Below are 252,258 nucleotides of genomic sequence, written 5' to 3'. Positions count from 1 at the left end.
GGTCAGAAACTACAAATGCTCCCCAATTCTTTGGGACGTTGTAATGCTATTTACCCATCCACTAACCAAACACAGAGAAGGAAGTGGAGGCATGATATCCCGGATAACGTACTCATTGCCAGATAATACCAGCATCTGCCTTGTAAAACAGCAGCTCTCTGGCTGTGTTCTTTCTTTCTTTTCTTTTTTTTTTTTTTCTTTTTTTTTTTTTTTAAGATTTTATTTATTTATTTGACAGAGAGAGCTCGAGATCACAAGTAGGCAGAGAGGACAGGCAGAGACGGGGGTGGGGGCGGGGGGGAGCGGGCTCCCCGCTGAGCAGTGAGCCAGATGTGGGGCTCGATCCCAGGACCCTGAGATATGACTTGAGCCAAAGGCAGAGGCTTTAACCCACTGAACCACCCAGGCGTCCCTCTGGCTACGTTCTTAATTAAAATAAATGTCGAACGGTGGTTGGATCCCCTAAGTATGATGATAGGGGACATACACACTACGTTTTTGTTTTCAAAATGCTTTTACATCTGTTATCTTAATTTATCTCTGCACAACCTCCCTGCCTCGAATAAATTTTTATTATAGCACTTATCGCCCTCTAGTTAATGTTTAGTGTCTATGTCCGTCTCTCCTGCTGCTTTATGACCTTCAGGGCAGAGACCCTGCCGTATTTATGCATCTGTAAAGCCCGAACACTTGGCAAGGCACTGGCTAGGGCTTGTTTTCTGGAGAGAGATGGAAACCCACTGGATGCAATTTAAGCAAAAAGGGGCTCTGTTTCAAGGAGCCCCAGGGCGGGGGTTCAGCCGCGGCTCGGAAGAACAGGAACCAGGCTGTCTCGCTGGTCCACATCTCTTGCCTCCGCCTCCTTCACACCTCCTCCGAGCAGAAGTGTCTTTCAGGGCTTCGTGGACCGCTCGGCTGAAAACCTGGCCGCCAGCACCTCCGGAACTTGGCCGGCCGCGACCCCAGAGCCCCATCACTCACTGGGTCCCACTCTCTAGACTCCAGGGGTCGAGACTCTGATTGGCCCAGCCTCGGTGAGGTGTTCCCCTCTTGTCCAATCAACTGTGGCCAGAGGGGTGTGGTCCAATCGCGGCAACCGGGTTGTTCCCATGGTAACCATTGGGCAAGGGCAGGAAGGAAGGAGGCACAACTGCCTGAAAAAAAGGGGAAGGGGCGGAGTAGCCCAAACAATAGGAGGCCACGTCCCGTATATACTTGGTGCTCCATAAATGCTTAGCGATCCGGCTGGCTTTAAGTGGTGCAGAGTGCTGTCTCGTTCTAGGTCCCCAGGCACCGTGAGCGCTTCCCACCTACTCTCTCCCCCACGGCTCTCGCGCACCTGGCCCCTGCGCACCGGCCTCTGGCTGGCCTGCCTGAGTCCTGCTCCTCCTCCTAGGGTTCTACATCGGGATTCCCCACCTCTTCAGATGGAGTTTCCTGACCCCCTTCCAGAATATCCTGCTCAATTTCTTCAAAACACTTAGCACTTTGCAGTTACGTGTTCATGTCTGGCCTCCCCCCACCCCCCCAAAGGTTCTAAGCTCCAGCGTTCCCAGAGACCCCAATGACTCCCCCACGCTATGAAATAAGCCACGCAGCTTGGGGGGTGGGGAACAGCAGGGGAGTGAAGGCCCCATTAGGGACAACTCTGAGAGATGGCAGGGAGTTTACGATCTCCCTCGTCCTGCCACCCACGACAGACCCTCAGAGGGCGGAAGGGAAGACCTGACCCCAACTCGAGCCTCCTATACCCACTGCTTGGGGAAGCAGTTCTGTGGGAATCGGTGTGGGAGACCAGATCTGGGGCCAGCCAGCCTTCTTTCAGCCCTGGGCTGTCCCTGGAGCAAAGCTCAGACCCCTCCAACCATAATGTCCGAGGCAGGAAGGGCCTCTCTGCTCCGCGGCACCCTCGAGGGCTGTCTGCCTGATGGCTCTGGGATGCTGAGCCTTCCCGGGGGGACCGGACACCCTCCACATCTCAGTCTACCAAGACGTGGCAGGAGTCTGCCCAGCACTCTGGGACCCCAGGTGGAGGTAGCCTGGAGGTTCCTCCTTCATTACAAGCTTTCTGGTAGACCCTCTCCCTTGCCCTGGGGAAACACTGTCCTGAGCAAATCACCTTGTAGAGGACAGTTGGGACTTACCCAGAGGCCCAGGTCAGAGGCTCTCTTCTAGGCCATCGGGTCCTGGGCCTCAGGCCTGTTTTTCTTGCCTGCCTTTTCCATCCGGCTGTGACACACGCCTCCGTAGCTCCAGCAGTCCTGGGCCTACCAGGGTTAGTTCTCATTCAGCCCCCAACAGCCTAGTAGGAGGAGTCCCCTGCACATCACACTCGCCATACCAAGAAATTGTCCGAGTGCTTCGTGCTCATCGAGTCCTTTCATCTTTACAGCCAACGCCCTCTGAGAACAATGGCTAGATAGACCTTGACTGGAACCCACTTTGGAAAATCTGAATGTGGACTGGGGATTAGAGGACAAAAAGGAATTATTTCTCACTTCTGTGAGTTACGAAAATACTGTTGTGGTTACTGTAGGAGGAAAATGTAATTTTTTTCTGCATAATGAAAAATGTAGGGGTGAAATTCAATGATGGCTGTGCTTTAAATCATTCAATGACGGGGTGCCTGGGTGGCTCAGTGGGTTAGAGCCTCTGCCTTCAGCTCGGGTCATGATCCCAGGGTCCTGGGATCGAGCCCCACATGGGGCTCTTTGCTCAGCAGGGAGCCTGCTTTCTCCTCTCTCTGTGCCTGCCTCTCTGCCTACTTGCAATCTCTGTCTGTCAAATGGATAAATAAAATCTTTTTTTTTTTAAGATTTATTTATTTATTTATTTGACAGACAGAAATCGTAAGTAAGCAGAGAGGCAGGCAGAGAGAGAGAGGAGGAAGCAGGCTCTCTATGCGGGGCGGGGCTTGATCCCACGACCCTGGGATCAGGGCCCCAGCCGAAGGCAGCGGCTTAACCACTGAGCCACCCAGGCGCCCCTAGATAAATAAAATCTTTAAAAAATAAACAAATAAATAAATAATTCAATGACAACTAAATGAAGCAACTATGGTAAAAAATTACACATTGTTAAGCACAGGTCGTGGTATATGGGTGTCATTGGGCTACTCTCTCTACTTTTCTGTACATTTGAACATGTTATATAATAAAGGACAAAACATGTTTAATAGGACACAAGTAGTATTAATTAGTAAACCCGTTTGACAGGCGAGAAAGCTGAGGCTTGGGGAGGTCGGATGGCCTCCCGGAGGTCACAGAGCCTGAAGGGTGGACCCGGATGGAGCCCCACCATGCCCGTTACTGCGTCCACACCTGGCGCATGCTCAGTCAGTCCCCACTGAGCAAACAGCAAAGGATTCAAGGGCTTGGGCCATTCCGACTTCAGCAGCATCCCTGGAGTGCATGGTCTCCTCTGGGCCCCAGCTCTTCTCCTGCCCAGCCCAGCCTTCCAGCTGCACACTGACCCCTCCCAGTCAGCTCAAGTTCTGGCCATACCAAGCTACTGTCGCCATTGTGTCTTGTGCTTTCGTACCTACCGCTTTGCCTGTGGCATTGTCAGAACGACTTGCTTTGGGGTGCCTGGGTGGCTCAGTGGGTTAAGCTTCTGCCCTGGGCTCAGTTTGTGATCTCAGGGTCCTGGGATCGAGTCCCGCATGGGGCTCTCTGCTCAGCAGGGAGCCTGCGTTCCCCTCCCCCTCTGTCTGCCTGCTTCTCTGCCTACTTGTGATCTCTGTCTGTCAATAAATAAATAAAATCTTAAAAAAAGAATGACTTGCTTTGCTTTACCTTTCTTTGTTTCTGCTTGGTGAGTTCATTCTTTAAGATCTGTCTCAAATATCTCCTCCTGTGTCATCGGGACCCAACAAGATTCTCTGCAACTTTGTGTTGAAGACCCCAACTATGTATTATCTCCACCCTCACCTTGCTTGGGAGGGTCCAGAATCTGAGATTAGCTCAGTGGGATTGCTCTGGCTCAGGGTCTCTCACGAGGCTGCGGTCAGGGACTGGCCAGGGCTACAGTCCCTTCTGAGGGAATGACGAGGGCAGGAGGGTCCACTTCCAAGCTCACTGACATGGCTCTTGGCAGAAATCTTCAGTTCTTGGCCACATGGACCTATTCTATAGGGCAGCTCCTGACGGGACAGGTGGCTTCCTTCAGAGCAAGTGACCCAAGAGAGCGAGACACCGGATACCCGGAGTGGAAGGCATGGTCTTCCATAGCCTTCATATCATCACTCCTGCTTTGCTCTGGTGGCCACACAGACCGAGCCTGGTGCGGCGCTGGAGGGAATGACACAGGGCTGTGAGGACCGCTTGGTCACAGCTCCCCATCCCAGTCCCCAGGGCATCCACACCTGGTACATACGTCTTGCCGGGCTTTCCCCACTTCGTCTCACTGTCTCACTCCCAGATTTTTTGTTGTTGTTGTTGTTTTGAGAGCAGTGGTTAAATTGTACCCATTTCCCCCTTTATTTTTAGCCTCAAGTCTGGTCTGATAGAGAGTATTTATTCCATAAATTAATGCTGAAAGCATGAATGACTGAATAAGCGAGTGAATGAGTGGCTATCCAGATGGGTAGCTCAGTAGACTAGAGAAGAGAGCATGAACTATTACATGACAAATTTCCGCCATTTTCTGCCAGTTGCTCAGAGCCCACTTCCTTTTTCTTGGGTTACTTCTCCTTCCCTAACACCCCTTGGCAACAGCCTCAGAGGGTTGGGCGCCATGTTGGTTTAAGGCCATCCTGGTTCCTCCTCACAGCTGACTGGGCCAGGGCTGGGCACCTGACCCGAGTCTGACCAATGGATTCCTTCTCCAGAGACTCTGAACCTGGGACTGGGAGAGAGCAAGCTTCAGTGGGGCTGCTTTCTGCCGAGAGGGGCCTGAGAACGGGAAATTGTTGGCAACAGCAATTCTTTGCCACATGGCCTGGGGAGCAGAGAAAGCCAATCTGCCACGTGGGAAGAGAAGATCAAATAGAGGAAGGAGAATGAGGAGAGAGACAGGAAGGCTAGCCCCTGTGGCAAATGCACCCCAGTTCCTGCTGAGACCAGACAACTCTAGTTTGGTTGGTAACTCTAGCTTGGTTCCCACAATATACCCTTATGTTCTCTCTCTTTTTTTTAGATTTTATTTTATTTATTTGAGAGAGAGAGCACGTGCCAGCTCACACACAAGCAGGGGGAGGGAGGGGCAGACAGAGGGAGACGCAGACTCCCCTCTAAGCAGGGAGCCCACTGCAGGGGCTTCATCGAAGGACCCTGAGATCATGACCTGAGATGAGGGCAGACGCTTAACCGACTGAGCCCCCCAGACCCCCCTTCCCTTATGTTCTTTTTTTTTTTTTAAGATTTTTAAAAAATTTATTTATTTGACAGAGATTACGAGTAGACAGAGAGAGAGAGGGAGGGGGAAGCAGGGTCACCGCCCAGCAGAGAGCCCCATGCGGGATTTGATCCCAGGACCCTGAGATCATAACTGGAGCCAAAGGCAGAGGCTTTAACCCACTGAGCCACCCAGGCACCCCCCCTTATGTTCTTATAAGAAGTGGGGTTTGAGCAACTGTGTACTGCCGCTGACTCGCACTGGCTCGTGGAAGTTTCTGGAACATATGTCTCAGACGGCACCACAATGGTAGCTTGACTAAGGTCCCACAGTATGTTTACACCACAGAAAGTGGCAAATGCTACCAATCGGGGCTCCCTCACCAAGAGCTGGTTATTAAACATTTGCAAGCATGCCACTAGGTTTAAGACCATTCCAGGGGTCTCTGTAACTTACAGCCCAAGGAGTTTTTTTGGACTACAACATCTAGGCAAACTCCTACTCATGCTCCACAACCCCGTGCATCTCCTATGAGAAGCCTCCCCTGGTGTTTGCAAGAAGTTAGTTCTCTATGTCCTCGCTGTACCTAGGAGACATCACGAGACAATCCAGACGAGATCGGGCGCGTTCAGGGTGGTATGGCCGTAGACATCACGAGACAATCCAGAGCTCAGAGTTCCGTGACCCAGGCTTGGCGCAAATCAGTCACCCCACCTAGGCAGTAAGCGCCAATTGCCTTCGAGTGAAGTCCATGTTCCTTAGCACAGCGGGCTGGCCGCCCAGCGGTGACCCCCGCCCTGCCTGTTTCTCCAGGCTTTTTCCTGCCAGCTTCCCCTGCACACCGGATCCCTGCGCCATGCCCGCCCCATCCCTGCCCCATTCCTACCCCATCCCTGCCCCATCCCCAGCCCTCTGCCTCCTCCATCTATATCCCCAAGTCCCTGCTCCACAAGTGCTCAGTGTCCCCGGGAATGTGATAAAGATCGCGGACCTTCACCCCAGAGGAGACACACATGCAGACACGTGCATTTGCATCTGGTGTCAGGAGATTCGTGGACAAATCTCTTCTTTTCTCCGAGGCCCCTCCAGCCTCGCTTCCCACCAAGCACAGCTCCTTCTTGTCGCCTTCAACGACTCCACCGTTTACTTATTTTTGAGCCTTTTGCTATCCTGGGAGTTTCCCTGGGGAAGCACCTACTATTGTCTTATGAATGCCTACAGAGGTGACTGCGGGATGACAGGTGCGTACTGACAGCCAAGTTCTAATCGTGAGATCGGACTGCAACTGCAGACACAGCCTGCTGTCTAAGCACAAAGGCGCGTCGCTGGGGGTGACTTCAGCACAGCTACAGGGAGAAAATGCCAGCCCAAGGCAGGGACACACGTGGAGAATGAGGAGCAGGGGTGGCTGGAGCCCACATGTTCCCGGCACCAGTGGCTCAGGGTGTGGGGGCACGTGGGGCAAAGGAGGAACCCTGGGAAGAGCCTGAATTTTGGGGTCCTAGAGATCCGGGGTCAGATTCTGGCTCTGTCACTAAGGCTTGGGACCATGAACAAGTCACTTTGTGTCTGAGCCTCCTGTTTTCTCTTTGTTGAGTCACTGTTAAGATTAAAAGACAATGTATGTGACTTGCCTCGGTTACAGGCGATGGTCAATAAAAGTCAATGTCCCCTTTTCCTGTATTCTTGTCACGTTGGTCCTACACCACAAAAGCAACTCTGTTAAACTAAAGCCGAACATTATGATCTGAGGGTCGTGGGATCAAGCCCCGCATTGGGTTTCCCTGCTCAGTGGGGAGTCCGCTTCTCCCTTTCCCTCTGTCTTCCTCCCTGCTTATGCGCTCTTTCTCACAAATAAATAAATTTTTTTGAAAGTGTATATAGGGCGCTTGGACGGCTCAGTCATTAGGCGTCTGCCTTTGGCTCAGGTCATGATCCCAGGGTCTTGGGTTTGAGCCCCACGGTTGGGTTCCTGCCCCGCGGGGAGCCTGCTTCTCTCTCTCTGCCTGCCGCTTCCCCTGCTGTACACACACACACACACACACACACACTCTCTCTCTCGCTGTCAAATAAATAAATATCTTGAAAAATAATAAAATAAACTTTTAAAAAAGGGCCTCTTTGCAAGAAGGGGCTGGAAGCACAAAGCCTGGGTGTTGCTTCGGCACGAGCCCCGGGTTGGGGGTTCTTTCCCCACTAGGGAGACTGATGCTCAAGTAGCTGTTTGAGGGTATCCAGCTAACTCCCTTCTCACCCTCTGACCCCATCCTCACTTACATCTACAAGAACAATACAATTATCTGTACTCTTGTGTTGGAGGATTTGCATATATTATCTCTTTTCGTTCTCAAAGCAATATTAGGGAAACACTGGCATGGTTCCCATCTCACAGATGAGAATACTGAGTCTTAGAGAAGTGACCGAACCTGCCCAAGGTCACATAACAAGAGTCAAGGCCAGGACTTGAACCCTGGCCGACCTGCTCTCCTGTCCTTCTTTGGTCCTTAATCCCTGACATCACCCTCACCTTGTCGGCTTGAAGCTTCCTGTGTTCTGGCTAGTTCTAGTGTTGTTCAGGAAGTAAAACCCCAGGCTCACAAAACATGTCAATGCCAAGCTTTTAATTTTATTTTTATTTTTAAATTTTTATTTTTTTTTAAAGATTTTATTCATTTATTGGACAGAAAGACAGTGAGAGAGAAAACACGAGCAGGGGGAGTAGGAGAGGGAAAAATCGGCTTCCCATTGAGCAGGGAGCCTGATGCAGGGCTTGATTCCAGGACCCTGGGATCGTGACCTGATCTGAAGGCAGACGCTTAACGACTGAGCCAACCAGGCGCCCCTCTGCTCATTTGCACATTTGCCCAAATGCTCCTTTTATAATGTTCACAGCATGAAATAAATTCACAGATAATGAAATTTCCTTAAGCCCATTCTTTAAAAAGAATCAATAGGATGTACTGTAATTTAAAAGAGAAATAAAAGAAAGTTAACATTGAGTAATTTCATAGGTATTCTTAACATAGAAATGTTCTGGTGGCAGTCTGTGTCACACAGAGGCATTATAGATGGGACACGACACAGAGGTGATGTGTTGACTCAAATTCCACAGGGATGTGATTTCCTAAAAACAGTGACCAACTCTTGGTGGAGTCCCAAGCAAAACAAAGTATAACTTTCCCTCCGTAGACACGGTTCTTGGATTCCTGGAGATGCAGTGAGTGATAACTCCGCGTACTATGTCGGTTGTGCTTCATTAGAAAACCAAGTTAGGGTTCAAGCTCTTATTATAGGTATATTATAAGCAGATTTTTCACCTACACGGATTTCGGTTGGACCATTCTAGAGTTGCACGAAGGGAGTTAGTCTTCATCCCTTCAAACTTCCATCTGTCTTGTGCATCCAAGAACGTCTGGTCTCCCTGACCCCGGCCACCTAAACGTCTACTGTGCTTCCCCAGTGGGACAACCCCGGACATTTCCTAAAATGTCCGCTAGGCGTCGCTGCTCTCGAGAGAGAACCGTCGCGGTGCCTCCGTGTTATTTTTCTTGGCTTCCACCGTTCTGTGATCTTGTAGGCTACATTATTTTTTATTTTTGGTCCGTGTAGTGTCTGTTTTCAATACTAGAATGTGAGCTGCAGGAAGGCAAGGCTTTGCTTCTCGCCCTGATGCACAGCCGAGGCCCGGACAGCACCTGGCGCCCGCGGGCACTCAGGGAAGTAGGAATCTAGGAGTCCTCTCCAGGATCACCCTAATTTCGGTCCCTAGACCTCTGCCTGCTGTGTGTTCAGGATCAGCTCAAAGAGGATACAAGATTTGCAAGCCAAAGTTGACTTACGTCCAGCCCCCCACTTTGTACAACATTGAGATTTTTGGTTTTGTTTTGAAAGATTTTAATTAATTAATTAAGAGAGAGAGGGTAAGGGAGGGTAGAGGGTGTGACAGTCTGAAGCAGACTCCCTGCTGAGTGTGGAGCTTGCGGAGGGTTGGGGGGGACAGGGTGGGGGGTTCAGTCTTACCAGTCTGAGATCGTGACCTGAGCCAAAACCAAGGGGCAGTCGCTTAACCCCCTGTGCCACCCAGGCGCCTCAAAAACATTGAGATTTTTAAGAGTGACCACCACCGTCCCTTTCTTGGCGCAAATCAGATTTTAAGCATAAGAACAACAGTCAGTGATATTCACTAGACGCTCATCACATGCTCAGTATTGGTTAAGATAAGAATTATCTCTTTTTTTTTTTTTAAAGATTTTATTTATTTATTTGAGAGAGAGACAGTGAGAGAGAACATGAGAGGCGAGAAGGTCAGAGGGAGAAGCAGACTCCTCATGGAGCTGGGAGCCCGATGCGGGACTTGATCCCCGGACTCCAGGACCGTGACCTGAGCCGAAGGCAGTTGCTCAACCAATTGAGCCACCCAGGCACCCAGGATTATCTCTTTTTTGATCTTCTGGGAAATCCCTTGAGTGAGGTGCTAGAGTTGTCCCCATGTTACAGATGGGGAAACTGAGACTCAGTAGAGAGACTGGCCAATGTTCTCAATGCCCCTCACCCATCCAAGGGTGAGGCCTGGGCTTTGAATGCCAGGCATGCCCTGCCCACACGGGGAGCCACCGAGCTATCCTCTCCTCTTGAAATGCTCTGGGCGGCACAGAGTAAAAAGTCCGGCTCAGGACCCAGAGACCTGGGTTCCAAGCGTTGTCTTGCCACCAACTTGCCACGTGACTTTGGGCAGGCCCCTTGGCCTCAGCCTCCTTATCTGACCTGTGGCCACATCCACAGCCGTGTTGCTGTCTACCTCAAGAAAAGGACATTCGACTCTGCCTTGAGGCGGTCAGGGGAACCCAGCGGGGCCCAGGGGGGCCTGGAACTGGCTCAGGGAGCCGCACCCGCAGGAGGCGACGGAGCCCTTCTCGCATGGAGATAAACCAGAGGGAAGGTGGGCCTCAGGCGGGCTGGCGGGCTTCTCTCCGAAGGGTGGCCCAGAGGGCGGTGGAGCTGGGCCGGTTTCCCCGAGTCCCAAGGACACCTGGTGCTCCTGACCGACGGTCAGAGTCCGGAAGAAAGGCCAAGGTTCACACTGCAGAAGGCAGAGAGGAGGCTCCTGGAGTGTTCCTAGTCTTAGGTTAGAAGATAAAAGCGATTGAGTCCACCAAGGGAGCTGGAAGTTGGACATGAGAGACAAAAGTGCTTTCTGGAAGTCAGGGTGTGGATGAAGAAATGGGCTGCTCTGGGGGAGGGGAGCTTCTGGGTGAGGAGACGCTCCAGAGCCCAGCAGGAAAGGTCCTGAGGGGCCTTGAACATCCCTGAGGGGCTTTTCCTCAGGGATGACAGGAAAGAAGCCGCTCTGACCCTCTTCCACCAAGCCCTCTGGGCCCAGCGCCGCCTGGATATTTCTGGCGCTCCCAAAAGAAAATAAATCTTTACCCACTAATGTAAGCCGGCAAAGTCTTTACCCAACAAAACAAACAAACCAGCTCTTCTAGGCCTTGCTTGCCCAGCTTCCCGAATATAACATCAGGGACCATGCCCTTGGAATCCAGTCCACTCAGATCTTCCCACTCCCAGGAGCAGAGGAGGGGCTAACCCCAGGTGGCAGATAAAGGTCACGTTCACACTGAGGGGGCTTCAAAGATTGGATGTGGGTCTTCAGGGTAGGATTGCTAGATAAACTGCAGGAGGCCCAGGAAAACTGGAATCTCCTACAAAAACCAAATTTGGAAAAAGTGTAAGTATATCCTTGGATGCCTTGGTGGCTCAGTTGGGTAAGTATCTCTCTCTCTCTCTTAAGATTTTACTTATTTATTTGAGAGAGAGACAGACAGAGGCAGAGGGAGAGGGAGAAGCAGACCCCCAACTAAACAGGGAGCCCGACACGGGGCTTGATCCCAAAACCCTGGGATCACAGCCTGAGCCAAAGGCAGACCTGAAACTGAGCCACCCAGGCACTCCAGCATCTGACTCTTGATTTCAGCTCAGGTCTTGATCTCAGGGTCGTGAGTTCAAGTCCCGCATTGAGCTTCATGCTGGGTGTTGGGCTTACATACACACACACATGCATACATACGTACCTGCATACATTCATTCATAAATAAATAAAATAGAAGTATAAGTATATCCCACAACCTATTTGGGACATACTTATACTAAAAAAAAAATTCACTTTGTATTGGGGATTCAAATGTAACTGGGCTTCCCGTATTTTAATTTGTTCAGTCTGGTAAACTTGGGGGCTGCATGTAAATAAATACAGTAAGCAAGCAGGGGTTAACCAGAGTCTTTAAAACACTTGTCAGGGAAGGACCTCCCTGGTAATTCAGGGCTTCTGCACATGGTTCATTTACATATGAAGACGCGGCCCCATTTGCACTAGAAAAAATAGACCCTGAAATGGCCGCTCTGAGCAGGAATCACCATTTTAAAAGCTTCCCGGGAAGCCCAAGTCAGCATCAGCCTTTGGAAATGCCTCTGACTCGTCCTTACTGAAGGACGCTGACCCGTTATTCCCCTGCTGAGGAGTCATTTCCAAGGACAGCGCCGTAAGGGAGGTTTAGGTGGAGACGCCCAGCACGATCTCTAACACACGTCCGTGGCGGTGTGCGCTTCAGCGAACCGCTTGCTTAGCCCTCACAGTAAGACTGAAAACCGGGGGAAACTCTGGAGTCCCATCTGGAGTCCAGGCAGAATGGTGGGTCATTAAAACTAATGATTATTAAGGCTGTTCGAACAAAGAAGGTTGTTTTTTGTTTGTTTGTTTGCTTTGGTTTTTTGAAGATTTTCTTATTCATTTATCTGAGAGAGAGAGAGAGAGAGAGCAAGCGTGAGTAGGGGAAGGAGGCAAGAGAAACTCAAGCAGGATCCATACTTGTTGCAGAGCCGAGGTGGGGCTCGATCTCAGGACCCTGAGATCACGACCTGAGCCGAAACCAAGAGTCTGAGGCTTAACTGACTGCACCACCTGGACATTCCCCAACAAAGACCATGCTTAATGAATGGTGAGAACGTGGGACAAACCATTAAAAAAAAAAAAAACCCAAAAGCTTGTTACCTGGTTCTAGAGAAGATGCTAGAAGGGAAATCCGTGTTAACTGACTGTTAGTTTTTCCTCCCACGGTCTCTTTTTTCCAAAAATCCTCTACCGAGTGTGTATTAAATTTTATTTTCAACAAACAAAACCAAACTGGAAAGTCTTCCCCAATCCTCCTTTTTTCCCAGGTAGCCATGTGGAATCCAGAATCTACCCGAGGTCATCGCACAGAGGCCTACACTATCTGTCTTACCTACTCTCCTCCCTTTCCACTAAACTCGAGGGAATATTTAATAAAGGCCTCTTAGGTACCAGGTCCAGGCCTGCAGCAGAGCAGCTGGAATCTGGAGTTGAGAAACACAGAAAGCCTACCCTGGGGGGTGTTCCGCCCAGTGCTTCTATGGAGCACCTGCTAATGACTCCTGCTTCGCTCACCTCCTCAGAATGCCTTCCAGGATAGCCGCTCCTCCTCTGCCCATAGAGCTCCCCACGTAGTTATCTGATTTTCCCACTAGATCATGAGCTTCCTGAGGCCAGATGCTGTGTCTCTTTGCTCTGACTCCCCGGAGAGTGTGATAACCTCAGGAGAGGTTTGTTTGCTAGATGAATGCTTCCTCTATCCCACACATGCTTGGAGTTCCTCACCCACTTTCCTTTGCCATTTTATTTCTCTTAGTCAGCGGCTTGCTTTCTTCAGGCCTGGCCCCATATAACCCCATAGACAGACACGAGAAAGGTGAGGCTTCCTTTCGCCTCGCCCGTCAGCACGTTCACGTTGATTCTCGGACTTACGTCAATCCACCAGAAATCATGGACAAGCAACAGGCTGATTTATTGTTCAACGACTCTATAAAAGCGACTTTTTACAGGGTCCAATGTAGCAGAGTTTGAGGGTAAAAACAGGAGTCATTTAAGTGTAAAAAAAGAGAAGTGGAGAACTGGCAAACAGCGTGACCATTTGGAGCAGGGGTCAGCAAACGTTTGCTGGCAAGGGCCAGATGCAAACATTTTGAGCGCGGCAAGCTGTGCGGTGCCCGTGGCAATGACCCAGCTCTGGAATTACAGCGGGAACCACGGCCGTGGACAAGACAGAAAAGAATGGGCGGCTGTGTGCCAAGAAAACCTGATTTAGGGGACACTGAAATCCTCATTTTGTATAGTTTTCACATGTCATGAATTCTTCTTCTTTGGATTTTTGTCCCACAACCATTTAAAAAATGGGAGAACTGGGGGCACCTGGTGGCTCAGTCAGTTAAGTATCCGACTCTTGATTTCGGCCCAGGTCACCCTTTCAGGGTCCTGCGATCAAGCCCTGTGTCCGGCTCGGTGCTGAGCGTGGGGTCTGCTTGGGATCCTCTCCTTCTGCCCCTCCCCCTGCTCACTGTCTCTTTCCCTCAAATAAATAAATAAATAAAATCTTCCAAAAAAATAAATAAAACTAGGAGACCCATTCTTAGATGCTTGTCTGTACCAAAACCAGTGATAGGCAGGTTTGGCTGGGTTCTAGCTTGTTGTCCCCAGTATGTAGTGTGGGCGCAGGGGTCAGTGCCAGCCTCTCCAGCTGCTTACTCTGACCTTGTCCTTTAGCCTCTCAGCCCCGCGGTGTCGTCCGGTGTCAGATGGGAGGACTTGACTTTGGCCGCAGCCACACTCCTACAAGACAATCCTTAGGAGACTGAAGGAGACCTCTGCATGTAAGCAGTCAGGGCCTTATAAATTTGTGCGTGGTGGCTAGTTCCCTTTTTGTTTTGTTTTGTTTTGTTTTCTCTTTTCAGCACGTTATTTGTCTGTTTAAAATTAGAAAAAAAAAACCCATAGTTTTTAAATTAAACGTTTTATTTTGGGCCGCCTGGGTGGCTTAATGGGTTAGGCATCTGCCTTCAGCTCAGGTCACCATCCCGAAGTCCCAGGATCAAGCCCCACATCAGGCTCCCTGCTCGGTGGGGAGTCTGCTTCTCCCTCTGCCCCTGACCCCACTTGTGTTCTCCCTCTCTCGCGTTCTCCCTCTCTCTCCAATAAAGTCTTTAAAAAAACGTTTTTTATTTTAATTCCAGTATCGTTAACACACAGTGTTTAATACGTTGGTTTCAGGTATATGATGGAGTAATTGAACAATTCTCTACATGACTCAGTGTGCGTCACTATAAGTGCGTTTATTTATTTATTTTTTTTGACCATAAAGAACACTGGATAGCTGATTATAAATGATGATGATGATGGTTTTATGACTCATTTCTCCCTCCGCCCCCAACGTGCTGGGACAGGGCACTGGTTCTCAATCCCTACCTGCATCCCACCTGCGTTCAAACATCTGTGGGCTGACAGACTGTTCCATTGTTCCATTTCTTGTATTTCTCTCTCTCTCTTTTTTTATTTTTATTTTTATTTTTTTTTAAGATTTTATTTATTTATTTGACAGAGAGAAGTCACAAGTAGACGGAGAGGCAGGCAGAGAGAGAGGAGGAAGCAGGCTCCCTGCTGAGCAGAGAGCCCGATGCGGGACTCGATCCCAGGACCCTGAGATCATGACCTGAGCCGAAGGCAGCGGCTTAACCCACTGAGCCACCCAGGCGCCCCACTCTCTCTCTTTTTTTAAATATTTTATTTATTTATTTTTCAGACAGAGATCACAAGTAGGCAGAGAGGCAGGCAGAGAGAGAGGAGGAAGCAGGCTCCCTGCAGAGCAGCGAGCCCGATGCGTGGCTCGATTCCAGGACCCTGGGATCGTGACCTGAGCCGAAGGCAGAGGCTTTAACCCGCTGAGCCACCCAGGCGCTCCCATGTCTTGTATTTCTTTACGTTGATCTCAGGAACAGACGATCTCAAGAACAGCAATCTTCATCTCATTGCACATTACCATCCCTGGGGCCTGGAAGAGGCCGCTCTTGTCTACTTTTTGACTCCGACTCTCCCACCAGGTAAGAATTCTGATCCACGGGTCTGGGGCGGGGCGCGGACAGAGAGATGTGTTTTCAGAAGCTCTTCAGTGATTCTAACCTGTAGCCAGCGATGCACAGAATCGTGTTCTGTTACGGTTGCCAGTATCTTGCAGGTCAGAGTCACCCACGGGCCAGCAGCAGCAGCCATACTTGCTAGAAAAGCGGGGTCCCAGCACCCCACCCCCGGGCCCGCTGGATCTTTGAGAAGATTCCAGCGGATTCCTGTGCTCGTTCAGGCTGAAGCAGCGTGTGGCTCTGGTGTCATGTGTGGCTCCCACTTCTGTTTCTGCAAGTGACGTGTGCTCCGAAGTGGTGTTTGAGAAACACAGCGCTTTCGATGGAATCCGATTTTCGACGCAAGCGGAGCGGGTCCTGGTAAAGCACCAGCAGTAGAGGACGTGGGCTGTGAACTTGTTTTTCCTTCTCTCTCTCTCTGTCTTTTCCCCCCTTTTTCTCTTTTTTAATTTAGGTTTCTGGTAAAGCAGTTCTCTGTCTGGCAGAGTCTAGAGGGCGGGACTGTGCCAGGAAAAGCAATTTAGGACTCGGGAGGCCACCAGGGGCCTCTTTCCCCATGACCCCGGAGAGTGGACGTCATGGGGACTCATGGGGCTGCCAAGGGTGGGCTGTGGATGGCATTTCTTAATATAGTTAGTCAATAGCTATGTTTTCCAAGTGCCACAGAGGACTAAAGGAATGTCACTAAATGTCTGGCATGGAGGGGACAGATGGCTTGCAGAGGGACAGTTCCCAGGCCTTGGAAGAACAGATATCATAGAAGGGGGCGTTCATGGAGACAAATCCCCACTCATGGGCCTGGTCACTGCTTTTTTTGTTTGTTTGTTTGTTTTGTTTTGGACCATTGTGGCTTTGGGCCTGAATCTAATGGTGTGGGCAGAGAGCTAGCACAGGCCGAGGAGGCGCTTGCCTGGCCATCCTTGGAGCACGGCTTCCCTCAGCTTTGCTTGGCTGCCTTTCTCCCTCTGCCTCGGTTAGTGGGCCTGGGTAGAGCGCGTGTGGCTGCAGCTAGCTGCATTTCGAAATGGGGTTACGGGGGTTTGTTTCTGTATTTCCTTCCTCCCCCCCCCGCCCCACCTTCCGAGGTCTTGAAAAGAAGGATCCCGCCCTCCACCCCTCTTTGCGGCTTCCCACAGTGACAGAGAGGAGCAGGAAAAGCCCAGCATGGGGTTCAGGCCCCTCTCTGCCACCGCCACCAACCATGTGACTTTAGCGGGCATTTGGCCTTCCAGGTGCTCTTTTGCTGTAAAGGGAAACCCACGCCCCCCTCTTTACAGGGCGGCTGCGTAAGTCCTTCTTGCAAAGTACCAAGGGGCTCTCTGCAGACCACACTGCAGGGACTCAGCACCTGTGTCTCCTCTCAATGACCATTTCTCTCTCACTTTTTCTTTTTTAAGATTTTATTCATTTATTTGAGAGTCAGAGAGAGCATGAGAAGGGAGAGGGTCAGAGGGAGCAGCAGACTCCCTACTGAGCTGGGAGCCCGATGTAGGACTGAGCCTTGGGACTCCAGGATCATGACCTGAGCTGAAGGCCGTCGCTCAATCAGCTGAGCCACCCAGGCGCCCCTCGGTGACCATCTTCTGCCTTGCGTCTGCTCCCTCCCACTAGAGCTGCAAGGCCACTGTCGGTCTCTCCTATCCCACTTTTCCTGGGGTGGCAGCCGACTTTTTTTTGCAACCTCTGAGGAAATCGTGGATTTGGGCAAAATTATCAGTTGGTGCTCAAATCAAAGGAGGTATGTCACTGGGGCGCCTGGGTGGCGCTGTCGGTTAAGGCTCAGACTCTTGATTTCAGCTCAGGTCCTGATCTCAGGGTGGTGGGATCGAGCCCTGTGTCTGGCTCTGCGCTGGGTGTGGCGTCTGCTTGATATACTCTTATCCTCACCGCCACCCTGTGCGTGTGTGTGTGCATGTGTGCGTGAGTGTGCACGCACCCCCCACCTCCCAAAAAAGCGTGTCAGCAAGAGGATGGACAACACAATTGTGGCCTATTCACCCCATGAAATAAGACAGTAAGGGTGGAAATTCCTTTTTTTTTTTTTTTTTAAGATTTTTATTTATTTATTTGACAGAGAGAGAGACCACAAGCGGGGAGAGTGGCGGGAGGAGAGAGAGGGAGAAGCTCGTGCCCCACTGAGCAAGGAGCCCGAAGCAGAACTTGATCCCAGGACCCTGGGATCATGACCTGAGCAGAAAGAGGACACTTAACTGACCGAGCCCCCCCAGGGACGCTGGGAGAAATTCATACACACAACAGTAAGTCTGTATATACATATATACACAACAGTGTGCCTCTCACAGAGAATAGGACGCCATGAGGGAAGATGCAGAGAAATCCAGAAGGTTGGCCTTCCACAGGACAATCAATCTAGTCTCTTTCACAAGGTGAACTGGTCAAGGTCGGAAGAGATCGGGAGACAGGACAACCAACCCGCAGTGTGAAGTCTCGGTTAGGACAAAGCAGTTGTAAAGGAAATTAGGAGCAATTAGAGGCAATTAGGGACATTTAAATATGAATCAAGTTTTAGATGACAGTAAAGAATTGGTTTTCCTGGGGGCGCCTGGGTGGCTCAGTGGGTTAAGCCTCTGCCTTCGGCTCTGACTCTCTGCTCAGCAGGGGGCCTGCTTTTCCCTCCCTCTCTACTTGTGATCTCTCTCTCTCTGTCAAATAAATATATAAAATCTTAAAAAAAAGAATTGTTTTTATGTTTTATTTATTTTTAAAAATTTTAAATTTTTTAAATTTATTTTTATTTTCCAATTCTTCTTTTTTTTTTTTTTAAGTAGGCGTCCCACCTAGCTTAGAGCCCAATGTGGGGCTTGAACTCACGATCTTGAAATCCACACCTGAGCTGAGAATGAAGAGTCACTTAACTGACTGAACCACCCTGGCGCCCCATATTTTATATGTGTTAGAGCATTATAATGCTAATGTGGTTCTATTAGAAAATGTTATTTTTTTAAAAAAGGATTTTATTTATTTATTTGACAGACAGAGATCACAAGTAGGCAGAGGGAGAGGCAGAGAGAGGGGGAAGCAGGCCCTCCGCTGAGCAAAGAGCCCGATGTGGGGCCTGATCCCAGGACCCCCCAGGATCATGACCTGAGCTGAAGGCAGAGGGTTTAACCCACTGAGCCACCCAGGCACCCCTAGAAAATGTTATTTTAAAAAGATGCATACTGAAGACAATTCTGATTCATTTTCAGCGTGGTGAAGGTCAAGCGAACCCACAGGAGGACATTTATTTTCAACAGGGAATGGACATTTACTGGAAATCTCCTGGGTGCCAGCCCTTTTTATATTTTCTCATTTCATAATAGTCATGCGATTTTCCTTTCTGTAACTATTATTCATTTAAAAAGTAATACATGTTTGATGAAAAATACTTTGATTGCCAAACAAATATACATTATTCATTAAATGTAATACATGTTTGATGAAAAATACTTTGATTGCCAAATAAATATACAGGGTAATACGAGACCCCTCTCACTGCAGGGACCTTGTTTTCCTAGTTCCTCTCCCCCAAGGCAACCACTGCTCATGGTTTCTTGTGCACCTTCAGAAGCAAAGACAGTCTCCACCCACACAAACATACATATGGAAGTGTGGTCCCCTACTTTCTTTACTTGGTGGCAGCCTCCCGTCTACACCGAATTACGCTTGTTTTGTTTTTGACTTAACATATCTGACAAAGCCTTCCGTACTCCGCTGTCTGAAGGCCACCAACGATCTCCCATTGTCAGGTCCCAGGCCACCTGTCTTCCCACCAGCGGACGCTCTTTCCTCCAGGACCACTTCTCTCACGTGGCTCCCAGGGCCAGGACCCTCTTGGTTCTCCTCTTTACCTCCTTTGCGGCCTTCTCTGTTCCTCCCTGACCTCTGAACACTGTCATACCTCTGAGGCCCAGCCTTGAACTTTTTTCTTTCTTTCTTTTTTTTTTTTTTAAATTTTATTTATTTATTTATTTATTTGACAGAGAGAGAGAGAGATCACAAGTAGGCAGAGAGGCAGGCAGAGAGAGAGAGAGAGAGAGAGAGAGGGAAGCAGGCTCCCCGCTGAGCAGAGAGCCCGATGCGGGACTCGATCCCAGGACCCTGAGATCATGACCTGAGCCGAAGGCAGCGGCCCAACCCACTGAGCCACCCAGGCGCCCCAACTTTTTTCTACCTATACTCACACGCTTGCTGACCTCACCCAGGCTCATGGTTTTCAGTCCCATCTCTGTGCCAACCACTCCCGATTTTATACCTCTAGCTTGAGTCATGACCCTGCACCTTATCAGTTGGTCTACTTGATGTCCCTCAGATGTCAGACACATATCTCCAACCTAAACTGTTCAAAACAGGACTCATGACATAATCCCTGAACCCTTGCCTCTTGCTGCCTTCCTCATTTCAATTGTGGGCAGATCCATTTTTCCAGCTCTCAGGCCTCAAACCTGAGACATCCATGATTTCTCTCTAGCATTCAACCCCATATCCCATTTACCAGCAAATCCCATGGATTCTTCCTTTGAGCGATATTGGGGAAAGTGACCACGTCTTCCGTCCTCCCCTGCTAGGGCCCAGGGCTGAGCCACCATCCTTCCCTGCTAGCGTACTGCAATGAACCTTCACTGTGTCTCTCCGTTGCTCTTACCGCCTCACCGGTCTCTCCTGCACCCGGCAGCATTGTCCTGGGGAAACGACCAGGGTCCTGTGCTCCTTTCTTCAAGGAATCCTGTCTTGTTCAGAGAGGAAGGCGTGCATGGTGTCCTGGGAGCCTGGCATTCTCTCCCTGTGTTTTCCTCTTACCCTCTCTTTTGCTCATTTTGTTCCGTCCAGACTGGCCTCCCTACTCTCCCTTGTTAACACCCAGACCCGAGGCTATGTGAGGGCATCTGCTGTTTCTCCACCTGAGAGCCCGTTCCCCAGATACCTGCACCACTTGGCAGCTCACCTTTGTCACATTTTTGCTCAAATGTTGCCTGCCAGTGGGACCACCACTGAATTAAGATCCCAGTCCACGGTTTCCTGTCTCTGTGAGCATGACCTACTGTTTGTCCGTAGCACGCATCCCTTGTGTAATATACTATACACTTTACTTTCTTATTTTGTACATTTTTTTTTAAGATTTATTTATTTGACAGAGAGAGAGATCATAAGTAGGCAGAGAGGCAGTCAGAGAGAGAGGGAGAAGCAGGCTCCCCGCTGAGTTGAGTACCTGATGCAGGGCTCGATCCCAGGACCTTGGGATCATGACCTGAGCCGAAGGCAGAGGCTTTAACCCACTGAGCCACCCAGGCGCCCCTATTTTGTACATTCTTTATCCGCCCCAGGTAGACATTTTTCAGTTTTCATCACTCTGGTGACCCTAGCGTCTAGAACAGCACAGGCGCACAGTAGGGGCTTAATAAATATTTAGGGAATGAATGAACGAATTCCATTTCATTATGATGATGATTTCAATGAAGTAGGCTCCACACCCAAGGTGGGGATTGAACTCAGGACCCTGAGATCAAGAGTTGCATACTGAGCCAGCCAGGTGCCCCCTATTTAATTGATTTTAAGGGCTGCAGAAACCCACTGTGGGGATGATGCAGGAACGGCAGGACACTCATCAGGCAAGTCTGATACAGTCCTTCCTTAATTTAGCTCCTTTACAAACTTATAGTCCTTTAAACATTTACACTCATTTAAACTTTTTTTTAAAGTTTTTATTTATTTATTTAACAGAGAGAGAGGGAGAGAGAGAGGCGTACACAGTGAGAGAGGAAACACAAGCAGGAGGAGTGGAGAGGGAGCAGCAGGCTTCCCACAGAGCAGGGAACCCAATGTGGGGCTCGATCCCAGGACCCTGGAATCATGACCTGAGCCAAGGGAGACCCTTAACAACTGAGCCACCCAGGTGCCCTCAACCATTTAAACTTCTTAATGATTTTATGAGCTAGGTTTGATAGTCACTCCCACTTATTTTATTTTTAAAGGTTTTATTTATGAGCGAGAAAGAGAAAGCGAGTACGGGCGGTGGAGGGGAGAGGGGCAGGAGAGACTCTCAAGGGGACGCCCCGCTGAACACCAAGCCTGCTAGGGGGCTTGATCTCACAACGCTGAGATCCTGAGCCCAAGTCCAGGGTCAACGCTGAACCATCGGAGCCACCCAGGCACTCTTTATTTTATTTGTAAATTATTTATCTTTGGTGTCCCATTTAATAGATTATAAGACCGAGGCTCAGCCAGATTTATTAATTTGCCCAAAGTCACACAGATAATAAGTGGCCACCGCAGGCTGTCTGCATCTGAACTAGTGTGTTGAATTACTTGTGCCGAACCGGTGCAGGCTGGGTATAACCAGGACTTTTGTTTCTTTTTTAAAAAAATTATTTTTATTAACACATAATGCATTATTTGCCCCAGGGGAACAGGTCTGTGAATCATCAGGCTTACACATTTCACAGCACTCACCATAGCATGTACCCTCCACCAAGGCCCATAACCCCACCACCCTACCCCTACCTCCCCACCCCCTGCAACCTTCAGTAACCAGGACTTTCGTAACCAGTCTCCTACTAATACATACCATATTATGGTTCTCAGATCAGGAACACCGGACTCACAGAGGTTAGGAAGATTGCCCAATACCCATCAGCCGTATCCTAGGTCTGAAGTCTCCATCATTTCATTGTCTCACTTCCCAAAACCTGCGTCTCCTCCAGAAGGACTGGGATTGGGAGGGTTTCCCAGACGGCAGCCTCTATACTCCTTGGCAGTGCTCTTCCTCCCCAATGCCCTCCCTCTAACCACAGCTCCTCTTCCAGTTCTGGAATAATCCTCTCCCAGATGGCCCCAGGACTCAGACGCACAATAGACCATTTAATCCCTTAATGGTCCATCTGCCTCCCAGAGCAAATGTAGATGTCTCCAGGTTCCGGTTTGGGTTCTGGAGTTTTCCTGCTTTTGCCTCTTACCTCAAGAGAAGTCAGGGATCGCCTGGGGGGACTAACCTGACATCCATTTATCCGATCACTTTTTTTTTTTTTTTTTAAGATTCTATTTGTTTATTTGACAGAGAGAGAGCACAAGCAGGCGGAGAGACAGGCTGAGAGAGAGGGGGAAGCACAGCTCCCCACCGAGCAGAGAGCCCGATGCGGGGCTCGGTCCCAGGACCCTGAGATCATGACCTGAGTCGAAGGCAGAGGTTAACCCACTGAGCCGCTGAGGTGCCCCATCAGAACACTTTTTTTTTTTTTTTAAAGATTTTATTTATTTATTTGACAGAGATCACAAGTAGGCAGAGAGGCAGGCAGAGAGAGAGAGAGAGGAGGAAGCAGGCTCCCTGCTGAGTGGAAAGCCCCATGCGGGGCTCGATCCCAGGACCCTGGGATCATGACCTGAGCCGAAGGCAGAGGCTTTAACCCACTGAGCCACCCAGGCGCCCCATATCTGATCACTTTTTTTTTTTTTTAAGATTTTATTTATTTATCAGAGAGAGAGAGGGGGAGAGAGCGAGCACAGGCAGACAGAATGGCAGGCAGAGGCAGAGGGAGAAGCAGGCTCCCTGCCGAGCAAGGAGCCCGATGTGGGACTTGATCCCAGGACGCTGGGATCATGACCTGAGCCGAAGGCAGCTGCTTAACCGACTGAGCCACCCAGGCGTCCCCTTCGGATCACTTTAAAAAAAAACGATTTTCTTTATCTGAGAGGGAGAGAGAAAGAGAGAATGCACACAGGAGCGTGGGAGAGGCAGAGGAAGAAGCAGATGACGAGTGAGGAGCCCAATGCGGGGTTCGATCCCAGGACTGGGATCATGACTTGAGCTGAAGTCAGCCACTTAACCGACTGAGCCACCCAGGCGCCCCTATCTGATCACTTTTATGAGCACTTCTGCGCAGGCCGCTGGTAGAAGCAATTTGACTTCATCTGAAGCCAAACCGAACCCAGCCTCTCAGCCAGTAGGATGTACTAGAGTGTTCAGACACTCAGAGTGGTAAGAAGACAAAAACACAGTTCCTGCCCTCGAGGGGCTCACAGTGGGGGACAAACATGAGTCAAGTAAGACAAGTGTGATTAGTCTCCTGGTCATTGAAGGTGTAGGGACCCCTGGGCTGAGAGCCGGTGGATGACTTCATACGCAAAAAGGGAAGAACAAACCAGAAAAATGGACCAAATGTAAGGGCCCTAGGGAAGGCGGGCATCCCAGAGGCTAAGATGGTGGGGGCAGGGTGAGGGGAGTTCTGTGGGAGATGAGGCTGGGAGGTGGTGGTCTTGCCAAGGACTTTTGGCTTTATTCCAAGTATGGCGGATTTGCTTTCTGAACCCTGTTATGGCTGAAGAGTGGAGAACAATCTAGAGGGGACTACAGGGGACAGACAAGGCAGGAAGAGTTGGTAGGCTTTATGGTTACTCAAAGAGGTGCAGGAAGTAGTAAACTGAGAAATATTTGCCCCAAGGTCATGCCCCTCCCTGGGGTCAACTCACATCCAAAGACCGATCCATTGGGCTGCAGCGGTATAGGCGAAATGGTTCACTCCTTTAGTCCAAATGGGACAGCTGTGGACGGTGGTTCTAGCGCCAGAATCCCACCCTTCCACGGGATGACCAAGAACTGAACACAGAGATAAAAACCAGAGAAATTCCCATTCTTACTGGAGAGGAGGACTGAAGCCAGCACCTGCCCTGTCCAGAGAATTGTGGGTGGATCCCTGGTCCGGCCAGTGCATGGGGGGGATTTGGCTATACCTCCAGCAGTGATCCAATTCTCAGAACCCGTCTGCCCCTCACTCCCCAGGCCTCCTACCTCCAGAAGGACGTTGAGCCAAGGAGAGGGGGGAGGCCCCTTGGCCCTGCGTTGTTGGTCCCAACTCTCCCATGTACTTGCTCAGTGACCTTGGCGAATCCCCTTACCTCTCTGGGCCCGTTTCTTCATGAATAAGAAAGCAAGATGGAGTCATTGGTGGCTCTTTTGGGGCAAATCACAGAGCCATGGAGTGTAAAAAGCCTTCGTGTACCCAAGGTCTGGCGGCTGCAGCGGTTCCGGAAGCCCTGGGGTGGGGTGGGCTCTTAACGGGGCCTCACGTTAAGCGTCCTTGGCTGAGTCACTAGCAAGCACGATTTCTGGAGGCCTGCTGAGGACCAGCCTGTCACCCCGTTCTCATCCTCACTGGAGTCTTAAGGCAAACATGACTTTCCCCACCTTGAAGCTCGGAGGGCTACAGTGACTGGTCCAAGCTGAGGGGAGCTGAACGAGGACCCCCAGGCCAGGTCTTCATCTCCCCACGCCCCACAACGTCACATGTTTTAGACCTCACAGTCACTGCACTTTCCCAGTGTCAACGGCTCTCATGAGGCAGGGCTTATCTCTTGCTCGAAGAGGGAGCACTGGAGGCCCAGAGAGGTTCAGGGGACTGCAAGGTCACACAGTTAAGTGCGCATGGAGGTCAGAGAGGTGCAGGAAGTGGTCACGTGTGATCACTCCCCAAGTCCCAGTGCAGACCAGCCTCTCCTAGTTGCAACTTGGAAGACCAGCAGGAAGAGGGGTTGGGAGGTTGTAATTAGGGGAAGAAGACAGGCCCCTAGGTCTGGGCCTTAAAAGCATGAGCTCAGGTTTGGTCAAGGAGGGTGTCATTCCTAACAACTTGGTTCTTTCTCTCTACCTCGGTTTTAGCTATTCTCCCTTCTCAGGTCTACCAAAATCTTCCTTATTTTCCCAGGCCAGCTGAAATGTCTCCCCCTGAAACTTTGAGCCTCGCGCCCCCCCCCCCCATTTATTTTTCCGGCCTGAGCCTGAGAGGTCTTCTCCTCCCAAACCCGGAGCTCTTTCAAGGCTCCAAGAAGGCTGGAAGCTCCCCTGCCTCACAGGGCGTGGGCAGGGCGGGGCCGGGCGGGGCCGGGCGAGGCAGGGTTAAAGGCACTGAGGCTACCGCTGACTTGCACTCCGAAAGCAGTGGGTCTCCTGGAGGTGTTCCAGCCTCATCTTACATGCTTCTAGCTCCCGCCCCGTCCCCACAGAGTTGAAGGGGACCCGAGGAGGCAATCAGCATCCTAAGTCAGAGAAGACCCTGGGTGTTCAGGTCACCACCCTAGGCAGTCCTCCTCCTCCCCCCACTCCTCCGCCGCCCTGGGCAGGGGTCTGTCTCCTCAACGAGATGACCTCATTGAAGGTCCGTATCCGCCCCCCCCCCCGCAACTGCAATTCTACTGAATTACTCAGGGTGGGGGGGGCGTTTAACACTGCTGGGGGTACAGAGGTGCTTTTGATTTAAGAAACTCCCACGGGTCAGGCAGAAAACGCCCACGGCATGACGCCTGTTGCCCCTTTAATAAGCAACGACCCCTGGGCAATGGCCGCCCTACACCCAGTCCCGCGCCCTCCGTCCCGAAGCTCACCGGCCTGAGCCCGGACGCAAACACGCCGCAAACAGCCAGGCCGGGAGAGCGCGGCGCCTTTAAGAGGCGGCGAGCGACGCTGCCCCCTAGCGGCCGGAGCTGCGGCGCTTCCTCCGCCCCGGCGGGGTCCAGCGGGCCGGCCGGCCGGGTCAGCGCGGCGGCGGCGGCGGCAAGGGCGGCGGGGCCGGGTTCGGCGGGTGGACGGGCTGCGCGCGGGGACGAGAACTAGAAGGAGAAGGCGGCGGCGGCGGAGGCGGGTGAGGATGGCGGGCCGCGCCGGGCCGGGCCGGGCCGGGGGGGTGGGGGTGGGGGTAGGACGCGGGCGGCCGCGTGCGCCCCGCCGGGGTCCGAGCGCGCCGGGAAGGGCACGCGCCCGGCTCGCGGCAGCGGATAGCGCCGCCCGGGGCTCGGGGTCGGGGCCCGCGGGCGCGGGCGGGAGGGCGGGGAGGAGGAGCCTCGAGGGGCGCGGGGGGGGGGTGGGGGCCGGGCCCGAGCCGCCGCGGCCGCCGGGGGGCGTGCGGCCCGGGGGGTCTCTGGGCTCCGCGGGCCCGCTGCGGCCCCGGCCCGGCGCTGGCGATCTGGCGCGCCGGCGAGCCCCGCGGGCGGCGGGGGCGTGGGCGGCGGCGGCGGCAGCCAGTGGCACGCCGCGCTGAGCGCCGCTCCCTCCGCCCGGGCGCCCGCCCCGGCCCGCCCCTCCCGGCAGGACTGCGCGCCCCGAGCCCCGTTCCGCGTCCCCGCCGCCGGAGGAGGTGCCCGCACGCTCGCGGCGCGCGCCGGGCCGCCACACTCGGCCTGTGGGCGATTTCCTCCGGACCCGAGCTCCCCGCCCGAGGAGGAAGATGCAGACCTTTCTGAAAGGGAAGAGAGTTGGCTACTGGCTGAGCGAGAAGAAAATCAAGAAGCTGAATTTCCAGGCCTTCGCCGAGCTGTGCAGGTAAGGAGGGACGGGGCTCGAGCGCCCGGGGACCCCCGGCGCCCGGGGGCCCCCGGCCCGAGCCCGGCTCAGCCTCAGCGGCTGTTTCGGGAAGCTGGAGCGCTCGGGAAGGAGCGGTGCGCGGGGATACTGAGTCCGAGCGGCCAGGTGGCTGTGGTGGCTGCCGGCTGTGCTCGAGGGAAGCGGCGGCCAGGATGGGCGGTCTGGCCGGGACTCGGGCTCTCAGGTGCACGGTGACCAGCCCCCCCCCCCCCACCCCGGTGGGGAAAACCCCAGCTGCCCAGAGCGCGTTGGCGGCGCCGCTAAAGGTGGCAGAGGGATCTGGGCAATCGGGGAGTCCACGCTGTCTGCCTGTGGCTGGAGGTTACTTTTGGATCGGAGTGTTTTTCTTCCTTCGTTCCTTTCGTGGAGAAGGGCACCGCTGTTTGTACATTTGCGGACCACCTACTGTGTGCCCCGCGTGTGCAGCCCTTGACGCTGTCATTGCATGTCACCGGGTTGAGCCTGTGTGCGGCGAGTAGCAATACTTGGCATGTATGTGGTGATTTGCTGTCTCATTAGAGCCTCACACCGGCCCTGAGAATTGACCAGGGTGGTGACTCTGGGCCACGTGTCTGAGAAGGGAGAGATGATCTGCAGAAAGGTGGGGTCCCCCGCCTCGCCTGTCTGCCTGGGGTCCTAGAGCTAGGGAGTGGCTGGTGCAGAGGAGGTGGGATAAATGTATGTGATGTAGAATGGCCTTCCTCTGACGCCCCCCTCTCCCCCCCGTCCCCCATGCTGGTGATCAATGGTGGGGATTCATGGTGTTTTAAGAAGATCACATTTCTAGTCTATTACAGAAGCTTCCAGTCTTGGGTCAGGTACACCTCACCTTGCTCTACAGCCGTGGCTTTACCGCTGGGAAGCTGTTAGGTAAATCCCAAGAGACTCTGGCTCCCCAACCCTTTTGCAATGTGTAGGTGGGATCCTTTTGTTTTGCAGTGTCTCCTCTTGGTGGATTTGATTGTTGGAAGTGTGTTCTATTTGCACTTTTGCCCCCCCCCCCCCCGTTGGGTCCCCAGATGTGTCGCAGAATCGAACAATTGGGTTTCCTTATCACCTGGTCTGCGGAGCAAGTGGCAGGTTTGAGCCGGTCACTTGCCAGCCTGTGGCACCTCCGTGACCCTCCTGCTCGTCTCTAGGGCCTGTTGCTCCTTTGCCCTGGGCACAGCTCCTATGAAACAGTTCCTGGCTCTCCATCCTTTGGCCTGGGGATGGAGTTTGGCTGCCATTTCTCAGGCTGGCTTCCTCAGGAGAAAGCAAGCTTTTCATGGGTGGTGGGGCATGCCAAGCGGCCCGGGAATTCAGGAGGAAATCAGGAAATCAGGAGGAACTTGCAGCTAGAACTTCGGAACCTTAAAAAAGAACGCTTGAACATGGCACCACAGATACACACACACACACACACACACACACACACACACACAGACTTATGGAAAAAGTCCCCGAGACATAGGAGACGTGGAGAAGTCCCTTTGACATATCTTTGAAGCCCCATGCTGGTGTGAGGTCCCCGAGCTCCTCCTGCAGTCATCTGAGTCTTGGGAAATCCCAGCTAATACCTTGCACCCTTTTCTCTGGAGGTCTGTCTGTATTTGTGTCATCCTGTGTCTGCAGCTAGAGCACGAGGCTTGTCATCTGGCTGGTATGTTTTGCTCGTTAATTAGGAGCCTCTTGCAAAACACTTCCAGCCCAGACTCGGGGCTGGGTCTTGCGGCTGGACTTGCAGATGGCCTCTCCCTCCACTCGGACTCCCCCGGCCTTTAAGTGCAGCCGGAGGGGCGTGCAAGGCAAGCCCTGAAGTCAACCATTCTGGGGGAAATCCAGCGTGGAGGGTTAATTTCTCGGAGAAGGTTGTGGCCCTCGGAGTCTGGATGCCTACTACTGGCCAGAATATTGGCTTCAGAGAGAAGACAGAAAGCATCTAGGCCATTCTAGAACCTCAGGAAGCCCCGCTTGGGTTTTCATTAGAGCAGCTCTGATATTTATCACTTAAGCTTAAGAAGGAAAAGAAAACACCCAAGAAAGAGTTTTCCTTCTTTTATTACTTTCTGGGAGGCGCCCCCTGGTGGCCACATTTCTAGACCGGGTGCAGGAAGCTCCCTTTGGGTTGATCAGAGCCCTTCGCTGCTGTTGTGTTTGGTATGAATGCTGGTGTGATTTTTAGTGGCCCAAGAGGAGACATTGTCCTTTTTTTGACCTTCACAACCTGGGAGTGCAACGCTCCTGTTTTGATGGATGATGAATTGCCCATGACTTTCTCATGATGAGAAAGTCCAGAAATGTTTGAAAATGATTTGAAGCTCTGCTTGAATGTTTAGGGCAGTCGCGCCAGAGAGGAGGGCCTGAGCGGACCAGATGGGTTGTTTAGTTGAATGTCAGGCCTTGTAAAACTCTTAGAACAGGAAGGGATGTTGGGGATCATGTCATCCAGCTCCTTTGTTGTCCAGATGGGGAGACAGGCATGAGAGGGGCAAATTCCAAACTTCTCTTCCTTTTGTTGAACTTCTAGAACGGGCCCAGCCTGAGGACCTGGAGACCCCACAGAAAGCCCTTTCTACTTGGGCACCCTCTTACCTTCACAGGGGTCCAGCTGCTGTTGTCCTGGAGACACTTTTCTTTCTTTTTTCCTTTTTATATTTTTCTTTTTCTTTAGATTTTTTGAAAGTTTTTTTTTTTTTTTTTAAGATTTTCTTTATTTATCTGACAGAGAGACAGCACAAGTAGGCAGAGAGGCAGACAGAGAGAGAGGGGGAAGCAGGCTCTCCACTGAGCAGAGAGCCTGATGCGGGGCTTGATCCCAGGACCCCGAGATCCTGACCTGACTCAAAGGCAGAGGACCAACCCACTGAGCCACCCAGGCCCTCCTCTTTTTTAAAAAAAATTTTTAAAGGATTTTTTTTTTATTTATTTGAGATCGAGCAGGAGCGAGCAAGGAAGAGAGAGAGTGCAAACATGAGAGGCGGGGAGGGGCAGAGGCAGAGGGAGAAGCAGGCTCGCCACTGAGCAGGGAGCACTACAGGGGGCTCAGTCTCAGGACCCTGGGATCAGGACCCAGGCCAAAGGCGGATGTTCAACTGACTGAGCCACCCAGGTGCCCCCTGGAGACACTTTTCCTTTCAAAGCTGAGTCGTGCCCTTAGCAAATATGTAATGCCTTGTTCTGCCAGAGGACATTGCATGTTTTTGGCGGCTGTAGGGGGTTGGCACCTGGGCCTGCCAGGATGTATGTCTGGTAGGCATAAGGGCCCACCCTTCACACCCCTGGGGCACCTTGATGGGATGGCCCTTTCTGACTAGTCAGCAGATGGGCCTTTGACTCAGCTCGTTTTTCGTGGCACTCTTTGTTCCTGTCATCCCTCTCGGTGTTGTCCCCCCTCGGGGACAGGGCTGTGGAGGAGGCTCTGGATGTGTTCTCTTTCCTTCAACCATCCTCCCCGCCCTTCTGCCCGAGCAGCCTTGCGCTTCCCTCCCGTCCTCTCCTTGTGCCTTTTTCAGGATGCCCAGGGGGGACTTCCTGGGGGGAGTCAGAGAAAACAAGTTGGTAGTTGGAAATGTGGGGGAGGTTTTTAATTTTTAATTTTTTTAAAGTTGTCTACAGGGTCTTGCGTGGAGATGCTGGCCGGCCCCCACCCGTGTTCCCTCTGTCAGTGTCGTCCGTGTTCCTCCTCCGTCTTTGGCTTCTCACCCTTTTCTGTCCTGCGGCTGAACCTGTGCTGGGGGAGGCGGTGGAGAGTCACGGGGCTTCCGGAAGCATCTTGGTCTGAGATGGGGGTGGCCCTCTGTCCGTCTTTACTGTTAGGTCCGCTGCCTTTGTCATGCGACCCTTCCAGGTACTTGGTCTCAGTTGGTGCCCCCATGGCCCGGGGCCGAGGGGTGGGGATGCTGAGGCCTGTGGAGGGTGGGGAAGAGACCGCACAGCCCGTCAGCGTCCTGGGGCCTGGTCCCGAGGCCTCTTCACCGGATGACATGGCTTCCTTGTTATGGGTTAGCCTGGGGCTACCTCGAGCTACCTCTCTAACAAGAGAACCTTGGAGGCCAGCAGGACTTGACGAGGCCTGCAGGAAATGGGTTTTGGGAGCAGTCTCAGACCACGTTCTTGTCGCCGCCTTTCCCACCAGTTCCTTCAGAAGGAACTGGGCCCAGCGTCCTCTGAGGCTCAGGCTTGGCCTGAGAGGCAGCAGGTCCCGGGGCTACAGGGTGGAGCCCCTTGCCCGCATGGAGCTGGGAGTGTGGTGTTCACAGTGACCTGGCCTGGGAAGCCTGCCAGGAAGGGCTTGGGTACCATTGGGCCCTTCCTTCTCCTCCCGCTACGTTCCTTCCTTTAAAAGGGGGCGTCTTGACGGTCCCTTTCTGCTGGGATGGCTTAGCGTTCTGGGCTTGGAATTCTTCCAGGAGATTCTTAGGGAGGGGAAGGAACCCATTGCTGGGGTGAAGTGATGCTGGTCTGGGGGTCGGTATTGCTCTGTCTTAATGTCTGGGTGTGCCCCATTTTGGGGGTGTAGGGGTGGGAGGAGGGACTGACTGTGTGACCTTTGCCCCAGTGCCCCGACACTGTCCCTAGCTCGGCCTTGCCAAGAAACGCTTTCTCCCTGCCTCCGAGGGGGAAAGCCGGACTTCCTGTGGGAGAAGCTGTCCATCGGGACAGTGCCGTCTGTGGGTCCCCAGCCTGATTCCACAACAGACCACCCATGTGACACTGGGCCCTCCGTGCCTCAGTTTCCCCTAGGCAAAGTGAGGATGTTCGCAGTTACAAAGCTCAGGGTCGTGTGCGGGAGAGGAGTCAGGACGCAGGGCCAGGGAGGGTGAGGGCCTGCGCCTCTGTCCACGGTGCTTAGTCCTGCCGGCGCGCTGGGCTGGCCGTGAGTGGGTCAGCGCGCCTCAGCCCCCACGTGCCTCCCCACTCCGGGATCTTTGGCATTTGTAGGTTTGGTGTTCTCGGTCTGGGCCGTTTGTGAGAGACTCTGAGTCGTACTATGGTTGCTGCCGGATCACCCTGCTGGGTGTGGGGTTTGTGGGGACGGCGGACCCGGCTGAGGTGCAGAGACGGTTCTTTCACAGCGGCCGGGAGGCAGGGCTGCTGCCCTTGCCTGTTTAACGCAGGAGCACGACGGTCCTTCCTTTTCTTTTCCAAAGTTTGCACATTCCAGAGGAGTTTGTGCTGGGTTTCCTGAAAATGCTGAGTCTAAAGGAGCAATTGTGTTACGATTTTTAGTAACTTCTATTGTTTCCTTTATCTTTGTGAATGATTACTCCATGCATGTGATACAAAAATAGCAGAGGACTGCAAGTACTCGCTGCAAAGTCCGTTTCCTTCTTGTTCCTGAGCTCCCGTCCCTCGGGGACCCCTGCCACCGGCAGCCCCTCTCTCCAGGTGCGCTGTGCGGATGGACACACGCGTGTTCTAGCCGAGGCTCATTTCACGGAACCCCGTGTCTTAGAGAAATAGCACATCTCTGCTTCATCGGGGGCAGATCCGTATCACTTGCCTCGTTTCTTCACTGGCCGAGTGGTCCAGCTGTCCTCACGACAGACCATGTCTCTCCCCTGCTGAGGGGCCTCCGCCGGTAGAGTCGGGGACAGCCATGTGGGTGCCCGTGGCTCGATGAGGGAGTGTTGGGTCAAAGGGCACAGGCGGTTTACTTTTTCTGGGGCTTTCTGAAGCTGCTGGCAAAGAGGGGGCCCCGCTACCAAGTGACAGCGAAGGGGAGAGCCTGTTACTCACACCCTCCCCAGTGCAGCCCTGGTGGCGGACGGTTGGGATCTTGGCCACATGCAGGGGTGGCATGGGACCATAAATTTGCATTTCTCCTTTGCTGTTGAGACTGATTGAGACTGATTGACGTTGTGGGGCCTCGGGCTTCGGGGCAGAGCTGGGCTCCCTGGGCCTCCAGGCTGGGCCCCTCCATTCCTCACCCTGAGGCCATCGTGCCTCCGCTGTGTGTCCCCGCGTGGGTTGGCAGGCTCGGGGCACCGCTGGTTGTGTCCCCAGCGTGGGTTGGCAGGCTCCGGGCACTGGGTAAATGCTGAAGTGAAGCGCCTCACGAGGGCACTGCCTAAACAGTTGCAAGTAAATAGGGTTTCTGTTCCCACTCATGTTGTGAATTCAGCTGGTAAGCTAGCTCTTTGTGGGAATGTTCTGGTACCTCCTTTTTAAAAAGTAAGATTTACCGCAGAAAGCAGATCATCACTCAGGAGCTGCTCTACAGACTCCCAAGAGGGAGACCCAGGCCTGGCAGGGTGGGGTGGCTTGTCCAAGGTCACACCATGAGCTGTGGCTCCAAGGCCAGTGTGCCCTCCCCACCGCCCCGCCAAAGTCCCTTTTCTAATAGCCCTGCCTCTGGAGGTGCCTTGGGGAGCAGCCCAGCCATTACCCTTGGGCTGTTTGAATCCAGCCCCGGGGCTTTGTCTTGCCTGCTGCAGGCCTCCCTCAGCGACCGGCTGCCCTGCGGCCTGCACTTCCCCAGCTGGGCCTCCCGGGCTGGTTTCTGTAGCCCTTCGTGGTGCCAGGCGCGGATTGTGACAGCTCCTGGTCGTGCCCTCCCCCCACCCCGCTTCTGGGGCTCAGAGGCTGGCTCTGTCGCTGTGTGTGGGGACTTGAGGATCGCTCCTATGAGGATGTCCCTGGCATGCCGTGGGTGGCCGGAAGCCATCCCACCATGTGGGACAGGCCCGCTGGCAGAGCCCACTGCTAAGCCATCGGCTGCCCCTGGAGGGGGAATCCGGACACACAGTCAGGCGAGGTCCCTCCCCAGTACAGCTTCTGAGAGGTGCCTGTGTGTGATCTCTCTCTCTCTCTCTCTCTCTCTCTCTCTCTCTCTCTCGGAAGAGTGTGTTCTTTCTCATTTGAGAGCCGTTCTGTAGAGCGGAGACCTGCGGTTGTGTCTGCTTCCGAAACCCAGGGTCTCTGACGGGACACATTGTAGGAGCCGAGAAGAGTACCTCTTAGAGAAGGAAGGAACTGACTGGTGGGTGTTGGAAGCCTTTTCCATGTCAGGGAGGAGCTTCATTCCTTCATTCTTTTTTTCCATTTAGCATATCCTGAGCAGGCCTCCGGCCAGCCCCAGCCACCCCTTGCTGCGTGCTGGTCCCTGTCCTCAGGCACCCACATGCTTGGGGAGATGGTGAAGTCAGCGCACAGACGCGCTTCCATGCAGCACAGTGTCGTTAGTGCCGGGCAGCCTGTGAACAGGAGAGCTGCGGCAGGGGTAGCTGCAGCCACTTTAGCACCCTGTGGTCAGAGGAGGCCTCTCTGGGGGTAATGTTTAACCAAAGAGTCTGAGAGCGGTTTCTTCTGGGAGCTGAGAGAGCTCCGGGGTTGGTGTTGTCTGCTGCTGAGAGGCCACGTGCCCCCGGCTGCCTTTTTCAGAGCCCTGGGTCCGGTGTGGTCCGTGGGCAGCTGGTTTCTACTTCAGACAGGGGGTCCAAGAAGGCAGTAGAGTGTCCTTGGTATCCTTGTTCACTGGCAGTGTGATGGGGGGCCGGGTGGGTGGCCCTGGGACCTTTTTCCCACTTGAGGCTGCGACCAGGCTCTGGGGTCCCTGGGAGCCGAGGCCTGAGGCTACGTGCTTCCCCCCTGGTCCAGCCAGGTCCAGCCTTTGTGTTCAGGAAGGAGCTGCGGTGAGCCCTGTGGGTGAGGGAAGGGAGGGGAGGGTGGGGATCCCACAGCCCTGATGGGTAAGCCCTAGGGCAGCTGACCTTTGCCCTTTCCCAAAGCTCAGGTGAGGCCTCAAGGTGGGGTCTTGGGATGGGGGAGGGAGCGGGGGCAGCTAGCTTGTCTTTACCATACATTGACCTTCCTCTAGGCCAGTGTTTGCTCACGTGCCCAATAAAAGAATCACCCGGGGCATGGTGGAAACTACACATCCTTCAGCCCACCCGTCCCCTTTCACAGTCTCCGGGGCAGGGGTCTGGGAGTCTTCTGTCGGCAGCAGTGCCCTGGTGATTCTGCTGGGAAACCCCAACGGGCCTTTCACCGAGTGTGTTACTAGGGTCTCCCCCAAAGCTGTCAGGCGTGTCTGATGCTGAGTTAAACAGGTAAGAAGGGGTCCCTTGAGGACAAGGCCTCTCCAGGAGGGCATCTGATTAGGTTTCCAGGCCCGTCTGTCTTGGGAGCTCAGCAGACTGTTGGCTACCTTTTGGGCAATCCTCTCTCCTCTTCTAAACCTTGCTTCCCTCTGGCTGCTGGCTTGCAGTGGAATTACTGACAGTTGGGTTCTGAGGCTGGACGGGAACGAGCTTTTGCACAGGAGACAGTCCTGGGGGTATCACAGGGGTTGTCAGGCCAGGGCTGGGACGGGGGGGGGGGGGGGTGGCGGCCTGGCCCGCGGGTCCCCACTTTGCCTTTTGCTTTGCATGCCTGTTGGGGTCGAGTCAGAGGTCTGCACGCCTTTGGCTCCCAAGCCATGAAGCTGGGACCTGGGGCTCATCCATACAACCCTCCACGCTTTGGGAGGCTGTCGTGACGGCCCCTCCCTCCCCCCAATCCCCAAACTGGTGGGTCACGTCAGCGCGGAGCGAGAACCTGCCGTGGCTCGGGCACTATTGCTGATGGGGAGTCGGCCGTCCCAGGTGGGGGCCTGTCTCCCCATGCCAGATGGGAATGCTGTGGCCTGGGGAGGGGCGCCGTGACCTGCCGGGTCCCCCAGCTGCAAGTGGCAGAGCTGAGGTGGTTGCTGGCGGCCAGCTGACTCCTGCAACAGCGCGGGCCGTGGCTTCCCTGTCAGGGGGCCTTGGCCCCCAGTGTGAAAGTCGCATCCAGGTACCGCTGGGTTGACAGCCATTTCTGAGCATTCCCTGTGGACAGGTGCTGGGCCCAGAGGGGTGGTGGGTGGTGTGGACGATGGTAGACGTGGAGAGCAAGACTTGCCCAGCTGGCCGGAGGTAGCTGGACAGGCCTGCCGGGGCCTCCGCTCTGCTGTCAGGTGAGCCTGACGCAGCCACCTCTCGGGCTAGTGAGCACGGCAGGTGCGTCGTGGAGGGTGGCATTCCCCCTTCTCCCCAGGAGGCTGCTGCCCTGGCCCTCCTGCCTGTCCAGCGTGGGGCCTGGGGCCTCTGACGAATCTCCGGGAGCCCCCAGCCTGGGGCAGACAGGCAGCCCCCACAGACTCCCCTCCTGATCCTTTTCTGGTGTGGGGGTCCTGCAGGGTCAGTGACCAGGACACACCTCCCGCCTCCCTGCTCGCTGCTTCCTGGGAGGGCTGGGGGGGGGGTGATAGGTGGCGCCGAGGTGTTCGGCTTTCATTTCTGCCCTCCGCCCTATTTGCATCCCCCCGGTGGACGGCGGGGGCGTGGAGGCAAGGAGACATATGGGCCACCCCCCAGCCCCCGAATGTCTGCGGCGGGCCCAGCTGTCTTCTGTTTAAACAGCTCATTCCCTCAGGAGCCGCAGGACAGTATTTAGTGAGTGCCTACTGCATGCTGGCCAGCCCTGGGTCGTAGGGACCCATAGAGCCCTGTGGAGTCCACTCTGGCCCCTGGGACAGCCCCAGTTCTCCTAGGGAACATTTGCTGGGCTGCGCCCCTAAGAGGGGAGGGGAGTACAGGGGGTGCAGCTTGCGTGGGGTTCTCTTCTCTTCTCCCGGGGCCCTGTGAGGACCCTTGGAGAGGAGAGAAGGAGCACGTCAGCATGGGGGGGGGGCGGGTGTGAGTCCCAGGTGCCCATCCTGAAGGACCGGCTCCCGCCCTCTCAGGATCCTGGGTGTCTTCGTGAGGAATGTTCAGTGCTGTGGGACTGTTGGTTTCTCTCTGAGCTCTTATTTTTTATTTGAAAAATTTTTTACTCTATTTATTTTTTTGAGTAGTAATCTCTGCGCCCAGCATGGGGCTTGGACTCAAAGACCCTGAGATCGAGAGTCCTGTGCTCTACCGCCTGAGCCAGCCAGGCCTGGCCCCCAGACCCCCCCCCCCCCCGTTGATTTCACTTTGGATGGATTTTCCCTTTGCACCTCACCCATCCTTTTTTTTCTTTCTTCAAGCTTTTATTTATTTATTTGACCCAGAGAGAGAGAGAGCGCGAGTGCTCTCGCGCATGAGTAGCAGGGAGGCAGGGAGAGGGAGAGGGAGAAGCAGACACCTTCTGAGCAGGGAGCCTGATGCGGGGCTCTATCCCAGGACCCCGAGATCATGACTTGAGCCAAAGACAGATGCTTAATTGGCTGAACCACCCAGACGCCCCTACGCTGCACCCATCTTGTAGATGGGAAATGAAGGCCTGGAAAGAAGATGTAGCCCCGCGCTGTAGAGCTAATAGGAGGGCCAGCTTAGATTTGCACTTGGCCTTGCTGACACTAAAGTTTATTTTCTTTACTGTTCTATTCTTTTTTTTTTTTTTTTTTAAGATTTTATTTATTTGACAGACAGAGATCACAAGTAGGCAGAGAGGCAGGCAGACAGAGAGGGGGAGGGAGGCTCGCCACTGAGCAGAGAGCCCATGCGGGGCTTGATCCCAGGACCCTGAGATCATGACCTGAGCTGAAGGCAGAGGCTTAAGCCACTGAGCCACCCAGGTGCCCCTACTGTTCTGTTTTTTTAAAGATTTTATTTTATTCTTCAATCTTTTTCTAAAGATTTGTTGCAGGGTTCTTGAAAAGAAAGGGAGGTCTGACCGTCCCCTCGGAGGGCCTGTTCCTGCCTCTGTGTGAGCAGCTGGGTGGGAGGGGGGGTTTGGAGCTCCGGGCGGGAAGGAGTTGTGCTTCCTGAGGAATCTGCCCCAGTCCCCTGGCCCGCACCTTGACCTGGGCGCAGCCACGCTGGTGCCTGTGCTGAGGGAGGTCCAGGGCCTGCTTCCTCACTGCGCTGGGGAGGAAGGTCCCGGCTGGAGCCGCTGGGCCTCGCGCAGGCTGTCTGCAAATCGGGAAGTGCCCCTGCGGGGAGGAGGGTGCTTCCGCCCCGCGTGTGGCGGGGGCGCTGTTGGGTCCCCACTGCCCAGAGGTGCTCACTGGCCTCTGCCGGAGACCGCAGAGTCAGGGAACAGCTGCTCGGCCTGGCCTGACACACCAGCTGCTGCCTTAAGGCTCTCAGTCCATGTACGGAAACAGGCTCAGAGGAGGGGTCTGGGAGCTTATTCGGGGTTCCTAGCGGGTCACTGCCGGGGTGGGATTTGAACAGCCTTCTGCCTGAGTCCAGGTGTTAGGCGTTGCTTTCGGCAAACGGACCCAGAAGGCGGGAGGATGGCTTTCGTTGGGTCGGTGCTGGTTTCCAGCACCTCATCCTCAGTGCCCGGGGTCATCAGCTTTTCTCCTTTTCCCTTTCAATTTCGTTTTGAAATCCCGCTTGCCCAGAGGCAGGAAACTTAGGCACTGACTCAGTTGACAGCCACTCAGCTGGGGAGGCTGGCCGTGGTTCCGGGAGATGTCCGGGGACAACGTGTGTTTTGGTTGGTGGTGGGATTTGAACCCTGGTTTGGCCTCTTACTGGATGGGTGGCCCTGGGTGCCTTTCGGCACTGCTCTGGGCCTGAATTTCCTTCTTTTTAGGAGTTGGCCTCGTGCCTGTGCCCAGGAGGCTCTCGACAGGCAGACTTCTCCCTCCTTCCTCCGGGCCAGAAACCATCTTCGAGGGAGAAGGGGGCTGTCCTTCGCCCCCTCACCTGCAGTCACACCTGTAGTGTCTGCCTACAAGTGTTAGCAGAGTCAAGGTTGTCTGGTGAGGTACAGAGGTTCACCGTCTTGGAGGAGGAATTCTCCAGAACCTCCGAGCTACGAGGTATCTTTGCAGATGAAGATTCAGGGTTCAGAGCGACTGGCCTGGCAGGTTGGCGCACGCGCCGCGTGGGGGCTGGGCTGGGGTGCCACCTCCAGAGCCCACACTTGCCCCCCTCCCCACCCCACCGCCTTTGGCCTCCCGGGAACCATGTGCGAGGGTGAGTCAGGCTCTGTTCTGCTCTGGGCCATCTGGGTCAGCCATCCCCAGCCACGATGGGCTGTTTTGGTCCTTGGTCCCGGACGGCTGGGGTCCCTCCACCGCCTCCCTCCCCTGTGGTCTTCCTCCAGCCTTGCTGGCAGTGCCGAAGGCCAGCTCTTTGGATTCTGGAAGCTCCGCTGGGAAGGGTAGGGGTGTGGACAGGTCCCTCCTTCCCCGAGGCAGCCATGTGGGATGTGGGCAGTTCTGTGGGTGCCTGTGTACCAGCAGAGGACCGGGGACTCTCCTGAGAGTGAGACCTGTGCCCGGCCGGGTGCCTGCAGATCTGTCCCTGTAGCTGGAGGCCTCCCTGGCGGCTGCAGATCTGTCCCTGTAGCTGGAGGCCTCCCTGGCGGCTGCAGATCTGTCCCTGTAGCTGGAGGCCTCCCTGGCGGCTGCAGATCTGTCCCTGTAGCTGGAGGCCTCCCTGGCGGCTGCGCGCTCCCGCCCTCTCCCTCCTCTCTTGGTCACTAGTGACCGGATGAAGTCCGTGGTGAGCACGGTCGGTTAGACGGCTGAGTCCTACAAGCCGCAGGGATGTAGTGGTTCCTACAGAAACCTCAGTGCCAGCCGGGCTCAGTAACGACGAGGCTCTGTAAGTGGGATCTCCTCGGAGAGTTCTGGCTTCAGACGATGTCCCAGGACCTGGCCTCTCTTGTGCTGCGTCCCTGCCCAGGCTGTGTGGCTCCAGGTGAGACCTCACACCGACCTTTATCCCGAGCCAGGCTATGTGCTGAGTTCTGGCGTGCTCTCTCGTGTGATCTAAGCCCACTCCTGTCTCCTGTTAGGGGACATGGGGGCGCGGAGGGGCTGGGGAACTTGCCAGGGTCACACAGCTAGCAGGTGGCAGAGCTGGGATTCAGACCTGGGTACACTGGCTCCAGGGCCTCCCTCCAGCACAGGTGCAGGTCCTAAGAGACCCAGGATTAGTTCTCATTGGCCCTGATCGGTGAGCCTGAGCCAGCCGGTCGTGGGGGCCGGTGGGTATCCTTTTCCTTACCCCATGGTCCGGGTGTGGGCAGGGCGGACCCCGCACAGGAAGTTGGGGACTGCTTGCTGAGCAGACTCTCATGGGCACTGGGCAGTCGGGGTGGGGGGCAGGGGTGCTCCCTGGTTCTGGGTTCCTGGGCCTGCTAGGGTGAGGGGGGCTGCCTTCTGCCAGCCTGAGGGGTCACACACAGTCTCCTGGTCCAGGGCACTGCTCCTGAGAGGGGAACGAAGAGCACCCCCACAGGTCAGAGCCGAGGGCTGGGCCCCTGGCTCCGTCTGAAGAACGAACCCGTGGCCAGCTGGACTCAGGTAGATTCTGGGGGCCCTGGGCCCAGGGTTCTGACACTGGGTGTCCTGGAGAAAGGGCTTATGTAATTTTGCCTTGAGGGATGGATCTCGATGGGGCTTTGGGGAAAGGCTGCCAGTAGTCCAGGGTGAAGGCTGGCGTCCTCTGTGCCCCGCTATGCTGTGCGGAATGTTGGTGTTGGACAGTGTTTTGGGGTGAAACAGTCCCATGTTATGTAAACTGTTACTGATGGCCTTGTCCCGTGCATGAGGAAATGTTTAGAAGGCATCTTTCCTTCCCAGGCCAGGAGCCTGGAGCATGTCGCAGTTGTGGACTCTTTGATTGAGGTTCTGGAACCAGAGGGGACCTCCTTCTGTCCTGGGGGGCGGGGGGAGCGTGGGTGCAGCGCCCTTAGCTGACATCCTGGCCCTGCTCCTGAGCAGGCCTGGTGAGGGAGGAAGCCCCAGGATGAGGTCCTCCTGGAAGGGGGAGGAAGTGAGTGGTGACTGTCCTCGCCCAGACTTGCGCACCTCTGGGCCCCGGTCCTCAGGGCCCCTGGCTGAAGGGCCGGGCTGGAGGCTGGGAGAAGGCTCAGGATGATGGGGCCCAGGTAGGGCTTGAGGTCTCTCCTGGCTCCTTCCTGGAACCAGCGAGGAAGTGGGGACTGTTGAGAAGCCAGGGGCTGTGCAGCCCAGAGCTGTTGTCCTGCCTGGCAGGTACCTCTGCCTGGGTGTTCCAGAACTCTCAGAGGCCAGTGGTTCTTTTCCGTGCCCTGGCATCCTGAGGTGGAGAGATAAAGGTGGTACTGGGGGAAAGCAGTGGAAGGGAGGGCGGTCCTGGGCACTCTGTTTTGCTGTGCCCACTGTGGACAGCCAACAGTGGCTGTCCTGATATTTGCTAGCCCCCCAGAAGCCTCTTGGGACTGTGCCAGTGGCCGGAGCCCGGGTCAGGGGGCTGAGGTCTGGTTCTTCTGCTGTCTGGTCGTGGGGCATTCATCGGACTCCCTACGTGAGGGCCCCCTCAGAGCCCTGGGAGTGAGTCTGCAACCCGCCGCCTGCGGCTCTGCTGGGGGACCGCTGTTTGGACCCGAGCTGTCACGCCGGACAGCAGAGAACTACAGGGAAGTTCTTTGGGTCTGTCGTGGGAGGCCACAGGGACGGGTCATTTCAGTTTATCTGCTGATAAAAACAGAGCACTTGAAACCAAGTTCAAGAAGTTTGCTGACTTGTCGGCAAATGAAATTGCTGAGTTTCTCCCGGGTAGATTCGTATCTGACTTGTGAACACTAAAAAAAGCCTTTCCTTAAAGCCTGACCTACCTGATCAAAAGTGAAATCCTAGTTGTGCTTCCACACATTTGACCCTGATCCCTGGAAGCCATGGTACCACGTTGTGGCCTCTTTATGGGCGTGTGCTCAGCTGACACACCAGTGTGTACGTGCGTGTACACATGCACACTTGGGTGTGCACACGGGTGCGGGCACACACACAGCCCTCCGCTTCCATTTCCACACCAGCGATGGCCTTACCTCTGCTCTCCTACCTTCAACTTTGTTTTTCGTGTGCTGCAGTGGAGACATGCCTCTGTCCCCACGCGGCACCCGCTCTGCTGCAGGGCCCCTCAGCAGCCCATCTTTGGGGTTCTGGGTTTGCCCCCGGCACTTGCCATTTACCGTCTTCCTTATCTTAGGCCTCTCGTGCCGCTGTAACAAACAAGCTTGAACGGCCGGCGTTTATTCCTCGCGGTTCCGGAGGCTGGCTGGCCAGTTCCCGGGGAGAGCTTTCTTCCTAGTTGATCGACAGCCGCCTTCCCCCTGTGTCTGCCTATGGAGGGGAGAGACACAGAGAGCCCTCATCTAAGGGCACTCACCCCATTATGGGGCTCTGCCCTTCTAGGCTCCTCTAGCCCCGTCCCCTCCCAAAGACCCCACTCCTGATACCATTACATTGGGGCTTCGGGCTGCCCCATGAATTTTGGGGGGGACCCAGATGTTTCGTCCATAGTGGCTCTCCTGCTGGGGGTTGTGCAGCACCAGCTGCTGTCTGTCTAAGGCTGGGCGGGGCCTCAGGCGGGTTTGGTCCCTCTACCTCCTACGTGTGGCTCAGTGCGCGCTGCCTGGGGAGGGAGGTGTTGGGTGTGCTGCCACTAGCTGGCTTCTGAACCCAGCCCCCGCGCCCGGGGCATGACCGACTTTGGGCAGGTGAGGGGTCTCCCGTTCCTCATCTGTAAAATGGGAACATTATCACCCGATCGTGGGGCAGATTGGGGGAATCAGAGAGATGATGGCTGATTTGCTGCTGGTGGTTTCCAGCCCATAGCAGGCGATCTGATTGTAATTTACCCTCTTCCCCAGATCTTTTTTTTTTTTCCTTTTGTTGCAAGATGAATTTTAGAGACCTGAGTGTCGTCTCTTCTCTTAAAACTGATCAAAAGAAGGGGCTACTGCTGTGATTCCTTCAACTGGAATCACAGGTCTTGGTTGATAGCCCCTAGCTCTGTGCTCTTCCCTCCCTTCTGGCCAGCTGGGGTGGGGGACCAGGGCCCTTGTGGGCGGCTGAGGGTCCTCTCCACAGCTTCCCCAGCTGCCTCCTGTGGTTTCCAGCAGAGTCCACCCGCCTTCCCAGCCCCACATACTTCTGGAAGGGGCCCCCGCCAGCCAGCGCTCCCTTCACGCGGAGTCCCGGCTCAGGGAAGCGATAGCTGTGTGCCGTCCCTTTCCCTGGAATTAGTTGTCCTCTGTGAAGACCATCATGAGACATGACTGAAGACATGAGCGCTGAAGACATCATGAGAACAAAATTTGAAGAGACACATGTCTCCTCCACCCCCCACACTATGCCTTTGCCGCTTTGTGTTTTGTGTGGAACACGGAGTAGGAATCACTGTGTCCTCAGCATCATTTTTGCATCCTGCCCACAGCACTGTAAACAGATTCCGTGTTTCTACAGTCTTCAGGATGATCTTCCTAAATGTAGTTCCTAGGAGCTTTTATTACGAAAATTTCCAACATGTACAAAAGAAGGGAAAAAGAAATGAACAGTTCCCCCATCTCAGTATTAAGTGTTAACCGTCGTGGACTTATGGCTAATCTTGCTTTTTATTTCCCACGGATTATTTGGAAGCAAACTCCAGACGTATGACTTCACATGTAAATATTTCAGCACGGCCTTTAAAACACAAATGTAGTGCCGTTATCACACCTGGAAGTAAAGTGACAGAGCACGATCCTTTCCAGTCAGGATGGACCCGTTCTTGCTGTTGGACATGCGTGTGTAATGGAGTGAGCTGTCCTCTTGTTATCAAATACTTCGATTATTCTCGCTTCCCTTGCTGGTGTAGATAATGCTGCCTTGGACATCTTTGTGAATATATATTTTTTAAAGATTGATTTATTTATTTTAGAGAGACAGAGAGATTACGAGCAAGCAGAGGGGAGAGAGAACCCCAAGCAGACTCTGTGCTAGGCACCTAGCCTGACACGGGGCTTGATCTCATCACCCTGAGATCACAGCCTGAGCCAAAAACAAGAGTCAGTCACTTAACGGACTGAGCCACACTCAGGCCCCCCCATCTTTGTGAATATCAATATCTTCCTTCCCTTTCTGATCCGTTGTGTGTAAGGGGAGTTGGATCAGTCACCCTAGAGGCACAAACCATCTGAAGGTAGTGGCTTTGAGCAGGATGCATTGGTTTGGCTCACCCTTCGGTGGGCCGGCTGTTCAGGATGGGCTCCCTCGGGGGTCCGATGGCCCTGCCGTCAGCTGCAGGTCAGTCAGCGTCTCTGCCTCTGTGGAGTGGCCTGTGACTTCCCGGGCCAGTGGGGATGACCCGGCCACGTGTGTCCTTCCTCCTGCACGCTGCCTTGCCGTGTTCTGGTCCAGGAGGCGGGGTTCCAGGACACGGTGGGCATGTCCAGGCCCCTGGAGGCCAGATCTTTTTTCCACAGCTGTTGGCCAAAACAATCACAGGGCCAGCCCCGACTCAAGAAATGAAAATGAACTTCATCTCTTTTTTTTTTTAAGTAATAAATGGAGGGGTGTCTGGGTGGCTCAGATGGTTAAGCGTCTGCCTTTGGTTCAGGTCATGATCTCTAGGTCCTGGGATTGAGCCCCATGTCCGGCTCCCAGCTAGCTCAGTGAGGAGTCAGTCTGCTTCTCCCTCTCACTCTGCCCCTGCTTGTACTCTCTCTGTCTCTCTTTCTTTCTCAGACAAATAAATAAATCAATCTGTAAAAAAAGGTAACAGGAAATTCGTTGACAGAAATACAAAGCCCTTCACATAAATCACCTGTTTCTGGAGGTCAGGGTTACTTCTCCTTTCCTGGAGGTCTTTGCTGCCTTTGAGATTCAGACGAAAGCTGCAGAACGTATTCCTAGGAAAATACCCCTAACGCTGTGATATAAAGAATGCCACGGATTTTCTGAAGTCAGGGTTCTAGGGACCTCAGAGAAAATGTTCTTGTTTGATGCTTGTGGTACAGGTTTTCGGGAAAGAATATGCAAGCCTTTTCAGAACAGGGTTTCTTACCAGGTGATCCATTAAAGAGTTCTGTGGTCGCGTATGTTTGGGGACAATGCATCCCATGAGATTGAAAGCACATTTTATCTCTGTTTATCTTGGCGGGGTACGTGTGGCCTATTTAGCATCTCAGAGAAGACTTTTTGGGAGATGCTGGCGGATACTGCTTGGTCTGCAACTTACTAGCTTTGTGACCTCTGGCAAAGAACTTAGCTCTGAGAACCTCCGTGTTCTCGTCTGTGAATGTGGGACCGTGATACTAACTCCTCGTCACAGCAGTTAGCTTGCACAGTAGATGTCACCTCTTGACTGGGGCAGTGATGTCATTGCAGAGGGCACCGGCACGGAGCAGGGTCAAGAATTGGGAACATGTCTGCACGTAAGAGTGTGTGATCTGGCCCTGTGTACCTCCCAGCCTCCCCGCAGACCCCTCCTTCTTTGGTCCCTGGCAGTTGCTCAGAGTGTGCTGTGCTGGGCGTGTGGTGGGTGGAAAAGCCAGGGTCCACCTCGGGAGACCCCGGGGTGCTCATTCTGCGTGGGCTCTGTGATGAGGGATGAATGCCCATCCATTGTTCAGAAAACATTTCTGAGTGCCCCACTCTGCGCCCGGCTCCAGCCAGGTGCTCCCTGGCCTGGGCCTCCAGGAATTTGGTGTCCATTTAAGGAGAGGCTCACGACCACGGATGGGGGTGGGGCAGGGCGGGGGGAGTTGCAGGTGTGATCGCAGTGTGTGCAGTGGTGAGTGTTGGTCCCCATTTGTAGCCTGATGTTACCTGTGTGGCTGCTTCCCTGGCTGACCTTCATTTCCTTTAGCTGGAAGAAGAGAACATCAGAACAACGGAGCCCCCAGATCCCAGACTGCTCTCACTGGGAGAGCCCTCGGGGCTTTCAGCGGGGAAACTAGCGGGAATCTGGCCCTCACTCCCTCCTGAGCTGGTGGGTGCTGTAGCACTTCTCAATGCTTCCAGGCCCAGTTTCCTGTTGTTGGTCTGCTTCTCCGTGTTTCCACGGGGACACCTCGTGCATCCCCTGGGAGAGAGTGTGCGCACAGATGGCTGGTGGTGTCTGTGTACTGGCCCTCATGAGAGACCTGTGGTGGCCAGAATGGACACGTCCTTGCAGCTTTAGTCTTTGAGGAGGAAAGGGGGGGAGGGCCTGTAACAAACATGTCAGCCGGTAAGTTAAAGGGGGTAATTTTAGCATGGGTGAGTCCTCAGGGTGGTCACAGAAGGCCTTTCTAAAGGAGGCACTCAGGGCTATGGCCTGACTGGTTAGAAAGCAGATATTTGTGAAAGTCTGGGGCCAGAGCCTGTCAGGTAGAGGGGAACAGCACGTGTAAAGGCCCTGGGGTGCTTTTGAGCAAGGGCTTTTGTGTGTTTGTGGAGCAGCAGGGAGGAGGGCGAGGCTGGAGATGGGAGGGAGGGAGCAGCAGGCAGGCGGGCGGGGGCCAGACTCTGAAGGGCCTTTTTAGGCCGAGATGTATAAAGTTCTATGTGACGGATGAGGGCAAAGGCTCCCATCAGATGACTGCAAAAACTGTGAATGCGGTGATCCTTTAAAGAGCTTTGGCAGGGCGCCTGGGTGGCTCAGTGGGTTAAAGCCTCTGCCTTCGGCTCAGGTCATGATCCCAGGGTCCTGGGATCGAGTCCCGCATCAGGTTCTCTCCTCAGCGGGGAGCCTGCTTCCTCCTCTCTCTGTCTCTGTCTGCCTCTCTGCCTACTTGTTTGTCAAATAAATAAATAAAATCTTTAAAAAAAAAAAAAGAGCTTTGGGCAGCATTCGCTGGCGGTGGGGTGGATGGCCGTAGCTCCGTGCTCGGGCGCACAGGCAGGTGGTAAGTGTCAGACGTGAAGTGGTGCTCCCACTGTCCGTGGGGCTGTGCCCAGTCCTCAGATGGGTGATGGCCTGTGGGTGTGACCGTGCCCGAAACCAGCAGTTGTCCTGGGCTTGCGGACACCTCTGTCCCCACAGGGCCGCCGGGCTGGGTCCCCTCCAGCCGCTGGCCAGGCAAGGGTGCCTGGGGCAGCCGTGGAGGGATGGACCTTGCTCTTGGCACCGTCCGGCTCTGTGGTTTGGGCTGGTTAACCGAGGGTCTCCGTGCCTCAGTTTCTACATCTGTGGGGTATACACGGACCTAACCTTCGCAGTTGGGGTGTCAGTTGGAAGAGTGAGTGTAAAACCCTGTGGTTCACTACCTCTGTGTGTGTTTGTTTATAAATATTCGAAGCAGCCCCTGTAGCTCCTTGCAAAGCTGTGGCAATCGGTGGGCGTGGGTGTCTGGTCTTATTGTTGCAGGGCAGCTTCGTCTTGGGGGAGCGTTCCTCCGGTGGTGCTGTGGGTCTGCCCTGGGGGCTCAGCTGGGTGGGTGGCAGGGGCATCACCCCCCACGGTGTTGCTAGGGGTCAGGAGGGGCTCCCTGGGCAGGGGGGTGAGGGTTTAAACTTCAGGTTGTGAGCCGGCATGTGGGAGGGTGAGACACTATGAGGCCGGCGTCTAAACCTATGCCGGTGCCCGGGGAGCAACGAAGCCAGACTGGAAGCCAGATGCGAGCCCTGAGAGTGACTGCCCCCGGGGGACATCTGGTGATGCCTGGAGCCGTTGCTGGTTGTCACAACTGGGGGAGGAATGGCACCCCGAGCCTGGAGACCAGGGTGCTCTGATGGCCAGGACAGCCCCTAACGAGAGAGAAGGATCTAGCCCCACTGTGCAGAGAGACCCCAGCTGAGGAGCCCAGTCCTCTGTGGACAAGCACGGGGATCTGCCTGGACGTGCAATCAGCTCAGAAAACCAAAACTTCCCAATAAATACCTGTGTGTGCGTGCAGAGATGCTTCTACAGAAATGCGGGTGCACACATGACATGCACTTCTCTACATATGCCAGAATAACCTGGACGGTTGGAAAACAAGGAGCAGCTCTGGGGGCAGGGCAATTAGGGGAGAAGGGGCACAGCTAGGACAGGGCCCTTGCCAGCATAAATCTTTCCTGCCTTTGCATTTGAATCATGTAACCGTACTCCAATGCATTTACATTCCCTCAAAACTAACAAAACAACCTTTCCCTCCGCCTGCAGTCTCCCTCCACCACTCAGCCTCACGGTTCTGAAAGCCTCCAGAGCACGAGCAGTCACCCCAAAACGTCTCGCTGACAACTGTAACTAGACCCTTGACTCAGATGCCCACAGAGGCAGAAAGTCAAACTCCAGAGACGTCCTGCCCCCCCCCCCACCTGTCCCCACAAAGCTGGGCCTCTGGCATCTCTGACCTAGGCAGGGCTGATGTCAGAGCCCATGGGGTGACCCAGCCCAAGCTGGGCATGCTGTGGTCCTGGCCTGTGCCAACCGGGCCAGCCAAATTCCCATCCCATTACAAGCAGCCTCCAGCACAAGGGAGCGTGTGCTCACTGGCCTGGGCCCCGCTGAGCGTCGGCACCGGCAGACTCCAGAGGGGCCGGGAGCCAGGAATCTAGGAGGAGGGCTGGAAGGGCGGGCTCACCCTGCCTCCCCTGAGCTCCCAAGCCCCAGGCACGAAGTCACCCTCTCCTTGCGCCAAGGACACCTGCCTCCCAAGACCCGCCCCCCATCATGGAAACCACATCCCACAAAGCAACATCTCAGCAAGGCCTGGCGGACACCCCACTGGCCCTTTTCTGTTTTTTTTAAAGATTTATTTATTTATTTGAGAGAGAGAGAGAGAGACAGTTTGCACGCAGGAGCAGAGAGAATCTCAAACAGACTCCACGCTGAGCACGGGCCCAACACGCGGCCTGACCCTCGGACCCTGAGATCACAAGCTGAGCCAAAAGCAGGAGTGGGATGCCCAACCGACTGAGCCACCCAGGGGCCCAGAGGGAGAGAGTCTTAAATCGTGGAGCCCGACGTGGGGCTTGAGCCACGAGATCAGGACCTGAGCTGAAACCAAGAGTCGAGGCTTAACCGACTGTGCCCCCCCATCCCCCGCCAGGCGCTCCCTGACCCCGCCAGCCTTTCTGGCAGTTGCTTTGTTTGGTCCTTACCATGACCCTCCTCCCCTCACCCAGCTCTCACCCTTGCACACTCCACAGCGTCTGCCTCCCACCCCGAGGACGACCGTTCCCTCAAAACCAGGACTTTGTTTTCTACGGTCCACAGTCAGGCATGTCTGGACCCAGTGCCCGTCTCTCGACCCAGCAGGCAGCTAATCACCCGACTCCGTGGGGGTGGCCACACGCCACATTTACATCTGCGGAGAAGCTTCACCAAGGACGAACCTCCCGGTTCCAGAGCCCCAAGGGCAGAGCTAGGTGCCATGGGCCCCCCTGCAGAGCCCAGCCCTTGCAGCCCTCATCAGTAACCCCTCTGTAGTCCCCATGCTACCCTGGGTGGTCGTGATGGGGCCCCTTATGCCAGGGAGGCCCATTCCACATCCCGTATGACCGCCTCCCGCCTGCCGCCGACCCGCACCTCCATCCACAGGCCCACTTCCCCCATGGGGAGGCCTGGGCCTCACCCCTCCCTCCTCCTCTCAGACCCGCACCCACGGGGCAGCAGGTTTTCCAAGCCAGGGTGTCTCAGATGTGAATGTACAAATGCACCCCCCCCCCCCCCGGACCGTGCATAAGTGCAGCCTGAGCTGTGGGTCTGGGTGGGGGGAGACTGCAAGGCTCACAAGCTCCCTCCTGGCCAAGGCCACCAACCCCAGAGCACACCCTGACAAGCGAGGTTCCAGCAGGTCCTCACAGCTGGCCGCAGTCCAGTCCCTCCCCGCTGGGTCAGCCCCAGCAGCCTCCCACCCAGCAGCCCACAGGCCCGGTCCTGGCCGCTCTGGTCTGTGCTCCGCACCGCTCCACATCGGCCTCCGGCCGCCCTGCCCACATGCCTGCTCCGGCTCCCACAGCCTTCCAGACAAGGCCCAGGTGCCCAGTGATGGCTTACGGGACCCTGTGCCACCCGGACTTGTCACGGGCCTCATCCCCCATGTCGGGCTCCAGACAGACTGAACGTTTCCTCCAGACAGACTGAACGTTGCTCCTTCCGGCTCTGACCGCTGGAGGGAGGGCCCGGGGTGGGGGCGCCCCAGTCCTTCTACCTGAGGGGCCCAGCAGAGGCTATCCAACCTCTGATCTCCTCATCCGTTCGATGCCAGGATGAGCACACCCAAGGTTGTCGGGGTCCTCTCCTGCCTCCAGCCAGGAACAGCCCCGTGGTGGGACGAGACCACCGGGGCAGGGAGTTGGGGGAGATACAGGAAGGTAGCGGCTCTGTGGGCCGCTTGAGAATGAGACAGCGAGTCAGCAAGAAGCAGGGCGGTGTCTCTCCAGGTCTGCTCTGGAAACTCATCTGTGCCCACAGCTCTGAGGAGACATCTGTCCCCTCTGGAAACTCATCTGCCCCCCAGCCTCACACGCCACCCCCGCGGGTAAGGCAGCAGGAGGCTGTCAGCCAGACTCAGCCTCAAGGAGCAGGTTTAAATGCCACCATTTTATCCTCAAGTGCTCGCCTCGTGCTCAGTGCTATTCACGGACCTCCTGTCCCCGCAAGCAGCCGAGTGAGGGGGCCTGCCGTCACCCCCGCTGAAGCCTACAGACCGCAGTGACGTCCCAGTGGGGCAGCTGGGTTCCGAGCCAGGGGGCCGGGCTCCTGACTACGTGGCGTGGCCCCTCGCAGAGTGTACAAGTCCTGCCATGGGCCACCCTGGTCTCCAGCCTCGGGGTGCCATTCCTCCTCCAGTTGTGACAACCAGTAACGGCTCCAGGCATCACTGGATGTCTCCCGGGGGCAGTTACTCTCGGGGCTCGCGTCTGGCTTCCAGTCTGGCTTTGTTGCTTCCCGGGCACGGGCATAGGTTTGACCTGCTTTGGTCGCCACTCACCAATTCCCACACACCCGACCAGTCCCTGTGGCGGTGCACTCGTGGTCGATCAGCGTGGCTGGTTCTCTGCCTGCCAGGAAGGACGCCCAGATGGAGGAGCGTGGCTCTCACGCCCTTGTTGGAGACCCTGAACCTGTCCAAACTGCCCCAAACCTCGGCTTTCTCATTTTGGAATGGGGCTGTGATAGCCCTTTCTCTTCCTGGGTGCCAGTGCGGACTGAGGACACTGTGAGTGGTGTCCTCCCGCCAACATCGCTAGCGTGGGGCTTGTCCACGAGTGCCTGGTGACAGTTGACCTCCCCCTGACTTTTCCACGACTTCAAGTCCCTCTCAGTCCTGGCCTTGGTTCTGTTGTGTATAAAATGGGGGGACCCCTTTGCAGTGGAGGCCCCAAGTTATGAGGTCCCCCTCTACGCCCGCTGTGGCAGAGAGGGGGAATGGAGGCCAGCCGCCCAGCCAGAGCCTGTGGCTTTTTGAGCTTCTGGTCCACATGCGTGGAACTGGTCCGTGCTCTAATGAGGGTTAAATGGGAGGAGGCAGCAAAGGGTCAGGGTGACATTGACGGGCGGCTCACTGTGTGCCGGGTGTCATTCACTCCTCATGTCATAAGTTACCACCGTCATGCCCAGTTACAGATGGGGAAACTGAGGCACAGAGCGCTGCCCTTGGCTCTAGGAGGCATACAGCAGGTGAAGCTGTCCTTGTTAGGATTAACTGGATGCTCTCGGGACTTGAGTCCGAACGTCACAGACCCTGAAGGTGCAGAAGGAAAGAGGAGAGAGAAGGGCCTCCTGCCTTCCTGGGGCGGGCCCTGCGCTGGAGGCGGAGGGGCTGGGCTGGTGCCGTGCTGGGGCTCCCGGGGGGCGGGTGCGGGAAGCCCGGGCAGCTGGGAGCGCTTCCCCGGGAGCAGGCTGGCTGGCGCTGGCGCCTTTGTTGGCTTCCTTCGTTTTTGCCTGCAGGGGCCTGAATGATCTGAGCTGCCGGTAAAACACTTGTCGGGGCCGATGCTGTAATCACACTGCGAGGGACACTTGAAATTATATCCACATTTGGGAAGCTAATTTGAAAGAGCGTTTTCCTTCCTAATTATATGCAATCAGCCAGTGTTATCGGGGGTTCTTTTTTCCCTCAGCCGGGAGACCATCTGTTTTTCTCTTCCTGCCTCTCCTTCCAGCATGGAGCGGGCCACCTCCCCGGGAGAGGGACCCCCAGCCCTTGGCTGCCTGGAGGCCCCCCGTGAAAGCTTTCCGTGATGACTGATGGGGGACGAGGGAGAGGGGAGGTGAGCGTGAGGCCGGGCTGGGGCTGCAGGGTGGGTGGTGGCGCTCGCTGTCGAGTCTGAGGCACAGGTTGGTGGAGAAGGTGATGGAGTATGATGCTGTGGTTTGGACACTGTGGAAGCCAGGATTCTTATGGTGCAAGTGCCAGAAGACCCAGTTCAGATGAGTTTAAGCAAAAGGAATTTCTGGGTCCCGGTTACCAAATGGTATAAGAATAGCCCCTCTGGGCCCCAAGACATGCCTCCTGCCCCTGCCTCTCTTTCTCTCCGCACTGTGATCTTTCCTCAGTTCTTCAGCTGCTCGAAACTCTTTCCTACCTCAGGACCTTTGCACACGATGCAGTTCCTGGTTCCTCGCAGGCTTTTTCTACCCTCATCACACCACTGGCTTCTTGGCCTTTAGATCTCAGCACAGACCTAGCTTCTCTGCTTCAGCCCCTTGAATGTTCTTCTCAGAGCATGTCACGTGTTGTTATATTTATTTCACTTGTTTGCATGTTCACGCTCCCCTTTATGCTCTGAGTTCCTATATGACAGGAATCCTCTCAGCTCTCTTTACTCTTGTGTCCCCCGTAGTGAAACTGTCCCAGGCACATAGTAGGTGCTCAGGAAGTATGCGTGAAACAAGTGAATGAATAAAAGAAGACTTTGGAGAGAAAGGTAGTTCTTGTGAAAGCAAGTCACCAGGAGGAATTTAGTTTAAGAAAACCCCTGGCAACTTAAAAAAAAAAAAAATAAAGCCCCCTCTGTGTGCCCCCTGCTAACTGGATTCATTCCTTTCTGTCTTGGGTTCTTACGCTGGCGGTGTAGGTCATTCCTGGAGAGCTGTCCAGCAGAAAAGCGTCTGAGTCAGGGCAGTGACTTGGATGTCTCTCAGGGTGGGGTGTCTGCCCTTTGCCTGTACTCAGGCTTCTCCCTTCTGAGGAATCAGAGCTTCCTCTTTTTTGGCATTTTCACTTCTGCCCAAGGCCTGGGCTCTTGGCTTTAGGTCGCTGCTGCTGTGACAGCCCTGTGGGGGTGTCTACGGGATTTCTTAACGATGCTCGGGGCCTGTTGCCATGGCTTGCAGCTGCAGAGCCCCGGACGACGGGAGTCTGAGCAAAGAAGGAGGTGGGGGCATGTGCCTGTCCCCCGAGAGAGGCCCTGGGCCCCCTAAGGCCGGGCTGGCTTGTGTTTTTATGGTGCCTTTGATTTCCTGGACTCCAGCGACCTGGCCGGCTGTTCTCTCTTGCTGGTGGATTTGGAACCTTCTTAGGCCATGAGCCCCACCATGTCCCCCACGTACCAGTCTCCGCCCCCCGCTGGCGATGGTGGGCATTTTGCTTCTGCAGTCATGGGCCGGTGTCCCTGCTGCCGGGAGCCTGCAGCTTCCCCTGCTGCTGGGCTGAACTCTGCTTCCGGGGTCCTGATTGGAAGGTGTAGATTCCAAGTGACATCGTAGTCCCAGGAGCTGTCAGCCCTGTGGAGGAGGGAGAAACAGGTGATCTGGGACCTGGCTGGTCCCCGTTCCCTGTGGTCTTGGGACGTCAGGGCCCCTAGAAATGCCTTCTGGCTCTTTCCCCACAGGCCTCCCCCAGCCGCCCCGGGGTCAAGGGATGTCAGCCTAGGATCAGGACGGTTGGCTGGGTGGGGGGCCAAGGGGCAGCTGTGTCCAGCCCAGTTGCTCCTCCGGAAATCCCTGCAGCCTCACCCCACAGACCCGCCGGACCCCCACCCCCCGCCCCAGGCCACGGGCCGAGCCTGGTCTTTGTCGACAGGTGCGACTTTAGACAGTGGCTCCGCTGTGGCTTACTTGGTTTGAGTTTGGGGGCAGGTTTCTTTGTTTACAGATATAGGTATAGTTTTTCCAGTTTTATTGAGATGTAACTGAAAAATAAAATTACATTGAGAGCGTGAGGACGTGAAGATTCGATGTGTCTGTGATCCGTGGAGTGACTGTCCCGGTGGAGTTAGTGGACACGGCCGGTTCCCCCGTATTCGCCTGTTTCTGCTGGCGGTGGGAACAGCCCCACTCTCCGTGGACTTCGGTCACGCGACACAGCCTTGTCAACTGTGGTCCCTGTGTTACACATTAGATCCCTGGACATGACTCATCTTGGGACTGAACGTTTGTCCCTTTCGCCAGCCTCCCCCCATTTCCTCCTGCCCCTCCTCCCAGTCCCCGGTGACCACCATTTGACTCTCTGTTCCCACGAGCTGGACTTTTTTCCTGTTAGATTCCACAGGTAGGTGACACCGAGCAGGATTTGTCTTGCTCCGTCCAAGTTTGGACGAGTTTCTCTGTGAATTTCCTCACTTTAATAAACAGGACCATCACACCCCCTAACGCGGCCTTTGAAATGACACCCCTTCTGGCCCCTGACTCCTCCCTTGCCCTCTCTCCCTGGCTCAGGGAGAACAGGCCTGAGTGCGGGTGAGGGGGCCCAGGAGTGACTGACTGATGTTGCTGATCATTTGTTCGGGTTGTGCCGGGGCTCTGCAGTGTTCCTTAAATTTAAGGGTTCCAAGAGTGCCAGATGAAGGCTTTGCCTGTTTCTGGAGTTGGGTGTTCAGTGCATCCGGAAAGGTGGGGAGCCCCAGACTTGTACATGGGGGCCTGGCAGGCCCCTGGGGTCTTCAGCGTGCCTTGTGCTGGGCTCAGGCCGCAAATACCTCTCTTCAGGGAGTGTCTGTTGCTGCTCCAAATCATTTGGCAGGGTCTGGGGGACTGGGCCTTCAGTGGAGCTGGGTGGCCTTGGAGTGAGTGGTGGGAAGGTCTGGCCGGGCCGGGCATCTCTCGTGGGCCTTACGGTGGACCCAAGGATCAGGAATATTACACTCCCTGCCCCCCCACCCCAGCTTAGGGCCAAGGCTTCCAGGTCTGGGGCCGCAGGTCTCCACGGCCCAGACCCAGGATGCCTCTCCCCGTCAGGGATCCCCATGTGGGTGTTTGCTTCTGCCCTTTGGGGTCCTCGAGGATTCCCGATGGGGCTGAGCTCTGGCCTCCTCCTTGGTGACTGGGTAGGCTTGGGCTGAAGCTCCTGATTTGTCACTGGCCCACCTGTGGACACTTCAGGGGGGTGTCTGAGACTCGTGGGTTGGCAGGGCCGTAAGAGCCTTTGTGTTGGGGGAGACGGACTAACGCCCCCCTCCCCCGCCGGGTGTCTTCTGGGGTGGTGCTCCCTCACCCAGCGGAGGGGCTTTGTGGATGTGTGTGAGGGCCTGGACGGAGGAGAGCCCCCTGGACGCTTGGGGGCGCCGGCGCAGCGACGCTGGTCCTTACGATAGGGAGGCAGGAGGGTCCGGAGGAGATGAGACGGCAAAGCAGAGCTCCAAGTTCTGGGGCCCCAACAAGCCAAGGGGTGCGGGCGGCCTCAGCAGCTGGCCAGGGCAAAGGCGTGCTTTCTCCCTAGAGCCTCCAGAAGGAAAACTCAGCCCTGCCGACGCAGTTGAGGTTCCTGACCCCCGGAGCCGTGAGCGCAGACACTCGTGTCCGGCCCAGGGGCCGTGTCTGTGCTGATCCATTACAACAGCAATAGGAAATGAGGACAGTGCTCGTCCGCACTGCCTTTCTCTCCAGGCTGGTCTCCGGGAGGGACCGGGTCATGGTCAGAGCCAGGCTTCGACTCCCTACCCTTTGTCACGTGCCGCTGGATAAGGCTGTTACTTGACCTCTTGGGCCAGGGACACCACCACCATCCTGTAAACAGCCCCGGGGTTGGGGACATTTTTAAATAAGGTGCTTTGTGGTTGAAGTTTTCTGAGATCGGGGGTGGGGAGAACCTCACCTTCCCTTTGATGGGGTGGAGGGGGCTGGGGAAGCCCCGCGCCCAGAAGCCCTGGCTTGGACAGCCTCCCTCCTGGTCACCCTCCGGGCTCAGCTCAACCAGCAATCTTTAGTAGCCTTCCCGCAACCCCTGCTGCCCCCACCAAATGTTTGCTCTATTCAGGGGGGCCCTGTGGCCACCAGCATCTCTGGGCAGGGCTTGTGGCGTGGGGGACTCCTCTGTTCCCAGGCTAGCCCAGGGCTGAAAAAAGAAAGCCCAGCAAACGTTTGACGGCATTGCTACATGGACCTCTGTGCTCCAGTAAGTGGGCCGCCCAGCAGCGTCCTGCCCCCTCCCCCAAACTGCAGGGCTTCAAAGAACCCTCTCATGGTCTTGGAATCCAGCCGTAGGGCCGTAGGGCCGGAAGGGAGCTTTCAAGCACAAGGGAGTGTTAGCAGCAGGATCTGGGCGGGTAGAGACGTTTAAGCTCCCCTGGAACGCAGCCCTTAAGTGTCACCCTCCCCGGTGCAGGCCCAGGACACACGTTTGTGCGGCTATTTTAAGGGTGTGTGGTCCCTGGAGGATAGGTGATAAAAACATCCCGACCTCCTTGGGCAGGCTTCTCGCTCCCCCAGTGGCTCCCAAGGAGGAAGATGTCAGCGCTGCAGTGCCTGTCTCTCCTCCTGCTGAAGCTTAGTACTGTGTTCGTTAGGCTGGTTTTCAACTGACTGTGCTTTCTTGGGAATGAGAAATTGCTGTGAAGAGAACAGGGTAGCCCTGAGGCAGGCAAGGCTGACAATGGGAGGGGGTGGTTTGCTGGAACCAGCCATTCCTGCAGCCCCTGGGGTCTCCTAGCAACACCCCCCAACCCCACCCCAGCCGTTTACAGCCCACCCCTGAGGAGGAGAAAGAAAAATTACAGCACCTGCAAGGAGGTAGTAAAAGATTTGCAAGGGATTTCGGAGAGTTACTAATTTCAGAAAGTGGGAGTGTGCCAAGTGCCATTGAGGCAATCTCAGTATTTGTTTTCAGATGAAAAGTTGCGGTGATTTCCAGTCTGAAATGGTGACATTTTGGATATGGCAGGACACTCCCTGGGGTAATCTCCAGCCCATCCCTGCCTCAGTTTCCCTACCCTGAAAGTTGAGGGGTGGAGGTTTTAAACATACCTTGGCCCCTAGTGGCCCTGGCTGCTCTCCTTTCCTGCAGGAGATGCTGGGGAGGTGAGTCACCAGCCCTGCCTGTTGCCCACCTCCTGGGTTCACCAGGGAAAGCCCTTTTCAGGGACCCCTGGGGCTTGTTCTGGGTCGGAAGGAAAACGCTGACTCACGCTTCTGCGTCTGCACCGTGTGGAACCTGTGAGCTGCCCGCCTCCTCCAGGTGGGGCACCTGGTCTGGGGGAAGGTCTTCAGTGATGAGAGTTGGTGACGGTCCACTCAGGGGAACCCCCCCCCCAAAGATGTATGGCCATATGGCAGCTTCCAGTTTATCTGGTTCTTTCCTGGAGCTATCCAAACAACTCAAATGTTTGTATTGCCTTTAAAATTCTGTTCGCATGTTGCCTTTATATTGGGCCATTTCAGTTTCTGGCGTTGTGAGTAAGAGGGAAATCCCAAGTTGTGAAACCATCAGTAGGTGAAGTGGGCTTCCGAGGCTGCAGATGCACAGGGATGGCTCAGGGTGGGAGCCCCCTGGTGCTGGGAGACTGCGGCGTTCATTCAGGAAGAGGCCCACAGAGCATCTGCCAGGTTTAGGATCCACAGTGGGCACGGGGTGCTGAGCTCCCAGTCCCCGGCCTCGGGAGCCCAGGGTCCAAAACCCAGCATGAGCCGTCTCCAGTGTCAGACAGCTGTGGGGCCACAGAACCATCCTTTGTGCTGTGGGGAAGGGGCAGGGGAACAGCCTTCAGCTGGCATGATGTCCAAGCTGTTCATGATGCTTGAGCAGGAGTTTGCGGCGGGGAGGAAGGGCATGGCAGGCAGAGAGAGAATAGTTTGTGCCTTCAGCTGGCATGATGTCCAAGCTGTTCGTGATGCTTGAGCAGGAGTTTGCGGCGGGGAGGAAGGGCATGGCAGGCAGAGAGAGAATAGTTTGTGCCAAGGCACAGAGGTGGGTCGGGCCCGGGTGTTTTTAGAAAATGGGGTCCCTCCCTGGAAGGTTTCCTGAGAGGAGGAGCTGGTGCCACCTTCCCCCCAACACCTTTATGCTGTGCCCCCATGTGCCATGGGCCAGGGGTTGTGCTCAGAACTTGGGGGCGTGGACAGAGGCCACTGGCCCTGTTTCTTGGAGGGGCATTTATCAGGGAGGCAAGGCTGCAAAATCAAACAAGCCCCGGAGGTTTGCGGCAACAGATTGATTTATAGCTTGTCCCTAGTCTTGTGGCTCAGGCCTGGTCTCCGCACCCTGGCGTTTCTGCAGTTTAGGTCAGAGAGCCTTTTGTTTCTTGTAGGGCCTCCACCCTGGGGCGCCTGGAGCACTTCCCCTCAGGTGATACGTGAAGATGTCTGTAGGTGGTGCCCACTGGCTCCTGGAAGCAAAAAGTGCCCCGTTTGAGAACTCCCACAAGCCGAAGGGCCTCTTAACGGGTATCCATCTGGTTCCTGGCCTGGCTTTGTGACTGCCCTGCCCGATTTCTTTTCAGGAGTGGGTCTGGGCCAGCTCCGGGGGCCATCTGTGTCCTCATGCTCCCACGGCAGTGGCTGATGTCCTGGAGGACTGGCTGCGGAGCTGGACGCTGGCAGTTGAGAGCCTGAACTTGGAAGTGACCTGGGTCACTCTCTGCTCATTTCATTGGCCAAAGCAAGTTGTGGGGCCTTGCTGAACCTGGGTGTGTGTGTGTGTGTGTGTGTGTGTGTGTGCGGGGGGCAGGGGAATGCCCAGCAGAGCTTCCAGGATTGGGGGCCACTGTTACTATTGTCCACCACAGCATTCTTAGCCTAGTTGGGGGCGGCAACACGGAGCCAAGTGGCCTCTCTGTGCTCAGTGCGGGGGCTCCGGGGCTCTGAGGAGGCTGGGAGCCAAGGGAGGTTCCTGGGGAGCTGGCCTCGAGTGTGAGGTGGTGACCTTGGGGTGGCAGTCAGGGCAGCGGGCAGTGTGTCCGTCCGCACACATGGGGGAGGGAGGAGGTGCAGCTGCGGCTTTACCGGAGTCCCGGGGAGGCCCTCTCAGGGCCTGACCCTCTGCAGGGTGGGGAGGGGCAGGAGGCAGGAGGTGGGGAGGCTGCCTGCAGGTCTCTTGGGTGCTAAAGGCCATTATTATTCCGGCCTCCTGAAGTCGGCCAGTCACCAAACCATGCTACAAATGGCTTGGACGAGCGCATGCCTGGCTTTCCACTTGCATAATTACACACTTCCCGTCTCTAAGTGGTTTTCAGCTCTGGGTGCAGGTGCAGCTCCTCTCCCCTCCCCTCTCAATGGGAGGGAGCTTGCGTTTCCGGGTTGATTCCCTCTGCTGTGAGTCTCCCTTGGCAGCTGGGTTAGCCTGCAGGCCCGCTTTCTGGGGCGGCCTGCCCCCTGTGGCCAGCCCTCAGCTGTGCCTGGGCAGGAGGCAAGTGACCGTGGCCTTGCAGATTGCAGGAAAGCGGTTCTTGATGAGCCCGTGAGCCTCCCATTTTGGACAAGCTGCTTTAATGGCCGCCCCGCTATGTCCAAGGGCCTGCAGTTCTCCCGGCTGCCACCGGACTCTGCTCTCCCCGGTGGTCAGAGGAGACCTCTGGGTCTGAGCGTCACCCTCTCCCCCTTGGTTTCCTTGTCTGCAGGCCTCATTTCTGACATCTGCCCTGGAAGGTGGGCCGGAAGGGTCACGCCCAGTCATCAGATGGGGAAGCTGAGAGCCAGGCCCCGGCCTGCTGCTGGTTTCCACAGGGCCCCGCTCTGTGGTCAGGCAGGCCTGCCTCTTGTTGGGGGTCGTTCTAACAGAAGGCCCCTTGTTGGCCCTCCTGATGCTGCACGCAGTGGCCTTCTTGTGGCATGGGCTCGTGGACACATCTCCCTCCGGTGCTCTGCCTCCCTGACTTCGGGGACCTCCTGCTCCTCCTGCTTTTGATTCTCTTCATTTGACTCCTTTGTCATCTCCTGTCCTCCGGCGCTGGGCCGTCTTCAGGAAGTGGTAGCCGCTGTCACTTACAGAGCACCTGCTGTCATCAGCGGGGCAGTGGTCGGTGACGGAAACGCAGTGTAAACGGGCTTCAGCCAGTTCCGCAAGTGCGGGGCCGGAGAGGACAGGCTCCGGGCCGGCTGGATGGAGCGCTCCAGCTCCGACAAGACGGTGCTCAGGCTTTTTCTCCTGCTGTGGCCTCCTCCTTGTCAGTCTGGCCACAGAGAGGCCACGGAGCGCTAACGCTCTTGGCCATGCTCTTTGTGCTGTGCATAGTCCCCTAGGACCTTGGGTCCCCTGCCCATCCTGCATCTAAGCGAGGTACCAGGCCACGTGTCACTCCAGGAGGGGATACAGCCCCTCAGTTGTTTGCATGCCCATTGTGTGGGATCAAGGAGGGCCAGTTCTGGAAGGCAGGCAGGCAGTACAGAGCGAAGTAACAGAACCCCACATTCCTAGCGTGGGCCCCAACAGCCCTGTGGGGTGGGTGCCAGGATTCTCCTCACTTGACAGATGGGGAAACCGAGGCATGAGGTACAGTTGGGTCTGCTTCCAGGGTCTCCTCTTAGGGACACACCTGCCCCTTCCGCTTTCACCTGTCTCCCCGATCGTATTTTCCGAGCCCTGAACTGTCTGCTCAGCTCAGTTCTCTTTTTCTGATCCCCTCCTGGTACGACCACAGGCCAGAACACAGAAGAGTTTAGCCACCTTTGTGCGGCGTGCGTGCTATCCTCTGCTGGTGCTGGCCTGCGCCTCGGCCTGCTGTGCCCATCATCTGGTTGTCCTGCCCTCAGGACCTGGAGGGGCTGCCCCTGGATGAGCCCTCCCACCCCCGTCTGGTCCTGCTCCTCCTCACGCCCAGGCTACACCTTGTTCCCAGACCTGGCTGCTCCGCGCGGCCCCTGGGGCCTTGGCAAAGCTCGAATCCCTCCCAGGATCCCACTCAGAGTCCACAGGACCAGAGCTGAGGTTTTGGACACGTTCCACTGGGGGTATTTGGGATTTGCCGGTGCACAGGGTAAGGGCCAGGCTGTGCTGTGGCATTCTGGGCCTCTGGGGCTTCCAGCCCCTTTTCATTGACCCCGGCCCAGCCCTTTCTGTGGATCTTGCCCCCCCTCCACCAACATCCCCAGGCACCTTTGCCGAAGGGGGTGCTCCTCCTGTGGTTTCTCTTTGACCTCTCTTCCCAAGTGTGTGTCTGTAGTTTCCTTTCATTGATAGGGTCTATGCCACCTCCTCCCTGAAGCTGGCTCCGATTGCTCCCCCAGGGGCTGTGAAAGGATAGTTTTCTTAAATGAGCATTTTAAATTCCTCAGGGCTGTGCTCTGCTTTGACTTCCAGCGAGGACGAGTCCTTTTACCAGGTAGATTTTCCCTTCATAGCAGTTCAGCTTTTGGAAAAACAGGTTTATAATTAGGAGCCCTGGGCATAGTTCTCTGTCCAGAACTTATTAATCAGTATTTATCGAGAAAACAACAGTTTCAGAGTCTGTACGAGTTTTCTCCAGGTGCAGGTTTTAAATAAACTTCTTTAATTCTTTAACTTTTATTGTTACTTTTTCTATCATTTCGGATGTAGTTTCTATGTTTATTGTAGAAAACTAGAAAATACAAGGAAATGTAAAGGAAAAAAGCCACCCAGGTCTTTCCTGCTACGGCCACAGCGGACAGGCGGTGCACGCCCTCCCCGTCTGCATGCCAGACAGTCGAATAGTTAAGTGAGTGTGCTCAGACTCGGGACCAAACGCTCCCGGCAGGGCAGTCTTGTGGTCCCAGAAGGGCACTGTTTCAGCTCCTCTTTGAGTAGGACTTGGAAGCTTTTCTAGATAAATCCGGAACTCCTCTACTTCATGTTATTTTTAAAAAGTATACATATTTTTAAAGATTTTATTTACTTATTTGACAGAGAGGCAGAGAGCCTGAGCACAAGCAGGGGGAGTGGCAGGCAGAGGAAGAAGGAGACACAGCCTCTCCACTGAGCAGGGAGTCCCATGCGGGACTCGATCCCAGGACTCCAGGATCGTGACCTGAGTGGAAGGCGGACGCTTAACGGGCTGAGCTCCCCAGGCGCCCCCACCCCCAGTTCATGTTACTGATTGACAATTCATGCCTTTATCAGGCATTTACCTTATGCAAGCACTGGGCATGGAGGCAGCTGGAGTTTTACCAATTATTTAAAAGATAATTAAAAAAAACCCCACTTGTAGTTTTTGAGAATGTGTTGTTGGGTGCACGGGGCACAATGGTCCAGCGTGAGAGCGTACAGTGAAACAGAGGTCTTCTCACCGCCCCCCACTGCTGCCCTTGCCCTTGACCAGAGGCCACCCACCACTATTTTCTTTCACTCTTTCTGGTGGTACTCTCAGATTCCTTCTGTGTGTGTGTGCAAGCCCGAGTTCTCGTGCCGGCTGATCTGAGCCCAGGCCGTGGCAGGCGGCGCACAGAGCTTTGCACCTCACGTTTTCACATGGGGGGTTGTCTTGGTGATGAAGCCTTCTGGGCGCGTGGGGGGCTTCCTCGTTCTTTTTATTACTGCCCAGTATTTCTCTGACCACGTGTGGTTTGTTAATGGCCCCTCTTGGGGTCTTTAAGTTGCTGCCGGTCTTTTGTTGTCACAGTTAATAGCCTGAAACACCGCACATGTGAGGATGTCTGTGGGTTGGGCTGGCGGCGCTGGGGTTTTCAGGAGGAACTTTTCATCGCTTGCAGCCGGTTTTCTGGCTTATCGTCTCCTCCCTCCTCCCCCTTGGTGTCAGAAACCAGTTTCTGGACTTCGGCAATTTCAGGAGCCTGCTGCTTGGGAAGCGAGGGTTGTTGGCCTCTTGGTCCCACAGGAGTTTCAGAGGAAGGAATGAGACCCCGGCAGGTTTACGTTCTCCTTTGCTCCGTGGGCTGCAGTGGTGTGCATGGGGTCCCTCCACCGTGGGGCGTGGGGCTTCCTGCCTGCCTCCCTTCCTCACTCCCCCACTTACACTGAGACCCCAGGGCTCAGAGACCTGGCCGGTTTCCTCTGTGTCTCCCCTGCCAGCTCTGCTGTGCCTGCTGCTTACCACCTGGGCATGGGGCGGCCCCACAGCGCAGCCGGCACCCACACTTCCTGAGCTCTCCCGGCCTCTGCTTGCTCATCCGAGTAACGGGTCGTCACTGCCCCTCCCTGCTGGGCCGTGGAAGGCGTCAGCAAGCAGCGAGCTCCCAGTGCACCTTAGCCGCCCTGACTGATGGTGTCTCCCGTGTGGCCTGCTGTGGATTGGCCACACGGGAGACACCATGTGTCCCCGTGGCCAGCCACAATAGGATCTGGCCAGTCGAGCCAGATCCTATTCTTGGAGCTCTGAGCTACAGAGGAGCTGGGCTGGCTCCTGGGACTTCAGTCCCACTTAAGATTTTCCGCCTGCCTGTGCACAAGGTGACTTCTTGTTGTTTCTTTTATGTTACGGTTCTCTTGTGTTTTCAGAGTTGGAGTCCTGTTTGTTTTTTAGGTCTGGGGGCGGGCGAGCTGACTGGGACGGCGTCAGATGAGGGCAGGTTGGAAGTGACCGCAGTCAGCCTCTGAAGGAGATGCGAGCCACACACCGGGATAATCGGGATGCCATGAGGATTAACTCACAGGGAAAACCCAGGGCCTGCAGGCAGCCCAGGACAGGCCCTTTCTGCCTGGTGCAGGTCACGTACGCATGCACCTGCTGTCCCCTTCGGTGCCATCTGTCCTTCCCGTGGTGTGGCCCCAAGTCTTGTCCTTAGGGACTTCCCAAGGAGCTGTTCCCTCAGCTGTTGGAGATTTTTGTCCTGGATCGGGGCCAGGGGCAAAGTGAGGAGTCCCTCTGAGCCCAGTCTGGCTGGTCCCAGTCACGAGTCAAGCGGCCGTGGACTGGTCATGTCACCAATGCTCGGGTGGAGAAGGACAGTCTGGGAGTGAGACCAAGGCTCTGAGGGGTTCCCGCTGAGCGTGCTGGTGGCCCAGGGGTGTGCTCTGAGCCCAGTCTCTCCCCTCATGACGTCATGGCAGCCAGTGGGTGTTGGCCGTCATTCGTTCTGGAACCGCGGAGAAGCTGAGTGATGGTGGGGACCCTGGAAAGCATCAGCCACTGGTTTTCAGGTTGGGTTCCTCGGGGCCCGGCGGCATGTCAGGGTGTCGGGTTGAGGGACGACTGGCTTGGTGTATCCTGCAGCGCCAACCAGTCTGTCCCTCTGTCTTGCTGACTCAGGTAGTGGCTTCCCTTCAAGGTTCCGCCGGCGCCGACTCCAAGGAGGTGCCGGGAAACACTTGGGTGAGCCAACCAACAAATGGAGGGTGGTAGGCATCCCCGCCACAGTGTCATGTGAGGGGATGGTGACGGTGCCCGGGGGCCTTGGTGTCTACCTCCTCCCCTAGACCATGAACCCCTCCAGGGCCTAAGCGTTTGGTGTGGCCCCTGCAGGGGCCCTTTGTGCATCCGTCGGAGAACTGGACCCTGTCTGGAGTGGGCCGGGGTGGCCGTGAGATTGTGGGTGGGGTGGAGGAGGCAGGGTCCAGGCTGGCAGCAACGTTGGCAAGGCCCGTGGTGGTGGTTGAACCAGGCTCAGAGGACGCGTAGGGTGTCCGTAGGGGCTAGAGACGGCTGGTGTTGTGTTAACTAAGCTGAGGAGGGTTGAAGGGTTTTGGGACCTCCTGCAGCATGGGAGAGCGGATGGACTGAGGCAGGCCCGGGAGGCCGGGCCAGGGTGTTAGACCAGATAGCAGAGGAAGCGGGGAGCCATGGGAGGTGCTGGAGGCAAGGAGGGAGGGTCAGACCATTGGTGGTACATGCGGTGGAGGGGAGTGTCCTGGGGTGATCCTGGTTGGAGCTGTGCCCCTGAAGGGCTGGCCCTGAGATTGGAGAGGGAGACAGCGGCTGTGAGGAAAACAGGCAAACTTGGGGTCTTTGTAGAACAACAGGCAAGTCCCCCTGGGAGATGACTCTTTCTTTCTCTCTGCCAAGAGGTGGTCTTGAGCACTGACTAGGAGCTCACAAACCTTCCTGTTGCTAATGGGTCTGTTCTGGGGACTGCGCTTGAGGCATGCAGCCGTAGGCTGTCCCGTCCTCCTGCCCTCAGCTGGCTTTAGTGAATGTTCTGGAAGGATGCTTCCTGCCCGCTTGAGTAACCTTTGTTCTCTTTGTTTCTCTCCACAGGAAGCGAGGGATAGAAGTGGTGCAGGTGAGTACAGACCACGCCCTCGCCATTTTCTCCTGTGGGTGGGCCTTTTAGGGCTCCCCTCTCCGCCTCTCCCACAAGCGTCTGGGTGCTTGAACCCCTTCCTGAGCTTCTCCCTGTGTGGAGTCTCTGATTTCTGCCCTGGCAGGACGTGGGTTGTGGTCGGTGGTCTCGGGGGTTTGTGGAGATGCAGCTGCCTCATTGGTGGATGGAGCTGGCAGGGGGAGACGTGCGGCTGTGGGTAGGGGTGGGGTAGGCAGGGTGCAGGAGCATGGCCACCCAGTGAACCTCTGGGGTCCTGTGGCCCCCCACGGTTTGTCTGTGTCTGCACTCCGTCTCTGCCGAGGGAGTACAGGCCCCCCACTTCCCCCCGCCCTGGGCCCCTGCCTTGGCTGCTCGGCCCTCTGGGGGTGAGCCCTCTCCTTTCTCGGACCAGTCTTGTAAATGGTATCATCTCTGAGACGATGCTTGCTCCCCTGCCCTTCTCTCCCGCACCCCTAGGTCAGGAGCACCCCCTCCCTGCTGTCAGTGTGATCACATCTGATTTGCCTGTGGGCCCCTGGCTCCAGGAGAGTGGCTGGAGTCAGCGAGGGGCCTGCTGGCCCCCAGGCTGCCTCCCCCGGGGGCAGACTTGGATCGGGGCTCGTTGGCTGCAGAGGGAGGGGTGGATGGAGTGTGCGCGCTCTGCCAGCAGCCGCCGGAGCCCGCTGGAGGGCTGCTGAACGACTTCTTCCTCTGGCTTCCCTCCTGGGAGCAGGTTGAACTTGTGACCTGGAGGCTAAGGTTGGTTTTGGGGGAGGAGGGGGTTTCTGGAAGCCCCTCATGGGCTGTCAGTCCATTTTTCATCCAGGCTTATTTTGGCTCTGTAGAGTGGCGTGATCTGCACAGTGGGTTTCTGTGGACCTTAACTTCTTAGACCTTAAAAGGGGGGAAGTCAGAATTCAGGACGGGGGAAGACGCGTGCTTGCGGGGCTGTTTCTGATTGATGGGTAGTGGCAGCCGGCAGGGTCCCAAATCATCCCTGAGGTTAGCTACAGTGCTTGTCAGGGTTCACGCAGAAATTTCTGTGGGGGGCACGTTTTAGAGGAAGTGAATCCATGTGCTCACCAAGACGTTACTTAAAAAGGGAAGAAATGTGCCCTTCCCCCATACCTGATTCCTGTCTTGGAAGACCCCTGGCAAACATGGTGGGATGCTCCTCCCCGTGCCCCTCCCCTCTGCTGCAGGAGGAAGGGGAGGGTGGGGCGGGCACAGGGCCCTGGAGTTTCTGGATGGAAGGAAACCTGGGGTGATGGCGTGTTTGCTGTCTGCGGCTTCTTGGGAAGATTTAGACTAAAACCTTTAATCCAGTTAGTGCGGGGTGGAACCAGAGACTTGGAGCCATTGTTCTAGAATTTACCGGGCAGAAGAAGAGTTGCAAGATCTTCCTTGATGTGCCTGTTGTTCACTTTGGTGATGACTTCGGGGAGGAAGTGGTGACTGGGGACCAGAGAGAACCCAAAGTGGATGCTTTCCACACCCGTATCTAAAAATAAAACCCCTGCGATGTATCTCTCTGCACCTCCTCCTGGCGTCCCCCAGTGTTTGGAGAACTCGGAATTTCAAGATGCAGAGAAGGGCTCTTTGCAAAATTTGGAAGCTGAGACTACTTGGCTGGTTTCTTCAGAAGCAGCCAAGCCTCTGTGGGCCAGATGCCTGGGCTGGTGGGCCCCCGGATGCCGGGAATGGGTGCTTGCCGCACCCGAGGGGTCTGTGACTGAAGTGGGGGGAAGTGAGCATGCCGTCAGCCAGCGCGCAGGGTTTCTTGTTTTCTTGTGTCCGTTGCCTCAGTGGCAGTGTTCCTTTTTGTGAGCCACTCAGTGACAGGAGTAGTGTTTTCATACCCATTTTAGAGTTGAAGAAATAGAGGCTCAGGATGTCTCTTGGGGAATTTGGCTGGTGGTGGTGGTCTCGGAGTTTGGCCCGCGTGTCTCCTGAGCCCATGGTTTTTCTGCTAACCGGGGCTCCTTTGCACGTTAGTTTTACTAAATGTTCCACTTACCAAACGTTTCCAGGCCTGTTATTACCTGGGGTTTGGGGACTATTTTTTTTCTTAATATATTATTTGTTTATTTGATAGAGATAGCAAGAGAGGGAACACAAGCAGAGCGGTTGGTAGAGGGAGGAGCAGGGAACCTGATGCGGGACTCGATCCCAGGACTCTGGGGTCACGACCTGAGCTGAAGGCAGACGCTTGACAGCTGAGCCACGCAGGCGCTCCTCTTTCTTTTCTTCAAGAGTTATTATTTATTTATTTAAAATATTTCGTTTATTTTTTGAGATTATGAGAGCGCACTAGCTGGAGGAGAGGCAGAGAGAGAGGGAGAAGCAGGCTCCCCGCTGGGACTCGATCCCTGGACTCCAGGATCGTGACCTGAGCCGAAGGCAGATGCTTAATGAGTGAGCCTTCCAGGCACCTCAAGACTTACTTATTTTAGATAGAGCGTGTGGTCACAAGAGAGTTGGGGGGGTGGAGAGGAGGGGCAGAGGGAGAGAAGCTTCAAGCAGACCCCCTGCTGAGTGCAGAGTCCAAGGCAGGGCTTGGTCTCAGGACCCCGAGATCATGACCTGAGCCTAAACCAAAAGTTAGACACTCTGCCAACTGACTCATGCAACCAGTACCCTTTGGGCTCTGGCTACTATGTATGTCTGTATGTTTGTATGTCTGTATTTATTTATTTTTTAAAAGATTTTATTTATTTATTTGACAGAGAGACAGGGAGAGGGAACACAAGCAGGGGGAGGGGCAGACGGAAGAGGGAGAAGCAGACTTCCCGCTGAGCAGGGGGCCAGATGTGGAGCTGGATCCTAGGACCCTGGGATCATGACCTGAGCTGAAGGCAGATGCTTAATGACTGAGCCTTCCAGGCGCCTCTGGGCTCTGGCTACTATTAAAAAGGATATTGGGGCCCAGGGTCAGGAGCCATGACTGTAAAGTGCTGGTAAGGCCCTGCGGTGTCCTCGCGTGAGGACAGTTCTCTGGAATGGTGAGTGGTGGTAGTACCGAGTGAGTGTTGACCTTGACTGCGGATGGTGGTATGCCGGACACCGACGCCACTGATTTGCCAGAAGCATCCGTGGGTGAGCGCACATCTCAGAAAGCAAATTGTGCAGCTGCTCAGCTCCTTCATGGGCTCGTGCCCGCGGCCCACGTGCTTGGGAAGGTGCTTGTAAACCCTTCCTTACAGCCTTCCCACAGCCCTCCCCCCATCTCTGTGGAGCCAGTGCCCTTAGCAGTGATGGTCAGGATCCCCTGGGCTCATCTTTGTGGCTGTGTGATCATGGGCCAGTCGCCTAACCCCCCAGAGCCTCAGTCTCCCCATCTGTAAAATGGAGATAATAGTTGTGCCTGTCCCTGGGGATCACGTGAGGCATAATTGAGTTAATTCGGGGAAAGCAGTGGGCACATGGGAAGCTTGTTCTTTACATTGTCCCCAGCAGATGGGACCCTGGGGCATCAAGGCCGCCGAGGCCTCGAGGCTGCTGGTCACTGTGATCCCAGGACAGGTGAGGTTTCTCCATTTCTTGTCTTGTAGCAGCATTGCAGGAGGATCTGATTTGGTTGTCCACTGATAGAACATTGGAAATGATTTTTGATAACAATGATGGTAATTCGTGGCACGTCATTTTAAAGGAATTCAGAGAACCTGCTGTGCACATCTCCTTCCATCTTTTTATTTGCTTGAAGAAGTGGTTTCAGCACTTGCAGCTGTAAGAAACTGAAAAATACAATGGACAGTAAGCTCTGCCTTCATCCATGGATACGTGAAATACTTCTTAAAAATTCCTGTTTGGGGGTGCCTGGGTGGCTCAGTCGGTTAAGCCTTTGCCTTCGGCTCAGGTCATGGTCTCAGGGTCCTGGGATCGAGCCCTGCATCGGGCTCTCTGCTGGGCAGGGAGCCTGCTTCCCTTCCTCTCTCTCTGCTGCTTCTCTGCCTACTTGTGATCTCTGCCTGCCAAATAAATAAATAAAATTAAAAAAAAATTCCTGTTCATCTCTCTTGTGAGATGCATTTCTAATAGGGTTTAATGTTTTATGTTTATTCCTTATACAGTTTGTAGGGTTTCCGTCACAGGGATCAATTATGTACTAAGTGTAATTCTAATAATAATTCAGTCCAGAAGAAAATTTCTGACAGCTTGATGGTCACATGAAATTAAAAAATTAAAGCATTTATAGCCTTATTGTTGTTATTATTTATTTTGCCTCATAGTGAGATAGACTTCTCAGTAAGAAGCCTTTAAACACGAAATACACTGAGGGCTGTGGGTTGGAAATTGGAATTTGAGGAGGCAAAAGGAACTTTTCTAAATTTCCAAGTGCTCGGGAAGTAGTGGACGCGGTAACTGCAGGGTGGATGTCGGCGGGTCTCAAATTCCACTGGATCCATTTAAAAGAGAAACAATAACAGTTTTATTTTGAAATGTTAATATTTACAATATGTTGGAAATTACATCCTCTACAAGTATTTAAACTTAGATGAGAAATTTTCGATGTCAGCTTGCAAATGTACAAATGGACGCATAGTTTTAAACATTTATTCTGGAGGCTCCGAAGTGAAGGCCATTGCTTTTGAACATTACCCCACTGGCTTCTCAGAACTGGGCTCTGAGGCAGGTACCAGCTTGGAGGGGCCAGTGGCCTGGCCCCCAGCCCATCCATAGGCCTCCCTCAGCCTGGGCCGCTCAGACTCCACCGCCCGAGCATCCACGGAGACAGAAAGGCCTTGGCTGTGGGTCTGTCTGCAGGCGGACCGGCCTCCGCCAGGCTGGCTCTGTGAGGCCAGGTAGATGCTCTGATAAGGAAAACCTGCCATTCTCTCTGCTCATGCGGCATGAGAAGCCCCAAGTCCAGGGGGGCCAGAGAGTGGAAGTCATGCCTCGTGCTTCGTGTTGGGGCTCAGGCAGGAGGACAGGGGGAGAGCTGAGCACGATCTGGGACAAGTTGCCCCCATCCCCTTCGTCCTGAGGGGCTGCCTGTGGTGACTGATGGTCGCAGGTAGCCGATTTCCTCAGTTTCTTCCTTCGTGTTACTGTAGGGAAGATGCTGGGCCCACACGCCTCTGACTCACCATTTCGGGCCTTTCTTGGCCACTGAGAGGAGGCCCCTGGTGGCCAGCAGGTATGGGTTAGGAACTCCAGGCTCTCCCTTTGGCAGCAGATCTTTCTGGGGACCTGCTGTGTACCGGGTCCCAGGTGTGGGGGACTCACACAGGTCACAGCCTGGCGCCTTCTGCTGTCGTCCGTCTGGAAGAGATTGTTGGGTCAGGAAGGCTGCCCTGAGGAGGCAGGGTGAGCCTGGCTGTTGGCTCTAAGCCTCGTCCGCCTCACAGAGCCAGGCTGAGAGGCGGGTTCAATCCCATGGTGCGACCAGGGCTTCGCCTGCCCCCAGGCTGTTCTTCTCCTGCTTCTGCAACACAGAGGTTGCTAGAAACGCCCAAGTGCCAACCACGACCAAGGCACAGCTGTCACTGTCTCTCCACCTAGGGAGCCTTTGTTGGGAGCAAACATGTCTTGGCCACTTGGGTCATCTGTGGCCTGGGGGGGTGGGTGTGGGGCATGGGCCTGGGGCTCTGCTGAGGGCCAAGCAGGAAGCTGTCACCTGGGGAGCATTTTCCTCTCTGACCTGATCCATCTGCGGGGAGGCTTGGGACAGAAGCCTGGGAGGTTCTCTGTCCCTGAACCCCACTGCCCCTTGCTAGGGCAGCCCTGAATCTGATGGAAGAAGACCAGGGCAGAACAGCACATGCCGTTGCCCGCTGCCTGCAGCCTCCGCATCCTTGGGAAATTGTGTTTTGCATCCTTCCCCCTGCCTCTGGGGCTTTCCACCAGGTGTTGTAGAGCGCAGGGGGAGAAGCAGAGGACCGGTTGTGGGAGAGGGAGATGGAGTTGTATTTTAAGATGCAGAGGAGCAAACTGGAAGTGTGGGAAGTACAGCCAGCTACCTGGCGGAGTTCACTGTCCCCTTCCAAATTCCTTGAGAATTCTGACCTGGCCAGAGCCCATCTCTGGAGCCGCCGTCATTTCTCAGGGAACCAGGATGGGACTGAGGGTCCCCGGATTGCCGGAGAGCCAAGGGCAGGCAGCAGGCCTTCGCTCCGGGTTTCTCCAGAGTGTCACGTGTTTGGGATGCTGAGTGCCTTGTGCATGCATTTTCTCTGCTTCCGGGCACGCCATCTGGGAAAGGAGGTTGGGTGAGACTGTCAGGCAGGAAGGGCAAGACGGAGAAAGAGACAGAAGGATGGCAAGAGCTGGAGACTGTGTGCTGCGCATCTGGGTGGGGGCTGCCATGGGGACTGTCCCCGAGCTCATGGGCGAGCCCTGGGGTGCTCTGAGGCTTGTCTGTTCTGTGCTGGCGGCCCGTGAGGACACAGGAGGGGACAGTTAAAGGGAGGGGGTGGGCAAAGGGTGAGGAAGGCCATGTTGGGAACTTGATGCTTCTTGATACAGGATACACCAGGCCCAGGTGCGGATGGGAGTAAGGGACTTGAATGTCATCGCAGGCAGGGAGCACAGGTGAGCAAGGACCCAGAAGGTGGGCAAGAGGGTCTGTTGACGGTGAGGGATTTGGAAGCACTGGGGCGTTGGCCCTGAAGGAGTTGGCAAGTGGCCAGATTGGAGAGGGCGGCAGGACCAGACCTAAAGAGAGCCCATGAGCTATTCACGGGGCGTTGGTTCGGAGGGCATCGAAGGGCTTCTGTGTGGGAGAGGTGTGTGCCACAGTTAGAGGCCACGGCAGAAGATCTCCCAGGAGGGCACAGGGGCAACAGATAAGACTGGACCAGAGGGTGGAGTGCTGGGTCTTCTGGAAGGAGCCTGGGGCCGTGGCCTGGGGGGGTGGTGGTGGCCCTGGGGTGGTCTGGCTGGAATTAGTTCCATGGTGGAGCGCTGGGGTGACAGGTGGTAAGGTGGGGGTGGATGTGGCCGGGGAGCGGGGAGGGAGGGGTCGCGCTCCCGGATTCTCACTTATTTCAGCCACGCAGCGGGGCACTGGGGTGAGGGTGGGGGTGCTGCGGGAAGGGGAGCGGCCGGGGAGGGAGGGCTGGTTCGCCCAGGTTCGTTGAATCCAGGCAACGTGAGTTCAGGAGTGAGCGGGCTTCCTCACTCAAGCCAGAGGGAAAGCCCGCTGGCCGAGCCATGTGCTTCTTTTCCAGGGCTCACAGGTGCTCAGTTCTCTGTTGGGCTTTGAAAAATGTACTTTTCAAAAATGTATTACTTGGGTAATATTTTCAGTGGTTCAGAAATTATTTTAAAAGGTACACAGTTAAAGGCATCTAATGATCACTCCCCAGCTGGGTCCCCTCTGCCACCAGCCTGTCTCGGTGACCTCCATAGACTTTATTTCCAGGTGATCACGGCCCTGGAGGGGTGGACCTCTGGCGCTTTGGAGCCAAGTGTCAGGGGCTGTGGGAATGTGAGCTGCTTTGGTGTTTACTGGGGCCTGACCTCCTTGGAGCAGAAGAGCCCACGGCAACTCTCCAGCCCCCTCCTCGTGGGTGGGGGCTTCTGAAGGCTCCAGAGTGTGGCTCTGACCCTGACCTCTGACAGCAGACCCCCAGCACCTGAGGCAGGGTGGCCATGGGATTGGGAAATGGACTCTGTGCAGAACATTTCCGTGGTCACTGGGTTCCATTGTTGGGATGCAGGCTGTTCCTGGCTGTGCTTGACCCTTACCCCATGGAGCCCAGAGACCTGGGTTTGAGTTCCCATTAGCCTGTTTTCTGACTGTGTGCGATCCCACTTCCATCGTCTTTAAGAGGAGAGGACACTCACCACACAAGACTGAAGACGCCTGACAGAAGCTTAAGGGATATGGGTTTCTTGTCACTCATCCTTTGTATGAACAGCGTGGTTTGGGGGGAGGTGGGGTACAGCTGTAGGTGAGCAGTGCTGCTTAGAAAAATACATCGCCTGGTGTGAAGAACGTGGTCTGGGGGCACCTGGGTGGCTCAGTCGGTTAAGCCTCCGACTTTCTGTTTCAACTCAGGTCATGAGCTCAGGGTCCTGGGATTGAGTCCTGCATCGGGCTCTCTGCTCAGCATGGAGCCTGCTTCCTCCTCTCTCTCTGCCTGCCTCTCTGCCTACTTGTGATCTCTATCAAACAAATAAATAAAAATCTTAAAAAAAATGTGATATGTTTGCCCCACCCCACAGCACCCCATCCAGGTAACACCTTGGGGTTTCTAACTATTGTGGATTTGAGCTGAAGTCCTTTTTAATTTATTTTTTATTCATTAATTTTTTAAAAAGTAGGCTCCATGACCAGTATGGAGCACAATACGGGGCTTGAACGGACGACCCCGAGATGGAGACCTGAGCTGAGGTCATGAGTCAGCTGTTCCCCTGACTGAGCCACCCAGGCGCCCCCCTAATTGCTTTTTAAAGAGAGATTTTGTTTTTTGTTTTTTTCTTAACTTTTGAATGTAGGTGTTTGCATTTTTTTTTTTTTTAAGACATTGAAAATTATCTTCATTCACATTTACTTAGGGTACTATGTGTAACAGTGTTAGACAAATGTATGTGACTATTTTTTCCAAGAATGTCACCACGGGGCGGGGGGAGCCTTCTGTCCGTCTGGGTCTGCTCCCCTCGGGTGCTTTTAGGAGCCATTCAGGAGCGATGGCCTCTGGGAGAACAACGTGGGAAAATGCTCAGGAGATGCCGCTTGCTGCCTCCGTCTCTGCCGACTGGTTTCCGTTCAGTCAGGTCTATTTTTATTCTTGAGTTTTTAGGCTCGCTGTCGCAAATAGAAACTGTCTCTGGGGTCGGGGCAGTCCTGTGCGGCTTCAGAGGCCTGGGAGCCTCCGTGCTGGAGTGTTCTCTCCCCGGCCTTCGACTCGCTGACTCAACTTGAGCTTGTCCTTAACACAGAAAGCGCCCCTGCTGGGGAAGCCGGTGCCGGTGTGTCCTGGGGCTTCCTGGTCCCTCCACCCTGGCCCCCCCCGCCGCCCCCCCCAGTACTTCCACATATGAGCAAAGAGATGTGCGGGGGCAGCGGGGGGAATAGGGAGGGACGGAAAGGAAAACCCTGAGAGTCAGAAGCAAAGATTCTGCCTTGAAAGTTGCCGCCCGGTTCAAGGGTGCTGGGAGGTGAGGTCGCCTGGGGTGTTGCTGCCCAAAGTGGGGTCCGCTGGCCGGGGGGCACATGGTCCGGGGCTGGTCAGGGTGCCCGGCCCAGAGCTGCTGGAAACCCCCCGCTCCACCCCATGCAGCCGGGTGCAGCGTGCCGGCGCAGTTGGGGGATCCCTGTAGGGGGGACCGTGACTCAGCCCCCCGTGGTGAGAGGGGGACCGGTGGGAGGGCACAGCCAGCACCGAGAGGAGCCGCTTCTGCCGTCCACTCCGCCTCACAGGCCACCGGGAGGCTTGACTCATGGGCTGACAAGCTGGCACTGCCCTCCCCGCTGCCGTGTTTTCATTTGTGCTGCTAGACGTGCCCAGGTGTCACCTTGCCTGTGACACCTTCCCTGCTCTCCCAGCAGACCCCCCCTCCCACCCCCCCACCCCCTGCCGTGCTCAGCTGGAGCTGTGAGTTGAGGGCTCCTTCTGGACCAGAACTTTCTTGACTCTGGGGAGCGCAGGGCCTGGCCCCGCTGTGTGCTCCGTCTACCGGGTGATCGGATTAAGGACTGAGCGGTCCACACAGAACAGGGCAGGCCCTGAGTGTCTGTTTCTGTTAAAAACGAACCACAGATAAAAAAATTCTTGATTATTCTTTTACTTTTTAAGTAATACATGCTCGTTTTTGAAATCTTGGGAAGGAAAGACAGGCTTAAAAACGAAAGGCTGGGGACATCTGGGTGGTGCAGTCGACGAAGTGTCCGACTCTTGGTTTCAGCTCAGGCGGTGACCTCAGTGAGATCAAGTCCTGCGGCAGGCTCTACACTCAATGCAGAATCTGATGGAGAATCTTTCTCAATCTCTCTCTTTCTCAATCTCTCTCTCTCTCTCTCCTGCCCCTCCCCCACTCATGTTCGCTCTCATAAATATTTATTTGTTTTTTAAATCATGTTGTGTTAGTCACCATACAGTACATCATTAGTTTTTGATGGAGTATTGTGTGATTCATTGTTTGTGTATAACACCCAGTGCTCCATGCAATCCGTGCCCTCCTTAATACCCACCACCGGGCTCACCTGTCACCCCACCCCCTCGCCTCTGAAACCCTCAGTCTGTTTCTCAGAGTCCACAGTCTCTCATGGTTCGTATCCCCCTCTGATTTAACCCAACTCACTTCTCTCCTTCACCCACTGTTCTCCGTGTTATTCCTGACGCTCCGCAAATAAGCAAAACCATATGATAATTGACTGTCTCTGCTTGACTTATTTCACTCAGCATAATCTCTTCCAGTCCTGTCCATGTTGATAGAAGAGTTGGCTATTCATCCTTTCTGATGGGAGGCATAATACTCCATTGTATATATGGATCACATCTTCTTTATCCATTTGTGTGTGTTTTTTTAAGATTTTATTTATTTATTTGACAGACCGAGATCACAAGTAGGCAGAGAGGCAGGAGAGAGAGAGGGAAGCAGGCTCCCCACTGAGCAGAGAGCCCCATGCGGAGCTCAATCCCAGAACCCTGGGATCATGACCTGAGCCGAGGGCAGAAGCTTAACCCACGGAGCCACCCAGGCGCCCCATCCGTTTGTGTTTTGAAGGGCATCTCAGCTCCTTCTATAGTTTGGCTATTGTGGACACTGGAGCTGTGAACATTGAGGTGCACGTGCCCCTTTTTTCACTACATCTGTATCTTTAGGGGGAATCCCCAGTAGTGCACTTGCTGGGTCATCGGGCAGCTCTACCTATAACTTTTTGAGCAACCTCTGTGCTGTTTTCCTTTTCTTTTCTGTAAGATTTTATTTATCTGTCTGACAGAGAGGGAGGGAACATAAGCAGGGGAGAGGGAGAGCAGGCTTCCAGTGGAGCAGGGAACCTGACATGGGCCTCAGTCCTAGGACTCTGGAATCATGTCCTGAGCCGAAGGCAGATGCTTAACGACTGAGCCACCCAGGCGCCCTCCATACTGTTTTCCAAAGAGACTGTATGAATCTGCATCCCCACTAACAGTGCAGGAGGGTTCCCTTTCCTCCACATCCTCGCCAACGCTTCTTGTTTCTTGCCTTGTTAATTTTTGGCGATTCTAACTGCTGTAAGGTACTGAGTATCTCCACGTGGTTTTGATTTGAATCTCCCTGAGGGCTAATGATGCTGAACATTGTTTCATGTGTCTGTTAGCCATTCGTATGTCTTCTTTGGAGAAGTGTCTGTTCATGTTTTCTGCCCATTTTTTGACGTGATTATCTGTTCTGTGTGTGTTGAGTTTGAGAAGTTCTTTACAGATCTTGGATATCAGCCCTTTGTCTGCAGTGTCATTTGCAAATATCTTCTCCCATTCCTTGGGTTGCCTCTTCGTTTTGTTGACTTTTGCTGTTGTTTCCATTGCTGTGCAGAAGTTTTTGATCTTGATGAAGTCACAAAAGTTTTCTTTTCACTTTTGTTTCCTTTGCCTTTGGAGACACGTCTTGAAAGAAATTGCTGTTGCCAATGTTGAAGAGGTTTTACTGCCTAAGTTCTCCTCTAGGATTCTGATGGATTCCTGCCTCACGTTGAGGTCTTTCGTCTATTTCGAGTTTATCTTTGTGTATGCTGTGAGAGAGTGGTCCAGTTTCCTTCTTCTGTATATAGCTTTAAAAAAAATGACAGCTCAGAGATAATCATCGAAAAGTTATTTTAGTCTCTTCTCGTACCGTTACCTAAAATACGCTATTTGTTACTTATCATGTGCATCTGGGTGGGACGTTTCTGTGTCGTCTGGGGGATGGACGAGCATGTGCTTGGGCTGTTTGTCACCTTGGAACTGACCGTTCCGGGGGTGGTATCTGTTTTCCGCGGTCACGCCGTCCCCAGTGTCTGTAACCCATTTTTCCGTCCCAGGGCCTCAGGCTCTCGTGGTTTCTGGTCTGGGGCTCCGAACAGTGCTACTGTGGGTGTCGGTCACATCCCGGGTTCTGTCTTTGACGTGGCGTTCCTGAGTGTAAGGCATCAAGATCTCCTGGCATGCGGAGCCCCGTGGCTTGGAGACTGAGGCTCTGCGCTGGCCCCACAGCGCAGACTCGGTGGTTTACTGCATTGTAAATGCCTTGCCTGGGTCCCCGCTAGAAGTCTGGGTCGGGGGGACCCAGGGATGGACCTGCCACACTGCCTCGAGGTTACCATGACTGTCCCCTGTGCTGTACTAGTTTCTGGCTCCCTGGAGGTGGGGGGAGGACCATGCTGGGGCAGGTCCTTGAGGCTCCTTGGCCCCTGAGAAGGGGTGGGGGAGGGGATCAAGGCAGATGTGAGCACAGGCTTGCTGGGGTTCAGGAACTTCTGTGAGCACTTTCCTGTGTTAACTCATCTCACCCCTGTACCGGTGAGGGACTGTCAGTACTGTTATTAGCACGATTGAACAGATAAACTTTTGTTATCCCCGCTTTACAAATGAGGAAACTGAGTCAGAAAGGGCTCGCCCTAGTCCCTCAGCTAGCACAGGCAGAGAAAACCCAGCCGACTGGCGTCACACACAGTCCACGTGTGACCTCCTGCGTCCCGCTCCCGGTTCTGCATCGTTCTGAAACCAGTGCTTCCTGGGAGCAACTTTCTTGCAGTGTCTAGAGCTCTCTCCTGGGCCCGCCCGCCTGTCTGTCTGCTGTTTGAGCTTCCGGAACGCTCTTTCTGACAAGCCCCGTCTTGTCCCAGCTCAGCTGCAGCCCCAGGGGGCAGGCTGATGACCCGTTCCCTGAGGGGGGTCCATGAAGCCCTTGAGACTTGCTGCCCAGTCCAGGGAACCCAGCCCGGGCCACTTCCTCAGAGACACCCAAAGTACCCCAAGCAGCGTCCCAGTGTCCCTGTGGCGAGGCCTGGTTCCCCCGCACCCTCCTTGGGTAGCCCACCACGCTCCTCTTCCTGGCCCAACTGGCCAGCGCTTGCTGTTCTGTCTGAGCAAGCTCACGGCCACTAGCTCCACAAAGCCTAGAGAGTCCCTCCCTCCCATGGGCCCCCACATACCCCATGAGCCCACCTCCTGGGCGCCAAAGCTCCCACGTCATGGTGTAATCACGGACCGTGGGGGCCTTTCCCCCTTCTCTGGAACCTCCTTAGGGCCATGGATCACACCTTGTTCTTCTGGGGTATCTGTCCCCCTGGTGTTCGGCTTGCAGGTGCACGTTATCAAAAACTCTTTGGACATCAGTGGAAAAATAATTAAATATTACAGAAATAAATGAATTGGCAAAGTTTCCTATCATCTTCTTCTCTAGAAATAATCAGCATGAGCTTCTCCATTGGTTTTGTATGTCTGTAGTAACATACCCTTTTTTTGTCTTTTGGATCTCCAGTGCCTGCTTAGAAACCTTTTAATGAACATTTAATGTGATGGTTCTGACTGATGGTACCCTTGAACCAAGGAAATACAGTAAGGATGTGTTCGTGTATCGTGGAAGCTTCTTAATCTGTGCCTGATGATGTATAAAGGCAGAGGCCGGCTGAGGGATCTTGGCATTTCTTGTTCAGCAACAGGAAGATGTGCCATGTAGCACCATTTTGTTTTGCAAGTTTACTTAGTTATTTATTTACATAATGGCCAGACCCAGCATGGGGCGCAAACTCACGAGCCGAGATCAGGAGTTGCGTGCTCTTCCTGTGGAGCCGGCCAGGCGCCCCTCATGGAGCCCCGTTTCGAAAGGTCAGAAAGTGTACGTGAGCTGGAAGAGTTTTTCTTGTTCCTATGAAGTGCTCACTTATGAGATAATATGCCATTTTAGCTTCTCTCAAGGAAGAACGAGCTGCTTTTGTTAATTTTATAGTTTAGGAAGTTCCTCCCTTTTAGTGTTCTATGTGCTTTGTGTTCTCTTTCTCCCCAAAGGAAGAGTTAGTACCACAGAAGAAGTAAATCAAGGCAAGGAGCAGAGGGGGGCTGTAGTGTCTCTTGTTGGGCCTGTGGCTGTGAGTGCTCACCAGGGTCGTTCTGAGCCTCCGGGGGCTGGTGCTTGCAGGGAAATGGGATTCACTGCCCCAGAGAAGAAATCTGACCTCCTCAGGAGAAGGAGGAAGAGCCATGGGGAGGATTGAACCTTCCTTCCTACTGAAGCACCTTGTCAGCATCACAAGTAGGAACTCATCGTCTTGATGTGGATGAAGAGAGAGAATTGTAAGAAGAGCAGGAAGGTGGTGGCCTGCGCACATTCTCTGTGAGTCTCATGCAAGGATACTGTTTTGGGGTGGGGATCTCTGCCTGGCCAGCTCCCATTCTCCCCACACCCGTCTACCTGCAGCTTCCTTGTGGAGCCATCAGGATTGGCATTCAGTTGCCAGTAGCAGATTGGCAATAACAGCAGCCTAAATAAAATCTTTACTTCTCTCCATGCCGCAGAAGCTGGATGCAGGCTAACCTCGGGCAGGTGGGGGGCTCCATAGAATAGTAAAGAACTCTTTTTTTCTCTGTGCCACACTGTTTTTTGGGCTGAAGCTGGCCTCCTTGCTGAAAGTGGCTGCTGGAGCTCCAGCCATTGTGATTACATCCCAGGTCATAGGAAGGCAGTACGGGAGTAGGGCACCCCACCTCGCACCTGAGTCTGTTCTTATTAGGTGACCTCCTTAGAAATCCCATGTTATGTTGCTGCCTATGCCGGCCTTGGTTGGAGTCAAGCTTTTTATGCCTGATGGCCAGTAGGTTGGGAAGTATGGTCTTTCTGCTGGGCACACTGTCTGTCCCCTCACATGAACCTGGGATTCTGTTACTGAAGAGGAGAATGGATGTTGGGCTGCAGCCAGCTGTGTCCAGCACACTTAGGCCCGGCACCGACCCCCTGTGAGCCTCAGTTGCGTCATTTACAAGCTGGCAGTAATAATGGGGCCAGCCTCGGGGTTGTGACAGGGATAAGGTCCTTCGGGGCCTGTGGAAATCAGCATGAGTCTAAACTCATTGGGTGATTGGATAGGTAGATGAGCCAGAATAAAAGGATCTTCCTTGCTTGATTTTTATCCCAAGAAAAGCAGCCAGAAACGTTACCGTGTGGGTTAGGCCCACTCGATTCGCTTCGAGAGGGGACTACAGGGATGGTGTTCTGCTGTGGGCCAGCGGCGTCCCAGCTCACAGATCTCCTCCTGGCTCTGGTGGCCTGTGGCCCTCTTCTCTGTGCGGGAGCATGGGCAGCCTGGTTGGGGGTATCATCGGGGGGCAGAGCAGAGTTGGCCCTGCCTGCGGTGCATTCAAGGGCCCAGGCTCATTGACCTCTTTCCTCTTCCTGCCTCTCTGAGTCCAGCCACCATGGGGTGAAGGCGCCACCTCTGACAGTGCTCAGCCCCCCACCCTGGCTGCATAAGGCCCCTGCCCCCCTTCCTGGGTGTGCTAGATCAGCCTTGTCTTGCGGGGAGGTCCCCGGAGTACTGTGCACAGCTGAGATGTCACGGGTTTTCCCCACATTTTTTGCGAATCTTGGCTCTTTCTCTCTTCCCTTGAGCCCCCCACCCCCACCTGGAGAACTCCCCAGGGGCATCACCGCAGCCCCATCTTACCCCTCCCTGCCAGGTCTCTGATGTCCTGTACAAGGGGCAGGCGGGGTAGCCCTTTCAGGGACCTGGTTGCTCTGGGCTCCTTGCTTCCCGTCTACACAGGCCTGTTTTGCAACAGGAATGCCGGTGTTTCTCTTCCTGAACTTTCTGTGATGGCCCTGGAGCACACCCTATAAGGAGATCCCAGGACTTGGCGGTGCAGCAGGGCACACTCATCACTCCGCAGGAGCCGCCTGGGAGGCGCTCAGCGGTCCAGTGTGGGGGGTGGTGGGGAGCTTTGATCAGGTGTCCTGGGGGCACGTTGGGGGGTCCCAGGCCTCTGGGCAGTGATCCCCTAGTAAGGCCGCTTCAGAGCTCTGAGAGGCCGACATAATCATTTCAAAATGCTCTGGTGTCCTTGGGCTGGGCTTCTTGCCAGCAGCGCAGGTGGCCGCAGTGACCCCTGTTGGTGCCTTCCTCCTGGATGCCACCATCAGTGCTCCCACTGGCCGGCGGGGAGTGCGCGGTTCCCACATGGGGAGTGTCTTTGCCTCGCTAGTGAGCAGCAGAGCTGGGGTGGGCTTCCAGGGGCGGCTGTGGCAAAGCCAGCGGCTCTCGTGCTCAGGAGGCTCCCTGCCTGGACTGAGTCGGCCGGAGGCGGCCCTGGCTCCGGCTCTGCCCCTCTGTGGCGTGCAGCTCAGGGCAAGTGGCACAACTTCTCTGAAGCTCCTCTCGCAGACGGTGACAAGACTGGTGAAGGAGACGGGGTGACAGTAGGGGAGAAGGCCCTCCTTAGGGGGTGTGTGAGTGGCTTGAGGATAGCAGAGGGGGCTTGGGTGTGTGGGGTTGTGGAGTAGTGAGGACCGCTCAGCAGCTCTGTGGTTTTTGGGTTCCTGAGATGACCCCCGGCGTCTTAGGAAGTCCATCTCCCCCCACCCCCCCGCCCCATCGAATTGGACAGGAGTTTGGCCCCAACCCTGAGTCTCCCATGCTTGGCGGGTGAAGGCTTGTGGACCCCTGGGCAGGGGGAGTGTGGGTTTCCTGGCATGGAGGCAGCCCTTGGCTCCCTGGCTTCTCCCTGCCTGGATGGTATTTCTGCTGCAAGCCCTGCCAAGTGGAAATAAGTTATTTACAGTGTTTTGACAGGATCATCAGAAGCCTGGATGGGAAAGGATGCCTTTGGGACTGAGCTAATGGCCTAGGAGTGTGGCCAGGGGGAAGGGGAGCCTGGCCTAAGGGAGAGAGGAGAGCCGCACAGTGGGGGGTAGGGCACACTTGATCCAACTTAATAACGGGCGTGAGGCTCACCTGGTCCTCCCCTGAGTCCAGGGCCTGATGAGGTTCATGCTCATTGGCTGTTCCCGGCTGACTAGTTTCAGGCTCATACTTTTATCGGACCCCGGTGTCCCCAGTCCAGCTCAGGGCCTCAGCCTCCTTATTTTGCGGTCTGAGGCTTCAGTGCTATCATTTGTTGGAGGGGAACGAGGGCCTCTGCCCAGCCAGCATAGCCTCAGGAAAGGGGGACGCGGTTATGGGGTGTGATGAGGGCAGACCTTGGCCTTGACCGTGAGCTGGTCCGTCCATGACACAGCCCAGAGGATTCGGCTGGGCCGTTCTTTGGCCATCCTGCCGCCCAGACAGCGTGGGGCTCTGTGAGGGGGCTGCCTGCCCGAGCTGCCACTCTGTCCCCCTCTGGCCCGTGGATTGTCTGACCCTTCAGAAGGGGTTTGCAGATGTCCTTCAAGAAGGTGCATTAGGGCCTTGGGGGCAGCCAGTGGTCCAGGGATGACCGTCATCCCTGCTTCACGAACATCTTTTGAGTTTTTTCTCTGTATGTAGGTGCGGAAGATGTATTTACATATTTTAAACAAAATTGTTGTCCTTTTGGAATCTGCTCCCCACAAACACACTCACCCTATTGTTAGCATTTCCCCTTTTGTAAAATGTTCTACTTAGGCTTGTTTTCTTAGCGGCTGCATGATACCTTCCTGGAACCAGAGTTGGTGAGTTCCCTCCGTGGTTGTCGGTGGGGGTTGTGGCTTGTCCCTGTGACAGCGTCGTCGTGAGTATCTGGTTCCCATATCGCTGGGCCAAGTCTGCAATTATTTCCTGGGCTATATGAGTAATAAATCACATTTATTTATTGTTCTTGCAGTTTATTAAAGTAATGGGTACTTCTGGGGGGAAAAAACCCAACCGTTGGAGAGAACCATGGCAAGACATCATTGTTTTGGAGTTTGTTCTTCTGAATTCTTGAATGTTCCCAGGTACTCCGGCAGCGTATACTCTCCCCTCCCCCCACCTCCCTCCCTCCCTCCGTCTCTTCCTTCCTTCCTCCTCCTCCTTCACTGCTGAGCACGGAGCCCCAGGCGGGGCTTGATCTCACGACCTTGAGATCAGGACCTGCCCTGAAACCAAGACTCCGCCACTTAACCAACTGCACCCAAGCATCCCCCCACGCCTTTCTTTCTCATTCAGCACCCACCCCCCCGCCACCCCGCCCATCGTGGCTGTGGCTGGGAGCTGGGGCCGCCTGCAGCCCTGCCCATCTGTGGAGGTTGACCCAGGGAAAGGGAGAGAGTCTGTGCGGGTGGGAGGTGGCTGGCCCCTGGGGGGTCCCCAGGCCTGCTTCTTCCCAGCACAGCGGGGCTGCAGGCTGTTCCCCTTCCGTCCCCCCCCCCGGGACCCCTCGCTTACAGGTGCTTTCCTCTTCTTTGCACGCAGTTTTCACTTGCTCGCTCCGTCGAAGTTCTGACTGTAGCACATAGCCGAGAGCCGGGGGCGCTCCCCTGCCCCCCCAGTGCCGCTTCCATCAGAGGCAGCAAGCATCACACAGTGGTCCAGGGCCAGCCTTTTCCACTCAATTATAGGTGTCTGGGGGCTGGTTATGTAGCCCTCGGCCTTAGCGTCCTCTCCTGGAGGAGTTGTCCATCACCTACCCTAAGGCAGAGAAGACTAATTGAGATAGAGTGTCAAAGCTCTTACTCCGGAGCTTGGCACAAAATCCATGTCCAGTGATCCCTGACTAGCTGCCCGCTCGTATTCGGGGAACTGGGGATTGCAGAGGGAACTTTTGAAAAGACTATCAAACCCGCTTCCCTGTCTGCTTCCCTGGGGGATGGGGCAGTGCGATGCAGCCCTGAGTTAATCCCGCTCATGCGTCCCTGATGGAACAGGCCCAGCCCAGACCGTGGAGGAGAATTTCCAGGGTGGATATATGGGTCCCTGTCCCAGAGGATTCTGACCACAGGATGTCGAGCTAATCCCTTGTCATTGCCGAGCCTGGGTTCCTCTGTCTTTCTTGGATTATTTTACTTTATCTGGTGAGTTCTAGACTCAGTCTGTGAGGTGGGATCTCCTTATTCAGATGGGGAAACTGAGGTTTAGCTGTGTCACTTGCTTAAGGATGCGTCTGAGGTTACAGAGCAAGTGCTGACTGCTGTCTGAACCCAGGTGGGCTCGATCCCCACGGCCTGGGCTCTCTCTCCCACCACCCTCCCCACCCCTGCCCTGGTGCTGACCCAGCCCCCCAGGTTTCCCATAAAACCCTACAGTGACCTTATTGAATTTTCCACTGCGGCCCTGGACCCATCCCTCACTATCTTGCGAGGGCTTTTGCAGCAGAGCAGGGTCACCCCTATTCCCGAGCTCTGCCCCCAGCCCCCCATGCCGATGCTTGCCTGTTCTAGCCTCCGACCCCTCCAGCCTGCACTCATGGCCAGTGAGAAGGTTCATACCCTATCCGCTCTGTGCAACAGTTGCACGCTTGTCTCTCTGCCCCGGATTTGTTCCCGTGGCTCTGACCCCGTGATGTTTGATGATCCAGCCATGTCCCTGTTGAACTCCCTCTGCAGAGCCCTGGTGAAGGGACTTCACTGGAGAGGTTTCTGGAACCTAGCTGTGGGGCGCTGTATGTGCTCCTAGGGCCTGTGGGGCGAGGGCCTGTCCCAGGGAGGCTGTGGTCCTGCGGAGTTGAAGCCCCTGCCCAAGCCTCGAGTGGAGGGCGTACTCCCCCAGCCCCGCTGTCAGCCTGCCCTTGGATCTGGCTGGAAATGCAGGGGCTCGGTGGTCCTCGGAGGTCAGCCTCCAGGCCTGGAGCAGGGGGAGTGCGAGCAGGATCAGCCAGGAGGGCCCGCGCCCCCCTCTCCCCTGCTGTGTGATTTGGGGGACCTCAGGGCAGAGGTGCCATCCCTGGGCTGTTGGGAGGGGAACTCGGGGTCCTTAGTCGTTGCCAGGATCTAGCGTGATGCCCTTGCTCTGAGGGTCCTGTCTGACTCTCCCCCGTGCCTCTGTGGCTGTTAGGGTACAGGCCCGTTTTCTGTGGTCCTGTCGGTTGTGATTGAGAGGGCGGATGCTTGGAGGACTGGGACTAGGGGCTCACCCCTCCATGCCTTCCATTCCTGGGGGTTCACTCAGGCCCCTGGCAGCATGCCCTGTGGGACCACCGAGATAGCCCCGTCTCCAACCCCCTACCAAGGGCAGACAACCCGAGGGCCGCATCAGAGGAGCAGGACACGGGGCCTCTACCCGACCTGGGAGCGGGAGATGGGAAGGCTCCTGTCAGCACAGCGTGCCCAGGGCTGGTGAGTCTCCCCCGCCTGTTTGCTCTTGAGGTGATTCGTGTATTGCTGAACTAGAAACTCGGGTCACAGAGCCCTCAAGCCTGGGAGAGTGACCAGGGGGTTACCTGCAGGTGCTCCCAGGATGTGTGTCGCTCACGGTGGGGGAGGGCGTTCAGTCAGGGTGGCTGGCTCCTGGGGTCCCAGGACCCAGGCAGCAGGAGCCCTGGGCTCTCTGCCTGTCATGCAGCTGGGCCGGGTTCTGGTTCCTTCTCCGTGAAACAGGCTGAGGCCCCTGATGGGATCTCTGGCCTCCTGTCTCACTCTCCCCTCGTGTGAATCTCTGACTTCGCAGGAAGCCAGGGTACGCTCTCTCCATCTCTGTCTGCTTATTTCTGAGTCTTTCATCTTGAAGACAGTGGATCTGGGCCCGCCTGCCCCCTGGGTGGTGTGTGCCTGTGAGAATTTGTTGATTTGTTTGAAGCAGCCCCCTTTGATGCTGTTTAAATAGGGCAGATTTCTAGAGAACTCGGCCAGCTCCCCACATCAGACCTCGCTCGGGTGCATTTGTGTGTTGTAGTAAGTAAATGCACACGTGACTGGCTATACATGCATTGTTTTTGGACTTGGACTGGCCTGAGTTTGTGTCCTGTCTCTGACCTTGACCAGAGTGAGTGACCTTGAGCAAGTCACGGTGGTGCTTGAGGCTCTTCGATGGCTTCAAAGCTCATCATCATGGTGGTGTTACTCGAACTTGCCCCACTGTCTCACCGGGCAGCAGGGGGGTGAAGGCCGCTGCTTTGTAAACTGTAAGGTGCCTTCTGAGGTCAGCAGATGTGCGATGTGCTCTCTGCAGCAGCACCCAGCTCTGGAGCCTCAGGAAGTGTTCCTGGCAAGGCCCAGATTTCAGTCTTGAAACATCACGCTTAAAAAATGCTCGCAGGCGGTTTATTTAACTTTAAGTGGGGCAAATTCTGAAATGGGTTGTTTACTGTCCAAGCTGAATTTTTAATTTCTCATAAATTCCCCACAAATTGCTCTAGTACATCTATATTTATTGAACCTGTCAGGGTTGTTTATGGCATGGAGGCTTGGGCTCCTGTGTTTGCGGTTGTTGCCATGGGGATGCTGGGGTCTGAGGCTCTGGAGGAGAAGCCCTGTTCTGAAGCAGCATGGAAGGTTCTGGAATGGGCTGGCGGTGTGAGGGAGAGCTGTGGCTGCCACACTGAGGGCCAGCCTCGGGCCAGGCAAGGTGTTTAAGACTCTGGGTTCCATCCCACCTTTACCTCATCCCTGTTGGTTGGTCCCTCTTCCCTTGGGGTGGGGGAGGGGAGTGCACGGCTTTGGTCTCCCTTTCTGCCCCCCCCCACCCTTGCTGCTCCAAGCGTGTCTGGGAACTGGTGGGAACTGCGCCGCAGGGGTGTGCACATGCCACCGGATCTGCCGTGCGGGGAGATGGCAGGAGACCTGTCTGTAACGCCTCCGGCCCTCCATCATGGAGCCCAGAGGCCTGGCGGTCCTATGTCCCCGCCCCCATCCTACCCCACGATCTTTCTGACCTCTCTCCTTGCTCCTCTCTGTCCTGCCAGGACCCGGCATCTGAGGCTCTACACTCAGCCCACCCCTCTGCTCTGCCCGAGTCCCTCTCTGCTTGTGCTGCCTGCCCCAGCCTTCTCTCCCTGGGGAAGTAGAGGCATCACTTCAACAAGAGACAGCTGCCGAGACGTCTCTCTGTGAGGCCCTCTCTGCTTGGCCCTGCTTTGCTGGAGCTGCCCTGCGCCCAGAGGCCTCCCCTGCCCCAGCCTCATGGGCCTGCTTGCCGTGTGGCCCCAGCCCTCTCCCCTGACCGTGAGCTGGCTGGTGCTCCTCCAACCCAGCCTGTCTTCTGGGGGCTTGGCCTGCAGCGGGCTGCCCAGAATGCTGCTGCATCAGCCGGCTCTCGTAGAGCCAAGACTTGAGCCTGGGCTTTTCCCAGGAGCCTTTACATTCCGTCCCAGGAAAGGGACATTGTGCAGCAAGAATTGGGGTCAGGGGGAGTCTCTGGTCAAGGTTTAATTGGCTGCTGGGGCTAGGGACTGGATGGGGATGACGGCGGGGAGTCTTGGGCTGTGGACAGGCCCCCGGGGGGAAGAAGGGGCCAGGGGGCCAGCTGAGAGGTTCCCCCGAGCTCCTGCGTGCTGGAGAGAATGCAGAAGCTTTGTTGGCCTGCAGGTGTTTTTTAAGCATCTGCTCTCGGCCAGCAGAGTTGGACTCGGGGGGTCTGCATGGAACACACAAAACCCCTGTTGTCCAGGCGCACCCCGTCCCGAAGGGTGAGGCACCAAAAACGGGTGGACAGGGTGTGAAGCGTGTGATGGTGGACAGGGACAGGGAAAGAAATGAAGCCGGGTGAGGGGCTGGGGGTTGGTAGGGGCTTTGTCTAGAGCGTCGGAGCAGAGCACGTGCTAACTTTGACGCCACCGTTCTGCCCTGGGTGTGTTTTCCCAAGTGAAAGGAACGCTGTGTCCACCAAGAGACAGACACGGAATGTTCAGAACCGCGGTAGGCATGGGAACCTCCAAGTGGACGTGTCCATCAGCTGTAGAACAGACATGCTCGATGTGTTCCGTGCGGGTGATGTAATTCTCTCGCTCAGTGAGAACGAGCCAGCAGACGCCACACGTACACTGCGGCTGATCCCGTGGACAGAGCGTGCACCTGTAGAAGCTGACCCGGATGGGCGCTGGGCACGTGATGCTGCCTCAGTGAGGTTCTTGAACACGAGAGCTAGTCTGGCAGGCTGTGGTCACCTCTGGGGACAGGGTCCTGGGTGGGTGGGAGACATGGCAGATCCACTGGGGCCTGCAGGGTTCTCTTCCCAGCCTTGATCTTGGGGATCATTTTGAATATTCAAGCTGCTCCCTCGTGGTACATGCCTTCTTATTTATCATATGTTGGACAGGAATAAAATGCTTATAAAACATAAAAGACAAAAAAAGCTACAGTAGGCGGGGCATGTGAAATTTGTTTTTTTTTTTTTTTTTTTTTTAAAGATCTTATTTATTAGAGAGAGAAATAGCATGCACAAGTGGGGGGAAGGGCAGAAGGAGAGGGAGAAGCAGGCTCTCCGCCGAGCAGAGAGCCCCAATGCGGGGCTCGATCCCAGGACCCTGAGATCACAACCTGAGCCGAAGGCAGAGGCTTAACCAACTGAGCCACCCAGGCGCCCCAGGTGTGCCATTTTCCGTAATACGTACCCTTGGGTTCTTTCTCGAACATAGGTTCTCAGGCAGCAGGACTGAGGGTCCCTCCTCCCGAGGCTCCCTTTGGGAGAAGATGGTCCTGTTGCTGCTGACGGTAGAGGCTCCCATGACAGGAAGCCAGTAGCCTCAGCAACGTTGTCCTCCCTCTTCCCGGGACGTCTCCTACTGTTCAGAGGAGTGCAGGTTGTGGCCTGTCCTGCCTCTGGCCCGGAGCAGCCGCTCTGGGAGCATTTGTGGAATGAAGGGGGTTTCTTTTACAGTGCGTCCGGCCTGTGTGTGGTAACATAGTCGTGGAGAGAGAGGACACCCTCTTCTGTTCTCTTACTCTGGCCTCCTATCCAGAGAGGGGGCGCGGGCAGGAGGTGAGAACACCGTCCGATTGCTCTTTCCTGTGGAGTCGGCATGGCTCCAGGTCGTACCGGCCAGCTTACAGCGACCTGTTTTTACTGTGCGTTTACTTTGTGCCAGGCCCTGTATCCCCCCCTCGCACCTTCACGAGTCCGTTACAGATGCGGAGACTGGGGTTAAAGCGGGACACGCGGGTGCCACGCTCAGTTTCCCCTGCTAGCAAGTGGGGATTTCAGTTGACTTCAGGTGGTGGGGTGATTCTCAGACCAGCCTTTGACGCACTGACTACCCCAGAGGGAGGGGTTAAGGCCGATGCCGGGAAGCAAGATATTAAAAGCAGAGTTGGAAAGAATGAGCCCTTCCCCACTTTCTTCCGCACTCCTCTCCCTCCTACATTCATGAGTATGACTTCCCCTACTTCTGGCATCTTCTCTGATGGCCGACGACCTGCGTGGTCTTACCTGCCGACTCTGAAGCCTGGCTTTCCTGCCTCCCTTCCGAGCATCAGCCCGGGTTCCACTGACGAGGGGAGCTTGTGGGGCTGTGTATGATCAGTCCTCCAGCCCCACGGGCTTCCCCACAACCAGCACCCCGCCCTGCCAGAGGGATAAACCTGCCACATCATAATCCCCCAGAGTCCGCACTTTTCATGGGGGTTTGCTCTTGGTGGCGTCTATTCCTGTGGGTTTTAGCAAATGCGAGATGACGCGTACCCCTTAGTGTATCTCACCCTAATACCATAGGCCATATGGTCCCGTCTGGCTTCACTGCCCTGCAAATCCTCTGGTGTTTTTTAAATACTTAAAATCACTGCTGGGGCAGCGTTAGTCGAATCCAAGTCTCCGGTGTGAGTCCCGAGTGTCGGCAGATGGAAAGCTCCCGGTGATACACGACCAGGTGCGGCCCATCGGATGCAAGCCCGGAGTGGCCCCAGAATCCTCGGGAGGGCGTCTTCAGCCAGCTGGTGGCCTCCCTGGAGGCCCTGAACCAGTGAGGCTGAGGGGACGGAGACTGTATCAGTGACAAGTTTCCTGGGAAGGTTGAGGCTGCTGGTCTGGGGACCCTCATCTTGGAGCCCCTGGCTTTAAGCCGTCGTGGTGAAAGATGTCGTGGGGACAAGGTGTGCCTCACCTGGAAAACCACCGAAGCTCTCTCTGAGTCCTCTGGGTCATCCGGGGGAGTCTGCCTGGGTGCTCTTCCCAGATGCGCTGTCCGCCCTCAGAGTAGCGACAGAATCTGGGACGGCAGGTGGCGTGCGTTTCCTCTGTGCCCAAGCCCACGTGCTCCGGCCACCGGCTCCTTGGGGATCCTAGGTTTGAGGGGAGGGTGGTGCTACTGGGGTGTATTACACTGAATGCAGCGGGGCCCAGGTGAGCAGGGTGGGTTGGTCACCAGCGGGGAGCCCACGGAGCCAATTGTGCCATCTCTGGGGGCCCAGTAGCATTCCCAGCAGGACAGATCCCCCCGCAACAAGGACAGTCCAGACCAGCCTCCCTGGGTGGGACTGTCATCCAGGCCTGGCATCAAGACTCAGTCCAGGACTGAGTAGAGAAAACCTTCAGTAGAAGTCAGTCTGCTCTGCTAGAGCGTCCGGTATCCTGATAATAAGATCACAACGATACAGGTAACATTTGGGAGTGGTCTGTAAAGCCCTTGAAAGAAAATCTCTCATCTAAATTACCCAGACTGTCCCATGAGCTCTGGGGATAACTAGTTGTCCTGCCTTTTAGATGTGGACACTGTCGGGTCACCGGGCTGCTCGTAGGCAGGGCAGGGCTGGGATTCGAGCCCTGGGGGCATTCTGCTCCCCAGCCCTCTGCTTGCCTCCAGGTAAGGCCCCAGATGGGGATGAATACTCCTCCCCAGCAAGCTCTGGCTTCCAAAGCGGAAGATGCTGATGCTCTCAGCGGTGGAATGTGCTCGAATTTCTGACGACAGAGTTGTTCTTGAGAAGAGTGCTAGTTCTTGGCGTTCCTCCTGAATGGTGTGGCGGTGACCCCCCCCCCCCCCCCGCCCCGCCGATCTGTGATGTGGCAGGGACTGGGGAGGTACTCGACTTCCGGCCGCGGATGCTCCTGCCGCGTCTCCTGTTTCCCAGGCTAGGAGTTGGGGGGCCCGGGGCTTTTCAAGCTCATTGGATTAGGGTTGGCAAGGGGGATACCACAGCAGTTTCCAAACTGGGCTCTCTGAGGAACCTAGGGGTTCCTTGTGGGGCGCGGGGGCATGCCTGCTTTTCCAGGGAGCTGTTGCTGATCCCTTCGGTTATACCCGAGACTTTAATCTGTCTAATCTGTTTAATCTGTTTTTGGTTTGGGGTTCTCTGTGTTAGGTTTCAGGCAGGATGTTGGGGTTCAGGGGTGTTTGGAAACTGTTGGTGTGTGGGGGACAGAGCCAGGAGGAGGAGGCAGCAGCCGGAGCCCTGGAACCGGGGCCTGGGTCATGGAGGTGATGTGTATGCAGAGTGCTGTGGGGCTGCTGGAAACCCTTGGGAGTGGAGGCTGGCCGCCACTGGCCGGGCCGATTCCTGGACTGCTCATCAGGCCTTCTTCATTCGCTTGTGTGCTGGGCCGGCTGGGCCTGTGCTGGGCGTGGGGGGCTGGTGGAGGGGGCATGTCGTTGAGAACAAAATTGCCCCAGTCCTCGGGGAGCTTTGGGGTGGGAAGACGGATTCTGGCTTTGGTGGGCTTTGACTCTCTTCCAGCACCTTCTGGGCACTATCCTCAAAGAGTGCAGTGTTGTAAGCGGCAGAGATGTAAGGAGACCTGCCGTGGGTCCCATTGCTGCGGACAGGTCGGCAGGCCGGTCAGCCTCGCTCACTTCCTCTCAAGACCTTGAGGCAGCGCCACCTACTGGACAGTGCCCGTCGTAGCGGGCTCTGGCCGCTGGCTCTGGTGGCTCGCGGGTCTTAACCGGCCCTCACCTGACCCCATCTTTCAGGAGTTCCTGCTTGCCATACTTCTCACCACAAGGGCTTTGATTTGCCACCTCTCTGCTGGGTGGTGGAGGAGGAAATGTTACTTGTGCGAAGAGAAGCGGAGTGGTGCACAGGGCCCAGGTTGCTTTTCGGGGCTCCCGGAGCACTGTCCAGAATGCATGATGCGCAACAGTGAAGGGCTTCCTTGTACAGGACGGGGACCTGGTGGTTTGTAGGGTGACCGGGAGCGGAAGTACTTGCCTCCCACCCCCGCTGCACGGATGTGGTCCGGATCAGAGGGCTGCTGTCCTGCCCACTTGGGGCTCTTGGAAGACAAGGCTTTTACCGGTGTGAGCTGAGTTCTCATTTTATAGGCTGGCAGCACGCGCGGGCGGGAGAACCAGCGTAACCCCTGGGCTTTCTTTCAAGTGTGCCTCGAGCGGGCCCTGACTGCAGCCCAGCCTCCTCCAGTCAGCTCCTGCGGGCCGGCCAGAGCACGGGGCTTCTATTGAAGGCAGTCAGAAGCTCTTCCACAGCCTGCTGCCCCCTGGCCTTGCTCTGCCCTAGGAAGGCTGTTCCTCGAAGGGCCTTTTGCGCTCAGACGAGGCCGAGCAGGGGGTGCCCTTCCCAGCGGGGAGGGAGGCTTCACCTTGCACTCACCCCCAGCAGGCCTGCAGTCTTTGGGAAACACCCCAGTGTGGACCCACCATGGTCTATAATTTGACTTAATTTTCCTTTCTAAACCCACATCCTCCCCTGCTTTCTTGGGTCATGATGAAGGTCCCGCCCCCCACCTAGGCAGCCTGCCCAGATGCCGCTGTCCCCCCATCATCCACAGCTCATCAGTTTCCTGTCGTAGGTCCCCTGTCCCCGCCCCCCTTCCCTGGGATTGCCAGACGCGCCTGGTGTCCCTGCCTCTCGGCCCACCCCTTGCCTTGTGGAATAGTCTTTTGTGGAGAATAGCCGCTCCCCTCCCCTGCGTTCCCTTGTCTTTAGGTGAAAGTCCAAGCCCTGTGCTCTTCCCGGCTGTGTGCCGCCAACCTGGCCACCTCGCTGCCTGCCACTCCCCAAGTCAAACACCAGTGAACCCCCAGCTGCCCCCATCTCTGTGCCTCTGCACACATGCCCGTTGTGACCCGCCTTGGCACACCCAGTCAGGTGTCTTTACAGGCGGAAGCATTCCGGACTCCTCCTTGGGCTCCTCCCTCTTAGGGCTGCCTCTGCCCTGGCCCCAGGCTCCTTGGCTCTCTCTGGGCTCCTGGCTCTTTCAGGGCGATGGCTCTCTTTTGCTCTTAACCTGTGAGGCCCTCGAGGGCAAGGAAGGGGTACTCAGCAAGGAACTTGGCCTGTGGGGAGCCCTTGATCAATGATTCTTAGGTATTGGTTGACTTTGTCGCAAGGTCAAATTAAAAGCCACAGGTATGTCTTTTTTTTTTTTTTTTTTTAAGGACTTTGCAGAGACACACAGGGACTCCCTCATTTCTTAGCTTTACTGTCTGGGGAGTTGCCCTCTCAGCACTTCTCACTCTCCATCTTGCACACAGTCCCTATTTTAATCCTGGTGGCATTGGTGCTTGACCTAGGTCTATCACAGACACACAGTTGCCTTTTCCAGGGACTTGGATCCCAGAGGCACCCGTGTCTTTCAGTTCTGACCCGTCAGATGTAAGGAGAAACAATAGTATTTCCTCTCCAGAAGGGCAGCTATTTGGCTCTTGTCCCCATTTCCCTGCCTTCCAGATACCCTCTGGGGATAGGGTACCTGGAGCTCTGGCAGCTGTTTTGTGACCATGAGGTGATAGTATTGAGGACAGAAATCTACCACAGTGAGGATGGCAGAATGAAAACTTGAAAAGAGCATGGGTTCTTGCTGACCGTGAGCCATCGAGACCCTGGACACCCACCTGTCCTTACGATGTAAGCCATTTTTAGTCATATTTCTTAAGATCAGACACATCTTCACTGATTATTCTGAGTTTGGCTGATTGGCTTGTTGTTATCAAAAACCAGGTGTGTCTGGGACACCTGGGTGGTTCAGTGGGTTAAGCTGCTGCCTTTGGCTCAGGTTATGATCCTGGGGTCCTGGGATCGAGTACCCCTTCAGGCTCCTTGCTCAGCGGTGTGCCTGCCTCTCTCTCTGCCTCTGCCTGCCTCTCTCTGCCTGCTTGTGTGCTTTCTCTCTCTCTTTCTGACAAATAAATAAAATCATAAGAAAAAAAAAATCAAGTGTGCCTTTGTTATAAGGACCGGCCATCACAAAACAAAACTCTGAAGGCTGAAGCTGTGTGCCAAAGACAAGGACCCCAGTGCCCGAGTGATGTTACCACACATGTTGGAAGTGTAGGCATCCACGGAGGCTCTTGGGAGCCATGTTCATTTGGACTTAATGTTAAAAACAAAATGGGACTCAAATTTATGTCACCAGGAATATTGTTTCACTTCTAGCCTGCCTGTGTAGGTTGTACGGGGGCAGGTTAGCCAAGTTGTGAGAAAATGATTGTGGGCAGCTCCGTCCCATCAGCTCGGCAACCTCAGGGATGCTCTCCTCTTGCCCCGAGGTCCAGCCAAAGTCCCGGGGCTGGCTGATGCTGTTGGTTCTGACTGGTCTGGTTTGAGTTCTGTGTCTCTCGTATTAGTTCCCTCCAGGGGGGCGCTGCCATAACAAACGGCAACAACAGAAATTTATTCTCCACTCTGGAGGCTAGGAGTTGGAACTCAAGGGTTGGGAGCGCCATGTTCCTACTGATCCTTCCTTGCGTCTCCCGGCTTCTGGTGGCTCTAGGCGTTCCTTGAGTTGTGACAGTTTCCCTCCGGGCTCTGCCCCCATCTTCCCATGGCCTTGCTCTCCCTGTGTGTCCTGGTCTTCCCCAGGTGGTTTCCTCATCCTAGAAGAACAGTCTAGTTGGTTCAGGGCCCTCCCTAATGGGCTCATCTCAACTTGACAACTTGTGCAAGGTCTGTCGTTTCAAATAAGGTCACAGTCACAGGTGTGGGGGGAGGGACCTCAGCCTGTCTAGGGGAGGGGGACACAGTTCAACCCCCATCACCTGTCTTCCAACCAGTCACTTTGGTTTGGCTGACATAATGTCCTCATTGCCCTGTCCTGAGTTACATGTCCAGCCCGGAAGTGAGTAGGGGTCTACCTTCTAGCATTACGTGGCTGAAATGTGGGAGCGGAAGGTTCTCCAAGGGGACTAGCTCGGGGCAGGCTGCAGATAGGCGCAAGGCTGGCAGAGACAGGAGTGGTTGTTTGTTGGCAGCTTGCGTGGGGGCCCAGGTGTTTCAGACTCAGCGGGGGGGTTCATGGGTCTGATGCTTCTCTCCCACCTCAGCCCCCCCCCCCACTTCTGTTCCTGGACATCAGGGAGGGTGCGGTTCGTTCCCTTGGGGGCTGGAGGGGGTGAGAAAGCAGAGCGACAACCCAGAAGCCTCTGTGGTTTACATCCTCGTAGCTCCTGGGGGGCCGAGGCTCACGAGGGGCCGACAGCAGGGCACCCAGCACCCTCGCCGTCCATCCTTCAGGCAGCCCCCTGACGGGAGCCCAGGTTGGGTACTTGGACACTGAGCCTGGCCTATGCTGAACGGCATTTGCTGGTTTTGTTTATTGGAGTCCGGCAGCCGCTGTGGGAGGTGGCGGCCGTGTCACAGGGGCAGGAAGAGGGTGGCTGGAGTGTTTGGTCCCTGGAGAAATGGAAAAATCCCCATTCTGCCCTCCTGCCCCTTGCCTTCTAGCTGACCAGTTGTTTGGAGGTAGATTTGTCTGTGCTCTTTCCCCGCAGGCTTTTGGCCCCCCTGCCCGCGCCCTCCCCTGAAGGTCCCCAAGCCCCAGAGCACTGGGAACCCCGGGCACTACATTGTGTCCAGCCGTTTCCCCACTTCCTGTAGGCTGGCCTTATCTCTTTTATGACAGGGACACAGTTCAGAGTTTCCTTTTATCGGGAGCACATGAGGGGACGCGTGGGAGGGGGAGTGGGACCCGGGCAGAGCCATCAGCCTGGGGCCCGGGGTTAGTGCATTTCCCCGAGGCTCCATTTCCTCCTCTACGAAACAGAAAACGAGACTGGGCCCTGGTCCGCTTGCTGGCTGCGGCTTTCCTGCGAGCAGTTTCCTGCCAGCAGGCTTGTGCGTATCTGAGACTCTGAGCACAGGCCACAAAAAAGTCTTCAAGCGGAGCCTCGGGTTGGCCCTGAAGGGGAGGTCACGATGCTCTGCTCGGAGATGCAGGAGCAGGGCTGGCTGCAGACCACACACGGGTGTTCACAGCCCAAGAGATGGCAGGAAGGGGGTCAAAGAGGGCTCTGTGTGTGCAGGCCGAGGGCTTGGGTCAGGTTTCAAGGACCGTTGGCGGACCTGTCCAACCAGAGCAGAGCTGAGAGGGTGGGTCCTTGTCTGGGGGCAGTGGGGAGCCATGGAACGTGTTTGAGGCTGGGGAAGAGAGCAGTTTCAGGATGAGTGCTGTGGCCCTTCCTGCCCAGGGTGTAGGATTACGGCTCGCTCAGGTTAGAGACCGGACTCTGAAATTACTTCTGTAGCAGTACAGGTTCTGGATTAGAGCGTTTAAGATGGTAAAAAGACAGTTTAATTTTAATATCTGATCCTTGCTAATCAGTTGTCTGATTTGCATGTAAACCAGGGTCTTTAATTGGCTTGTAAGAGCTGTGGTACCTTTCAGCTAGGCACCCTGCCTCCTTCCGTCTGCGCCCCCCTACCTACCCCCACCCTCCGAAAGGCCTTTGCTCCCTGGAGGCATGGAGGATTTCAGGCCTCCAGCCTGTGGGTGTGCTCCTGGGAGTCCTTGAGGAGCTGAGTTAGAAGACTGCAGTGGCCTGGCCCCTGTGGTTGTCCGCTGGCTGAGTGGCCGGCCCCTTGAGGAACTGTGTGGCAGGTGGGTCCCAGCAGGCAAGGACAGAGGAACCTGAGGGTCTGCCCAGAGAGGAACCTGCGTGCCTGGTTATTTCTGAGAGGCCAGGCTGAAAGGCGTGATTTGGTTCAGGAACACTCGAATGTGCGACCTCTAGACCTGGGGCTGCAGTGCAGACTTCGGTTGTCTGAGAGGCCATGTGGCCTGGGCTGTGAAGTCAGGGTTGTGGTTTTTTATGGTGTGTCTTAGGGCAGGAGCCATTAGACCTCCCTGGCTCTGCAGCCAGATGGGTCTTGCCCCTGGAGCTCTGGTGTCTTCCCTGGTCGGGGTCCCGGGAGTTGGACTCAGCGGGTCACAGCATCATTGGATTTTTTTTTTTTTTTTAAAAGATTATTTATTTATTTATTTGAAAGAGAGAGAGAGATCACAAGTAGATGCAGAGGCAGGCAGAGAGGGAGGGGGGAGCAGGCTCCCTGCTGAGCAGAGAGCCCATGCGGGACTCGATCTCAGGACCCTGAGATCATGACCTGAACTGAAGGCAGCGGCTTAACCCACTGAGCCACCCAGGTGCCCTGGATTTTTTTTTTTCTTTAAAGATTTTATTTATTTATTTGACAGAGATCATAATCAGGCAGAGAGAGAGAGGGGGAAGCAGGATCCTTGCTGAGCAGAGAGCCCGATGCAGGGCCTAATCCTAGGACCCTGGGACCATGACCTGAGCCAAAGGCAGAGGCTTTAACCCGCTGAGCCACCCAGGTGCCCCAGATTTTTTTTTTTTAAGATTTTTATTTGTTCATTTGAGAGAGGGAGACAGAGCACCAGCAGGGGGAATGGCAGAGGGAGAAGCAGACTCCCCACTGAGCAGGAAGCCGGATGTGGGGCTTGATTCCAGGACCTGGAGATCATGACCTGAGCTGAAGGCCGACACTCCACCATCTGAGCCACCCAGGTGCCGCCGTCATTGGATTTTCTTGCTGCTTTCTCCTTAGCATGGGTGCTTGAGGTGGTCCCCATGCCCCCCAATAGAGCTCTTACCACCCCTTGGTGCTGATGTCCCCTGGGCCACCGTCCCTCCCTCCTGTGGGATCTGACATCCCCGTGGGGTTGGGGGATGGTCAGCATTGGTTATTTGTCCTGTGTGAATCAGTCCCAGCCCTCAGGTCCTCTGTCTGGAGGACCCTGTGGATCACCACCATCTCAGAGTTCCCGACTGCCCTGTCACTCACCAGGGCCACAGCTTGGCAGGTGCGCGAAGGTGGTTAATTAGCACCACTCTGGGCTTTGGGCTAAATTCTGTTTTGGCCCTGCTCAGTAATTCCCAGTGTGACTTTTGTCACGGTCACCTTCATTGTGGCAGGGCCTCAGCTTCCCCACCCACACAGAGCAGGTCGCAGATGGGTGACTTGGATGGTATCTGGCCTGCAGATGACGGACTGGCTTGGCCCACCTGGGACTTTCACCTCCTTTCCTTTGAATTGGTGGCCCGTGTTTAAACCACTTTCCGCAGTCCCTCTGCTGCCTGTTACCCCACAGGCAACTGCCTTAGTCCCCTGGCCCCTCCCGCCTGGAATTTTCTTGCTGCCTCTGGCTCTGGCCTCCCCGGCTACTGGGGCAGAGGTGAGAGGCTTGCCATGGACAATCCTGAGCCAGAGTCCAGCATGGTGGGAGTGGAGGGCTCTGGGGATGAGGAGAGGGTTTTCGGGTGCTCAGAACTCACGGTGGGAGTGGTACCTGGTGAGTGGACTTTGAGACCGTAAATGTCTCAGGGACAAAGTGGAAGCCAGAGCTGAGGAAGGGTGTGAGTGCTACTCTGGGGTAGGGGAGGATGGGGGGCGTGGTGTGGGAAGGGCTGGGGCTGGGGTGGGGCAGCTCCCTGTGGGGCCTTGGGCAGGATGCCAGGCCTGCCCCGACAAGTCAGGAAGAGACTATGGTTGGGGCCTGACCCCCAGAGCCGTGATGGGCCACAGTAACAGGCACCTGATTACAGCCCTCCCAGCCCCAGGGCTGAGAGATGCCCGTAATCGGGCCTGGCTTTTTAATCAGGCCCCAGAGAAGAATTCCCCTCCTCCCAGCCAGGCGGGAGCTGGCCGAGGCCCGGGCGCACATTCCGGATGGGTGCACTTTGTTCTTCCGGGGAAGGTAGGGCTGGGTGGGGTGGGACTGCCCGGCCACCAGCGATCCAGGTTGGCATCACCCCCGCCATGGCATTTCCTGTTGGTAATAGCCCCGAAGGAAAGCATGGTCTGTGGCTTGACCCTGCATGCGTTCCTGTCTTGTGGTGACCCCACAGAGCATGCAGGCTTTTTGCCCTCTGCCGGTGTTCCCGTCTGCAGAAATCCGCCTGGCCCGCCTTGTTCTCTGCCTCTCTCAGGCCTCTCCCCGGCCTCCCCTAGCAGGCCAGGGTGGCTCTGAATCCTGGCCTCCCGAGCGGTGTGACCTCGGGCAAGTCATTTTACCTCGCTGAGCCTCAGCGGCACCGTTGTGTGTGCTGTGAACCCACCTGGGTCAGCATTTTGGGCGAGCGCCAGGGAGTTTCTAAGACTTTGCTTAGAGGGTGGGCCTTGCTGGGCAGCCTGGTTTTCTTATCCTGGCAGTATCCATGTGAGGCAGGGCTTTGGGCTTCCAGTCAGGCTGTAGGGATGGGGCCAGAACTTTCATTTTCTGCTCCTTTCCTGAGGCCCCCTTTCCGTTAGCACCCCCTGTGTTCTCGAGCTCTTCCAGCACTGTGCAGATGTCTCTGGCTCACCCCACAGGCCCCTGTTCCCCTGGAAAGGCAGGCGGCACAGGCCGACTTTCAGAACTTTCTTTGAAGGCCCTGTGAGGACCCACTTTGACCTGGCCCTGGTGAGGCTGTTCCAGCAGTACCCTCAGAACAGCCTCAGACAAACCTTTTTTGCCAAATGGCTCTGTGTCAAGGGGGTTTTGGTGACCTGGAGAAAGAATCAGGTGTGTTCCAGAACCCCAGCACCAAGGCCCACGCAAGCACAGGGATCGAAGCTCCCTGGCTGCAGAGAAAGGGACGGGCTTGTGTCTGTTCTGAGCAACCCGTTCTGTTCATAGATGGCTATCGTACCTTCAGTAGACATTTGTTGGAATTTAATATTCTACTCTCAGGAGGCAGAGTAGGAGAAACACGTGTTCCCAGTTTGTGAGACCCGTGCTTGAACCGTGGACCTGTGACTGTGGGATCCAGGGCTGTAGGAGGTTGATTTCCTTACCCTAGATTGATGAAGTTGGGTGCACCTGGCTGTCCCGAAGGTTGAGCCGAGATTCGCTGGTGCCTTTGCCTGGCAGGGGTGTGACAGTTACTGCTGCTGTCATTGCGTAAGGTGGCCTGTGGTCATCGGGGGCTGTGGTGGGTACAGGCTGGGTGAGATGGGGTCTTTGCTACTCAGAGCCCTTGGTCTGAGAGGTCAGCACGACACCATCATAGAGGCTGGCTGTCTTTTGGGGCTTCCCACCATCTAAACCTCCTCCCAGTTGACATCTGGGGAATTCTCTTCCGAATGGGTCATCGGGGGCCAGGCCGACAGGGACTTCCTTGCTCCCTCCCGTCCTGTGTGTAGACACATGCACGTGCTGGGAGTGGGCATGTGCCTGGGAATCTGCCAGCCCCAGATACCGCCTGGCTTTAGCATTTGGGAGGCAGGGACAGGGAGCCTCATTTGTAGTGGTCGGTGCCAGCTGGGACGGCGCGTGCTCTGTGCTTGGGTTTGGGCTGTGCGGTGAGTCCTCGTTGACTGCTGCAGGACCCACTTGCCTGGTGCTTCTGGGTGCAGCCCCCCTGCTGGGGTCCCGTTTCTGGGAGGGACTCTCCTGGTCTCAGGTTTCTGAGTCTCACAGTGGCCTTTCAGCGAGTGCCCTTTCTGCTCATCACCGCCCCTGGTCACTTCTGTGCTCACAGAGCCCGTTGGCCTTTGGGACGCACAATAACACATGCTGAGAGCACGGAGGGAGAGGAGGATGGCCACCTCTGCCTGCAGGGAAGGTCAGGGATGACTTCTTGGAGGAGGGGGCATTTGAAAGGCACTTTGTGGGATAAAAGTCCTGGAGGGGGGAGGTTGTGGATGAGGTTTGGGCAAAGTGCATGCGATGAGAGAACAAAATCCAGTCACCAGGGTCGCTCTGTTAGTTACTCTTTGCATCTCTTTTCTCGTGGGTAAAATGTAAATGGCAGTGGTGCTTGCCTGATAGGGTCTTCGTGAGGAGTGCAGGGTTGAGGACGGGCCCAGCCCATGGTCATCTCTCGGTAAAGTGAGCGCGCCGGGCTCAGCCGACACTCGGTTCCGATTGTCGGTGAAGGGACGGCACACCCTGGGGCCTGCAGACGGCGAGGTGGGAAGACCCAAGGTGGGCAAAGGACATTCATTCCCACCCGGGGCCAGGATCGTGGCGGCTTGCAAGACCCCAGCTCTGTCTGGAGGAGGCGAGGGGGCGGGGCGGGGGGAGAGAAGATGTGTGTTTAAGGAGCTTCTGCTTGGGGACTCCCATGTCTTGTTTAATCTCTACGACCCACCGTGAAGGAGGTGTGATCTGAGAAGCCGGCCTCGTGAGGGTTAGTAACTCACCCTGTTCCCAAGGCCATCCAGCCAGTGGGATGGGCCTTTCTAGCTGGTCCTCCTGCCTCCCTAGTAGGTCCCGTGTCTGCACGCGACCACATCCCTTGTGGACAAGGGCTTGGGGGAGAGAGAATGGCAGTGCCCCAGGTGGCCTGGGCACAGGTCATCTTCCGTGAGGCGAGAGCATTTGCATAGTCCCTTCCAGGAGCCCTGGGAGCTCACCAGGTAGGCCAGGGAGAAGGGGGGACAGGCTGCTGAGGGCTGAGCCAGAGTTGGCCTTTGAGGGGAGCGGCACTTGGGATGACCGGCCTGTACCGTGTTTGTGGGGGTGCCCAGGCAAGAGTTGTGGGCAGAGCGGTATGACAGAGGACCCTGTGTGCTCGGTCAGGGACTTGGACCTCATTCTGCCATTGGTGGGAGTTGGTACAGGGGAGATTTGGTATGGTGAGCAAAGACCTGCCCCTCCCTCACATCCTTGTGCCTCAGGGCCGTGGCGGAGGACCCCGCATCCAGGCCCCCGCTGTTGCAGCGGGAGGCCACCCTTGTTTGGGGAAGCCCCTGGGGTGGGCTCAGGCCGCCCCTCTCTGCCCTCACCCACGCCCTCGGAGTCCTCATTCTCTGATCTGTGGAATGGCCGTGACATCACCCGTGTCTTCTCCCAGGGAGAGGGTGAGGATGAAGAACCTGCCGGACGTGTGAATATGGAATTTTTAAAATTAAGACAGTTTTACCCAAAGGAACGTTGTGTGGACCTAGAAGATGCACTGGGTGTTTGTCATTGGCTTGCCATGGGGTGAGGTTCCTTCCAGCATGGTTGGGCGTGGGGTGTACCGTCGTGTCCTGGAACCTCATCCAGGGAGTGGAGGGAGAGAGGGCGGGCTGCAGAGCAGCCCCTGGAGGAAGAGTCCCTGCCGGGGGGGGGGGGGGGTCCTAAAGGGGAACTGAAAGTGCCCAGTGTCACTCCCCACCCCAATCCCACCCCGGAGCACATGGCCACCACCCGATCTTGGGGAAGTACAGTAGCCCAGTCCGTGCAGGCCTGGCATTGCTGGCCCGTGCACCAGAGGCCAAGCTGGGAGGGCGCGTCGGGTACTGCGGAGGCTGCCCTCTGTCAGGAGGGACGTCATAGTGACCCTTGGAGGGTTGGTGCCTCCTCTTGCCCAGAGCAGGGTTCAGTGACCATTCAGGGTCTGTGGGTCTGACTCATATACCTTGGCTTCAGAGAGGCCCAGGCATAGAACTGGGGGAGGGAGATGCCCATAGAAGTCAATCCAGGAAGGCCTGTTTGAAACAAGGAGGCGGGGGCAGGGGGATACAGGGCGTTTCTGGGAAGCAGGGAGCCGAGTCCTACTTGGCTGGCAGGTGCATGGAGTGAAGTGGGGGGAGGGGAGCCCAAGGCAGGCTGGGGCCAGATCCGGCTGTGTGGCCAGGCACGGGCAGGTCAAGGGGCGCTGGTGGCGGGCTTTGATTCCGCAGTGCCCCCTCAAGCACCGGCTGCAGGAAGACACCACAGTGGCTGGGGGTGTCTGCGGATCAGGGGTAGTAACGCAGCTTCAGAGAACTGAGCAAGAAAAAGGTCCCGGGTTTCAGGCATTGTTACTGACCATCTTATTTTCCAGCATGACTAGGAGGTACGGTTTTCCCTTAAATGCATTTTTTAGGTGGTTGCTTGGAGCTGACCTATTTGTTTTCAGAAAAATGGTCGCTCAGGTTTAAACATGTATCCCCACTCTTGTTGAAAAGAGGAGTTTGGGGTGCAATTTGATCCTTTTCTGCTGTCATTTCTCATCGTGCAGTTAGGAACAACCACGTGGTAAACGGTAGGAGGTACTGAAATAAATTATGCTCTACTGATCTCTTAATGTTTAATTTTGTTTTTTTTTTATTTTTTTTTATTTATTTTTTATTTTTTTAAAGATTTTATTTATTTATTTGACAAGAGAGATCACAAGTAGGCAGAGAGAGAGAGAGGAGGAAGCAGGCTCCCTGCTGAGCAGAGAGCCCGATGCGGGACTCGATCCCAGGACTCTGAGATCATGACCTGAGCCGAAGGCAGCGGCTTAACCCACTGAGCCACCCAGGCGCCCACTTAATGTTTAATTTTGTATAGATCTTTAAATGATACTGTGTTAGAAGAATATGTCATCTCACAGGTGAATGTTCTTTATAGCACGTTTAATTAAAAAGTCAGATCTAAATCTTTTTATGTGTGATGATCCAGTTTGGGGCACAGTATATCTAAAATTGGAGGAGGTATAGCAAACTGCTGTCGGTTATCTAGGAGATGGAGGAAGAATTGTCTCCTGTGAATGAGTAACTTGGAACTTAAACATCTCTTACAATGAGCCTTTGTTAATTGGATCAGGCCTTTTTTTTTTTTTTTTTTTTTTAAGCTGCATTACGTCATAGCCTCGTTGGTGTCTTTCTACCCTGCCAGGTTTCTCCCGTCTCCAGTTGGGGACACTCTAGAATCTGAGCTCCCGGTGAGCTCCGTGTTCCATTTGGGGTTTTCTGGGGTGCCCAGTGGCATTGCTCTGTGAGGGGCTCTTAGACCTCACCTTTTGTAATCCAGATTTTTGTCTCAAATCCGTGATCTCTTACTGGGTCTGGTTGCGTCCCAGGCCTGGCTCCCTTTGTGAAGTGGGGACAGAAAGGGCAGGTGCTCTGCCGTCTGGGATGCGCTGTCCTGGTCTGGAAGTCTGGAGCTCGAGGCCTGGAGGGGCCTTCAGCTGGGCCTACCACTTCCTTCTGACAGTGAGACCCGACCTTGGGGTTTCTCGAAATGCCTTTATTTGTTTAACTTAATTTAATTTAATTTAAATTTTTTTAAAAAAGATCTTATTATTTTATTTGACAGACAGAGATAACAAGTAGGCAGAGAGGCAGGCAGAGAGAGAGAGAGATAGGGAAGCAGGCTCCCTGCCGAGCAGAGAGCCCGATGGGGGACTCGATCCCAGGACCCTGGGATCATGACCTGAGCTGAGCAGCTCACCCCTGCACACAGTAGGGAGAGGCAGAGGGAGAGGCGGAGAGAAGCTTAAGCAGGCTCCACGTCCATTGTGGAGCCTGACTCAGGGTTTGATATCACCAACCCTGTGATCAGGACCTGAGCCAAAATCAGCAGTCAGACACTTAACCAACTGCACCACCCAGGTGCCTCTTGAGATACCCTAAAAACACACACACACACACACACACATATAATTTAATTCATTTGACATAGAGAGAGAGAGCAGCAGAAGGAGAGAGAGAAGAAGACTCCCCACTGAGCTGGGAGCCTGGTGTGGGGCTCCATCCCAGGACCCTGAGGTCAGGACCTGAGCCAAAGGCAGACGCTTAACTGACTGAATCACCCAGGTGCCCCCTCGAAATACTTTTAATACCGTCCTTACCAAAATTTGAATTTTTGTTAGATGTTGGTATGAATTTGACCCTTGGTCATGTCTTTGGAAGGAAGGCAGGGACCCCCACCCCCACCCCCACGTTATAAAACACACAGGTGGGATTTGACCTCAGAGTGAGGAAGCTCCATTCTGTCCTCCCTGTGCTGCCAACCATACAGGGGGTGCCGAGGGGGCTTTGCCTTAGTTGGGGTCAGGGTTTTGGCAGGGAGGTTTGCTCTGGTCAGGGGGTTCCCGGGGGCCCCCAGGGACGGGGGACTGATTTGACTGGCCTGTGCTACCAGGTAGGGAGCCACCCAGGGTGTAGGGGAACAGCCCTCAGGGGTGGCCTCGTTGGTGAACCAGCCCTGGCAAGTGGGGTCACTGTCCAGGAACAAAGGAGCAGTGTTGAGAGGGTGGGGGTGGGGAGGACAGCGGGGTCATGGCGGGCAAGAGCCTGGGCGCTGTGGTTTTCCCAGTTCCCCAGCAGCGAGGGCTGCGCTCCCTGGCGGGTAAGGCCCTCCTCCTCCCTGTAGAGCTGCTCCTTCCCATCTGCCCTCCCTGTGCCTCGGAGAGTTTGGGTAGCATTTCCCAGTTCTGGAGCCATGTCCTCCCCCTGCCCCGGCAACTGAGATGATGGAGGAGAGAGCAGCACGTGGTTTTTGGTCGTGATCCCGGAGCCCAGAGAATAGGGTCAGTGTTCCAGGGCCTCGGGAAAGGGAAGTAATTATCGGAGCTGGCTGGGAGAGCCCGGTGCCTCCCTCTCCAGGCAGGTGGTGGTGCAGAAAGCTGGCCCGGCTTGGGCAGCAGGGGGGGTTGCGGGGACCCTGCTGCCTGCAAACAGCAAGGGCCTGCGGGTCCGAGAGGCTACCTGCCCCGCCGCTGTCTTAGGGGAGGTCGTGCATAGTGAGGTGCTTGTCACGTTTCCGTTCGTTTTCTTGGTGTCTTTGATTTTATCTTATGCCTCAAGGAGACATTTGCAGATTTTCTCACCCTGTCACAGAGAGGCTGTCCATTGTGGCCTTGACCATGCGCCCTTTGGATGTTTCCGTTCCCTGTCCCTGTGCGGGCATCCTGGGACCTGGCTTTTTGCTGCAGACTCGGGGAGGAGCCTCACTGACCACACCTGTTTCTTGGCCTTGGTGAACACCGCTCCGCACCAGTTTCTGTCCTCTCCAGGGATGCTCCTTGGGAGTAAGAAACTCATCAATTACTCATCAGAGCGCTCAGGTCTGGGCTGGGAACGGGGGTGGGGACACCAGGAACCGCATACCCCTTCCCACCAAGTTTTGTCTGGAATACCCAGGCCCACTGTCTACTGCCACAGACCTAGAACCTTTGTAGACCTTTGTGGATGCCCAGGGTCCATGCCTTTGGTTCCCAGGCTGACCTGGGCTTGGTTGAATCCTGGCTGTGCTGTCTCCTTGTACCAAGGAGGGTTGGATGGATGTGGCGAGTGCTGCCGGGGCCCCTGTTATCAGCCAGCCCGAGGTTACTGCTACCCCGGATGACGTCGGGAGTGCCCAGCGGACTGCTGCTTCCCGTTTCCCCTCTGTCAGGAACAGCTATGCTCATTTCTCCTGGCCCGAGTCCCCACCCCTGCTCCCGACTGGCCTGTTCTCTCTGCCTCGTTTCCAGGGCACTGCTGCCTGTTTGGCCATTTGCTGACCTCCCGTTTCCCCCCCACTTTGAGATACGCCCTTTCCATGGCACTGTCGTCTGTGGCACTGCTGTGGTCCTGCTTGGCGTCTGCTGGCAGGTGACACATGAAGGCAGCGGCCCACGGTCCTCTCAGCTCAGCTCACCAGCCTCCGCCTCTGAGTCCACATCCAGACCCCCACTTGAATCACCGCGTGCTTTCCTTTGAGCCCCTGCTCTGTTCTTTTCAATTGAGTCCATCCTTTTTTGTCTCACCGCCCCAGTGAGCCATGACTAGTGGCCGTGTCTGCGCCTGCCTGGGCTGGGGACGCCAGGAGTGCTTAGTTTGCATGCGTTGCGTGAAAGACCGTGAAGGTGTGTAACCAGGGTCCCCGAGGCCCTCGGCAGCCGGGTGGTGGTGTTTGTTTTGAAGGGGATGGTGAGCAGGGGAGAGCGAGGCCCCATCCTGGGAGACGGCAGAGCCCTGGGGAGAGAGCGACGACCCAGAGAGGGGTGTGCTCACCGCGGCGTGGGTGCCCAGGACACATCAGCGCGGCCTGGGGTGGGGTGAGGAAGCCGGGGAGGCCTGTGGAGGCGCTGTAGCCTGAGGGGGGCAGGGAGGGCAGGAGGGCTGGTTCGTGGAAGTGGAGGAAACCATGGAAGCCTGGGCCCCAACAATGAAGACACACAGGAGACGTGTCACCGTCTCGGCTGTAGGCATGACACATCCGCTCCTCCCTCAGTGACTTCGCTCCTGTGGTTCTCGTCTGAGTTCCCGGCTTGACCCTTGCTTGGTGGGGTCACTGGGCCTCCCTTCGGCCAACCGCAGACACTTGCCGTGTCCCCACCTCATACGGGTTCCAGTTCTCAGGAGTACCCAGGTGACTGGGACATGTCCTGCCCTCCGAGGGGGGCCGTGTAGCAGAGAGATCGTCCCGACCCAGGATGGTTGGAGCTGTGGTGGAGCCCACCTCCTAGTTCCTTTTCTGGTGGAAGGTTCTGGAAAAGCACACAAATGAGTAGAGGTGTAACTAGGTAGAGGAGGCCTGTGGGACCCCCAGAGGGAAGAAGAGTTATCTGCATCAGAAGCAAGGAGCTCAGGGGCCTCTTCGCATTCCGGTAAACCCAGTGGCTTTGCCCTTGGTTGGTGTGGGCTTTCCCATTTCTTCCTCTTCTGCAGAGAGGGAGGGGTGGTTGCCATGGGAACCACTGGTTGCTGCAGGCCCCTGTGGGCCGAGGGGGAAGCCGCTTCCTGAATCATTCGGCTTGTGGGGGCCTGCTGGGGTGGGATGCCGAGGGGGGCACCTGGGAAGAAGGTGCTGGGTCGGGGGTTAGGGACCTGCCAGGAAAATACTAGAGTGCTTTAGGGGGCTGACCCTTTGGTATCAGAGACCTGTCTTTTCTCCCCGTTCTTGGTTTTGGGGAGAGGCTGCCGGCCAGCGCTCCCTCCCTAGCCCTTGGTGCGGCTCTGTCCTGTGTATGTACTCACCCCCTTCCTTGGTCCTGGCCGCTCAGTCACTGTATATTCCTGCCTCCCTGACCCGCTCATCACTGCCCTGGTTCTAGAGATTTCTGTTTATCCCTGTGTGCTGCCTGGAAGCCCTCCTGTGCTCTGGGCTTACCCTGCTGCACACACCCCTGGCTCTTCTCTCCCATCACAAACCCTCTGTTGTTCCTGAGGCCCAGGGAATTGACACGGCCCTCTTTGGAGCCGCTCTCTGTCCTGGCAGGCTCCTGCCTCTCCTTTGACCTGACCCCAGCCAACGCGCCATACTCAGGAATGGGTTCTGACATGCCCTCTTCCTTGACAGAGCTTACTCTCCGTTTCCCCAGCAGGAGGGACACCTCTGCCCTGGCTCCCTAGTCCCTTACACATCCCGTACTCCTGCCCTGGGCACCCTGGTTGGTGGTCCCTGGTTATGGATCCTGGATACTGTTTTCTCGCTTTGCAAGCCCTGGTTCTTGTGTCTGGACCCAGCATGGGGCCTGGCCCAGGGAAAGTGCTGGGGGCTGTGGGAGGGGGGCAGAGGGAGTCTGCGGCTGACACGGGGCATTAGTGAGGCTCCTGGGAAGGTGGGAAGAAGGAACTATGTTGGGCGATACAGTCTTGCTGGTTGATACAACGGCTGTTCCTTTGAGCCATTTGAGGCTAATGCAGAGTTTTGTTTTGTTTTGTTTTTTAAAGATTTTATTTATTTGACACAGAGAGAGAGCGCACAAGTAGGGGAGCAACAGGCAGAGGGAGAGGGAGAAGCAGGCTCCCTGCCGAGCTGGAGCCCGATGTGGGGCCCAATCCCAGGACCCTGGGATTGTGACCTGAGCTGAAGGCAGCCATGTAACTGTGACTGAGCCACCCAGGTGTCCCTAATGCACAGTTTAAAAAAACTTGACATCACCCACGCTGGGAAACCTTTCTTGACCCTATCCCCCCACCCCCAGACTTGGATCCGATGACCCAGAAGTCCTCCCCTTGCCTAAAGGACTGTAGTCATACAGGCCTTGGGACAGAATCTGTGACACGTCTGAATTTACTGATTTAATCTGTAGACCCTGGAAAAGCCTGTGCCCGGTTTTGCCCCACCACCCCTCTCTAGGAAGCTGTACCTTTCACGTGACCCAAGGGCCTTTTCACGTCTCTGCTTTCACTCTGAGTCTCTTCTGGGCACCCCTGTGTCTTGGCCTCCTGCGTGGCTCCAAGCAGCTGTTGCCACCATGAGAGGAAACCCATGAGGCCCTTTGCAGAAGGCCCAGGCTCACCCTGCAGACAGGGGTATGAGCTGTCCTGGCTGTTGTCACCTGTTGACCTGAGCTTAAATGCTGAGCTTCCGAGCAGCTGCTCAGAGCCATGGAGTGCATCACTGTAGTACACAGTCTTCCTCCATGAGGCCTTGCTGCTCACTGAGGCCATCTTGGGGACGTCATTAAGCAAAAGTCACAGGCATCAGGTTGCCCCCTCGCCGCCGGTGTGTGCGTGATCCCTGGGATTTCCTCCCACTGCAGAGCCAGGCTGGGTCCCCCGCATTTTCTAGGGGCTCCCATGGTGATTCAGTCAATTTCTGTGACCTGGCCTTATTCTCGAGAATTCTCCCAGGTGAGGTGTCGCTCTCTAGCACATACGAGTATTTTTAAGTACCCACGAAGTGCTATGCTAAAGACACCTGTTGAACTTGACCCAAGGCAGCACCTTTTCAAGCGATGTTGAGTCCCGGACTTTTCTTCTTCATGGAATATGTTTCTTTTCTTTCTTTCTTTCTTTTTTTTTTTTTTAAAAAAGCTCCATTAATAGTACATCAAATGCCTGTTTGGAAACTGCCTCAAGGAATGGTCTTTTTGGACTGGAACTAAGTGAATATAGAAAGAGTACTGCTTTGGGGCTTAAAATATAATCTGTGCGGGCTTTGTAGAAGTTTGACTCAGAGTTTTCCTGCCTTATTGTTGAAGGGGTGCACAGAGAGCATGTATTTTTGGCTCAGAGAATGCTGAGCCGTTGGCGGCCTGAGCCGCCCGTTGCCATTCTGGGAGGAACGTGGACATAAAGGACACGTTGAGATGTGTCCTCCGTTGCCAGCCGAGAAAAACAGCCTGGGCTTTGAGCCAGGGTTGGGTGGGGGAGAAGGGAGCGTGGTTTGGGACGTGAAGTGGGGTTCCCAGTGAGGGCTGGGCCGCTCTTCTCATGCCTGGAGTTCTTTGAGCCAGACCTGAGGTCTAGTGGGGTCCGGGGCTCTCATGTTAAAGACTGGGCCCACATCCCTTACAGGTGAGGGACCCTGTTACAGATGAGGGACTGTCTTCGAAGCATCCCAGAGTTCAGAGTTCTTACATATAAGCCCCTAATTCTGTGGGAGCTGTAAAAATGATAGCACCTAGTGCCGAATATTAGGGCTTACAACATGTCCTGTGTGTTAATTTCCAGAGTGTTCTTTCCAAAGGGAGCCGAGAGCACCGCTCCCTGTCCAACTCCCTCCAGTGGCCCCCTACACCACCACTCCCCGCCCCCAAACACATTCCCAACTCCTGATCTGGCCCTTGGAGGCTCTCTGCAAGTGGCCCCCTCTCCTCGCCCACCCTCTCCCTGAGACCCACTCAGTGCAGCCTCTGCTTGGGGTCCCACACTGGTTTTCTCCTTCCTGGGAACTCCCTTCCCTTGGCTCTTCCCAGGGTTCTTCTTGTTCGGGTCTCTGCTCGGACAGTGCTTCCTCAGGGAGCCTTGCCTGATTTCCCTGGGCTGCTGTAACATTTCCACAGCGTGGGGCCTACACAACCAGCGAGTTGTCCCACCATTCTGGCAGAAGCCGAGAAGAAGCCGAGACCAGGCGTGGGCAGAGCTGGGGCCAGTTCCTTCTGGCTGCGTGGGCAGCCAGTTCCTTCTGGGGCCGTGAGGGCGAACGTGGTCCATGCCCCTCCCCCACCCAGCATCTGGTTTTGTCCACCTTCTGTGGGCTGTAGATACATCGCTGTGACCTCCAGCTTCATCCTCACAGGATATTTCCTTTGAGTGCATATCGGTGTCCACCTTTCCCCTTGGGGTAAGGACACCAGTCCCAGTGGATGCGGGGCCCTCCCTATTCCAGGACGCCCTCATCTTAACCCGTTGCATCTGCAGTGACCCCGTGCCAAATAAGGTCGCGTCCTGAGATACTGGGGGATAGCGTGTGAGCAGAACATTCCTGGGGAACACAACCAAACCCTTAACAGGCCTTCCCTGATTGGGACCCCTACCTTCCCATCGTGCTCTTTACATAGCTTTTATTGATGGAATGCTTGGTGGACACCTGGGGTTATTGTGTGTGTGTGTGTGTGTGTGTGTGTGTGTATGTTTGCAGAGTGTGTGACCTAGAGTATATAATCTTGAGAACAGGATTGGCCAGGATTCTCACCAGCTTATCTGCCACCGTGTCTCCAGAGCTTGGGCCACGCCAGGCACCAAGGACCAACTCACAGGAGTGAATGAACGTACGCATGCGCGGGTGAATGCGCGACTTCATGGACGAAAATGCAGCCTATAAAGTGGGACCCCCGCCCATATAAACCAAGGTTTCGAGAAAACAAGAACCAAACAAAGGACAGTCCTTTATGTATGATTCGTGAACTGGTAGCGGTTTCTGTTCCGTTCAAACCCGAAAGAGCAGCCACAAGGGTGGCTATTACTGCTTTGTTGATCTTTTAAGCGTTTGTCAAGGGACTCGCTGTATTTTTGCATTTCCCCATCATTTCTGCTGAAAACAGGTACTCATTCTGGTGGCCCGCCGGCGCGGAGCACACTGTGTGTAGGTGAGGCTTTGGAGGGTCAGGAGGTTGCCACATGGCACTGGACACCAACCTCAAGTTCACTGTCTGGGGCGGAGGTAGGGATGCAGGTCGGTCAGTCCTACTTAGTCGGAAATCCTCTGCAGGAAGTGCAGGGAGAGCGCGGGTGGGTGGCGGGTGGCAGGGGTGGGGATGGGGGGGGGTGGTGCCCGCGGGCTGGCAGGGGTTTGCTGGCTGCATTTGAATTCATCTGGCTGGGAGCTCTGACCCATGGCCCCTCAGGCTGTTAGCTTTGGGGGACAGCCAGATGAGGTGAGCTGAAGCCTGTCTGTGGGACTGCGTCCCTGTCCCTGTGCCTCCTTTCCTTGTGTGCCTCGTAGGTCTCGGAGGGTCAGTGTCCGGTGACTCTCCCATCCTGCGCCTTGCTCAGCTGTCAACACCTAGACACGGGGCCCTTAAGACCCTCGTGGTCTGCACAGGAGGACAAGACTCAGGCATAGGAAGCCATGTTGCAGCCAAGGTGTGCGGCTCCTCCCACTGCTCCTTTGTGCCCTGGTTGGAGCCCCATTGTCTCTAGTCCCCAGCGTCATGGCCTGTTGGCTTGGCCAAGAACACAGTTGCTGTAAAACCGACAGCCTCCCGCCTCCAGACTCCACGTAAGCCATAGCCCTTTGCATGGTGCAGGTCCTGGGCTGGGACTGGGGTGTCTACGTCACCTTGTCCTTCCCCTGGGCTTGTGTGTTTTTGCTTTCTCCATTACTCAGAGGCTGTCTTCGCTTTCTAGCCCTGCCATGCTCAGAGTGTCTGCAGCCCTTTGGGACTCAGAGAAGTCTCTGAAAAACTCTCATGGAGCACCCCCTGAGCCCACCACGGGGGCTACTAAGCTTAGAGGCCTTGGGGGGTGCAGGCCCAAGGACAGTCAGTGCGCTGAAGGTGCAGTGGCCCTGGGGAAAGGGGTGGGTGAATTTGTGATCAGAAATACCTTGGGCCTGCCCCCTGTTGGCAGTGACCTTGGACAGGTTACCTGGTCTCTTTCTGTCTCATTACCTTAGTGGAGAAAGCAGCTAACATGTACTTGGAGGAGTGGTTCTGTAAGTGCTCAGTAAACGTTGTGTGAATGGCCAGGTGTGTGGATGGCTGCTAGGAGCCTTTGGCCGGTGTGTGGATGGATTCTCGCTGGTGTGTGGATGGATGCTAGGAGCCTCCGGCCAGCATGTGGATGAATGCTAGGAGCCTGTGCTGGTGTGTGGATGGATGCTAGGAGCCTCTGGCCGGTGTGTGGATGAATGCTAGGAGCCTCCGGCCGGTGTGCAGATGAATGCTAGGAGCCCGTACTGGTGTGTGGATGGATGCTAGGAGCCTCTGGCTGGTGTGTGGATGGATGCTAGGAGCCTTCAGCCTCGGGGATTCAATTCAGTGCATGTTTTTGGCTCCTGGCAAAGCCAGGCCCTGTACCAGGCCACGTGGGGATCACAGGGAGGAACAGACACAGTCCCGGACCTGAGCAAGAATGTACAGGCCTTGGAGAACTCTTCTTCTGCAGCTCGCTGGTGGTGTCAGCACCATGCTTGGGAACCAGAGCATTCGGGAAAGGCCATTCTGAACCTGAATGGCAGTTACTGGTTGGCATCAATGGGAGAGGGCCGGGTCAAAACTGACCGAGGAGGGTCTAGGGGCACCAAGAATAGAGAAATCTCCAGGAGGGGAGAGCTGGTCCTGGGGATCCTGCTTGCTCGAAGGCCTGCTGTAGGCCTGGCATAGTGCTAGGCTTCACCAGCACTGTCTTGTCCAATGCTGGGGGCAGATGTCATTGGCTCCATTTTATAGTTGAGGAAACAGAGGCTCAGAGGGGTTGACGGTCACTGACTGAAGGCCCAGATTCTGTCCACAGCTGCCTGCCTGCTTCCATTTGCTCCCAGGACCAGAGAGCTGGCGTTGGACACATGGTGATCGACACCTGGGGCAGAGATTTTCGTGCCTGGATGTTTGTCAGCATAGACTAAGCTAAGCCACTATAACGAATATCCCCGATAGCTCAGAGGTTTAACACAGCGAAGGTTCTGTTTCTTGTTGTGTCACTTCCTGATGGTTTTTCCAGGCTGTAGCCTGGGACTCTGGGTTCTTCTTATCTCCTCCCGGAGAGCTTGTCTCTGGCAGTGTGGCTCAAGTCAGAGATTTGAACTGTCTTCGCCTGGGTGCCTGGGCCCATAGGGCTGCAGTTTCCCATTAATGTGCTCTGATTGTGGAAAGCCCAGAACAGCTCCTCCTCCTTCTCCACTTCTCTCTGGGGACAGAGCACCGGCATCTCTAGCCCGTGGTTGAGGAGAAGAAGGCCAGGATTCCTTGTGGCTTTGACACCTACACTGTGAGCTGGGAGAATTTTCCAGTGACCCCCTTGGTGCTCTTGACCAAAGCAGCCATACCAGGCTGGTTAGTGGACTGAGAATGAGCGATTTCTGTGTCGGGGCTGGGACCAGGAGGGCAGTAGGGGAACCCATCACCCTTCACAGTTGGCGATCCCGTTGCTTCCTGAGTGGCTCCAAGACCCAGGGAACTAGTAACGAGAGTGCGTGTGCCTGTGGGTGTCCCCGCGTGCGTCCTTGAAGTGTCCGTGTCCCAGGCGTTTGGAGCTTTAGTCACTGGAGTCTTGTTGTCCAGTCATCTCCCTCATCTCTGGCCCTGGGAGTGCGCCCCGCCCCCATTAGCTGTGTGAACGGGGCACGTTGTCCACCTTTCCCAAGCCTTGGGGTCCTCATCTGTGTAATGCCGAGTAAGATTGTCTCGCCTCCCGGGTGGTTGCGGGCATGATTCCCAGGCTTACAGCAATGTCTGGCACACAGTAGGCGCTCAGTGTATGTTAATACCAGTTGGGTTTAGATTCGGGTCTGACCCCAAATGTAAACAAATTTTTGTATGTACTGCTTACCTGGTAATTAAAAAAAAATTATGTTAAGTAATACGTCTCACTGGTGGGAAATGAAAAAGAGCCCGCACTGGTCCCCGCGGATCCCCTGGTCCTTCTCTCTGGAGGCTGCCACTTTGACCGGCTCCTTGTGACCTTCCTGAGACGTGCCCTCATGTACAAGCAGCGCGCATGTCAGTCTTTTCTTCCCCCCACACGTATTGCTCTGTCCTTGTGATCTGTACCTTCTTAGAAATCTCTCCTCAGTGCAGAAGACAGTCCTCATTCTTCGTTATGGTGTTGTAGGTGCCTCAGTCCGTCCCTCCGTCTCCCTCTCCCTCTCCCTACCTCCTCTTCCTCCTCCCCTACTCCTTCCCCCCAGCCTCCCCACCCCCACACAGTGCAGCCAGGCATAGCACATAAAGTAGCAATGCCTGACTCACTTGGGCTGGGTTCCTAGAATCGAACCTGCTGACCAGAGAGTGTGTGACTTTCAGTTGAGACCGATACTTCCAGCTCGCTTCCTGTGGCGAGGATTCAGATTTGCATCCCCCCCCCCCCCCCCCGCCTTGGGTTTGAGTCCCTGTTTCCCCACACCCCAGTCAACAGGGTGTATTACCAGTTTCTCAGACTTTTAGCCAGTCTGGTGGGCAGAACGTGGTATCTTAGTGCAGTTACGATTTGCTTTGCTCTCCTGTGCGATGTTTAGCATTTTCTCACATGTATGCAGTTTGGAACTGTTTTATTTACTTCTCTGTACTCAAGTCTGAACATTTCTTTGTTCATTTTTATTTCTGTGGTGTTGTTTCCTTCTTAGCAATTTGTTGGAGCTCATTTGTGATGTGAGTTGGCAAATACGGCAGGATACCATGTTCTCAGTAGGAAGACTCAACCTCAAACCATGAGTTTCCCCTAAGTTGCCCATCAGTGTGACTTTCCCCTAGTCCCAGTTCTGTTCTAGAAGACATGCAGAAAAAAATAAATGAGGGGCATCTGGGTGGCTCAGACCGTTAAGCGTCTGCCTTCAGCTCAGGTCATGATCTCCAGGTCCTGGGATCAAGCCCCATGTCCAGCTTCTGGCTCAGCAGGGAACCTGCTTCTCCCTCAGCCTCTGCCTCTCCCCCTGCTAGTGCTCTCTATGTCTCTCTCTCTCCCACAAGTGAATAAATAAAATATATATATTTTTAATAAATAAAATCTTGAAGAAAAATGAAAACTGAAAAAAGAAGAGGGGGAACTAGCTTTTCTAGGTATAAAACCGTATCGTACAGCTACTGTAATTAAAATAATCTGGGGGAGGACAAAAAGAAAGCCAGACCAATGCGGTATTGGTATGAGACCGCACACTTAATGGAGAATCCAAAGTGGGCAAAGTAAATGTGGGGTTAACGTAGGAAAAGAGTGGAGGCACCGTTGAGCGTGTCGGGGGTCTGGATTCTGGAGTTTTCCGTCCTGACTGCTGCCAACACGGTGTGCCACTGTCCGCCCAACAGAGGCTCCAAGCCAAGGGGCCTGAGGCCAGCACCCCCACCTGGCAGGCATGAAGGCCCCCCACTGGGGGCGCTGCTGACACCTGCTTAACGTCCTCGCTCTGTCGCCCTCTGAACTTGACTGGAGGTGGTTTTTGCCCCAAAAGCAATCTCTAGTTTTCTACGATTCAGAATGTTATTTTCTTTTTTTGGTTCTTCATGCCCTAAATTATTTTTCAAAATGGCTTGTGGTTCCTCCAAGTATTTCTGTTCTCGGTTTTTATCATTACATCTTTGTTCCACTTAGAATTTGTCTTGGTGGAAGGCAGGAAGGTGTGTGTCTCCATATACGTATTTTTTTCCCAGGTGGATACTAAATCATGCCAGTGATGTTTACTAATCATCCATCTTTTATCCCCTGTTTTCAGATGCCACTGTTCTTATATATGAATTCCCATATTAATCTTGCCCTTTTTGGAGCTGTGGGCCAGACCCCATGTGGGGGGCCCTGTGCCTGCCATGACCCCAGGTGGACAGTCCTGTCCCCAGTCCTGGTGGGCGGGAGCAGCCCTGCAGACCATGTCTTAGAGTGCGTGGTGGCCACCCCAGCCCCCTGCTGTCACCTCGAGGAACAAGGTTTCTCCAGCCTGTCCATTTCCTAAGGAAAGCAGAGGGCTTAGGAACACCTGTCCCAGAGCCACAGGGACTGGGGGACAGAGACTGTCTCCCCCACTTAATTACTGCTTATACAGCCTCTGTTGGGCTGTGTTGTCCCCTAGAGTGTTCCTTTTCTCCTCTGTCCAGTGGTAACAGCCTCCCCTGCGTCCTAGGGACATCTTAGGAGTTAGATGAAATGGGTAAGGGGTGTGCTTAGCACAGCACCTCTGGGCCCGTGGGGGCTTAGGGAGAGAATTGGCCCGCAGTGGAGCAGGGTGAGCTAAGGGCAGAAGGGCTCTGGCTTCCCCCTGTGGCATGGGGACAGGGAAGTAGGTGGGGGCGCCGCTCCCCATCCCGACTCTCCCTCTCTGCAGTCAGCCTTTGTTAGCATGAACTTTGACTCTTCTTCCCATGGGTCCATATCTGCCAGTCCTTTTCATGCTGTTTTCTTTCTTTTTTACCAGCTTGTGGTTTGCGTGTTCCCCTCAGGACAGGACCAGGCTGGTGCCTAGCACCTAACGGGGTGGGGCGGGTTGGTTTCCACTGCCTTGACTCCTGCCAGCAGCTGCCGCGGAGAGCCGTCGCATGCTGGAAGCAGCCCACTTAGTTGAGCCACACAGGCTCAAGGGACTCATCGGGCCGATTTTGGGGCTCTTCTGGGGGTGCTGGAGGACAGCCATGTCACGGCGTGGCTCCACGCAAGGTTTCTGTCTTCCAGTCTGAGGGGATTGGACATTTAATCTCCCCCCTTACAGGATAAATCCCTGTTGTCATATTTCATCGAAATACTGAATTATATCTTTAAAAAACAACAACAACAATAAAGTTACCTGGAAGTTACCATTTGCTTTCATTAGCTTTCCCTCTGCTTCCCTCCCACGCTCCTTTTGTTCAAACAGATGAGAAAAGAGAAACCTGTGGGGCACACCGTTAGGACTAGCGTGTGCTGTGTAAAGAAACCCCAAATCTTTGCAGCTTTAAATGGGGTTGTTGTGGCTCACTCCTGCCACGTGTCTGTGGGGGTCAGCTGGGGCCTCGGTTCACAAGTGCTCAGAGATCCAAGGCTCCGCTTTGAACGTTGCCAGTCCTGTGCCAGCATGGAGATCGCGCAGGAGGCCCTGGCACTTGCAGGGGAACCCTGTGCCAGGAGGCCAGGGTTCACCGGCTCTTGGCTCATTGGCCAGAACCAGTCACGTGACCACACAGTGGCAAGGAAACTAGGAAATGCATCCTGCCATGTGTCCCGATGGGCTGCTCTTCCCATGCTGGGTCCCCTGTGCCCAGGCTCCTCTCTCATTTGGGTGTGTGTTTCCTTTCCAGCTTCGTGGGTTCACGTGGTTGGGACACACCCCCCCATCACCCCCCCACACACTTGTTTCCACTAGGCCCCGTTTGCCCAGTAATTCTTTAATATCTTCTGGTGTGGGTATGTCTGTTGTTACCTAGCCAGGCCCCCTTTTGGGGACATGTATTCTGTGTTCTATCTTTTGTCGATATAGCCACAGTGAATCTTCATGGGCCAGAGGGACTTTTCACCTGTTGATTTTTTTTTCTTAACCAGCATCCCAGAAGTTGGCTTACTGGGTCAAAGGGTATGGTTGCATTTATCTTTTCAATCTACTCTTGAACCTGGCTCCCTAGCACTGGACAAGGGCCAGGCTTTTCTTAGCTCCTAAGAACCTGGGGTCAGCCTTTTTCTCAAGGAGCCATGCTTGCTGAGTGGATGTAAGCTTTTTGGCTCTTTGAAATAGTCAGCTTGCAAGTGCCTGGAACTTTGGAACTGTAAGGTCCGTCTGTCCTGGTACCATTTCATCAGCTTGGCCCCTCATCTTCTGGGGGAAAAAGGTTGTTCACTCTTTGGCCTTAACCAGATCGTTGTTTGTTACTACCCAGTAACTGGAAACCAGTTACTAAGAAATCGGGGAATTGGGTCAGAGAGTGCTGGCGACAGTCCCGCTCCCCGTCCTGGGCCAGGGGCTCCCGCGGTGACCGGCTCTGTCTTCAGCCCAGCCTGCCGATCTTGGTGGCCAGCTGCAGGTGCCTCCAGCTCCTGTCCTCTCTGAGGGCCCCTTTGGGCTCCTTGGGGAGTGAGAGTTGCTCTTGCTGGGGAAAAGCCTTCAGTCTGCTGTCCCCGAGTTGTCTTTTGGAACCAGCCTTGCTGAAAAGATGTCGCCGGTGCTGCACCCTCCAAGGCTCGGCTCCCTTCGGAAGTCTGATCATGAGGTGCCAGACCTGACTTCTTCAGCAGACACCTGCTCCTGCATAGTGAGGCTTTAAACGTGGGAGATGTGCTCGTTCTGTCCCAGATACCCAGCTCCGTGGAGAGCACAGGGGAATCCAGCCGAGTCGCGCCCACTCACTTTTCATGCAGACTATTTTGTCTGGACCCTGGTTGAGACCAAACTTTTCATCTAGTAACTTCCATTTGAAATCACTGCTGAAAACATACCACATGAAAGCATTCACTGCAGGAGTGAATTAGGGGGGAAGGGGATGGAAGGAAAACACCAGGCACCCGGGGCAGCTTTTGGCTTAGAGGTTAGTTGTCTGGCTTGGGCAGGAGGGAGACCCGGGTCCCAGGCAGCTGTAACTCTGTGAGCCTGGACCGGTGACTTAACCTCTCTGTGCCTCAGAGTCCTCAGCTGCACCTCGTGTAGTAAGCTCCTGTGAGCATAGTCTGTGGCCCAAAGTAGGGACTTGATAAATGTTGACCATTACTAACAACGACAGTAAATTTCACGGTGGCAGCAGACGCTTTGAGGAGTCTCTGTGAGTCAGTACAAGGGACGTAGCTTTGTGAAATTCAAATTCTGGCTTGTGATTGTCCCCTGCTTGATAGAGAGTCAGGGAAATTTCCACTGGTCAATAATAATGTGAACCATAGGAACAGGAAAGATAATAGCTGACATTTATGGCGTGCACTATTGAGTAAGAAAAACACACCTCCTGCCCTTGTCCTTTACTGTCAGCTTACTACACACCCAGAACACTTCCAATACCAGCTGTGTGGGAGTCTTCACCCCTGACCGGGCCGTCTTGTAACCCTAGCAGGGTGTCTGGGCTGTAACGCAGTTCTGACTGCCTCTGCCTGGAGATAGTGTTAGGTACCACAGGCGAAAGGTTTGGTCCCACAAGACTACCGCTCCCCGCCCCCAGATGCCACTCTCAAGTCCATCTTGTCACCCGTGCTCCTGACCAGCCAGGCGGCTCTCAGTTGGAGGGTCCCAGGACCCCCTTCTCGGGTTTCATTAATTTGCTAGAGCAGCTCATAGAATTTAGGAACAATTTACTTCCTGCTTGCTGGCTAATTATAAAAAGCTGTGATGAAGGGTCTGGTTGGACATCCAGCTGGAAGGGAGGCACAGGGCAGGGTCTGTGGGAAAGGATGCCAAGCTCCCTGTTCCCTTGGAGCGCGCCATGCTTCAACACCTCCCCGTGCTCTGCACCTCCGGGATTTTTACGGCATCTTCATCATGTTGGCATGCTTGAGCATTAACTCAGTTTTCGAGTCCCTCTCCCCTCGCTGGCGGACAGGAGATAGGGCTGAAAGCTCGTGGCTTGGCCTTCCTGGTGACCAGCTCCCATCTGGAGGCCCACCGAGCTGTCCTCAGTAGAACAGGACACGGTGCCCACAGCCAGGGCGTTCCGCGGGCTGATTCCACGGCCGTGCTGCTGCCTGGGAACAGTGAAGATTCGGCACAAGCCGCGAGATCTGCGGCATGTTACTTGACCGCTCTGCCTCTTGTGGGTCCCGATCCCAGGCCGTTGGAAGAACTGCATGAGCGAGTGCATGTCAGGTGCTTAGAACAGAGCCCGGTCAGGCCTCGCGCTGCGTGGGGAGTCTGCTTCAGATTCTCCCTACCCCTCTGCCCCTCCTGCCTCTCGCGCTCCCTCCCTCAAAAATAAATCTTAAAAGAAAAGAAAAAAAAAAAGGACAGGGCCTGACTCTGGGTGAGTGTGCAACAGCTGCACCCTAGCCACAGGGCAACGGGTCTTCTTGCCTAGAGGCTGGGGCTGCAGGAGGGTGGTTCTGTCACCCAGCTGGTTCCTGCGCAGCCTGGCTGGCCGTTCAGAGAGGGATGGGCTGTTTTCGGCTGCCCAGACTTCTGCAGTCACAGAACACCTTGCATCTTGCGTCCAGAAAGGATGCGCAGCCCCAGCACCAGGGGCGGGGAGCCCATTCTCCCAGGCCCCCTGCCTCCCTGATGCGCCCCAGCGATGGTTTTACATTTCTTTCCTATCTGGCTGCTTATTGATCCCATTAGGGAAGCACGTGTGGAAGTTTGGGGACATCTGGAAGCCTCTGTTGGGGTATCCTTGTCCTCCACTGTATACACGCTCTCTCCTCGGGGGACTGTATTAGGGCGGGCTAACTGTTCAAGCCTACAACCTCCATATTTTACCTTAACACACTCAGGATTTATTAGGTGTTCACACTATAGCACAATTCCAGTCGTGCCTCGTCCTCTAGGATCCCATTTCCAATCTGTAGATGCAGCGCAGGAGGGGTGGTCCTAGGCCTCCCCTCCCAGGGGGCCATCCCAGGGTCCGTGTTATAGGTGGGACCAGCTCTTTATGCGGACGCGGTAGCCTGTGACCCCCCAGGCATTTGCAGTTGCCCAAGTGCAAGTGGAGAATCAAATGCAGATGATGTCTGCAGCCACTCCCGCTGCCTGCGTTACACCTTCCTTGCTCCATTTTCCCCTCCTTCTCCAGGAGGCTCTTTCTAACCCCCATGGCTGGAAGGAATCCCCCCGCTTCGTGGAATGTGCCTTCTAGTTGGTCTGCAGTGTTCACTTTGTTCTTTGAAACATCAGTGGCATTTAGCACACATTCGGCAAGCTCCTCTTACCTCAAGACACTGTTTAGGTCCTGGGGAGGCCAGGCTCAGCGCTGGTTGTTGGGGATCTCAGGATCTGGTGTGGCAGGGTCAGTTAGAGCAATGACTTTATCTTGGGCAGTGAGGTTGCAGTTGTGGAGGGAGAGGCAAAGGGTCCTGGGGCTCTGGGTGAGACCAGACAGCCGTCACATCGTCCTGTTTGGGGTGCACTGAATTGAGAAGTCTGGAAAAGGATTGAACTGTGGAGCTGAGACTTGGAAATGAGTGCGAGGTCCCTGTGTGGACAAAGGGGTGTGGGGCCGGGGGACATTCTGGGAAGAAGGAGCTCGTCTCCCAGGCAGGACCTAGAGCGGCACGCGGCTGTATCTTGGTTCTGCTGCCACAGTGCGCCGGACAGTCCTGTTACTGACGGACAGCCCCCCAAAGGGAGCGTGGGGGCTGTCTGTGTCTGGCACCCAGGACAAGCAGAGAATGCTTGTCGAATGAATGAGCAAGCGAGCTGCGGCGGGACGTTGTCTGAGCACTCCGCGGTGTTAACCACCGCATCCGCTCTGCATCAGCCCTGTGCCACATCTGCAAATGCGATGTTCTAACCCACCCAAACAGCCCACGAAGTGTCAGGAGTAGAAACACCTTCGTTTTATGGATGGGGAAACTGAGGCACGGAGACGTTACATCACCTGCCCAGCCCCGGGGCAGCCGAGCTGTGATGGGGTTTCCCGGCGTCTGCCGTGCTCATCTTCCTCCCCTCTGAGCCGCTGCTGGGGCTCACGGGGCAGTCAGACACTAGCTCACCTGGGATCCTGGGCTGGGCGTGACTGGGTTGCTTGCTGCGGAAGTCAGAGGTCACATTCCAGCCACTGGGCTTTGTAGGCCTTTGTCCCAACTCCTCCCGCCCTCCCCGACCGTCAGCCAGCCTCCTGTCATAGTCTCTGAGGGGGAACAGTGGTCCCTTGTTCGCTCCGAAGCCTGAGCTCTGAGCTCTGTGCGGAACAGCGTCCAGCCTTGGCCTCACAGGGTGGCGTGACTTGGAAGCATGGCACCCACAGGCCTCCTCTGGCCACAGTGGGCGGCCCTTTCGTTGAGACCTCCTTGTTACTGGCTGAGGGACAGATCAGACCCCTTCCGCAGACCACAACAAGTCCCTGGGAAAGTTCCCTTTTTCTGGGGGCAGAGTGTGGTCAGAAAAGCAAAATGACACATTGAAACGAGTTCCCTTCCGTCTGAGCTCCCCTCCCCACCCCATCTGTGAAATGAAGCCTGGGCCACCAGGGTCTGCTCCTCTGCAGTGTCTTGGGTCCTTGGGAGCCGGCCTGCTCTCCCGTGGTGTGCCTGGACCCTGCCTGAGCCCCCCTCCTGAGTGGCAGCCCCAGAGGGCCCACCTTCTCCTTCCCAGCCAGCAGGGAGAGACTCAAATCCCCTTGAGGTCTTTGCAGGAGAATAGACCCTTCAGGGTGAATGTGGCTTATCTGGCTGCTTTAGGAGAAGCTGGGCTGGAGAACCTTCTGGAGTCAGCGGCCACTCCAGGCAGGTCTCAGCCGAGATGCTGCAGTGACAGACGGCCAAGCCAGACCAAACCAGGCCTGATGTGTGTCCCAAGTTGCTGTTCTCATGAAATGGTTTTACTGGCATAAAAATGCTTGGAAAATATACAAAGGGAGGTGGCCGGCTTCCAGAACTCAACTGTTTACCTTCAGTGGAATGGCCGAGAATGCGGAGAGCTTATTTTCCAAACAGCCCCTGCTTGTCAGGTCTGCAGGCCTGAGGCTGGTGCCAGGCCGGGACGAGCCAGGGGCATCTCCTTTCCCCAAACCCACTGGGACACATTTCTGTCCCCTCCTGCCATACAGGAGACCCAGAAGCTCCTCCCTGGAGATGTGCAAGCTGGTGGGGGTGGGGCTTCACCCGTGTGACCCAGTTCTTTGCTGTTTCTAGCTGCCTCGGTCTGAAAAGATTGGCTTCTCATTTGTGGTACCCGTCATGGTGGAGCTGCGGGTACAGCCAAAGTAGGTTTGCGTCCGTGGCGTCTTCTGAGAACTTGCGCTTCTCTGCTCAGGGTACCACTTCTCACTGGCTTTGCTCCCCTTCCTTCCAATTCTGTTCCTTGTTTTGGCTTGTTTTCCCCGGGAAGTGGGTTTGGATGGGAACGTAATCCCGCCTCCACGGGCAGAAGCAGAAGGATCCTCCCAAGTTCCTGTGTATATTGGAGGGGAAACTGAGGCCCGGTGGGGAAACTGAGGCCCAGTGGTGGTAGGGAATGAGGAGCCAGGCTGGTGCACAGGTGTGAGTGCTGAGTGCAGCACACTCAGCCTGCAGGTGTTGCTGTTGGGCCTCCATCCAGCCCCCGCCCCCCACCAGGCCTTGCCCTGTGACTTTTCTTCCCGGCCTCTTGGTGTCCTGGTCTGTGACAGTGGGACTGTGAGGACCGCAGGCACTGCTTCCCTTCTCCATCCGGGAGCCCTGGGGGGAATGGCCGGCTTCTCAGCTAGTCGGACTTGTCCTGGATTGTCACCCTGTGGTGGGAAGAGGCTCCTTCAGTATTATTGTGAGGTCCGTGGGATTATTTATTTATTTAATTATTTAAGTAGGGGAAATCTCTTTCTGTCAGGCCAAAAAAAAAAAAAGTTAAGATACTGGTACTTTCGGAAGACCTAAGAAAGCTAAGTATTGGTACTTAGCTGGTACTCTCGGAAGGTTTGACGAGGCAAGAGTTTAACGAAGAGAGGATAACAAGGTGGGGGCTGGGTCAGAGCCGCCAGCGAGATGTGGCGCGGCCGCCACAGCGGGGCGAACTGTCACCACCCCAGGCTTGAGGGGACAGTGGAGGGCTTGGGAGAGGAGCTGCCTGCTCGCAGGGGTGTCTGATGCCAGAAACGCGGCGAGGGTGTGAGGACGGTGGAAGCAGACACCGGACATCTCTCTCCCCCTCCCCCATCTTCTCATGTGCCTTCGTTGGCCGCTCGGCCAGAAGCCAGAGGACAGGGCGGCCCGCTGCTCGTGGCTGTAGAGCCCAGCCTCCCTGGACCCAGAGTGGGCTTGGGGCTAGGGCTTGCGCTGGACGGCAAGCTCGCTCCAGGCTTCAGATCTGCATCTGAGCACCTCCACTTTCTCGCTGTCAGACCCCGGGGTGAGGGGGGCTGGGATTCCAAAAGTCTGTGTTCCCCACTCTCCTCATTTGTGAAATCACCTTTCATCACGTGGTTGGAAAATAAAAACCGTTTCTAGTGCGATGCCTACCCAGAGCGGACACTGTGATTTCTTCACTAGCAACTTGGAAACAGCCTGGAATCCTGGAGGGAGCTCTGCTTGCGGGGTGGGGTGGGGTGGGGGTGAGTGGGGGTGGGGCTGGTGACATTCTCTGGCCTCTGCTGAGGCCATCCGGGGGGTCAGCCAGGTGCCGGGCTGGCGCCGCTGCCTCCAGGGGCCTGGCCTTGCAGCTGGTGGTGGCTGTGTGCCGGGCGGCAGACATCTGGCGGGTCAGGGAGCATGCTGTCGGGCTGCCCCGTTGTTGGCAGGTGCTCTGGCCCTGGGGTCAGGTGACACTGATGCTCTGTCAGCCGGTGGGTCTGGCTCCCTGGGGACTCGATCTCCCTAACCCAGCATTCTTGAAAAAACAAACAGAGCCCCCTGTGGAGCAGGGCCAGCAGGGCCAGCTCGTCTGGGAAGAGCCTGGATTTCAAGGTGAAGCTCGAATTGCCCGTCTCTCGGGGTGGTGCCTCTTGGGCGTGGGGATCGCAACTCTGCTGAGGCCGTCGTTCTGTGGGAAGAGTACCTGCCTGGATCTCACTTTAGACCTGGCCATGTGACTTCAGTCATTTGGCTTCGCCTCGCAGAGCTCTGGTTTCCCGACCTGAAACATCAGGGTCATTGAGCAGATCGTGCGTGTCCGGTAGATGTTTTCTCTGTATAGCGACGGCACGGTGACGGTCGCTTAACCCGTAGATGCCTTGGTTCCACGTGTGTGTCTTGGGTATCCAAGGTGCTGTGGGGGCTCGGAGACAGAAATGCACACACAGGGCCTGCCGTGGGGGAGTTCTAGAAGCTTAATGGGTTTGCGCCTTTTGTCCTGCTTGTATTTCCCGTGAGCGCCGGCCTTCCTCCTGCCCTCTCTCCCAGGGCTGCAGGGACGGGCTGGGGTGGGTTGGGGGGAGACAGCCGGGCAGTGGCTCAGGTGCTGAAGTTGTTCTTTTTCTCCGTGTTCTCCCCACCTTTCCCTGGCAGCTGAACCTTAGCCGGCCGATCGAGGAGCAGGGTCCCCTGGACGTCATCATCCACAAGCTGACTGATGTCATCCTCGAAGCCGACCAGAACGACAGCCAGTCCCTGGAGCTGGTGCACAGGTTCCAGGTGAGCGAGGACAGTGAGGAGGGACGGCCCCAGAATGGCCCTGTGTGCTTCTAGAACTTCAACGGCCGTCTTGCCGTCTAGTCCGGGGGTCGTGGTCCTGCTGCTCCCAGCATGTGTGCTTGTGGGTGGGCACCTCCCTGCCAGGGCCTCTGTCTCCTTGGGTGTCAGAGAGGATCCAGCCAGGGTGTGGTCAGCTCACCCTCTGCGCTCTGCCGGGGTTGATCAGAGCGCTGCCCTGTCCAGATGTGGCCTCTGCCCGCGCAGCACACAGTCGCGGTCCGTGGTCCTGAGTTGGCACCAGGGCTGGGACCCTCCTGCCTCGTGTTGAGAAACGGACCCCTGGGGGCTGTTGAGGTAGAACAGACTGCCCAGCTCCCCGGGTTCTGCCTTGGTGGAGAACACCGCCCCCTCCCCCCCGCCCCCCATGCTCACTGCTTGGACCCCTGTGTGCTGGTCTCTGAGCATGGCGGCTGTTCCCTCCTCCCTGCCTTCGTCCCCCATCCCCCCACGGCCTTGAGCCCTCAGTGACCCACCCCCACCTTGGGAGGTGCTACCTTTGTCCCCACTGACTTGTCCTGTGTTTTCTCTGTTGGAGGCAAGACCATGATTCGTCCCCTTGAAAAACAGAGTCATATTATCAGTGAAGTACAGCGAATGTGGAGGGCCTCCCTACTGGGAGGGATGCTTGCGCGTGTTTTCAGTGTGTGATAATTGGAGACTGGATGTCCTGTCCTTCTGTAGCCACACCAAGGGGACTCTCCTTAGCCTCCTTGGTCACACAGTAGCCCTCCTGCTGAAATACTTTCTTTCCCGTCTGTGTCCGCGGTCGTGACCTCAGCCTCCCTTGTTTGCTTCCCCATGGCTCTCCCCTCTCTTGGCCGGATCTGCCACGGATTCCCACTTCCCGCGTGCAAGCAGCCCAGAAGCAGTTGTGCCCTGCTCCTGGCCCTGCTGGTGGCCCCCTGCCTGCGGGGCGGGGGGGGGGTGCGGATGCTCCTCCAGCGTCTTCTCCATGGCCCAAAGTCCCTCATGCTTTCATAGGGCTGGGGGCCATGGGCAAGGCGCACCCAAGGCTCCTCCCTGACCTCGCTACACTCCGGTTTTCCTATTTGTGAGATGGTATCAGGACCAGGAAAACCTTCTCCAGCGTTGGTCAGAGCACACGACGCCAAGCCTGTGAAGTGGTTCTTATACTGCTCAAGGCCACTTTGATCATGTGACCTCCGTGAGCCTTAGTTTCCTTTTCTGTAAAATGGGGATGCCGATAGTTTCTAGTCCTGAGGACGGCCAGGTTGCCATGCGAAGTGAATGTCTGTGTATGTAGAGGTGCCTAATGTTTGCTGAGCGTGCAGGCATTCTGCTCCTGCAGCTGGGACTTCCAGGCGGCCGCAGCTATTACTTATGTTGCTCTGTTCACCAGCATCAAGGGCGGCAGCCCCCAGGCAGCCCCAGGCAGCCCCTGGGGGTTTGGGAACGACTGCCCCGAGGAGCAGGGGCCTCCCATCCTTCACTTCCGTGACCACACTTGTGCCCACAGCCCCGGGCAGGCGGTGGCCAAATACTGAAGGAGAACTGGGTCCCTGAGTTCCGGTCTGGGTGGAAGACAAGGTTACAGGAGAATGTGGCGGGGCTGGGGGTGCGGGGACGTGGGGCTTCAGGGTTTCAGCCACTGCGTGCATTTCCCCGGGAAGCCGTGGACTGGGTCCCTGGAGTCTGTCCCAGCCTGGGCACACATAACTCAGCCAGCCCTCAGACGACTGAGGTGACCTCAGTGTAACCTTCCAGACTTGGTATTTTTGGGATAAATTTTCACTGCACTCTGTGCTCGAGTATGAAACCGGATATCTGATAAGGCCGGGACGTTTCCTCCTTTGTGAAGGGAACAGTCCTTTGGGGAAAAGGGTGATAGGCTGAGCTTTCCAGAGGCCTAGGGAAGAGAGGAGACAGCGGGGGCTGGTGAAGAGGGGGACAGAGGGACTCCGGGTGAGGGCCAGGGGAGAGGCCCGCTCGGCTACACCCGGCCTCCCTCCTGCCACGAAGTCACTGACCGAGTTGACCTGTAGGGTTCAGAGCCAAACCAGATAAACTGGCACATGACCTTGGTCATGCCTCTTGTTTTCAGGTTCTTGTTTTAATATTCATGCAAGACTTTAACAAGGGGCTGTTGGCTGGGGTGGGTAGGGAGCACAGGGTTCGTGGCAGAGAAGCCAAGCCCAGGGCTTGGGTTTGCAAAGCTGGCCTTTCTGCCTTTGGTGTGAGTAAGGAAACAGAGAAAGATTTTGGCCCAGAAGGGGCTCATCTTCAAGAGCCTTCTCCAGACACCGTATTCTGGTTCCAGGAGACGTGAGCGGAGGAAGAGGTGTTTCTGAGGTCTTCCTGACAGCCCTAAAGCTTTCTGCCCCTGGGATGCTTCCATGAAGCCTCCAGCTTGCGATGGAAAGGAATTCTCTGAGCTCAGAGGTTAATGCTTTTTTCCTGGCTGCCTTTGAGGACAGGTTGGAGGGTGTGGGCCTGGGGTTCATTGCAGAGCACTAAAACAGGTTGCCATAGAAACCACCTCCCCAAGCCTTTTTTTTTTTTTTTTTTAATATTGGCCCCGAGAGAGCTTTGCTTGGAGAATCATCAGGATGATTCAGTTGTTTTTCTGCCCCAGGGTTCATGTGGAGCCAGCAGCCTGGTGCTGCTGTGGCTCTGCCCAAGGGTCAGCTGTTACTGAACAGACCTGGGGGAGCTCTGCCCATGTAGGCCAGCGGGGTTGGGGTGGTGGGAGGGTCCCCATCCCAGTGCTCAAGGGTGCTCTGCCCTCTTGATCTGTTTCCTCTGGGGGGCATGGAGAACCTTCTTCTCACTGTGACAGCCAAGGCAACCTGGCCGAGGAGGGGCTGGGGGGTGGTCCTCCTGCAGCCCCTTCCAGCCCCAGAATTGCCCAGAAGGGTCACAGTGGTTATGTTCTGTGGGGCATGTGGGGCTGTCTAGGTGGATCTTCCTGGGGTTTTCCCTGAAGGAGCTAGGAAGGGGGGCGGGTCTGAGTCTAAACTGACAACTCTTCCCCACCTTGATCAGCTAGAAGATTGGTAAGTGCTCCGTGAGCACTAGATGAGGACCTAGCCTGGAGGCGAGGCTGATGGGGAAACCAGGAACTGCCCCCAAGGCCCCCAGAGTGATGAGTTAGGGCACACACAGACTTGGTTACTACATTTCCTGGCGTCAGACCGTTCTGTGCCTTCTCTTCCCAGTGATAATGAAGACTTCATTCAGTCTTGAACCGGGCCCCTGAGGCCTGCGTGATCTGCCCGTGGCCTCCCCCCCAGCATCCTCACCTTGGCCCACCTCGGCCCTCCAGCTCTGCACTCTTGCCCACCTCAGTGCCTTTGCCCAAGACGTCCTCGTGCTTGGGATTCCTCCTTCTCCCCTAGCTCTCAGCTCAGGTGTTCCTCCCTTAGGAAGGCCTCCCTGGTGACCTTTCTAAGGACACACCCACCACCCTAGGCGCCCTCATAAGGTTCTGCTTTTCCTTCCCTCCATTGGGAAGTGCCTGATGCTCTAGTGGTTGCTACTGTCTGTCTGTCCATCGGGGGGTTAGCCGCACAGGGGCAGAGATCGCACCCATGTTGAGCTCACTGGGATCCCCACTGCCACACATGATTCCTGCCATGTAGAAATTGTGTCCGTGTGTTTGTGAAGGGACAGGGTGCTGGCAGTGCTGGCTCAGTGCTTCGCGCCCTGGTGGGTCAGAGGAGGGAGCACATGGCTTCAGCTGGAAGAAGGGCCCAAGGAGGGTTCATGAGGCAGACGGTGCTGCCTGTCGGGTACGTGTGGGGATGCCTCCAGGGCGGGGGGGCACTGCAGGGTGAACAGGTTGGAGGGAGAGGGCTTTTTCCTGCCAGGCTGTGGAGCTTGGACTTTATCCTGCAGGCCAGGGGTGAGGGCGATAAGATCAGATTTCCCTGGCATGAGAGAGGCCCTGCTTAGGAGGAGGCCATTGCCAAGGCAAGATGAACTCTGAGTAGCGAGGACACCATAGTCATCGGGGCCTGACAGTTTCTGCAGTAAAGAGAGAGCTCATGCCCTGGGGGCTCAGCAGTGCCCCCATCCTCATCCCGGTGCCCCTGGGGATCCCTGGGCTGTGACAGGCTGGCACCGATAGGCCCGTGTGTGGCAACGCCCCACTCACCTCTTGGGTCCCAGCTGGCTCTCGGACTTGTGACATGCATCTAGGAAGGATGCTCCTTCCTCACCTCGTGGATGCAGGTAGGGAACGCACACTTTGCACGTCGGTTTTACCTGAAAGGAAGTAGCTTTTAGAATAAACCTTCAGTAGCCCCGCTCCCCCTCCCCTCCCCTGTAGCTTGAAAAACAGGCTTATTGAGCCGTAACTCACATACCGCACCACTCACGCACTTGAAGTGTACAGTCTGATGGGTTTCAGTGTATTCGTAGATCTGTGCAGTCCATTTTAGGACATTTTCGTCATTTCCCCCCCAAACCCCAAATCTTTTGCTATCACCTCCCTTGCTGGCCCTAGACAGCCCCCAACTCTGTCTCTGTAGCTTTCCCTATTCTGGACTTTAATGTGAATGGAGTCCTAGAATACTTGGCTGCTGTGACTTCCTTCTGTCACTTAGCATAAGACTTTCCAGGCACCCCCCGCCCTGCCAGCCCCGCGGCGTGTCATAGTATGAATCGTCACTTCCGTCCTTCCGATGGCTGAGTAACATTCCATTTGGAGACACACACTGTGTGTTCGTCATCAGCTGACGGGTTGTTTCCATGTTCTGACTCTCAGGAATGGCACTGCTGGGGCACCTGGGCAGCTCGGTTGGTGAAGCGTCTGACTCTTGATTTCCACTCGGGTCATGACCTTATGGTTGTGAGATCGAGCCCCATGTCAGGCTCTGTGCTGGGCGTGGAGTCTGCTTAAGATTCTCTCTCTTTGCCTCTCTCTCTCTCTCTCTCTTTTTTTTTTTTTTTTTAAGATTTTACATATTTCAGAGACAAAGGGAGAGCGAGAGCAGGGGGAGGGGCAGAGAGAGAGGGAGAAACAGACTCCCTGCTGAGCAGACAGCCCCATGTAGGACTCGATCCCCGGACCTCAGATCATGACCTGAGGTGAAGGCAGACCCTCAAGTGACTGAACCACCCAGGCGTCCCTCTCTCTCTTCAAAAAAAAAAACCCCAAAAAACAAAAACAAAAAACCCACTGCTGTAAGCTCTGCTATACATGTTCTCCTTTCTTGTGGGAATACACGTGGGGGGTGGGGCACTGCTGGGTCATGTGGGGGCGTTTTCCGAGGTTGGGGAACCCCCAGCCTGGTTTTCCTCGTGCGGCACTGTTTTCCATCCCCGCCAGCAGCGTCTCCACTTCGTCGCCAGCACTTCATCTCATGTTGAGTTTAGCGATCCTAGTGGGTGTGAGGGAGCACCTTGGAGTTTTGGGTTAAATTTCCCTCATGGCTGACGATGGCGGGCATCTCTCCACGTGCTTCTTGCTCACCTGGGGGTCTTCCCCGCAGCCCTCCTTCTGTCTCGTGTGTCGCTGTCTGGAGTCCGCGAATTGGCCGCTTTCCTCCTTCGGGCTCTCGCCCCCCCAGGGCACAGTGGTTAGGCACACTGGTGTCAGAGCCTGTAGCCTGGGTCCAGAGGTACCCCCCCACTTCTTCCCGCTGGCGTTGGGAATGTCTTCTCATTTCTCCTGCGTGTCAGTTCCTTTATCTGTAATAGGGGCAGGCGGCGTCCCTGCCTCCCAGGGCTGCCGGAGGCCCGCGTGTGCTAACCGTGCCGGCCGCTTGTCGGTCCTGGAGCTCAGGAGGGGCCTCTGCGGGCCTTGGCCGGTGTGTGACCTGCCCCTGCCTCCCAGGCTGGCTGTAGACTCCAGTTTCCTCTGACACTGGGGCAGGGCGGAGGGGATGGCTTTTGAGGTCCTTCCTGTGACAGGGTATGAGGACTGGCAGCAGTAACAAGCGGCTCCCCCAGCCCGGCCCAGGCTCATTTCTGCCTGCGACGCCATCATCGGAGGGTCGACTGGGCCCCACTGCATGGGCGGGAGCTGGGGTGACAGAGCGGCTGCAGACAGGTCGTCGTGGCAGGAGGAGGAGAACCCCGCGAAGCACACCCTGGCTCTTAAGAGTGTCTGTGATCAGCACTACTCGTCAGCAACACGGTGGTTCTGAAAATGTCCCAGATGAGAGGTGTCCTCTGTGCCGGGACCAGAGATGGGCAGTGACTGGAGGCAGGGCTGCGTGGAGGTCAAGGGACTTCGGTACTGTGCCCAGCTCCGCCTCTCACCAGTCTACCCACCAGGGCCTCGGGGGCCCTGCCTGCCTCCCTGGGCACGTGCCAGGATGGCAGTGTGGGATAGGACCTTGATTGCTGCGGCGTCCCCACCCAAAAGGCGGTGGTCGTGAGCAGCAGTGATCACCCCCGGGACCATGGCTCCGCTCTGCCCCTGACCCCCGGGGGTCAGAAACGATTTCACAGCTGCACCGGCTCTAGTTGTCCACTCTAGTTGTTCACTGGGCGGCTGCCAGCCTGGGGCTCGGTGCCGCATGCGGGAGGATGGAGTGGAAGCAGGAGCAGCATGATCTTGTGGTTCTGGGCCTTCTAACCTGATTCGGGAGGTAACATCTAAACCCGACAAAAATCAAGTGAGTTTCTCTTTGGGAGCAGAGCTTAGTGGCATGTGGGCTTCCCGGCTGGAGGTGCCGGCGATGGATTCGCGCAGTCTCCGTGGAGGCCCGTGAGAGGCTTCCCGAGCAGGTCCCAGCTGGCCTCCTGTGCTCTGGGCACTCCGCATCTCTTATCTCATTTTGTGCAGAGGTCAGTCCCTGGGAGAATGGAATTTTTACTTCCCCCTTTTTCAGGTGAGGAAACAGGCCCAAGGAAGTTAAGACACTTGCCTACGGTTGCTCAGCTAGAGCACCACCAAGGCTGGATTGTCCCTTGCTCACAGTTCTTCCAAGTAGGCCTCAGAGCAGCCTTGGCCAGCAGCTTGTGGGGGAGTGGGGAGGGCCAGCGACTCAGGGTCACCTGAGGGAAGTGGTCACCGTCTGGGATTGCCTCTGACACAGCTGGGGCCACGCGGTGACGGACAGCAGCCAGCAGACGCCAGGGGAGTCAGGACTGGGCCTTGGCGGTGGCCCTGGCCTTAGAGGACAGGTCTTGGCCTGGGGTGGCCATGAGGTCAGGCTCTTCAGGACTCCTGCCCCGGGTGACAAGGCCACTCCCCCAGTGGTGGAGATGGCCGCACAATCTGCCCATTGTGGGCCCAGATCAGGTGGGGGTAGTGAGTCATTCTTGGTCCCCGCGGGGTTGGTGCCGTCGAGTGCCATCGGCTGTCTGTGGGGCCTTTCCTGCGGAGAGCGGAAGACCGGTCCCCCAGGCAGGTCCACGACTTCATGACCCTGTTTCCAGCCCCTCCCCACCGAGCTGGCCAGCTGCCCCGGAAGCCTGAGCTCTGACCCAGCTCACAGCGGCGTGTGGGCCGTCCACGGTTTATGGCACAGGGTTTGAGGTATGCTGGGTTTTAGAAATATTAACGTTTATTAATAGTAAAGTTTTCCAAGGTTGAAGAAAGAACTTATGCATGTGATTTCAGGGTTCCTTAGCTCTGACACTGTTGACGTGTTGGGCTGAACGATTCTATATTGTGGGGCTGTCCTGTGCATGGTACAATGTTCAGCGACATCCCTGGCCTCCACCACCCTCAATCGTGACAACCAAAAATGCCTGTTGCTGAATGGCTTCTGGGGGGTGGGGGGCAAATTTGCGCCTGGTTGAGACCCCTGCCTTTCTCAGAGCACAGCGGCTCTGACGGCTTCCACCCATAAGTGGAACCACTCTTGTTTTAAAAGCGTGGATACGGAGGCCTCGCTGGATGCAGCTGGGTCTTGGAGATTGGGATCTCAGACCAGGGGACTGAAGTCTCATGGGCTCTTATTTCAACAACACCTGCAACAGAAAGGTCACCTTCTGCCACTCTCCTCTTGGCCTGTTTTGGGGCCATGACTTCCTGACTTGCTTCCGTGTTTCTCGTGTGGGCTGCGTGCTCACGATAAAGCCATTGCGGTTTCCTTCGCCTTCCTGAGGTCAGTCACAAAGCCGCTCACCAGCCAAGCTGGCCTCTGCTGACCCAAGTCCTCTGAGGCACGAGGACCTCCCTGAGCCCCTTGCTGCTGGGGTCCGCGCCTACTGTCTCCGTTCTCTCGCACCCCCCGGTTTCCAGCCCCTGACCTGGCCCGTGTCTCTCAGTCTGTTCATTGATCTCCAAGATCAGTCATGGCAGAGCTATTATCTCATTCATTCAGCTAAGTCTTAATTGAGCACTTACTGTGTGCCAGAATTCTTCAAAGACGGCAGATACAGTAATCAATATATCACGTCAGACGGACTCAGCCCCTGCCCCTACACAATTGTATTTGGGTGTGTGGGAGTGGGGTGGGAGGGAGGGAATGCACACAAAATACAAGCAAGCAGAGAAAAAAGTAACACGGTCTCCAGTTACGGAAAGTTCTGGGAATAAGAAAAATTGGGGCTTGTGGTAGATGACAGGGAAGTTCTTACCACCTGGTCCTGCAGCCTCTCTCAGGAGTTGACGGTTGAGCTGAGGCCTGAAAGGTCTGTTGATGGAGGGGAGCAAGCCAGGGGACAGCGTCCTTTGGCCGGACAGGCCCAGAGGTCTGAGGACCCTGAAGAAGGCGGTTGGGGGCCGGGTGGATTGGAGGAACCTAGTGAGCCTGATGGCTGCAGGTTAGAGGGGGGCTGCAGGGTGCCGAGGGGAGTCAGTCACCTTCTGAACCAGGGTTCCTGCTGGGGAGGAGGGGGGATGTGTAACGGGCGTGTGGTGCTTGTGTGGTGGGGCAGCCGAGCCTTCCTTCCGGAAGCTAGGAAGCCTGGGGGCGTGCGGCTGGGGGCACCGAGTGCAGAGTTGAGGGGCCAAGGCATGTTTGGCTAGAGCCGCCCCTGGTTTTCCCCGAGTTCAGCAGCACTCCGCAGTCTCTGCCCTGCTCCCTGATGACTCCCCCCACCCCCCACCCCGCTGACAGCAGGCTGGGCACCCTGAGTTCTGTGAGTAACACTTGCACACCCAGCAGAGCCCTGGGGAGCCTGCGGTCCTTGGGGAGGCCTCCGTTGGTTCTGGGAACTGAGAGTTCAAGTCTGGCTGGAGGGCTGGGTGCGGGTGGGTGGGTGGGGCCACCGAGCAGTCCTGTGGCCTTGTTCTGGGAAGTGGCCCGCGGCCCAAGGGCACGGGCTTCTCCACAGCTCACTGGAGCCACCTGGGGGGTGCCTGTAGGGGGATGCGGGCATGGAGGGGGTGTGCTCGTGCTCGTGGGGGCCCGTGTGTGGCAGGGGTGCACAGGGGTGTTAACACAGGTGCTTAAGGAGCACGGGGCCCAAGCAGCCGCTGCCTCTGTCTGGTCCTGACATTGCCCAGCTGCTGGCTCTGATGGGTGGGTCCCGGGACTACTGGGACTCCGTCCGGTCCCCCACAGGGATCCCTGAATGGAGGTGCTAGTCTGTCCTGGTTTAGTGTTGGCCTGTGAGGGGACGCGATCTGACCAGCACCCAGCCCTGGGGGTCCTTTCCCCGGCTCCAGAGGACCTGAGTAGGGCCATGGCGCTGCAACAGGGCATGGGACATTCGTCAGGTGGACAGTCCAGCCCGGCCCTCAGCCAGCCTCCTGCTGAGGGAAGATGGAGAGCCCACTTACAGGTTTGGTGCTGCAGTCTGGGGACAGAGAGGGAGGGACTGTCTTCCACGGTTTGGGGGGGGCTGGGAAGCGCAAGGAGAAGGCATTTGCCATCTTAGATAATGGATCATCCTGTTTACTTCCAGCCCTTTCTTCCTCAGCATTTGGGGATATGTTTTGGCGGGAGCTCATGTGTGGACTTTTCTGTCCGCTCTGTGAACAAGTTTCTCACCCATCAGGACCACACTGTCGGGCTCAGGGTGCTCGTCGGTGACTGAGCAAGGCACGTGATGTGAGACTGTCTGGGGGTGACCCAGGTGGACAGTCAGCCATGGTGGGCAGCCGGCTCTGGAATGGGGGTGCCCGTTAGGGACGCTGAGGCGGGCATGCAGAGTCGCATGCCCAGGAGAACCTGCTTTTAGGGGTGCTCAGTCCCAGCCCTGCTCCACACGGCACTGTCTAAGCACCTTCCCTCATCTAGAAAGGGGCTCCCCTGGGCCCTTTCAGTGGTATGAGTCTGTACAGCTCATTCTGGAGTCTGGGGCCTGGGGATCTGGCTTCTTGTCCCCTCTGAGCCCCTTTTTCTGTGACTGTTCTGTTCATCGGCGGGGACGGGTGTGGGGGTGGTTATTGCTGGTGTTCTGCTCCGTGGAAGCCTGCTGTGCCCTTCGTGAATGTTCCAGTGTTTCTCCCACCTCATGCCCTGTCTGGGACAGCAAATCGCCATCATCTCGTGGACTGTGTTTCTGGTGCATTCCTTAGGCGTGGCTTTCCCTGTGTCGTCAGTGGGTGGCTCTCACCGGTCCTGACGGACTGGTCTTGGTAATGTCAGGGTCTTCCCCCACCACCTCTGCTGCCCAGCCAGCCACTTCCCATCTTGGTGCAGCCGTCGGTTCCCCGGGACCTTGAGCCTTTTTGTGTGCGAACAAAGATGGTCTTCCTTTCCCCACACAAAGCCGTTGTTCCCACAGTAGATCTGGGAAATGATTTCGCATCAGCCCTTCGGGCTGCCTCATTCTGTTGAATGGCTGCATGATATACCATTAACTGGTCTTAAATCCTTCCCTTAACCAGCTCTCTACTGATGTTTCTGGAACATGCTTTGGTGATGAAATGCCCTAGTACATGCGTCCGTGTGCACACGCGGGGAGTTCTGTGGGATAGATACCTTGAAGTAGAGATGCCGAGTTCATGTGTTCTTGATTTTGCTGGTGTCCGGTTTCTTCACATAGAGTCGAGCCGGTTACAGTCCTACCAACCTAGAGCTGGTCTGTCATCCTCCACATGTTTCTTCTCATCAGTTGAATTTGGCCGTGAGTTCTGGAAAATAGGGGGCTGCACCCCTAGCTGGTTCCCCATTCTGTAGTGTTTGCTGCTGGCGCTCAGGGCCCTGGCAAGGGCAGCGTCTGTGCCAGGCTCACGCAGCCTGTCTGGACCTTGACCCCAGGCCACCTCGCTTCTGTCTGGCACTCACGTGTTCACACCTTGCCTTCTCTTCTGAGCTCCCCGTGCTGTGGAGGCCTGACCACCCCAGCCTGGGTTCATGGGTTTAAATAACAGGTCTGAAGAGCAACCAGGCTGAGGGGCAGAGCACATCATTTTCCTTTCTCTGGCTCTGACAAATCATGCCAGAGGTCAGGCAGTGTCTCGGTCCTTCTGGAATGGCAAAGGCTGGCACCCATGCCTCTAATGCCAGCTCTGTGACAGACACACTGCTCAGGCCTGTCCCTTCCAAGTTCAGCCCCTGGGCCTCGTATGCCAACAGACAGGTCACTGCAGAACTCAAAGCCAGCCCCGCCCCTCCTTGGCTGGAGACCCTGTTGCTTTAGGATCATGTCCAGACTCCCTGGCTGCTGTGTCTCCCGCTGTCTGTCCTGCTTTCTGCCTTACGTAAACTCCTCTTTGAGACCTCGTCTCCCCGGTCATGAGGGGTTCCCTCCACCCACGCCTTTCCTTGTGCTGTCCCCTCTGCCTGGAATGCCTGTTCTCCTCGTGGTCCATGCCGGTGACCCTTGGTGGTTCAGCCGCCCTGGCCTCCGGAAACCCTCTCTCTTGCCCTTCTGCTTCCACTCCGCTTCCCTCCGCCTACGGCTAGATTAGTGCCCTGACCCGTACCCCTGTGCGTGTGTGACAGGATCGTTCCCTGCATCTCCCTGCACTTAGGAGCTCCTGGTGAGGATGGGTAGAATGCGGCCTCCCTGAGCTTGCAGAGGTACCCTGGCTCTGGTGTGCACATGCACGCACACGCACGCACACACGAGCATGCACACATAGGGGCTCCCTCCCTTCCTGGCTTCTTGCTCTCTGGGAGGCCTCAGGCTGAGTGCTCAGACACTGGCGACCTCCAGAATAGGATCAGGGTTGATAAGACCAAGGTGGCTGAGGACATGGCAGCCCCACTCTCTTCAAGGAGCCATGTTAGAAAAGTTAGAGACGTGGCAGGTGAGGAGGTGCCTTCCCCATGCCAGGGCTGAGTCCGTGAGAACTGGGGAGTCATCTTAGCGACTGCTCTGAAAGGCGGTCTGGGTATGTGTGGTCTTGCTTGAGCTGGGGAACTGATGTCTGTCCCTGATGCAGAGCCATTGGCCGTCTGTCATTCGTGTGCCTGTCCTGCTCACTCTCTTCCCTCCGCTGTCATGGGCATGCATGTCACTGTCCTAACGAGACTGGGTTCTGCTCAGTCACTGCTCTGTGTATGCCCAAGGGCCGCAGGTCCTAGACTCCAGGGCCCTGAGAGGTTTTTTCATTCATTTATCTCTTCACAGCATCCAAAAATCCTAGGACTTCAAAGTCAGAAAGGATATTATAAAAATGCATTATTCCAGCCTACTTGTTTTATAGGAGGGAAAACTGAGGTACAAATGATTTAAGTGGTTTTCAGAAGGACACATAAAGTTAATGTCAGTGTTAAGACTTGAACCGAAACTTCTTCTTTTTTTTTTAAAGACTTTATTTATTTATTTGACAGAGAGAGATCACAAGTAGGCAGAGAGGCAGGCAGAGAGAGAGGAGGAAGCAGGCTTCCTGCGAGCAGAGAGCCTGACGTGGGGCTCGATCCCAGGACCCTGGGATCATGACCCGAGCCGAAGGCAGAGGCTTTAACCCACTGAGCTACCCAGGCGCCCTGAACCGAAACTTCTTTACGGCCTTTGCCTTAACTTTTGCAGTGTCTTAGGGTCCGTGTGCTAGAATTGGGATCAGCCAGGTGGTGCTGGGTGGAAAGAGGTGCTCAGCCAGTGATTGGAAGGCTTAAGCCTTGGCTGATGGTCAGGGACTGTTACATAGGTTGTGTACTGCACAGCTCAGTGGCAGACTATGTGAATGTCATCCTGTGTGGCTGGACTTGGCAATCCTGCCCCTGGTATGTATTGGATGCAGTCACAGCCTTTCTCTTGGCCCACAGGTTAGCTGCATGAATCTCTAGCCCCAGCCCTATGCCAGACCTGGCTACCTCTTCAGACGCCTGGCCCATGATTCTTGAATAGCCATGGGTGCTTTGGTTTAGCCAGGGCCGAGGTTGGCTGCCTGGCACATTGTGTTGCACCAAGACACCTAGGTCTAGCATGGATTCCTCAGGCTCTCTGCGGTTTTCTGTAGGGTGTAATGAACAGACAGGTATTCTGGGTGGTGCCAGGAAGGCTTTGCCTGGGGGACATTTGGCCCTGGCTTCAGTTGATTTCATGGCTTTAGTAGTCTGCCCAGAGCGTTCGTTAGCTGTCCTGCCCAGCAGTCTTTGCTCAGCATGGGTCATGACCTCATCATGCGGAGCTGATCTCCCAGGAACGTGTTTCACTTTCTGCAGAAGAGTACCATGCCTTTGAAGGTATGATTGCCCAGGACACCATTTCATCTATTAGTCTTCCTCCCGCTGGTCCTACTCCACTCAGCGGGTGTCCGCTGCAGGCATTCTGTGCGTTCAAATCCTACATGTATCTTCCCTCAGTGCCACGTGGATCTTCATCCCAGAAGCCATTGTGGGCTCTAGCATCTGGTCATGTCATTTTTGTACTCTCCTAAGAGTGGCTGTCTTCTGGTGGTTGTTAGTTTGTCTGTGATCCAGGGTTGGGAACGGAAGCAGAGACTCTAGCCCACTGTGGTCGCTCCTTGGGACGTTTGGGACAGAATGAGCCAGGGAGGACCCTGGGGTAGTAGAAGGAGCATATGCGGTCATGGTCTCATCTCTGCCCCTTCCGCATGTGACCTCTGGCTAGTTTCTGCTTCTTTCTTCTTTCTGGAAAGACTGGCTGGACTAAGGGACCTTAGGTCTCACAAGGTCTGACCATCTGTGACTCTGCTTCTGGGAAAGGAACTTGGGAGCTCTGTTGCCATTTTTGCTGGGGTGCTTCGCAGCCTAGGCTTGAGTTGGCTGACTGTGAGAAAGACTTAGTTTTCTTTCTTCAACATAAATTTTAAAAGAATGCACATGAGAAATTCTAGTTGTAGCTAAAATTGAGATGCCTCTCCTTTAGCCAGGGCCCCCTATGCCTTGTCTTGCCAGTGAGAGGGCTCTGGAACCAGACGGCCTGGATCCTGGGAGAGCCTGGGCCAGGTACCGAGGGGCTCAGAACCTTAGTTTCTCTACCCTGTCAAATGGGGCTGCTAATGGGACCTACTGCATAGGGTTGTTCTGAAAGTGTATACAACAGTCTGGTACTTGGTGAGCATTCTGGAAAAGTTAGCTGCTATCATTACCATTATTACTGTAATTATTAATAATAATTCCTTCTGGCTTCTTGCCAGGACCTCCATCACAGTGGTAAGACTTTAGGAACTGGATGTTTCCTGTCTTTCATCCACCACTTGGTGTGGAAGGAGTGAGTTCAAAGGCCAGCCTTTGTGGCCATCAGCTGGAAGGTCTGGGCTCGGGTTGTGCTCTCAGGAAGAGTCAGAAGGAGTGAGATTACGCTGAGTAAGCCCAAGGTTACCTCTTTTCCCATAAAAGCCTGGTGAGTAATTTTTAACAGCCACAGGGAAGAACGTCAGGTCTTCCCCAGCATCTCTTTGGTGACTGAGCGCTCACGGAAACACACAAACTCTGACTCATGGGGTCTTAAGGAATCAGCCTGGAGCGTTTGTTCTGTGCATGGCGTGTGGGGTTCGTCTTGGGTGCCCATGCTTGTCTGACTTCTGGAACTGAGTGATGATCAGGATTCTGAATCCCATTGGGGTTAGTGCAGAAGGCTGTTGTGGTCCCCAAGTGATCATTGCCTCAGTTGGTGGTGATGGCTGCCGCGGCCCCAGGGAGGTGTGGTGGGTGCCCCCCTTTTCCATCCTTGATCTACCCCGCACGGGGGGCTGGAGTCCCAGAGAGTGTAAGTGTAAGGCAGGCCACACAGCAGAGCGGGGACTGGAGCAGGTCCTTGCTGTTTGAATAGTCTGGTGCTTTGGTTCATTCTTTATCTTTTTTTTTTTTTTTTTTTTTTTAAATGCGTTGAAGATAATACACACAGAAAGCTGTACAGATAAGTGAGCAGCTTCACGAATTTTGCAAACCAGATACACCGCCTATCCATGACCAGATCAAACAACAGAGCAGAGCTGCTCCCTAGAGCCACTCATGGGCTCCCCACTCCTTCCCTGCCTTTTCCCAACCTGCCCTGCCCCTTCTTTCTCTTTGCATTCTCAGTGAGGACCTGCTGTCCTGCTGTCCTCTTCATAAGACCTCTTCCTGGGGGGTGGGGAATAGGGACTCTGGAAGGACGGAGGCTGGAGATGACCTTTCTCCAAGTTAATGCTCTCAAATCCCTGTTCCATCAGTGGCTTCCAGCCTGGTCCTCCCACACAGCTCCTGGCCAGCAGGGTTTTTCTGGAACTTACTTCAGTCCTCTAATTCTCCTCCTAGAAACCACCTCCGCCTCTCCCTCCAGCCTTCAGGTTAACGTGCAGAATGCTTGGCAGGGGAACCTGGCACTTAGCTTGCCCAGCCCTACATGTGACTCCTTTTTTAGCCTTCCCTGTGCAGCTTCCTGTCCCACCTCGCTGGAGATGGAGAGTTCTGGAACACAGGCGGGGCTCACTCTTGCTGCAGTGCTTGCATAAGATTTGTTCTGTAAGTGCAAATACTCAGGAAGCTCTCGTTCAGATAGCCAGCCTCCCCCAGAGACCCGGTAGAGGCTGCTCCGTCCACAGGAGGTCTGGACAGCTCTCAGCCTCTTTCTTCTCAACCACCACCCCTTACCCCCTGCTGGCCCCAGGCTTTGGTCCTCTCTTTCCTGTTCTAGACCTGTCCGATGGAATTGTGCACAGGTTATCCAGCACTTAGGTTCAAAAATGGTCCTTAGGCTTTGTGGGAATTAAAAAGCACTTTAGCCACATAACTTGTTGGGGTAGGTGACAGGGTTGCACTGCAGAAGCTGTGGGGTTGACCTTGTAATGGGAGGTTTCGAATCCTGGCAGAGCCCCAGCTGGTTATGTGACCTTGAGCCGGTCACTTTGCCTAGGTCAGAGACTCAGCTTTTTCATCTATAAAATGGGAATAAAAATACCGTTGTTTATGCTACAGGTCACAGAGATTGCTTTGAGAATCAAATCTGGCGTTTATTTTGTGTGACTGCAGCTTTGGAAAATCAGAAAATTGGTTTCTTTTGTGTACCGTGGTAGATTTCTGTGATTGCTACCTTTAGAACCTCTGTGCTTGAGCGGCTGAGAAGTTTTGTGATCTTTTGCATTTTTACCCCAAGAATATCCGGTGTGTAATCCAAGGGAGATGAAAACATTAGTCCACACAGAAACCTGTGTCCAGATGTTCATAGTAGCGCTACACGTAGTAACGCAAGGTGAAAACAAGCCAGAGACCCGTCCCCTGATGAACGCATGAACAGACCTGGTATTTCCACACGGTGGAGCGTTGTTCAGACCTGTGTCACAGCAGGGATGAACCCTGAAAACATTACGCTCAGTGGAAGAAGCCAGTCCCAAAAGACCGCACTTGATTCCATTCGTATGAAATGTCCAGAATAGACAAGTCTGTAGAGACAGAAATGGTTTCCAGGGGCTGGAGGGGAATGCGTGAATTGAAACGGAGAGCTCAAACATACAGATTATTTTTTTTCTTTTGAAGTGATGAAAATGTCCTAAAATTAACCGTGCAGATGGTTGCACAGCTCTGTCGACGTATTAAAATCCCTGGACTATAATCTGTAAGTGGGTAAATCTCATGGTATTTGAAATCTATCTCAATAAACCCTTTTTTTGTTTTGTTTTTTTTTTTTTGTTTTTTTTTTTTTTAAAACATCCTGTGAGGTAGGAGCTGCTCTGGTCCCAATGTTACAGATGAGGACCGAGGCTTTTGGAGGCAGAGTCACAGGCAGGGAAGGCGGGATTCTGCCCCAGTTCTCACCGCCTCTGGCTCCAGTGCATGTCCCCTCTTCACAGGACTGGCCTTCACCTTACAGAGGTGCCAGAGGCCTAGAGAGGAGAAGGGGCTTCCAGGGCTCTGTGTGGTGCTGCTGCTTCTATCCCAGCTCCCCCGACCCTACTGGAACAGTCCACTGGGCCTCAGTTGCCCAGTCCTGCCACGGAGGTTAACGGTTAGGCTGTGCTGGCTGATGGCCTTTCAGTGGCTGGGTCGCGAGCACCACGAGGTGAGGCTCTGCCAGGTCTCACGTGAGTGGTATCCTTGACTCGCACAAGCTCCTGATGTTGCGAACATACTGTTTATTTCTTCTTTGCTACTTTTGGTACCGTATCTTAAGAAATGGCTCTCTGATTCAAGGCTACGAAGAGGTAAACCCATGCATTCTTCTGCGAGTTCTATAGTTTGAGCTCTTACCTCATCGTATTTTTATATTAAAAGACACCGTGCTTAAAAAAGAGTATTTTCCCAGCAATGCGCACGTCGCCAGCCAGTCCTAGGTAAATGGTGGCTGCTGTTATTTAAAAATTATGGTGATGATTATTTTTATTTATTATCTTTTCCATAATCTCTCACTGCATTTCCCATCTGGCTGGCTGCCTCCTGCTCCTTCGGGAAAGATAGCGTTGGTGTTTGAATCGGTCTCTGGCACAACTATAGGGGTGTGTGGGCTTGAAGAAAGGGAGGACCTGGTTACTTCACCCTCCCTTCCATTCTGTCCCCAGTGTTTTTGTTACACAAAGTTTAAAAATACTGGAGAAAAGGCTGTAGTGCCCTCCCCCGTCCCGCCACCCAGCTTCACGAAGTAGCCCCGTGCGACCACTCTTGTTTCCTCTGCCTTACCCACGTCTCTCACCATCCGCCATGCCTGGTTACTTTGAAGCAGATTCTAGGCATCGTATCTAATCTGTAAATAATTTCAGTATGTATCCCCAAAAAATGAATCACCGCTTTCTAAAAAGGGGCCTGCAGTGGTTGGGGGGTGGGGGGGGGCAGAAAGTCCCCTAGGTCTGAGAACTGAGGGGGCGGGAACTGGGCACAGGCGCTTCTCTCCACGCCCCCGTAAGGGACCAACTGGCCGGGTGCCACTGGCATTGTGGGCTCTGCCGGGACCTGTCTGCAGAGGGATGCGCCCTGCAGCCTGGGCTGCCGTAGGCCAGGGGATTGTGTGGTGCTTCGGGCGTCAGTGGGAGGGTAGACCCCATCCGGAAGAGCCCTGCCGTTCTCCCCAGGTGCAGGGCTGGCCTGCCCCACAGTCGGCTGCATGGGGCATGGCTGGCTGAGCTCAGAGACCTTGGGCCAGGTGTGGTGCTAAGAGCCCACGTGCTGTCCAGCCGCAAGAATCCTCTTTTTTCCAGTCCGGGTCTTGTTGCCCAGAGTAGCTCCCGGAGATGGGTTTTATTTAAAATGCAGGGGCGCCTGGGTGGCTCATTTGGTTAAGTGTCCCAATTCTTGAGTTTGGCTCAGGTCATGATCTCAGGGTCAGGAGATGGAGCCCCAGGTCAGGCTTCACACTCAGGGTGGGGCGGGATGTCTGTGTGTGTGTGTTTGAGATTCTCTCTCTCCCTCACCCTCTGTCCCTCCCGTGTGTGTACGTGTGTGCGCTCACTCTCTAATAGATAGGCGAGTCTTTGGGAATAAAAATGCCCATTTGGCACACCAGGAAACAGAATCTCAGAGATAAACTGCAGTTTCTCTTTCACAGATATAGGGTAAGTGCGAGAGGCAGGATTTGAACTTGGGGCTTCTGCCTGCATTTTCTGTCGGATAAGAGCAAACCCTTGCATCTGCCAGCTTGTTTCCTGTCGTACATGGAACCGCAGAGGAAATGGCATCTGTGGCACCCCCGATCCTTTCATTGGGCTCACTCTTGCAGTGGGGAAGCGTCGACTTCCTCCAGCCCAGCAGAGAGGGCTCCGGGTCCCTCCTGGCACCATCATCCCTCGGGCCTGGGGGGCGGGGGGCCGGGGACACCTGGCCGGCCTCTGCCCCTTTGTCCCCTCCACAAACAGTCTGCGCTCTCTAGCCCTCCTCCTGGCCCCCTGACGGGGGGCTGTGTCTGCTTTCCCCACTTTTCAGTCTGCCTCGAGCCGGGCTGGCCCTTGGTCATGTCCAGGCTCCCTTTGTAGGTGTTCTGCGGCGGACGCTCTAAAGGAGCATGTGTTTACCATTTGCCATGGAGACCGTTTGGGCCTTTCTTCTTCTGAGTGGTGATAAAATGGCACAGGGCGCTCACCCTTCCAGCAATTTGTTTGGTAATTCTAAGAGTCTTGTGAAAAATGCATGAGGCCTGTAGTACAATAGATAAGCTGAAAGGCTTGGAAGGAAATCCACTTGTGGATCGCGGGGCGATTGGAAAAACTCTTTCTTTGCCCTCTCTGTCCTCATCCCCAAAGAGATCGTGTTTAGGAATAACTCTTCTGTTAATACTGGTGCATTCATCCCGGGTCAAAAGCTTGTTGGCGCCTGCTTGTCAGATATTTTCCCCCTTCGTTCTTCTAACTTCTTTCCCTCGTGAGTTTGGCTTAAATTCATGTCTTGATGATTCAGAGTTCTCTCTCTTTAAAGGTCGCTGCCCTAACGCAGAAAAGTGCAACCAGATCCAACAACTACTCGGATACTCTTCTTGGGACTGGGGGTGGGGGTGTGGATTTTCGAGGGGGAGGAAGGAGCATGTGTGGACTTCAGGGGACTCAGTTGGTAGGGAGACCTGGGCCAGCCCACTGAGGCGAACACCTCTGATACCGGCCCGTTGCTGAAGGCAGGCAGCCAGCATCGTCCATAAGGCCTCCAGCACGTGGCTTCTAAAGCAGCCCTTGTGTGCGGCCCTGAAGTCTGCCTCCATAAGCACCAGTCCTCCGTTTTTTTGTTTTTTTTTTTTTTTTTAAGATTTTATTTATTTATTTGACAGAGAGAGATCACAAGTAGGCAGAGAGCAGGCAGAGAGAGAGGAGGAAGCAGGGCTCCCCGCCGAGCAGAGAGCCCAATGCGGGGCTTGATCCCAGGACCCTGGGGTCATGACCTGAGCCAAAGGCAGAGGCTTTAACCCACTGAGCCACCCAGGTGCCCCTGGTCCTCCGGTTTTTTCCAGTGTAGGCTTTTAAGTCGCAGATGAGGGAACTGAGGCCTAGAGAAGCCAAGTGGCCTGCCCAGGGCGACTCTGGAAGGTGATTAACAGAGGGAGCCTGGGTTTCTTGAGTCCTGAGCCCTCACTCTTTCCTCTGCACCGGGTTGCTTCCTGGCATGTTGGGGTAGGAGAGGAGGAGGGGTTGTGGGGACAGTTGAGTGCGTTCAGGTTCTAACCTGGAACATGAACTCGTTGGCCACGATTATAGATCCAATAAGGGGAAGCCCAGAAGGCTTTCATTCATCCGTGTGTCTTTAGTACTCTGCACGAGGCCCGGGGCACCGTGAGTGATATGCACTTTGTCGTGTGGATGACCTTTTAACATGAAGAGAGTAATGCAATTTTATATGTATGCAGTAACCTTGGTGTCTCGTGAATGACATTGTCTTATGGCAGTGTAGACCTGGGCCAACGGAACGGTGTTGACAGCGGGTACTTGCTGATGGGGAGCCTGCCGTGGGGAGATGCAGACACTTAGGCAAGGCTGAGGCTAGAGAGAGGAGGTCTAGGCACGGCCCCTGGCCTGAAGGCAGCTCTGGATATTCCTTCCTTGAGGACACTTCTCAGCTTGTCTTTGTGGCCCCGGTGGGTGGCAGATGTGGACTCGCCCACATCAGCTGACAGTCTTGTCCTGTATAAGCAGGGAAGTGGGCCAGGAACTGGGGTGACTCGCTGACGGCTGCCTGTCTCTCTGGAGGAGGGGGAAGGTGGCTTGTCTTCTGTGTTTGTGTCTGTAGCATGGGTATGTGGGGAGAGGCGCCGAGAGCGTGCTGGCCCCACAGAGTTCATGGGTGGGAGGGTGGAAGACGGGCTCCCCACCGGCACTTACTGGGCACCCTGCAGGAACAGAGAAGTTTTTTTAAATTTTCAAAGAAAAAGATACAAATGTGCCCATAAGCAGATACTCTGGTATGAAACCCAAGGTGGGGAGCAGATTTCAGAGGAGACGGAGATAGAAATCTCTGGCTTTGTGTTGAGAGCTCTTAAAAATGGTTACTAGGAACCAAAATAGGTTCACTGAAAAAAAGAGTAATTCCAAATGGCGCTTTCTTTTTTGTTGATAAGGCTGACTTGAAAAGAAGCATTGTGGCTTTCTCCTTGGCCTCTGTTGACCTCGCAGACTGATTTTGTAGACTGGGTGGGCAGGGGAATGAATTAAGCTGGTGTGTTCATTCCCTGGGGTGGCCTTGACAAAGTACCACAGACTGGGTGGTGTAAAACAACAGGGACGTTTTCCTCTCACAGTTAAGGAGGCTTGAAGTCTGAAGTCAAGGTGTCTGCAGGGTTGGTTCCTTCTGGAGGCGCTGAGAGAGAATCTGTCCCATGCTGCTGTCCTGCCTTCCTGCAGTGGCCAGTGGTCCTTGGCAGGCACAACATCAGTCACTGTCTCCGTCTTCAGATGGCCTTCTCCTTGTGTGTCTCTTTCCAGACTGTCCATCTTAAAGACACCAGTCAATGGATTAGGGTCCATCCTAATCCTCTGTGGCCTCATTTTAGTTTGCTTCTATCTGTAGAGACACTATTTCCAAATAAGGTCACACTCACAAGCACCAGGGCTTAGGACTCGAACAGATCTGTTGAGGACACAGTTCAGCTCACAATAACAACAGCTGGCGAATGGCCTCCCTTCCACCCAGCCTTTCCTCTTAGCCCCTCTCTTGTTCCTCCAGCATTCCATATTTTTGTTCTTGGACTCCATGTCCTGGGGCCAGGCGGATGGTCTCATTTACTGCATCTGCCTGCTGAGCTGTCGTGGCCCACGGATGTGGCTTGGGCTCCTGTGGTCACAGAGGTGCCGAGGGGCAGGGCTGGGATCCTTGTGTTCCTTTCCCAGACACCTTTTGCCCAGTCTCTTGTTGAATTTTGTCAGAGATGGTAGTTTCTCGTCTCCCAGGTGCCTAACTGTTATTTCTCCAGGGAGACCCTAAATTCCTTAAAGGCTGATTTGGTCACAGTCTTGCTTGCGTGTTCGCAGTCTACCCTGAAGCTGGTGGGTAGAGAAGTAGAACGTTGTAGTGGGTACCTGAGGGTCGGGGGCCGCCCTGGGGTGGGTTTGTCATCCTGCCTTCCACACCGATCCTCACCTGAATCCCAGCGTTCATTCTGCTCTCGCCGGCCCTGCCCCAGAATCCTTATCCATGCAGGGCTCTGGGCCCTTCTCGAGTGTCATCCACAAGGGCAGCAGAGCTGGTTTCAGGTGAGGCTTTATCCAGGAGCCAAACGAGTTGACCGGAGCCTGCTTGTGCTCCTTTTCTTGGCTCTGTTCGCTCAGGCTGGCCTCTCGTTCTCAGTTCTGGCTTTGCCGGGCCTCTCCCTCAGATTTCAGGGTGACTGCTCCCAGCTGCCTGGTCGGTGTGGGAGAGAATGGTCTTGTCCCAGCATTCCTAGCGAGAGCACTGAGCCTGCGTCTGATTGGGCCGACTTGGGTCACGTGCCCTGTTCTGGAGCCTATGGCCAGGGTGGAAGGTGCTGATTGGTCTAACCAGCATCATGTGATCCCAATGGGGCCAGGAGCATGAACGCATCCTCCCCAAACAGTGTGAAGTCAGGGGTGGGGGGCGGAGGGAGGGAGGAGGAGGATGGATGCCGTGAGGGCATGTCGGATGGAATGTTGTGGAAAACTCGTTTCTAACTCGGCCTCCAGCCTCCAACCAGAAGAGGTGTGTTTTCCTTTCAGGAGTACATTGATGCGCACCCCGAGACCATTGTCCTGGACCCCCTTCCTGCCATCAGGACCCTCCTCGACCGCTCCAAGTCCTATGAGCTCATCCGGAAGATCGAGGCCTACATGAAAGGTAGGGACACACGTGGCTTGGCCCACATCGCACGTGGCCCACCCCTGCAGTGACAGGGTGGTCGTTGCCTGGGGGTGGGAGGAGGGGGGTGTCTGATCTTTTTAAAGCCCTTTGGGGCAGGAAGGAGTTGAATTCCCCAGGGGCACACGTTCTTGGGAGGGCCTCGCCCCTCCTCTGACCAGCAGAATTAGGAAATAAAAGCCTGAGGGTGCTCTTCGGGAAAGAGAGCGGCTGCAGCCACTTCAAGACGGTTTTGTTTTGTTGTCTTGAACCCACAGAGTGGTGATGAAGTGTCCCGATAACACAGTGGTTAGAGAGCAGGGCTGTGTGTAGAATAGCAGAGCAGCGGGCCGGGAAGGGAAGTTGTGTAACCGGGCAATGGAGACAAACAGAGAGATTGAAGGGCCTTTAATCAAAGCTGTGGAGCTGTGTCATGTGGCGGCTGGACCTCACGGGGTACGCTCTGTTCTTGACGCAGGAGTCTCCTGCTTAGCTGTGGGAGCTTTTCCTGCCAGCAACATCCTCTCGTCCCTGAGGACTCTTTCTCCCCACCTTCCTGGGCCTGGCCGCTCTGGAGAGGTTGGATGGCCTTCCCAAGGTGTTTTTGTGAGAAGGGCTTTTTTGGAAAGAGTCCTCTTAACAGTAATGTAGCTCTCTTTGCCTGGCGTTCCCTGCTGAGAGTTTTCGTTTAATTTTGAGGAAAGGCAGCCCCCACTCCTGCCATCCAGACCATGACGGTGGCCCGCCTGACCTGGGTGGTGACTTGGCCAGCTCTTGTTTCGTGTGACAGTGGGACCGGCAGGAAGAGTTTGGCTGGCCGGACCAGGGCTCAGCCTTCTCCTTGTGCTCTGTCTTTCCACACTCCTGAAAGTGGGGGCGGTCACCCCCCCATTTTGCGGACGGTAGTGGAGACCAAGAGCATAGCAGACGGGCCCGCATCACACAGCCTGTGTGTGGTGGAGTCAGCATCCCGCCAGGTTCCCCCAACTCAGGCTGTCAGCTCGAAGCCCCTAAGCTTAACTTATGTGTCCGTGGCCAGATGGTTGTGGATCTAGCAAGCAACTGTCCTCAAGGACTTTGGCCATGAGAGTTGGCAAGTCCTTGCTTCTCTAGGGAGCATGCCTTGTGGAAGAGCTGGGTGTTGGACTGGCTGTCTTGGAGGGGGTCTCAGGGCCTCTTCCTGAGGGTGCCTGGTGTTCGGCAGGTGGCATAAAGCCCGGCCCCCGAGCAGCGTCTTTTCAGCATGGCGACACCCTTTTCCCCTTGGGTGTAGAATGGTCAATGATGATGTCAGCTTCCCTTTGCTTTGCCTTCCTTCCCTGGGTCCGACTAGAACTCTCAGACGAGAACAATCTGTAGGGATGTTCCGGCTAAATTTCAGTTCTGGAAAGGAAATCCGAGGAGTTGTGAGTGTTCGACACCAGCTGTGTGTGAAGGGACAGGAGATGAATCCGATCCTGATGAGAAGGGCTGCTTAGTGAGTGGGAGGAGTCGTGGGTCAGTGGCCACATCTCCTGTCCTCAAGTCCATGAGAAGAGTGATGTGTACCAGTGGGGTCAGGGAAGTCACCGCTGAGAAGGTTTTTTTCAGAGCAAAGAGCACAGGTTTTGGGGGGAGCCAGGCTGAGGTCATATCTGAATCTGGGATGTTGCTGCTGTTGTGCCCTTGGCCAAGTCCTTTTACCTAGCTTAGGCCTGTTTCCTGTTAAGATGTTGATAAGAAGTGGTTTGTCCTCAGGGTCTGCGGTTGAGATAATTGGGATGACGTCTGGTGAGCACCTAGCATGGGTCCTGGCACATGGTGCCACCTGGGAATGTCCGCGGCTGGCACAGCGCCCATTCTGTTGGAAGGGGCTGAGCTTGGAGTCTCTCTCAGTTTTCATGGGCAGAGAATCAGGGCTGGGGTCAAGGGTGAGTCTGGGCCCGGAGTGGGACTGTGCACAGTCGGGGGCAGGGGACCAGTGATGGGTTGTGCTTGTGCGTGCCTCACAGACGTTGAGTCAGTGTCAGGTTCGTGGAGTGCCTCATGCAGTTGGGGACGTCGTTCATGGGCACCCACGGAAGGCGTGTGGGTTGGTGAGCGAGGACATGAGCGTACATTTTAGATCAGTGCAGACATGGCCTGGAGACAGGTTCCAGTGGCCATTACCTATATCCTGGTGTAAAGGTGACCCACACAGAGCCACACGTGTGTCGGGCTGGCGACCGACCCCCTGTGGGGAGAGAATGAGCCTCCACTCTGCTGGGTCCCAGGAACCTCAGACCCGGGGGTCCTCAGTCCAGGAGCTGCCTGCAGGGCGGCGGGGAAGTCCCCTCCATGCTGGGCAGGAACGTGTTGACCGAACCCTAAGGCAGGCTTGGTCCTAGGCCAGCAGGAATTGTTTTGTGGGTGGGCCGTGACTGCTGTACCCTGGATTTTCTTTATCGTGCACTGAGCCGGGTTGGCACTCTTCCAGGAGGGTGGGCAGGAGCTGGGATTTCCTGGAGCCTTTTCCTGACCCCCTCCGCACCCCCACGGCCGTTCTTATGGAATCAGTGCTGGCTCTCGCCTGCCAGCCTCCCAGAGCCGGGGCTCCTCCCCGCAGATGCAGAGAACCTTCTCCAGGAGGCATATCCCCAGCACTCCCCCGCCCCCCTCCTGCTATTCCTGGAGGCAGCCCAGTTAAGCGCACTGCAAATGGCCATAATTACCTTGTAAGTTCCGCAGACAGTTAGAGCAGCCCAAGTGACACTGCTGTAGCACTGGAAGAAGGGGCTTGCTGGAGACCTCCTGGGGGTGTCACCGTTCTTCATACCAGGGTGGCTGTGCCTGCCTCAGAGAGCCAGAGCAGCTGCACAGTAAGGCCGGGGGAGGCTGCCGCGGAGAGGTGCCCAGAGCTCCCTGCTCTGCAGTGGGGGTGGCGGCCTCCCTGGTAGGCGGCGGAGCACTTGGAGCGGGGGTCCACGCTCTGGGTCCACGTAGAGCATCAGCTGTGGAGACAGGGGAGGCCCGCTGCCCGAAGGCCCCAGCTCCCAGTCTGAGTATTTGGGCGCCAGCTTGATTCCTTGCTCCCAGGGTCCATCCTCTTCTAGTTCAGAGCCCAGAGGGGAGGTGGGGTTCTGGTGCCTCAGACCCATCAGTCTCAAACCTGCCCATTTGCTAGCCCTGAAGTTGCCATAGCAACAGAGACCTGAAATAACGGTGGCTTAAGTGAGATAGAGCCTCATTTCTCTCTCATGGAGCAGCCCAGAGGAAGGACCCAGACTTCGTCCAGCTGACTGTTCTGTGATTCGAGCCTGCTGGTCCACAGTGGTGCTGCCGAAACTCCAGCCATCATGTCCAGGGTCTCGACCTGCGGGTTGGGAGGGACAGAGGAAAAGGAATCCAGGGGAGATAGCGGTGGTTATCTTTTTAAGGAAAGGCTCGGACAGCCATGACACAGTGCTGGGTCCGCACGTCACTGGCCAGGACTGAGTCCCACACGGAGCTGCAGAGGAGTTGGGAAATGTGGGTTTTATTCTGGGCCCCCATGTGCTCAGCTGAAGTTGGGAGCTTTGCCACTGTGGAAGAAGGGGGAGAACGAGTTCCGAGGGACAGCAAGTTGTCTGTCCCCTCACCTTCCCAGGAGTGGGCTGCTACCTGGGGAACCCAGGGCTGAATGACTCTTGGAATGAGACCATTCCTCCTCCGGCTGTCCGGGGAGGCAGTGGCCTCAGCCTGTGACCCTAGCAGTAAATTCCTTCCACACAGCAGCTCAAAGCAGCGTGAGGTCCCTAGGCTTGCAGAGTGACCCACCCCAGAGCATTTGGGCCACAGGGTTCTCTAATTGAGTGACTGTTTGTGGGCGGGGCTGCACCCCCACCCCTTAGCCAGAGGCACAGATGGCACTGAACCTGGATCCAGTTCAAACCAAGGGCAGGAACCTCCCAGAAATGGAACATTGCCTGGCACAGGCATGGGGGAGGGCGGGGGAGGCTGGGTCAACCAGTCATGATTGCCAAGCACGCATCTGCAGGGCTCTTCTCTCCTTGCTACCTGTTTTGCTGCATAAGGCCAAGATTTTGAGATGGAAACCCCGAGACCAGGGCCTGGCTCTGCCACCGCAGGTCGAGCGATTATGGGCAAGGCTCTAGCTCCCTCCTGAACTGGCCAAAGCGAGCCGAGAGAAAGCTGTGCTGTGGTTGGAGGACACAAGCTGGTGTTCTCAGCCCTGGGGGGTGGCGGTGGACCGTGGCTGATGGAGGGCATTAGGCCACAGGACAGAGGGCTCGAGAGACCCTTCAGAGCTGGTGACAGTGGTGGGTGACGGGTGACATGTGCTCTGGAGGTGACAGATGGCCTTCGGGACACCAGGCCTCCCTGGGGAGGGAGGTACACAGCACGGATGGGAGCATTTCTGCCTGTGGTTTTATGGGAATTTAATCAGGGCTCATTTTGGAGCCCTGCTGGGGCGCTGGATTGAAAAACGGAGTGATCTAGACAGCAAGTGAAGAGAAAGGAACATGCCTCAGAGCCTGGAGGACTCATTGCCCACAGAGCCTCTGTTGGGCGAGGACTGTCGGGTGGGAGGGCCTTGATGGAGCTAGCGGCGGGGCAGAGGCCTGTGGGTGGGAAAGGAGAGGCCGGGGAGGGGGCCTGGAGTCAAGGCTTGGGCCTCAGACTGCCTGTGTCCCCTGCGTCGTGTGGCCTGCGCAGGTCACTTTCCTGTCTGAGTTTTCTCTGTCAGCATGTGGTAGGTCCTGGGGGAGCACCTGCCGCATGCCGGACGCTGCTGGGAGCACAGCACGCCCCAGCTGATTGCATCCGCAGTGTAGCCAGTGAGAAAGGTTCCAAACCGAAGTGCGTGTCCCTTCAGGCCAGAGCTGGGATTTGAACAGTTCTGTCCGTCTGTGCTCTTAGCTGGTGGTTCCTGAACCTGTGGGCGTACTGCGGCCTCCAGCCCCACTGTCCCTGACAGCAGGGACCAGCGGAGGTCAAAGCTGAAGCCCGGATGGTTGTCCAGTGGGGCTCTGCTGCCTGGGGACAGGTGCACTTCCACTGCCAGCCAGTGGCACTGTGGGGCGCCCTCTGGTGTTCAGGAGATGACATGGCCCAGAGAAGGTCGGGTTTGCTTGACAGAGGATCAGAGTCCCTGTCCGCTAGGAGTAAACGAGGAGCTGGGAATCCAGTCGGTTCCCTTTCAGAGCAGCCACACACAGTCGTGGAAAAGAACAGACCTTGGCACTGACAGACCTGGCCTCAGCGCTCCTCATTTGACGTGGGCCTCTCTGAGTCGTCGGTGCACCTGTCCCCGGGGTGGGGGGCTGCCGTCACCTCCGTGGGGGGTGGTACCGCAGGTCTGGCCCTATTCATGGCAGCGGGTGTGGCCCAGGATGCGGTGTCAGAATCACACCTGCTGGGTGCCTGGGTTCTAGGTGGGAGGCGTGTGGTAGAAGCTGGGAGGGGGTGGGGGGCCTGGAGTCATGAAGGACAAGGAGGAGGGGAGGGAACGCACCCCAAGGACTGTTGCTCCCAAGTCAGCCAGCCGCTGGCCTGATTTTGTGCAGGAGGCCAGAGTTTTGGATAAGCCCTCCATGAAAATGCTTCATATCTATTGAGTGAACTACTCGGGAGGCCTCGGCTGCCTGCCTGTGTCTCGCTGGAGTGTCAGCGGGCCCAGCCCACCATGCTGAGGCCAAGGGGATGGGGCCAGGCCAGGCTGGGACCTATTCCCAGAGCAGGTGGCTGTGCGAGTGGCACAGCCTCTCCAAGCTGCGCTGGGGATGGGGACTTCGGGTAGGTGCTCGGCTCCTGGTTTTCCTCTTGGACTTTGGAGCCTGGGGGAGAAACACCATCCAGGTTTCCAGCGACCTGAGTAGAGACCCCGTGTGCAGCCCGGGGTGGAGGGGTCTGCGGAGCAGGACAGTGGGTTGAGCATCCTCTGCAGGCCAGGCTGAGGGAAGCACGTTCCTGGCGGCTCGGCCTGAACCCTAGCTCCGCCCTGGTGAATCTTCCTTTTGTCACCTGACAAGAGGAGGTCGATGCCCTTCCCCGGGGGCCTGAGGGGATAATCCTCAGGACCAGGCCTGGCTCTGGGTGGGCAGTTCCTCCTCTCCTTGTCGCGTGAACCCTCCTAGCGCAGCTGGGCTCTTCCCCTTGGGGGTGAGCGAGTGGAGCTCGAGAAAGGCAACGGTTTGCCAAGTCTTCATGTCGAGCTCTGAGTTGACCCCAAAGCTGAGCCTCCTTCCTACACCAGATGCGTCTGCAGCAGATTCTCCAGATGCCACCCATCCCTGTGCCCTCTGCTGACCCTGCGCGGGGTCTGCTCCTGTCCCTGGCTCCATCCAGGTCGGAGGCCACGCCGGCTGCGTGGGCCTGGGACCAGGGCTCCCCCTGCCACCGTGCAGGCATCCTGCCCTGGAGGGACCCTGCGTCTCTCCCTTCTCCCGCCACCTCCCTACCCACTCCTCCTCAGCTCTCAGACGTCCCCTTCTAAGGTGAGGCTGTGTGTCGTCCCCAAAGGGACCCACGAATCCCGAGAGTGTTCGGCCCTGTGGGCCTGACTCCCACTACAGACTGAAGAGCCCAGAGCACAGGGAGGACACCCACAGGCTCACGTCTGCTTGCGGCCGGTCCCCTCACCGGCCCCCACCGGCCCCCACAGGCCCAGGCCTGCTCATTCTCTTCCGGCCAGAGAGCTGTTTCCTTGGCATCCCCGCGCCGCCTGGCCTGCCTGCTTCAGGGGGTAGAACCGTACCTTGGGGAACGAGCAGCCCCCAGCTCACTCTTCAGCAGCCGCCGTCTTGCCACACTCCTGCATTCCAGAAGGCTGAGGTGGGGCCCAGAGGGCAGTGGCCCCTCTTCCCCGGAGACGCAGACTCAGCTTCTGCCTTAAGAGTTCTCCGGGTGCCGGCGTTTGGTGCTGAGGCCCACCGGCTAGTCCTGCCAGGCCAGAGGGAGCAGTGACTCCCTCCAAGGGGAGGATGCAAGTGTCCCCTAGAAGTTTTTAGAAATTTTCTAGATTTCTACCAGAAGCCAGCATCCCAAAGCTGGGATGTTCTGACCAAATGACCGCAGGCTGGCCCCCGGCTCCCCACTCCCCTCTGTTCCTTCAGGCGGCCGTGGTGTGTCCGATGGGGGTGCCCCCTCCATGCCGCGCTGGCGGTCCTCCGCCACATTCCTCACTTCCTCTGCCACGCCGCAGGACACAGGACTGGAGACCGCGAGGACAGATGGAGAGAACGAAGTGAGCTCTCGTGGTGCCTGGTTGCAGCACCTCCCCCGCCCCAAAACCCCTCTGGAGGAGACCAGGCCCATTCTTGGAAAGAACTTTCCTGTTTGTGCTCCAAGCTTCTCACTGGGCCTTCCCAGCCGTTGGGACTATAGCAGCGAGACGGGGGCCTTCAGCACAGGTGCCTCCCCTTAGCTGCTTCTAGCTCCCATGATGCCTCTGCATGAGCTACCCGGCTCCTTGCTGGGAAGCCCTGTTTCCTCCTGACCCACAGACTCACCCCTCCACACCTCCTGAGGGACCCCACCAGGCTCTGGTGGCTCCTGCAGGCCAGTCTTTTCTTCCCTGTAAATGCAGGGCCCTGGGCCAGTCGGAGAGCTGATGCTGGTTCTCTTTGAGACCCTAGCTCCTCTTTCGGCAGTTTCTTCACTCTTGTGATGACCAATGCCTCCAGACTGGAGACCCCCAGGAGTCCGTCCCCTGCTTCCCCATCACACTCAGAGTCTCCCAGGTCCCATGTAAAAATTCTCAACGGCTCTTCCTGGGACAGAGTAGGGCAGGGAGACTCAAAACATACTTGTGTTGGTCACGTTGATCAGAAAGTGTCACAGACCAGTCATTTACACGTTAGTGTGAATTTAAGGCCAACTTAGTGTCTTTCCAGCTGAAAGAGGTCTTGAGCTCTCAGTGCCTCTGAAGCTTTTCCATATCTTTAGAGATGAGAAAAGGGGCCCAGAGAGGCTGTAGGACTGTCCCAGAACCCACTGATGCCTGCCTTTTGCAGTTCAGTGCCCTCTCCAGAGGACCTGCCCCTCTGCTGCAATCTTCCCAGAAGCATTCCAGGTCACACCGCCTGGGTTCAGGTGCTGTCCTGACCCCTCACTGATTGAGGCAAGTTATTTCACTATACTGAACCTCAGTTTTCCTCTCCGAGAGGAGGGCTAATGACAGTAGCACCTTCCTCATAGGGTCGTTGTAAGGATTAAATGTGCATTTAAGGCATAAATACCCTGAAGACGGTCATTCTCCCAGGTGACCCCGCGCTGTGGGTATCAGACCCCACCTTGTGTGTTGTGACCTTACTAGTCGTGGGTTCCTGCACTTCCGGTCAGCGCTGGATTTGTGCTGACCTTCTGAATTGTGGGCCCAGTGACCCCAACGGGATCCAGGCCCCTCCGGGGTAGTGCTCCCCACCCCCGTCCATCCTCCCCGAACACTCAGCCCCACGCTTGTAAATTCGTCCCCTGGGTTTCCTTCCCTAAAGGGGAGTCTGCAGGGTGACCGATCCTGTAGTCCCCGCAGGGCTCTCATCCTGTCTTCCTGGCTTCTTGACGTACATTACGGGTGTATCGCCTGTAGTAACTTATTAGTAGTGAAGTTCACCTTATTATTTTAGTGTAGTTAGTTATTTATTTATTTTTATTTTATTTTTATTTTTATTATTTAGTTATTTATTTTTAAGTAATTTTACATTTACCGAAAATGTTGGAAAATCAGCCCGCAGAGTTTTCATAGACCCTCAGTATGCCCTTCCCATGGCTGCATCTTGAGGTCGCACTTCCCGTGACCGCGATACAGTTCTCTGACCCAGGGACGTCACATCAGCAGCGGTCCTGTCATGAACCGTGTCCCCAGCTGCCCCGCTGTGACCCTTCTTCTGGTTGTCCTCTGTGGCCTCCTTGCTTCCAGGCCAGGGTCTCAGGCTGTTTGTCTCTCACGACCACGACACTCGGAAGGGCCCTGCTTCGGCCTGGACTTCTGGGACGTTCCCCGGTGTTGCCGGATTTGGTTGACTTTCTGCATTTTGGGCAGGAACGCCACGCCAGCGATGCTCTCCCTCTTTTGCCCCTCCTGTCTGTCAGGAGGGCATGAGCTTGATGTGGGGCCCATCTGGTCAACCAGTCATTTGGTCGGAATGCTGTCCCCATGTCTCCTCTGTTCATTTCTGTTTTTCTCTTTGTCATTGGCAGTGGTCTTTTAAGGAGACCCTTAGCAGATGTCCTGTTTCTTGTCATACTTTGCCTGGTGTTTTAGCATCCATTGATGGTTTTCGATGACAGGAGTTGCTGCAGTGGTATTTGCCAGATGGTCATTATATTGAAGTTTCGAAAGTCAGCGTGCCTCTCTTCCATCCAAGTACTAACCAGGCCCGACCCTGCTTAGCTTCTGAGATCAGACGAGATCGGGCGCGTTCAGGGTGGTATGGCCGTAGACAGCGTGCCTGTCTTCCAACGCGGACTTTTGCAGACGTTCACAGGAGACACTTCGCTGAGCCCTAGCATCATCTCATTTGCAAGTAAAGGGAAAGGCAAAGATGAGAATTAAGAAGGAAGAAGAAAAGGGGGATTGTGTTGGAGAAGCTTCTTTGCTACAGAACTTCTCAGAGCCTTTAGCATGTGATTGAGAATCTTGAGTCTTCTAGAGGGTGGTGTACTGAGTTTTACCACTGAAGGTAAGACACCCTGCTAGTTTATATCCCACTAATAAGGGGGGAAGTGCTAATTACATTGTGATACGCGGTCAATAATGATATGCATCTTAACTCAGAGATAGAAAATGAGAAACCGCATGTCTTCGAATCGGTGGATATGGCCCTATTTGATGTCTTCCACGTTATCGGTCATAGGTCCTCTGCTTCCTCTTAGTAGGGCTTCTGTGAGAGCCTTGCTGCACCCAACACACTTTAGGAATTCCCAGACCTAGGAATTCAGGATTCCCTGATTGTTGGTGACTCACGTCCCAGCGGCTGCTGCTTTGAGCAGTGTGGAATCCATCTTTCTAGACCCTTCTCGTACATGTACAAATACAGATTTATGTACTTAAAAGTAGAAGCAGCATCATATTACGCGTGTTCTCATAAAACTTGTCTTTTCCCCAACTTTTGTATCTATCTTGCCTTCTTTCCATGGCCCATAAAAGAAGAGGGAGATGGGTCCGCGTGGCTCTTTTTGGTGGCGGCTTAACATTTCAGCACGTGATTGAAAGAATCACCATTTACTTCATCACGTCGAGGTCATAAGGTCATTTTGTTTTAATTGTTTTTGTTAACTGGGCTGTGGTAAGTGTAGATCTTTGCATATTTCTGTTAAATTAATCCTTAGAAGTAGACTTTCTCAGAGATTTTTTTTTTAAGATTTTATTTATTTATTTCACAGACAGAAATCACAAGTAGGCAGAGAGGCAGGCAGAGAGAGAGGAGGAAGCAGGCTCCCCGCTGAGCAGAGAGCCTGATGCGGGGCTCTATCCCAGGACCTGAGCTGAAGGCAGAGGCTTTAACCCACTGAGCCACCCAGGGGCCCCAAGATTCTTTTTTTTTTTTTTTTTTTTTAAAGATTTTATTGTTTTTATTTGACACAGAGAGAGAGAGAGAGAGAGAGAGAGAGAGAGTGGGAGGGGCAGAGGGAGAAGCAGACTCCCCGCTGAGCAGGGAGCGTGATGCGGGCCTTGATCCCAGGACCCTGGGAGACACGTAACTAACTGAGCCACCCAGGTGCCCCTCAGAGATTCTTATAAATTTCCCTTCACGGGCAGATACTGCTGGATTGTTCTTCAGAAAGTCTGAGCGGATTTCAGTCTTCCGTGCCCGTCTGCCAGGGAAATGATACCTATGTTAATTTGCACGGTTTCCATCCTCGACCAGATGGAGCATTTCTTCATTAGCTAATTTTCCCTTTGCATTTCTTCTGTGTGTGAATCTCTTCCTGTCATTTGCCCACTTTTCTACTGGGTTGTTAGTCTTTTTGTTATCGATTGGTGAGAGCCCTTTTTGGATTAAGGAACTTGTCTCCTTGTTTAAAATACAGACTGCCAGGGTGGGGGGTGCCTGGGTGGCTCAGTCTTTAAGCATCTGCCTTCGGCTCAAGTCATGATCCCAGGGTCCTGGGATTGATCCATGCGTCAGGCTCCCTGCTCGGTGGGAAGTCGGCTTCTCCCTCTCCCATTCCCCCTGCTCGTGTGACACATTCTCTCTGACAAATAAATAAATAAAATCTTTTTTTTTAAGATTTTATATATTTATTTGACAGAGATCATAAGTTGGCAGAGAGGCAGGCAGAAAGAGAGAGAGGAGGAAACAGGCTCCCTGCTTAGCAGAGAGCCCAATGTGGGGCTCGATCCCAGGACCCTGAGATCATGACCTGAGCCAAAGGCAGAGGCTTTAACCCACTGAGCCACCCAGGCACCCCAGAAATAAATAAAATCTTAAAAAAAAAAAAATAGCAACTGTGTTTCATCGGTGGAAGCCTTCATATTTGCACTGGAGCCAAGCTGACATTTTCTGTTCTGCTTTTAGAATATGTCCTGCCAGAGAGAGCACTTTAAACATTATTTTTGAAACGTCTTAAAAACAAAAAAAAGGCTGTGAAATTTGGGAAGTTGGGGCCGAGCGGGGGCAGTGAGTGTCTGCCTTGGTCCGGAAGGCGCCATAAATCGTTGGACCCAGCTGCCATGAAGCTAATCCACGTCTCCAGCAGCCATTTTCATCAGCAGGAATGGGGCTCAGGAATGTCTGTGTCGCTGCCCGGGCCCGTGTTTGGCTCCACTGTTCCTGGCCTTTTGGAACACCCAAGTGCAAATGGCGCTCTGGGTCCTGGAGATGAAACAGATCATTCGTGAAGTCCGGCGGGAGGAAATGGTCACCTGGCCAGCCAGGGCAGCTTCAGACCAGGAAATGTCAGATCTGTGGCCTTTCTTTCCCTCTGGCCCTGCCCACAAGCAACCTCCTGCCTCAAATTCGGGCTGATTCCACATCTTCTAGTGTTGTGTCCCCCCACCCCCGCCTTGACACCCCACCTATAGCCAGAGAGTCCGAGGACTGGTCCTGGCAGGACACTGGCAGCTGCAGCAAAGGCCATCGTGCCCCTCGGAGCCTCCAGGAGCAGGGTAGGAGCTGCAGCCGCCAGTGGCATGTGCCCTCCGCCCTGTCTCCAGTGAGACACGGAGACAAGTCAAGGGACACGATCAAGTCAGGGACCCCTGTCAGGGCCACGGCCCCCTGCCCCCTGCCTTTGGAAGAAGACTTTGCCAAGGGAGTTTTCACCGTGCGGCCTCAGAGGGCTCCGACCGTGACCGAGAACGCCGTCAGGCCTGCGAACGTTTCGTCTCTGTCACGTTTCCTCAGCCCGTTGCTGACATCACTGTTTCCCTGGCCCTGCCGGGGACCGACAGCTCAGATCTGACCTTGCGTTCTGAGCATGAGGTTGCTGCCCCGGGTCGTGCGCTCTGCTGAGAGGAGAGCAGGGCCCCTCTGGGGGGCGGCCCGGATGATGGCTCTCAGCTGCCGGAAGAGTCCCAGTTCTGTCCCGGGGCACAGATGGACAGAAGGCTCTGTGTTCTTCAGTGCTTGGCGTCAAGGGCACTATCTCTGAGCAGGAAAAAGCAAGCATGTCACTCTTCCGTGTCTGCTCTCTTTTCTTCCTGTCCCCCCCCACCCCCCACCCCGGGGGCCTTGTCAGACCATGCAGAGCGGTGCTGGGCTCATGAAGGTGATCTTGGACTCTTTAAAATGGTAGACCTTCAAATAACTGGGCTGTTAACAGTGGTGGAGGGGACGGTGGGACCTGCCACTTAGTACCTACTATGGACCAGTTTCTGTTTTAAGTGTTCTGTGTATTTTTTTTTCCTTAAGATGTTATTTATTTATTTATTTGACAGACAGAGATGACAAGTAGGCAGAGTGGCAGAGAGGAGAGAAGCAGGCTCTGTGCTGAGCAGCGAGCCCCATGCAGGCGGGGCTCGATCCCAGGACCCTGAGATCATGACCCGAGCTGAAGGCAGAGTCTTTAACCCACTGAGCCACCGAGGCGCCCCCTTAAGTGTTTTGGTATTAACTCATTTGATGCAGCAGCTTCATGGACAAGACTGAAGACTGTTCTTATCCTCATTTTACAGACCAGGAAACTAAGGCACGGAGAGGTGAGGGAACTTTCTCTAGGTCACACGTACCCAGACAGCCTGGTGTGTCTGGCCACATGGTGGGGAGGCACAGGCAGCTTGAGTCCTCTTGTCTCCTGGTCCCTAAGATGGGAGTAGGAACCTTCTTCCAGAAGTCCTTCAGCGGGGCCCAGAGTCCTTCAGCGGGCCTGAGGAGAGGAGGGGAGAGAGGTATCACCTCAGAGGCTGTTGTGAGGTATCACCTCAGAGGCTCATGAAGGCCTGGGCAAGCCCGCTCTCCCCCTTCGGGCTTCACTTCCCAGGGCCTCAGTCCTTCCACGCACAACAAAGGGGACAGTAGGAATCTACCCGTAACGTTGCTAGAAGAGTCCTGTGAGTGAGCCCTGCGGGTGTCTGCGGTGGTCCTGGCACAGGACTCTGTGTGCCCGCCGGGTCCCCCTGTTTGTGGAAGGCGCCGTGTCATCAACCTGCCCAGCTTTCTACAGCGTATCGCCCGTGCGGGCCTGCAGTGTTCTCAGCTCTGGGACAGGCCCTGAGGCGAGGAGCGGTCCCTGGTCCCGTCAGGGGCAACTGGGTGCCAGTGGTGTTGGGGTGTGAGCCCAGGGTTTGGGAGTGGGGGATGGGGACCTCCACCTGCCTAGCCTCCCTCCCCCCACGCCTCACCCTGTGCTCTGTGGGAGCAGTCAGGAGACCCTGTGAGGCCCATCCGCTCTCAGATGTGCCGTTTCTCCCCTCCCCTCCTCTCCTCTCCCGTCAGGGGCATTCTGGGGAGGAAACCATCCCAGCCCGGCCCTGTGCCCATTGACCTCCAGGTCCCTGCCTCGTCTGTGTGGTTGGGGACCCGGGTAGAAGGAGCCCTGGCCGGCCTTCCCTCACAGCCACTGTCCTCACTGGCCCTTTGAGGTGTCAGGCCGTCTTGGCCTCAGCTGCTCGGGGTCAAGTGCGTGGATGATCTGGGGAGGGCTTGCCCCAGGCTGCCTTTCAGGAACCTGGTTTCCTGTGGGCCGCTCCCTCTCAGCCTTGACCCTCTGGCTCTGTTTGAGCTCCTCAGGGCCAGAGCCGTGTGAGTGGCTCTCTCTCATTCCAGAGGGGACGAAAAGGACACCTGTGTCCTATGCTGAAGAGTCAGAGACGGTCCCAGCTCCCGAGGAGCCCTCAGCCCCGTCGCAGGTTCATCATGGGCCTGGGGTATTGGCTGGACCTCAGTGATTGACTGGTGGTACCTCGAAGCCGTATCTCGTTCGTCTCATGTGTGCCACCCATGGTCCCAGCGCAGTGACTCTCGACGGCTTAATCAGTCCTCACTTGTGTGTGGTCGCTGCTGGTGGTTGTCCCCATCTTGCAGATGTGGAAACTGAGGCACAGAGAAGTGGCCTGGATTGAGACAGCGGCCCTAGGATTGGAACTCAGGCACTTGGCCCACGACTGTCTATACCCAGAGCCTCTGAGGAGCCATGAGGATAAGGAAGCGCTTCTCCTGGGGCCAACCCGAAGCCCCGGCAGAGTCCCAGGTGGTTTCCATGAGTCAGGCTCCCCATCCCCAATTCCCCAGGGCACTACGGCTTTGAGGGCTGTGATGGTCTTAAAACATACTGTTTTCGTTTCATCTCTTCTGAGGCTGTGAATGGGTCTGAAGACACACACGATGATGTCACAGCTCTTTGGTTGTTTCCATTCCTTTGAAGCCCAGCACAAATCCCCCCAACAAATCCAAGGGGCCCTCGGGCTGCGGGCTGCGGGGAGAGGTGAGTCACCTGCTCCTTCCTCTGTGCGTGTCTCAGTCCTAGTGTCTTCTTAGAAGGACACGGGTCAGATTGGATCAGGGACTGACCAGAGGACCTCATTTTAACCTGTTCACCTCTTTAAAGGCCCTGTCTCCAGAGTCACATCCTGAGGAACTGGGGGTTGGGACTTCGGCATGTGAATTTGGGAGGAACACAGTCCAGCCTGTAACAGGCAGGCAAAGGTGAGCAGGATCAGGTTGCAGAAGCCTGGAAGGGCTTTGGACTCGGCCTTGAGTCAGCCACAGAGTTCTTGAGCCGAGAGCAGCCTCACTTGTAGGTGGGCACTTTGGGAAGATGACTCAGGATCTAAAACCGATGTGTGGTTTGGGTCAGACGGTGAAAAAGTTGAGCAAGACACCAGAAATCCGTGGTCTATGGGTAGAGCAGATGCTGTGGGAGAAAATGGTTATGGAATGGGGTGCCGAGAAGGAGGTGCCTGGATTCCCAGACTCCAGGAGTGTGTCATCAAGCAGCTGGGAGAAGCCCCACTGCTGGGCCAGGGCACTTGTTCGGTCAGGGTGCCAGGAGGGCCGGCTGAGGCCGCTGCAGCTGCCCAGACCCTGGGGCAGAGCTGCTGGCCGGTGGGTGGATGGTGGGGCCTCCCCTCCCAGAGGGATAGGGCTTGCACAGGTGCCCCGAGGAGGGTAGTGTGTCCATAGAAACAGGGCTAACCGGTTCGCAAGGTGTCTCCAAATGCCCTTCATGCATATGGCCTCACCGAGTCTCTGTAATTGCTCCAGGAAGTGGACAGCATTGCTGTCCCATTTTACAGATGAGAGAAAGGACCAGAGAGGATCAGTGGCCTGGCCCAGGGGGCACAGGTTGCAGGGACAGGGCTGGCTCTCGGCTGCAGAGTTGATGCTCATTCTTGTGGCTGCATTTTGCTTTCTGGGCCACGATTTGCGGTGACTGCCACCTCCACGCAGTCTAACGTGACTCCTCTTGTGTCCCAATGGACACGGTTGGGGTATGTATTTGGCAATTGACGGGCCTCCTCTTTGCCAACACCCCCACTTCTGCTTCCTACACTTGGTGACCTGGGATTTAGCTGTATCAGCTGCTTTATTTCTTGTTAAATAAAAAAGGTGTCATGTAACTCTAGCAAAGTATGAAGGTATATTCTGTAATTATGGACCATTTTCTGACTTACAGTGTGTTTTCTGAATGTGGGGGCAGGGGACAGCCCTACAAGGTAGGTACTGTTGTCCTCACTTTCCAGTGAGGACACTGAGGCAGAGAGGTAAGGTTGCTTGGCCAGAGGCACACAGCTCATATGAGGTGGAGCTGGGGTTCAATCCCAGGTAGCCGGCGTCCCCTGCAGAACCTGTGGGGTGCCCAGTCTTGGCAGAGGTCGACACGTCACGAGCCACCCAGATGAGGTGAGCCAGCAGAAGGGACCTGTTCCTCGATGCATGGGAAGGGGTGTTCAGTGGAGCCCACCAGAGCAGGAAGGTGGCTTGATGGGGCTTGGATGCCGGCCCCTTGGGAACTGTGTTTTGATAGAGGCCGCTTCTCTCTGGCCGGGGGCAGTGGGAGCCCAGGCCAGTGTCTGCTTTTCCCTCATCCACGCGTCTCTTGGGGGTTGGGCCATGAACGCGGTAGAGAAGCTCCCTCCCCTCACGGAGCCTGCGTTCTGCCTGAAAGGTGGACCCGCATCTGTGCAGCTACACGGGCTAAGGTGAGAGGGTGTGTACAGGTGGAAACTTCCTGCCTTCCCCAGGGTCCACTGGCATGGCCTCCTCCCGTGGAGCCCTCCCAGTCTTCACAGGATGCAGCTAGAAGCTGGCCCTCCGGAACCACATGCTTCTTAGTGCCTAGGACTGGGGAGGCCCGGTCCGCTGGCTGGTACTTGGAGTCACACGGTCTCTGCCGGCCTTGCCTCTAGCACGCATGGGGTAGGGATGCTCCTGTGGCCGCTGCTTCTGTCCCTGTCTGGAGTGGGGGGTGGCCAAGGGCTCCGTGTCCCTCTCTGGCTTGTGGTGACCCTGGGGCCTAGAGCCTCCCTCACTGAGTGAGGAGGGTGTGAACGGACGGCAGCACTAGGCCCTGTCGCTCCTGAGGGGCTGACTTCATTATCTGGTCTTGTGCAGGTCCTTTGCCCTTGTCCTTGGCCCCAGCATGTAGACAGGGCTGGCTTGAGGACTCCCATTCTGCTGGCCAGGAGCCCAGGGCCCAGGGCTGCTCTCCAGGCCCCCGTGTCCAGGGCTTTTGCTGGTAGTGACTCCCCACGCCAGCCTCACTGTCTTCATGCCTCCCTCACTGTTCCGGGTGGGCCGCTGGCCCCAGAGTGACCGGATGTGTGGTGATGGGGTTGTTCCCCAGGTCACCCATGGTCCTTCTTCCCGAAAGGACTGCCCGGGTTTCTGAACATGGGACTACCCAGGGCTGAGACGGCGCGGTTAAGATGGCCCAGTGCAGGCGCCACAGCAACGTCCTGTAGTCCTTTCAGGAGACAGTGTGGCACCGCGCGGCAGGAGCCCTGGAAACGGCGATTCCCACAGACCCCCAGAGTCACTTCTGGGAATTTGGCCCGTGGACGTGATTTGCTGCAAACACAAAACCTTACGCATGATGAGGGGCTGTCATCAAAGCCCGGTCTGGTAGAGAAGAATTGGCACAAATGTAAATCCGTGACTCCGGGGAAAACATCATCGGTCCAGTGTGCGTGATAACGCAGGATCTCGGGAAGATACCGACGGCAGGTGTCCAGTAACCTGAGGTTCAAGTGGCGAGTCTGGTCACAATCATAGCAAAGTAGGCCAAGAGGATGCCTGTGCAGGCGAAGCGCTTCAGAGAGGAAAGGCCAGGCCGAGCAGGGATGTATGTGATTGCTTTCTTGTTTCCAAGTGGGGCGAGCCCAGGGTGCAGGGGTGTGTCCATGGGGTGGTGTGAGGCCTGGTGGTAGGTAAGACCTGGTACGTGGTTCTCTGTGCCCAGACATGCTGACCACGTGCCCTGCATCTGTCCAGATGGGGCCGGATGACCGAGGAGCCAGCCTTGTGCGTTAGGCACCATGGGCCCCTCCCTCAGCGGCCCAGGTTGTGCACTCAGCAAGGTTTTGTTGCAGACCTACTGTGTGCCAGGCAGTGTTCTCGGCACCGGCCTGCAGCTGCGAACCAAACCCAGAATCTCCCGCCTGCCTGCTTGGAACTGACGTTCTAGAAAGGGAGACAAGCCAAGCCAGCGATGTAACGCGCGCGTCTCCTGGCACATTCTCGTGGTGTTGTCTCGCTGCTCAGGACCACGCAGCAGGCTCCTGGCCGCCTGGGTCCCCTCCCTGGTCTGTCTCCTGCCTCTCCCCTCTGCCCGACCCTGACTCCTGGATGTTGTTCACTCCCGGGACCCTGCCCATTGCAGAGGCTTCAGACCATTGCAGCCCTCTGTGTCCCCCAGGGACTGCTGCTGCCCCTGGGTCTTTTTTTTGGCAGATACCATCTGGGTGAAGAAATTAAACCTGATCAAGAGAATGGGAGCTGAGGCAGGGTCACTCACCTGTCCCAGCCTTCACTGCCCACCCCCTCAAGTACCCTGCTGGGGCCCCTCTCACAGCCACTCGAGGACGGCCTGCTCTTGCTCTGCCGGCACCACACGGGGAGCACGGGCAAGCAAGTGCAGCACCTGAGACGCTCCAGGAAGCTGGATGCGACCAGTAGCTACGATGCAGCATCTGCCTGTCCTCCCGCAGGTGTCCCCAGCCGGCCTGGCCGCTGCGCGGTACCTGTGCCGTACCAGGCCCCCCAACCACCCTCCAGGGAGACACTGCTCCCATTTTCCAGATGGGGAAATTAAGGCCCAGCAGAATTTGGTCACTTGCCAAAGATTACAGCTGATGAGTAATTTACCCCCAGTTCAGAGTCAGGCTCCAGAATGTTCTCTCTCTGTCCCCCACCCCTAGCTTTTCCCTTGTCTCCACCTGTTTGTCTTTAGCTTTTTGTCTTCTGGGGAGCTCTCCAGCAGCTGCCTCCAGCCAGGTAAGGGCGTGGCCACCTGGCAGAGTGGGGTGGGGTGTGGCTCGAGACGCCTGGGTTCTCCGCCTTGGCCTAAGTGGTGTGTGGCCGTGAACTCTTCTGCATCTTTCTTTGGATGTGTGGACGCGTGGTGGACGCGTGGTGGACGCGTGGTGCGGTGGGGACTTGTGCATCTCTGAGGGCCCCCAGCTTCCTGTTCCGTGATGGGGGCCGGCAGAGAGGAAAGACGGGGGCGGAGTTCCAGTTTCCCAGGGGCTAAGATTTCAGCTCTTCACAGAGCACAACCCACCATCCAACTAAAAAAAGCCTCTTTCCAACTCCCATCCAGAAATAAAGACGGTAGATAAATAAGCAACAGTGGCCTTTTCCTGGGAACCAGAAATAGCTTCCCGGGCTCCCAGTGCTGACTTGGAGCAAGAGTCTTCCTTCTGTCTGTCTCTGGGGCAACGAGCGGCAGGCGATGTTGCGGGTTTCCCACGGCGAGCCTCTGCGGCCGTCGCTCCTGCGGCCGGGCCAGTGTGTCAGCTGCCACCGAGGCACTGGCTCTGATGTGTGGGGACCCAGGCGGCCTTGGTGTCTGAGAGCTAGACGGCTGTCCGCATCCTTCTCTCGGGCTGGGGCCAGGTTGCACAGAGGCAGCAGCACGGCCCTAAGCAGAGAGCCTTGGCATGGGCTGTCCCCTCTGCTGGGAGCACTGGACCCCACCTGTGTCGCCTCTGCCCCTCGCCCCCCATTTTGCCTTGTCTTTGTTCAGCAAGACGCTCCCTGCCCTCCCTCCCTACTTTGTGGCCCCCACCAGCACTTTCCAGCTGTGCGTTTTACTTGCCAGGGGTGTACTGTTGGGAACGCGAGCTCCGTGAGGGCAGGCTGTGTCTGGGTGAGCTGCTGTATCTTTGGCTCCTAGCATTTAGTCGAGCCTTAACCTTTTTTTTATCTTTCCTTTTTTTTTTTTTTTTTTTTTTTGCCATTGGTGGTGAATGGTTATTGAAACCAAAAGCAGTTGTTTCTAATTTACTGTGATTTCACAGACATGCAGGATGGTTTTGGTTCCAAGTAGCCAGAAAGTTGTTCAGGAAATTAAGACACTCATGGTCCACTGGCCCCGAGGCCAGAGTGGGGCAGCCTGGGGCACGGAGCAGCCGTGGTCTCCTAAGGGCCCGGGGTCCCTTCCCGCCTCTGCCGTGCAGGCTTGGGACTGCCTTCGCCCAGGGCTGGCCTCTTGGGGGAGACTGAGCTTCAGCTGTGGGTCCTTCTGGCAGGGTGCTGGGGCCAGTCCCCATCCCGGCTCCCTCCCCACGGAGTGGGGGAGGCAGCTGGTAGTGCCTGCTGCTTGCGGTGTGGTCAGCAGGCTCTGGGCAAGGAGGAAGGAGCAAGACGGTGACCGCGTGCGCCTGCCCCTCTTCCTTGGCGCGCTTGGCTCTTTGCTGCCATGGCTCTGTGTTGGGCCCGGCCTCAACCAAAGCCTGGGATTTCAGAAAGGTGGGGATGTCTGGCCTATTGCTAGATGTGGTCCATTCACTGGAAATGTCTCATCTCTGCTTCTCACTGGGACCCCGAGCGTCTCTGGGGGGAAGCACTTGCTGCAGGCGATGTTGCGGGTTTCCCACGGCGAGCGGTCCTCTTGCACCTTGGCCGGGCGTGGGGTGAGGGGCGGGACTCTGCAGGGCTTGAAGGAGATGCTGTACGGGGAGCCTTTGCTCAGCCCAGTGCCCGCAGAGAGCCAGTACTTGGGGGAAGACAGCTGTGGCTGCTGGGGGATTTTTTTTCTTTCTTTTTTCTTCTTTTTTTTTTGGAGAGAAAACTTCTTTTATTTAACTCCAGAATGTAATCTCTAAGAATTTCCAAATATTTTGTAAGTTTATTAGTAACACTTCATGTGGGTGAGTAAAGACATTTCAAGGTAATTCCAAAATCACAGCTCTGAACACGGACTCCTGTTCGGGTATTATAGTGGCCTCTGCAACAAGGGGACGGCCACTTCAGCCTGTCTGGTTTGGTGAGATTATTGTCGAGAAGCTCCGTAGATTCATCCCTGCTGGTTCTTAGGAAGCACAAGCTAGACAGTCCATTTAAGTTCTTTATGTTGTTTCTTCCTCAAGACAATATCCTCACGTTTTTTAAGCCATTGAGGTTGGCAATTTTTTCAATGCAGTTTGTAGGCAGTGAAAGCTTCTCGCAATTAGCAAGTGTGGACAAGGAGGCATCCATCTTCTCTATAGGGGGAATCTGAGCATAAAGCTTAATCTCTTTGGCTTCTGACTGGTTTTCTCTTCCCATCTGGCTAGAGCTTCTTTGAATGTTGTTGCTTTTGCCATTCTGGCCGTTGCTACAGTCACTGCTCTGGTTGCTACGGCCCGCCCTCTTTCTTTTTCAAAAAGTTGATGTAATCCACATGCCATAAAATCCACCTTTTTGAAGTACACATACAGTTCAGTAGCTTTGACTCTATTCCCAAAATTGCACAACCAACACCACTAAGTCCAGAACATTTTCATCACCCCATAAAGAAATGTCCCCATCTGTAGTCCGTCCCGCCCCCCCCCCCCACGCCCACTCCTGCCCTGTCCCCCCATGCCCCTGCCCCTGGTAACCAGTCTCCTTTCTGTTTCTCTGGATTTGCCGATTCTGGACATCTCATGTGAGTGAAGTCATATGGCGTTTGTGACTGGCTTCCTTCCCTTCTCTCAGCATGCTGTTTTCAAGGTCACTTTGTAGCGTATGTCATTCCTTTTTCTGGCTGAAGGATGCTCTGTTGAACAGGCACATCACATTTCATTTATCCACTCGTCAGGGGATGGACACTTGGATTGTTGCTTTTTTCGGCTCTTACAAATGATGCTGCCACGGACACTCCTGGGCAGGTTTTTGTGTGGACATACGTTTCCATTCCTTTGATTGTAGAACCAGGAGGGAATGACCATGTCTATAACTCTGTGTTTAACTGTTTGAGGAGCTGCCAGACTGTTTCCCAAAGCAGGGCACCCTTTTACTTTCTCGCCAGCAGTGTCCGCACTTGTTCCTTTGTGTCCTTTTGCTCATAGCCATTCTCAGTAGATATGAAATAATATCTCATTGTGGTTTTGATACGCTTTTTCCTGGTGGCTAGTGACGTTGAGCATCTTTTCACGTGCACTTGGGCCATTTGTAGGTCTTACTTTGAGAACTGTCTATTCAAATCCTTTGCCCAGGGACGCCTGGGTGGCCCGGTCAGGTTAAGCATCTGCCTTCAGCTCAGGTCATGATCCCAGGGTCCTGAGATCGAGTCCTGCATCGGCAGGGAGCCTGCTTCTCCCTCTGCCTGCTGCTCCCCCTTTTGTGCATTCAGGCTCTCTCTCTCTCTGACAAGTAATTAAATAAAATCTTTAAAACAAAACCACAGAAAACCCAAATCATTTGCCCATTTTAAAATTTGGTTTGTCTTTTTATTGTTTGTTAATAGTTCTTTATATGTTTTGGACAGACCCTTATCAGATGTATGATTTGCAAATATTTCCCCCCATTCTGTGGGTTGTCTTTTCACTTTCTTGACAACAGTGTCCTCTGAAGCACAAAAGTTTTTAATTTTGATGATATCAGATTTATCTATTTTTAGTTTGGTAGTTTATGCTTTTAGTGTCTAAGAAACCATTACCTGACCCGAGGTCATGAGGATTTGCACCCGTGTTCTCCTCTAAGCATTTTACTCTTTTAGATCTTATAATTAGATCACGATCCATTTTGAATCAATTCTTGTGTATGGTGTGAGGTAGGGTTCCAGCTTCATTCTTTTGCATGTGGATATCCAGTTTTCCTATAACCATTTGTTGAAAAGACTGTCATTCCCCCCTTAAATTGTATTGGCACAGAGGGGACAGTCAGTTGACCCCAGATGGATGGGTTTGTTTCTGGTCCCCCCATTCTAACCCATTGAGCTGTACGTCTGTTCTGTACCACTACCATACTGCATGATTACTCACACTGGGAAGTGTGAGTCTTCCAACTGTGTTCTTTTTCAGTATTTCAAGATTGGCCATCCTGGGTCCTTGCAGTTTTATATGAATTCAAGGATTAACTTGTCAGTTCCCACTAGAAGAAAGCTGGGATTTTATGGGGATTGCATTGATTCTAAAGATCAGTGTGGGAATGATGCCAACTATATTGTCTTATTCGTGAGCATGGGGTGTCTTTCTGTCTATTGAGATCTTCTTGAATGTGTTTCAGCAGTCTTTTGTAGTTTTCAACATTTAGGTCTTTGTTAAATTTACTTCTTGTGTTTTTATTTTTTTAAGACTATACTGTAAATGGAATTATTTTCTTAATTTCATATTCAAATTATTCATGGCTAGCATATAGAAATATGATTTTGTGTGTGTGTGTGTGTGTGTGTGTGTGTGTGTGTGTGTGTGTATTGATCTTCTCTTTTGCAGTCTTACTGAACTTACTCATCTTAGTAGGTTTTGGGTTTTGTGTGTGTGGCTTCCTTGGGATTTTCTGTGTGCAGGACCATGTCCCTGCATGTGGAGGCAGTTTTACTTCCTCTTTCCAGCCTGAATGCTTTTTATTTCATTCTCCCTCCTAGTGACCCTGACTAGGACCTCCAGGGCGGTGTTGAGTACGAGTGGCAAGAACAGACATCCTTATCTTGTTCCGATCTCGGGGGAAGGCATCCAGTCTTTCACCCCACTGCACCATGTTTGCGTGGATGCGATTTCATCAGATTGAAGAGATTTCCTTGTATTTCTGGTTTGTGGCGTGCTTTTATTCCGAAGAGCAGTGGATTCGTCAGATGCTTTTTCTGAGTCTGTAGAGATGATCCTCTCAGTAAAAGCTTTGTCCTTTATTGTGTTAATACGAAGTAGGCCCTTTTACCTCCCAGGGAGCAGCTGCCCAGGTCTGAGCCTCCCCAGGTACACCGCATACTCAGCGTGTAACTCTGAGTGGGGGACTTGGTATGTAAACTGGGGGTGGCTGTTCTCTCATGGGGTTCCTATGAGGGGCCTTGAGTTGCTCTGTAGACGGGCTTGTCTGGCACGTGTGAAGAGCACACGGCTGTGATGGGTGAAGTGTGAAAGTGTGGATGGGCTCGGGTGGGCGGGGGCACCGCTGGGGGCAGTGCAAGGTTGATAATCTAAGGCCCGGCTGATGCCCACGCTCTGACAAGTCCGCTGGTGGGGAGTCTGGAAGTTCTCACCGGAGGTGGTTCGCTGGGCTCCACTGGGCTCTGAGTCTTGCTGCGGGAGGGGATGGGCCGTGGATGAGGCCCGGGTGAGCGCCGGTCAGCTGCAGAAGCCTCCAGTGTGTGCAGGCGTTGACTGTCAGGTTCTGTCGGGGCCAAGCGTCCGCAGCAGCAACCTTCCCTACCCGGGCCCTGCGTCCAGCTGGGGGTGTGGAAATGGGGCCTTGGGTAGGTAGTGGCTACCGCTGAGAGCCGGCACACAACCCTGCCTCCCCACCCCGATTTCCCTGACTTCTCTTTTCCTGGCCTGCCCTTCAACCTGGCTCCTCGTCCTGCCTCTGTCGTTGACCGTCCTTGTGACTTGGGGCAGACCGCCGGTCGGGGCCTGTTGGGGCCTCTGTCCACAGAGACGCTGTCACAGCAGTTTGAGGATTGAACGAAGGCTCTGTTGGAGGGTCAGCAGCACCGTCTGCTGGGGATCAGCAGACACCGCCCCCGACCACCGTCCCGTAGTCCCCCAGAAGCCCCGCAGCCCCGACGTCTGCAAGCCCTTCTGCGTCTGTATTATGGAGTTTGGGTTTTACAGGTGGGTGTGGGGAGAGAGAGAAACATTTTCAACCTGCCCTGTGTAATTCTTGGCATTCGTTTTTATGAGCTATACGAGGCTGGATCTTACCTTGGTTTAATGTACTGACCTTCAAGCCAGCCAAGTAGCTCAGAGTTCCTGGAGACAAGCCACAGCGCTTCTTTACTTATGGTTTGTTTTCCAAGGTTTAGGGGAGGAGGGCCTCTCACTAACCCTCGGCCTTTCCTGGCCCCTGTGCTCAGAAGTACAGGGCAGTCCCCCCTCCTGAGGAGCTGTCGGTCTGATCTGAGAAGGGGCCAAAACAAGGAGCAGTGATAACAAACCAGTAATGTGAGCTCGCTGGTGGTAGGGAACATCAGAATACATTTGGTTATTCCGCAAATCACCTCTTTGGCCCTAACTCGGTGTGTGGCGCCAGGAGCATCCCGATAGCCAGAGCAGACTCCACTCCCAGAGCTTTTCAGAAAAACCAGTCGTGCTGAGAACCCACCGGAGGGGCGCCCCATGAGACCAGGGACTCAGGGAAGCCAGGGTGTGAGAAGGTGTTGGCAACGGGGCAGGGCTGGGGCTGGAGTGTGTCTGGAGGAGGCTGGAGAAGGCCCTGAGCGCGCTTGAGAGAAAGGGAGGGAAGGAAGGAAGGAGTCGGCCGGCCAGACCCAGCAGGCAGCGGCGGATGAGAGTGTCCCTGAAGGTAGCCAGAGGGCAAGGGTCCTGGGTCCCCAGGCTCAGGAATGCTCGTGTAGCCGGGAGCACACGCCTCGGCTGGCTCCTCCCAGGGTTCTGCAGACCTGAGAGCAGGTGCACGCCCAGGCAACAGCACAGCGCCAGACATGGTGGGAGCCAAGCCCGCGGCGGCCCTCCTGCGGCCACCATGGAGCCCAGAAGGCGTGTGGTAGGAGAAGCCTTCACCAAACCAGAAAATGGTCATAGTTCATTGCGTGAGGCTTTGGGCAGCCGAACAGCATCCGGTGGTGAAGTCCTGTGCTCGTGAAGGCTTGGCCCTGGGAACAGCCCCGTCTCTGGGTACACGTGGTTCTTTTCTTTGGTCTTCGGGTTTGATACTCACCGTACGTTGGTTCTGTAATTACGGAAATGTTAATAGAAAACATAATTAACACGCCGCTGTTACTGTCAGCATGTGTGCGTGTGCGCACGCGCGTGTGCGTGCCTTCACTGCGGAGTTGGGGGTGTCTGCTCGGGAGAACGGGGAGAGGGTGTCCCCAGGGAGGTGGGTCTGTCACAGGGAGTGGGCTGGGGGGCTCGTGGGTGGCCTGCTGACGTGGGCTTCTTCTCTGTCCGCAGATGACAGGATCTGCTCGCCACCCTTCATGGAGCTCACGAGCCTGAGTGGAGACGACACCATGAGGCTCCTGGAGCAGAACGGCCTGGCCTTCCCCTTCAGTGCGTGTTCCCCCCCCCCCAACCCCTGCTCTGGGCACCCCTGGGCAGACTCGGTGGGCCGTGGACTGGGTGGGGGCTGTCCGTGGCTCCCCGGGATGCACGAGGGCCTTGGCTGCCAGGAAGGGCTGAGCCCCGCATCCCTCCTACACAGGGGAGAGGGGTGCGCAGGCGGCATGGGCTGTCTGGGCCTCCCTGAGTGCAGATGCCGGCCGCCATTGAGCCGGCGTGTCTCCCCAGCTCCCCCTGCCCCTTATCCCCACGGGCTGCAGGGGTTTCGAGACACCCCGTGTCTGCCAGGTCAGGCTTTGTGGAGAAACCACCTCACTGATTTCTCTCTGCTTTTCTCTCCCTGCTCCATAGTTTGCAAAACCAGAGTGGCGCATGGCACCAACTCTCATGAGGTAAGTGGAGCTCTGACTGCCCTCTCCCCGCATTTCTCCCTCCCCACCCCCACCCCGTCCCCCGTCCTTCCAGCTCGCAGTATCTCCCTGGGAGCCTGCACCCCTGCTGCTCCTGTCCTGCTGTGGCTTCATACATTGTCACCAGCTTCTGCCCCGTGCCTGTCCCGTCCCCAAGGATGGAAGGCGTGTGCCAGGGGTCTGCCTGCCACCCCTGAGCCCTTGTGGATCTCCAATTTGACCTGTCCAGGTTTGCGACCTCTGGCTTGTTAGTGTCACTCGCTGCCTGGGTGCCCGCCCTGTGCCAGGCACTGCCCTGGGCCCCTCTGCGTGCTGTGAACTGGAAGGAGGCTCTCACCGCCCCCACGGACCAGCTGGCCCGGCTGTAGGAGGGTGGGAGAGGCACGGGCACCCCACATGCTCGTATGTGGGGACTCCTCCGCCCTCTCGGGCGTTCTTTATGCCCCCGTGCACGTTCCCAGCTCCCCCAGTGCCAGGGCACAAATGCACAAGATGGTGTTCTGCCTCAGTGGTAGAGCCCGAGTCCCCGAGATGCGCAGCCTCAGTGAGATGTGCCGAACCGTAAGCAGAGGCAGCCTGCTGGGGTAAGAGGACCAGATGGCCGGGCAAGGATGCCATCGGGTCTTGGTCGCCCTTGCTGTCCTTGGAACCACAGCCAGGACATGCCCTCAGGGCTCTCCCCCCCCCCCCCCCCCCCCCCCCGCCGCACTCTCACCCCTGCCATGTGTTTTTCGTGCCCTCATGGACACAGCCTGGCCTTGGGGCCTCCCTGTTAGGCACTTGGGAGGGTGCTCTGGGCAGCAGACACATCACCCCCCTGGAGGGCCCTGTGGGGAAAGCCTGCCCTTGGGCCACCTCCGAGTCAGACATCGTCTCTAAAACCTTAGGACAAAACATGGGCAGTTCCATGGCAGTGCCCTATAGATTCCTGGGGCGCTCTTTATCCCCAGCCGGTGTTTGTGGGGAGACGTCCATGAGCAGATGGCCGTGTGATGGGAGCTGCAGGGCGGGGGCGTGCCTCTTCTCGGGGCAGGCAAGTGGGGGCATCGGCTGGAAGTCACGGCCTGCTGCAAAGGCCAGCTGTCTCCTGGGGTTGCGGAGCCGTCTCTGTCTGGGCCCGCCTGGGCTCGGGGCCAGCGATGTCCTCCCTGCCAAGCGCTGGGAGGGAGCAGGAATGCTCGAGAGCAGCCAGCGTCCTGTCGCCAGAGCCCGTGTTCCCTTCGCTGGCACCAGCCAATGTTCCACCTGCTCCTTTCACTAGCTGGTCCCTCTGTGGGTCAGCGCCTTGCGGTTTTCTGAATGGAAGGGTGGCCGTCGTCCCTCTTAGCGTGGTTGGACCGCGCTGATGCAGAAGAGCTCAGCCGGCAGGAGATGAACCGCTTCTCTCTTCCTGAGAGAGTTCTGGAATCATGTAGACCTTGGAAGCAGGTCTGGCTCTGCGCATGGCCAGCTGTGTGATGTTAAGCAGATCCCCAGCCTCTCTGCGTGTCTGTCTGCACTTGTGAGGGCGGCTGTGGAGGACAGGCTTGCGGCATGCGCTGCCATGGGCCTTGGCATGGAGCAGAGTGCCTTGGGTGCACTGGGAGGGAACTAGGTCCGGAGTGACTGCCAGGTCGCTGCAGAATGATGGGGGATCCAGATCCAAGTGAGCCCCTCCGTGGCAGGAGTCTCAGCCCTCATGTATGGGGTCAGTGCGTTCCGGCGAGGCCTTCCTCTGTTAGTCTAGCTGTCAGAGTCTGGCTCCAAAATGTACACGTGTGCCTCCCTGTCTCCCCCGACCCACAGTGGGCTGCTTCGGGGCGGGGGCTCCTCTTCTCCTGAGTGAGGGGTTGGGAATGGGGCCTTCGGGATTGGAATCTGGAGGCCCCCAGGGAGTTTGTATGTGCCACGGGCCGCCCGCCTCTTGGGAGGCTTTCTGTCAGAGGGCTGCCCCCTCAGGTGCATGAGTCCGGAGGCTGGGGGACAAGGCTCCTCACCTGTTGCAAGGGTGCCTGGGGATGAGTGCAGCGAGGATGGGGGGGACAGCTCTGTGGATGTGGTTGGCTTGAAATAGGAAAGTGAGACTTTCTGATTAAGGTCCTTGCCTGTACCATGGTCTCCCTGAGCCCTGCCTCTGAGTCCCCCAGACCCAAGCTCAATGAAAACCAAGCGGTTTGGGCAAACTACTCTCTTTTCATTGTACATTCACAGAGCTGTCTGTTTTGTTTTGTTTTTAAGCCACTGCGAGCACACTGATGTGCTCAGAGTGGAATTACCACCGCTCCCCTGTTCTGTTAAACTACTGAGCCGGAAGCCAGAGCGCCCCTGAAGCGGTCCCGTGGTAGTTACTGCTGCTGGTTTACAAGTGGGGAAGACGGAGCATGCAGCAGGTTCCCCACCAGAGCCCCTGCGTTCTTTCCCTTCCTCGGCCCCTGGGGCGCGCGCATGTGCGTACACACACACACACACATACACACACACAGTGCGCACACGTTCCATTTCCCCATGTGACCAGGATCTCTACTTCTGCCCCATGCAGCTAAGCCCCAGGAATGTTGGGGTGGTGCTCGGGGACCATGGACGTCAGGGGCAGCAGCCAGTGCAGGCGGCCAGCTGTCCAGGCTCCGTCATTCCTGCCCTGAGTCCTGGGCATCTGGTGGCTCCTTCCTGGGGCCTGCGGGCTGCGAGGGATTAGCCGTGGCCCCAGCGCCGGCAGCTGACAGCCAACGCAGAGAGTTTTCTCCAGCTACCCCTCTGCTCTCCCTACTTTAGCGGCCTACCAGATCCTTCCAGGGCGGCACCTTTGTCCCCAGAGAGTCAGGGACCGGGAGCAGCATATTCTCATCCCTCAAGCATCCGTGTAGCTTACTCCGGGTGTCAGAGGCCAAGGCTGCATGCTGGGCAGACCCGGTCCCATACTGGGCTCTGTCGCTTTCCAACAAGCCACAGAGTTTCTTAGGGCCCCAGTTTCCTCATCTGTAAAAGGTGCACGAGAATAGTACCCCCCTCAGAGGTGCATTGTCAGGACAGCACCAGGTGACTCACACAAAGCAGTCAGAACAGGGCTGGGCGTGTCGTGAGTGCTCAACCAAAGGCAGCCCTTGTTGACGTACATATTTTGACTCCGAGCCTCCCAACTCCCCATCCATGGCCTTCCTCTTCCTGCCTCACCTGGATCTTTGTGGAGGAACCTCTAAGAAGGTCATAAAGATTGAGTAATATACAATTCGGATGTCATTCCCTGGATTACAGTGTGAAAAGTGGAGTTGTGCAGTACACTGTCCGCTCAGCTGTGCAGGGAGAGCCTGATGGTGCAGGGTTTCCAGACCGCCACAGTAGGAGTGAATTGATTCCCAGGTGTTCTCGACTCTCACTCCATTCGCCCTGGCTTGAGATCTTCCCAGAGTCCTCGGTTCACAGGGATGGTCCTTGGTGGCAGAGCTCTGGACCGGTGACATGCCCTTGTGTCTAAGACCGAATAGGTGGTGGACTCTGACAGAGCCCTTGGCCCCTGTCTCCACAGATGGCCATCGTGTTCAACCAGGAGGGCCTGAGTGCCATCCAGCCGCCCTGTGTGGTCCAGAACTTCATCAACCACAATGCTGTCCTGTATAAGGTGTTTGTGGTGGGCGAGTCCTACACCGTGGTCCAGAGGCCCTCGCTGAAGAACTTCTCTGCGGGCATGTCAGGTAACCAGGCTTCCCGCTGTCTCGGGGCCCGTCTGGGCCAGGCATCAGCCGTCTGTCTCACAGCACTCCCCTCTGCTACCCTGTGTTATTTTGGAGGTCGGGGGCGGGGATGGGCCAATCTGAAGGTTGGAGTCACGTGCATTGGGTGAGGAGGTCCTGGAGAACAAGGTGAAACCCCATCCCACCAGGTCGTTGTAGGGGCTCCACCCATGCGAACCACTGTAGGCAGTTCCCGGAAGCGTCTGAAAGCTTTCTGCACCCAGGGTGCTTCTGGGGCCCCACGCAGTAAGGAGAGTCACGGGGAACATGCTGGAATGGATGATGGGCCCCTCAGGGAAGTGAGGGCTTGGGAAGGGGCCCCTCGTATTTTGAGGGCCAGAGTGCTGACTCCTTTATCAGGTCCCCTTTCTCCAAGTGGGGAAACACCGAGTTCCTAGCCGCTTCTGCGGCCGCTGAAGTGACTGCGTGCACCCTAAGGAGTCCTGCGGTGCTCCTCACTGTGGAGCACGGTGGGCACAGTCACCCCCACCGGGCCCCACCTTGCAGGGGTAAGGATCGAGTCTGAGGGTTCCGGGTCCTGGATGTCCCTCGGGTGTCCCAGGGCGGCAGTGTCCGTGGGGTGCTGCCATCACTGCAGGCCGAGGGCTCCACGAGCTGGGCCTTTTTTTATGTGTTCTCCTGACACCAGGTGACCTTTGGCCCTTTCAAAAACAGACACTAAGATAGGGATTTGCTGGTGCTGGGGCTACTCAAAAGAATGTTCTGGGGGCCCTGAAGCATCTCTAAGGCAAGTTGTAGAAAGCTTTGGAACAGAGGGACAGCGTCTTGGAAATAAGCAGAGCCTTCTAAGAGGACCCCTCGGAGGACGTTTGACTGTCCTCATGTGGCTTGCTCCAGCACGCCGTGCATCCGTCTTTGCGAGGGAGACCCGCCATCGCCAGGTGTGCTGAAACACCGGGCTGTTCCGTCTTCGTCTGAGCCAACAGCTGTGTCTTCTTAAAGTCTCTCCTGCTGGGACTGCCTGTCACCACCCGCTCCTGGGGGCTTTAAGCCCCTCCTTTTGAGTGCAGTTCAGCTGTGCTCGTCTTCCTTCTCCGCTGTTCTTCCCCAGACAGCTTCTTGCTTCCCAGTAACACAACACAGAGAGCAGATACTTGGTAAATGTGTGATTTTTCACTTCCTTCTGAGTGCAGGCAGCTTCCCCTTCCGGTGTGGGGCCCCAGGACTCAAGGCTGCATTGTCCGGGTTTGGGACATCCCATTGTCACGCTGGTCCCGGTCCCTACACACTGGGATGATAGAATGACCTGGAGGTAGAGCACCATGGTCTGGGGACGTCTTTTTGCGTGTGATTATGTACCAGGAAGAGGCATTCTTATAAATTATGGGCTGGAAGAGACTTCTTTTTTTTTAAGTAGGCTCTATGCCCAGCTTGGAGCCCAACTTGGGCCTTGAACTCATAACCTTGTGCTGAAGACCTTGAGATCGAGAGTCGGATGCTTAAACAACTGAGCCACCCAGATTCCCCAAGAAACTAGTTTTTAAAAATCCTCTATTATTTTCCTCATTTTAAAAAAAAATGTGTGTTTGGAGTCTGTGGAAAATACATTAAATCTAGAGTGGTATACCTTATGTAGCTTCCTTTCTTTTTTCTTTCTTTCTTTCTCTTTGTATTTTTTTCCTTACCAAAATCCCTTCCCGTGCAGACAAAAAGTATCCCTTTCGTTCCCTCCTTTCCTCCTGGTTGCAAAGTGCTGGGCGAGCTTCTGTCTCAGCCCCAGGAGCCCTTAGCAGCAGGGGACGGGCTCCAAGTCTGTGAGTCTCCTCCTGACCATCCCCAGCTTGCCAGTTTTCCAAAAATGTCGGCTGGGGCTAAGTCAATGAGTAGATAAGCACACAGAGCTGATGCCAAAATGATTATTGTGCTCAGACAAGCTGAGTAACTTCCAGCGTGTCTGTCTGTCCATGCCCAGAGCGGGTCTCCTGTCTGCAGCCTTTGCAGCTTTGTGCCAGGGAGCTGGTGTGGGCTTTGTCCTCTTGATGCGTGTTTTCTTCCCGGATCAGAAGCATAACTCGGCAGGAGCCCTTCAGGCTGGACCAGTGGAGCAGGGGGGCTCTGGGGCTCTGGCCGCCTTCCATCCCCCCACCCAGGCTTTCTGGTTCTCGTCCAGTACATCAGGCCTGCAGCTTCCTCGGTCCACACACGGAGCTGGGGACATCTTGAGTGGGATTCTTCAGGACACCGAGGGAGCTAGGGACACTAGCCTTCCCTCCATAATGACCGTGCTCTGTTGATTCTCAGATCTTGGTTTTTACCGGATGACTTCTCTGAAGTCAGGTGTGTCTTAGGGCCGGTGGCATCTTGGCACTTGCCTCGGCTGAAATGGCAGTCAGGTTCTTGCTGAGACGGTTGATGTTGGCCTGCCCCAGATGCATTCTCTGCCTGTGGTTCACCGTTGGGGCAGTTGCTCCCCCTCTCCACCTAGGGCCCGGATCCAGATGGGCACGTTTCTCTGCTCTCCCTTTTGTGTGATGGGTTTACTCCTATTTCTTGACTGTGCGGACTGGCACCTTTATTCTGCTGTCCTTCCTGGGCCTTTTCCCCCATGGGGTCCATAAAAGAATGGCATCGCTTAGCACGTATTGCTGGGCTCAGCAGACTTTTTCTGCAAAGCGCCAGGTAGTAAGTTCGTCCAGCTCTGTTGTAATTATGTCCTGCTGCCCTTGGAGCAGGAACATGGCTGCAGACAAGACAGAAGCCTCTGGGCATGGCTGCGGCCCCACAAACTGTACTTACAGAGGCAGGCTGCCGGGCTCTGGTTCACTGACCTGTCAGCTCGAGCCTCTCCGTAGATGCCGTATTGCCTTGAATCTGCCGTGTGCCCAGCCCCGTTGCCAGGTACTGATCCACGAGAGCCCGAGACAGTCAGCCAAGCATGCTGCCCCAATGGGCTCATATTCTGGCGGGAGAGAACACGCATGTGGAAAGAAAGAATGAAAAGAGTCATCGTGGCACAGATGCAAGGCTCCAGAGGAAGCAGTGGGGTCCTGGGCCGCCACTGGATTGGGGAGCCCCTGGGACAGGGCAGCCAGGGCGGGTCCCTCTGTGCAGTGGAAACATGGATGGGATCCTGAAGAACATCTGCCCCCGCCCCCCAGCCTCCCCCGCAGCGCTGTGACCCGTTCCCCTGGCCCAGAGACACGCATGAAGATGAGGCAGAGCGGAAGAGCAGGTGGCCGCTGCCCCCGATGGCCCGGTTACTGCAGCACTGGGGGAGTGAGCTGGCCATTTACTCTCTTCTTTTGAACCTTTTCTTCTCATCTGTAAATTGGGGGCCACGGCACTCCTTTTCCCCTCACTGTCTCTCCACCCCTGTGTGTCTCAGGACTGCTGTGGACATAGGCAGTGCCTGGGGCCCCAGATGCAGAGTGCCCCTGTGACCGGCATGCCTGGGCTTAGGCAGCTTCATCCTTAGAAGGACCTGGGTCTCTTAAAGCTCCCCACGTCAAAGGATGTGTGACCCAGTCTGACCCATCTTGGCCTCCTGGTCTCCGGGATCAGGGAGTGGCCAGAGGCTGCCCACATGCCCTGTGGCCCCTGTTTGGGCCGGGCACAGGTAGGAAGTGAGCAGAGGATGCCCCCCGTACCAGTCCTGAACAGTTGTCTGGCCTGAGCCCTCAGGTAGGAGGTAGCTAAGGGGAGAAGCAGTCTCCTGTGAAATGATCCACATGTGTGGTCGGTCCTCCTGCCGCAAGGAGCCGTTGGGTGGCACGGCCTGTCCAGTTCAGCAGCTGCTGGCTCCACCCTTCTGAGTGCCCAGCTTCTTGCCTTCCCAGCATAAACACTCGTGGTGATCCCTTGTGGCTCCGGTAGCTTCCTGGCCTCCCTGAACTTGGCTATGTCTGCCTGCTCTGTGTGACCCTTTCCCACGCCCCCCACACCCAGGCTTGGTCTGCCACCACTGGGGACCCTTGGGGTGGGTGGGAGGCACCCTGAGTTTGGTAGGGTTGGGCCCGGCTGGGCTGCAGGGTAAATAGGTGAGCAGTGCCTGCAGAAGGCCTGGACCCCCACTCCAGTTGCCCAAGCCGCACTCTGTCCCCTGGCCCACAGGCCTTGCCACCGCTCAGGGCTCACTCTTCTTGGCTGGCAGCGCCCAGAAGTAGAGATCAGTGGGGTTGCCTGGCACAAGTCCTGCAGGGTGTTTATTTTCCCCAGGCTCTTCCCCAGGACCATCTCTCGTGCCCCCCGTCTGGACTGGCTCTGGTCGGAGCGGCGGGAGGACTGTCGGGTACACCGGGGCGGCAAGGGGCCTGTGTGCCTCACTAGCGGGAAGGATGCCAGGTACATCTCAGCGCCTGCCTGCTTGGCCTCCGCCCGAATCACTTTCTCATGCATGATTGTTACAGCGTCGTAATCCTGGAGCTGGGGCGGGGGGTCCTTGGCGATCAGAGCAGGTGCCCCCTGCGGCCTGGTCCCCCCGCACCGTGGTGCTCAACCAAGGCCCTTCCTGTCTTGCGCTTAGGGCCCTGGGTCCCAGGGGTGATCAATGTGTCCTGGGGACGGGAGTCACCACGCCCCATCCTGGAGGGACTGAAGCAGAGGCCGCTGGGGCCCTGTAGGGGCTCATGGCCCAGGACATCCCCATGTCATTCTTGGTGGGGGGGCATGGGGTGGTGAAGCTCGCGGTTTTGTGATTCTTGCATTCCTGTGCCCATGCTTCTAAGTGCTCGAGAACGTGTGACCGACCAGCCTCACTCCACGGGATGGATAGACTAACCAACTGCTTATTGCACTCATCACTCTTGGGATCGGTGTGCCCACCTGGGTGCCCCGGTGGGACTGAGGGTGTGCTGGGAGGCAGAGGTAGACCAGGAAGTATGGTGTGGGAGGAGGAGGAGGGTATTTCGGGGGTCTGTGCCAGCTTCCAAAGCTTCCAAAGCCAAACAGTAATCGTTCTGTGTACTTTCCTTGGATGGACCCTTCAGAAGCCCATGTTCTGATTTCCCGCTGCCCCGTGTGTAGTCGGGAAGCAGGAGAACCTTTATGTTCTAAACACGCATGTGCCAAGCGGCTGCGTGGGCGTATTTCTCAAGTGCTGCCCTGAGAAGGAGTCCCATGGGCGGATACCGGGAGGGGCTGGGACTACGGGATTAAATGGCATTTACTGAACCTCTTGACTTCAGGCCTTTGATGCTCCCGGTACACTGCGTTTCCCACTCGCTCAGCCCCCGCACCATTCCCTAAGCCCCCTTTCTAGTGCCCTGTCCATAAGACACACTAGACACACTCTGGAATGGGCGGGGCCGTAGGTGTTGGGAAATGCGGACAGGATACAGTAAGTGGTAGCCGAGGTAGGCTCGCTAAGACAATTATTTTTGTATGGGGAACGGGAGCCCTGCGTGGACGTGTTTCCGGTCATGGTGCCCTGTCTCCTTGGCGTGGGGGTGCCCGGCTCACGGGGGCCCCAGGTTGGCTGCCGCTGAGGCCACCCGAGACTGTGGCTGGGGTGGTGCTGCCCCCTGCTGTCAGGTGCTGGAGTCACGTCCCCGCCTTGAGCTAACGCCTGCTCCTTCTTGTCTTTGCTTTTTCAGACCGGGAGTCCATCTTCTTCAACAGTCACAACGTGTCCAAGCCGGAGTCCTCCTCGGTCCTGACCGCGGTATGTCCCTTCCGCTGTGGCGGCCTTCCCTCCTAATGTGGGGTGGGGGGTGCCCCTGGCAGTGGGGCTGAGGGCTGAGCTCCAGCAGAGCAGGGAGTGGGGACCAGAGAGCCCCTTTCTTGGCTTGCTGCGGGCTATCACAGCCACACCCGCGGACTTCTGGGCTACTCCCGAGGGAAGATTTTCTAACTTTTCTCCCACAGTGAGGATCTCCCCACCCACCTCCCAAGTCACGGGGAATTTGAAGCCCTGTTTTCTAATCTTTTTTCCTGATTTATAAAAGGGGGTAGGAGGCAGCATCACACCCGTTTTCCTTTCTCTTTCCTTGTCCACGTGAATCCAGTAAGCGTTTGTTAAGGGCCTGCTAGTACCTCGGTGGGGGCGGGGGTGGCAGTTCCCCCCTGGCAGAACTTGGGTGAGTTCCGTGAACATTGTGGCGGGTCAGGCACTGTCCGAGGTGCCCCACGGCGTCACAGCCGGGCCTCGCCACAGCCTCGCGGGAGCCGGGCAGACAGCTCCGTTTTCTGAAGTGGGGAGGCTCGTGATCAGGAGGGTTGAGTGGCTTCTCCAAACTCACAGGGCTGTTCCTTCAGGGGCCACACTGGCTTACGACCCCAGAGTGGTCTGTTCCGAAGCTGGGTGTCTTGGGAATTTAGGACTTATTCCCTCACTGTACCTGCAGCCAGAGTTAGAAATTTGTCCTGGGGCAGCTGCTTCCATCCCTCTCAAGTCCAGCGGGCTGGCAGTCTCCGCTGCCCCTTGCCCCTGACCTTAGAGCCCTGGGCTGGGTCTCCTGAGTCATGGGCGTGCTGGCTAATCTGGGAGGATTTGCCTGGGTCTTCCTCCCTGTCCTAGGCTGTTCTCACCAGCAGCATCCACAGTCGGCCCCTGCCCCGGGCCTACTCCTCTCCTTCCTGTGCTGGGGGCGCGCACGGGCCCGTTCCATCTTGCCTCCCCCCAGCCCAGGCCGCCTGTTCATTTCTTGTTTGTGTCTGGTTCCTCTGAGGAGCCAGCCGTGTGCTGAGGGTTTGACGGAGCACAGGCGTGGACGGGGACCTGGAGGGAGCACCGGTGTCCCTCAAGATGTTGATAGATGTTCCTGGGCCAGGAACAAGTGCCATGGTCAAGGAAGCTTGGAGAAGAGTCAGATTTTAAACAGAACCTCTTGGCGCCTGGCTGTGTGCACTGTAAGACGTAAGAAGCTGTTTTGTGCCAGAAAAGCTTTGCCGGTCGTCTAACCTTCAGAGACTCTAGACTGACCCAGTCCGCAGGGCTTCTTCCCTGAGAGGCTCTCAGTCCTTGAGTGGCCAGGGACTCGCGGTTGGGGAGGGGGATGGCATTCCACAGACTTCCCGCGACGCGATCCCTACCTGTCCCGTGTGGCTCTGGCGGCCCCGGGGGCTGCTCACTGATGCCCAAGGGTCCCAGGTAACGTCCTTAGATAATTACCTGCCTGCTGCCCGGCCCGCTTCTTCATCTGTGAAATGGGAAAGCTTAGGGAGACTTCGGGGCCTCCTCTCTACCTACAGGATGTGCCCCCACCTCCTCCTTCCCCTGCGGGGGCCCCCAGGACCGACATCACATGAAATAAGACAAGGGCACACACTTAGCCGTGCCCTTTCTGTGGGAGATGAGAGCCTCTCCTGCCTTCCTCCCGCCCAGCCGGAGCCCCTCTAGTCCCCATCAGGGCCTCGTGCAGGGGCCGTGCAGGGAGCCATGGCCTAGCCTTGAAGCCTCCCTCCTCCTCTGGAGGCTGCTGAAGCTGAACCCCACCCACACCTAACTGGCGGGCCCCCACACACCAACGTCTAGGGGACGGGTCAAGAGCGCAGACCCTGGTGAGATGGACTCCACGGGGTTTCAGACGTGTGGCCCGGGAGTCCTGTTGCCTTGCTGAGCCTGTCTCCCCCTCCTGCCCTGCAGGGTGGTCAGGAGATGCGGGGAGTTGTGGACGCAGAGGAGGGTGACCTCCGTCGCCTCCCCGTTTCCCAGAGGGTCATCGTCACCTTTGCGATGACAACCCGGGATCTCTGTGCCTTTGTCTTGTCCTAGGGTGGCTGTTGAGTTTAAGATCATCAAACAGCCTCGGAAGGATTTCTGAGATGCCTTAGCTGAGCTGAGAAAGTGCTTTTCTGAGCAATGTGTTAGGAGACGTGGTAGAGGGCAGCAGAGCCCCTCGCTGGCCCGCCTGGGTGCCGGCTCTTGGCTCCCGCGTCCCCGGTGCCTGTGATTCTATTACCCCATTTCTTGGGGCGAGAAAACCAGACTCCGAAGGGTACAGGACGGCTCAGAGCCTGCAGAGGGATATGGGCGGTGCTGAGGCGTCTGTCTGGCTCTCTCTGATTTGGGGAGGACCCTGTGCCACTGATCCAGTGGCCGAGCTGCCGGGCTGGGCTAAGCCGCTGGCTGGCAGGAGTGACCTCGAGGTGGGTCCTGGCTTGGGCAGGGGCTCAGTGACAAGGGCTTGTCACAGCCAGGCTGGCACTGCCCCTTAGGAGGTGTTTCCTCTGCTAGGACACCGAGGCAGCAGGGTCATGGGCCCGGGGGCCCTGCAGATTGTGCAGAGCTGGTGGCTGTGGCTTTCACGGGGGACCACTGATGGTGCCCTGGTGTAGGCTCCTTGCTCTGTGTGTGTCTGAAGTTCCCTATCAGCCATTCTAGCTACTTGTGCTGGGGGAAGGACCATCTGTGCCAGGGTCTGTCCTCAGCCCTCCTGACTCAGCTTATTATTACAATTTTTTAATGGAGTGAAATTCACATAACATACAATGTAGCCATTTTCTTTTTTCTCTTTTTTTTCTAAAGATTTTTATTTATTTATTTGACAGAGATCACAAGTAGGCAGAGAGGCAGGCAGAGAGAGCAAGGAGGAAGCCGACTCCCTGCTGAGCAGAGAGCCCGATGCGGGGCTCAATCCCAGGACCCTGGGATTCTGACCTGAGCCGAAGGCAGAGGCTTAACCCACTGAGCCACCCAGGCGCCCCGCAATGTAGTCGTTTTCAAGGGAACAGTCCAGGGACGTTTAGTCATTCACCGTGTTGTGCAGTCCTCTCCTTCTACCATGTTCTAAAACATTTTCACCACTTCCGAAGAAAACTCTGTATCCATTCAGCGCTCACCCCGCCTTCCCTCTTCCTCCCAACCCCTGGCAGCCACGAATCTGCTTTTCATCTCAGTGAACTTGCCTATTCCGGACCTTTCATAACAAGGTCATACAATGTGTGACCGATGGAGTTTGGCTTTTTCCGCTTGGCCTGACGTTTTCAGGGTTCGCCCATGCTGTGCCATTGTGTAGCTGAATAATGTTCCGTCATGTGGAAACCAGATTGTGTGTCTGTCCTTGCGTTGATGGACACTTGGATGGTTTCCACCTTTAGCTGTCGTGAACAGCGCTGTGACGCTGGCAGACACGAGTGCCCGTCCTCAGGTTGGTGGGTGCATACCCAGGAGAGGCACTGCTGGTCACCTGGTAATTCTGTATCAGGGTCTGACCCAGCTTCACTTTGAGTCTGATGGGCCTGCCACCCTTCTTCCCCTCTGGCCCCTGAGCCCCACAGCCACCAGGACTCAGGACTCTGGTATTTATGGGGCATCTCCTGTAACCTTCCGCTGACGGACTTAGAGGCGTCACAGGCCCTCCCTGCCCTAAAATGCAGGTGTGCATCCCCTCATGGCCAGGCCCATACTGCTCCCACCACATCAGCGACCAGCAGAGGAAAGAGGCCTTTTTGGTCCCATTTGCACATGAGCAAACTGAGGCATGGTGAGGCCGAGTACTTTTCCCTGGGACCCCAGGGCTAGAGCTTCAAATCCCTGTCCTCCTGATCCCAAACCCTTTCCAAGGTGGCCTTTCCAGGGGCCAAGCTGGAGCCCATGAAAATCCATGTGTCTGTCCCCGGCTGGCTGGAACTAGAGCAGACCAGCCTTGTGGGGCCGTCCGTCTGGGTTGTTACAGGAACTAAAGGGGTAATGCATACTAGACACTTAATACCTGCCCAATTGTCTGTGGGACTTGGGGAGTGGCCGTGGGAGTGCTGCTCACCAGGGGTCTGTCCTGCCCCCTTCCAGAGGGGAAGGCCAGGATTTGGGGCACCTGAGTGGGGTCTCTGTGTGTGGTATGGTGTTGCACCACCCCACCTGTGGCCTGACTTGACTTCTGTGTGTGTGTGTGTGTCTGTGTGCGTGTGTGTGCGCACAGCTGGACAAGATCGAGGGCGTGTTCGAGAGGCCGAGCGACGAGGTCATCCGGGAGCTGTCCCGGGCCCTTCGGCAGGCGCTGGGTGTGTCACTCTTCGGGATTGACATCATCATCAACAACCAGACCGGGCAGCACGCGGTCATCGACATCAATGCCTTCCCAGGTGAGCGGCGGAGCCAGGAACTGCCTTCGTCAGTCTGTAGACCTGTGTCCTCAGATGCTGGCACAGGCGGGTCAGGTTGACCAGTCCCTCCCTCCCCGTCGGTGGGGCGTGGGGTCAGCACGGTCCCGTTAGGCCTCAGCCCGAGTGCGGAATGGGTTTGTAGCATGTGGTGAAGTTGGCAGACGAGGTCGTTGCCTCCAGCCGAGGGAGCTCAGGGCACTTACTGGGCACAGCACCAAACCCCATTCACCTTCCTCCCCTGACGCTGTACTGTCGGTATTAGCCTTTGTTGGCCAAACTGCAGCTCATCTGCTGAGTACTTCTAGATTTAATGAGCTGAAAGGGTCCCGGAGGGAGTACTCTCCACGGTTTACCCGCGGGGAACCGAGTGTCCCAGGGAGGGAGGACTGATCCCAGGTCACAGGACATGGTGGTGGTGTGGCCGTGCGCCTGCCCGGGCCCTGTGCCGTGGTTCTGGGGACACGGAGCCGGCCAGCTCCCCGTGGCTTCGGCGCCTGCTCCCTGCTGTCTGCCAGAGCCCTGAGCGGGAAGCCTGTCTCAGGCCCCTACAGGCTGCTGTCGTGGCCTGGCTCTGCCGCACTCCCCTCGTCTCGACGCAGCAAGGGGGCTCAGTGGGAGAGCCCCCAGCGAACCCTCAGCGAACCGTTAGCCTGCAGGGGTGATGGCCGTTCCCGGAATGAGTCCTCTTGGCACGGGTGCACCCGTGGCTGGCCCGTCTGCCCTCCCAGCTGGCTCAGACTGCCCCCCTTCATTAAGTAGCCGCGTGGAGGTTAAGTCAGTGTCACCGCCCAGTGCGTATGAAAACCTTCACGAATGATTCTTTACCTTCAGGGAGGTTAGTGTCTTGGGGGAGAGCCCAAGCGTGGCCTGTGGGGAGTGCTCGGGGTGGGGGGGTATGCAGGGTAGTAAGGCCTCTTGCATGGGGTGTGGCACGTGACCCAGGCTGAGTGGCTCCTGGGCTGCGTGCCTGACGTGTGTCCCCTGACTCAGCATGCAGCCAGGCCCAGCCACCATCGCAAGTCTCTGCCCAGGAGACCAAGGCTGGCAGGACACCACTGGCTCTTTCCGTCATTCAGTCGAGGGCCTACTGTGTGTCCCAGCTGATCTGGGCACAGGTGCAGTGTGACCGCGGCTGCTAGAGCCCTGACGTCAGAGGACAGGGGCACCCGGGGGCTCCTTCCTGACGTGGTGGAGCAGAGCCTGGCGGGAAGGGAAGGAGCTACCCCCTAAGGGCTCCGGGAGGGCCTGGGACACGGAGGCCAGAGATGAGCCCTGCCCTATGGTGTGTTGAGAGCGTAGGGTTTCACTCCGAGGTAGGTGGGAGTGAGTCACCGAGGCCCGTGTTGGGACAATGGCCTGTGTTTCTCCAGTCACCCTGGGTGCGCCCTGCACGGAGGCCTGGGTGTTGGTAGAGGTGGGGTTTTGATGAGTAAGGGACGGAATGAGAGAGACCACGGGAATCTAGGACGTGTCTGGGGAACAGTGAAAATAAATGAGAGGCTCTAAAGCAGGAAGGACATGGGCGTGAGGACAGTGAGGACTAGAGGTGGCCAGGGATTGGTGGGACAGGGGAGGGGGGTGATGCAGCCCTGTCAGGGTGGAAGTTCTAGAAGGGTGGAGTTGGGAGGTGGTGAGAGCATGGAGCTCTCTGCGTGCGCTTTGGCTCCGTGCAAGGTCCCGAGCCGGCCCCGCCAGCCTGTGCGGTTTGGGCTGGACGACATGAGGCATGTTATTTTCTGGGCAAGTGAGATTGTGGACAGTGGAGGCCACCCCTGCTGCCTGGCCCCGGGCGGGCTCTCCTGTGACAGGAGAGCGTCCGGGCTGTGCCAGCGGCTGCGAGGGCCATCCTGGAGGACGGGCGAGGGTCCCGGCGCCCTCTGAGGCTGGACGGTGAGAAGCAGAGGGCGGTTGGTGATGGAGTGTGAGGAGCGGGCCTTTGGTCCTGCCACGTCCCGCCATTCCTCTTGCCCATGTGTCTTAGCACACCGGGTGGGTGAGTCCGCGAGACCCCGACACCGTGCTTCAGAGGGGTCAGGCACAGGGCCTCTGCCTGTCCACTCGAGCGTGACAGCTTCTCACGCCCTGGGGACAGCTGAATTCAAGGACTAGCCCTTGGGGGCCGCCCACACCCAACTTCGAGTCTCAGCTTGGTGGCTCTAATGTGTCCCCTCAGTTACTGAGCCTCGGTTTCCTGTACATCCCGAGCGTGCTACCTTGAGTTCTGGGAGCCCTGTGCGCCCCGCGCCCGCTCTGCCCTGCGCCCGGACCTGTGTCTGCCGCAGCCTGGCCCAGCGCCTGTTACGTCTGTCCCACCCGCAGGCTACGAGGGCGTCAGCGAGTTCTTCACAGACCTCCTGAACCATGTGGCCACCGTCCTGCAGGGCCAGAGCGCAGCCACAGCGGCGGCGGGGGACGCGGCCCCGCTGAGGCACAGCAGGCTCCTAGCGGAGCAGGCGGGTGGCCTGGCGGGCGAGCGGACGTGCAGCGCGGGCCCCGGCTGCTGCAGCAACTTGATGGGCCCGGACCCCCCCTGGACGGCAGAGGCCGACGTGGGCGGCGTGGGCCAGGGAGGCACCGCCAAGCTCCCGCACCAGAGACTCGGCTGCACCGCCGCCGTGTCCCCCAGCTTCCAGCAGCACTGCGTGGCCTCGCTGGCCACCAAGGCCTCCTCCCAGTAGCCGTGGAGCCCAGGACCCAGAGGGCGGCGCTGGCCGCAGAGTGCACCTGCTGGGCCGGCAGCTCCCGGCGGTGACGCTCCGACTGAGAATTCCCAGCGATCTGATTCTTCTTCCTCTTCCTCTTCTTCTTCCCTTTTTTTTTTTTTTTTTTTTTAAAATTTTTAACCTGATTTTCTGATGTCATGATCGAAATAAGGGGTGGTGGAGGGGGGAGATGGCAAAGAACCCCAAGTGGTCCAGCCTCGGGGGAGACGGACGTCCCGCCGGATGCCTGCTGTGCAGATGTCTTCACTGGGTTTACACTTGCTGTGTCTTCAACACTAGGTCTGAGTGTAAGGTGGGGTGTGTGTGTGTCTGTGTGTGTGCGTGTGCACGCGTGCGTGTGAACGTGTGTGTGTGTGTCCGTGTCCATCCACGTCTGTTCGTCTCGATGGCTGCTGTGGATCAGGCCTCGGGGACCCCGGAGGGGAGCAGGCTTTTAGTGGCTGAGCAGAGCGAGTGAGGGGTTCCTTCTCTCTCTCTTTTCTCCAAGCCCCCTGCACCCAGGCCAGGCCCTCTAGCTGTCCCCCTCCGACTGGCCACCTCTGCAGCCTTGTGAGGAACAGGGCCTAGAGCCCCGGCCAGGTGTGCAGCTGTCCCTCCCAAGAGCAAGTGAGAGGCACACCTGCTGTTTCCTTGGGGGTTTCCATGCAGGGGGTCTGGGCTGTGGTCTGCCTGCTGCTTGCTCCCAAAAGGGAAGGAGAAGGAAGCTTCCCAGGCAAGGCCAAGGCCTTGAGTTGGCTTCTCTCCATGTCCAGCTTCCTGGGGTCCACCAGGCCCTGGTGGACCATGCAGGGTTCCATGCAGCCCTGCAGGGGGGGTCTCCTGCCCTGACCAGGCACTGCTCCCCAGGACCCAGGACAAGACTGCCTGGTTGGGAGCCCCCGGGCTGATCCTGCCTGTGCCAAGGATTTGGGCCGTGACTTTGGACAGATCACCCCAGGAGTTGCCGGGCCTCTGTGTCCTTATGTCTGATGAGCATTTGAGCCCAGAGAACTCGGAAGGGCAGGCATGAGGCCCCAGCCCCCGACGGGGCAGCCTGCTTCTCTGAGAAGTCAGCCTGATGCACCTCCCCTTGGCCTCAAGGTGTTCGGGGGAAGCTGCCTGTATGCATCACGTCTTTTCACACCCGCCCAGCGGGTCTGCCCACCCTTCCCATACTCACTGTAAGCCCTAAGCACGAAGCCAGCTGAGTGTGAAGGGAGCTGCAGCCCCAGAGAGTAGGAAACCGGTACCCCCTCCTCCATGAGCCTCTGCCCGGCCCCCGATGGCAGCAGATCCCGTGGGCCGGTCAGCTTCCATGGTGCAGTGGGCAGGCCACCCGCCCCTCCACAGAGAAGAGGGCTAGCCATGGGCTTTGTCAGCCTGGATCAGGGTGAACCTGGGTGAGATGCATAGGACCCTCTGAGCATGATCTCGTGTCTTCAGATGTCCCTTCACTTTGAGCAAGTTGGAAAGCCTGTGGGCTGTCCTGCATGGTCTGATGAGGATGGTCCCAGAGAGGCTGTTGGCCTGGGCATTTGGAGGTACCTTCAGGCCTGGCTCAGCAGGGGCGTGGGGGTCACCCACCTTCAGGAAAGGAAGGGCTGGGTGGTGGCCGCCACCGAGCCGGGGCTGGGCCTAGGGGGAGAGCTGGTGCTGTCAGAGCTGCCCGGCTGGCTTGGAACCCGAGGGCCCACCAACTAACTGCGTTTACACGACTTGAGTGTTGAACCCCGATTATAATGTCTGTACGGTGCCTTTCCTAGCCCAACCCTGAGCCCCGGGGAAGCAGGAAAGCGCGACTGGCCTCTTGCACTGCTTTGTCTCCAAAATAAACTACTGAAATCAAACTGCATTTCACACGTGTTTACAGATATTGCTGAAAGTTTATGCCATTCTCCTGGTCTGTTCTTGAAATTCCAGTCTCTGTCTGCCTCAAGAACAGGTGCGGGGTGGTGCGGCGTAACCCCCGATGCCAGGTTGGGGCCCCTGGCCAGGTCGTGTTCCTGTGTAACTTAGGTCTACCCCCCCCACCCCAGGGTCACGCACGCTCAGCTCCAGGGCCCACAGATCCAGTAGCCGTCACCCGCTGGCCTCGATGCCCGTGGCAAGCAGGGTGACCGCCGCTTCTGGGGGCGGAAACTGAGGGGTGGGGTTCCCCTTCATAAAGACCTGGGAGCAGCAGGTGGCGGCAGAGGGAAGGCCCCCTGTGAGAGCAAGCGGGCCGCTCCTGCCTGGGCTGGTGACCACCATTCGGCAAACACCGTCTCTGATCAAGGGCTTCGCGATCAAAGACGAGGGGAGGGGCCGTCGGTGGGGAGGAGTGTCAGGTAGGTGCACTGATGGTTTTGGGTCCTGGGACACTCTCCATAGAATTCATTGCCCCTCAGGCTTGGCAGTTTCTGCATCAGGGAAGGAGCCACTGACATGCACCTGGCCTTGGCAGCCTTTTTCGCGGAGGCTTGCTGGTGCTGCCCCTAGGTCAGGGCTGCTGGGAGTGGTCTGCTGTGGTGTGCGTGTGTATCACTTGGAGCCCACCCGGCCAGAACCCCAAGGGCAGTTACAACTCTCATTGCCAAGCATCTGGGTGGTGCCAGGGGGTGGGCGTGGTGGGGGTCTCAGTGGCCGGGGCTGCTGGAGGCTCTCCTGATGTCAGCGGCTCCAGGAGCAACTGCCAGGGCCGAATTTTGGCTGAGGCCCTGGGTAGGTCCAGAGGGTCACGTGCAAGGTCTCTGCCCTGGGCAACCTGGAGCCGGGGTCTGGGGTTAAGTTCTGCTTACAGGTGCTTTGATTCTAAAATGATGTGACTCCACAGACATCAGGCCCCAACCAAGGGCCGGCTCTTGGTATCTAACCTCTTCCCAAGGGCTGCGTGGAGTCTCCGGTGTGGCGTCCTTACATTCACGGAGGGGCCTGGTGGGCGTGCCGGGCCGGAACCGCTCTGCGTAACATGGAGGTGGACACAGCTGGAACCCTGGGGAGTCCCACGGTGCAGCCTCTCAGTGGGCCTCCGTCAGTGCTGGAGAGAACAGCTGTGAAAACGAGTTCCTCCCTACCCAGAAGCCTGCCCGTGGGCCTCGTGGAAGGTGGAAGGCCCACAGCCAGAAACGAGCTTTCCAGCCAGCGAGGATACCCAGCAGTTGCCTGCCGTGTGGCCACTCTGAGACCAAAGGAGACCGTGTCCTCATCCTACTCTGGAAGCTTGTCGGCTCGGGCACTCACACTGACCATCGGCCATGCAGCAGACCAGTGACTTCACTCGCGTCCCTGGGGTCTGCATAGGCTTTTCCTCTGTGCTGTAGAAGTGATCATTCGCCCGGCGGGGTCCCTAACAGCCCCTCGCCCTCCACGGGCCTGGCCCGGAGCTGCAGAGACCTGGAGCTGTGCACTGGCTGTCCTGAAGGCCACAGGCGCTGATCAGTAACGAAGTTTCGGGGCGGCTCCCTCCCTCAGCCAGCCTGGCTGGGCCCCTGCCCTTCCCTGCCCTGCTCTGCCCCGCCCCGCCCTTCCTTGCCCGAGCCCCAGCCTGACGTGATGTGGCTGAGACTCCAGACCCGTGATGGTCTCGCAGGTCCTGCCTTCCGCGAGGAAGGGCCTGTGCCTCTGCCCCTTGTCACTGCGCAGCGTGGCCAGTGTGATCTCCACCCCCAGCCTCCAACACAGACCGTTCGCAGGTGGTCAGACCTGGGCACTCATACTTCTGGTTCTGACCACAGGCCCCGCCCAGCCCACCTGGAGCCTTTTCCAGAAACGGTTGCATTTCTCCTTTACTTCCAGACTGATCCATGACTGGTGGCTTGGAGGGGCTGTCCCTTCCCCACAGCCTGGCTGACCTCTTCCTCCAGGGCTGTCTGTGGGGTCATCTGTTTTCTCTCAAAAGTCTTCTCCCATAGTGGCTTCACCCCAAATCTGGCGGTTCCAGTTGTAGGGACACCTGTGCTCTGCCACCAGCGCTAATGCTCCGATCCTGTTCCCACAAGCAACAAGCAACATTGACCGGAACCCCAAGCTGCCTTGTGCTTGATTGTGTACATACACTGTTTCTGTGCATAGATGGACTGTACATAAGATTGCTGCTTCTGGAAAAGCCAGGAAAGGTCCTCCAGCTCTTTTGATGGGGCTCTGTGTCCTGTGTGAATTTTTTTTTTTTTTTTTAATTTGTCAGAGCGAGACAGCACAAGCAGGGGGAGAGGTAGGCAGAGGGAGAGGGAGAAGTGGGTTCCCCACTGAGCTGAGAGCCTGATGCCAACCTGATCCCAGGACCCTGGGATCATGACCTGAGCCAAAGGCAGACACTCAACCGACTGAGCCCCCTGGGCGCCCCTGTGTCCACGTGATGACAACACAGGTGGCCATCTTTGGGATGGGTTATTTCAGGGTCAAGGCGACCCCGTGTTCTCTTTAATAGGTTGTGGTAGCGGATGTTTTGGTATCTGACCGCCTCGTGGAATACAGTGTGGTGTTGCGTGTGTTATTTCTCGAACTGTTGGGGGTGGAGTGCACCCTTGAAACGTGTGAAGAAATAAACAGCTTAGAGCTCCAGCCTCAGAGGGTGTCCATCTCGGCCTTGGGACGGTCGGTGGCAGCAGTGGGCAGCCCCTCACCGGCCTCACAGGCGAGGCCTAGACCTGCCAGGACCCTTTGTTCAGAGACCTTGTTTCATCATCATCGTGGTTTTATGGTCCAGGCTGCCCGGGCCCTTGGAACCCTCCTCACATCTGAAGAGGAAATTATATGTGTTCTCTCCATTTTACAGCCAAAGAAACCGATGTCCAGAGCTACAAAGTCACTTGCCCAGAGTCCCATGGCTAAAAAGTAGCCCAGAAAGGAGTTGCTCCAGCGGAAGTAAACCTCCACTTGTCCCTTTGCCCAAATCCACCCCCCACCCCCGAGTCACAGGGGGAAACATCCACAGAAACCAGAAAGCCCAGAGCAGATTTATTTTTCCTTAGATAAATTTTGTACAGAATATATTACAGTTAGGAGGTCTCAGCTTTCACCAAAAGGTCAGAAGTTATTGCAGTTGTGCCCAATGGCTCTGACGGTGGAAAGGAAACTTCTAGAAAGCTGCCTGTGTCCAGAGAGAAAAGATGACCATTTAAAGTCATGGCGGGGGCGTCGGGGGTGGAGAGGGGGTCTGCCCTGCAGAGGGCGCACTGGGGCGGGAGTCAAGAGCTGGAAGAAAGGAGTGAGGGGGGCAACGGGGTAGCCTGGGCTTGGGCAGGCTGGGAGCAGCCTCTCTACCAGAAGCAGTACCCGGGCCGTCTGGCCAGGACCTGCAAAGGGGGCAACAGAGCCGTGGACCACTGGCTGCCTCAGGGCCCTGGCTGGGCCGGGGGTGGCGGGTGGGGCGTCAGCCCCGCCGCAGCGCCTGCAGCTGGTGGGCCACCATCTCCAGCTTCGCCTCGATGGCTGCCAGGCTCTCCAGCTCCTGGTCCTAGGAGAGAACACCACGGCTCCGGCAAGGACTGGGCCAGCTGGTGGGTGGCACAGTCTGCCAGATGGGCTGTGCCGCTGGCCAGCTGTGTGACCTCAGGCAGCTTTGCCTCTCTGAGCCTTAGGGCCTGCATTCATACCATGGGGATGGGGGATGCTGTCCTGCTGGGATTACTGAGGGTTACTGTGCACAAGAAATGGAGAGGGAGGGAACAGGGGCCCTGACCCCACACAGTCCCTGGTGGCTTCAGATCCAGACCAGCCTCTCCCTGAATGGCTCTGGGCAGACGTGGAAAACAAGGCCTCCTTGCCCTCCAGTGCTCCTCCCAGGCCCCCCACCCCAAGGCCCAGACTGACAGTGACCCCAGGGGCAAGGCCAGGCTTCGAGGGGATGAGAGCTGTCTTCTACCTGCTGAGGGTGGCGTGGATCTTTGGTCCCCATCATGGAGGCCCCCAGCTCTGGCTGCCAGGGTGGTTCAGAGCAGAGGACCCTTCTGGGAGCCCTGCTCTGTGCCTCAGCCTCAGGAAGATTCCAGGACCTCCTGAGCCCAGACTGATGCCCACAAGCCCATACCCTGGGACTCGGAGCAGGAGTCTAGGAAGGCCATGCCCCCACACCCAGTCTTGGGTACCTGGTACCTGCTGGGTACCAGGCTGTTGAGGACAGCCACTGGGGCCGCTTGGAACAGATGGACAGCGGTTGTCATGGAACTAGGGACCCTGGAGACTTCTGTCTTGGAGTAGCCCCGGGGGCATGAATTTGGTGATGCTGGAGCATTTGTAGGAAGACCCTTGGGCGGTATGGAGGGGACCCTGCCCTTGTCCTGTCCACATGGCCCTGGGGTCCCCACTTCCCCGCCCTGAGTCCAAGCTCCCTCTGCCTGTGGAGAAGGCAGGCTAGCAGGCACCTCACGGCACCCTGCTCTCTTCCAGCTTCTGTGGGTGAGGAAGGGGGTGGTCAGAGGTGCCCTCGCTTGTCCTGGTCCAGAGCTAGGGGTGGAGGGCAGTCTCCCGAGGACATTGACAGATGACCTCTCCTAGCTCCAGCTGCCCCGGAATGTTCTTCCTCTCAGGCTGCAAAGAACCTGGTCCCCACAGAGAGAGAGGGTTGGCGCCCGGGGAACGGACTGCACCTTAATCTGGAGGGGCAGCGAGCACTGGGTCCATGGAGAGGTCCCAGCCCCCGTGGGGCCCTGATTCCTACCTGGGCACTGAGCCTGGACCACAGACCCCTCAGGCCGCCTCCAGCTCCGAGATGGCATTGCTGGTCTGCCACAGACCCCAGCTCGCACCTCCTCACCTCTGGGGGGGGCCATGTCCCAGCACCCCAGTGAGCTAACCAAGGATCCCTGGACACGGCCAGGTTTTGAAAGCACGTGTGTGTTCTGACCATAATAATGAAGTAAGTAGAAAGGACTCCTTAGCCCCATTTCTCAAATGGGGGAACCATAGAGGTTCAGAGAAGGGCAGCAACCCACCCAAGATCACACAGCTAGGAAGAGGCAGAACCTGGGCCTTCTGGAGCATCTGTGCCCCTTTCCCCACTCACCACCAGGTGCTGAGGTCCCACTGGCCCTGGTGCTGCCCCAGGGGACAGAGGCAGGGTCTGAACCTAGGAAGGGGGTGTGCCTGGGCTGCCTGGAGGCCAGGAGAGGATGTTGCTGGATCAGCCCACCCTCAGGAGCTTCCCAGGATGCCACCTGTTCTTTCACGACCCCTCCTCCCAGGACCCCCCACCCCCACCCCAGACCAGACCCTGCCAGGTCCTGGCCTTTCCAAGCTTCCTGTGTTGACAACTCCACACTCAAACCCGCAGAGCCCCTTTGTCACCTCCAGGGCTGAGACCTCCTCAGTGCCCCAGGGATGGGCTTCCCCACCCTCTCCTGCCCCCGTGATCTGAGCATTTCCCTCTCCTGCCTGCGGCACTCGCCCCCCCTCAGCGCTGCCCCAGCTCTGCCCCAGCCCTGCTCCGCTTCCTCAAGCCGCCCCCCCCCCACCACCTACGTGCCTCTCTCTTCTCAGACCCATGGGGACTGATTGTGCCCCCTCCGTGGGGCAGGGGGCTGCATGTCTAGCTGGGCCCACACTCCGGAGGCCTGGCCCAGGGCCGGCACGCGCCCCATACCAACCTCTGGTCTGCGGTTGGCGCTGCCCTCCTCCTCCTTCTTCTCCTCCGGGTAGCTGCGCACCTGGAGGGGCAGGCCCGCCTCCACGCTGTCCTCCTGGGAGGACGGCCTCCAGCCTCGACGCAGCTGCAGCTCAGGGCCCCCGAAGTTGTAGGCCCGGGCCCGGAAGGAGAGCTTCATGGAGCGGTCAGGGTCATCCTCCTCGTCCTCCCCCTCCAGCCGCTTCTTGGCCGTCAGCTCCTTGGCCAGCTGGTCCATCTTGCTCCATTCCTTGGCGTCCTCCCACTTCTTGGAGAGCTGCTCCTCCTCCTGTTCCCGCTCCAGCTCCCTGTTCTTCCCGCCCGGGAAGGGGCCTTGAGGTGCCTCTGCCATCTCCTCCTCCTGCCGGGAGTGCGCCCGTTCCCCCTTCCCCTGGGGGCGCTGAGCCTCCTCAGCCCCAGACTTCCTGGCTCCGTCGATGGCCAGAGCCTCGGACCAACCTGGAGCAGCTGGTGGACAAGAGCAGGAGATTGAAGGAGGGACCGCCACTTCCCCTGGTCCCCGCCACTCCCTGCCGCCTCTCTGGCCATTGCTGGGACCGCAGACCGCACTCAGGGTCCGTGATTCCACTTGGAGGAAAAACCATCTTGAAAGAGCACTTTGCAAGACCCTCTCAAAGCTCTGAGGAGTGGGCTGGCAGGAGGCTGCCTCTTCTGTGCACCCTCTCCTCCGGGAAGCCCTGATCCGGGGCCACCCAGCTGGGGAGGGAGGAAAGGCCCTGAGAAGGTCCTCATGAGTTGCCAGGAGCTCACATAAACCCTGGGTGAAGCTGACACTGTCCCTAGACCAGCCTGTTTTCACCTGTCATGCTGTCCCTCTGTTCCCGAAGCTCACCCACCCACCCAGCCTGCAGAGCCCCTCTGGTCTCCTGGCTCGGAGGGGAGGGGCTTTGTGGAACAGTGGGAGATGCAGGGTTTTGGAGTCAGACAAACTTGGGTTGGAATCTCAGCTTCTACTGCAAATTAGCTGTGTGACCTTGGGCAAATTACTTAACCTCTCTGAGCCTCACTTTTCTATCTGGGAAATGGAGATACTACCTACCTTTCCGGGTTGTTGTGAAGGTGGAATGCGATCGTAGATGCAGTCCTTCTTCCCACCCTCCCCCTCTCCCTGACACACTTGTTCGGTCTCAGACATCATACATACTCTCGCCCCTCTGGGTCTCCTTGTAGCTGAGGCTTGGGTGGGGGTTAAATGCCTCGGTGGGGCCTTCTTCTTCAGGGACAGCCTTCTCTCCAGCCTCTGCGCCCTCCTCCTCTTCCTCTTCTCGCTTGGTCTGCTGCCCTTTCTCTGCATCCACGACCTTCTCTCTGTCCACCAGGCCCTGGGGGTGGCTCTGGCTGTCTTCCTCAGCCAGTGGGTCTGGGTGTTTCTGGCTGGGAAGTTTGTCTCGGGGATCGGGGTTGGCGGCCTCCTTCTCCCCCAGGGCCTGACTGTCCTCCTCGAACTTGGACCCCTGGCCGGGCTCCGGGGAGGCCTGGGGCCTGGCTCCATCCATGTCTCCACCATTCTCTGTCTCTTTAGGATCTTCTCTTTTCTCCGTAGCATCCCTGGAGGACACTTCTCCCATTGCCTCTGCAGAAACAACAGTCAGGCCCTGAGGACCAGGCTGCACGCGCGGGCTCCCGAGAGCCCGATTTCACAACCTAGTCCTTGTATCTTTTGGTTTCCGTCAAGTGCGGCCCAAGACACTCACGCCAGATTAGCATTGCCCGCTCCGTGTCTGGGTTTGATCTGAGCACAATTGGGAGATGTTTCTTTCTTTGGAATTCTACTTCTTAAAGTAGGAAGTGATTAAACAAAACAAAACAAAACAACTACCACCTTGAAAATAACCCCAGAATTGAAAATTAGGACATCAGCTTAATTGCTGTATGACCTTGGGCAAATATCGTAACCTCTCTGTGGACAAGGCACCATTACTGCAACTTCGTTCTCCCTTCCACGCGAGGCTGGAGTGTCCTGTGGAAGCGCCTCATTCCTATTTGTACAGTTTCATTAAAAGGCATTTTTCTGGTGGCTGCCTTTTCACCAGTAAAAACCCTCCCAGCTCTAGAACAATTACTGTTGGACCAAACGCTACCAAGTGCATTCCATCGTTTGCTAGGGACCCCCGGTGATGGTGTTCCCATCCCTTCTACAGAAGCTCTCCCCCCGACTCTCAGACAAGTCACATGACTTCTCCAAGCTCACACCCCATAAGCAGCAGGGCCTTGGATCCAAGTCTCCAAATGTCAAGTACAGGGTACTCTTTGCGCCGACACACAGCTGCCTCCCCCACGAAGATAAGGAGATAAGAACAGTAGTTACAAGATCAAAGATTGCTAGAGGTCAAGGAACCCCTCCTTTAGGCACTATAAAATACCTAGCTATCATTTTGATCTTCCCTGTACAAATGGGGAAACTGAGGCCCAGAGAGGTTTCAGTACCTTGTAGCTTCCAGGTGGCCCCAATAGTAGATGTCCACTGAGATCCCTGGTTCTAGAACCTGGCCGATCCACCCACCTCCCACGTGCTAACAGCAGGCCCCGAGGAGGCTGTTGATGACTGTTTCCAGGCAGGAGGATGAGTACTGGGGCATCCCCTTGATCTAGCGCATGATCTCTTTGACCTTTAGAAGCTCTCTGGCTCCAAGAAAGATGACCCAGTTTCATTCATTGTTTGAGACCCATTCTGGGGTCCTCCTACAACAGGACTGTCCCTCGGCATGACCAAGTGCCGGGTGGACAGGTGCTGTGTGGTGGTGGGGGGTGTGGGGGAGTGGGTTCTGCTGCAATGGACTCTGGGAAAATCCAGCATGGAGCCTGCCCTCCTGCCAGGCCAGAGACTTCCTGCCCTGAGTGTGAGCCCCTATGGCAGGCAGACGGGACTGACCTGGGACTCTGGAGTGAAGTAGACCCAGATTCCCATCTCTAGTTACGCTGCTTACCTTGGACAAGGTACTGAAACCTCTCTGGGCCTCAGTTTCCCCATTTGTACAGGGAAGATCAAAATGATAGCTAGGTACTTTATAGCTCCTAAAGGAGGAGGTCCTTGACCCCTAGGAATCTTTGATCTTGTAACGACTGTTCTTATCTCCCACCCTCCTCCCTCTCCAGCCTCTGGCTAGACCTGCCGGCTCTGACCTTTCAGCTCGGCCTGGTCATTCTGTTTCTCCAGAGCCTCTGAGAGTCCATCCTCGAAACTGCTGTGTTTCTTCTGATGTGCCCTCTCCTTGGCACCTGGTATGAGAAAAGGGGAGGGGGGAAGAGAGAAAGAAAAGGAGAAAAAAAGTTCCATTTAGCCACGCCCAGCCTCGGCATTTTTGTGAGTGTGAAGGCTTCCATTTCCTTATCTGTAGACGGCAGGTCAGTTGCAAGCCTGCCTAACGGGACACTGAGGGGGGCAAGAGCTCCAGGTTGGGGGCGGGGGGTGCTGGCTGCCCCTGCCCCCTCCCAGCTTCCCAGCTGGGACCCATCAGGCTGCCACAGCACCTCTCCACACTCACGTTTCTCCCCTGGGGAGTGAGAACAAGCACTGTCTGCTACCTTGGACAGCCATAAAGACTCAGACGGACCAGAGGGTCCCAGGGATGGGAAGAAAGAGTGGGGGGTCCCTCTGCTCCTGGTAGTTAGGGGGACCCTGCAGCAGGAGTCGCAGTGACTGCTAGTCCCCTCATGGGCAGTCTTGAACCAGCCAATCGCTGCTCCCCTGTACCCCGTAAATCCAGGTCCTTGGGAGAAGGCCAAGCAGGTGCCTGAGCTCCAGCCCCGGGCTCCCACCTGCTGATATCCACACATCCCTCTCCCTGTGTTGGCCCCGGGCTGCTGCTGCTACTTCCTCTGACTATCCCCATCTGTGCCCAGTTCCAGACGATGGGGTCTCTCAGCCAGGCCAACTCTGCAGATGCTGCTGCGATTTCCCCACGCTGGGAATCGTGAGGATGGGAGCACCTGTCACAGCGGCTGCAGGCCAGGGAGTCTGCCCAGATTTGACCCCGGGCAGACCTCTGCCTAGTCACTCCTCGCTCTGTGATCTGGGGTCAGTGGAGCTTTCCGAGCAGCAGGTGCTCACCTACAGGACGGGGCTGCCACTTGGGAAGCCCTAAGACAGAGGTACTCAGAAGTCACTTTGAGAGTGTAGAAGAGGAAGTGGACGGGTGGCTGGGTAGGTGGATGGACAGGCAGACACCTAGCTACATCCTGTACTCTTTTAACAGAAAACAGTAATAGGGACACGTCTTGAAAATGGCTCATATTAGATACACACACATCTGTGTGTACATAGACATTTCAGGACACCTCCTCCTAGAACAGTCTCTGTTGACACTATCTTTAATTATTTAAATGTAATACGTTAGTCATTCAATATTTAATTTTGAAATTATTATATTGCAATAAAATATTTAACGTTTAGCTAAAAACAAATCCCACCAGGGTCAATGGAGATGAAGTGGGAAGCTAGGAAGAGCCATGGCTCTAGCCAGCACCTGCTCCATGCAGGGCCCTCACCCAGACGCCCGGCACCCATTCCCACAGGTGGCCTGTTCTGTCACAAGGGTCTCTGAGAAGGGCTTCCCAGAGCTGGAGCAGCTTTCCTGCCTCCCACCTCACCCGAAACCAAAGCCCAGCCCTGAGGATGGAACCTTACTTCCTTTGGAAACTGATGCGAAATTCCCCACGAGGGCCCATGCTGGGGTAGAGGTACGGGGCCAGGGGCCTGCCCCTGATAAGCAGCCGTTCCCCACAGAGTATCAGCGTGGGGCAGAGGCAGGGCCAGAACCCATTTTTTTCCCAGCTTGCCAGGGAGTCTGTGTCTCCCGTGAACCCACGAAGGAATCTGTGCGTGGGCATCTGACATCAGTCTAACTCTCTAGGCTCTGCTTAAATACCCTCAGTGACAGGGAGCTCACTACCTCACAAAGTCACTCCAGTCCCAAGAGTGTCAGTGGATTTTCTTAATCTTTTAGAGAAAGACATAATTTACTCTAAAACATGCTGAAAGTCTGGTCTGAGTTAGGGGGGCAAGCAAGACCTTGCTGTCCCCATCTACCCTTTGAGCAGAAGCTCACTAGGGGAAAGGGGTCCCTCTTCTCTCCTGGAAACCAATTTGCTCTTCAGTTAAAGGGGTCCTCTCTGCAACGTAGTCTTAAATGTGTCCCCCACTGAAATGACTGATCCCCAGAGATGGCGGGGTATTAGGTGAGCTTCATCTGGTCTTGGCATGTCCTTAACTTACCGTGTGACCTTGGACAAGTTACTCAACCTCTCTGGGCCTTAATCTCTTTAACTGTATCCCTGCCAGATTGGAGAGGATTACCTTTCTGTAATTGCAGGGCAATAACCGAATCAGAGAGAACTAGGACCTAGAGAGAACTAGGACCTCGCTCAAACTTCCACCCTGGTTTTCTCTCAATTACTGGAATTTACCCAGATTCCTAAGCAGGGACTGGAAAATACCTTGGAGAGCAAGGTCTTGGAGCTCTTTCAGCAAATTCTGATGTCGCAGGATTGAGAGGATCCGCTCATCTGCAATGAAGGAGAGTGGTTATGGGTGGTTTCCAGAGGAGAGCAGAGAAAGAGATTACCATCAACATTTTCAGCTGAGCACAAGGAGTTTATTTTGGAGACTCCAAACCTGCGTGGTGGCCGCAAGATCGGGTCTTGAGATAGCACTGGAGGTGGCCTCCTTCCCAAGCAGCCAGCACATCCTTTGGCCTCAGGAAGGTCAGCGGCTGGCCCGGCCCCCAGACATCACCCAGGAGACGCCAGCCCCGCAGAGGAGGTAGGGGTCTCCTGCCCCATGTGTTTCCATCTCCGTGTCTGCTCGAGGGTCTACTCCACCTGGACTAACCTTTCTTGATTTTTCTACTGATTTCTAACTTTCTCTGAAAGTCCAACCCCAATGTGAATGGTGGAGCCCTCCAACAGCTGGGTAAAACTTGACCTCTCGGCTGGAAACACTTTGGACTTGCCCTGCCCACCTACGACAGTCCTTTACTCATCACAAACCTACAGATTGTCTGCCGGGTGCCAGTGGCTGTTCAGGGCTCTGGGGACATAGCAACACAACATCTCTGTCCACAGGGTGGACAAGGTGACTTGCTGTTCTGACCCTGGTTTCATTCTGCCTGGAATTCTAGTTAATTGTGCTCCTGTCTGTTCTGTCTGCTCATCTGTAAGCTCCGGGAGCACTGGGCTGTGACCCTCTCATCTCTCTAGACCTCTCCCTCACTAGCACAGGCCAGGCCAGGCACTTGATCAGTGACTGCTGAATTAAATCACTGGGTTCTGCCCAAAGTCACACACCCATATCCTCACTCCCCAGCCACACGGGCCCAGCCCCTCCCATCCCCAGCTTTTGCCCGTACCTCCTCGGAGTGTCTCGAAACACTCCTGGCTGACAGGCATGGGGCTGGGCTTGGAGAGCGTGTCAGAGATGACCTCAACGATGCACTTCATCACCTAGGAAGAGAGTGGGGGCGGGCTGGGACTGGTCTGTGTATGGGGCTCACTGCCCCCACCCCACCCCGAGGCTCAATGTGCCCTGAGGGCAGATTTCTAAATAAGAATATGAGGGCATTTGTTTTTGTCTTCAGGAGTCCATGGATGCCTGTGCCCAAGATAATCTGTGTTTTTAGCCAGACAATAATAGCAATAATAGAAACCCTTTATATGGTGCTTACCATGCGCCAGGCACCTGATCATCTGGCCAGCAGCTGGCCCTCTCCTGTGAGACATGGTGGGTGTGGGTACCCAGTACCCACTAGCAAATGTTTCTCTAGATGGGGAAGTTGCTGCTGGGCATTAAGGTATGTCTTGTAGAAGTACTTTAGTTTGCAGATGGCGACAAAGTCAACTCTCTCCAGGGAGTATTTCTGGACTGCCCAGAGACCAAAGACCTTCCCTGGCTCTACCCTGCCTGGAAACAGGACTGGGATCCCTGTCTCCTAAAACCCATGATGTTGTTACATGCAGCAAGTGACAGCCTCACAGTCTGGCTCTGTGTTCCTCCATGGGATGAATCCTGTGGCTGGACGAGGGCACAGCTGCCAGGCACAGCAGCTACATCTGGGTGCTCGTCCCAGCAGCCAGATCTCTGAAAGTTCTATGCAGCGGCCAGCAAGGTGCTGTGGCTGGCTAACCAGGCAGCTGATAAATGCTTATTTGAACGTAGGGCCAACTGCAGTGCGGTATCCTAGCTGAGTGATCTTGGACACAGGACTTGACCTTTCCGAGCCTCGATTTTCTCATTTGTATGATGAGACTTTCCCAGCTTCCCTCCCAGGGTGATCAGAAACAGAAGGGAAAACACTCTACAAGGCGTGATGAGCCACACACACCAAGGGAAGGATTCGTAACGTTGAACCTGCTTCAGCTGCCGAGAGCTGGGCAGGAAAGCAGAAAGTGTCAGACATGCATCAGGCGGTGCTGGTGGGGAGTGAGGGGGTGGCAGGCTGGGTCTATGGGATGCCAAAGCAACCCATCCAAAAATTCAGGATGGCAAACCCTCAAACAGTCTCTCGAGTAGTCACAGCATCGTAGGATGGAATAGTTAGGTCTTCACCAGTGGATACGGTGCTCCTGACCCCAGGCTGCTGGGTAGTGTATGGGGACCAAAGTGTCTCCCATAGAGGATCTGGTAGGAAGGACCTTGCAGCCTGTACCCTGCATCGTCCTGCAACCGGGGACCTTACACTGGGAATGTTAGATAACCACCAGGCCACGAGGACAGACTTAGGGAGAGAGGAATTGGGTATGGTTCCCAAGAATAATAAGGAGCTCTGAAGGGAAACTCCAGGTGCCCATTAACCGAGGGCCTACTTTTCGCCAGGTGCCTCCCATCTAGGATTCCATCGCTCACAACTTCCCTCAAGGGAAATACTATAGATAGGAAAAGTGGAATCCTCTTCAGAGAAGTTAAGGGATTTTTACCAAGACCACACAGTATAAGAGTGGAAGAGGCATATACAGGCCTGTCTGCAAGTAAAACACAGGAAATATAATTGAGCAAACAGAGATTGGAATTGCTTTGATGTTCTGGGTTGAACCATAGCCTCTCCAGAATGGAAGGAAACAGCTCCTGAGAAGTGAAGGGTAGAAATGTCCCTGGGTCACAGGTGGGGTGTCTGTGGGCACCAGAGACTGCAAAAACAGCCCCAGCCCAGACATGAATGAATTTCAATTGTGCCCCACAACAGAGAGTGTCTCGCAGGCTGCAGAGCTCCCCAGCTAGTATCTCCTAAGGCCCTTTCCTGGGTGACCTCCCCCGGCAGCCCCAAACGGCCAGGACCCTGAGTGTAGAAGCCATGATCAAGAGTGTTTCCACTGGGGCCCTTTGGGAGATCCAGGGCTGGAGTGCCTATACGGTGGGAGTGGGGGTTGCTAGCAGAGTCTTGGGATGAGGGGAAGATCAAAGAGGGAGGCCAGAAGCAGAGACGTGAAGACCATCCCTGCAGGTCTGGGGACAGCCACAACCCAGAACCACAGGAAGCGCCCCCCAGCAGCTCAGGCTGGGCATTGCCAGATTTGGCGGGTTCAAAGCTATAGGTCTGGCACCTTGGCCCTGTAGCTAAGGCACAGGCCCCATCGGCAGTGTACCCAGCTCAGAGGAAGCTGGGGAAGTCCCCACAGCAGGACGGCAGGGGAATCTAGCAGTCTTTGATATCTTCTTTTGCAAGCTGTCCCCAGGCTTAGCAGCCGCAGTGCTGCCTCTTGGATTTATGCCAAACTCCTTCCTGCAGCTAGCTGCCCAAAACCTGGCTGTGAGGTGTCCACTGGAGCCTCCTACCCACCATCACAGGGCATCCCCATACCCCTTCTTACCTCGGTGTCCCCTTTATTCATAGGGCTGTTCACAGGAAAGGCAATGACTGGGGGAAAAAAAAAGAGAGAGCTGGGGTGACTCTTCTGCTCTGAGGGGAGAGCCCAGTCCTTCCTAACTGGGTTTATAGGGGGCCCATTCACCCCAGTGCTCCCCCTCAAAACTGCCCCTACCCAGTGAGATGCTAGGGTTGATTTTGTTTCCCTTCCCTGGCTGCTGCCCCCATGGGGATGGTCCCCAGAGGCTGCACTGAGCTCCCTAACGCTTCCCTTTGGGAAAGCTCCCGCTCTGGGGCCTGGGGGTGGGGTGGGGATGGGGGAGCTGAAGGCTAGTGCTATGAAAACAAGGCCAGCAGCTGAGTGGGATTGGGGTGGAGAAGGAAGTGGAGAGACCCCAGAGGTGTGGGGAAAGAGACGAGGAGAGGGAGGATTGTGAGAGATGATAGGGAGACAGAAGCCAAGGGCAGAAAAAGGGGGGGAGCAGGAGCAAGGAAGAGAAAGAGGCCAGAGTGGGAGCCGGCCACAGCTCTCCCAGCTCCCCTAATGACCTTGGCCGGCCATGGCACGGAGCCAGAACTGGCCCAGATGCAGTCGAGACGTCGAGCCCAGATACGGGGTCGGGGCGCCAGGGGGTCTTGTCCTGCAGGGTCAGGAGTCAGGCCCAGAGAGTCTGGTCTGCGGGTTTGGCGCCGAGGCCACTATGCCGGGGCAGCTGGGAGCCGGGGGCGCTGTCCGCGGTGCTGGATACTCGCCGCGCCGGAGGGGAGGGACGAGGGGCGCGCACTGCGCGCTGTGCCTGGACCTCAGGGCAGGCAGGGGCGCCGACGACCCTCTCCCACGAGACCCCGCGCTCGCTCACCTTGCCCGGCGCAGAACAGAAGCGCCAGGACAGCAGCGGAGCGCATGGCGAAGCCGAGGCGCCGAGGAGCCGGAGGTCTGGGGCTGGGCACGACAGGAACCCTGGCGAGGGCTGGCTGGACGGGCGACCTGGGAGCGGGTTGTGGCGGCGCTGGCGCGGATTGGGGGCGGAGGGCTCAGCTTCCCAGTCTGTGTCTGTCTGTCGGTCCACCCACCAGCTTCTCTCCACTGGGCTCTGGGGCTGCAAGCATTTATATACCCCGACCCCGGAAATGACGTCATCGGGACCGCCCCTAACCCCTTTTCCCACCCCTCTGGGGGTCCGGCCGCAGCTCGCTCCGCCCTCAGCCTCAGGCCTCTCGCTTCTGGTGTCAGCAGCTCACCTGCCTTGGGTCTGGCTTCGAGGCGGTTATCTGGCTTCCAGGAGGTGACAAGGGGCCTTGGCTAACCCTGCACTCTTCGAAGTTTCCCCGAGTTGCTGTGTCCGTGGGCAGATACTCCCAGTCTCTGGGCCGTGTGTTCCTCCAATGTCCCTACAAGCTCTAGAGCACCTACCATGCTCCTGAGTTCTCTCTGTGGGAACACCCCTGCCCTGACAGAGTCTGGAGGCTGGCTCACCACTCAGGGCTCCCTCAGATATCTCAGGAGTCCTAGAGAGAGGCTTCTCTCTCTCTGACAACCCAGTTTTGTGCTTTCACAATTTGTCATAGTGTATATATGTATTAATTTGAAAATGTTTGGTCACCATTGCTTCCACAGCGCTGAGGGGGCAGCTGGCACAGAGTTAATGCATTTAATAGATAATTGTTGAACCTACTGATGGAAAGAAAGGTCAAGCCAGGGATCAATGAGTGAATCCTGGGCTCTGGCTGTTGTTGGATAGCTCTCGTGTGGGGTGGCGGGGCAGGAACAGGGGACAGCTCTTGGTTTCAAACCAAAATAAGAGTTGTAACATGGACTCGTTAGCCCTAGGATGACATTCTTGCTGCTGGTAACTGACTGTGTCTCATGTCTCTTTGAGTGTTCTCAACATACGGGTGTTTCGTGTGTTAGGTTGGTTTCTTGGTTCGTGTCCTTCTGCCCTGAGGCCACATTGCTACTCCCAACCTAGATGACACACTGGAAGCCCTTTGCCACCTGAGTCCAGTGCCATGGTGAACTTGGTAACTGGGCTAGGGTTTGGCATCAGTTGGCATTGTCCAGAGTCTCCTTCTTGTGAGGCTCTCCCCGCATCTGCTGCTGTTATTCCCTACTTCCTGCCCCACCCGTGCCCACTCCTGGGAAGGAAGACCTGGCAGGAGCCCAAAGGACACTGAAATGATCCTTTTCATGAATTTATTCTTTCATTCAACCACTATTTGCTTAGCACCTACTATGTGCTTTGAACACCCTAGAATGGCACTCAGCTATTCTAGGTGCTGAGGATACAGCAGTGAACAAAGAGACAAAGGTCTGATTCTTATGAAGTTTACATTCTAAAGGGTAAAGACAGGCAATGAATAAGTAAAGAGGTGAAATATAGAGCTGTCAGGTGGGGACAAGTGTTATGGACAAAAATGAAGCAGGGAAGGGGGATGGGTGTGTTGGGTGGGGGGAGGAGGCTATGTTTTAAAAGGGGTGGGTCTGAGAGATCTTGACCAAGAGGTTTGTTTCAGCAAAGATCTGAAGGTGAGGAGGAAGGAGGTTGCATGTGTCCAGGGACAGGGGGCTCCAGGTAGAAGGAATGGCAAGTGCAAATGTCTAGTGGAAGGAATGTGTCTGACATTCCAGGAATAACAAGGAGATAAAGCAAAAGTGACCTGGGGAAATACAGCTGAATAGTAACACACAATCCATCTCAAAAACTTGGAAAATGCACAGAAATGCAGGAAAACACCATACGGACACCACCCAGAGGTAGGCATCAATAATTTTTAAGTATATACAGTATTCTATAGTCTTTATTGAGGCAGCTCCCTTCATAAAGCAGAGTTTCCAGTGAAAGACCTCAGCTGAGCCCTGACAGATTACATGCACCAAGCCCTTCTGATATGGGGTCCCCCTGACCAGGCTGCAGATTCCTCTCCGGAGTCCTAGCCTACAGACTTACCTGTGTCCTGAGCATAGCAGCCCACCAAAATTTATTGTGTGCCACAGTTGTTTTGACTAATGTACAGATAGATTTCCTGGTTTGTTTGTTTTTTTGTTTCTGTTTTATCATGGGATTGAAACAAGTCAAGCTCCACTTTAAACTCTAATTCTCTTGCTTTTTCTGCCCCACCTACAGTTTCTTCCTCTCATGAGGATTTTGAACCCCTCAAAATCATCCATGAGGGTTGGAATCCACTTCTTCCAAACTCTTGAGAATGTTGATATTTTGACCTTTCCTGGTGAATCATGAATGCTCTTTTTTTTTTTTTTAAAGATTTTATTTATTTATTTATTTGACAGAGAGAGGGAGAGACAGAGCACAAGCTGGGGAGTGGGAGACAGAGGAAGAGGGAGAAGCAGCCTGAGCAAGGAGTCTAACTTAAGTTTAACTTACTGAGCCACCCAGCCACCCTGATCATGAATGTTCTTAATGGCATCTCAAATGGTAAATCCTTTCTGGAAGGTTTTCAGGTTAATTTTCCCAGATTCATCAGAGGAACCCCGATCTATGGCAACTCTAGCATTTCTGTCATGTATTTCTTAAATAATAAGACTTGAAAATCAAAATTACTCCTTGAACCATGGGCTACAGAATGGATGTTATGTTAACAGGCATGAAAACAGCATTCATCTGATTGCACACCTCCGTCAGACCTGTGGGTGACCAGATGCATTGTCAATGATCAGTAATATTTTGAAAAATAAAACAAAACAAAACAAAACTTTTTTTCCTCCTTGAGCAGTACGTCTCAACAATAGGCTCAAAATATTCAGTAACACCTTGTTGTAAAGAGATATGCTGTCTCCTAAGCTTTGCTGTTTCATTTATAAAGCACAGAAAGAACAGATTTAGCATGATTTTTAAGGACCCTATGATTTTTGGAATGGCAAGTACGCATTGGCTTCAACTTAAAGTCATCTGTTGCATTAGCCCCTAACAAGAGTCAGCCTGTCTTTTGAAGCCTTGAAGCCAACCATTGACTTCTCTTATCTAGCTATGAAAGCCCCAGATGGCATCTTCTTCCAATAAAGGCTGTTTCATCTATACTGAAAATCTGTTGTTTAGTGTAGCCACTGTCATTAATTATTACGGCTTGATCTTCTGAAGAACTTGCTACAGCTTCTCAATTAGCACTTGGCTGCCTTACCTTGTACTTTCATGTTTTAGGGATGGCTTCATCCCTTCAACCTCATGAACCAACCTCTGCTAGCTTCAGACTTTTCTTCTGTAGCTTCCTTACCTCTCTGAGACTTCCTAGAATCGAAGGAAGTTAGAGCCTTGCCCTGGATTAGGGGAATGTTGTGGCTGTTTTGATCTTCTGTCCAGGCCACTAAAACTTTCTCCATATCAACAATAGACTGATCTTGCTGTCTCATCTTTCATGAGTTCACCAAGTAGCACGTTTAATTTCCTCCAACAACTTTTCCTTTGCATTCCTAACTTGGCTGTTTGGCATAAGAGACCTAGCTTTGGTCTATCTCAGCTTTTGACATGACTTCCTCACTAAGCTTAATCATTTCTCCCTTCTGATTTAAAGTGAGTGACGTGCAACTCTTCCTTTCACTTGAACACTTAGAGGCCATTGTAGGGTTAGTAACTGACTATTGATTAGCAATTAATTTCAATATTGTGCATTTTGAAGAATAGGGAGGCCTGAGGAGAGGGAGAGAGACGGTGGAATGGCTGGCCAGTGGAGCCATCAGAACACACACAGCATTTATGTATCCAGTTGACTCTTATGTGGGTGTGGTTTGTGGTGCCCCCAAACAATTACTGTGCTAACATCAAAGGTCACCAATCACAGATAACAAATATAATAGTAATAGGAAAGCTTGAACTATTGCAAGAATTACCAAAATGCAGCACTGAGACATGAGGCGAGAAAATGTCAAAAAATTGTGCCAGTAGACTTGTTTGACACTGTAGGTTTGCCACAAAACTTCAGTTTGTAAAAAATGTAGTATCTGCAGAAGTACAATAATGCAGAGCACAATAAAACAAGATTGTCTGTGTACTGTCTTGGTTTTGTATGTCGGATGAAGCATTGTGCTGTGGGTGGGGGGAGATGTAGCTCAGAGAGGAGGGAGTGAGGGGCAGAATAGAGTAAAGAAGTCTTTGCTTTTTGAAGACACTGTGGATTAGATTGCTCAACCTCCCTCCCAACCCTCTTTCTGGTGGGCAGAAGTAGGAAGGGGAAAAACTACATTTCCCAGACTGCCTTGCAGCTAAGGACCTAGAAATGATTTTGTTTCCATCAATCAGAGGAACTGGAGTTGAAGTCAAGTGTAGAGAGAGAGAGAAGGTGCAGAGCAATCATGTTGCCAGTGTGGACATGGCAGAGGTGGGTGGCTCTGGTGACAGCGCCCCTACTTGGCAGGCAGGTCAGTCCCTGATCCCAGCAGGGGCTGCAGTACCAGTGGCAGCTCAGTTCTGAGGTGTGACTTTACAAGCTCTTTCTGGAAACAGCTGACAAAACTTGATACAGTATGATCAACTTCTCCAGTCCTCCCAATCACTGTGTAAGCCATTTTAGGGTTCTGTTCACTGCAGCTGAACCCCATCTGAAACAGGGAAATGTCCTGTGAGGGCAGTGAGCAGTTCTGACAACAAACAGCAACACCGGGGTGAGCGTGGTCAGGTGACCAGGGTGGGTGTGTTTTCAGACCCTCTTCTCTATGTCAAGGGAGAAGGACTGGTCAATGCCAGTCACATATTTATTTCCAAACCCCAGACAGCACTGTTCAAATTCATTCAAACTGGGATGCTTGGGTGGCATCCGACTCTTGATTTTGGCTCAGGTCATGCTCTAGGGGTCATGAGATCAAGCCCAGGTCAGGCTCCACACTCAGCATGGAGTCTGCTTGGGATTCTCTCTCCCTATGCCCCTCCCCCACTTGCACCCTCTTTCTCTCTCTCTCTCTGTGTGTGTGTGTGTGTGTGTGTGTGTGTGTGTGTATATATATATTAGTTAAATCTTTAAAAAACAAAAAAAAAACAAAACCCCTATAAATTCATTCAAACTACAGACTTTATAAAGGATACCAGCCTTTAGGGTTTCATCATGGGGGTAAAAATCTCCTGGTTAATGAGGAGTTGTCTGAATAACTGTTTAAACTCCGTGAATGACATTCATGTGGCCAAGAATCTAGTCCTATTCCTGAGGTTCAGAGATGGCAAGGGACTTACCCCAGGCCACACAGCAAGTTGTAAGAGCCAAAATCCGTTCTCTGATTCTAACCGAATCTTTCCACTGCTGCAGTGAATGCCAAAGGAATGAAGAAATGATGTCAGAGGTATAGGACCAGCCGCCAAAATATTACCCAGATTCCAGAGTCCGAGGGCCAACCTGGGGGTAGGGGCAGACAGGGAAGAGAAGAGAAGGTAGACTTATATAGTGTGAACTGTGCTCAAGGTTCTTAATTTTTTTTTTTTTACTTTTTACATGTAAATTCAGCTAGCCAACATTAGTTTCAGATGTAGAGTTCTCTCACATATCACTTGCATAAAACACTTGGTGTTTGTTAACGCTTAAAAAAAAATCACTCTAGCCAAATGCATAGAGACAGAAAACAGAATGGTAGTTTCCAGGAGCAGTGGGGAGGGATGGATGGGGGGGGAGTCACTGCTTCATGGGACCAAGATTTCTGCTGGGGAAGATGAAAAGCTTCTAGGGATGGATGGTGGTGATCTTTGCACAACAATGTATTTAATGCCTCTGGACTGTACACTTAAAAATGCTTAAAATGGTAAATTTACGTTATGTACATTTTTTTAAAAAAGCACTCTCTGCCCACTAATTTGTGATTGTGTTGGCTGCAGAAGGCTGTCTGCTAGCCTGAAGGGTGGAGACCAAGGGACAGAACAGTGTCCCAGTCTTGCTATGGGACAGAGGCTATCCACCCAGCTGGCATACATGGGAGCACTCCAGGCATGAAGCCAGGACAGTAGGAGTCCCGCTGGGGGTGCACGCCAGGGAGGCAAACCAGAGCCTCCCACAGAGCTGGTCTCCCAGGATGCTAAAGGTGGTTCCCACAGATATGTGGCTCCCCAGATTGCTGCTACCGAGAGAGACCCCAGAGGAGGCTCCGTCTGTGCCCACTGGGAGCTGCAGGCTCAGGGCTGGCCAGAGCCCCTGGCTGCTTCCCAAGCTAGCCGCCTCCAACTAGGAGGCCCAGCCCGAGTTCTGCTGATGTCTCAGGGACCTTTCATGGTCCTGGCCCACCTCCCACACCTCTCGCTTCCAGGATCTGCCCTCAGTGCCCAAAGCCTTTTAACAGAAACCCGGAAGGCTTCTCTGCTCACATACACCAGAAGCCAAAAGCTCAGGGGCTTGCCCTCTGCCAGCCAGCATCAGACGTTCATTCAGAAATACCCCCACTTCCTCATCCCTGGGTGGGATCCTGAGGACAGGATCCTGGTATCATTTCCCTGTGGCTCCCTGAGAATTCAGCTCCATTCTCATAGCGGTGTCTGGCTTAATCTTGCCTTGCACACTTGATTGACTTCATCTTTTCTCCTCTCCCCTCCTTCCATCCTGTCTTCCTTCCCCACCCCCATCCCCACCCCCGCCCCCGCTAGGGATTCCTGATAAACCAAGTATACTCACATCCTTGATTCAGGGAACCCAAGCCAAGACCCTGGCCCCTGCGGGCTCTGTCTGGGGTGTGGGTGGTTTGACAGCATCCAGATCGCGCGCCTTGGTCCTGAGCTGCATGGAGCTCGGTGCCTTCCAAGCCTCGCCCCTTCCTGGGCCTTGATAGATTTCCCTCCATGCCTGGTTCTGGGGCTTGACCGTTCTTTGCATTAATTTGGGGCTTGGCTCTTTAGACCCCTGTCCTAGTTGGGAAGTGTCTTGGCAAGTGCTAGACCACGTCAGGGTCTCTGGCCAGGCGAGGCCCAAAGGGGGAGGATGGGCTAAGGCCAAATCCACGGGGTTGGGGAAATCCACTGCAGCAATGGAATGAGGAGGTACAGAGAGCCCTGGGCTCTGGGGTCAAGGAGACATAGGGTGCTCCCTGGAGCTACCACTGACTTGCTCAGTGACCCTGACTAGCCACTTTCCTACCCTGGGCCTCAGGGTCCCCACCCGAAACCTGGCTCTGAGGACACAGGACACAGTTGTGCTCAAGGAGTATAAATGAACTCTGAACCAGAGTAACCAACCCTTCGGCAGGTGTTGACTGTTATACTCTTCACACACGTGTGACACGGCTGCTATCATTATCCTCATTCATAGATTAGGAGACAGAGGTTCAGAGAGGTTGCCTAACTGCCTAACTCCACACGGCCTATTCAATGGCAGAGTCAGAATCTGACCTCAGTCTCTCATGTGAAAAGCCATAATGTGGCAGTTTATTGATTTTAGATGAAGAGAGTAAATACTAATATTGGCTGACAAAAGAGTAATTTGAGACTCCGAGATGAACAGTGGCTCGTCCCGAGTCGCACAGGAGGGCTGTGATGGGAGCCAAGCTCTCCTGGTACCCAGCCTTGGGTTCTTGGACAAGGCTGCTTTCCTCTGGTGGTCCCCCTGTAGTGGGACTGTGGGGATGGTTACCTGGGGGGCTTTCCAGGGGCAGGGGGCTCAGTTACCGCATGCTCGCACATCTGGCCTCTCTGGACCCAGCCTCTTTCCCATTAGCTCCACCACTCTTGTCAGGGGGAGGCATTGGGAAGGTAAAACATTCCTCCATTCAATTATTATTGAGTATAATACTCCATTATTGAATGCCTACTATATTCCAAGTTTGTTGTCAATGTTCAGAATATGCTAGGTAAGAAAACAGGCAAGACCTCTGCCTTCTTGGAGCTTGTGCTCTAGGCTCGGGAGCAGCAAACAATAAGCCATAATAAACAAGTACATCATATAGTAGGTTAGGAGGTGCTGATGCGGTGGGAGAAAAGGAGGAGCAGAGCAGGGTAAGGGGCTTGGGAAGAGTAGGGTGGGAGGGGGTGGCCTCAGTGAACAGATGGTTGGGGTAGGCCTCACTGACATGGTAACTTGAGTCAGGATTTGAAGGAGTCGAGGGAGAGAGCCATCGAATATCTGGGAGAAGAACATTCCAGGTGAATGAAGAGCCAGCGCAAAGGCCCTGGGGCAGGAGTATACTTGACAGGTTTGAGGCAGATCAGAAGGCCAAGGTTGCTGAAAGAGAGTGAGTCAGCAGACGGTAGAGGGAATGAGACAATACTGGGCCAGATGATACAGGGCCTCATGGGCCTTGGTGAAGACTTTAGCCTTGACTTTGAGGAAAACAGGAGTTGCTGAGAGAGGATAGGAGGTGGTGGGATGCTCAGGGGCATTATATGGTTGTGTGCATGAAACCTAGCTAGCTTTCAGCATCCCCAATGCCCCACTCCATCCCAGTGGCCCTGCAGAGATGCTTCGTAATCAGGCGTCAGGGAGAGGGGAAGACAAAGCCATTGCCATCACTTGCCCATGGTGGCCAGATGTCCCTGTTGATGAGCTCCAGATCCCTGAGAGGGACCAGTTTCTCCTCTGGCTAGGGCTCAGGCCATCTCTATTTGGGAAGTCCCTGGCAGGGGGCCCTTGGGAGCAACTTTCTGTCTGTACCCCAGGGAAAGTGGCAGCTGCTTATCTGATGGTGGGGGAAGGGCGCTGGGGCAATGGACAGTAGAGTCAACACACCCTTGGCCCAGCTTACAAAATCATATTTTCCAAACACACAGCTCCTCCAAGCCTCTTATCAGGCCTCCAGGTGGCAAAGCCCTGTTGCTGGGCAATGTTGTTTTATCTGCAAGGTCTGCACAGAGGCGAGTACGAGGTGATTTCATTAGACCCTCTCCCATCTGTCTCTGCAAACATCCCCAGCAGCCTCCAATTAAGGTATTGCTTTTCTTCTTTGGCAGATGTTTGTTTTAATCTAATAAAGCGGTTTACAGGCCTCAATGTGTGGACGAAGGCCTCAGTGGGCCCTGTCCCGGGAGGTGGTAGGAGAGGTGGGGGAGAGCATGTGGGCGTCAAGCCCTGGACGTCGAGGCTAGCTCACTAGGAGCACAAGGCACAGCAGGATGGAAAGAAGGACCAGGCCTGGCCAAACTCAGATGCAAGAGGTCCTCCCTGTGCTCCACCTCCTTCCCGGGGCTATCTTGCCACAAGAATCTCACAGGAGTGCCTCAATCCCGAGCAGGATGTCTTCTAGGGAGATAGCCCAGGGTCAGAATCTACGTATCCAAGGGGGCCACCAGCAGGGGGTGGGTCTGCAGGGGCTCCACGGAGAAGGTGCTGGGCAAGAATTACTTAGCAGTGTGCAAACTCCAAAGCCATGCCGAGAAGACCAGAGCAGTGGACACTAGGCTCTGGCGGGGATAGAAGGGTGAGGGTAAGGCCCAGGGCAGAGAAAAGGACAGGGGCTGGTCTGGCCAAGACATTGGGGAAAACAGGGAGGTGGAAGGCGCCCCTGCCCTAAGAACAGGGTCAGAGCAACATAGTGGGGCTTCTAGGATGGGACCAGGTAGCCAGGACCTTGAGGGAGAGAGGAGCCCTTGCCCAGGCAACCTCCCAACCCCCAAAACCTGGCATTCGAGGGTTTCCAGGGAAGAGTCTTCAGGGGACTTCTGGGTGATCCTTGTTCCCAGAGCTCCTCGCCAGCTGGGAGAAGCAGCTTAGGCTGGTAAGAGGAGCTCCCCTTCACACTGAGGAGAGCTGGGCTACTTCCTAGGGCTCTTGTGAGGGTTCACGGAGTTTCTCTGTCGGGCATTTTCACACGGGGCCTGGTCTAAAGTAAATGCCAAGTCAATGTCCACACCTACCCATTATCAAAGAAAATTCAAGATGTGATTTTCCTTCAGGTGATTGTGTGTCTCTAATGTCCTAGAGAGTGGAGCTCCCCACAGCTGTGTGTAGCATCCTACAAAGTTGAACCCTGGAGAGGGGATATTGTGATGCGTGTGGGGGTGCCCTGGAGACCTGAGGGCATGCTGATTCTGCTTGTATGGGGCAGGGGGGGCAGGTGGTGAGCTGATCCCCCCCGCACCCCGACCTTGCCCTTCCCTAGCCAGTCCAGCTGATGGTCGGGGGCACAGACTAAGGTGTCTTTGGGGGAGCTCTGGCCTAAAGGGATGCACAGGGAGCTCCAATGCATGTGGGGCCTGCAAGGCAGCACATGAGTTTCTTACCTTCTCCAAATACATGGCTCAGTTGGCTGAGCAACCTTCTCCCCTAGAGAACAGGCTGTTCTCTTACCTAGCTCAGAGACAGAACAGAACTCTTTCTCCTCGTGCCTTTCCACCTTGCGGGAGCTGGCAGGGAATCCTGGGCCATGTGGGGCTTAATCATGGACCTTCCTCCTTACCAAGACCTGAGGTGCTCCAGGTGCTGGCTGGTATCCTCAGCTTCATTCACCTGCACAAGGAGACTCCTCGTGCTTCTCCATCTGAATTCCATCCTTGTGGTCAAAGCCCTGCTCCCGCCACCTTCACCCCCAGCAGGAGGTGCCAGGCATTGGACTTTCTCAGTCATTTACTCTGCAGTACAGTTGGGGAGAGGATCCATGTCAGTAGAGTGACAGGTACCAAGCAAGCACAGAAATGAGGTATTCCTCAGGGGGAAAAGGAACTATGAAAAAAAAAAAATGGAGGTTCTGCCACAGCTTTACCTTCCAGAAAAGTGAGGAATTCATACTCTCAGAATGGCCCCTTCATTTTTCTTTGATTTTTCTCTCTTATTCCCCTCCCCTCCCCACACCGGTGACTGCTTTAGCCACACCAGTCCTGACACTCGCCCCACCTCCCCTGGGTCATATGCAGGTGTCGTGCTCAGTACTTCCTATAAAACACACGTGTTTTATACATCCCCTTTCCAAGAATGCCTTTTCTTGCCTCTTTGTATTCCTCAGCCTTTCAGGCTCAGATCAGCTCCACTCTATGCCTTTCACCCAGGAAGTGTTTTAGACCAGCCCCACATGCCCAGATCTCCATCCACAGAGATCGTTTAGCCAAGACTATCAGCACCAATGTTTGGCCATTATCAGACTATTATCCTGGGGTTTAACTTGATGCAACTATTCTGTCTGCTCAACTAGATTTCAAGGCTTTTGAGGGGGAATAATATTGCTTAAAACCATCCCCAATCACGCATTCATAGGAACAAGATCTATGTTTTTTCATGGAGGTGAAAATATCTTCACTTAAACGCTGGAAATTTGGCACGATTTCTGACAAAGTAGAAGGCTGGCTGGGGAGATATTTGGGGAGCTAGGTGCTTCCTGGACCCCATGTCTGTGTGTGAATAGTATTCACCTTGGATCCTCACTTACAGGCAAGTGAATTCAAATGATGCTCCACAAAGTCTCTGGTTTACTTGGCCGCTGTGGACGGGAGTCAGTGCCAACAGAGGAGAAGCCCAAGTGCCGCTGTCCATGGTTCTGAAGCATCACCCACCAGAAATCCCAGGATGCTTGAGAGGGATCTTGTCCAACATGTCCTAGGAGTCATAGCTGAAAGATCTTATTTTTTTTCAAGCTTATTTAAACTTTTTATATCACTAAAAAGTAATTGGAATAGTAGTTATGTTTATCAGTCGATGAAGTTGATTTACCTCATGGCATTTTACCTTATTTCTAAGGGTTAGATGCTTTCTACGTCTAAGAAGATGGAGGGCAGGGGAGTCAAGTCCCTCAAAATCATATTTTTAAGATTAAGGACCCTCATAACTTCATGGGAACTAATGCTCTCCCACCTTTTTGCTTCCTTTTAGAGACATTGTTTCAGCTCTACTTCATACTGACTGATCTTGGGCAAGTCAGTTCACCCATCTGGACCTCAATTTTTTTCCTTTACAAATAGTTGATGTGATGAGGGGTTTGCAGTTGATTATAGGAGAGATACCTTTCTTTGTTGAAATGATGGCTCCTGAGTCACTGGGCTGGTCTCTCACATCTCCAGGAAACCTTCTCAAGCCCTTTATTATTTATTTATTTTTTAAAAAGATTTTTATTTATTTATTTACAGAAAGAGACACAGTGAGAGAGGGAACACAGGCAGGGGGAGTGGGAGAGGGAGAAGCAGGCTTCCCGCTGAGGAGGCACCCCGATGTGAGGCTCAATCCCAGGATCCTGGGATCATGACCTGAGCTGAAGGCCGATGCTTAACAACTGAGCCCGCCAGGCGCCCCTCAAGCCCTTTAAAATAAACAAGAAGATCCAGGACATTTCCTACATCAAACCCAAAAGACAGTTTTTTGTGGGTGGCTTCACTTCCCATTGCTAAGAATAAGATGAAGGCTCTGCCCATGATACCCACAGCCATCTTAGAAGGACATCCAAAACACCCAGTCTTCTTTTCTATATTGAGGTGACTTTAACAGTGTCTCAGCTTCCTCTGGTGGAAGTCATGTGTTGAGGAGGATTTGGACCCTAATGTAAATGATGCACTTTATTCTGTGCATGCCAGCTCTTCCAGAGAAGATCTGTGCCTACACAGGAGGTTTTAGAGACAAAAAAAGCCTACTTATTTGGCCTCAGAACCAGATACGCTCCCAGCTTGGAACAAGGGTCTCAGAGGACTTTGGCTGCTGTCATACCCTGGGTAAGGGCATTCTGAAGAAGCCACAGCACGTCTGCCCCTAGTCCTCTTGGCTCCCATCTCCAGGAGAAGTGGTTCAGGACAGCGGTTACACGATGCTCTCTCAGGTCAGGCCCGTCGCTAGACTACTCAACCACCTAATCCCAGGATCCCAGTGAGAGATCTTATTCTTGAGGCATTGAATGCTAATAAATATTAAATGCCAAAGTGGACACAGAACAATGATACTGAGAAGCTAGAGAATGTTTGCCAGAGATGATAGCTGAAGCTCAAATGTATTTGTCTCAGAACCACAGGCTGCAAGTGTCCTGGGGAAGTTACCTTGTGTCTCCCACAACATCACTAATAGCAGAAAGGGAGAACAAAAGTTGCACACAGAGAACTTCAGGGGTCTCCAAGCCCTGCCTTGCCTCCTAACTAAGAAAGAAACCCTGGGGCTGGGTACTTCTCTGAGCAGAGCTCACTATGCAACAAGATATCACCACACACCTACTAGAATGTCTAAAATTAGAAAGACTAATCATACCAAGTGTTTGTGACAAGGTGGAAGAACTCGAACTCATACATTGCTGCTGGGAATATAAAATGATACAATTACTTTTGGAAACAACTTGTCAGTTTCTTCAAAAATTAAACATAAAACTTACCATATGATCCGGCCAATCCACTTCTAGGTATTTACTCCAGAGAAGTGAAAGCATTCAACACTTGTACGTGAATATTCATGGCAGCTTTATTTGTAATAGCCCTAAACTGGAAACAACCCAAATATCTACCAACGGATAAATGAATAGAAGAGTTGTACTGTATCCACAAAAAGGGCTGTGACCTAGCAATAAAAAGAAATAAACCATTATCATACCAACAATATGGATGGATGAATCTCAAAATAGAAGTGAGACAAAAAGAGTACATGCTATATAATCCCAATTATATAAAATTCTAGGGCATGCAAATGAATCTATAGTGACAGAAGGCACATTAGTGGTTGCCTGGGATGGGGAGGAGGGAGCATGAAGGGGATGAAGGGGAGGATGGATCACAAAGGGCCAAGAGAAAATTTGGGGAGGGGATGGATGTGGTCACTGTCTTCATGGGGCTGATGATGTCATGGGTGTATGTATATGTCAAAGCTCACCAGATCATACATTCTAAATATGTGCAAATGTATGTCAATAGAGCTGTTTTTTAAAAAGAAGCTGGCATGAGAATACAGAGCCCACAGAGAATGCATGGAGTGGCGGATGACTTCCAGTCCCAAGCCAGCTTGATTTTCACTGGGGGCAGGAATTATTGTCCCCATTGGACAGGAGGAGCCCCATGAAGAGCCTACGACACAGAGAGGTTAAATGCTGGGACTGACGATGTGCAGCCAGTCCAGGGTGGAGGCCATGGCAAGACCCACATTTCCTCTTCCAGATCCAGTGCTTTTTCTGCGGGGCACTGGCTGTGCTCCCGGCTTAGCATGCTCCGAGCCGAGGGACAGGGTGTCCCTGCCACCTGAAGATGTAATCTCCCCTCCCCACCACACTCCTCCCCTGATAGCCGTCCCTTGGCTTGGCTTGCGCTCGTAGCCAGGAGACTGGCTTAATTTGCAGAGAGAGGCCATGGTTACAGCATCTCCCCAGGGAAGTAATAAAGAGGAGTGTGAGATAAGGGACAAATGCAGTTAGTTAATGATGCTGTTATCGTGGATGAGAAGGACACAGACCAGGCTGGTGATTCTTGCCACTGCTCCAGCATCCTGGAGAGGCTGACAGGGCCACCCAGCCCAGGAGAGGGCCCCAGGGCAAGGGGTCATAGTTAGGGGGTGGAAGGGATAGGGTTAAGCAGGCATCAGGGGTGGAGGTTGGGATGGGGGTGCCAGGCTGGGCCGAGCACCCATTTGGTTTTTGTTCCTGGCTTCTCCCCTGGCCCCGGGGACCCACACACTACTTGGGGTCAGAGGGATCCTGGAAGATCTGAAATAGCATCAGCTTTGTGCATGGACGCAAAGCCTGGTGTCTGCCGAGCCTCAGTAATCCCACCTGGGAAATGGGGGTAACAGTGGTCCCTGCCTCATGCAGTAATGACCTGTCCATAAGGCTGGGTCACCCTGCTTCACCCCCCTTCTGTCCTTCTGGTTTATTTTCTCCTCATACTGTGCACAACAAAGATATGATAACTGGGAAAGGAGGAGTTGCTGGCCCTTGAGAGTGGGAGACTGAGGTTGTAGAGAAATTTGAGAGGACATGTTTGCAGAGTGCTTACTGCGTCCCAGGCCCTGGCCTGAGCACCTCACAGGCTTGATCCCATTTAATCCTCACAATGAGCTGTGAAATATTTACTGTCACACCACATCACCAACAAGGACATCCAGGCCTCTCTAGATTCTCCCTTGCCCAAGGTCACAAAAAGTAGAAAGGGGCATCTGTGGGCCTCGAGCTGTCTGACTCCCAAGTTTAGGGCCTCGTGGATGAAGTCCCTTACTGGGTTTCTGGAGTCTTTCCTTTTCTGACTTCTGCCCTCCTGGGACCGGAGGAGGCTAGGGGAGTGGCCCTGGCAAGGTTCCAGGTTCTGGTGCTCTCTGTCCGTCTTCATGACCTGGCGTATGGGCACCGCACACTACAGTTTACAGACTCTCCCATTACTTAGATCATTAGTGGTTCTGACACCCCTGGGAGAGGAGAGGGCTGCTATCATACACACTCCCCAGCATCTTTGATGAGATGGCGTGGCTCCCTTCCTAGGGTCAAATGACTTTATACATATTGGATCACTTTTACTGTACAACAGCCCTTCAAAGTGAGTATCATTAGGCTCAATTAACAGATGCTGAAACTGAGTTCCAAAGAAGTTAAATAACTTGTCTAAGTTCATAGAGCTAGTGAGTGGCTGGGCCGATATCTTCCCCCAGGTTTGATGGACCCCCAGACCCAAGCTCTTCATCACTTTGAACTTGAATTTGAACAGGGCCCGATTCTGTTTCAGTGATGGTGTTAATCATTCTAGCATCTAATCCAGTCTGACCTAAGAGGGGATTATTAACCCCTGCTTTCCCCAGCCCCGCTAGGAGGCTCTGAGGTCCTTGAATAAAAGCCCAGTCCTGCCATTTCCCAAGCCAATCAGATGACATTCACTCATCTGTTCCTTTAGCAAAACGCGTGAGCTCGTATGTCCCAGCAACCGCATTGATGTTGGTCTCTGAGTGCTCGCATATCACGGGCCCTGCTTGGAAGAGCTCACTGCCTGGTGAGGAGGGAGTTGAACCGGGGGGCGGGGAGAGGAACCTGCCCTCTTCGTGGGTTGCAAAGCGCACAAGCCCCACGTGGACCTTGGTGTACTCAGTGCAGAGGAAAACTGCCTCGTCTGAGCTTTGCCATTCAGCAGTTTCCATGGACACCGGATCATAATAACTAATTAGACCAAATCAAGTGCAAATCGAGTGTCTATTTCAATCTTTGATGTCATCCCCTTCCAACCTTTTATCCACTTGCATTGATTTCAGTCATTCATTCAGCACTAACCGAACACCTGTAAGGCTCTATGCCTGAACGAATGAGTTAATGATAATCACAGCAACCGTCGCCCCGAATCCCTAGCACTCAGCCTTTATCACGTGCTGGCCACCATCCTAAGTACTTCATGTGTATTTTTTTCCATTGGAGATGAGAACGTGATAATGTATTTTATTTTATTGTAATTCCATTATAGTTAGTGTCATATTAGTTTCAGCACTTCCTATGTATTAATTCATTTCCCCCACAGCAGCCCGATGAGGAAGGTAGTGTTACAATCCCTTGTATAAGATGAGGAGACAGACAGAGAGGGTAGGGGTTTTGCCCAGTAAGAAGGGCACTGGGCAGATACATCATTGTAGGATTTCTGGGGGAGCTGACTCTGGCCAGATCTGAGAGTTAAGACCCTCCCCCAGGGCAGGCTGCTGCTTCTGCTGCTTCTTCTCTTCTCCGAGGTCCCGAATCCTAGCATCAATATTCACATCCTTGTGCCTTTTATATGCGGCTCCATGAACATGAGCACAGCCCATAGGCTGCCTCTGAGGCCCAGGCTAGCAGAACTAAGCACTCTGATTCGAGGTGTGTGGGCCCTGCCCCCTGGCTCTTCGGACAGGAGGAGGTCTCTGAGAAACTTCGGAGGTGGACATGGGACTCTTTCCCCCACTCTGGACTCTTCCTACACCCAACACACCCCTTCCTGCATATGGAAGGTAAGAGCTGGGCCACATGGGGCATGTCATGGGATTTGAGCAGGACAGGGAGCCACGAAGTAGTGGAGAATCGGGGCTGGAGCAGGAAGGTCCTCACTGCTGGAGTAAGGGGGACTGGATCCATTTGTTACAATTCCACTACGCCCTGGGACAGGCAGGTTCCCTGCCACCTGTCCAGCCCCAGGGGTCATCTTCCTTCCAAAGCCTTACCTGAGTCTCCAGCCTTCACTGACCTCTCAGACCTTGACCATAATGTCACAGACACCAAGGGAGCCCTACAGATCACCTTGATGGGGAAACCAAGATCAGCCCAAGGGCCCTTTGGCCATGACCTTCACTCCCTGGCTCCTTCGGATACCCTGTGAGCCTTCTGCACTGCCACGGCCTGGTCATGTGGTCACACCACCTGCCTGCCTTTATCCTGTCCCTTCATATCCTCCTGGGGCCATACTGAGAGAGTAAAGGTCTTTCTATGGGGGTCCCCAGCTGGAGAGCTGCTTTCAGCTTTCTTCCAGAAATGTGGGATCAGAGGAACTTGGACTAGGAGAGGCCTGTTCTAAGTCTGGGGTCTGGTGCTTTGCAGGGCATGACCAAGAACTTACCTCTGAGTTTAGATGCAGTGGTTGCAGCATAGATGCTCTGGCGAGGTGAGGGTCACTGATAACCCCCACGGCCACTCGGAACAGGCCGCAGTGCCCACAGCATTCTTGTCTCCGTATCAGCCTTGGCCGATTTACAAGGAATGGCGGTGCCAAGACTTGAACTCAGGGCCTCTGCTTCCAAGGCTGGGACCCTTCCCTTTGTGCCATGTTGCCTCTTGCCATGGAATGTTCCTGGAGAGACCAGAGGCTTTAAAGACAGGGGTGGTGCTTCTGTCTCCTGAAGGGCCTGGACAGGCTGACCACAGGCGCTGCTCTAACAGACCTGTTTCTGTGTCGCCCTTTCCAGCCCTCCCCTGCCAGTGAGGAGCCCACCTCCCAGCACCTGTGGCTGCCCGCCACCCTGTTCCTGCGCCTGTGTCAGTTGGCACCACAGTGCTGCTGTTTCCCCTCATTGTTTCCCTGTGGAGGAGTTACCTCCTTCCAGATCGGGAAAGGAGGTTAGGAGAAAATAGCTCAGCAGCCGTCCCGAGACGCTGTCGCCTCCGTTGTTGGGCCAATGCACGGCTGTTTGTGCTGGGTTTCCATATGGCTGCGTGACGGACGTGGTTCTTCCTTCAGCTCGGTGGTGGATGCTTCTGGTGTCCTCAGTCCCTCTGTCCCTATCAGACAGCAGCTGCAGCCCTGACCCTGGTGAACTGTGGGAAACTCACTTCTCTATCAGCGGGGGACAGTGGTTGGTGGCTACATGCTCTAACCTCCCATCAAGCAGGACAGTCTGGGGTGCATTTGACACCATTCCTCAGGGGTTCCCTGGTGAGATGGAGCCGCAGTTGCCCATGTTTGTGACTGACTCACTAATGCACATCTGGTTGGCATTCCTGGCTTCCTTGTCTTGCTCTCTTGCTCCCTCACTGTGGCCTCTTGGTCTCACCTCCAAGTAAACCTTCTGCACCCAAGTCCTTGTCTCTGGCTCTGCTTGAGGGAGAAGCCAAACTGAGACCCAAACGTAAGCCAGGCTGGTGGAGGGCATAAGAAGTGGGGCAAGCCCTGGCTTAGGAGCCGGGAGACCCGAGTTCTGATCCTACATCACTGCTAGTGGGTTGAACACATAAATGAAGGAGTGAAGGAATAAAGAGGGTATCGCTCTGACTACTTTGCTGATTTGGAACTATGGTTGGCATTTTTAGGGGACACCAGCGTCTGGATATACACTGTTGTCCTCTGATGACACTAGCCCCACTCTTGGATTGAGTGGGACCGTGTGACTTTGTTTGGTCAATGAAACGTGAGCAGAGATGATGTGTTTCACCTCTGGATGAAAGCCACTCAGAGCCAGGGAGTTCCTGTTTCTTTCCCTGCTCGGGCCAAGCCTGAAGCCATGTGTTGGGAAGAGGGTGCTGGAAGATTCAAGCAACTTGACTATGGAGTCTCCTCCTGAGGGGCAGTGACCCTGGAGGTATCCAGACCGGAAATGATAGATAGATAGATAGATAGATAGATAGATAGAGATATCTATCTATCTATCTATCTATCTATCTACAAACAGAAACACACACACACCATATAGATAGATATCTATATAGATATAGAGATATCTCTATAGAGATATATAGAGATGGATATATAGAGACATCTCTATAGAGATATCTCTCTGGAGATATATAGATAGATATACACACACTATATAGATATCTATAGAGATCTATAGATATATATATATATATATCTCTGAGGGTCACTGCCCCTCAGGAGGTGACTGATATCTCTATATATCTCTATAGATATCTATCTATATAGTGCGTGTGTGTTTCTGTGTATATCTATAGATATCTATCTCCATCTATCTATCTATCTATCTATCTATCTCTCTATCTATTTCCAGTCTGGATACCTCCAGGGTCACTGCCCCTCAGGAGGTGACTCTGTGTGTGTGTGTGTGTGTTTCTGTGTGTGAAATAAACTTTGGTTGTTTTGAGCCAGAGATTTTGAGGATACTTGTTACTGCAGTGTGACCTAGCTCACCCGGACTGACACAGCCAAGCCCCAAGGGCATTGAAGGCGGGTGGGGGGGGGTGGCCTGGAGCACAGGCACTCCCTCTCAGTGCAGCCAACTCTTGTTCCCAGTAGAGGCTCTACTCGTTCCCTCACGTCAGGAAGCAAGGCGGTGCGGCCAAAGCAGTGGTCATTTCCATTCCCTTCCCCTTGGCCAGTCTCAAGTGAGCCCCTTAAAGGTTCTGTCCCTCATCCGCCACCTGGCCTCGGGGATCCCCGTTTATACTGAGAAGAGGTGGGACGAGGTCAGCGGCTCAGGAGCTCCCCCGCCGAGCCCCTGCGCCCGCAGAAATGTCGAGAGTTGGAGCTGGGGCTGGGGGCGGCGCTCCCTGTTTCCCTCCTTTAGACAGAACAGCTCCCATCACGTCTGTTGTGCCCTTGAGGTTTTCACATCAGAAAGGATCCATTGGTAGCAATTTGGTAAATGCCGGGCTGGATGGCCCTTGACTTCCAGATGAGGGCATTCCATCTGCAGACGTCTGAATTTGTCCACTGCCGCCCAACTGCCCGAAAGAGAAATCCCAAGGCCCTCATCCCTGATTCCCAGCCATCCCATAAACGCTTAGCTCTCCTGTGTGAACAGTACAAGGAAGACGCTTTCTGTGGACTCAGCCTGTGTGCTCAGGGTGTGTGAGCGACCAGAGCCCTGCGTGGCTCCTGGTGGGTTAGCCAAGCATAGAGCCTCGCGTTGGGCGCTTAGTGCACCCCCTCACCACCTGCAGCGTCTAGAGCTCCGGGACCAGGGGTCTGGAGACCTGGTTTCTATCCCCCGTTCCGTCACCCTCTCATGGTGTGACTCGGTTTCCTTTTCTGTAAAAGAAAATAGCCAGCACTGTGCTAAGCGGGTGGAAAGCCAAGATCAAGAATGTGCCTCGGGAGGGAGGAAGAGGGAAGGATGGGGCTTGTGCCCGCAGGGAAAAAGCCAGAGCTGACTTCAAAACTCCGTGAGACTCTGGCAGGGTCAGTTTCCACCGTGGCCATTAGCGTTACAGTACCATGCTGTCTAACTACTTATCCAGAATGTCAGCCCCGTACGGACAGTGGATACATTGTCCATCTTGTTCACTGCCACGGAGAGAGCAGAAGTGGTACGTTCATGTTTACCGAATGACGGTAGTGGTACGTTCATGTTTACTGAATGACTGATGTTTACCGAATGACTGAACTTGTCCGGTACGGCTTCCAAGGGCTGAAAGTTCTAGGGAGGCCCCTGATTCTTCTCTGCCTCCCCATGGCCAGCAGCTCTGTTCCTCCCTCCTCTGCCCTGTACCCCCTTCGCCGCCCTGAATCAGCCACTTCCTCTCTAATTGGAGTCCAAGTCAGACTTCCTGCTGCTGAGGGTGGCAGCTTAGATGCATCTAATCAGGGCTGACGGAAAGTGGGTGATTAAGTAGCCAGGGAGGTGGAAGTGGGTGGTTGCTGAACTGGGCTGAGCAGAGAAACAAAAGGAATTCATCCCCGGAAAAGGAACAACACCCCCATCCCCTTCCATTCCCTTCATCCGAGGCGCTCTGAGCTGCTGGCTGCGGCAATCCTTCTGTCGGCACCAGCAGGAGGTAGGGGTAAATTAGGGCTCGCTGCAGTTAGACGATAAATTCAAGGTATGACACGGAGGGTGCTCTCAGGGTAGCCGAAGGTTTCCCTGCTTTGACCTGGAGGTAAGCAATACTGGACTGATTCCACAACTGGGAAGAGAAAACTCCAAAGCCACAGCCATCTATGGTTGTATTACTAGAAGTCTATTATGCAACACAGGGAGGGGATAGTCCATGATGGGTCGGGCTGACCAAGCCCTTGCTTTATTCCCCTCCTGGGGACTGGTGATCTGATCCCAAGTCCAGGACCTTCCAGCTGGATCTACAAAGAATCAGTGTCGCGGAGCTGAAAGGCTTTGCCGTCGGGGAGGCATGGTGTTCTGTCCCCCATAACTGACATTTCCTGAATTTTACTTCCAAAATGTGTGAAAATGCTGCCAGTAATACTTAACTCTTGTTGCAAAGATTAAGTGCGGGTACTACAGATGAAGAATCTAGCCTGGTGCCTGGCGTTTGCTCCACAAATGTCCGTTGCCTACCCCCGCCAACCCCACCACTCTGTGCCAGCCTCACTCCCCACCCACAGCCTGCCTGCACTTCTCCCTCTGCTTTGCCTGAAGCGGGAGCTCTGGTTTTTTTTTTCCCATTTCCAGGGCTTTTCCTGACTGCTGGTCTTACCTGTGCCCCTGCCCGGGCTGTCCTCCACAGAATGGCCTTGAAGGACCCATCCATAAGCTGGGCCCTGGGTCAGGATGGAATTCATTATGTCCACAGGCTTAATCTCATTGGACCCTCCCACTAGCACTGAGGTAGGAATTTATCTGTATTTTATAGATGCATAGAGTGAAGTTCTGCTTTCCTTAGATCCTACAGCTGGTGAGCGGTGGGGCTGGGATCCCATTTCTGACTCAGGAGACCGTATTTATAGCTGCACCGCAAATCTGTGTGTGGACGATTCAGCAAAGCACCAAGGAGGGAGTTACTAGCTCTGGAGCATCCAGGAGGACTTCATGGAGGAGGTGATGCTTGCAGAACTCTCAAGTCTACAAGGGAGTTCAGCTTCTGTCGGAGCGCACAGCCCCAGCCAAGCAGCAGAGCAGAAGCAGGAGATGGCGGCAGAATGCTGGGTGCCAGGCAGAGGGGAGAGGCGGAGGAGGGAAAACTGGTAACAGGCAGATCACTGGAGGGCAGGGTGTGGATAGGATTGTTGGGGGAGGGTGGAGTACGGAGGACTAGGGGATGAAGTAAGGACTCAGACTCAGGAGACCGACGGGATGGTGCCGTCTTATTGCTGCAGTCGAGGCTTGGGGTCAATGGGGGCAGTGCTGGTCACGGCCGGGGCCACGTGGAGCCGTCCAGAGGGGTGGGACCAGCTCTCACGAGATGTTGATGCTAAAGGCGAGTGAGGGGGTGAGGGATGGAAGCTGGAGGACACTGAGGTATGAGGGACAGGCGGAGGACGGGCCACAGGTATGTTGGGCCCCTCTGCTCTCCTGACCCCACAGATGCGTCTCTGGCACCATCATCCCTTCCTATGCAGAGTCCAGGGGATGCAGAGGAACCGTGTCCTGCTGAACTTCGGCTCCTCTCCCCAGCGCACCACCTGCCCCCCTCCCCCCCACCGCCGACTCATGATTTTGCACTTTGGGGGCCTGGGATTAGGCAAACCCCAATCGTCCGTCCCATGCCAACAGCCAACTCCGCCCCCTCTTTCCAAGTCACATGACCTAATCATAGACTAAGTCCTCCCTTAGATTTTTTTCATTGGCTTCAGCTCACGAGTTGAGTTTCTGTCTTTCATAACAGAATTCTCACTAATACATTCCCTAAGGCTGATGCCTCTTGGGGTGTCGTTCTTGAGTCATAATGTGAGAGCTTTGTTGGTCTTAAAGATTCTTCCAGAATCACTCAGGCACTAATAGTCCTCAAGGTACCCGAGTCTTCCCGGGGGGCATTCTGTTAGTATTAGTTATTTATAACTGGGTAACGAATTACCTTAAACGCAGAGGCTTGAAACAACCACAGACGTTTATTATCTTACGGTTCCTGAGAGTGAGGAGGTCTGGATGGAAGCTTCATGGTTTTGGCTCAGGCGGTCTTGGGAGCGGGCGGGCCGGACGTGACCGGGGCCACAGCCTCCTCCAAAGGCTCGAGGGGCATGGATGGTCCCCCTGCAAGGTGGCTCGCTCACTCTCGTGGAAAATTGGTGCTGGCTGTTGGCAAGGGGCCTCAGTGCCTTACTCCACGGGCTTCTCCACAGGGCTGTGTGAGTGTCCTCACAACACAGCTGCTGGCTTCCCCCAGAGGGAACGATCCAACATTGTGCCAGGTCGAAATTATCTCTTTTATGATCTGACCTCAGAATTTACTCACTGTCACTTCTGCAATACCCTATAGGCCACCGAGGTCAGCCTCATGTAGCGCAGGGAGGGCTACACAAGGGCGTGAATGCTGGGGGGCAAGGGTTTGGGAGGCTACCTTGAAGGGTGCACACCTGGGCCACCTGTGGCTGGTCCTAAGGCCCCTTCCTAGCAGGCCTGCCATCCAGGAGAGAAAGGCTCATCCCCACTACGCTGCATGAGTCAGTCTCATTCAGAGGGAGGTAACGCCATCTCTCCCAGTGCCATGGGGGGGGGCGCCTCAACTCTTCGCCCAGAGTGAGGAGCCAGCAGGACCCTGAGAGGAGATACCCTCGGGCCCACCAGCCCAAGCCACACCATGGCGATGGGCTCATCTGCTTCTCTTCTGCCTCCCTGGAGAGCAGAAGGCTTGCTGGGGTAGCTGTGGTAAGTTCTTCAATTTTCTTCTCTGGCAGAGGTGTCCTGAGTGATGACAGGTGTCAGACCAGAGGAGTGGGGTTGGAGTCACATGCGATGGGACACGGGCCAAAGTTACTCCTTCTAACCCAGAGCTATGCCTATCAGCAAAGGTGCAGGACCCAGGGCTGTTTTTAAAATCTCGTTTTTAAAAAGTGGTGTAGGTGGGAAAGGAGACTGCGGAGCGAACAGGCTCCCACCTTGGCTCAGACACTAGTGGATGTGCGTGGTTAGCCGAAACGCGTATTCGGATCCTCAGTTTCTGCATCTGTAAAATGGGGAGAGTAATTAAATGAGAAGATGAGTGTGAAAGTCCCCGCACACACCTGACACCGAGGTGACTTCCTTGGACAGATGGTTGTTAAGCTTATGTCCATGAGAACAGGACAGGGAATTAGAACCCTGCATAGCAGGGAGGCAGACGGGAACTCAGTGAGGGGGTTCTGCTGACGGGCTTCCTCTCCTGTCCTGCACACACCCGGGGGTTGCAGGATTGGGGGGGTCCTTGTGTCTTCCCTCAGTGCCCCCATCCCACCGTGTGCTGGCCACTCCATCCCTGCTGGCTCCTGGCTCACTCTGCTCTTTCCTACGCCCCTCCAGTGCCCGTGCAGGCCCTCGAGTCCCTCTTTGTGACAGGTGCCAGGGCTCCTGGCCAACCAACAGTCCTTCCACTCTGTGGAGGAAAAAGTGCTAAATTATAGATTTTTTTTTTTGTTTTGTTTTCTTCAGCTCAAAATCCTTCAATGACTCCTCCTGGTGGAGGGCAAGCCCCTCCCCCGAGAAGCTGGACCAGATTCCCAACGTGCAGGACGGAGGAAGGCAGGGCGGGACCCTTTTCAAACCCTACCTGCCCTTCAGAGATTCCGACCTTCTGACTTGATACACTAGTACTAGTTGGAACGGGTCGCATATACATTATAGATACACTCTGCAGGGTAACACTCCCAAATTCCTAAGCGTCTTGCTCAAGAATGCGTGAGACTCATCTCGGGCCAGGATGTGGGCTACTCTGTGCACCCCTGCTACCCCGCTCACTGTAGCCTGACACAGGGGACCTTTCCAGCAAATTCTTGCTGACAACATGGAGTAGCTTTGGAAGGGAATCCTAGAAAGGCTGAGTCCTTGGATTCCATTTTTTGGGCACTCAGGGAAGGAGGCTGGGCTGGAGGAAACCAGGGAGCCTCTATCCTCAGAACAGGTTAGGATGGGGTCTGTTGCTTGGGCTAGGGTCTTTGGGGGCAGCTCGGGTGGGGGTGGGGTGGTGCTCAATAGCTAGACCCAGAGCAGCAGCGGCTCTGGGTTCTTGGGGTAGGGGTGGAGGCTGCTGTCTGCTCTGGCCCCCACTCTGATTCCCCCGCTCACAGGTTGCCTGGCAACCATTGTTCATTTCATCGCCATTGACTTTGGAAATAAAAATCAATTTCCTTCATGACGTGAGCCAGAAGGCCATATTAACCCACAAGTTCAAACAGTCCGATTTTATTGCCTGGAGATTTATGAATACGGAATGCACACAGAGCATCACTTATAATAAGAAAAGCGTTTGGGGGGGTTAACCTCAACGTCTGTCAGAGGGTGTGATTCAATTAAGGCCCCTTCTCACCCCAGAATATTCCTCAGCTAATAAAAAACAGTGATGGGGCTCTTGGTGCACCAACAGGGAAACATTCTCATAATGGAAGGGAGAAACAGTGAGCTGGTTCCAGAATAGTGTGTGGTGCGTTGTCATTTTTATTGAACGAAAAAGTGCGTGTGGGCACACACATGTGCCCATCCACGAAAGCATTCTGGAATGATGCAGAGCAAAATGTACAGGATGATTTTCTCTGGGGAATGGGATTGTAAGTCATTTTAATTTTCTTTTTATCTTTCTATATTATTTGATTTAAAAAATAAAACCAGTGTGGGTTACTTTTTCAATTTGCAAAAACATGGAGATCATTTCCTTTTCCAAATGGAGAATTCCAAGTCTGGGATCTGGGGCCAGGCGGGGGCCCAGAAGGAGAGCAGGAGGAAGGAAGGAGACCTGCACTTCCCTAGGGGCAGTGAGAGTCCTCCCGAGTAGTGAGCTCCCCTCTCTGATCTCAGGGGCTGTTCAGGCGGATGCTGGATGCTGAGGAGGGGACCCCCTGTGGTGCGGTGGCTGGACAAGGGGACTTCTACGTTCTGGGAGGTGGGGAAGATTGTGTCAGCTCACTGTGAAGGAGGGAGAGGCAGAGCATGGAACATCAGGCTGGGACCAGCTGGACCAGGGGCAGGGGCAGCAGAAGGACCCACCTCCTGCGACCCCTCCTCTTTTTCACCCTCCCTCCAGGCTGGTGTCCTCTCAGGCTCCCTCTTAGCTTCACACTCTATACTCTTCTGGATGTTCTCATTTATGCCCATGATTCAGCACCTCCTGGACACAGACCATGCTCTCCTCTGCATACCTGAACCCCTCTTCCAGGCCACTCCTTCCTAAAAGCTATGCTTGATCATGTCACCCTCTTGCCAAAAGCTTTCCCTGGCTTTCTCCCATCTGCTAAGAAGGGATGCAGATCCTATAAACCTGGTTCCAGTCCAAGCTCTCCCCACTCCCATGCATCTTTGCCTTTGCCTGAGATTCCTCCCTCCCTTGCCATGTGCCACTCTTCCTTTGTCTACAAGGCAGACTCCTATTTTTCCTTTAAGACCCATCCCAGATACTGAAGTCCCCTAGGAAGTCTTCCTAGATTCTGTCGGCATTCCATATTGTTTGCTCCCATACTTGTTTGTACATTCCCAGTCACAGCACTCGTTCCACCCCATCATTACTGATATTGACTTGTCTGGGTCCTATTATTAGCTTGTGGGCACTTGAGATCAGATGGCTTTTCTGTTCCAGGTCTCAGCTCTGGGTCAGCTTATGGGGACCCTCAGGAAGTGTTGGTGGGGTAGACAAGTTGGTGCAAGGGTGAGGAGGAAGATGGATGGGTGGACGGATGGATGGATGGATGGATGGATGGTTGGATGGATGGATGGATGGATGGATGGTTGGATGGATGGATGGATGGATGGTTGGATAGATGAATGAATGGATTTAAGGGTGGATGGATGGTTGGGTGGATGAATGGGTAGGTCAGTGGATGGACTGATGGATGAGTGGGTGGCTGGATGGTTGGTGGTGGATGGCTGGGTAATTTCTTCCATCTTGAAAATGAAACCTCAAAAAAAACCCAGACAAAACCCTCCTTAATCCCATCCTCTGCCCATCCACCTTGACTTCTTTCTCTCCTCTTCTCTCACCTACATCCAACTTGCTGGAACCCATTGGCTCTACCTTCAGAATGTATTTGGAATCCAGACACAACGTCTTACCTTCTCCACAGCCACTCTGACTCAAGCCATCCCCGGCCCTGGCCTTGTGACCGTTCCTCGCACTCTAGACCTTAACCCTTCCTGCCTATTCTCAACCCAACAGCCCAAGTGATTCTCTTAAAGCCTAAATCAGATCCTGTCATTTCTCTGTACAAAACCTTCCAGTGACCTCTTACCTCCTTCAAAACTGAGGTCCTCACAATGGCCCTCAAGGCCCCGTGTAATCTGTGCCTTCCCCACCCCATTACGTTTCTGACCTCATCCTTCTAGATTTTCCTTGATGCCTCCATACAACTCCCGGGACATGCCAGGTTCACTTCTGAACACAGAATTTACACTTAAACTGTTCCTTCTGCCTGGAATGCCATGTTCCTAGATACCCACCATGCTCATTCCTTCACCTCTCTAGGTCTTGACTCTTAGCGAGGTCTTTCCTAGTCACCCTTAAAACTGAAGCTCCAGACCCACTGACAGCCCTCCCTGCCCCTTCCCTGCATCATTGTTCCCAATAACACTGACCACAGCTGTCACACTTTATAACTTACTCGTCTGTTGATATATTGTTGTCTCCCTCCATTAGAGTACTAGCTTCACGATAATAAAAGTTTGGAATTTTTGTTCCTTTCTGTATCTTCGGTGCCTAGAACTGGACTCCACGCACAGTAGGCTCCTTATAAATGTGATTGAATGAATAGTCTTTTGGATGAGGAAGCAGAAGTACCAAGAGCTCATCAGTGGTCACTCCAGTCCGGCATGATCGTATGAAATAATGTTTGTGAGTGAATGTTCTCTAAACTATAAATGTTGGTGATTGTCATTTTCCCCCTCTCTCTTAAGAATTAATATCCTGGGGTGCCTGGGTGGCTCAGTCATTTAAGTGTCTGACTCTCGATTTTGGCTCAAGTTATGATCTCAGGGTCATGAGATTGAGCCCTGTGTGGGGCTCTGGGTGTGGAGCCTGCTTAGGATTCTTTCTCCCTCTCGCTCTACCCTTCCACACCACCCGCCAGCCCTTTATGATTGCACATGCTCTCTCTTTCTTTAAAAAAAAAAAAAAAAAAGAATTAATATCCCAAAGGGCAGGAACTAAAATGAAGATCACTGAGATCAGCTAGTCTAACTCATTGCTTTACAGGTAAAGATAAGAGATACTTATGTTTTGGAATCCCAAGTCACTTCTAGGCTCAAACTGGATGGGCTTGGACAAAACAGTTTGGACCAACCTTTCAGACACTGGCACCTCCCTGGAAGGAGCCGTCAGCAAGGCATCCAGCCATCTTTCAGTCCCGGCATCCTTCTGCTCCTCCATTCATCCATCCATCCCCATCCTCATAACCATCACTCATCCTTCTGTGCGTTTATCCTTCCTTCTATCCATCCATCCATTCTTCCTTCCATCCATTCTTCCTTCCATCCATTCTTCCTTCCATCCATTCTTCCTTCCATCCATTCTTCCTTCCAACCAACCTTCACTCATCTTTCTAACCATTGTCCACCATCCTTCCATTTTGAATCCATTTGTCCTTTCTTCTTTCCGTCTGCCAGCTCTTCCCTCCTTCTCTGAATCTACTTATCCCCTGTCCTTTTATTCATCCACTTCCCAAATCATTTTTCCAACTGTTGCCCGACTGTTCATCCTTCTAAACATCCATCATTCTGCACAGATCGTCTCCTGGGGGCCGCCATATTCTGGGCCCTGGGCTTGCAGTTGGGGTCCCAGAGATCAACAAGACATCTCTTCTCCTGGAGCTGCTGACAGCCTCGAGGAAGGGTGGGTAGGGAGAGTGTGGGAAAGCACGCAGCACTTGGTGCACATCAGTACGTAGGATCTGGAGCTCTGTCGACGAATATCTTGCTAGAGCCCTCTCACTGGTAAATGGGGGAGCTGGCCGCAGGACCCAAGATTTGAGTGACTGTTCTTTTCACGGCCCCAATGCTGTCTCTTTCCTGAGACTAGACGGACCATCGTCCACTGTAGGGAGAAAATGCCAAGGGGGAAATGCCAGGGCCAAGACCTCATGTAGTGAGGACATCATGCTGGCCATCTTCATGGAGACCTGTGACACCAGTGACCTCCGCCCAAGGAAGAGTCAGGGGGCAGGACAGCAGGCTGGGGGCCAGGAAGCAGGGGGCTCCACAGAGGGAGGGAACAGATAATTTATTAGTCATACAGACCAGCCGAGCTTTTCACATTAAGCCCCTTTATCTCCCTGCAATTGCATCCAATCAAGCAATAGAAAGCAATTTGCTTAAGTGGTGGATTTAATCACGCTGCAGCCATTCGGAAACCACTTAACGCCTTCGCCTGCAACCCGCTCTGCTTACTTGGAAAGCACACTTCTTCAGGCGCATGGCTTTCCGGCTCTCCGCGCCCGGGTCTGTAGGGTGACACGAACTGCAGAATGTCCCTCGCGCTGAAAGGCAGCTCTGAGAATCTCCCTGGGTCGGCCCTTTCATCTAAAAGAGAAGAGAGAGTGGAAACTTGGGCAAGTCTTGTTCCTAATCTCTTCCTCCCAAGGGTCTCGTGGGCCCAGGCACACCTCATCCCACAGACGCTGAACTCACCGCCCAGACAGGTGGACTCCCTCACCGGGGTTCAAGTCCTAAACTTGAATCATTTCTTCATAATTGTTATCTTCGCAGGTTGCTTTGGTGAATTAAAAATTTTTCCATTAGAGTACTCAGCCTCCTGAGTCTTTTTCTATTTTATCTTCTAATCTCTGCCGCTGGCTCTCCCCCCCACCCCCGACCCCACAGCCACTAAGTTCAAGCCCGCATAAGTCCGTGCCCGGATCACTGCGGCCCCGTCCCACCCCTATGATCGCTCAGTCCCCAATCTTGATGTCCTCTATTTCTCCGTCACATCACTGCCCGAGAAGTCTTTCTAGAGAACCCATCTGGCCAAATCTCTTCTCTGCTTGAAAAGCACAACGGCTCCCATCAGCCAGCGCAGTCCTGGAGCCCTTTCCTGGGGCTTCGGATGCTGGAGAAGTGTCAGGGACCAGGGAGGCACCAAATCGGCCCTTCTGCCAGATTTACTCCAGAACTCACCTCCTTGGTTCACAGCCTAGCGCACAGCCCTCTCCCTGCCTCTCCTCTGCACAGTCTTTCCTCGCCACACTCTCTCCGCAGCATTGATAGAAGGACATTGATAGAACATTCAAAACCCTTTCCTGTTCCATCCTGCCTTGTCTTCCTTCCCATCTGAAAGACCCGCTCACCATTTCCCAAACAAAATACACACTTTCAAACGTCTTTCTACCTCAGGGCCTTTGCCTATGCTCTTCTTCCCTCTTCCCCCAAACTGAGCCCCTTGCCCCAGCCCTCTCTCTAGCTCTTCTCATAACTGGCCACTTCTCCCATTTTAGGTGTCAGCCTCCCCTCATAGAGGCTTTCCTAGGTCAGCTTCATGCAAAGCCAAACCCTGAGTGGGGAGACACGGGTGAGGGATTGATTAAGGAAGTGCTGGCCTGGGGAAACAAGGCTGAAGAGAGTCGGGAAAGCAGGCTAGGCCGAGGGGGCGGGCCAAGCGAGCATGGGCTCTCTGGTCTGATCCCCCTAACCTCTCAGCCGGGGGTCCTGGAGAGTAAATCGCAGCTTGGAGTTTACTTTGACTCCAAGCAAGGGGTCTGGCTTTTGTATCCCTGCACTTCAGTCAGTGGCCAGGATCCCCCAGCCCCTGGGTGGGAGGGGGGACCTAGAACTCAGACACTTCCTACTGCAGTGGCCCAAGGGAAGTTTCTCTAGAAACTTCTGGGAAGGGCTGTGTGCGTGAAGCCTGAGAAGGAGAGCAGAGTTGGAGGACCGACCACAGAACCACATGGTGGGAGCTGAGGGCATCTGGGCACAACGTCTGCCCCAGAAGCCACCCTCAACCAGCCATCGGAGGGAGTCTCTCCCCATCTCCACAGTCTCAGCTCTTCTATCTTTCTTCCCTACAGAACACCGCCTGCGTCTCATTTTCTTGTTTCTTTGCTCGTTTGCAGTCTCTCTCCTCCTGGAGGATGGGAGGGCCTGGAAGACAGGGACCGTCTGATATGCCCACCGTTTTATCTCCAGGGCTCGGTACAGTGATTGGCATTAGTTCGTGGTAACAGGCAGTTCGGGAGTGGATGGATGAGTAATGGATGAATGAATGAACAGACACAGCCAGGAAGTGACAAAACCCAGGTTCAGGGCTCTAAGCCCAACACTTTCTTCCTTTCTTTCTTTCTTTCAATTCTTTCTTTCTTTCTTTTGAATATTTTATTTATTTATTTGACAGACAGAGATCAAAGGGAGGCAGAGAGGCAGGCAGAGAGAGAGGGGGAGGCAGGCTCCCTGCTGAGTAGAGAACCCGATGTGGGGCCTGATACCAGGACCCTGGGATCACGACCTGAGCCGAAGGCAGAGGCTTCAACCCACTGAGCCACCCAGGCGCCCCAGCCCAACTCTTTCCACTCAAGAAATCAAAGACCGAGTGAACCGATGGCCAAGAAAGGAACTGGCAAAGATAACAGAAAGGTTTTCATCTCAGAGGTTTTTATGGATGAATTCTTTCAAACTGTCAAAGGGCAAATAATCCCAAGAACATATATATTCTTCTGGGGGACATAGAAAAATGTAGAAAGCTACCTAATTTATTTTACAAAGCCAACAAAATCCTGGATAACATCTGAGGTAGAGCAAAATCTATAGACAGCTCATGAATTCAGAGAGCTGTACTCATGCATGGTCCTTCCCTTTGTAATAGAGACCTTATTTTGAGTTCCAGACATCCATGTCTGGAATAAATCTCTACCTTTCTCAGCAGTTAGGACTCAACTGAATATTAAGAGAGTAATCTGACATAACCAAGTGGGATTTATCCTAATGATGGAAGTGTTCCAATAAAGTGTAGCAAGCATTATATAAATCATGTGAGCAAAAGCATACAGTTGTCTCAGGAGATACTCCAAAAGCCTTCAGTGAAATTCAAGCCTTTGTTTTAGGACGATAAGGAGATTGCCTTAACACGACAGGAGTAGGTGTCTCAGCTTCTATGCTCGTATCACATTTTATGATGGAACACGAAAGGAATTCCCATGAAAATCAAGATTAAAATGAAGTGATCTCTGTCGCTGTATCAAGTATGAAGCTTACGAATTAAAGTGGGTGGAAAAATAATGTCTTAAATGAGAGAGAAATTTCCCTCTCAGGCAATAAAAATCTGGACATAGGGAATTCAGAGGAACTCCCTTGTCATCAGGGCACAGAGTTTCTTCTTTTTTCCCCACCATCGCCGTGTTTCCCCTCCATCCTAGGTCTGTATTATTTTCCTCTTGCGGCTATAACAGATCGGCACAAGCTTCCTGGCTCCAGTCAACGAGAAGGTATTATCGGACCAGCTGGGGGGTCAGGAGTACTCGGGAGTCTCACTGGGCTAAAATCAAGGCGTCTGCTGATCTGGGGCCGTGTTCTCGTGTTTCTCTCCTGCTCTTTCCAGCGTCCAGAGGCCGCCCGGGTTCCTTGGCTCTTGGCCGCATCATTCCCATCGGTGTTTTCACATCGCTTTTCTCACCCTGACTCCCTGGTCTTCTTCTTTCCCTTCTAAGGACCTGGTGGTTACACTGGGCCCATCCCAATAACCCCAGTTGATCTCCCCATCTCAGAATCTTCAGCTTCATCATAGCCGCAAAATGCATTTTTCCATAAAACCAGTACTCTCAGGGCGCCTGGGTAGCTCAGTGGGTTAAAGCCTCTGCCTTCAGCTCAGGTCATGATCTCAGGGTCCTGCATCGGGCTCTCTGCTCAGCGGGGAGCCTGCTTCCTCCTCTCTCTCTGCCTGCCTCTCTGCCTACTTGTGATCTCTCTCTTTCTGTCAAATAAAGGAATAAAATCTTAAAAAAAAAAAAAACCCAAAACCAGTACTCTCCACAGTCATTTCCAAGGGTGAGTTATGTGTTTGCACGTGACCGTGTTTACCAATTTATCTGATGAAGATTTCTTCTGCAACCTCTCAGCCCTGAGAGGGGATAGCGCAGTTTCCTGGGCCGAACTCTTATTGTAAATAATAATTCCATCGAGTGCTTACTATGCACTGAGCTCTGCGCTAAGCGCACTATCTTACTTAACCCTGCAGGTAGGGACTGTCTGTGTTGTTTTGCTGGGGAGGGAAGCTCCCAGAGGGAGGGGAATTTGCTCCTTTCCCCAAAACTAAGCCAGGGTGGGGATTTAGGACCACGTGCAGAGAAGGAGCTCGGTCTGCAGCCGTTGGTGGCTGAGCAGGGCTTGAACCCAGACCTCTGGAGCCCCGGCTGTGTTTAAGGCTCTGCCATAACCCAGCCCTTCCCTAAGGGCCTGGGGCTGCTCTCCCCTGCGCTGGCCGCCTGACAGCTTCTGTTAAAGAGCAGCTCCCTCTAGTGCACTGAGATCGGTTATTGCGCTAGGCTGATTATTAAGGAGGAGTGGGGCAAAGAACAAAGAGAGCCGGGAGGAGGCAGGCAGAGAGAAGAAAGAAATAAAACCATTATCAGTCTAAGGAGGAGCCAGGAACGTGCAGGAGTAGATCTGCTGGCATTGTCTCTGAAGTCATCAAAGCAAGCAGCCAGCGTGCCCCGGGGGGCCTTGGGAGCAAACGTTCCAGCTGAGGTCACCCCAAGGCAGGCGGATCTCTTCACTGTTGGAAATCTGCAAACCAAACCGGCCAGCTGCCCAGCCCCCACCCCTGGGCGTCCCGTGCAGGGTCTGACAGCGCTGCTTGGGGAACCGGGGTGTCCCAGTACCAGGGGAACCAGCTGCCTTCAGTTCCCAGGTCAGAGAAAGGGCAGAGCTCCTCACTGCCAACCAGAGATTCCCCCTCGAGGCCTGATTCCAGAAAGTCAGCACCCCAGAGAAGGCCTGAGATCCTAGGTCGGGCTCCCCTACTGAAGCCCAGAGAGGTCCGGATTCCACCCCAGACTGCTTACCTGGCGGCAGCCGGTCAGGAACAGAGTTGGGGCTGTATTGTCCCAATCCCTTTCATCATTTCTAACCCTTTCTAAACCCTCTTTAGGGCAATTCATAGGGACTGAGAGAGGCATCTTGGAAACAGCCTGTCTTTGATTGTCAAACACCTTTCCGTCTAACCACCAGGTTGCTGGAAACACAGGGGATGGAGGAACACAAGAAGACAGACCAAAAATGCCGTCAGATAGATGCATAACGCGGAAGCTCTGCAGGACATGACCCAGTTTCTTCCCCAAATGAATTGCAGGGGGAGAAAGAGGGACACCTAATATAGGGATTTAAAGACACAACAACCTGGGATGCCTGGGTGGCTCAGTAGTTAAGTGTCTGCCTTTGGCTCAGGTCATGATCTCAGGGTCCTGAGATCGAGCCCCGCACTGGGCTCCTTACTTGGCAGGAAGCCTGCTTCTCCCTCTCCCCCTCCCCCTGCTTGTGTTCCCTCTCTTGTTGTCTCTCTCTCTGTCAAATAAATAAAATCTTAAAAACAAAAAACCCACAAATACATTGACCAAATGCAAAGTGTCCCCCCCCCGACCTTTGGGTCCTGATGTGAACCAGCCAGCTATAGAAAAAAAGAGCCTTTAAACATTAGCTAGACATTTTCATGATATTAAGAGATCATTGTTATATTAAGACGATGTGAAAAACAAAGGGACCTTGTCTTCTGCAGACACAGACTGACGTGTTTACAGAGGAAACTGTAGGATGCCTGAAGTCTCTACTAATCCAGGAGGGGTGTGGGGAGCCCAGACAGGACAATAACTACACAGGGATTCATTATCCTATTTCCTCTAACTTTATGTATTTCAATTTTCCCTCATTAGGAAAAATTAAGACCCGAGAGAAGGAAAAAAAAAATAAACGTGATTTAGAGGCAGACCTTGAATATTGAAGAAGAATATTTCTTTTTCCTACAGTTTCGTTTTTATGAGTGCACAGAAGAGTGAGGACTGATGGATAAAATCCACATACAAAATGACACAAGGGGTCAATGCCGCGGGGGCATTGGCTGTGGTTTCCTCGGTGGCTCTGAGACTCGTTAGTTGCTGGCTCTCCGGTGTGGAAACAGTCTTGGCTGCAGCCTGGGGGCTCGTCAGGTTAGCTGGGAGAAGCCCAGTGTGGGTCCGACCCAGCAGCATGCCCTGGGGGCTTTCCATTGCGGCCAACCCCCTCCCACCCCCACTCCCCAGGTTCTCTGGGGACAAGGACTGGCCTTGGATGGCAGGAACCCACCGCAGCAGGCACTGGTCAACAGCCCCCGTGGGGCCACTGACACTCAGCAGGTGGCCTCTCGGAAACAGAGCCGGAGCTGGCTGGGGGTCAGATCCCGCAGGAAATGTCAGACTGAAACTCAAACAGGAATCACGTTCGTTCTCCCCAGAGTTTGAAAGGATGGATGGGTGTCCTCACTCGGATCAGACAACTGCACTATTTCAAAACCCTGGCCAAAAGGCTGATCGGAGGCAGGGGGGAGACAGGGTCTGGGAGGAGCCAGGAGGCAGCGGGTCACCCCTTTTCCAGGCCAGGGTCTGCTTGTGAAAGATCAGGTCTATTTCCTGCAGTGCGGCTGCTCTGAGTCCACGAGAGTGGGACACCCCGACAGGCCCAACAGCCAGGGGGCAGCCGCAGCTGTTCCGAGAGAGGAGATGCGTGAGTGACCCATGCCCACGGGAAGAAGCATGCGCCTCGCCGGAAATCAAAGAGATGAAAATCAAGACAGGATATCACTGGGGCCTGTCAGGCTGGCCAAACCCACTGTGCGATCCTGCATTTGGATCCTGGAGTTGGAGTTGGAGTTGGGGGGCACACGCTACTGGGTCAAACCTTGTGCTCTTTCTGCTTAATCCTTCAGATTCCATATGTGGTTTTCCTCTCCCTGGGGCAGGACAAGAGCTTTCTGGCCCCCACTCCCTGCAGCATGGAGCATACATGGCAACTCTTTTTTTTTCCACATAAAAAAAAAAAAAAACTTTTTGGTATACAGGCTTTCCCTCCCACCCCCAACTATCTGCAAGTGGGGTCTATGCAACCTTTCATTAAGTCGAAATGACATAAGGCAGAGAAACAATTACCAGGAATTTTTGGAGGCTCAGCGAGCAGTCCGGAGTCTGCTTGGAGTTCTCTCCCTTGCCCTCTCCCCGCTCCCACCACTTGCTCTCTCCCTCCTTCTAAAACAAATACATTTTTTTTTAAAATCAGCAATTTAGCTTTGATATAATCCTATTTTTTAAAAAGACTTTATTTATTTATTTGAGAGAGAGAGAGCATGAGCGAGGAGAAGGTCAGAGGGAGAAGCAGACTCCCCGTGGAGCTGGGAGCCTGATGCGGGACTCGATCCCGGGACTCCAGGATCATGACCTGAGCCGAAGGCCGTCGTCCAACCAACCAACTGAGCCACCCAGGCGTCCCGATGTAATTCTATTTTCTAACTCATATTCACAATTTACCCACCATTTCAACAATGTCCTATGCAGTAGCGTGTGTCCCCCAACCCCAGCTACTGTCTCTCTCTCTCTCTCTCAAATAAATAAATTTTTTAAAAACTTTAAAAAATCAAAATAAAAAGATTCTAAGACATTATGTTTGGTGGGACCATTGTGTTGAGTAATAGTCAAAACCAAACCAGAATCTGAGTGTGTGTGAGTGCGGAAGTGTGTGTGTGAGCGTCTGGGCGTGTGTCTCCATGTAAAGCTCCTTGAGGTCAGGAATCGAGTCATACTTACTACTGTATTCCCCGTGCCTGGGACCATGCCCGACACCGGTGAGTGGTAGGCAGAGCTTAGTGAATGAATTAAGAGCTATAGTAAAAGGGGTAGGAGGCGGGACTTCAAAATTCTGTAACGGTGTTTCTAGGTGGAGTAAATACAGACGATCTTCCTTTTCTTCTTTCTCTCTGTACGCTCTGAATGTTCTACATCGAGCATTGATCAGTTTTCCAGTAAATTATTTTTAAAAATATAAGCAATTATTTAAAAAATACTGTGAATAATTCCAAACAATAAATACAATTATTTAGATCAGTAGATACAGGGCACCTGGGTGGCTCAGTCGGTGAAGCGTCCGCCTTCGGCTCAGGTTATGATCCCAGGGTGGTGGGATCGAGCCCTGCATCGGGCTCCCCGCTCAGTGGGGACTCTGCTTCTCCCTCTGCCCCTCCTCACCACTTGTGCTCTCTCTCTCTCTCAAATAGATAAATAACATCATAAAAATAAATAAATAAAACTAAGTACAAACTGGAAAAAAGTCGCCTTCTTCTCAGGGCCCTTGGACACAGGCTTTCTTTGGGAAAAGGGTCAAAGTTACGGAAGTGACGGCGTCCCAACCTCCTCGCAGGGCATCAGTATTCCCAAAGCCCAGTCCCACGGAGGTAGGAGAGGCTGTGGCGAAAGACAGGTCATTGGACCTCTCGGTGGACCCTGGTGCCTCCCCTGTGGGGCAGGGGAGGGTGTGTGTGGTGTGTAGCACAGAGTGATGGGGTCAGCGCCCCTCCATGCCTGCTATGGACCCCGGGGAGATGAAGATTATTGCCCCCTTGAAGATGCGGAGCCTGAGGTCCAGAAGCTTGAGTCCGAGGTGCAGGGGGGCTGGCTTTCATTGCACCTGCGCCTACCCCACCGTGCCAGGAACAGGTCCTGAGCCCTGCTCTCACCCTGCCTACTGGACCTGCCCTGGGGGGAAAGCAAGACTCTCCAGCGTTCCCTGTCCCCGAGCATCCCTAGAGAGAGCCGACCGCCCCCCCGCAGAAGGATACACGTCTGCTCTGAACTGGCCGAGGCTTGTCACCTCTCTGCACCAAAGCATGAGTCAGAGCTGACCTCTCCCCCAGCATGAGAGCCTGCCCAGATCTGCTGCGAAGACACACAGCCCGTGGACTTTGCAGCTCTCAAGATGGTTGTTGATCAACCCCAGGCTCTGGTTTTCATGAAAAGCAAAGTGAGGGCTTTTTAAAAAATGAATTAACACTTCATTCTTTAGAGCCGTTTTAATTTGTAGAGAACTGAGCAGACCGAACAGGGGCTCCCACCCTCCCCCAGAGCCTCCCCTGGTAACGTCTCACATCAGGGCGGCCCATTTGGTATAGTCCATGAGCCACTACAAGCCACCACAATAAGTTGTGACCTTATTTGTACCCGAAGCCCACAGTTTATAGTTTCTTCTCTGGTCGTGGTGGTAAAACACACATCACCTAGAATTTACCATTTTAACCGTTTTTTGTTTTTTTTTTAAGATTTTATTTATTTATCAGAGAGAGAGAGAGGGGGAGAGAGTGAGCACAGGCAGACAGAATGGCAGGCAGAGGCAGAGGGAGAAGCAGGCTCCCTGCTGAGCAAGGAGCCCGATGTGGGACTCGATCCCAGGACGCTGGGATCATGACCTGAGCCAAAGGCAGCTGCTTAACCAACTGAGCCACCCAGGTGTCCCTCATTTTAACCGCATTTAAAAAAAAAAAAACGTAAAGGACTTCTCACGCTGCTGCCCCGCCCCTGACCACCACCATCATCTCCCAGGCTGAAACTCTGTGCCCACCAAGCAGTGGCCGCTCCCTTCATCCCCGGCCCCCATAGGGCTCGAGTCTGCTGGTGAATGCTTCCTGGGGTTCACACGCATCCCGTGCGTTTGGACAAACGTGGAAAGACCTGTCTCCACCGTGACCCGTCACAGAGTAGAGTTTCCCCACCCTAAACCTCGCCTGGGCCTCACCTGGTCATCCCCCTAATTTCCCCTAATCCCTGGCAACGGAGGGTCTTTTTACCATCCTTAGAATTTTGCCTTTTCCAGAATAGCCTGTAGTCACCATCACACAGTGCGTCACTTTTCCAGGGTGACTTCCGGCACTCAGCTCATGCATTTAAGGGATCTGGTGGCTCGACAGCTCATTTGTCTTCAGCCTCGAATTCTATTCTGTTGTCTGGATGCGCCCCAGTCTGTTCATCCCCAAATGAGGATTTTTTCATGATTAAAAAAAAATTTGTATGCTGACTTTTAGAAATGGGGAAAAACCAAGAGAGGAGGAAGACCCACGATCCCCAGGTCATCCTGTGCCTGGAAACCACGCTGTTCGCAGTCCTCTGTCCGTGCACGTGCCTGTGTGCGCGTGTGCGGACATGCTTTGGGGTTTAAGATAGCGTGGTACGTAGCATTTTTCTTCTTTTTTTCCCGTTACTTATAACTTAGCTCTCTTCATGTTGCAAGCTGTCTATAAGCGTCTTTTCTTGGGCATGGTTTGAAGTGACTCCAGTATTTTCCCTCGACTGGGGATGCCCCAGTTTCTTAATCATGCCTCTGTTCCTCAACCCTGGGATGGTTTTCAACTGTAGGCTGATGTTAATAAGTATATTTGAGCTGTTGGTGCTTAAATAATTGTATAGGTACCCCCGTCACTTGCTAAGAAGTGGAGTTGCTAAGTCAGAGAGTTCAAATATCTAAAAAACATCCCAGAGATTTCCCTCTTTATTTTTTTTAAAGATTTATTTATTTGACAGAGAAAGCGAGAGAGCACAAGGAGGCAGAGCAGCAGAGGGAGAGGAAGAAACAGGCTCCCCACTGAGCAGGGAGCCCAAGGCTTAACTGAGCCACCCAGGCGTCCTGATTTCCTTTTTTAAAATGTATTTTAATTGTGATTAAAAAACACATAAGGGACCCCTGGGTGGCTCAGTGGGTTAGAAAACACATAAAATTTGGGGCGCCTGGGGCGCCTGGGTGACTCAATTGGCTCAGGGCATGATCCCAGGGTCCTGGGATCAAGCCCTGCATAGGGCTCCCTGCTCGGCGCAAAGCCTGCTTCTCCCTCTCCCACTGACCCTGCTTGTGTTCCCTCTCCTTCTATCTCTCTTTGTCAAATAAATAAATAAAATCTTTTTAAAAAATTGGGGGACACCTGGTTGGCTCCATCCTGGAGCGTGTGACTCCTGAAATCGAGGTTGAAAGTTCGAGCCCCATGTTGGGTGTAGCGATTACTTAAAAATAAAATCTTAAAAAAAATTATCATCTTGATTTTTAAGTATACGGCTTGATAATGTTAAGTATATGTTCAATGCTGTGAGAAAATCTCCAGATTTTCCTTTTGCAGATCTTTTCCTCTTGCGGATCTAGAATTCTACCGCTGAAACCCGTTCCCCGTTCCTCCTACCCCCCAGCCCCCCGCAGCTGCCACCCCACTCCACGTGTCTGCCAGTTTGATTACCTTAGACGCCACATAGAAGTGGAATCACAGTATTTGTCATTTTGTGCCTGGCTCATTTCGCTAAGCCTCATGTCCTCAAGGTTCATTCATGTTGTTCCTTTTTTTTTTTTTTTTTTTTAAGATTTTATTTATTTATTTGACAGACAGAGATCACAAGCAGGCAGAGAGGCAGGCAGAGAGAGAGGAAAGGAAGCAGGCTCCCTGCTGAGCAGAGAGCCGGATGCGGGGCTCGATCCCAGGACCCTGGGATCATGACCGGAGCCGAAAGCAGAGGCTTTAACCCACTGAGCCACCCAGGTGCCCCCATATTGTTCCTTTTTAAGGCTGGATATTCCCTTGTATGGAGACACTGTGTTTCGTTTGTCCATTCATTTGATGATGTACATTTGGGTGGCCTCCACCTATTAGCTGTTGTGAATAACGCTGCTAGGAATATAGAGCAATGAGTATGTGAACAATTTCTGTCTCAGTTCCTGCTTTGACTTCTTCCGGGACCATGCCTCGAGGTGGGGCTGCTGGATCGTATTTTTAATTTCTGGCGGAAACTCCATCCCGTTTGCCATAGTTTTCACACCGGTGACATTTCTATGAACTGTGTTATTGATTGTCCTGATTTCTCCACATCCTCGTCAACACTTGCTTTTTTCTGTTTTCGTCTTAAATTTCTTTTAAGAGCTCAGAGGGATCATCTGGTCAGTGGTTCCCAAAGGTCACAACTTTTTCTTTTTTTTTCAATTTTATTTATTTATTTATTTATTTATTTGTCAGAGAGAAAGAGAGAGCGCACAAGCACAAGCAGGGGGAGCAGCAGGCAGAGGGAGAAGCAGGCTCCCCACTGAGCAAGGAGCCTGACACAGGACTCGATTCCAGGACCCTGGGATCATGACCTGAGCCGCAGGCAGCTGCCTAATCGACTGAGCCACCCATGCGTCCCAGGTCAGATCTTCATTTGAGCTCACGATTCAAGAGATGTTTGTCTCTCAAACACACTTTACCAAGAATTCACTCTTTTCTCATCTCTACCCAGGTCTGGAGGTTTCCCTGGGAACCGACTTCTGGCTGTCTTCCCAGTTCCGTGCCCTCTTCTTCCTGGGTACGCTTCCTGCTAGATACGTTTCCCGCAGCCAGCAAGCACCATGACTCCGATCCCAAATGAATAAATAAAAATTTAAAAAGAAAAAGTAATAAAACAAAACAAACAAAACCACACCTGACTACTGGTAGCGTACTGTTAACCAGAGCCTTACTGACGACGAATAGTTGATGAACACATATTTCGGATGCCCCATGGGTCATCTACTGTATTCTTATAATGAAGTAAGCTAGAGGAAAAAATGTTTAGAAAATCATAAAACACATTCGCAGCGCGTACTTACCGAAAAAATGCCACGTATGAGTGGCCCCGCACCGTTCGAACCCATGTTGCTCAAAGGTCAACATGGATGTGCTAACGATTGTGTCATTTATTTTTTTATTTATTTAAAGTGGGAGACAGAGTGTGTGTTTGGATTTGCTTGCATGTGCAGAACACAGCTTCTGGAAGGGACCCACAGAAGCCGGTATTAGCAGTTCCCTGGCTCACCCTTGGTGTGGGGGGTGGGGGACAGGTCGGGGACCGGGCAGAAGGGAGTGAGGTAGGGGGAGGCAGGGGGAGGAAGACTTCCAGTTCGTCTTTTCATGCATTGTGCTGGTAGGACCACATGAATGTATTCCCTATTTAGAATTTAAATAAATACAACGTAAAAATTGTAATAGTCTGCTTTTCCATTTTATTGTAATTCGAAGTTCAAATATGCCCCATCCAGGCGTCAGATGTTGACTCCCTGAGCCGGAAGGAGCCGGCTGCAGGCGGAGCTGCTCAGGGCTCGAGCGGCCCAGTGGCCTCCACACTCCCAGGGCAGCTGGGCCACCCCCTCGCAGGACTCCTGTCCCTGTCTGGCCTACATCCGGCCCACGACGCCCGGGCAAGCTCCAGCCCTCCATCTGCTGCCCAAGCAGGCAAGCCGCTCACCCGCTTCCTGCCAACTGAGCATCCTAATTACACGTTAATACTAATTGCCCATGACTAGAATCTTCTACAGTCATAGACATTAACCAAAGTCACGCCTAACGAGCCTCACCGTTAATTATCAGTGCTCGCTGCTCCAGGATTTAATTAAGCCTTGGCAGGGAACAGCAATCCACACAGGATGAGCGGGGAAAGGAGCTCGCAGAGATGCCCTCTTCCCCTCAGGTGGCCTGGCAACGCTGCTCCGAGTCTTCCTTCCACACCTCCGGGATTTTCGCAGTGAACAGGCAGAGACTGAGGACGGGAGCTCGCATTTACCCGGTGCTGGCTGCACGCCAGGCCGAACCAGACGCCGATGCGCGCCCATCGCATCTGATCCCTGCCGTCACCGTGGAAGCTGGGGCTCCACTTGATGGATGAGGAGACAGAGGTTCAGAGAGGCCCAGGGACTTGCCGGGCAATTGGCAGAGCCAGGTCTGAGTTGCAGGCTCACCCATTTCCACCACTCGCTGGAGGAATGGTCTTGATCATATTTTATTCTAACCTTGAACTTGTCTCATGTTTTTTCTTTCTCCAAAGTAATCCCAAGCATGATTTCATCTCAGTTCACATTTGAAAGAAAACAAAAGGCGGGGGGCGCCTGGGCAGCTCAGTGGGTTAAGAGTCTGCCTGTGGCTCAGGTCATGATCTCAGGGTCCTGGGGTCGAGCCCAGCTTAGGGCTCCCTGCTCCGTGGGAGCCTGCTTCTGCCTCTCCCTCTCCCCTCCCTCTGTTCGTATGCTCTCCCTCACAGTCTCTCTCTTTCTCATATACTCAAAGATCTTTTTAAAAAATAAACAAAACAAAAAGCTAAAGCACCTGAAACCCACAGAAAGTGTCACGGCAGGAAGGCAATGGAGTGGTGGGTGACAGGGTCGCCCTGGTTCTTGTCCCAGCTCCGTTACTAGCACTCTGAGACCTTGGTCAGGTTAATCGTTGGGTGGTTCTAAGGACCAAATGATACTCACATACATCCCTTAGCACAGAGCATGTTGCCTGGGAGCTGTCACTGTGTCCTCAGCCTTCTGTTAGAGCCACACCTCACTAGCTCGTCGCTTTTCCTTCAAAGCCACTTTGATTGTAAAAACTCGGCGCAGTGATTTGTGATTCCCTTCCCTGACTTTTGCACTGTGACAGGAACATCCACAGTGTTGCCTTAGTTCCTCTTGTGCGGAGTCTTCCTGCTAACATGACCTGGTTTTAGAAAACACAAATAATAAATACGAAAAATGTTCTGACTAACCTCAAACTGACCAATAATCGAAGAAACGAATGCTCCACCAATGAGACACCATGCTCTCTGCTGGACTTCTAGAACTGTTCTCTCTTTTTTTTAAAGATTTGTTTTTATTTGGTGTTGGGGCAGGGGAAGAGCAGAGGGAGAGGGACAAGCAGACTCCGCACTGAGTGGAGAGAGCCTGACATGGGGCTTGATCCCAGGACCCTGAGATCATGACCTGAGCCAAGACCAAGAGTTGAATGCTTAGCCGACTGAACCATTCGGGTGACTCATCTGTCTTTTTAATTCTAACACTGCTGGTGAGAGTGCACCAGGAACTGAACTCACTTTTGGTGGGTGGGTAAGCTGGCACTGTCTGGAGGACAACCAGCCAGTTTGCAGCGGGAGTCTGAAAAGTGTCTACCCTTTTACCTAGTAATTCCACTCTGGGATATATTCTCAGGCATATATATATAGATATATAGATATAGATATAGATATATAGATATAGATATAGATATCTATAGATATATAGATATAGATATCGATATAGATATAGATCTATATATAT

The 252,258-nt window shown here is 54.8% G+C and overlaps 2 protein-coding genes and 2 long non-coding RNA genes across 7 annotated transcripts; 2 read left to right on the top strand and 2 right to left on the bottom strand.

The window, feature by feature from the left end:
* Positions 1 to 26,410: 26,410 nt before the first annotated feature.
* On the top strand, positions 26,411 to 192,643 carry ITPK1 (inositol-tetrakisphosphate 1-kinase). 3 transcript variants are annotated; one of them, XM_032345097.1, is made up of 11 exons: positions 26,411 to 26,620; positions 64,470 to 64,494; positions 124,900 to 125,025; positions 147,869 to 147,986; positions 173,863 to 173,961; positions 174,322 to 174,362; positions 177,883 to 178,048; positions 182,264 to 182,389; positions 183,640 to 183,707; positions 187,906 to 188,068; positions 190,409 to 192,643. In XM_032345097.1, the coding sequence occupies exons 1-11, from the start codon at positions 26,526 to 26,528 to the stop codon at positions 190,765 to 190,767; spliced, it is 1,386 nt and encodes a 461-aa protein (XP_032200988.1). In that variant the 5' UTR covers positions 26,411 to 26,525; the 3' UTR covers positions 190,768 to 192,643. The 3 variants fall into 3 exon arrangements, with proteins under 3 accessions (XP_032200988.1, XP_032200989.1, XP_032200990.1); XM_032345098.1 differs by lacking the exon at positions 182,264 to 182,389; XM_032345099.1 differs by lacking the exons at positions 26,411 to 26,620; positions 64,470 to 64,494; positions 124,900 to 125,025 and adding an exon at positions 132,028 to 132,535.
* Positions 82,627 to 87,071, top strand: LOC116591816. The gene is made up of 3 exons (XR_004286171.1): positions 82,627 to 83,491; positions 85,869 to 85,873; positions 87,060 to 87,071. It is a non-coding gene; the product is annotated as an uncharacterized LOC116591816 (long non-coding RNA).
* LOC116591815 lies at positions 121,463 to 129,668 on the bottom strand. Its single transcript, XR_004286170.1, has 3 exons — positions 129,407 to 129,668; positions 129,200 to 129,309; positions 121,463 to 123,191 (listed from the first exon to the last, which is right to left on the bottom strand). It is a non-coding gene; the product is annotated as an uncharacterized LOC116591815 (long non-coding RNA).
* A 3,066-nt stretch (positions 192,644 to 195,709) lies between the features above and the next one.
* On the bottom strand, positions 195,710 to 208,300 carry CHGA (chromogranin A). 2 transcript variants are annotated; one of them, XM_032345096.1, is made up of 8 exons: positions 208,050 to 208,300; positions 207,194 to 207,240; positions 204,739 to 204,832; positions 203,828 to 203,896; positions 201,515 to 201,610; positions 199,536 to 199,961; positions 198,354 to 198,838; positions 195,710 to 196,225 (listed from the first exon to the last, which is right to left on the bottom strand). In XM_032345096.1, the coding sequence occupies exons 1-8, from the start codon at positions 208,093 to 208,095 to the stop codon at positions 196,142 to 196,144; spliced, it is 1,347 nt and encodes a 448-aa protein (XP_032200987.1). In that variant the 5' UTR covers positions 208,096 to 208,300; the 3' UTR covers positions 195,710 to 196,141. The 2 variants fall into 2 exon arrangements, with proteins under 2 accessions (XP_032200987.1, XP_032200986.1); XM_032345095.1 differs by having other exon boundaries at positions 199,536 to 199,964; positions 208,050 to 208,299.
* Between the last annotated feature and the right edge of the window lie 43,958 nt (positions 208,301 to 252,258).

The sequence above is a fragment of the Mustela erminea genome, chromosome 5, assembly GCF_009829155.1.
Source record: "Mustela erminea isolate mMusErm1 chromosome 5, mMusErm1.Pri, whole genome shotgun sequence".
NCBI classification, from domain to species: Eukaryota; Metazoa; Chordata; class Mammalia; order Carnivora; family Mustelidae; genus Mustela; species Mustela erminea.
Note: the sequence above shows the minus strand (reverse complement) of the source record. Positions and strands in the feature narration are given on the sequence as shown.

Excerpts from the sequence above, each read along its gene's own strand:
- ITPK1 (XM_032345097.1), top strand. The coding sequence starts at position 26,526 with ATGCAGACCTTTCTGAAAGGGAAGAGAGTTGGCTACTGGCTGAGCGAG. Across the intron at positions 26,621-64,469 it reads GCCTTCGCCGAGCTGTGCAG|GAAGCGAGGGATAGAAGTGG; the intron begins GTAAGGAGGGAC and ends TTCTCTCCACAG. Across the intron at positions 125,026-147,868 it reads AGCTGGTGCACAGGTTCCAG|GAGTACATTGATGCGCACCC; the intron begins GTGAGCGAGGAC and ends TTTTCCTTTCAG.
- CHGA (XM_032345095.1), bottom strand. The coding sequence starts at position 208,095 with ATGCGCTCCGCTGCTGTCCTGGCGCTTCTGTTCTGCGCCGGGCAAG. Across the intron at positions 201,611-203,827 it reads CCAAGACCTTGCTCTCCAAG|GTGCCAAGGAGAGGGCACAT; the intron begins GTATTTTCCAGT and ends TTCTCATACCAG. Across the intron at positions 196,226-198,353 it reads GCGCCAACCGCAGACCAGAG|GACCAGGAGCTGGAGAGCCT; the intron begins GTTGGTATGGGG and ends GTTCTCTCCTAG.